Source organism: Mya arenaria, chromosome 3, assembly GCF_026914265.1.
Source record: "Mya arenaria isolate MELC-2E11 chromosome 3, ASM2691426v1".
In the NCBI taxonomy this organism is placed as follows: Eukaryota; Metazoa; Mollusca; class Bivalvia; order Myida; family Myidae; genus Mya; species Mya arenaria.
In genome coordinates, this window is record NC_069124.1 from 44225580 (window position 1) to 44513937 (window position 288358).

The window sequence follows — 288358 nt, forward strand, 5'->3', positions numbered from 1 at the left end:
ATCGTTCTGACCAAGTTTCATTAAGATAAGGCTAAAATTGTGACCTCTATTTTGTTCACAAGGTTTTTCTAATAATTGACCTAGTGACCTAGTTATTGACTGTGTATGACCCAATATCGAACTTGACCCAGATTTTATAGGGATGATCATTCTGACCAAGTTGCATTAAGATTAGCCTAAAATTGTTAGCTCTATTGTGTTCACAAGGTTTTTGTACTAATTGACCTAGTGACCTAGTTATTGACCGCGGATGACCCAATATCGAACTTGACCTAGATTTTATAGAGATGATCATTCTGACCAAGTTGCATTGAGATTAGGCTAAAATTGTGACCTCTATTGTGTTCACAAGGTTTTTGTACTAATTGACCTAGTGACCTAGTTATTGACCGTGAATGACCCAATATCAAACTTGACCTACATTTTACAGCGATGATCATTCTGACCAATTTGCATTGAGATTAGGCTAAAATTGTGACCTCTATTGTGTTCACAAGGTTTTTCTACTAATTGACCTAGTGACCTAGTTATTGACCGCGGATGACCCAATATCGAACTTGACCTAGATTTTATAGAGATGATCATTCTGACCAAGTTGCATTGAGATTAGGCTAAATTTGTGACCTCTAATGTGTTCACAAGGTATTTCTACTAATTGACCTACTGACCTACCAATATCGAACTTGACCTAGATTTCATAGAGATGATCAGTCTGACCAAGTTTCATAAAGATTAGGTCAAAATTGTGACCTCTGTTGTGTTCACAAGGTTTTTCTAATAATTGACCTAGTGACCTAGTTATTGACTGCGGATGACCCAATATCAAACTTGACCTAGATTTTATAGAGATGATTATTCTGACCAACTTGCATTGAGATTAGGCTAAAATTGTGACCTCTATTGTGTTCACAAGGTTTTTGTACTAATTGACCTAGTGACCTAGTTGTTGACCGCGGATGACCCAATATCGAACTTGACCTACATTTTATAGAGATGATCATTCTGACCAAGTTGCATTGAGATTAGGCTAAAATTGTGACCTCTATTGTGTTCACAAGGTTTTTCTACTAATTGACCTAGTGACCTAATTATTGACCGCGGATGACCCAATATCGAACTTGACCTAGATTTTATAGAGATGACCATTCTGACCAAGTTGCATTGAGATTAGGCTAAAATTGTGACCTCTATTGTGTTCACAAGGTTTTTCTACTAATTGACCTAGTGACCTAGTTTTTGACCCCAGATGACCCAATATCGAACTTGACCTAGATTTTATAGAGATGATCAGTCTGACCAAGTTTCATAAAGATTAGGTCAAAATTGTGACCTCTATTGTGTTCACAAGCAATTGTGAACGGACGGACGGACGGACGGACGGACGGACGGACGGACGGACGGACGGACGGACGGACGGACGGACGAAGAGTGATCACAAAAGCTCACCTTGTCACTACGTGACAGGTGAGCTAATAAAAATGACATACAATTTTAGCACAATTTTAGAACATGTATATACAATTTTATCAATACAAATTCAGACTTTTCCTAAAGCAAGATCTATATTCCTGTCAGATCAATTGCATAAAAACTCACAAGAACTAAACCATATATAAAGGTACAAACAACATTCAAGAATAAACAATTTTTTTTATACATATCATTATTTCTATCATTAACGCAAAACGTAAAGCAGTAACAGTATTTTACAATGTTAATGTTCGATGATAAACAAGAGTGCTGCAGATGGAAAGCCAACACTCGTCTGTTTTTTGTTGCAGTCGAAAAAGGGGCATAACTCAAAACATGTGTTTATTGTCCCTGGTAACATGGGTACCTAGTTGAGTTTGAATACAGTGGACCCCCATTGGCTCTATATCCCAGGGACCCACCACTTCATTCCAGCCTCACCAATATTAAGCTTAGCGGACATGCTTTTAATACAAAGAAAAAAAAATTGGTCCTTCACATCCAGTTTGTGGCAATCGGGAAATCAACTGAAGTGATATCTAGCCAATGGGTTCTGACTGTACGTTGAACGTATTTTTGAAAAATAACCAAGGTAAATAAGATCAGAGCTCTTAAAATGGTGAAAAAAAAGGAAAAAGGCACTAAAATGGTGAATTTATCAAATTAGTTTAAACATTATATATTTTACAAAGATTGGAAAGCAAGTTGTGATAACTTAAACTGTGTCACTTTCGTTAGCAGGATGTTGCATGATAGTGTGGTCTTGTGTTATGGGGAAAAACAGAGTACCAGAGGAAACGCACTTGTACGGCTTGGTGAACACTCACATGCACCAAGGCTGGAAATCAAACCCGGGTCGCCTAGGTGAGAAGCAAGTGTAATAATCACTGCACCGGACAACCTCAATTTACCAAATTGCATTTCAAGCAAAGGATCAAACCCAATCACGCTTATAGACTCTAGGTTTGAAGGACTTTTATCAGAATAATACTGCAAATAAACATGTCTGTACTACATTTGTATTCATTTTTATTGATTGTGAAATTGGGTCAAATTTAAAAAAAGAAGAAGCTTTTTAGTTATAAGCACATGGAATTTTACCGATACATTAACAGTCAAAAGCATTAAGGTAAGCAAGTTAACATGTTAATAAAAAATCTCTTACAAAGCATGTACAACTTAAATGTAATAACAAAAAAAAAAAAAATAATAATATTTATAGGATCAGCAAATCAATGCACACTTATTCATCCCTGACCCATTTGCATCTGGAATGTACAGATATCACAGAATTTAGGCACTTGGTAGACTGTTATAAGAAAGGCAATTTTGTACATATAAAGACACGCTTCAAGAAGCTAATAAGGTCAATAAAGTCATTGCACATAACCATTTCTTAAACAGCATCAGACACTCAACTGAGAGTATCACCTTAGCAGGTGCCATTATGCTTTCATTTAAAAACCAGCGTAACTCATCAATTTCAAAGGCAGAGTTATGGGTCTTGCTTCAAATTGCCTCCAGCAACATGCAGGTTAAGTTTCATAAGAATATACTAAGTGATTTTCTGATTAATAGCAAAAAAGTTTTGCAAGCCAACGAGAGCCATATGAAATAATAATGCATGATGACTTTTTTCTTTGAAAAACAGAAGAGTGGAAAATAGAGGAAAAACCCTCCACACGACCATAACATGCTCAATAGAAGCCACACAAACACAGAGCTTTCTGCATAATTAATTTTATGGACATGGGCAATGTTTCATCAAGATTCCTAGGAGCAATTTCTTTCTGGGAATAAATTAAAAACAGTGTTAAACTACTGTTATAAACCCTCCAAAATGTAGGTACGATATCACTTTGAAGATTCTTGACAAATTGGGGTCCAGGCTATTAAATATCCCATGCTCATTTAATAAAAAACACATCCCATGAAGCTAATTCAAGTAAAAATGTCATAGATTAGTTTACTGGTACGCAAGTTACAAACTTTATTCTTAGATCTTTGGCACGATGCATAGGCAGAGAGTGCTACATAGTATCATGATAGTGCTTCTTATTTAAGCAAAAACCTAGATACCCACGGTCATTGCTTAAATACAAAGCACTATCCACTTCCATTCCATTGCATAGGAGTTGGTTATATATCAATATGTGTGGCAGAAACATAATATTCAAGAAGAGATTTCTTATTTACAGCTTACACGAGGTAGTAGCGATGGATTTGGTGGTACACGCATGTAATGATAGTAGCAAGTGACCAAGTTTAAACCTTGACCTTAAGCTTTTCACTAATATCCCGGTAATGCTCAAAAATGTCTGCACCTATTTGAACAATGGTTTATTTTCTATTCACTAATGGTCTGTAGGCAGAATTAACTCCATGCTTGTTTCTTGAAGTGAGCCACCTAAACGCATCCATGTGACCTTGACCTTGTCAAAGGGTTCACCAGGGAAAACAAGGGTCAGGGCAGTACTGGAGCCATGTCTCAATGTGTCCTTGGTTTACTTGCATCAGGGCTGTGTACGTTGTCAACTGAAACAAAAAGGTATCTCAAAGACTCTAACACAGGGAATGTGTGATGCTCTCCCTCTGAGCCTCACAGATGTTGAAACATGACCACTAAGAAGTGAATGCCAATGAGTGTCTGCATTGCTGTAGATTTGCATATTGTCTCCGGAAACATGTGTTCCAAGTTTCATTTTAACATTTTCAACAGTTTTCAAGAAAGGACCAGGTTTAAGTTTTATCCCACGATATCCCACCTTACGTCTTCTCAAACAGACTACCTAAATATGTATTCAATTAAATATCCTATATACATTCTAATGATTATATTTTAAATCAAATGAACTAACTTTGTTTAGAACTGGTCTAGATGACAATACATTGAAAATGCCTGGTATGCCAACACCCTGAAACACAAAACAGACATTAAAATCACAAAGAACATTACCGCGGCATTGTGAAGAAAAAAATTTCGGAACATAAAATTAACAATTCATTACCAAGATCACAACTCTATTCTTGAGTTGAAAATATGATTTTGACAGGAATGGTCACAGGAGTTTTTATTTAATTCCAATAAATACTTCTATTAGTAAAACAATGCTATTGTATAGGAAAAAAACTATTGTCATCTTATTGGACTCTTTTGACAATTAACATGTGACCTTGACCTTTGAGCAGGATTCCCATGACAGCCTTTCACTCGTTTACTATTTTAATTTAGGGACAAACGATGTTGATATCGAACCCTTGACCTCTTGAGTGAGAGGCTGAAACTTTTACCACTAGATCACTCCTCACCCTCGTTATACCTTCTGAGTGAGCTTCTTCATGCATTTGTTTGCTGGGGTTCTTCTGTCGTCAACAAACAGCGGTTTGGACCAGTGGTCATAGTTTGTCTCCAGAATGTACCAGCCCCCGGCCTCCTTCATCCACCACGTGTCGGTCCCATTCACCTCACGGTTACGAGTTATCACACATGCCTACAGGTTAAATGGTTTCAAGTTACTGATTATGACACACAACTATTGTTAATAACTACATGTATGTTAGTGTTTTAGCTAAAGAGTTATGGAGCTGCAACAATCCTTTTTTGGTCGCACTTTCCTCCCCTTACAGAGCCCAGCATTTATACCATTCTGCCTTCATAGAATTAACTGATTAAGATAATAAAATATTCTTAAGTTTTGAAAATAATCTTGCAGCAATTGAAAACTATGTTTTGCACTTTAGTATCCTGACTTTCAATATACAGAAAGAGAGGGATGGAGGGACTTACTGTCCCAAATACCTTGATAAAAAGCTCACATTTTCAACGCTATTCATTTATGACATATCAAAAGTTACAACACTAGTTTATATATCAAACAGCGCTTCACATAAGCTACTTACACACCAAGTTTATCGGGTTATCACTATCCATCAATCCTTACTAAAGTTACTGGGTGGAAACCATTTTTCTTTTTTTTTAAACATTGACCTTGACCCCACCCCTTTTAAAGCATTTAACCCAGCCTAGCTTTTTACATTTGCTAACAACACACCAAGTTTCATTACTATCCACTAATGCTATCTTAAGTTATTGGGCGGAAACCAATGTTTGACACTCGTCTGCCCACCGTTAAAAACCTGGTTAAACATAATTACAAGGGCATAATTTCATAATGGGAACGTCATTTATGATATAAACATATGAAGCAGCAACCCTACTTATAAAACTTCACTAATCAATCAAAACATTATCACCTGCCCTGATGTGTTTCCAGCCAGGATAAAGTAGGCTGGGGCGATCATCTGCGTACTTGTCAGCATGGTCTTGGCTTCCTCAAAACTTTGGGCTTTCTCCATGGTCGCCCGGGTAAGGAAACCCATCCATGTGCCCTTCCCAGTCAGTATCAGATCGATTATACCTGTACAGAGGGATAGATATTCATGTAAGCTTAAGGACTTAACATTACACTTTAACTGTGAGTTAGTAATACAGAGAGAGCCGGTTTTGGGGAGAACGACTGAAGATGAACAGCACCTCTCAAATATATAGGCAAAAACCTGCCTTTTAAATTTTTGTCAAAAATAGATTAACCTTAACAAAAGAAAAGAGGTCAAATTATTCAACCCCTCTAGAAAATGTATGTGGTTCTGCCAGTATAAATTTGATCTTCTTTAACACGGTGTTTTTAAAAAGTGCTTTCAGTAAGGCAGTAAAGATCTTGCAAATAGGTTTTTGAAAGAGCTTTCTTGTAGCCACTTAGCAAAATATTGCTACGAAGCAACCCACCTCTGTCTTGACCCAATTTCTGTCATAGAATTTACCCTGAATGACCCTACACAGTTTAAGTATCATTTGAAAAGGTATTTTCTTACTGATAACTAATATATACTGGTAGAATAAGTGACCGATTTTACATTTTACATAAAGTTATTACGGTTAATTCTATTTTTGGGTCCGTGATTAAAACAACTTTAGTTTTCTAGGCAAAATCATTTCTTACCAATATATCCTCCATCTAGTGTAAATCTTTCATTCATAGTCAAGGTGAATTTTCCCTGAAAAATACAAATTTACAGGTCACGTCATTTAATTGAATTAAGGTGATTTACAGTAATTTATTCATTATTATGTTTGTATGGATAAATATCAGGCTACTGGGTACTTGTAAAAAGAACATTAAATATTACCATGCTGACAAAAGAACATAAATAATGTCAAATACATGCACGCTTCACTGCATAATAGCAAGAATAATAAGAATCAATCCTTATGTTTACATTTTACCCTATTCAATACTTAAGTTTTTGTGTTAAAAATGGTTTGGGTTGTAATAATTTTTGTGGTTATTAAGAAAATTATCAAGATTTTTATCATTTGAGTTTTACATATGCGCAACCCAGGTCTTTCTTGCGGAACTCTGCCTACAGAGGTCACAAAAGGTCAACTATTTCAAAATGAGTGCAAACTTGACTGTAAAGAAAATCGAGCTCGAAATTAAATATATTATTATAACACACTAAAAACTTAGCAATGCTTGTAAAAGGACTCTAATAATTCAATTCTCATCAATAAACAGATAATGTATAGAAACTTTGAAACAGAAATTATAAGTGAGCATACTGGAGAGATCGCTGTCAGGATGCCAACATATCCAGCATAGTTAACAGACTTAAACACAGTTTTGCCGCCCCGCTGAAAGTCCAGATTTACAATGGCTGGTCGTAACAACTCTGTAATCACCCAGGTACGGTTCTTAGGGTCCCATCTGGAATGATATGTAATCAAGCCTGACAATGATATACATACAAATTCATAAGATAATAGTTGATATCAGAATTGTAAATAGAATTTTAACTATCTTAACAAATACATCAAACTGAACCAAACTATGTTCACTCACTACTGTTGGTAGTATACCCATACAATTGTTTGCAATAACGTCAGAAATGCCTGAAAATCAGTCAAAATTTCTTATATAGGGGCTTTATTAAACCCCTGTAAACTTGCTTAAACATAATAATTAATTCTGCTTTCATATAATTCTACACAATGTACAGAATAAGAATTTATAAGGTATTCAATTTACAATCTTGAAATGTCATGACTGTATAACGGGGCTTTATATAGGAATTGCGTTTGTCACGTCACATCACCTCACATTGCTTCATGACAGATCACATCATGTTACAAAAAAGTGTCTAATGTCTCTCTAAATGTATTGCACATTATGTACAATGTGACATGATGCGAAGCTACGAATGCAATTTCCAATATAATAATAATAATATAGCCCCTTTATATATATATATATAAAACTGGGGTCGTATGATGACCTTATCTTAAAAAAAAAGAAACACGTACCCCATGAAGAGACCAAAGTCCAGATTCCGGGCATGATACAGTGTACCGTTGCTGTCCTGGGCCACAATGGACGTGCAAACTGTGAAGATCTCATAGAATATATTGTAGAGAGTTACCTCCCCTGAAAAGCATTTGGAATTCATCTTTAGTTTTTTTCAGCGTACTTTGTATATATATTTGTTGCAGCTGCTCAAAGGAATAAAATCATTGTTATGATACATAACACATTACTCGGTAAATATTATTTTCACAATGTTCAAACTTCTTTGTTTACCAAAGATAATCAATTTCCAGTCCTGAATGAGTGTTATATTAGCAAATTTTAATCATTAAGTGCCGCAGAGAAAACACCAACGCCTGCCTTTTTTTTCAGTCACAAAGTCACAATTATTAAAGCTAGAGTTATGAACTTTACTTTACATGTGCCTTTAGTTGCTGGCAACATTAATACCAAGTTTCATTGATTACCAGTATCCTGAACCATTTTTTCAATTATGGCCAAGGTTAAAGATTTTGCATGACAAAGACAGCACCAAAGACAAAAAAGCTATGACAGTTCCTCATCTTTTATCTTCAATAGACAGGCAAGCATATGAAAGGACTTTACCTATTTCTATGCCTGTCACATCTGATATCCCGCGTATTTCATCCTGGAAAGGCTGTGGTAATACGTCCACTATTGCTGGCTTAAAAAGTAAATCATTGTAAGTAAACAAACTTCAATCATGTTAACAAGAATCTATAGAGTGACCTACATGTATGGCAATGATTTGAAAATGTTCTTCAATATTTTATTTTTTTGTTAAGTTGAACAAATTACTGCCTTACAAACGAATCTTTTGTTTGATAAGTAATCTTGACTTATGCGAGTTTTGTTTGTGGCACCAAGCTGTGTGGGATTCCTTTTTGGTCCTTCATTTTACCTTGGTACCCCCATTACAAAAGACCACATTCTTGTGTACCACCAAATCTATATGATCTAATGTTGTAACTTGTAAAATGTTGTTTTATATTTCACTATCTTTATTGTGGCACTGTTCCGAAATTCCTCACATCAGACTTTTATATAAATCTAAACCTAGACATTATAAATGAATGTTAATTAAATTCACAAATATTACACAATATATTACATCTCTATGGGTCAAATTGACAGAATCATAAAGGGTCAGTTTGATTAATATCTAGGCATTATAGATTAAAGGCGCATAATAAAGGTTGATGCCAACAAAAATATTTTTTCCTAATTTTGATGCATTATTTTGTTTAATCCATTTGACTCATATGATTACAAGAGCTGTCGTAAGACAGCGCGCTCGACTAGGCCGCTTTGACTTAGAAGTGAATACAATAACGATGTGATATTACCAAGTTTGGTCTCTTTATGTCAAACCTAACTAAAATTATTCGATACATAAGGTGACTTTGATGCTGCCCTCCCACCAGCCCGCCCGAACAATGACACAAGCCATTCAAATAACTTGATTTCCCGTTATGAAAATGTGGTTAAGAATATACAAATATGCCTTTCAAAAGAAATAAAAATATATTTTATTTTTTTCAAGGGCCATAGTTGTAATTATGGTTAAAATGGAGTTATGTTTCTTGTTGTAAGATGGTCGTAAATAATTTTGAATTTTATTAAGTGCATTGAATGAATGGTATAGAAGTTTTTTTATTAAAATCCCAACTTGCCCTTAATTTTTACTTACCTAAAACTTTAACCTAAGTCAATGAATCAGGGGCCATAACTTGTATTAAGGATATGGAGTTACATAACCTCATTGGGTGCTGGTCCTGAACAATTGTGTGAAGTATTAAGTCAATTGAATGAAGGGTATAGAAGTTATTAATAACTATCCCAACCTGCCCTAAAACTTTAACCTAAGTTCCATAGTCAATCAGGGGCCATCATTTGTATAAAAGATAATATGGAGTTATCTAACCTCATTATGCGATGGCTCTGAACAACTGTGTGAAGTATTAAGTCAATTGAATGAATGGTATTGGAGTTTTAAGTGAAAATCCCAAATTTCCCTAAAACTTTAACCTGCCCTAAAACTTTAACCTAAGTCAATCAAGGGCCATAACTTGTATTAAGGATAATATGGAGTTATGTAACCTCATTGTGTGATGGTCCTGAACAACTGTGTGAAGTATTAAGTCAATTGAACAAAGGGTATAGAAGTTATTAATAAATATCCCAACCTGCCCTACAACTTTTAACCTAAGTTCCATAGTCAATCAGGGGCCATAATCTGTGTAAAGAATAATATGGAGTTATCTAACCTCATCATGTGATGGCCCTGAACAACTGTGTGAAGTATTAAGTCAATTGAATGAAGGGTATTGGACTTATAATAATACTCGCCTCAGTGTCGGTGTCAGCGTCCGGTTAAAGTTTTAGGGCAAGTTAGGAATTAATCCCAACTTGCCCTAAAACTTTAACCGACGCCGACACCGACGCTGAGGTGAGTAGAATAGCCCACCTATTCTTCGAATAGTTGAGCTAAGAACAAAAGCATATATTTTAGGCACAGAAAAAAAAAGGTTTAACAAAGGTTTTTTAAACTAATAGCTACGAAGCTACAAAATATTAATTATCCAGTCAAAAGAGCGCCAATACATTGCTGTCATTTTCTTATCTGTACCTAATTCAGATTATTTTTTTGTTTTGATCGTTAAAGCCAAATGACAAACAAGAAAATGAGTATCAGAATATCATTTTTTGCATCAACATATATTGTGTGCCTTTAATGGTAAATTGCAAATATTATATGATGGTATAATACATCTTTACCTCAGCGGGTCATATCTAAATGTCTTGATAAAGTTCATGGTAACGTTAAACAGTGAATAATACATACCCCTAACAGGTCTATGAGGTACCAAATCTCAGCAGCAATTCCTCCAAAGTCATATATGTACTTCTTGAAGGCGGCAAGAATATTCTTAATCTGAAGAAAAAATTGCCATGTTTACTGTGAACATTTGTATGATAAATATATGTACAGTAGAACACTGTTGGCTTAACCTCACTTGGCTCATTTAGTAATTGGCTCGAACTTAATGTAAAGGTTTGATTTTTTACTACTGAAGGTAAGCATTCCCCCTTGGGGAAATAAATCTTAGTAATACAAAGTGTTCTTTATTAATGATTTTATGTGTTTGAAGTGTATATTTTTTATTTTTTTTAAATATGTGTTTTTTATATATATATACTGAAATAAATCTTAATAAATACTTCTTGCTTCTTCTCAGTGGCCACATGTTTCCATCGTTCTTTACCAGGCAGGTCTAGATTAACCACATACTCCTTAACTCTGCGGCTGAAACACATGATCATAATGATAATAATGTCAAGACTGTGTGGATAGAACGCCACCGCCTATGATGTTGTCGGAGTGTTTGTTTTTTCCATACAATTAAGGGCATAACTCAATAATTGTTTGAAAGTTAAACAAGCTAAAAGAAATCATCTCAACACACTAAAGGCACAATACATTGTTTTAATGACAGCGAGTGATGACAATGCGAATAAGAACTACAACATGTATTAATAATCACATTTGATATAAAAAAAATGCCAGTGTTTTTTTCTGACATATTTGGGGCTTAAGTTCAGCCCCTTTCCCAATGCTAAAACATATTATATTTTCCCAAAAGGGTCACTAAAATTCCCAATTTCTGTATTTAAAATAAATTCATCCATCTCATCAAGAGCTCATCTTTTTGCTATCCACAATTTTAGTCAAAATCACATTCTCCAAATCAGAAAGGCCCATGCTCCCATTCAAAACGGTAAGAAAAAAGACACTGAACAGCACATAAAAAGAGATTACCTGGATGGAGGGAGGTACTTTCCTTCAACACACTCTGCCTCATACTGTATGGACAGAGAATAGAACAAAAATGTATTATAAATTACCCGGTACACATTGCAAATTCTTTTGGTAAGAAAAAAGAAATAATTTCTTGTCCACAAAATACTCTTGAATGGTAATCTATGGACTTCATTTTTTTGTTTCACTTTTCAATTATCTGATATAATGCCCCTGTAAGATAGGATAGTATTAAAATCTTAGATAGCAATAATCAAATCAAGCAACAATATATATCTGTATACAATTGTTCAGTTAACCTTCTCACCTACATGTAGTTTGATTCAAGGCCTTGGTCCTTATGAATTGGTTTGTGGCAAAGGGGTACATCACATAAAGGTTTTGGGTGGTCTGGGGGTATTGATATAATATATATAGGGGTATCAATACCCCCAGACAACCCAAAACATTTATGCGATGTACCCCTAGGCCTTTCAGTGGTCAAAATAAACACAAGCCCGCTAGCCCTGCTCTGGTAAAATGTCTTCCGGGCTTGCTGAAATTCTGAATTTTATATAGCAGGGCTTGTTTAAAAATTTGATGCCAAGCTATATAGTATATGAATTTAGGCTTGTTCATCCAAAAGTTTAATTTCAATGACTGCCCTTTGGTTTGTGGTCACCAACCTGGACAAGTGGCCCGTTTCTTCTACCCACAACATATGACCACATTCACATGTGAAATTGTGCCAATGTGAGCCAATGATTATAATGGTGTACATGTACATAACTTTTGAGACACCGTTTAATTTGACAATATATGTATATTTTATATAATAATTGTGTTACCAAAAATGCACGTTAAATTGTATATTTTCATAAACATACAGGTGGAGATTGGCCTTGTGAACAGCAGCAAAGGATGGCCAGTATGTAAAGAGATGACAGCGTAAATACCACTGGAATATCCATCTCACTGAAAATAACAAGGCTTTAATTTTTATCATTAATGTCTTTATCAATTAAAGATAAACTGTTTTTGTCTAATTGCAAGGCACATTATATTTAAAATTGTTTACCATACGAGCATGCGCTATTGAATATTTTTACAGTGGTAGGTAACAGTCATAATCTTTTTACAAGCCATGATAAATCAATGAAACAATTTAAAGTAAAAAAGAAAATGATATCCGAAAATAAACCACATCCGAATACGATCAATAAATAGTAAACAAGAACTGATGTTTACCTTATGTCAGCTTCCTGGCGAAACTGATTCGAGTTAAACGGAATTTATTTGCAAATGGAACGAGAAATGCTCAAAATATTATCATATGAACAACAGCAATTAGGAATTTCCTTCCCTGTTGTTTGTCATTGTCACGAGATTTTATGAGTTTCTTTCGAGCAGTTACTTCCCTTTGGTATGTTATGGCTGTAGAGTAGTCTGGTTCCCTGCTTACTGATAGTATTAGAGGAAGGAACTCCAGACTAGGAGCAAACTCCGCGCAGTGTTACTTCCCTTGCTGTACTGCAAGGGAAGTAACACTGCGCGGAGTTTGGACTAGGAGTTGCACCGTCTGTATCGCATAGACGCATTACAAGCATCTAATGATCTTGATTATGACGTCACGCCAAGTGAAAAGCCGGGAGTTTTGACTGCTCCGTATATTTGATGGTGCACAGGTGCTCGTCACATTGGGAGCAGGACTTTTCAACCCCTTCTGAAAACGAAGACTTTACAACCCTTAGACTTTTCAACCCCTATTTCAAAGACTTTTCAACGGGGCGGTATGAAATGCATACAACAAAGAAATAGTGTAACGCATACAACATAGGCAAAGAAGGGTTTTCACATTTGCATACAACATACACAAAGAAGGATGTTGAGAAACGCATACAATATAGAATAAGAACAAAAATATTGACAGTGAAATCTTATTGTTAAAATCAATAAATTATTATGTTTATGAAGTTAAGTCAAGTGAAAAATAGTTAATTCACTTTATTTTTGAATTTTGATTTTAGAATTAAAACCTAAAACCAAACACACAATTACTTTTAATAACTTTCATTTCATCATAAGATGAAAAACTAAACCATTTTTTGGTAGTTGTAAAAATGTCTGAATTGATGATTTGTATTGTAATAGGTGAAAATAGGATTTATAAGTTCTTACCATTATTGCAAAATGAGAAGTATAGACAATTATTAATATATTTTGTAAAGGGATAAGCCTTAGATGTTAAATTTGTTTAATAGTTTAACTTTTAATGCAAAAAAACAACATTTGATCTTTCCGTATCCAATACATTCATCAGAACAAACAATCCCAAATATATAAAATGATCCTTTTGAAATTATAAATTGAAAGGAAAAATGAGTAAAAAGGGTAGGTATATATATATATATATATATCGTGTAGTAAATTTGGTTATTTTGTTAGATTAAATTTGAAGTTATTATATGTGCATATTATATTGATTGCAATATTTGTGATTGGAATAAATTTATCTTTTTTTTATAAACAATGGCTTTAGTGATAGGACATAGTCAGACAAAATATTTGTCAGAGTGCTTGGATAAATCGTGTTATAGTGTTTTCTTTCCAATAAAATGAGTTGAGAAATAACAATCCTTTGATTTCATTTATTGACTTCCTTATTATAAACTCCCCAAAATTCTGAGACAATACTCCAATTATCCATGATAGCAGGTGCTATGCAATCGTTTATTTGTTCTTTATTCAGACATCGTTAATTTAAGGGATGCCATAAAGATAGGTGTTAGGTGACAAATGAAAAATATATAATGAATCATGATTATGTCATTTGGACACCTTATGGCAGACAATACACATAAGTAATCTCCAATAACTGGTATTTTACTGGACAAGTGACCCTTAATTTTATTGGATAAGTGACCCCTACCAATCTGTATATAGTACACAGTTTCTGTGTATTGATCTTAATCTTTATTGAATTTGATGATTTTGTAAATCTAGACAACACATTAAGTTTAACGCCAAAGAAAACACAAAATCCCGGGAAAGCAAAAAACACTTTTTTTTACTCTGCATTAACGCCAAAATTACTAATTAAACATCAAGGACTACAAAGCAGGAAAAAAAGATTTTTTTAAATTAAAGTTTGAGGCAAATTGAATTCATAAAATCCCTAAAATAGAACCATTACCAGAAAAAGAAAAATGTGAAAGCTTTGTATATCTTGAAAACGTAAGAAATTATAATGAACTAGTTTCAGAAATGTTCCTTACTGGTCAACCTTAATTTGACTGTTAATGACAAAAACTTAACAAAAGGCTTTCTTTGAAACATATGGAAGCAGCACATATTTTGTATAGAACACATTTACTTAGTACGTAATACTATATAATGTCTCCCACTTTTCGATGAGGATGAAGAACGGTGGAAATATAATTTTAAAATGGACCCAACAATTTCGCCTGCATGTCAAATTCACCACACCCATAAAGACCAACAAATATTGTGTTAACACACCTTCAGATAATTCAACAACCACTGAGGAATTTCTGTGTTTTTCATGCAATATTTAAGTAAAAAATTACTCATTAAAGTAAACAAATGAATGTACATTTATCATGTGTAAACTCTTTACATCCCACATGCTTCTCTGTTGTATTCATTATTTTTTTTATATAATATATTTATGCAAATGTGTTGTTCATTTCGGATACAGTTTATAATTGTTACATATAATTTACAATAATTCTTAAAAATACATGTATGTCTTTTATCAAGTACCAGGTGCTTTACTAAACTTATGAGAAATTATTTATATAGATTTATTTTACAAGTTTCTGATGTATTGTAATCAGTGTGACATGATATGTTTCTGTTTCCTAAATGTACTTATATACTTGTAGTATACACAATGAATACAATCTTTATTTTATCCAATTGCAAAGTTTTCATTAACTTTTTGTTTCCTTCAAGCTATTAAACCAATTTTAATGATTTCATATAAGGATCTTTTCCCTATTCAAACAAAACAAAAAGTTTGAAAAACAAATCAATTATGTTTTAGTTTTAAACGCAAAATTCAAATATAAAGTTAATAAACTATTTCTCACTTGACTAACCTCATAAACATAATAACTTATTGATTTAAACAATAATATTTCAATGTCAATATTTTTGTTCTTATTCTATATTGTATGCGTTTCTCAACATCCTTCTTTGTGTATGTTGTATGCAAATGTGAAAACCTATGTTGTATGCATTACTCTATTTCTTTGTTGTATGCATTTCATACTGCGCCCTTTTCAACCCCTACCTGTTTGGACTTTTCAACCCCTAAATCAAAACTTTCAACCCCTAGTTGAATTATTTTAATAGCCATATTGAAGACTTTTCAACCCCTAAATCAAAGACTTTTCAACCCCTACTCTGTATTATTTTATTTTATTTGCATAAACACATTATTTGGAAATAAATTTGATTGTAATTTTTACGCTTTTAGAGCACACATCACTATTGAAATACAATTAAAGATGTGTTTGATCAAACTTTTTTTTCTAGATAACAAAATAATTGTATAATTGCAAAAGAAAGTAATTGCATAGAAGGTGTCATTTTAATAATAATTTATCGTAGTGTAATAAGTTAAAATTAATTTTATTTCCTGGATTGGGTTATGAAACTCAGCCTACACATAATTATCATAGTGTAATACGTTAAATTTAATTTCCTGGGTTGGGTTATGTAACTCTTAGAACCATACACATAATTATGTTAAAGTAAAGTCAGATTTTGGTGCCTGGTTGCCCCGAAAAATTGTTGTATTATTATTAAGTGTATTACATATTTGAACGAATTAACATATATAATGGACAAAGTTATGACCATACTTTTGTTCTTTAAGTAACAAAATTGAATAGTTGCAAAAGAAAATAAACACATAGAAGGATTTACAAAACAAACTCCATAAAATTATTTGCTTGTAGAACACCGATAAAAACTCCCATTTAACGATTATCAAACTATCATTGCTTTTAAAAAAGGTCAGGGGTCAAAACATTTTGTTTTAGTACCATATTGCTATTTCGGTACAGTTCGATTTTTGTTGTTCATAATGTAATCAATTATGTATTATCTAACTATTCTGAGAATTGGGGGTAGGGCAATAAGTTAAAATGAAGCTTTTTTTGTTTGGTTTTGAAATCCGGAAATCATACACAATATTTATCAAGCTGCTCATAGTTTGGAATGATGGCCATCACGGTATTACATCTTTAATTAACTGTCACTTTCAAGTCACTATAACCTAAATTAATGGTGTTATGAAGCCCCTTAATCCCTTAGGAATTTATGACCATGTCACACGTCTTGCTTATTAAATGGTGTGTGATCTTCATTCCATTCTTTAATTGCATAAAACAATACAACGCTTATATCATTTTTTACATATATACCACTTCATAATAGAATGGGATTTTTTAACCTTAGAAAAAAAACATTTATAAAATCTTATGTTACACCGAGTGATGTTTCTCATTTTATCAACACAGTTGAAAAGCAGTTAGCACTTCATGATATAGAGCGTTTATTCTCTTCCGGAGATTTTTGAAAATTGGCATAATGCTGTTTATTCACTCTTTAAAAATGTTTCATCCTGGCTTGACATAATTATTATTCTAGTATGTTATTCTTTTTGAAATTTGATAGCATTTAAAACTCAATGTATAATGCATTTTGAACAACTTTGAAGTCAATGTATACTTTTGTATTTCTAAAACTTTCTCTGCTACATATAGATATTATGAAGAATTTTATTTGAAGTTCAACTCATTTTATGTTTTAAATAAATATTTTAGTTCTATGTATTTTGGACAAACATAAAGAAAAGATATTCTGTTTCAATTAATTGTGGGAGCAGTAAAATGCACATGATATATTGTTTGAGGATTTCCTCAGGGAGGTAAGGGAGGTTTATTTCCAAGTGATTGAACAGCTAAATGAACAGTCATGCATTTTTTTTTATTTATTTCCATGTAAATATTTTATGGATGATTGTATTATCATGTGTTTCAAGAATGTATATTTTGTGTTCGTTATATTTTTTTCTTAATATATTCTTGATTTTTAAAATAATTTTCAGAATCTATTGCTTATTGTTGTACTTAAATCAAAGAAAGATGAGATATTAAGGGGTTGAAAAGTCTTTGTTTATTAGGGATTTGAAAGTCTTTGTTTTAAGGGGGTTTGAAAAGTCTTAGCACTTTTAGGGGTTGAAATGACAAAGGGGTTGAAAAGTCTTTGTTTTCACAAATGACAAAGGGGTTGAAAAGTCTGACAGCCGTCACATTGACCGGATACAGTAATACATTTAAAAAAAATATATTTATTTTTTTTATGTATATTTTTATTTTTTATTTTTTGTCGAGATGGTGAATATTTGTCATTTAAAAAAATATTACACAATTTTTCATGAAAGAAAACCATTTCTTTTTTATTTTTAAAATTATTTCACAATTTTTCATGAAAGAAAATTAGTCACATATACTAATTTTCTTTCATGAAAAATAGTGGAATAATTTTAAAAATAAAAAAGAAATGAAAAAAATATATATTACTTTATCCAGGCCATGTGAAGAGCACCTGTGGGGTGGTGGATCGTTGGTCTAGTGGTAACACACTTGACTGTCAATCCAGTAGTCACAGGTTCAACTCCCTGCGCAATGATAAAACATACTTGTCATCCTCCAGGAGGGACGTTAAATGGTGGTCCCCTAGCTGTGACAGTGCTATACATTGGTGCACATTAAAGAACCAGGGTAGTTCTAACCAGGATAACATTCTGTCTTTGCACTCAGTCAAAGCACCTCAGCCAGTATGAAACAGAATTGAGGATTGGCGGAGACGGCCGATTGTTACGATTGACTGTGCACTATGGTCCAAAGAAACTGAAATGACTAACAATGCTATTTTAGCTATTGCTGAATGGGCTTTGCGAGTAATGTATTTATAACTATAATACTTAAACACCACTTAAGCTCTGTTATTTTTACTGCCCAGATAGCTGATTGGTAGAGTGTTCGCTTTGGGTGTGGAAGGTCAGGGGTTCAAACCCTGGCCATGTAGAACCGCAAGAGGTCAAAATATGGTACCAGTAGCTACCTTGCCTAGCGCTCTGCATTTCAGTTTGACCCAGGAATGTTTTATCAAGTGTATTGATGCTTTACAACGAGCATGTTAAAGAACCTTTGCAAAGATTAAGGATAATGCACCCTGATCTCTTGTATCCCACTCTGTTTCTTCTCGTCTTCCAATGTCTGGATTTGACTACAAATAGTTGTCACTTCTATTTCATGTTTCATATAAGTCGTTATAGCATCAAAGTAGGGTCAAGCCATAATGCAGCCAGCGGGTGCAGACAGACCTCAAAACTGACCTTGATCAACTAACATAAACAATGCTGTTATTTTTTTTTAAGAGTTGTCATCTTAAAAATTGTCCCAAAAACAGCTGCTGTCACTTCTCATATCAGTTTGAATTTGTGTAACATCTCTTTTTTAGCGTCATTGCGTTTTTCGTGTATTCTGATAATAAAATGGCATGTTATCTTGAGTGCACAACATATGTGCTGGGTAATTATGGATGGATGGAGGCGAGAACGAAGATGCGAACATACAAAGGCCAAGATCATCATACCTTATCATATAACCTGGGGTTTTAAAAAGAACAATTGGCCATGAGTTTTTGTACACTACTCTAGTCCAAGATAACCATGCCGACAACTACATCATTACGCCTTACACGATAGAGTCCAGATTTGGCCAAAGGTTTTGGACATGGAAACCTTGCTGATTGAAGGCACAATAATGGCATAGTCTTTATGACAAATAATGCAAAGTTTGTAATATGTGGCTAATTTTAGAGATAATAATCCAAGAAAACATGTTTTTTCATTTCTTTATATATTTTGTAGTTAAATATATTATATCATAGACAAAATAACATAATCTAAAGTGGTGACAATTTTCTAGAAATATCATGATAATACTTTCATTGATATAAACAATGTTACCATTGCAATACTTTCATTGTATTAAAAATGTTACCATGGCAACGACAATAAAATACAATACAATATGCAACACATTAGGGATCAAACTAGAGGTCTTAAAAAACTACTCAACAAAAATAAAGGCATTAAAAAAATACTTGAATTACAAACATGATCGCCCCAATTTCTCGAAACTTCTTAAGTCCGTTACAACAGGACTAAGCTAAGCTCACTTTTTTGTTTTTCAATAATTTGCATTATATTTACTTCTTTTGAGTATCGTTATACTTTATATAGGAATTGTCAATTACAATAAACCATTTTTTATGTATCAAAATCCAATTAAAGTATGCATTTTGGCTAACTGAAATAAGCTACTTAAGTCTTTTATCCTTTAGAAACTTTTAAGACATTGGGACTAGCTAGGCTTTAAAAACTACTCAGATTTCTCAAGTATAGCCACTAAAATCTACTCAAAAGACAAAGGTAATGGCATTTAAAAACACTCAAATTACAAAAGTATAGGCATTAAAAAATCTCTTAAGTTACAAAAGTATAGGCAGCCTTTCAGAAATACTTTCTAAATGGTAAGAGCATGTGTAATAATACTTATATTGTTATGGTTATGTCTTAACACAACTATACACAAACACTTTTCTTGCTTTAAGCATAAGACTTGCGGTCAATTTATTTTTTCTCCAGAAGACTTTAAACAAATTACAAATATACATTTGTACAGAATATTGTTACCATACAACATCTATAAAACAGTGTTCGAATAATACAATGTTGTACAATTTATGATATTCCAAGACAGGGTAAAAACCAGAGATCAAAACTTCAACTGTTTGTAAAATAACTCTGGAAAACTGTACCTCAGAATACCATAATGCTTCAAAATGCATGAGATCAAAATGTATAAATATTTGCTTCATTATTCATCAATACTTTTTGAAATATTTCAATTTCATGACCTAAATACTTTTTTTCTAATTAATGATTAACATGATTATAATTTTTTTATAAATGTTCCCAATTAACTAAACAATTTTCTGTTTAGAATAAAATCATTAAATGATAAAACATCTTTATGCCAACATTAAACGACTCAAATTTGAATAAAATCAAGTTAACCGCTTCAGTCAAGCATAGAAATGCCCAATATAATTAAAACCTGTGCATATTCCCGCCTTTCCCTTTGACTGACCATACATCACATGACATAAAACGCTTCAATAACACACATGTGTTCAATTATGTCAGGAATGGATCATTGTTGTACAAAAAAAATCAATTCAAAATATTCAGAATCTGTAATACAATTAAAAGGTTTATTCTGGTATTTAAGAATTTTGTAGCTATACTCATTATTCATTATACACAATATTTATTTTTTTACCACACTTAGCAAAATAACAATACACTTAACACCTTTCCGAATTAGTCAGTTCTCAAATTTAAACAATTTTAAAGACAAATATAGAAAAACATATGAATTTAATGATAAAGATGGTGATTTTATTTCACTGATTATAAGTATCTCCCATGGCCAAGAGTGTAAAATAGGTTCATTCCGACCTGAGAAAGGGTGTTCACTCTGACCCTGCGCGAGGGTCGGGATGAACCTATCTTACATGAGCGGCTATCGTAGATGCTTTTTCTCCCTCACCAGTTAAAAAAAATTAAGTAAAAATGTATTTTTTGTTGGAACTCTTTTGTGCTTAGTGAAAATAATTGCGTATGGATATGCGATAATTCATGGTTGTCATGAATATGCGCGCAGTGATTCAGATTATGTTAATAGTCAGATCGGTCTTTAAATAGTTCTAAGGAGAGTGAAGAATTATTTCTTGAAAGGTGCGTGAACACTGGTTTATGGTGACATTTGAAGCGAGAAATAAATAATTAGCGTTCTAAATATTGCCACAAGACAAGGTTTCCATGATGCTACAGACAACATTGTCTTCAACAAGGGAGTTAATGACAATGTGGTGACCATTAAAAAGGAGTTCCATACGGGCATTTTATATTCGCCGGTGGGCAAGATAAGAATTTCTAGAATGGTTAAATTATTGGATCTACTTATCTGAGGTGGGAGAAAAATCTCTATCAACTACAGGAAAGCTTATAATAAACTGTGTTCTTTTGTTACATATCTATTTGACTAAGATACAAAATTATAGTAAATAATAATTTTGATAAAGAAAACAAACTGAAATATTACCATGACAAAACTAAATACACATTTAAATATATATTACATGTTTTGTTTTGACATTTCAGTTCAGGCAGACATTAAAAGTTAATAGAAATTAATTTTTAAGTGACTCTCTTATTAAAATTCAATTCATACACATGAATAACATAATTATTAATGTAAATTGTACTTTATACTACATAATGCATTAATGGAAAATAATATTTAGTGACAACATTATTATAACCATGTATTAAAGCAACTGTGCACCAGATGATCAATTTGCAAGAAAAACAGAAAATTGTCACAAACTGACATAAACTTGGTATCTTTTTGTACAATGCATTGAAACTTACTAACTGAAGTACCACATAGTTTACAATTGATTTAAGTTTAGCAGTTATTTCATATTTTTCCATTAAAAAAAGTTACTTGGTATGTCTACCTAGTAGAATTCATTCCTTATGCGTGATTGGCTAGTCGATGTCATCACATGATATTACCAAGTTAGGTATATAGCTTAAATATACCACTCGTTTGGAGTACGCCTTTGTAGCACAGTAGATACAACACTGGACTGCAATTTTGGCAACACGGGTTTGAACCCGGTCTCCGACACAATTTTTTTTTTTACATTTTGGTACTTTTTTACAATTATGATATCAAAAAGCGTAACACATTCTATTAAATAATTGTCCTGAGATATGTTACAGAAAAAAACTTTTTTTGGTGCCAATCTGGTGAACAGTCCCTTTAATAGCTGAAAAAGCAAAAAATCCTAATTACTGGTGAATGCTAAAAGATTGTGATCTACTATCCACTCATAATGTATAAAGCGTGTTTTCTGCACGTTTCCTTAAAATTCAACTGTGTATCCTTCATAAGAACTATTGTTTTTGACATGTATTTGTCCTGTATGGTATATAAAACCATTCGTATTAATTGTGGTACATCTTATTTGGAAGTGAGAGAGCATCTTTAAAGTAAAGCTATCAAGGGAATTCCGTAAAAAGTTCACAGGCGAATAATACAATGAATGTCAATTGTTGATTACAATAGACAGCCTTCAATAGAGAACATATATTATAGTTGAAAACTTATTTCACCCTACCATACATCAGTTGTATAACAGATATATCTAAACAAATTGTAAGAAGAAAAGGTTATAGTGTGTTCACTGCTTTGGTTGAGATGATCTAGGGTAAGCTAATTTGTCTCTATTAATGTCAATTCTGAAGTATTTCCTTATCTTCTCATGTAAATATCACTGTAATTCAAAGTCCATGCCATTGGTGCAGATTTCACATGGGAGTTCAGGCAAGACAACTCCTCCCATTTTCAGCAATGAAGCATTAGTTGTACTCCACCACATCTGATTTAGCCATCTATCTGCACTGCACAAATCTGGGTCCATCTGCTGAAAATATTGATTGATAAAACATATTTAAAACCGAAAAAATATCCACAGAAGAATAACAAAAACTAGTGTTCAGTTTACAGTAATTTCATGTTTATTGGGTAACTGTCAAAACTATTGTCCCGAGGTGAAGGGGGTGACATCTGAACTGTTGCCTAAAGCCGATTGGCCGAATGTCATCCCAACACCAAACTACCATGAAATATCGGTAAGTCTTATTACTGCGTAAACAAAAAAGCAGATAACTGTTTTATAAGCTGATCAAAATCTTATTAAAAAGTGTTAAAAAAACATAAATGAGATGCTGTTTTGAAATAAGATTTTTAAGGTCCATTTATTATGACGTCTTAGGGGGAGAGGAAAATGGCTCATATTGTTGATTTAGGACGAGTCCAATTCAAGACAAATTGATCATTTTTATGTAAAACAGCAAAATATTACTTATTTGTATTTATATACTGAATCAGGTACCGGTAATAAAACAAAAATCATGGAATTATTTTTGACTAGGTGGGGAATGACTTGACTAGTGATAATAAAATGATGTTAAACAGAGTATATTCATGTAAAGGGGCTGTACTCCATATGATGAAATAGCGAAAAAACAGAAAATTGTCGAAAACTGACATAAACTTGGTATCTTTTTGTACAATGCATTGAAACTTACTCACTGAAGTACCACATAGTTTACAATTAAATTATTTTTTCATATTTTTTTCCGTATTTTTACATTAAAAAAGATTACTAGGTAAGTCTACCTATTATAATTTATTCCTTAAACCTGATTGGCTAGTCAATGTTATTACGTGACATTACCAAGTTAGGTATATAGCTTAAATATTTCATCCGTTTAGGGTAAGCCTTTGTAGCACAGTGGTTACGACTCTGGACTGCAATTTTGGCGACACCGTTTTTTTTTTACATTTTGCTATTTTTTTACAATTATGATATCAAAGACATTTTATTAAATAATTGTCCTGAGATTTGTAAGAGAATTTTTTTTTTTTTGGTGCCAATCTGGTGTACAGTCCCTTTAAACGTTCCTGGGAAATTGAAATCTAATATTGAAAGCTTATAAATGTATGCTTAAAGAAATGGTGATATGTCATATTTTATGTTATCATACCTTCAAGTACAAAATGGTGTTACTTCGAGATGTTTTTCAATGGCTTGAAGAACATTGAAGATACATGTAGTGTTTCCGATGGAAGAGCGTGACTGGTTTTCCGGCATCAGCTACAAGTTGGAGAATGTTATGGCCACTCCTTGATGAGCTGGTCACAGTCACAGCCACTTCTCCTATCATCTCAGCATTTGATTTTCCATCTGAAATCATAGGAGGGTTTGCTTATTTTGTTCATTTCAAGAATTAAACTAACACAAAAATTACTTAAAACACAATTACAATTCTTGCTACACATCTACTTAATTCCTCTGGCAACATGTCAACAAAATAGTGTTCAAATAATTTCAACGGTATTTAAGTTATGGCCAAGGTAAGTTTTCTACATGACACTAACAACAACAACAACACCAAGGCTAAAACAAAAGTGAATACTTTTTAAAATCTTAAGCAAAAGTATTTAAGGTAATTATTCAGTAAGTATTACTATCAACCTACTATGGACTGAAGTGCCCCAGTGCAGACCCAGGTGGAACTTTGTATTTCCTGCCATCATTGCATTTGGAACTTCTCGGCCATTTTCAATTGAAAATAACCTTGATGTTTGCCATTCATCTGTAGAAGAAGTTTGTAAACAAATTACATAATAGTTTAAATGGATTGTAGTGTTTTAATGTGTTTTTTGTACATCTACGTTTAAATTGATTAAAGTGCATAAAAATTTAAATTACTATGTGATCTTATTGCAGCGTAGTTAAATGTAAAGATATCTGACCTTGTAAACCGTCCATAAACATCTGAGGTTGTTTTCGATGGAAAATGGCCAAGGAGCTCCTAATGGCCGTCCTAGATATCTCAATCCGCATATGTAGTCCTACAACAGATACATGCGCATGTAAATTAGAAAAAAGTTATTAAAATGTTACTACATTAACATGATTACATTGACCTATGGTACTATACAGTGAATAAAATGTTTAAAAGTATGTTAACATTACGAAATAAATCTTTTGAACTGCACTGTGCACATGTATTTCATCTCAATTTAGGAATAACATGAAGGAAGTAAAAAATTGATTCAAAGTAAATGAAAAGTTGAAAAAAACATGTCTATATACACAGTTGAATAATACATGAACTCAGTTTTTAAGATCTACAATGTACCTGAGCCTTATGCACATACTCCAAAAGGCAGCCAATTTCCAGGCAGCACATTTCTGTGGAACTTGAAAAATGTTGGACCAGTCTGCTGGGCATGATGGGGGAAAAGAACTGCTGGGTCAAGTCCCAAACTGTAATGAAGTGTGTGTAATTTAAAAAGGAATTATGCATTAAAAATTTACATATTCCATATTCACAGACAACAGATGATGCATTATGATATAAAATCAGTCTTTTAAGGCAACAGTCGAGGTCAGACATAAAACATACTACAGAAAATGGTAGACAATCATCATCATCATCATCATCATCATCATCATCATCATCATCATCATCGGCATCATCATCAGCATCAGCAGCATCATCATCAGGCATTGCCACATATGATGTATTTTCAAAGAGGTGCTATTACAGACCTAAAAATCATATCTTACTAGGTTAGTGGCCTCAGACTTGTTCCTTCCCTCGGATAAGCTGGTCCACATCCCGCTCCTCCATCTTTTCCTTCCTAGTTTTACAAGCCTGTGGCGTGATGATTCATGTTAATGTTGCCCCTGCATACCCGGTTGTATTGCTGTGCGAAAAACATTTGTACGATTGATATGGTGAGTCCTGGTGGTATAATCTTCAATGCAATGGAACATATTTACTGAACGGTGCCATGTCCCCCAAATACTTGTAATTCACGTGCTGGACAACTAGAGATTTCCATCAATTTGGGTAAATACTTTTGGTAAAAATCTTAAGCAAATGTGTTATGGAAATATTATAAATTATTATGTTAGTATCTTCATTAACCTACTTTTCCATAATGTCCATCAGCCTGGTCCCACCTCACGGATGACATTGTCCACTTCCCGGTCTTCCCGCTCCTTCAACAGTAAATTCCAAAAGTTAAATGATTATAGAATTTGTGAAAAATTATAAGATGAAAAAATCAGATTATAAAAATTGTACTTAAATGCTTGTTTTCTATATTTACATTGATATTTGCCTTTCTTCATATATGTACCTGGAACGCTTCGACGAGGACGTCCTCAATAATCACTGGCTGCCATCAACGCAACACCACCTCTACAATGTCCGCTTCCCTCACATATCTTATATCTGCACAAGGAAATAGGATATATGAACAACTGTTTACAAACTTCAATATTTGTCATAAAGAGTGCAATGCAAGGAATAAACAAACTATTGGGAATGTAATGTCTTTCAATTAATTTCATTTTGATCACAGGGCCCTTTGAGGGCTCTCCTGGTTTCAAATTCGGATCAAATTGGTGTGTCAAAACTAAAGAAACAACAAAAGGCTACCAGTCAAACGAAAAAAGTTTTTTTTTTTTTTTTGGGGGGGGGGGGGGGGAGTGGTTCTCAGATCAACTCAATTCTGTGGAAATCTGCAGACAATCATGTTTCTAAAGTTTTTCACTACAATGATGTCACCAAATACAATTTAGATCTTTAAACAGCCTGAGCTTTCTTCAAAACAAACAACAGAAAAGCTTGGTGGAAAAGGGAATGGCTAAAGACTCTCTGGCATGAGACTTTAAACACTTTGGCTACCAACATTTGTAACAATCAAAGCTACCATCAGATGTACCAGTTATCTATGTTTCCTCTGCATCAGCTTATGGCCTGGACCCTTAAGATGGGTTATCTGGACTTGCATCCCGCAGATTCAGGCAGTGTTGACTTTTCTGAAATTCATGAAATGGAGGTGCACATAAAAGTTAAACATTACAATAGCATTTAAGACTTTTCTGAAATGTTTTGACTAAAGGATGAAATCTAAATACCTGTCAGTGATATACTGAGCATTTAATAGTAAAGACTGAACAAGTCCTGCCTTAAGTTAAAGTTTGACAGCCTATGCAATCGTACAAAGAGGACACAACAGGCACCTCCTTACAAAACTCACACAAGTTCAAACACACACCATATTTTCGATCCATATTTTAAGGGCTGCACCACAAGCTCTGCAAAGTATGAAAACAAAAACACGATCATAAACAACACCCGCCACCAACAAGACATGATTATAAATAAACAACAGTTAGAAAACAAAAGGCTGTGTTCTTGTTTTCATAATAACCCAAGCAAATTATGTCAACAAAAACACAACCATAAACAACACCCACCACCAGCAAGACATGATTATAAATAAACAACAGTTAAAAAACAAAAGGCTGTGCTCTTGTTTACATAATAACCCAAGCAAATTATGTAAACAAAAACACAACCATAAACAACACCCACCACCAGCAAGACATGATTATAAATAAACAACAGTTAGAAAACAAAAGGCTGTGCTCTTGTTTACATAATAACCCAAGCATATTATGTAAACAAAAACACAACCATTAACATATTATGTTAACAAAAACAAGACATGGTAAAGCGAACAAAAATAAGCAGCAAAACCTCTGCACAGGTACATTCTGTAAACATAACAAAACAGGGTTAAAAGTGAACAACACAAAAAAACAATACTCCAGCCCAGGAACATTCTGCAAACATAACAATACATGGTTAAAAGTAAACAACAGTAAACAATAAAATCCCGGCCAGGGCACATACTGAAAACATATCAATACATGGTTGAAAGTAAACAACACTAAACAATAAAATCCCAACCAGGGCAAATACTGTAAACATAACAATACAAGGTTAAAAGTAAAACACAATAAACAATAAAATCCCAGCGAGGGCACATTTTGTAAACATAACAATACAAGGTTAAAAGTGAACAACACTTAAAATAAAATCCTGGCGAGGGCAAATGCTGTAAACATAACAATACATGGTTAAAAGTAAACAACACTAAACAATAAAATCCCGGCCAGGGCACATACTGTAAACATAACAATTCATGTTTAAAAGTAAACAACACTACAGAATAAAATCCAGGTGAGGGCACATACTGTAAACATAACAATACATGTTTAAAAGTAAACAACACTACAGAATAAAATCCAGGCGAGGGCACATACTGTAAACATAACAATACATGATTAAAATTGAACAACACTAAACAATAAAATCCCAGCCAGGGCTCATACTGTAAACAAAACAATACAAGGTTAAAAGTGAACAACACTAAACCATAAAATCCCGGCCAGGGCACATACTGTAAACATAACAATACATGATTAAAAGTAAACAACACTAAAGAATAAAATCCCGGCCAGGGCACATACTGTAAACATAACAATACATGTTTAAAAGTAAACAACACTACAGAATAAAATCCAGGCGAGGGCACATACTGTAAACATAACAATACATGATTAAAATTGAACAACACTAAACAATAAAATCCCAGCCAGGGCTCATACTGTAAACAAAACAATACAAGGTTAAAAGTGAACAACACTAAACCATAAAATCCCGGCCAGGGCACATACTGTAAACATAACAATACATGGTTAAAAGTGAACAACACTAAACAATAAAATCCTGGCCAGGGCACATACTGTAAACAAAACAATACATTGTTAAAACTAAAAAAAAAACACTTGAAAATAAAATCCCGGCGATGGCACATACTGTAAACAAAACAATATATGGTTAAAAGAAAACAACACTTAACAATAAAATCCCGGCGAGGGCACATACTCTAAACATAACAATGCAAGGTTAAAAGTGAACAACACTAAACCATAAAATCCCGGCCAGGGCACAAACTGTAAACAAAGAAATACATGGCTTAAAGTAAACAACACTAAACATTAAAATCCCGGCCAGGGCACAATCTGTAAAAATAACAATACATGGTTAAAAGTAAACAACACTTAAAAATAAAATCCCGGCGAGGGCACATACTATAAACATAACAATACAAGGTTAAAAGTGAGCAACACCAAACAATAAAATCCCGGCGAGGGCACATTCTGTAAACATAACAATACATTGTTAAAAGTAAAAAAGACTTGAAAATAAAATCCCGGCGAGGGCACATACTGTAAACATAACAATGCAAGGTTAAAAGTGAACAACACTAAACCATAAAATCCCGGCCAGGGCACATACTGTAAACAAAGCAATACATGGCTAAAAGTATACAACACTAAACAATAAAATCACAGCCAGAGCACATACTGTAAACATAACAATACAAGGTTAAAAGTGAAACACACTAAACAATAAAAACCTGGTAAGGACACATTCTGTAAACATAACAATACAAGGTTAAAAGTGAACAACACTTAAAATAAAATCCCGGCGAGGGCAAATACTGTAAACATAACAATACATGGTTAAAAGAAATTAACACTTAAAAATAAAATCCCGGCGAGGGCACATACTCTAAACATAACAATGCAAGGTTAAAAGTGAACAACACTAAACCATAAAATCCCGGACAGGGCACATTCTGTAAACATAACAAAACATGGTTAAAAGTGAACAACACTAAACCATAAAATCCCGGCCAGGGCACATACTGTTAACAAAGCAATACATCGCTAAAAGTAAACAACACTAAACAATAAAATCCCAACCAGGGCAAATACTGTAAACATAACAATACATGGTTGAAAGGAAACAACACTAAACAATAAAATCACAGCCAGAGCACATACTGTAAACATAACAATACAAGGTTAAAAGTAAAACACAATAAACAATAAAATCCCGGCGAGGGCACATTTTGTAAACATAACAATACAAGGTTAAAAGTGAACAACACTTAAAATAAAATCCTGGCGAGGGCAAATGCTGTAAACATAACAATACATGGTTAAAAGTAAACAACACTAAACAATAAAATCCCGGCCAGGGCACATACTGTAAACAAAACAATACATGTTTAAAAGTGAACAACACTAAACAATAAAATCCCGGCCAGGGCACATACTGTAAACATAACAATACATGATTAAAATTGAACAACACTAAACAATAAAATCCCAGCCAGGGCTCATACTGTAAACAAAACAATACATGGTTAAAAGTGAACAACACTAAACAATAAAATCCCGGCAAGGGCACATACTGTAAACATAACAATACATGGTTAAAAGTGAACAACACTAAACAATAAAATCCTGGCCAGGGCACATACTGTAAACATAACAATACATGGTTAAAAGTGAACAACACTAAACAATAAAATCCCGGCCAGGGCACATACTGTAAACATAACAATACATGGTTAAAAGTGAACAACACTTAACAATAAATCCTGGCCAGGGCACATTCTGTAAACATAACAATACATTGTTAAAACTAAAAAAAAACACTTGAAAATAAAATCCCGGCGATGGCACATACTGTAAACAAAACAATATATGGTTAAAAGAAAACAACACTTAACAATAAAATCCCGGCGAGGGCACATACTCTAAACATAACAATGCAAGGTTAAAAGTGAACAACACTAAACCATAAAATCCCGGCCAGGGCACAAACTGTAAACAAAGAAATACATGGCTTAAAGTAAACAACACTAAACATTAAAATCCCGGCCAGGGCACAATCTGTAAAAATAACAATACATGGTTAAAAGTAAACAACACTTAAACATAAAATCCCGGCGAGGGCACATACTGTAAACATAACAATACAAGGTTAAAAGTGAGCAACACCAAACAATAAAATCCCGGCGAGGGCACATTCTGTTAACATAACAATACATTGTTAAAAGTAAAAAAGACTTGAAAATAAAATCCCGGCGAGGGCACATACTGTAAACATAACAATGCAAGGTTAAAAGTGAACAACACTAAACCATAAAATCCCGGCCAGGGCACATACTGTAAACAAAGCAATACATGGCTAAAAGTATACAACACTAAACAATAAAATCACAGCCAGAGCACATACTGTAAACATAACAATACAAGGTTAAAAGTGAAACACACTAAACAATAAAAACCTGGTAAGGACACATTCTGTAAACATAACAATACAAGGTTAAAAGTGAACAACACTTAAAATAAAATCCCAGCGAGGGCAAATACTGTAAACATAACAATACATGGTTAAAAGTGAACAACACTTAAAATAAAATCCCGGCGAGGGCAAATACTGTAAACATAACAATACATGGTTAAAAGAAATTAACACTTAAAAATAAAATCCCGGCGAGGGCACATACTCTAAACATAACAATGCAAGGTTAAAAGTGAACAACACTAAACCATAAAATCCCGGACAGGGCACATTCTGTAAACATAACAAAACATGGTTAAAAGTGAACAACACTAAACCATAAAATCCCGGCCAGGGCACATACTGTTAACAAAGCAATACATCGCTAAAAGTAAACAACACTAAACAATAAAATCCCAACCAGGGCAAATACTGTAAACATAACAATACATGGTTGAAAGGAAACAACACTAAACAATAAAATCACAGCCAGAGCACATACTGTAAACATAACAATACAAGGTTAAAAGTAAAACACAATAAACAATAAAATCCCGGCGAGGGCACATTTTGTAAACATAACAATACAAGGTTAAAAGTGAACAACACTTAAAATAAAATCCTGGCGAGGGCAAATGCTGTAAACATAACAATACATGGTTAAAAGTAAACAACACTAAACAATAAAATCCCGGCCAGGGCACATACTGTAAACAAAACAATACATGTTTAAAAGTAAACAACACTACAGAATAAAATCCAGGCGAGGGCACATACTGTAAACATAACAATACATGATTAAAATTGAACAACACTAAACAATAAAATCCCAGCCAGGGCTCATACTGTAAACAAAACAATACAAGGTTAAAAGTGAACAACACTAAACAATAAAATCCCGGCAAGGGCACATACTGTAAACATAACAATACATGGTTAAAAGTGAACAACACTAAACAATAAAATCCTGGCCAGGGCACATACTGTAAACATAACAATACATGGTTAAAAGTGAACAACACTAAACAATAAAATCCCGGCCAGGGCACATTCTGTAAACATAACAATACATGGTTAAAAGTGAACAACACTTAACAATAAAATCCTGGCCAGGGCACATTCTGTAAACATAACAATACATTGTTAAAACTAAAAAAAAACACTTGAAAATAAAATCCCGGCGATGGCACATACTGTAAACAAAACAATATATGGTTAAAAGAAAACAACACTTAACAATAAAATCCCGGCGAGGGCACATACTCTAAACATAACAATGCAAGGTTAAAAGTGAACAACACTAAACCATAAAATCCCGGCCAGGGCACAAACTGTAAACAAAGAAATACATGGCTTAAAGTAAACAACACTAAACATTAAAATCCCGGCCAGGGCACAATCTGTAAAAATAACAATACATGGTTAAAAGTAAACAACACTTAAACATAAAATCCCGGCGAGGGCACATACTGTAAACATAACAATACAAGGTTAAAAGTGAGCAACACCAAACAATAAAATCCCGGCGAGGGCACATTCTGTTAACATAACAATACATTGTTAAAAGTAAAAAAGACTTGAAAATAAAATCCCGGCGAGGGCACATACTGTAAACATAACAATGCAAGGTTAAAAGTGAACAACACTAAACCATAAAATCCCGGCCAGGGCACATACTGTAAACAAAGCAATACATGGCTAAAAGTATACAACACTAAACAATAAAATCACAGCCAGAGCACATACTGTAAACATAACAATACAAGGTTAAAAGTGAAACACACTAAACAATAAAAACCTGGTAAGGACACATTCTGTAAACATAACAATACAAGGTTAAAAGTGAACAACACTTAAAATAAAATCCCAGCGAGGGCAAATACTGTAAACATAACAATACATGGTTAAAAGAAAACAACACTTAAAAATAAAATCCCGGCGAGGGCACATACTCTAAACATAACAATGCAAGGTTAAAAGTGAACAACACTAAACCATAAAATCCCGGACAGGGCACATTCTGTAAACATAACAAAACATGGTTAAAAGTGAACAACACTAAACCATAAAATCCCGGCCAGGGCACATACTGTAAACAAAGCAATACATCGCTAAAAGTAAACAACACTAAACATTAAAATCCCGGCCAGGGCACAATCTGTAAAAATAACAATACATGGTTAAAAGTGAACAATACCAAACAATAAAATCCCGGCCAGGGCACATACTGTAAACATAACAATACAAGGTTAAAAGTAAACAACACTTAAAAATAAAATCCCGGCGAGGGCACATACTGTAAACATAACAATACAAGGTTAAAAGTGAGCAACACCAAACAATAAAATCCCAGCGAGGGCACATTCTGTAAACATAACAATACATTGTTAAAAGTAAAAAAGACTTGAAAATAAAATCCCGGCGAGGGCACATACTGTAAACAAAACAATACATGGTTAAAAGTAAACAACACTTAACAATAAAATCCCGGCCAGGGCACATACTGTAAACATAACAATGCAAGGTTAAAAGTGAACAACACTAAACCATAAAATCCCGGCCAGGGCACATTCTGTAAACATAACAAAACATGGTTAAAAGTGAACAACACTAAACCATAAAATCCCGGCGAGGGCACATTCTGTAAACATAACAATACAATGTTAAAAGTAAAAAAGACTTAAAAATAAAATCCCGGCAAGGGCACATACTATAAACAAAACAATACATGGTTAAAAGTAAACAACATTTAACAATAAAATCCCGGAGAGGGCACATATTGTAAACATAACAATGCAAGGTTAAAAGTGAACAACACTAAACCATAAAATCCCGGCCAGGGCACATTTTGTAAACATAACAAAACATGGTTAAAAGTGAACAACACTAAACCATAAAATCCCGGCCAGGGCACATACTGTAAACAAAGCAATATATGGTTAAAAGTAAACAACACTAAACATTAAAATCCCGGCCAGGGCACAATCTGTAAAAATAACAATACATGGTTAAAAGTGAACAACACCAAACAAGAAAATCCCGGCGAGGGCACATACTGTAGACATAACAATACATGGTTAAAAGTAAACAACACTAAACATAAAATCCCGGCGAGGGCACATACTGTAAACATAACAATACATTATTAAAAGTGAACAACACTAAACAATAAAATCCTGGCGAGGGCACATACTGTAAACATAATAATACATGGTTAAAAGTAAACAAAACTAAACAATAAAATCCCGGCCATGGCACATACTGTTAACAAAACAATACATGATTAAAAGTAAACAACACTTAACAATAAAATCTCGGGGAGGGCACATTCTGTAAACATAACAATACAAGGTTAAAAGTAAACAACACTTAAAAATAAAATCCCGGCGAGGGCACATACTGTAAACATAACAATACAAGGTTAAAAGTGAGCAACACCAAACAATAAAATCCCAGCAAGGGCACATTCTGTAAACATAACAATACATTGTTAAAAGTAAAAAAGACTTGAAAATAAAATCCCGGCGAGGGCACATACTGTAAACAAAACAATACATGGTTGAAAGGAAACAACACTAAACAATAAAATCACAGCCAGAGCACATACTGTAAACATAACAATACAAGGTTAAAAGTGAAACACACTAAACAATAAAAACCTGGTGAGGACACATTCTGTAAACATAACAATACAAGGTTAAAAGTGAACAACACTTAAAATAAAATCCCGGCGAGGGCAAATACAATACATTATTAAAAGTGAACAACACTAAACAATAAAATCCTGGCGAGGGCACATACTGTAAACATAATAATACATGGTTAAAAGTAAACAAAACTAAACAATAAAATCCCGGCCATTGCACATACTGTAAACAAAACAATACATGATTAAAAGTAAACAACACTTAACAATAAAATCTCGGGGAGGGCACATTCTGTAAACATAACAATACATGGTAAAAAGTAAACAACACTTATATATAAAATACCGACAAAGGCACATACTGTAAACAAAACAATACATGGTTAAAAGTAAACAACACTAAACAATAAAATCCCGGCGAGGGCACATACTGTTTAGATAACAATACAATGTTAAAAGTGAACAACACTAAACAATAAAATCCAGGCCAGGGCACATACTGTAAACAAAACAATACATGGTTAAAAGTGAAAAACACTTAACAATAAAATCCCGGCAAGGGCACATTCTGTAAACATAACAATACACGGTTAAAAGTGAACAACACTTAACAATAAAATCCTGGCCAGGGCACATTTTGTAAACATAACAATACATGATTAAAAGTAAACAACACTAAACAATAAAATCCCGGGGAGGGCACATTCTGTAAACATAACAACACATGGTTAAAAGTAAACAACACTTAAAAATAAAATCCCGGGGAAGGGCACATTCTGTAAACATAACAATACATGGTTAAATGTAAACAACACTTAAAAATAAAATCCCAGCGAGGGCACATACTGTAAACAAAACAATACATGGTTAAAAGTAAACAACACTAAAGAATAAAATCCCGGCAAGGGCACATACTGTAAACAAAACAATACATGGTTAAAAGTAAACAACACTTAAAAATAAAATCCCGGCGAGGGCACATTCTGTCAACAAAACAATACATGGTTAAAAGTAAACAACACTAAAAAATAAAATCCTGGCCAGGGTACATACTGTAAACAAAACATTACATGGTTAAAAGTGAACAACACTAAAAAATAAAATCCCAGCTAGGGCACATACTGTAAACAAAACAATACATGGTTAAAAGTAAACAACACTAAACAATAAAATCCCGGCAAGGGCACATACTGTAAACAAAACAATACATGATTAAAAGTAAACAACACTTAAAAATAAAATCCCAGCGAGGGCACATTCTGTAAACAAAACAATACATGGTTAAAAGTAAACAACACTAAAAAATAAAATCCTGGCCAGGGTACATACTGTAAACAAAACATTACATGGTTAAAAGTGAACAACACTAAAAAATAAAATCCCAGCTAGGGCACATACTGTAAACAAAACAATATATGGTTAAAAGTAAACAACACTAAACCATAAAATCCCGGCCAGGGCACATACTGTAAACATAACAATACATGGTTAAAAGTAAACAACACTAAACCATAAAATCCCGGCCAGGGCACATACTGTAAACATAACAATACATGGTTAAAAGTAAACAACACTAAACAATAAAATCCCGGCGAGGGCACATTTTGTAAACATAACAATACATGGTTAAAACTAAACAACACTTAAAAATAAAATCCCGGCGAGGGCACATACTGTAAACAAAACAATACATGGTTAAAAGTGAACAACACTAAACAATAAAATCCCGGCGAGGGCACATACTGTAAACAAAACAATACATGGTTAAAAGTGAACAACACTAAACAATAAAATCCCGGCCAGGGCACATACTGTAAACATAACAATACATGGTTAAAAGTGAACAACACTAAACAATAAAATCCCGGCAAGGGCACATTCTGTAAACATAACAATACATGGTTAAAAGTGAACAACACTAAACAATAAAATCCCGGGGAGGGGACATTCTGTAAACATAACAATACATGATTAAAAGTAAACAACACTAAACAATAAAATCCCAGCTAGGGCACATACTGTAAACATAATAATACATGATTAAAAGTGAACAACACTAAACAATAAAATCCTAGCAAGGGCAGATACTGTAAAAATAACAATACATTGTTAAAAGTAAACAACACTTAAAAGTTAACAAAACTTAACAATAAAATCCCGGCAAGGGCACATACTGTAAACTAAACAATACATGATTAAAAGTAAACAACACTAAACAATAAAATCCTAGCAATGGCAGATACTGTAAAAATAACAATACATTGTTAAAAGTAAAAAACACTTAAAAGTTAACAAAACTTAACAATAAAATCATGGCCAGGGCACATACTGTAAACAAAACAATACATGATTAAAAGTAAACAACACTAAACAATAAAATCCCTTGGAGGGCACATTCTGTAAACATAACAATACATGGTAAAAGTAAACAACACTTAAAAATAAAATCCCAGCGAGGGCACATACTGTAAACAAAACAATAAATGGTTAAAAGTAAACAACACTAAACAATAAAATCCCGGCAAGGGCAAATAATGTAAACATAACAATACATGGTTAAAAGTGAACAACACTAAACAATAAAATCCTGGCAAGGGCAGATACTGTAAAAATAACAATACATGGTTAAAAGTTAACAAAACTTAACAATAAAATCCCGGCAAGGGCACATTCTGTAAACTAAACAATACATGATTAAAAGAAAACAACACTAAACAATAAAATCCCGGGGAGGGCACATTCTGTAAACATAACAATACATGGTTAAAAGTAAACAACACTAAACAATAAAATCCCGGCGAAGGCACATTTTGTAAACATAACAATACATGGTGAAAAGTAAACAACACTTAAAAATAAAATCCCGGCGAGGGCACATACTGTAAACAAAACAATACATGGTTAAAAGTGAACAACACTAAACAATAAAATCCCGGCGAGGGCACATACTGTAAAGATAACAATACAATGTTAAAAGTAAACAACACTAAACAATAAAGTCCCGGCCAGGGCACATACTGTAAACAAAACAATACATGGTTAAAAGTGAACAACACTAAACAATAAAATCCCGGCAAGGGCACATTCTGTAAACATAACAATACACGGTTAAAAGTGAACAACACTAAACCATAAAATCCCGGGGAGGGGACATTCTGTAAACATAACAATACAAGGTTAAAAGTAAACAACACTAAACAATAAAATCCCAGCTAGGGCACATACTGTAAACATAACAATACATGATTAAAAGTGAACAACACTAAACAATAAAATCCCAGCAAGGGCAGATACTGTAAAAATAACAATACATTGTTAAAAGTAAACAACACTTAAAAGTTAACAAAACTTAACAATAAAATCCCGGCCAGGGCACATACTGTAAACAAAACAATACATGATTAAAAGTGTACAACACTAAACAATAAAATCCCTTGGAGGGCACATTCTGTAAACATAACAATACATGGTAAAAGTAAACAACACTTAAAAATAAAATCCCAGCGAGGGCACATACTGTAAACAAAACAATAAATGGTTAAAAGTAAACAACACTAAACAATAAAATCCCGGCAACGGCAAATACTGTAAACATAACAATACATGGTTAAAAGTAAACAACACTTAAAAATAAAATCCCGGCAATGGCACATACTGTAAACAAAACAATACATGGTTAAAAGTAAACAACACTTAAAAAATAAAATCCAAGCGAGGGCACAAACTGTAAACACTGTAAACAAAACAATACATGGTTAAAAGTAAACAACACTTAAAAATAAAATCCCAGCAAAGGCACATACTGTTAACAAAACAATACATGGTTAAAAGTGAACAACACTAAACAATAATATCCCGGCAAGGGCACATACTGTAAAGATAAAAATACAATATTAAAAGTGAACAACACTAAACAGTAAAATCCCGGCCAGGGCACATACTGTTAACAAAACAATACATGGTTAAAAGTACAATACATGGTTAAAAGTACAATACATGGTTAAAAGTAACAACACTAAACCATAAAATCCCGGCGAGGGCACATTCTGTAAACATAACAATACATGGTTAAAAGTACAATACATGGTTAAAAGTGAACAACACTAAACAATAAAATCCCGGCAAGGGCACATTCTGTAAACATAACAATACATGGTTAAAAGTACAATACATGGTTAAAAGTGTACAACACTAAACAATAAAATCCCTGTGAGGGCACATACTGTAAACATAACAATACATGGTTAAAAGTAAACAACACTAAACCATTGAATCCCGGCCAGGGCACATTATGTAAACATAACAATACATGGTTAAAAGTACAATACATGGTTAAAAGTAAACAACATTAAACAATAAAATCCCAGCGAGGGCACATACTCTAAACATAACAATACATGGTTAAAAGTAAACAACACTAAACCATAAAATCCCGGGAGGGCACATTCAGTAAACATAACAATACATGATTAAAAGTAAACAACACTAAACAATAAAATCCCGGGGAGGGCACATTCTGTAAACATAACAATACATGGTTAAAAGTAAACAACACTTTAAAATAAAATCCCAGCGAGGGCACATACTGTAAACAAAACAATACATGATTAAAAGTAAACAACACTAAACAATAAAATCCCGGTAAGGGCACATACTGTAAACATAACAATACATGGTTAAAAGCGAACAACACTAAACAATAAAATCCCGGCGAGGGCACATTTTGTAAACATAACAATACATGGTGAAAAGTAAACAACACTTAAAAATAAAATCCCGGCGAGGGCACATACTGTAAACAAAACAATACATGGTTAAAAGTGAACAACACTAAACAATAAAATCCCGGCGAGGGCACATACTGTAAAGATAACAATACAAGGTTAAAAGTGAACAACACTAAACAATAAAATCCCGGCGAGGGCACATACTGTAAACATAACAATACATGGTTAAAAGTGAACAACACTAAACAATAAAATCCCGGCAAGGGCACATTCTGTAAACATAACAATACACGGTTAAAAGTGAACAAAACTAAACCATAAAATCCCGGGGAGGGGACATTCTGTAAACATAACAATACATGATTAAAAGTAAACAACACTAAACAATAAAATCCCAGCTAGGGCACATACTGTAAACATAACAATACATGATTAAACGTGAACAACACTTAACAATAAAATCCTAACAAGGGCAGATACTGTAAAAATAACAATACATTGTTAAAAGTAAACAACACTTAAAAGTTAACAAAACTTAACAATAAAATCCCGGCCAGGGCACATACTGTAAACAAAACAATACATGATTAAAAGTAAACAACACTAAACAATAAAATCCCTTGGAGGGCACATTCTGTAAACATAACAATACATGGTAAAAGTAAACAACACTTAAAAATAAAATCCCAGCGAGGGCACATACTGTAAACAAAACAATAAATGGTTAAAAGTAAACAACACTAAACAATAAAATCCCGGCAAGGGCAAATACTGTAAACATAACAATACATGGTTAAAAGTGAACAACACTAAACAATAAAATCCTGGCAAGGGCAGATACTGTAAAAATAACAATTCATGGTTAAAAGTTAACAAAACTTAACAATAAAATCCCGGCAAGGGCACATACTGTAAACTAAACAATACATGATTAAAAGTAAACAACACTTTAAAATAAAATCCCAGCGAGGGCACATACTGTAAACAAAACAATACATGATTAAAAGTAAACAACACTAAACAATAAAATCCCGGTAAGGGCACATACTGTAAACATAACAATACATGGTTAAAAGCGAACAACACTAAACAATAAAATCCCGGCGAGGGCACATTTTGTAAACATAACAATACATGGTGAAAAGTAAACAACACTTAAAAATAAAATCCCGGCGAGGGCACATACTGTAAACAAAACAATACATGGTTAAAAGTGAACAACACTAAACAATAAAATCCCGGCGACGGCACATACTGTAAAGATAACAATACAATGTTAAAAGTGAACAACACTAAACAATAAAATCCCGGCCAGGGCACATACTGTAAACATAACAATACATGGTTAAAAGTGAACAACACTAAACAATAAAATCCCGGCAAGGGCACATTCTGTAAACATAACAATACACGGTTAAAAGTGAACAAAACTAAACCATAAAATCCCGGGGAGGGGACATTCTGTAAACATAACAATACATGATTAAAAGTAAACAACACTAAACAATAAAATCCCAGCTAGGGCACATACTGTAAACATAACAATACATGATTAAAAGTGAACAACACTTAACAATAAAATCCTAACAAGGGCAGATACTGTAAAAATAACAATACATTGTTAAAAGTAAACAACACTTAAAAGTTAACAAAACTTAACAATAAAATCCCGGCCAGGGCACATACTGTAAACAAAACAATACATGATTAAAAGTAAACAACACTAAACAATAAAATCCCTTGGAGGGCACATTCTGTAAACATAACAATACATGGTAAAAGTAAACAACACTTAAAAATAAAATCCCAGCGAGGGCACATACTGTAAACAAAACAATAAATGTTTAAAAGTAAACAACACTAAACAACTAGAGATTGCTTTTTTGAAAAAGCGCTCGTCTCCCCTATTGTGTGGTCGTAGCTGAGAAAAAATAAATGAAATTGATGGACATGAAATTTGTAACTTTGGACTGGAGACAAACCAACAGTGAAGTTTGGTTTATTCGATTATATTAAATAGTGAAGAGAAGAAAGTGTTGTTGATTAATCATGGAAAATGTAAACGAAGTTTGCATTGTATGAAGTTCCTGGGCGCAAGCGTTATTCAATTATTGATCAGAAACCATTTTTCAGCTCACAGTCATCGTGACCATGACCTTTACCTACTGATCACATCATCAATAGGGATCATCTACATAACCAACTTGCATACCAAGTATTAAGTTCTTGGGTGCAAGTGTTCTTTAGTTACTGAGCGGTAACCATTTCTTCAACTCAAGGTCATGGCAACCTTGACCTTTGACCTACTGATCTCAAAATCAATAGGGGTCATCTACTAGTCATGACCGACTAGCGTACCAAGAATGAAGTTCCTGGGTACAAGCGTTCTTAAGTTATTGAGCAGAAACCATTTTTAAGCTTAAGGTCACCGCCAACGTATCATTTTTTACCTGAAGGTAACCTTGACCTTTGACCTTTTGATCTGAAAATCAATAGGGGTCATCTTCTAGTCATGAACAACTAGCTTACCAAGTATGAAGTTCCTGAAACCAAAGGATCTTTAGTTATTGAGCGGAAACTTTTTCTTCACTTCAAGGTCATGGCAACCTTGACCTTTGACCTAGTGATCTCAAAATCAATATGGGTCATCTTCTAGTCATGACCAACTAGCATACCAAGTATGAAATTCCTGGTTGCAAGCGTTCTCTAGTTATTGAGCGGAAACAGTTTCTTCACCTCAAGGTCACGGTGACCTTGACCATTGACCTACTGATCTCAAAATCAATAGGAGTCATCTACTAGTCATGAACAACTATGAAGTTCCTGGGTACAAGCTTTCTTTAGTTATTGAGCAGAAACCATTTTTAAGCTTAAGGTCACTGCCAACATAACATTTTTTACCTGAAGGTAACCTTGACCTTTGACCTTTTGATCTCAAAATCAATAGGAGTCATCTAATAGTCATGAACAACTAGCATACCAAGTATGAAGTTCCTGGACCCAAAGGATCTTTAGTTATTGAGTGGAAACCGTTTCTTCACCTCAAGGTCACGTTGACCCTGATCTTTGACCTAGTGACCCCAAATTCAATAGGGGTCATCTACTAGTCATGACCAACTAGCATACCAAGTATGAAGTTCCTGGGTCTAAGAGTTCTATAGTTATTGGGCGGAAACAAAGTGTGACGTACTGACTGACTGACTGACAGACTGATGGACTGACTGACGGACAGGGCAAAAACAATATGTCTCCCCATGAATGGGGGAGACATAAAGATATTACACGCAAATGATTTTTACATGGAAGGTCACCACGACCTTGACTATTGACCTTGTTACCCCCAAAACAATTGGGATCATCTAGACATCATGACCAACCTCACTTCAAAGTTTGGTGAACCTAGATCAAAGCATTCTCCTGATATTGCACGGAAATATTTTTTTACATTAGAGGTCACAGCGACGTTGACCTTTGACCTTGTGACCCCCCAAAATATAGGAGTTTTCTAAACCTCATGATCAACCTCCCTACCAAGTTTGGTGAACCTAGGTCAAACCATTCTCAAGATATTGAGCGGAAATGTTTTTTACATTGGGGGTCGCCGCGACCTTGACCTTTGACCTAGTGACCCCAAAAACAATAGAGATCTTCTACACCTCATGACCAACCTCCCTACCAAGTTTGGTGAACCTAGGTCAAACCGTTCTCAAGATTTTGAGCAGAAATGTTTTTTATATTGGGGGTTGCCGCGACCTTGACCTTTGACCTAGTGACCCCAAAAACAATAGGGATCTTCTACACCTCACGACCAACCTCCCTACCAAGTTTGGTGATCCTAGGTCATGCGGTTTTCCAGTTATCGATCGGAAACGAAGTGTGACGTACGGACGGACTGACGGACTACCGGACTGACGGACAGGGCAAAAACAATATGTCTCCCCCAGAGAGGGGGAGACATAATAAAATCCCGGCAAGGGCAAATACTGTAAACATAACAATACATGGTTAAAAGTGAACAACACTAAACAATAAAATCCTGGCAAGGGCAGATACTGTAAAAATAACAATTCATGGTTAAAAGTTAACAAAACTTAACAATAAAATCCCGGCAAGGGCACATACTGTAAACTAAACAATACATGATTAAAAGTAAACAACACTAAACAATAAAATCCCGGGGAGGGCACATTCTGTAAACATAACAATACATGGTTAAAAGTAGACAACACTTAAAAATAAAATCCCAGCGAGGGCACATACTGTAAACAAAACAATACATGATTAAAAGTAAACAACGCTAAACAATAAAATCCCGGTAAGGGCACATACTGTAAACATAACAATACATGGTTAAAAGCGAACAACACTAAACAATAAAATCCCAGCGAGGGCACATTTTGTAAACATAACAATACATGGTTAAAAGTAAACAACACTTAAAAATAAAATCCCGGCGAGGGCACATACTGTAAACAAAACAATACATGGTTAAAAGTGAACAACACTAAACAATAAAATCCCGGCGAGGGCACATACTGTAAAGATAACAATACAATGTTAAAAGTGAACAACACTAAACAATAAAATCCCAGCAAGGGCACATACTGTAAACAAAACAATACATGGTTAAAAGTGAACAACACTAAACAATAAAATCCCGGCAAGGGCACATTCTGTAAAAATAACAATACACGGTTAAAAGTGAACAACACTAAACCATAAAATCCCGGGGAGGGGACATTCTGTAAACATAACAATACATGATTAAAAGTAAACAACACTAAACAATAAAATCCCAGCTAGGGTACATACTGTAAACATAACAATACATGATTAAAAGTGAACAACACTAAACAATAAAATCCCAGCCAGGGCTCATACTGTAAACAAAACAATACAAGGTTAAAAGTGAACAACACTAAACCATAAAATCCCGGCCAGGGCACATACTGTAAACATAACAATACATGGTTAAAAGTGAACAACACTAAACAATAAAATCCTGGCCAGGGCACATACTGTAAACATAACAATACATGGTTAAAAGTGAACAACACTAAACAATAAAATCCCGGCCAGGGCACATACTGTAAACAAAACAATACATGGTTAAAAGTGAACAACACTAAACAATAAAATCCCGGCAAGGGCACATTCTGTAAAAATAACAATACACGGTTAAAAGTGAACAACACTAAACCATAAAATCCCGGGGAGGGGACATTCTGTAAACATAACAATACATGATTAAAAGTGAACAACACTAAACAATAAAATCCCAGCCAGGGCTCATACTGTAAACAAAACAATACAAGGTTAAAAGTGAACAACACTAAACCATAAAATCCCGGCCAGGGCACATACTGTAAACAAAACAATACATGATTAAAAGTAAACAACACTAAACAATAAAATCCCTTGGAGGGCACATTCTGTAAACATAACAATACATGGTAAAAGTAAACAACACTTAAAAATAAAATCCCAGCGAGGGCACATACTGTAAACAAAACAATAAATGGTTAAAAGTAAACAACACTAAACAATAAAATCCCAGCGAGGGCACATACTGTAAACATAACAATACATGGTTAAAAGTGAACAACACTAAACAATAAAATCCTGGCAAGGGCAGATACTGTAAAAATAACAATTCATGGTTAAAAGTTAACAAAACTTAACAATAAAATCCCGGCAAGGGCACATACTGTAAACTCAACAATACATGATTAAAAGTAAACAACACTAAACAATAAAATCCCGGGGAGGGCACATTCTGTAAACATAACAATACATGGTTAAAAGTAAACAACACTTAAAAATAAAATCCCAGCGAGGGCACATACTGTAAACAAAACAATACATGATTAAAAGTAAACAACACTAAACAATAAAATCCCGGTAAGGGCACATACTGTAAACATAACAATACATGGTTAACAGTGAACAACACTTAACAATAAAATCCCGGCGAGGGCACATTTTGTAAACATAACAATACATGGTGAAAAGTAAACAACACTTAAAAATAAAATCCCGGCGAGCGCACATACTGTAAACAAAACAATATATGGTTAAAAGTGAACAACACTAAACAATAAAATCCCGGCGAGGGCACATACTGTAAAGATAACAATACAATGTTAAAAGTGAACAACACTAAACAATAAAATCCCGGCCAGGGCACATACTGTAAACAAAACAATACATGGTTAAAAGTGAACAACACTAAACAATAAAATCCCGGCAAGGACACATTCTGTAAACATAACAATACACGGTTAAAAGTGAACAACATTAAACCATAAAATCCCGAGGAGGGGACATTCTGTAAACATAACAATACAAGGTTAAAAGTAAACAACACTAAACAATAAAATCCCAGCTAGGGCACATACTGTAAACATAACAATACATGATTAAAAGTGAACAACACTAAACAATAAAATCCTAGCAAGGGCAGATACTGTAAAAAAAACAATACATTGTTAAAAGTAAACAACACTTAAAAGTTAACAAAACTTAACAATAAAATCCCGGCCAGGGCACATACTGTAAACAAAACAATACATGATTAAAAGTGTACAACACTTAACAATAAAATCCCTTGGAGGGCACATTCTGTAAACATAACAATACACGGTTAAAAGTAAACAGCACTTAAAAATAAAATCCCAGCGAGGGCACATACTGTAAACAAAACAATAAATGGTTAAAAGTAAACAACACTAAACAATAAAATCCCGGCAAGGGCAAATACTGTAAACATAACAATACATGGTAAAAAGTGAACAACACTAAACAATAAAATCCTGGCAAGGGCAGATACTGTAAAAATAACAATACATGGTTAAAAGTTAACAAAACTTAACAATAAAATCCTGGCAAGGGCACATACTGTAAACTAAACAATACATGATTAAAAGTAAACAACACTAAACAATAAAATCCCGGGGAGGGCACATTCTGTAAACATAACAATACATGGTTAAAAGTAAACAACACTTAAAAATAAAATCCCAGCGAGGGCACATACTGTAAACAAAACAATACATGATTAAAAGTAAACAACACTAAACAATAAAATCCCGGTAAGGGCACATACTGTAAACATAACAATACATGGTTAAAAGTGAACAACACTTAACAATAAAATCCCGGCGAGGGCACATTTTGTAAACATAACAATACATGGTTAAAAGTAAACAACACTTAAAAATAAAATCCCGGCGAGGGCACATACTGTAAACAAAACAATACATGGTTAAAAGTGAACAACACTAAACAATAAAATCCCGGCGAGGGCACATACTGTAAAGATAACAATACAATGTTAAAAGTGAACAACACTAAACAATAAAATCCCGGCCAGGGCACATACTGTAAACAAAACAATACATGGTTAAAAGTGAACAACACTAAACAATAAAATCCCGGCAAGGGCACATTCTGTAAACATAACAATACAAGGTTAAAAGTGAACAACATTAAACCATAAAATCCCGGGGAGGGGACATTCTGTAAACATAACAATACAAGGTTAAAAGTAAACAACACTAAACAATAAAATCCCAGCTAGGGCACATACTGTAAACATAACAATACATGGTTAAAAGTGAACAACACTAAACAATAAAATCCTGGCAAGGGCAGATACTGTAAAAATAACAATACATGGTTAAAAGTTAACAAAACTTAACAATAAAATCCCGGCCAGGGCACATTCTGTAAACTAAACAATACATGATTAAAAGTAAACAACACTAAACAATAAAATCCCGGCGAAGGCACATTTTGTAAACATAACAATACATGGTGAAAAGTAAACAACACTTAAAAATAAAATCCCGGCGAGGGCACATACTGTAAACAAAACAATACATGGTTAAAAGTGAACAACACTAAACAATAAAATCCCGGCAAGGGCACATTCTGTAAACATAACAATACATGGTTAAAAGTGAACAACACTAAACCATAAAATCCCGGGGAGGGGACATTCTGTAAACATAACAATACAAGGTTAAAAGTAAACAACACTAAACAATAAAATCCCAGCTAGGGCACATACTGTAAACATAACAATACATGATTAAAAGTGAACAACACTAAACAATAAAATCCTAGCAAGGGCAGATACTGTAAAAATAACAATACATTGTTAAAAGTAAACAACACTTAAAAGTTAACAAAACTTAACAATAAAATCCCGGCCAGGGCACATTCTGTAAACATAACAATACATGGTAAAAGTAAACAACACTTAAAAATAAAATCCCAGCGAGGGCACATACTGTAAACAAAACAATAAATGGTTAAAAGTAAACAACACTAAACAATAAAATCCCGGCAACGGCAAATACTGTAAACATAACAATACATGGTTAAAAGTAAACAACACTTAAAAATAAAATCCCGGCAATGGCACATACTGTAAACAAAACAATACATGGTTAAAAGTAAACAACACTTAAAAAATAAAATCCCAGCGAGGGCACAAACTGTAAACACTGTAAACAAAACAATACATGGTTAAAAGTACAATACATGGTTAAAAGTGAACAACACTAAACAATAAAATCCCGGCAAGGGCACATTCTGTAAACATAACAATACATGGTTAAAAGTACAATACATGGTTAAAAGTGTACAACACTAAACAATAAAATCCCTGTGAGGGCACATACTGTAAACATAACAATACATGGTTAAAAGTAAACAACACTAAACCATTGAATCCCGGCCAGGGCACATTATGTAAACATAACAATACATGGTAAAAAGTACAATACATGGTTAAAAGTAAACAACATTAAACAATAAAATCCCAGCGAGGGCACATACTCTAAACATAACAATACATGGTTAAAAGTAAACAACACTAAACCATAAAATCCCGGGAGGGCACATTCAGTAAACATAACAATACATGATTAAAAGTAAACAACACTAAACAATAAAATCCCGGGGAGGGCACATTCTGTAAACATAACAATACATGGTTAAAAGTAAACAACACTTTAAAATAAAATCCCAGCGAGGGCACATACTGTAAACAAAACAATACATGATTAAAAGTAAACAACACTAAACAATAAAATCCCGGTAAGGGCACATACTGTAAACATAACAATACATGGTTAAAAGCGAACAACACTAAACAATAAAATCCCGGCGAGGGCACATTTTGTAAACATAACAATACATGGTTAAAAGTAAACAACACTTAAAAATAAAATCCCGGCGAGGGCACATACTGTAAACAAAACAATACATGGTTAAAAGTGAACAACACTAAACAATAAAATCCCGGCGAGGGCACATACTGTAAAGATAACAATACAATGTTAAAAGTGAACAACACTAAACAATAAAATCCCGGCCAGGGCACATACTGTAAACAAAACAATACATGGTTAAAAGTGAACAACACTAAACAATAAAATCCCGGCGAGGGCACATACTGTAAAGATAACAATACAATGTTAAAAGTGAACAACACTAAACAATAAAATCCCGGCCAGGGCACATACTGTAAACAAAACAATACATGGTTAAAAGTGAACAACACTAAACAATAAAATCCCGGCAAGGGCACATTCTGTAAACATAACAATACATGGTTAAAAGTGAACAACACTAAACCATAAAATCCCGGGGAGGGGACATTCTGTAAACATAACAATACATGATTAAAAGTAAACAACACTAAACAATAAAATCCCAGCTAGGGCACATACTGTAAACATAACAATACATGATTAAAAGTGAACAACACTAAACAATAAAATCCTAACAAGGGCAGATACTGTAAAAATAACAATACATTGTTAAAAGTAAACAACACTTAAAAGTTAACAAAACTTTACAATAAAATCCCGGCCAGGGCACATACTGTAAACAAAACAATACATGATTAAAAGTAAACAACACTAAACAATAAAATCCCTTGGAGGGCACATTCTGTAAACATAACAATACATGGTAAAAGTAAACAACACTTAAAAATAAAATCCCAGCGAGGGCACATACTGTAAACAAAACAATAAATGGTTAAAAGTAAACAACACTAAACAATAAAATCCCGGCAAGGGCAAATACTGTAAACATAACAATACATGGTTAAAAGTGAACAACACTAAACAATAAAATCCTGGCAAGGGCAGATACTGTAAAAATAACAATTCATGGTTAAAAGTTAACAAAACTTAACAATAAAATCCCGGCAAGGGCACATACTGTAAACTAAACAATACATGATTAAAAGTAAACAACACTAAACAATAAAATCCCGGGGAGGGCACATTCTGTAAACATAACAATACATGGTTAAAAGTAAACAACACTTAAAAATAAAATCCCAGGGAGGGCACATACTATAAACAATACAATACATGATTAAAAGTAAACAACACTAAACAATAAAATCCCGGTAAGGGCACATACTGTAAACATAACAATACATGGTTAAAAGTGAACAACACTAAACAATAAAATCCCGGCGACGGCACATACTGTAAACAAAACAAAACATGGTTAAAAGTGAACAACACTAAACAATAAAATCCCGGCCAGGGCACATACTGTAAACATAACAATACATGGTTAAAAGTGAACAACACTAAACAATAAAATCCCGGCAAGGGCACATTCTGTAAACATAACAATACACGGTTAAAAGTGAACAACACTAAACCATAAAATCCCGGGGAGGGGACATTCTGTAAACATAACAATACATGATTAAAAGTAAACAACACTAAACAATAAAATCCCAGCTAGGGCACATACTGTAAACATAACAATACATGATTAAAAGTGAACAACACTAAACAATAAAATCCTAGCAAGGGCAGATACTGTAAAAATAACAATACATTGTTAAAAGTAAACAACACTTAAAAGTTAACAAAACTTAACAATAAAATCCCGGCCAGGGCACATACTGTAAACAAAACAATACATGATTAAAAGTAAACAACACTAAACAATAAAATCCCTTGGAGGGCACATTCTGTAAACATAACAATACATGGTAAAAGTAAACAACACTTAAAAATAAAATCCCAGCGAGGGCACATACTGTAAACAAAACAATAAATGGTTAAAAGTAAACAACACTAAACAATAAAATCCCGGCAAGGGCAAATACTGTAAACATAACAATACATGGTTAAAAGTGAACAACACTAAACAATAAAATCCTGGCAAGGGCAGATACTGTAAAAATAACAATACATGGTTAAAAGTTAACAAAACTTAACAATAAAATCCCGGCAAGGGCACATACTGTAAACTAAACAATACATGATTAAAAGTAAACAACACTAAACAATAAAATCCCAGCTAGGGCAAATACTGTAAACATAACAATACATGATTAAAAGTGAACAACACTAAACAATAAAATCCTAGCAAGGGCAGATACTGTAAAAATAACAATACATTGTTAAAAGTAAACAACACTTAAAAGTTAACAAAACTTAACAATAAAATCCCGGCCAGGGCACATACTGTAAACAAAACAATACATGATAAAAAGTGTACAACACTAAACAATAAAATCCCTTGGAGGGCACATTCTGTAAACATAACAATACATGGTAAAAGTAAACAACACTTAAAAATAAAATCCCAGCGAGGGCACATACTGTAAACAAAACAATAAATGGTTAAAAGTAAACAACACTAAACAATAAAATCCCGGCAAGGGCAAATACTGTAAACATAACAATACATGGTTAAAAGTAAACAACACTTAAAAATAAAATCCCGGCAAGGGCACATACTGCAAACAAAACAATACATGGTTAAAAGTAAACAACACTTAAAAAATAAAATCCCAGCGAGGGCACAAACTGTAAACACTGTAAACAAAACAATACATGGTTAAAAGTAAACAACACTTAAAAATAAAATCCCAGCAAAGGCACATACTGTTAACAAAACAATACATGGTTAAAAGTGAACAACACTAAACAATAATATCCCGGCAAGGGCACATACTGTAAAGATAAAAATACAATATTAAAAGTGAACAACACTAAACAGTAAAATCCCGGCCAGGGCACATACTGTTAACAAAACAATACATGATTAAAAGTACAATACATGGTTAAAAGTACAATACATGGTTAAAAGTAACAACACTAAACCATAAAATCCCGGCGAGGGCACATTCTGTAAACATAACAATACATGGTTAAAAGTACAATACATGGTTAAAAGTGAACAACACTAAACAATAAAATCCCGGCAAGGGCACATTCTGTAAACATAACAATACATGGTTAAAAGTACAATACATGGTTAAAAGCGTACAACACTAAACAATAAAATCCCTGTGAGGGCACATACTGTAAACATAACAATACATGGTTAAAAGTAAACAACACTAAACCATTGAATCCCGGCCAGGGCACATTATGTAAACATAACAATACATGGTTAAAAGTACAATACATGGTTAAAAGTAAACAACACTAAACAATAAAATCCCAGCGAGGGCACATACTCTAAACTAAACAATACATGGTTAAAAGTAAACAACACTAAACCATAAAATCCCGGGGAGGGCACATTCAGTAAACATAACAATACATGATTAAAAGTAAACAACACTTAACAATAAAATCCCGGCGAGGGCACATACTGTAAACATGACAATACATGGTTAAAAGTGAACAACACTTAAAAATAAATTCCTGGCGAGTGCACATTCTGTAAACATAACAATACATGGTTAAAAGTGAACAACACTTAAAAATAAAATCCTGGCAAGGGTTCAATCTGTAAACATAACAATACATGGTTAAAAGTGAACTACACTAAACAACAAAAACCTGGCCCGGGCACATTCTGTAAACATGACAATACATGGTTAAAAGTGAAGTACACTAAACAACAAAAACCTGGCCCAGGCACATACTGTAAACATGACAATACATGGTTAAAAGTGAAGTACACTAAACAACAAAAACCTGGCCAAGGCACACTCTATAAACATAACAATCCATTTTTACAATACAAGCAGAAACTATTTAAACTGCGGTCTGCAATCACTGAATCACTATGAAAATTCCAAACCTCTCATACATGTACATTTATGTCTTTCTCTGTTCAAGTATCACAATTCAATTAATAATACACATAACATAAGTATATTACTTATATTCCTATTTTTACTCAATAATTTGGTTTCACTCAATTAGCAAAAGAATTCAACAACTTCCACTTCATTGATACAGAACAGTTATTTCAAACCTCTAACTCCCAATATAAGCAGAAACTATAAAAACTGCCATTCGCAATCAGTAATTACTATTTAAATTCCAAACCTCTTATACATCAAGTTGTTTGTCAGTGTAAGTACCACAAATCAATTTATTAATCAACAACGTCCTCTTCATTGATACAGAATAGTTTTTTCAAACCTCCAACTTGCAATATAGGCAGAAACTATTAAAACTGCCATCCATAATCACTAAGTCACTAAATCACTCAGGTTAATTCCAAATCTTTCATAACAATCAAGTTGTTTGTCAGCATAAGTACCACATTTCAATTTATAAGACACATAAAACAAGTATTATGTTCCTATTTGTATTCAAAAAGGTTTTTTTTAACTCAATTAGCAAAAGTAATCAACAACTTCCACTTCATAGATACAGAACAGTTATTTCAAACCTCCAACTCCCAATATAAGCAGAAACTATAAAAACTGCCATTCGCAATCAGTAATCACTATTTAAATTCCAAACCTCTTATACATCAAGTTGTTTGTCAGTGTAAGTACTACAAATCAATTTATTAATCAACAACGTCCTCTTCATTGATACAGAATAGTTTTTTCAAACCTCCAACTTGCAATATAGGCAGAAACTATTAAAACTGCCGTCCATAATCACTAAGTCACTAAATCACTCAGGTTAATTCCAAATCTTTCATAAAAATCAAGTTGTTTGTCAGCATAAGTACCACAATTCAATTTATAAGACTTATAAAACAAGTATTATGTTCCTATTTGTATTCAAAAAGTTTTTTTTTAACTCAATTAGCAAAAGTAATCAACAACTTCCACTTCATAGATACAGAACAGTTTTTTCAAACCTCCAACTCCCAATATAAGCAGAAACTATAAAAACTGCCATTCGCAATCAGTAATCACTATTTAAATTCCAAACCTCTTATACATCAAGTTGTTTGTCAGTGTAAGTACCACAAATCAATTTATTAATCAACAACGTCCTCTTCATTGATACAGAATAGTTTTTTCAAACCTCCAACTTGCAATATAGGCAGAAACTATTAAAACTGCCGTCCATAATCACTAAGTCACTAAATCACTCAGGTTAATTCCAAATCTTTCATAAAAATCAAGTTGTTTGTCAGCATAAGTACCACAATTCAATTTATAAGACACATAAAACAAGCATTATGTTCCTATTTGTATTCAAAAAGGTTTTTTTTAACTCAATTAGCAAAAGTAATCAACAACTTCCGTTGATACAGAATAGTTTTTTCAAACCTCAAACTTGCAATATAGGCAGAAACTATTAAAACTGCCGTCCATAATCACTAAGTCACTAAATCACTCAGGTAAATTCCAAATCTTTCATAAAAATCAAGTTGTTTGTCAGCATAAGTACCACAATTCAATTTATAAGACACATTAAACAAGAATTATGTTCCTGTTTGTATTTAAAAAGGTTTTTTTTTAACTCAATTAGCAAAAGTAATCAACAACTTCCACTTCATAGATACAGAACAGTTATTTCAAACCTCCAACTCCCAATATAAGCAGAAACTATAAAAACTGCCTTCCGCAATCAGTAATCACTATTTAAATTCCAAACCTCTTATACATCAAGTTGTTTGTCAGTGTAAGTACCACAAATCAATTTATTAATCAACAACGTCCTCTTCATTCATACAGAATAGTTTTTTCAAACCTCCAACTTGCAATATAGGCAGAAACTATTAAAACTGCCGTCCATAATCACTAAGTCACTAAATCACTCAGGTTAATTCCAAATCTTTCATAAAAATCAAGTTGTTTGTCAGCATAAGTACCACAATTCAATTTATAAGACACATTAAACAAGTATTATGTTCCTATTTGTATTCAAAAAGTTTTTTTTTAACCCAATTAGCAAAAGTAATCAACAACTTCCACTTCACTGATACAGAACAGTTTTTTCAAACCTCCAACTCCCAATATAAGCAGAAACTATAAAAACTGCCTTCCGCAATTAGTAATCCTATTTAAATTCCAAACCTCTTATACATCAAGTTGTTTGTCAGTATAAGTACCACAATTCAATTTATTCATCAACAACTTCAACAGTTATTTCATTGATACAGAATAGTTTTTTCAAACTATCAACTCCCAATATCAGCAGAAACTATTAAAACTGCCGTCCATAATCACTAAGTCACTAAATCACTATGTTAATTCATAACCTCTTATAACCATCAAGTTGTTTGTCAGTATAAGTACCCCAAATCAAGTTATTAATCAACAACTTCCACTTCATTGATATGTAACAGTTTTTTTAATCTTCCAACTTCCAATATCAGCAGAAACTATAAAAACTGCCATCAGCAATCAGTAATCACTATGTTAATTCCAAATCTCTTATATCAAGTTGTTTTTCAGTATAAGTACCACAATTCAATTTATAAAACACATACCACAAGTATTACTATTATGTTCCTATTTGTACTCAATAATGGGGTTTAACTCAATTAGCAAAAGGTATAACCAACAACTTCCACTTCATTGATACAGAACAAATTTTTCAAACTATCAACTCCCAATATAAGCAGAAACTATTAAAACTGCCATCCATAATCAGTAAGTCACTAAATCACTATGTTAATTCAAAATCTTTTACAAAAATCAAGTTGTTTGTCAACATAAGTACCACATTTCAATTTATAATACACATAACACAAGTTTTATGTTCCTATTTGTATACTAAAAAATTTTTTAACTCAATTAATAGCAAAAGCAATCAACAACTTCCACTTCATTCATACAGAAAAGTTTTTTCAAACTTCCAAATCTCAAATAAGCAAAAACTATAAAAACTGCCGTCCGCAATCAGTAATCCTATTTAAATGCCAAACCCCTTATACATCAAGTTGTTTGTTAGTATAACTACCACAAATCAATTTATTAATCAACAGCTTTGACTTCATTGATACAGAATAGTTTTTTCATCTTCCAACTCCTGATTTAAGCAGAAACTATAAAAACTGCCGTCCGCAATCAGTAATCCTATTTAAATGCCAAACCCCTTATACATCAAGTTGTTTGTTAGTATAACTACCACAAATCAATTTATTAATCAACAGCTTTGACTTCATTGATACATAACAGTTTTTTCATCTTCCAACTCCTGATTTAAGCAGAAACTATAAAAACTGCCGTCCGCAATCAGTAATCCTATTTAAACTCCAAACCTCTTATACATCAAGTTATTTGTAGATGTAAAAGTATCGAAATTAAATTTATAATACAAATATTATTACACAAGTATCTTGTTCCTATTTGTACACAATAATGTGGTTTTAACTCAATTAATTTAGCAAAAGCAATCAACAATTAATTCCACTTCGTTAATATATATCATAACAGTTTTTTCAAACTTCAAATTTCCAATATAAGCAGAAACTGTTAAAACTGCCACTTGGAAGTTCTTCAACCATAAAAGTCCTCACACATCTGTTTGGTTGTGTAAAGCATCCAATCCACAGCTATTGAACAATATTAATCCCAATACCTGTTTAAATTTGATAAATTATATATAATGTGACATGAATAAACAATGTACAGCCATTACAAAAGGACACAACCCACTTCTGCAATTACTCTATGTAAATTTCAAACCTCTTATATCAAGTTGTTTGTCAGTAATTGTGAGTACAATGTACTATATATTTTTACCTGAAAATTATTTTAACCAAAACTGAATCAAGAAAACTGAAGTGAAATGTATATTTCAAAGCATATATTTTTCTATGAGACACTTATAAGTATATGTCAATGATTTGCTTGCATTAAAAATATTTCATCTCAGACATATTTATTGTGAATTCTGGGGGACCACGGGGAGGGGTATGGCATGTTTGTGTCATAAAAAATGGATCTTATAATTGTTGTGTTCTTTCAAGCAATTAACCAAAATTGGATTCCTTTAAATCAATTGGCTGATGTAATACAACTACTGTTTTTTTTTTAATTTAGCAAAACTGGTTCCATTTTAATGTATGGAAAATGATAGTTTTACCCCAATTAGATCACTTTTAGTCAATTATTGATATTCTTCTGAATATATGTTTACGGCTTAAGAGATACCAAGACTGGATCCTATAAAGTTATTCTGATGTACCAGTCAATAGTAACCACAGCCCTCCCAGGTCTGGGGAATAGCAGGGACTTTGACTTTTGGTCCAGCCAATCCCTGGTAAAATCCCCGCCCTGCAGATAGGAACTGCAGGTAAAATTCCCGTCAAATGCCCCTGTACCCTAGAAATGCTAGTCAAAGAACATTCCCTATTATTCATGGCGCTAGAACAAAACCACCACATTCACCTGGCACTGCGGATCCACCTGAAAGGTAAAAAACGGGCCCATTTCCACCGCTATCCCTGGTATACCCCCGGACCTGTGGGGGTTGTGGTAACAATTAACTGGTGCGTGGTAGCCAGTATTTAAAAAAAATTGTCATTTTCCACATTATCAGATTTTGAATCCCCTCCATCATTTGAGAAAGAATGCTATCCCTGGTATACCCCCGGACCTGTGGGGGTTGTGGTAACAATTAACTGGTGCGTGGTAGCCAGTATTTAAAAAAAATTGTCATTTTCCACATTATCAGATTTTGAATCCCCTCCATCATTTGAGAAAGAATAAATAGTCCCTTTTAACCACCACCATGTTCTAAACTGTTAACAGAGTGGTTTTTGATCAATCAATAAGTAACTGTAAATCATTGCCTAATAATTATATTTGGTCAACAACAAAAACAACACCACAATAGAAGTAAAAAAGACACTCTGGTAATGGTCCTTTATGTTTGTATACCAAAGTATAACTTTCTATGTGAACTTACCGATTTATCTTTTTTTACTTATTATTTGTGGAAGGGTTTCCTTTTATCCAGACCGAGTTCAAATTTCTAAGGGGCATAACTCATTAAATGTAAAGGGCTACAGTACACCTAATTCGTGAAAATAATATGACTTAACTGGCGTTGATTATCCGCCCCATGAACGTGTATTATATATCAACATTAAATACACAAATGTCTTGTGTAACGATGTGTACGTTACAAAACTGGATACTTGCATCTTTTTAAAAAGTAATTGTGTTTTTACTCACATATCTATTGTGTACCGTACTGTATATATACTTAACATTTATAAATGGTAAATATAATGTTCCACTACCCAGAAGTCAAGTTAGTTAATAAATACCTTTACAAGTTAAAAACATGCATTTTTTTGTAAATGTCTTCCTTTTATGGACAATATCCTAAAATTATGTAATAAGTATCTTTATCCGTGTACAAATGATAGAAAACTGCAGTTATCTAAAAACTGTAATTGAAAAGGGTAACTAAACCATCTAAATACGTAACAATCTTAAACAATGGGTATTTCTGCTCACATATCTGTTGAAATGTTCTCGTACTTGTATCTCTTCTGCATGGTAACCATGGTAATGCGTCGGTCGAACATCCGCACAACGAGCCCGGGTTTGAAACAGGTGACCACTTAAATTGTGATATGGCCCAATTGGCCGTCTGTATAGCATAACCAACTTGATGTATAAAACGCATGGAATTTTCCACCACCTTTCTGTGTTTCTGTCACAAATGCATGCATATAAACCCAAAGTCTTGTGAGTGTGTTTTTGGCATCGACACGTTGACAGCACAAGGTGCATACGTCCGTACAGCGATCCCGGGAGCGAACCTGGTGCTGACTGGTTAAAGCAAACAATATATACATGTCCCAACACTTCAACATCAAAACTAACGCGAGTATATCAGAGTACCTACATCAGTACAAAAAAACAAATACATATGTGAATATAGGCCTTCCTGATATGTTCATAACGTGTTTTATTAAACAAATAGTCGTATTCGTCGTTCTGAAAAAGTCCTGCATATCTCAAATAAGATCAGAATCCATGTACAAATCATATTTAAAACAAAACTTCGGGTACTTCTAGAAAAAAATGACACAAAAAAAAACATTTTAAAGATGACTGCAATTTCCAAATCGCAATTAATTACAGTGGGCTGTTTTACTCACATATCTGTTGAAAACTGTATACCTAACACGCAAGAACATTTCACTGGACGCCAGACGTCACTGTGTTTACACTGCTACAGTCAACGTGCCCCTTGTGCAGAAATACCCAGCTCTTCTGAAAAAAGGATGACAATACTAATAAGAAATTTAAACCAGACCCTCAAAATTACAATATATCACAGATTATACTCATGAGCATGTTTAAACTAAACAGCGATTCTCCAATAATTGACGCAATTTTGAAAAAAATCCTTTCTCTAACATTACAAGAGCTATTAAATGTACAAAAAAGCTTAAACGTATCTAAATAAGAGTTAAAGAAGTACTTTGAGATGTTTATAGCTGCATAGCCTAAATTTTGAAGTTTAAATACTCGACGATTTTCTTTCAAAGTTATCTGAAAAACGATTGTAACCACAAAAACCTGTTGTCGATTGTCCCATTGAAGAGATTTTTTAATAAAAAATAAACTATCAATGCGATTTGAAATAATGGCATAAATAATTTAAAAACAAACACTCACTTTCCGAAGATTGTATAAAGCAAGTAAGATATTCTTCAATCTAAACACTTGACTTTCAATTTAAATTTTCCCTCTAAGAATGACCAAACACCTTCAAACACGTGACTGATTTGAAACTCGCGAAAGTAATTATAAGATTACCAGGTTAACTTTACAAAAAGAAACAAATTAGACAGGAAAATTTAACCACCGTCTACACAAAAATATACAAAAATCCCTCGCCAGCGGTTAAATGCAATGTATGACCAATTGATTGAAGTTAAATAGTGAATATAGCTCTTGATTAACTTTCACGAGGGTCATTTTTCACGGAACGAAGGGACATTAATTAACGGCTGGGGTCAGTTCTATTCGTTAAATACTGACCCGTCAACACGTTGAACAGAAAAAAATGACTTCTGTGGTTAGATATTTGCACTAATTATAAATGAAAACATTGAATCGTTTCAATAATCTCATATATCAAGGGTTGTTATAGTTCACACACACGCACACACACATGAAGAGTGACCACTCATTCGTCCGTCCGTTCGTCCGCACACACGAATGTTGTTGGGTAGGGTTAGTTAGGGTTAGTAGGGTTTTAGTGGGTGTATTTTTATAATGGGAGTAATGGTAAACTACCTAACAAAGGTCGATATGTGGGAATGTCCCTCCCTCCCTCCCTAACCTCCCTCCCTCCCTCCCGTCCGTCCGTCCGTCCGTCCGTCCGTCTTTCCTTTCTTCCTCCCTTTATCCTTCCGTCCCCTCTCAGGCCGAGGCTACGCCACTGCTAATCTTTGTAATAAATGCAATGCAGATCGTACCGAATGGAAAACAACAACAATATTTCATTAAAAGAAGTATAATATGCATTGATATCGGCATTGTTGTCTATTTTATTAAATCATGTCGTATTAATTTTGCCTTTTAAATTCTCATATTTGCAATAGTTGATAATGTATTTTATGTGAGAAATGTTTTGTTAAAGGTTAGATGCATCTGTTTTTTAGGGCTTAAGTTTAAGTGTTTTAATGCTCTTAAGGTAGCACACCCCTAATGAAAACCTGCACTTGAAACTCTTCAATTTTAATGCTTTAGCCTATGTTGTTAAGCACATGACTACACTTATTTTGAGGGTTTCAAGGTAGCGGTTCGAATCCAGTCCGAAGCACAAATATTGTGTTCTTTGTTATCATTAGCTAACATCTTTTACAGAAGTTGATATTGTATTTTCATTAAAAGGAAATTAAATACATTTCTACACATAAATATTAGCTTTTGCGAAGATTTTGTAACTTGCAGGCACGGCTGAAATAAGTGGTTGGGAATTACATTTTTTTTTCAATGAGACGGTAAAGCATTTTGATTTTATGGCATAATGTTCCCAAAAGATCAATGATAATTAAAAGAAGTAGTCCCTTGCATACACGTACAAACCGTAAGAGGGCTTGTACAGAAAAACGCTTTAAGCCCATATTAATAAAGAATAAACAGTATGTTAAAATTGAAATACCATATGGCTATTTCAGTACAGTATGATTATATTTGTTAGTGATGTGATCAATAATGTATGATTTCTGAATGCAAATATATTTCTTGTAAGCCTGATATCAAATTATTACCAAAATGTTGAAAAATAAATGAAATAAAAGATTTTTCTTGTATCTCGGAAAATGTCGTTTTTATCGACAATTCTGATATGAGGGTAGGGTAATTCAAATTTAAATAAAACTGTTTTTTGACCGTAAATTTCTTTTATATTTTGTTTTTGAATCCAGGAAATGATACGCATTAAGAAATTATCAAGCTGATCGTTTTGAAATGGATCCCATTAGGGGTGTGCTACCTTTAACAGAGTTGTTAGTATATATTTCCCGCTTATGATTTCCGGTCCTCTTTATAAGGGAAACTCTCGATTTATCATTCACGTTTTTTTCTTTATTTAGGATTGTTGGAATAAGGGTCTTGGAGTGAGGTTTGTGCACATAAACTGGTTTAAAGGGACTGTACACCAGATTGGCACCAAAAAAAGTTTTTTCTGTAACGAATCTAAGGACAATTATTTAATAGGATGTGTTACGCTTTGATATCATAATTGTAAAAAAAAGTACCAAAATGTAAAAAAGTCCAGCGTCGTATCCACTGAGCTACGACAGCTTTTTCTTATTGGGTGACATAATTAAGCTAATACACCTAACTCGGTAATATCACGTGATGACACCGACTAGCCAATCACGCATAAGGAATGAATTCTACTAGGTAGACATACCCAGTTATCTTTTTTGATGGAAGAAAACGAAATAACTGCTATTCTTAAATAATTGTAAACTATGTGGTACTTCTGTTAGTAAGTTTCAATGCATTGTACACATCGATGCCAAGTTTATGTCAGTTTTCGACAACTTTCTTTTTTTTCTTGCAAATTGATCATCTGGTGCACAGTTGCTTTAAACCCCCAGTAAATTTATATGTTACTGACCGTTCCACGGCGGTACTTAACAATCCTTGATAAACATACCTAGTTTTTATATATATAGTATGCACTATGCTGTTTATGTAGTTTTGTGCTGTTCTTCCATGTTTCTTGTTTGTGATTTTTTTTTGTGTTCTATGTCTTTGGCTTTTAACCAGTGCTATTAAACCGGGTTTATGTTTAAACTTTACGCTACTGAGCTGTAGTTTTTCAAATAAGTATTTCAAAAGTTTGATCTATAATTATTATGTATCTACATAATAATGCTTTTCGAATTATTCTTTGTAACGTATTTCATTCGCCTTTTGGGGATGTCCATTAGTTTAATGTTGATATTTTGTATATTTTGATATTTTGTTGAATGGCAAAATGTTAAATCCATATCTTACAATTATTAAGATTGTTATTGGTTTGATAATTTAAAAAAAAACACAAACTTTTAGGCTGCCGAGCCAGCATGCTCTAGGTTCGACTCCGATAAACGACTGCTTGCCTAAGTTGTAAAACTGGAACATACGCTTCAGAAAATCAGGAAACGCTTGCATCTATTCAATCAAGAAAAAGTAAGTCATTACGTAGAACACTTCGTAAATAAAGGATGTCAAAAATCAACTGACATCTCAGCTCCGACGGCAAATATGTTTCAGCTGCTGTGTTTGTTTGTGCAAAGCAACATTATTGTGACACGATTGTGCCTTTATTTTTCATTTTTTGGTCATGTATCGATAATAAACCGGAGTAAGGAAGAGTGATCGACAGTTATTAACAATTAATCTCCAACCTTCAAAATAAATCTAAAAACTGGTCACTTGAAACGCTGTAGAATAGTCACATTGCAATATTTTGTTTAGAATGTAGACTTTAAACAAAGATAACTACACGTTTTCTTCACCATATTGAATGTATATACGGAACCCCGCCTTCGGATATTTACCAGAGTTTGATTGAGAGTTTAGTTTCTTTAAACACTTCGACAAACCTTTTCACAATACGGCCGTCTGACGGAGCACTGCCAAAACATTATTTTGAAAACAGGTTTGTCGAAGTGTTTGGTGAAACCAATCACCATATCAAACTATGGTAATAATACTAAAGCGGGGCTCTTTAAGCGGCAAAGACTGCCCATTGTTTTATTTAAAATGTTGGAGTAACAGAAAAGAAATCTTTGATTTAAGTCTTCATTTTAAGCAAAAAGTTGCCTTTCGACGTAGCATATATGACGCAATTTATCACGTGGTATACACACACTGTATACTAGCTTTTTGAAAATCGTACGACTATAACGGTACCAATGAACAGCTAAATTTAATTTAGATATCATTAACATCATTTAATTATATATAACATTAATAATTTAATTGATTACCCTTGCATGAAGCCTACTAGGCCACTTTTCTACACAATGGTAACAATTTAACCTAGCCGAAATATTAGGCTGCTAGATTGGAAATTAAATTAACATAGATATAAGAATAAAATTGATGCATAGCATCAAGTCGGCGCAATCAAATTAGAAGAAAAACGTGCATGTAGATAACCAAAAAAATGGTTATTATTTCAATGATAATTTGTTGGGTATACAGATGTTCAAAGGACTTTGTGGTTGATAATTTTGTTACATTAGTTTAAGCCCGGAATTATAGATATTCTTTTTTTCCAAGCTAATCCTCCGGTACAAACTATATTATACCAACAATATACACGTTACTTCGGAAGAGATAAGAGGATTCGGTCTAATATATGAATTTCAAAAGCATAAAATTCACCTTATATTTGTACCGGCATGGGAAAACCCAGTTATGTGAATTCCGGGCTAAATACATACATGTATTGTATTTTTGTTTTTTGTGAGCACATTTTATTCTTGAGTAAATAGAACGGGGATAAAAAATACTATACATTCAGAGGGATTTATCTGGTGTTCATTCTTTCGAATGGCATTTTCAAAACAAACAATTAAGCTCAATGTATTTTTTTCAAAACTCGCCTTTTTGCTGTCGCCAAGGGAGATTACAGCGTTGGAGGGTTAAAAACATAAAGAATATTGTAATAGTACCGTGTAACCTTCATCTATGGGGGGATGGTCAATCGTAGTCTGGTTCCCTGCTTACTGATATTTCTTACATAACGATAGTGTTAGGGGAAGGAACTCCAGACTAGCTGTATTTATTATGTCAGTGCTAATAGTCAGTGTGTCTGTTTGTATAGACTTTTTAAAAGTAATCGAGACCGAGATTCAGAATTTTATGAAACTGACATAAATTATATGCATGTATCTCTCCAATCCGGAAACGATTTTAATAGTTCCTGCTTTTCGAATAATCAGTCACAGGTCCCGGCAGATATATCTTCGTTTAGCTCCCTTGTTTTCAAATTTGCCATTTTTTATTGCAGAAGATTGGCATGCAGGAATGAAAACAACAACCAGTGAAATAACTAATTTCCTCGACCTGATAATTTTTGCTGTACCAGTAGCCGAGTAGTTCTCGGACACTAGCAGTTCTCGGACACTCGCGATTTTCGCCTCATTGTGGAAGTTTGCCAAATCATATTGTCACTATCCCCACCCCTGACACATTCAAGGTGGCTGTGGCAACCATTAAGCATTAGATAAGCGAGCAGTGTTTTTATCCTTTTACCAGTTCACCAATCACTTTTTATCATGTTACCTAAATTGTGTTCTCTTTTATACCCTAGTTCTCACTTTTCTGATGTGATTTGCCTCATCAGTGTTTTATTTTTTCACTAGCAAGCCGGCGCGCACCGTTCATGTCAGTAACACCCGGAAGAGTAGTTGACATTAAACAGAGATAGATAGATAGATAGATAGTTACATATCAAACACCTGAATCAGGTGTTTGAAAAATTTCAGCAGGTACCAAATCTTTACATTAGGTAAGGATTATAAGACGTTAAATTCCAAAAGGTTCCAGTTGTTTACAAAATTACATTTTACCTCCGCTGGGAATCACAATTGTAGTGCGCATGCGCAAAAAGCACAGCTTAAAATACGGGCAACAGTTAGGGTAAACTATTAGTTCGGTGTACTTCCTTTTTTGAAGCAAACTACATTATGCATTTACGAAAATATTCATGTTAAGTCAAGCGTTTACATTACACATGTGCTAAAAATAGATACCATTTATTTCATTTTTATGAGCTTCATGGTCTATGTATATATGTACAATTAGATAAGTTTTAAATGAAAAATAATCAGATATGTATTACCTACTGGTTTGAAAATTCCACTTTTAAATATTTTAAATAAAAAAAATCACTTTACCACATGTTTCCCGGTTTTGTTGATCATTTAAGGGAGTGTCCGAGAACTACTTCTGTCAAACTAAAATTTAATCCCTTTTGAGCACCACATTCGGGCCTATGAGAATGGACTTAATTAGTTCAATTTCACTTGATTTTGCATTATTTCAACAGAAGAAGAGCTGAAGTTTGTTATAAACATTGAAATATCATATATCTTTTAAAATAAGGATACTTTATTGATAAAACCTCTAAAAGTGTCCGAGAACTACTCGCCTACTGGTATATGTTTGCCTATCCTGTAAAAGTTTCTGTAAAATACCTTGCTAATCATAAATTCTTGATGAAAAATACTAGGGCAGGGCCTAGTCTAAAATGATAGACGTGTTATACTGGTTTTTGGACTAGGGCACTTGTGGCCTAGTTCATAGCCATAAACGTGATACCTGCATTCTCAAGCCGCATCTGGGGGTTCACTGACGTAATGTATTCATATGCTGTATTTTGATTGGATTGCGGTTTGCGAATTTGAATAATCAAAGTGGTACCAGAACTGATTACAATGAAAACATCCAATAAAAATAGTTCTCCTAACAATTCAAGCTAACTGTATGTTCTTTTAATGAAGCACAAGAAATTCATACGTAGCGAGTGAGTTAATTGGGTTAACTACATGAATGTTCTTGCATACGGTCAGGTTATATGCAATAAGAATATGAACATATTGGAAAAGTACGCATCAATTTTTTTTTGTTCAATGCTCTGTTTTGATAGACTGGTACCCTCTTTCTCTTTTATCCGAAATTAAACCAGTATCAGCTAACCGCGGTGCCCATCGCGCATTCGAAATGTTTTGTGAATTCATACATAAAGCGAATAAAGCATGCGGTCTAAGTAGAAAACAACCAGGAAAGTTGGTTTAAAAAAGTATTGTTATCCTTTGTATAGAATGTTGGTATTCCGAAGTCGGTCCCTGTTCTTTTTTTCAACATAATTTGCATGTTTTCGTGATATTTTCTTTTCGATACAAAGTTTTTTAACTAATCATCGCATGGCACTTAGCACTTTTTTAAATACAACATGATTTTTGGTATTTATTGTTCAAATACTATTAATGTTAACTAAAAACCATATGCCGTGTACCTGTATAACTTTATATTTTTTAGGAAAAGTAAATCAGGGTACCAGTCTACTTATTGACCTCAAAATGTACTCTGATCAGAGCGTCCGAATGATTCAGACATGTATGTTATCACTACTTCCGGATGCTGATGATGTGAATTTCATAGTGTTTTATTGAAGAAATAAAGCCGACATTGAATGATTACCACCATCAAACGGATTTATTTTCATCTTACCGTGGGAAGCATTTTTAATTTGACACGTAAATTTTCAAGCAATACAAGTTCGTTTGAAAAAATCATGAAATTTCAATTTCGCAAAATGGAGATAAAAAAATATCAAATATGCGCATACTTATTTATGAAGTTTCATTCTAAATGAGGCCAAATGTATGAATATGTGCACAGCATCTGTGAATAAGATGATTGTTTACCTATGTGCATAGAAAAGTCTTGGAGCCACTCTCAGTGTAAGTACATAATTACTTTATACATTTTGTTCAATGATATGGTGATAAGCCATCGCCATTGATAAAACAATCTTGCATGCTCAATTTTGATTTCCTCTCTTATGATGAAGCAGTCAATTGTTACCACGGCCCCCTCAGGGATATACCGGGGAAAAGGGCTGTGTTTTTACCTTTCAGGTGTCCTCGTAGCTATTATATAAAAGAACTTCAGCGAACACATTATATATTACCTTCCTGGACGTGTCGTAAACATCAAAAAAATGAATATCAACATTAAAGTTATGGAAGCCAGAACTAGTGTCCTCGCAATGCCGGGTGATTGCGGTGGTTTTGTCTTCCCTCAAAATATATCAGGGAATTGCTCTTACCTTAGATCCCCTGGGTGGGGGGACGTTATTCACGGGATTTTACCACCAGTTCATTCTCCCAGGGCAGGGATTTTACCGGGGATTGGCTGGACCGAAAGTCAAAGTACCTGCTATTCCCTTGGGGAGGGGGGCGTGGTTACAATTGACTGGTGCATACTTTACAAGTTCTTTTTCTGAAGACGCTTTGTGTTCACTTTTTGTTGTCTAGCCAAGAATGAAAATCAAAAATCAGTCAGAGATACAGTATGGTGATGCATTGTTGTTGATAGATCAATATAAATTTGTGAAATATTTGAGGGAAAGGTATTTAGTTAAATAATTAACAAGTGTAACTTTTGAGTTTTATTTTACAATGCAGTGCCGAATATTGTGGAGATAGAATTGAATTTGTATTAATTAATCAGTTGACATGTGGCGTTTAGGGAACAAAATTAAAATCAAAATATTCAATAAAGTTCCCTTATCACCCAATGTTGTGGAATAGTGAAGTAATGAAGATTTAACCTTACAACAGTCTTTCTCAAATGCTGTCCAGGCTTTTGTATGCTTAAGAATAACTAAATTCCCGATGTCAGACCAGAAATCATCTTGGCATGAGATTGGATCACTATGGATCATTATGCAGTCAATTGTAAATACGGCTCTTACATCCGGGGGTATACCGGGGATAGCCGGTGAAATGGGCCATGTTTTTACCTTTCAGGTGGCCCCGCAGTGCCGGGTCTTCCCGGAAAATACAGTGTGGATGGGGCTTAACCATATGTCCCTTGGGTGCGGGGGGCATTTGGTTGGGACTTTACCATGAGATTATCTCCATAGGGCGGGGATTTTAGCTGGGGTTGGCTGGACCGAAAGTAAAAGTCCCCGCTATTCTGGGACCGGGGTGGGGGGGGCATGGTTACAATTGACTGATGCATTAGCTTGTGTATTCAGATAAAGTTAAGAATATATATTTATTTATATAAGTTATACTTTGCAATCTAAATCAAAGATTTGAAAAAGGTATCCTGTATCAATAAATGACTGTGCAAATCTTTATGTATCATCCAAATATGAGTACCTTGCAGGGTGAATGTTATTTGTTAAAATTAAAGTAAGTGAGCTTTCAAGATTACCTTTCCAATCGCATACACAATGCAGTTTGAAACCTGGATAATTAAAACAAATCTTGGTTGTAGACCATAACTATTAAATATTTGATAAGTCACAGACATTATAAGGTACAGTTTAAAGGGGCTGTACTCAGTTAATGATGAAAAAGCAAAAATTTAAAGAAAATTGTAGAAAATTGACATAAACTTGGTATCAATGTGTGCATTAAAACTTACTAACTGATGATCCCCATAGTTTACAAATGATTTATTAATAGCCGTTATTTCGTGTTTTTCCATTAAAAAAAGATTACTAGGTATGTCTACCGAGAAGAATTCATTCCTTATGCGTGATCTGCCGTTGATGTTATTACATGATATTAGCGAGTTAGGTATACATCTGGAAAATTTCACCCAGTAAAAGTAAGTCTTCATAGCATAGTAGGTACGACACTTCACTGCAATTTTTTATTTATTTTGGAATTTTATTTACAATAACGATATCAAAGAGTAAAATATTTCATTAAAAAAGTGTCCTTAGATTCGTTACAGGAAAAAAACAAACTTTTTTGGTGCCAATCTGGTGTACAGTCCCTTTCATAAACAACAAGTGAAGCCAATGCTGTATTAATTTGAGACAAACAAAAAGAAGACAGCACAAAGTTCAAAAAGTGTGACTAATGTGAGAATACCTTACATAATTTATAAATTTGCATGCGATTCAGACAATTTTAATGCTAGAAATCACAAAAAATCATTCCCTTGAATTATTCCTGTCATAGTTTAAAGCTGCACTCTCACAGATTTACCGTTTTTACAAAATTTTTTTGTCTGGGAAAGAGCAAATTTTTGCATTAACATCTTCAAACAATGATATCAGATTGCTGACAAACAATCAGCTGTAGTTTGTCATATTTCCTTTCGAAAATTAATGTTTTATGGCTTAAACCGTTACTAACAGTTTAAGAATAATGCTTAAAACATCATTTTTTCAACTTTAATATAAAAATCTGCCATCTAAATTTTGGTCAGCAGTCTTATATAACTGGTTTCCATGGTTTCGCAAAAATTGGCTCGTTCCAAGACAAAAAATAAAAAAGTTGTCAAACATTCAATGTGTAATAGTGCAGCCTTAAACTCATAATAAAATTTCAATGCACTGCATTTGACATAATTTTAAACAGATGAAAAAATGTTATTTTTAAAAAGCACAATATATCCTTTATGTGACCTTACATTATAATGAATTTATTCAGATCATAATTAAGTGACTTTTCTTGCACTTAAATGTGAACAAGTCAAAGCTTGGGATTGAACACTAAATGAAACAAGAATGAAATTAAATGAATCACTAAATATCATCAAAATTTACACACAAATGTTCTTTGATATACAAAAAAATGAAACTTTTTAGACTTTCAAAAATATAACATTTACTAAATACGGTTATATAAAATGATGAATACATTTGTAGGATTTGATATCCTACTAGATGTAACTCGGCTTCGTTCATTTTTCTAAACTTTCTCTCGGTGATGAGGAATAAATTTTATTCACTGCAGTTGTTTATCTAAGTTTATGAAAATAAGAACAATTGAAACAATTCATTAACTACTGTTGATCAGTGCAGATTGTGGGAGGTCATAGTTGATTTCAATGAACCACCAATAAGCCCTGCCAAAATTGGATACTGATTGGTCAGTCACTGGTGCTTTTGGTAGGCATTATTAGCATGAATGTTCATTTTAACCATCATTTATGAATGTTTACCAAATCATTGAATATTGAAATAACAAGCAAAATGTTAGTTTGAATGATGAAAGCCATGAAATATGTGAAGTATTCCTAAAGAGACCAGTTTTTCAGCTTGTGTAAATAATGAGAAAATTGTTAAGTAAAATTATTTATTGTTTATCAGGAAAATGTTGAAATCTCATGTTTAGGCCTATAGTGATCATACTTGATTGCTATGTTATTGGCACTTATTGCAGTATGTTTTATACATTGTAATATTTATGTAAAACATTAATTATTATGTTGACTTAAGTTTGAAGATAAGAACTAATGGTATAGGTGATGTGAGAATGATCTCTTAAGTCTTTAAAACCACTTTTGGTATTGTGAGTTTTTTTGCTCCAGTCTTGTTCAGTTTAGCTTTTGAAGATTTTCAAAGTAACTGCAAAACAAGTCCAGCTGTCTAGAAAGACTATGTCAAACCCTGACCAGATATAATTTCTTGTCTTTTCAAATTACCAACTTGGCAATGGTTTTATCATAACATACATGTAGGATATTGGTTTTAAAGAACATGTTAGTGTTTTTGTATGTGGAATGAAATATCATAAGTGGCACTAAATTGAACATAATTTATAGTTCTCATTGATATTACACATAGCCCCAAGTACATCATACCATGTTGATCTAAGATTTATGGCTTGGATGGAGTCAGGGCAAGAAAAATGCATGTTAATACATTGTACTTTCCAACGCAAGAACTGTTTGTTTATTCAAGTAAATAAAGCAATCCCCACACCAAGGAACTGCAGTATTGCTTAACCAGCTTAATTGACATTATGAGTTGGAGTTCAAATTGCTGCAATTAAAGGCACATCTAGTTTACAGAATTATTCAAACTCTGATTTAGCAACCTTAATATAGTTATATGAACTACTTTTGCGACATGAAAGCTTTTTTAGATTTACAAGGACGGGTGAAAAGTATTTGCCAAATGTACTGCAACACCTGATACCTGTTGCCTAGGAATCCAAAAAATTCTTGGCACTTCAACGTTACAGTACTATTCAATTTGGAGTGCCTGAAAAGAAAGCTTTTTGATTCTACATTCAACATCTTCTTTCTGTATGACATATTGGACCAGGAGAATCATGAACCTACAACCTTTTGCATCTATTGAGATAGGGAGCGTTCAGGACAGTGACAGAGGACAATACAAGAATGGCCAACTGCTGCATTTATTGAGTTATCTAATGCATACAAATTAAGACGGAGAAAATAATTCTTAATTTTTCCAAACTACTTCCTTAAACATCTTGTATATAGTTGTCTTTTACAATGATTGTTCAAAGTTACAATGGCCCTGTGGGTTAAAGATGATCTGTCCACGGGCTAACATTTTTGTACATAATAGGGTTATAAGTACTGCATTTTGATCCAGGAGGTTGTATTCAACTCAAGTAGATTTTTGCAGATTTGGATTTCACAAGGCACAAGCCGAGTAAAATTAAAATCTACAAAAATACTACCAGAATCAAATATGACATTCGGCCATATCCGGATCAAAACGCAGTACTAATAACCCTTTTATTATATACATTACTGATTAGATCACTTAGAAGCCACATCTTTGCATAATAATTTTCATTTTAAGGATGCACTCATTGCTTTAATGATGTCAATTTAATATTGCGCAACATACTTGTTATGACGTGACGTCACAAGAGTGGTATATATGGCCGTATTGCACTGGAGCGGAATATGGGTTAAAGTATTTTGTGATATGTATTGCATGTGGATTGATGATGGGTATATAATATAGAATAAAATTATGTTTGGTATTCCATTCTCACTAGCATTGTGATTAAATGCTGACACCATGTTATGAAATTTGATGGTCAAAGTATTTAAAAGACATTTCAATATTTCATACTTTAAAAACGATATTCATCTCATTTTAGTCTACTCAACTTGCTTTGCTATGTACAAAAGTCTGCAGCAGTAATATGAATAGCATTAGACAGAAGGCAGTGCTTAGTATTCATCAACAGCACTAAGTTATCATGGTAACATGTTATATGAATTGAATACAAAGCACAAATTAAGATGGAGAAAATAATTCTTCACTTTTTAAATAAAAAACTACTTCCTAATAGCATTGTGTAGTCTGACATAGGTGTACAATGTAGATGTATTTTACAAAGATTGTTCAAAGTACGGCCCTGTGGTTTAAAGCTCCCCTGAAAAAGAGGTGACAGGTTTTCTATATAGTATATAATTACATCATTGAAAATCTTCTCTGAAACTGCAAATAACAGACCTTTGATATTAAAGGATTTGATCAAATTAAAGAGGTATGTGTGCCAACCACGTAAATTAATTTGTACAAGTCTGATTTAACGACTTTGAGAAATTCAAAAGAACTATGACTTTATCTGATTTAACGCCTTTAGCCCCCCCCCCCCCCCCCCCCCCCCCCCCCCAACACACACACCCCCCTCACTCTACGCACACTTAACTAGATTTTTCAAATTTCCTTTGCAGCTTGCAAGCAGTTTTAGTCTAAAGTTTAAGCTAGTCCATCAAACAGTGACCCCTTGTGATGTGAGCCGATTTTGTCAATGCTTAGAACATGGTTGTCAACATTCCCCTAAATGAAGCCCTAGTCCATCAGTGCTTTCAGCACTTTGATTCCAATCCCTATCGTCTTAAACAGGTTTGTGCAAAAACCGGGGATGTTTGAAAAATATTGAAATTGTATTAAGTGAAGTATTTTATGGTTGAAATTGATCATAAAGGTTTAAATTCATATTTTACTATGTAAGTGAAAAGTTACTTTGCACAAAACAAGCATTTAATGCATTTAAATTCATTATTTACCTTTCCAAAAAAAAGAAAGTTGACTGACACAGACAACATTTATTCCAAGCGGAACAACTCGAACCAATTGTAATAACTTGGCAACCTCCAGGCTCCGACTAGCTTCAAGATAGACCTCGTAAATACAATCATAACAATTCGGCCATGGCCAAAATGTTCCGATTGTTTAAAATTGTGCCCTGAAGCCTTGCAGGTGCTCTTCATGTATTTATCCTTATGTTTGTGTACTGAACTAATATAAAATAACATTATCTGGTAATATTTCTTGTTTTTATAATAATTAGACGCAATATACTTTAACCTCGAATCCCGATCCGAATAACTACCCACTTTTTGTACAAAACAATTTGTACGTGAAGGATTTGCCATATCAAAAATTGTAAAAAATCCGACAACGTACAATTATTTGGACTAGGGCAGAGCCTAGCTACAATAATGAGCGATCAGGGACACTTTTTATTATTTTGACATTTCTTATGTATCCCTGTCTCAAGTCTGCCATAGTAAAAAAAATTGTCAAAAGACTCCTTGATGGCCATTTAGGTGGACTAGGGCAGGGCTAGTAAAAAATGTCATTCAAAAATGTCATCCAGCCTTTGCTTTTCATTAATGAAAAAAAACCTGGGCGGCATTTCAGACTGACTAGAACAGGGATAGAACTGAGACTTGCTTAACAGTTCAAAATGGAAGTATTGAAGATGAAATATGTGCATTTAGTAGCGTTCAACACTATATAATGCACAAGTCAATTGAAACCAAGGCCCCCACTGGTCCCTGGTAAACTGTGGACAGCGGGGGAAATGGGCTGTGTTTTTACCTTCCAGGTTGCCCCACAGTGCCGAGTGAATGTGTTGGGGGGGGAGGGTTCGCGCCAAATATAGCAAGGAAAAGGCCTTACCTAGGATGTCCCTGGCATGTGGGGTCATTTTGTGGGGATTTTACCAGCAGTTTGTTCTTGCAGGACGAGGGTTTTACCCGGGATTGGCTGGACAGAAGGTCAAAAGTCCCCACTATTCCCGGGACCTGGGAGGCCGTGGTTACATTTGTCTGGTGCATGATGGGGTGGATCCGAGGACACCACATTTCATGAGAGGACACCAGAACCTCCAAATCAGGTGTCACTTTGATTTTTTAACCGAAAGTAATAGGATCTCAAAACACATGTTAAATTTAAACAGAAAAATAATTCAAAGTCAAACAAAATATTTAATTTCTGATTTTTAGCACAGGAAGACTCCGTGAAGCTTAAAAGCAACTCCCCCAAACTCAGGCAGCTGAAGACACTCCCTAATGTCTAAAAGTTATTCTGGTGAAAATCAAGGCCAAACTTTGAACCAAACATCTTTTTAGTTTTAACTTAATTACTTACAACTTAACAATGTATTTGATACAAATTATTCATGAGGGAAGCAACTATCAAATTCAAGTTTCGAAAAAATATTTGTATTGTTTCCCCTTTCAAGGTTTGTATTTTATGGAAGAATAATAAAATATGAATACATCCAACAAATATTTAGTGATTTTCTTAGTTCATTTTATGGCATTGTAATTTCTTTTGCTATTTAGTTTAAGTTTAATTTTGAACTTATTAATGTTTTATATTAAAGTGCATATCTTAAATGAAAAATCAAATCACTTATATTAAATCCAAGCTAATCTCTTAGTGACAGATCAAGATTTTACAAACTGTTTACATTTTGTATACATTTATATTATATAAGGCTCATATTTGATCATAACATTAATCTTGAGCACCAATTTTTTTTGTAACATCTTTTGCGAAATTGCTGGGCTAGAAATGGTTCTTACTGAACCAACCCACTTGACATTTCATAAAGAAGCCATGATCATTTTATTCCCGTATCTCAAAACATCAGTTTGATATAATTGACGGAACTCGCACGTTAAAGAATGATAGATCATTCTCTCCGATGACCATCATGTATCAAGGTTTTATGAATATTGTTTTGAATCTAAAATCATCAACACTCTTAATTTATGTACATTTAATGAAACCTATTTTATGGTATGCTTTCACTGAACCTGTTGATGACATATTAAGAAACTGATATTGTCACTTCATTTTGCTACTTATGGCATTTTGATTATCATTTTAAAAACTCATCCTGATCATAAATTCAGTTTTAATTATGAGCCGCATTGTTGTTCCCATTGTAGCTCAGCACAGACAAGAGGACTTGGGTCCAGTGACAAAGCTTTTGGCGCTGTGACGGCGGGAAATATGATACCTCCTGTACCCGTGTTTGGTGAGGTAGCATGGTGTAGATCGCGAGTAAAGATAATATTGTTGTTATTATAATAGCCATGCTCAAACTATCCCTGTGTCAGTTTTCATGGGTTAAAATAAAAATAAACAATTACTTTTTCTTATTTACTGAAATAATGTTGGTGTTCATATTTTAGGAAAAGAAAGTCAATTTTCATTTGAAATTTAGATTAAATTTTATTACTGATATGCATCATCTTTAAGAATTATAGAAGTTTAGATTAAAAAACTATGGACATATTAGGATGTACACGATGTATTTAAAGAATTTAACCAATTTTTCGTTAAAACTGAATAAAGGGAGAAAATGTCATTTCATTGTTGTAAACTTGAATCATTATTGGGTTTAAGGTAACAAAACAATCTAAAAGTACACTTTATCAATACAACAATCTGAAAAACAAGCGGTCATAACACAGCAATGGTAAACTGCACACCAGCTTTTGAGGGGGGTATTTGTTTTAACAGAAAAATGCACTGAATATAATGAGTACAGTTTGAAACATTGAATTGTGGTCAAATAGGTTATGTCAATCTTAGATCAATTTAGAAGCACAGTGTACTTCCTTTTTTACTTGCCTTGATGGTCATACAGATAAAACCCTAGAAAATCACTAATTACGTGGGATGACATGCATCCAACATGTCATCTTATTTGCTTGTTTCTGTTTTGGGGGGCGGCCATGGGAATGAGTTTTAAACTTTTTTTTTTACTACAATTGTGAAACGAGTTAATACAACATTATATATTTATCATTCTTGTTGGCTCAATGTTATGCAAGAATGAGGTCTTGTTGTAGGGGAAACTGGAGTACCAGGAGGAGACCAATTAATGTCTGGCTCGTTGACTTCAAATATTACTCACCCTGGAGGACTGCTGCCTAGGTGAGAAGGTAATGGGATAACCACCGGCTAACTGGACAACCACAGCTAACCTGCCACAGGAATTCATTTGTGAAGCAAGTCTCTGCAGTCTAGTACAAACAATGGTTGAGTTATGCCCCTTCATCAGCTCAGTAAAACAGATGAGCATTTACTACCGCTTCGGTGCCCTTTTTAAAATATGGCATTATTGCCAAGATCATTTGCAACACATGGAATAAAGTGTGTGCCTTTCTTGCAATTAATTTATGATTGTTGGTGTCAAAAAGTTTTTTAACTATAGCAAACAATTTGTATTTGCTTCCCTTTATATATGATGCAAATTAGTACAATAATTGATATTGATATTTTTTACTTTGAAGCCCCCATGAAAGAAGCAAAATGTGAACCAAATACACTTTTAAAGGGCCAGCATTAGTTTGAATAACACATTTATAAGGATATAAAAATTGAAATTTGGAACAAAACTTTAAAAAAGTAACCTCCTCGTACATTTTGATTTGGAGATAATTTTCTAAAGGGAAAGAACTTAAGATTCGATATTTCCAACTTGCATGAGGCATAGCGAAAATCCCGTAACACCATGCTGTGAGATAGTGTGAAGTATGAAGTTGAAATAGGTTCCTGTCAATTATGGTTGTCCGATTTTCACGCCAAGCTAAACACTTTTAGCAGGGGTTTGCTGGACCGAAAGTCAAAGTCCCTGCTATTCCCCGGACCTGGGCAGGCCGTGGTTACAATTGACTGGTGCAATAGCATGAAGTAAAATTAAGGTTCCTGTCACATGACTATCCGATTTTCACGCCAAGCTAAACAGTCTACGATGACTCTTGAATTAATACAACTTGTTAGTTGATATTTTGTTCATATTTAGAAATCCCTGACATGTTTTTGAGAACACAATCCACATGTGTGGAGAACTTATTATAAATGTAAAAATGAAGTTATCAGTTACTGTTAAATTGTAAAAAAATAATAATAAATTTTTTAACATTTGAGTCCCTTTAACATATTTTTGCCAATTTCCTCTATTGACGTACAAAATTTGCAGAATATCGAGTTTACATAGCATTTGCACATTCAAGTGCGTAATGGCAAACGATTATAATGATAATCACGAGATGCAGCGTTTCATGGGACAGCGTGAAACATTTATTCTTCAGTTTGGCATGTCCATCAAGGTGATAAAAGGGTCATTAATCAAAAAGGGGATCGATAAAAGTAATTTGTGTGAACAAAAGTTGTGACATTTTTTTCTCGTTTTGTCAACAGATGTTTTGTAGAATGATAGGAGTTAGGCCTTTGGGACAAGAAGCCGGTTTGATTAAACAAAAGCATATAGATTATTCTTAACTTAATGCTTTGCAAATAAGCGAAGCCGTAAACCTTTCTATTCTAAAATTGTAGATTTTCCACAAACCTAAATGTAAAGGAACAGAAGTTCCAAAGTTTGATATGTTAAGACATGTCAAGTACAAGTTTATTGAATCTTTTGGGCCATGTTATGTGGTAACATGATATCTTCACAGTGAGGGTTGGAGTGGTCTAGTGGTAAAGGTGTCTGCCTCTCACCCAAGAGGTTGCGGGTTAGATCCCCACCAGGAATCCTTTTTTACAGCCTCTGAAAATGGACACCAGTTCTAGTTTCTACCCAGGAAATGGACTCGAGAGTGTTTATATAAGTTATCGGCTTTTGAAAGAAATTATTACAAACTAATATCTGCACAAAACGGTATACAGATCTATACCAGGGTTGTCCTAGTAAATTGTAGAATCAATTCATGTCAATAAAATGAACAGTCAGAGTTTGTTGAAATTTTAAAAAGCATAATGTATCATTATTTTTACATGTTCTGAAGGAAAAGAAAATCAATAAAATATATATGAGTACGAACAGTTCTCAATACTGTGTATCCAAAAAATTTATTTATTTTTTGTTTACTGTAGTTTGAAATCTAAGTTTCCATCATTTAGATGAAATTCATGTATTTAAGAATCATTTTTATTAATATATAAATGTTAATGTTTTGTAAGTGTATTTTATGTGCATTAACGAAAAACCATTTTTCAATCGTTTTATTTTGCGTTTTGTATTAAGCGATTATTTTGCTTCATTAAACAGCCTCATCAGTATATTTATTCCTCAGTGTATATTCTTGTGAAATCTAATATTTATTTAATGATGACTCTAATCCAGTAAATGGCTTCTTTATGAATCACTGTGGTCTATTAACGGAGGCCGGACCCAAATTACCAACAGGCAGGCAACGTTTAAACATGCAAATGAACAGTTGATTGATCCATGTAAATATTCAGTGTATATTAAGTTCATTATTAAAAATTGTGATTATTCTCTATGAAATATGAGGATGATTCTCAAATTAATCCCTAGGGAGGAAGAAAGGTAGTTCGTTCTTTGGAGATAATTTTCTGCTGTATTAGATTATCATAAAGATTTTATCCGTTATTTATTGTCGCCTTTTCACCCCAATTTTTTCCTTATGAATTGTCCGCGAAAGGAAATTTAGGCTTAAGGGGTCACACCAAGCCAAATTTTGATGCCTTTCAGGGATAAATAACCCTTTCACCAGGCAGTCGACATGTGGACAGTACATACAGGATCTGACCAAGGGAAGGTTAGTTCAATTAATCCAAATCAAACTCATTTTCCATATGACCAGACTGTGCTGCATATTGATATGTTTGCCATACTTGACGGCTTAGATTAATTTTTAGGCATGCTTGGTTCGATGAAAGAATTATTAAAATAATGGCATTAGGATGCTTGATTTGAGAAGAATTGAAGCAAAATTCTGATATCCTTTCCGTAATTATGCCAGTGTTCTCAAGGGACATGGCCATACTGATATTGTCTGCAAAGGGTTCCCCCCCCCCCCCCCCCCCCCGAATCAGAAATGAGACATTCTTTATTGTTGTACTCTATGAAGAAGCATGCTTTTTTCCTTTCAATAAAACAATAAAACCTACAGGGAGAACCCCATTAGTTGAAATATTTAAAAAATAAACCCTGTTTAGAGGCACAGAGCAATTCTAATGGCCGAAACCACAATGACCTAAAGACACAAAACACCACAAATATACCACACAGGCATCAAAATAGCTTTACCGATTAATGATTGGATTACCCCCATGGTACAGTCAGTTAAAAAAATAGTTTACTGGAACCCGAGTCTACTGGGGGCTTTAACTAGTTTATAAGGCCATAAAATTATACTTGTCTTGAAATTTATCAATAATTTCATAACTAAAATTATTAGCCTTTTAATTAAATACACACTTCACGAACATTAGTTGAAATTGTGTTTAAATGCACTCGTAATGTATCATCTTCTGTACCCAATGAAGGTGTCTCATGTTTAATACCCAAAGCTTTTCATTTCATGTTGCTATTGGCCATAATGATAAACAATGCAGATGCCTGGTGACCCCAAATATTTTTTTTATTATGTACCCATTGTAAATTCACACGCAATACATATCGCAAAATACGGCAGTCCGTATTCCACTCCAGTGTAATACTGCCATATTCCACTCTTGTGACATCAAATCATAACAAGTAGCTGCGTGATTTTAAAATGACGTCATAAAACAAAAGTGTCATCGTTAAAATGACATTTATTATGAGAAACATGTGGCTTTTAAGTGATCTAACCAGTAATGTATATAATAAAAGGGTTATTAGTACTGCGTTTTGATCCGGAATGATGTATTCGACTCTTGTAGGTTTTTGCAGATATAGATTCCACGCGGCTTGCACCTCATGAAATCGAAATCTGCAAAACTCCACTCGAGTTGCATACAACCTCCAGGATCAAAACGTAGTACTAATAACCCTATTGTATCCTTTAAATAGGAATTGATTTCTGATTTCTGAAATGTAAAATAAATGATGGAAAATAATATGTGCTCACCAAGAAATTTCCCATAATTGTACATCAGATTGCACCAGTCAATTGTAACCTCGGCCCCCGCCCCACCAGGTCCGGGAGTATACCGGGGATAGTCTGGGAAATGGGCTGTGTTTTTACCTTCCGGAGTGCCGGGTGAATGCTATGGTTTTGTCTTCGCGCAAAATATAGCGGGGAATGGGACTTGCCTAAAGTCCCTGGGTGCGGGGACATTTGGCAAGGGTTTTACCAGCAGTTCGTTCCCGCAGGGCAGGGATTTTGCCCAGGCTTGGCTGGATCGAGGTCAAAGTCCCAGCTATCCCCGGACCTTTTGGGGCCATGATTACAATTGAATGGTGCATAAGAAGTTGTTTAGTTATTACTGTACTTTAATTTTTCTTTAAATTTATTTTTAAATACTGTCCAGCAGTTATATATCATTAAAGCTCTCTTATTTAAAAGCCTTGGCATCGTGGTCATTTGTGTGCAAAAACTAAAACCCAGGCCATATTGACTCAAAAACTATTTAAGATATTAATGTTATCATATTTCACAAGACAAAAGCAAGGCCCATAACTCTGGCTTTAATAAAAGTGAGTTATTCACCTACATATGAGCAATGGCCTTTGTTCTGCAGGGCTCTAGGTTTTTAATTTGGAGTACATTATCATAATTATTTCAGTTCCAAGTACCAGCAGCTGACATGGAACATGCTAGAGTCCATCTCCTGGGCAGAGTTCTTGGAAGAATTCAGAACCTTTGGTGCGTCTGCTGCAAGAAGCTACGTAAAGTCACCAACTCTAGAGATCAGACCTTAGGACCTGTTGGATGCGAGAATGACAACTATACTTCAACATCACAGCAACTTTGTTTACTCATTGTGCCATTCTTTTTGAATTTTGAAAGATTTTGAGATTTTCAAAAAAAATGGAAAAAATATTACTTGAACTTTATGAAATGAAACTTGGCACACATGTTCACAATTAATGATACAGAATGGTTCAGAATTTGTGTTTGAAGCTGCTTAGCAAGTCCTTTCATTATGGTAAACTTTCATTAAATGTGTTAAATGCACCTTAAAAAAAAGACAGTTTGCCATGGTTTTTGATGTTGATGTCTTGCTTTCGGTTACCCACTAATATACTTATCATAGTTTTAAGTCGAAAATACTTAGTTTATAATACTAGTATCAAAATATGTTGAGATGTTTATTGAAATATACGGGTTTCCTCCAAGTTTACTGCGATTTTTTCTCATTACAGAAGATTGAACTCATGCGTAACATTGTGCCAACAAGAGGGATTGATATAATGGTGTAAGAAATTGTTTAACCATTGTTGTAAAATAAATAAGTTTAAACTTAATTACAGAAAAGCAATGTAAAGTATAAATTTAAACTTTCAGGAACCAGAATGATAGCTTGGTGCAGATTTTATGGCCATGGTGGCTTGACCACATTACACAACGCCCCAGTATGATGGACCTTCGTTACTTGGCAGGAAACAACTTTATATGGCCAGTTTTTCTTCGGGTAATAATGACCAGCATTGAAGGAAGTGGTTTTATGGTCAATTATATCAATTACTTGAAGTGACTTAAGTCTACCTGCAGTGTTTTTCATACATTTAAGGCTTTATTACAATTCACACAGCCGTAAGACCATCATTTCCGAACCTATTAAAAAGTCTGTTAGTAAAGGACTCTATTTAGGCCTGTTCAAAAATTGTGAAAATTATACGTTATTTGACAAATACTAGTGAAAGTACCAGCCTAATAGTTTTGTTGGAGGGAAAATGGTTTCCCTTAGGGTGATGTCATAATTTTATGGCCAAGGGTTTGTATACGATTGTGTTCTTCAGAAGCCTGCTCTGATTAATTGGTTAAGGGCCCTTGAATGTCAAAAGAAGAAGGGATTACCTTGTAATAGGTTCTTAGCTTATAAATGGGAATCAAGCAGTGTGGTTATGTCCATACAATGCATTTGAAGGATGTATTTTGTCGTAAGAGGTTTTTCAGCATGGTAATAGGTCGAAAATCCCTTTGTGACTTTTTGATCTCAATGACAATATAAGAGTTCAATTAATTGAAAGTTACATACAGAAAGCTGCTTTATTCAAGTCCTTTTCATTATGTTTTGGGTGGCACTAGAATTGTATGTTTCTTTGAGTTAAACAAATATTTGTTGAAATTTGTATTATGTTTTCGTTAACCTTTGAAGATGGCACACATTATTAACTTCATGGGAAAGCTTAATTTATCTTATTGGTAATTACAGATGTTAAATTATATGGGTACGAAAATAACTGCGTGAATAATTTCACTTAATTAATGATTACTTTAAATATTTTCTGAAATCCATTGTTAAAAATTTTGTATTGATAATAACAAAACTGAAAACATTTTAATGAAAGTGAAAAAAGGTGAAAACAGCCCTTTCTTTTTAGACCCTGAGTTATAGGGGTGATGTTATTTTTGTCCCTTCCTTGTCATTTTGTTGTGTTAAATACGGGTTGATGTGAAAGTAACGGCTGGATTTCTGTTTATATAGCAGATATTTGTTGTTTGGCAAGGACCTTTTTTCGCTGTTTCCTGATGTTGGCCAATGTAGTTGTATTGAATTGGGCTAGTCTCTGTGTTCATGTATTATTAAAATATCTGCCGCCTTTTTTTAATTATCAGCAAAATAAATCAGAAAAAATAATTTTCGCTATGCATGTAATTTATGTTCTAATTTATTAGCAAAATATCACTAATACCCTCATTAAACGAAATGAACAGTCTATTCAATAACATTGTGGTATAACTTTGTGGTATTATAATTACTAAAATGTAAACTGCTATGTTAAAGGATTTTAAGAAGAATTTTTAAGTTGTTCAAAGTTAATATATGGAATACATTGCAGTTTCATTTTGAAGTTGATGCAAAAGAAGCATCGGTCACATAATTATATTTTATCGAATTACTTCTTCGAATTAGTCTACAATGCACTCTGTAATGCATGAACAGTTTTGACAATGCCTTCAAGCATAGCAAGACTTTATTTCTATAATTGACTTTCCTGAATGAAGTTCCTTTAGTACATTTTAATCCTGTTTTACAATCTGCAAACAGGGTTGTAAAAAGTCACCAAGAATTGGTTCCCAATTTGTCAGAGTTCCCTCACAATGGGAGTTACATAGTTTTATGACTTCCAAGTTCGGCAATTTCGGTTCACAATGTGAAAATTGGAGGAGGATTTTGGTGCTAAGTTGTAAAACCTTGCTATCCTTATTGCCCCATGTTGCCCATTTTCATCTTAACAGAGAAGTTGAAGTATTGTCAGAGCCTTTGTGTCGCATAATTGAAGTGCTAAAAAACTTCAATTTGGACCAAAACTCCAATATGTTCAAGATATTCAAATGAAACTTGGTGCACATGTTACCAGAGACAATGCCTCGACAAGGCCTATAACTTTGACTTAAAATTGAAGTCTTTTGTCTGATTTTTTTACTAAAAATACCCTGATGATCATTGGCACTCTTGTTTGGTCGTGTAGTTAAATTCAGTGTCAGGAATTGTCATAACTTTAGGTTTTTTTTAACTAATGTAGTTAACAACGATGGGGTAACAAATTATGGCAACATTTACGTTATATTTACCGAGAGTATGGTCTTGTGTTGTGGGGGAAAACATTTTTTGAGCTCGGTGATCACAATCCAAACTCACATGCCCAGGCCGGAAATCGAACCGGGAAAGCCTCTGTGAGAAGCAAGTGCGCTAACCACTACACTATTCGGATAACCTAAATAAAATTTTAAAACATTTCATTTGTTGTAAATGTTGGCTTTATAAAACTTGATCACCATTTATAAAGCCCTTGATGTTAGACTTTCAGTGAACATTGCTGTTTTTTATTCCAGGCAAAAGATGGCCCTTCTTCTGCCATGTGACAGACAGGAAGAGTTACTCAATATTTCGACATCATTCAGTAGCTGGGATGGTATTTTCTTGAATCATCTTAAGTCATTTTTACCTTAAGTCAATATCTCCTAAACTTTGTACAGTAAAATTAAAACATTTTATCGAAAAAATTGTTTCAATAAAGTTTAAATTTTGTTTAAAGTATTGTAAAATATAAAGTTTTGCAAGTATATATACACCCCCTATAGAGTCTTGTTGTGTGATTTTTATTCCTGATAACAAGTATAATATGCATATATAGTTCGGGTACCTATAAGACATGTAGATACTGCGCCTGGCAATAGCTAGCTTCTTTTGTAGTTTGTGTTCCTAAAATTATATAAACCATACGTTTAACTTAAGTTTGGACTTGAAATTAAACTTACTGATAAATATACTGACTAATTTCAGCTTCCATTTCATGTTCTTTCATGTTCTTTCATGAAAAAGTACTGATTGATTGCCGAATAATTGGTGCTGGAGTAACTTTTCAAACATCCACTAGTTATGTATAGTAACTTTTCATGACAAAGGGTGATTAAATATCCGTGTTCATTTTCTAGGTCCGTGACCCATATGAGCAAGTTCTATACATGTAACGTAAGTACAGACCCTTTTGTAAGGGAGTCAGGCAAGACACACGACGTGAGCCGGGTACCTTTTGAGTCATTGAAACATTGAAACTATTCTAAAGTTCTTTCCTTTCATGTAAGCAATTCTTAATTAAACAGGATTCAAAACTGAAACTAATAAGAACGGATTGCAAATCTTAAATGAATGAGAATAATATTAGTTAATCAGACTTAATTGTTTAAAAAAATGCATTCTAATTGTTCAGAACAGTCCTGTCTTTTGCAAAATTTTGCAAAATTCGAACTTCTTATTACAGTTAATTAAAACTATTTGCTTTACGGGAAACATCTTGCTATTAAGCTGGAATGATACATTTTATGATTAAGACAAAATTGCATTTGCAGAGTGATGGTGTTAATGTTTGTAAAGTGATGGTGAGGACTTCTAAAAGGAGGACATCTACTTCAGAACCACTGATGAATGGTAAGCCTTGTGGTTTAAAGGGACAAGACACCAGATGGTCCGAAGATCGGCAAAACAGTATTTCCTCAAAACAAGTCTAGAATTATCAATTTGAGCTAGTATGAGTTTATATTGTGTATATTTTGCATGTGAAGGTCCTGTGATAAGTAAAGATACACAAACTGACACTATTTTTAAATTTGCTTGGATTTACATGGTAGACAAACCCAGTAAATTTTGCATTGGAAAAATATGCAAAAACTGTGAAAGATATAGGTACATGTTTTGTAAGCAATATGATACATCAGTAAGTAAGACCAATGCATTGTACACAACGATATAAATTTTCTGTAAGTTTTTAACAATTTTTCTTTTTTTCTTGAAATGGGATCATCTGGTGTCTCTTTCCTTACACTGAGGAATGGTTAGATTTTAAATGTTTGCTTAAATGACTATAGCATTATGGATTATGTGTAAATATTTTCACAACAGTGCAAACACCAGTTTTTGTTTTTGTCTTAAATTGATTATCATTTTTGGCAGTTTTGACAATGTACATCAGAAAGTGTATGCCCCCATGTCTAAAATTGTCAACACATCATCTCCAATAATTACATTGCATTAATGTTGACTTAACTTGACATGCACGGAGCAGTGGACTTGCTCTATTGCCTAATGGGCAGTGTGAGTGTTTGACAAATATACCTAGACTCTTTGGCTCAATTTACTGGTCAGAACTGTTTCGTTTGACAGAAAATTGTTAAAAGAAGTCACCCAAATGTGTCTAGTAATGGTTTTGTTAAAAGTTTGTCATTTTGTGGCACCACTTATGGACAACCAATTTAAGACAAATTGCTTATGTACAATATATAACTGTTTTATTAATTGCATGTACATTAGCCACGCTAAATGCTGTTGTAATATTATGACTTGAAGTTTAATGGCAAAAAAGTGAGCCATTTCACTATAAAAGTCAATGACACTTTTTCTTGCCTTTGACTTCACTATATCAAAAGAAGATATTGGGTTAGTGGGCATTTAGTAAATAATTTATTCATTAATAAAACAAGTTTTTTTAAATTGGTTAATCTAGCCTTAATGAGTTTTTATCAATTTAAGTATTCATTAGTTTAATAAATTTCTTATTGAATGACCACCAGTTTGATATTCTGTTTATATCATAAATACTAATTTTAGGATTAACGTCGCTAAATTATAACATAAAATGTTGCTGTTTTGCACTCTCATTTTTAACACCATTAATTTACGATGTGACATCAAAATTAATTACACTAACTCATACCACTTCAAAAGTATATATACGGTAATGTCATTCTTTCATGTATGCAATGCCATTTATTTAATCATATAAATTCTTTATAGAATTTGTTAAATACTTCAAAGTCAGATACACATATTTTACTAGACTGCGATATATATATTATTAGTATATAGAAGTCATCATCATCTATGTTTTGTAGTCATTCAAAAGTTTGTATTACAAATGTGATTGGAATGTTTTTATAACTGTCTACCTGTCTATGATAGTACTCACACAAATTTAAGGTTACAGACTACTAGTATCCATATTTCTAAATGCCCTAATTTGTCGAGATTACTATCCATATATTATTCATCCATTCAGACGCCATTTGTTGCACAGAAGAATTTAGCTTAATTTGTTTCGGATGAAAAATGAAAGAGAATTTTAACAACAGCATGTGATAGACGACTTTCTTATTTAGAATCAAATTAGGAAGTGAAAGTTAAAATTTGAATCTATAGTAAGCATCAAAATTAATCATGGAGTCTTTAAAAAAACTTACAAGAGTTATTATAAGGTTTATCAAGATAAATCTAATTAAATTTTAAATATTAATTCAAAAATTCTTATTTGGGTAATTAAATGAACATTGAACCAAATATTTGTGTCAAATCAAAGTTTGCTTTAGTTGAAATTTACAAATAAGGGTAAATTAACATTGATAAAGGGTTAAAGCCAGGCTTTAAAAAGAGCAGGGTGCTGCAGACATCCGGTTGCAATTTCCTAGCTCTTTGTGAAAAGACCTCTTCAGGTTCTTTAACGTGATACATCTTTCTTGGATTGGACCAGCACCTGAGTACTGAGTACACCATTTTGCCATTACCATCCATTAAATGCTGAGCAATAGACAAGGGTGCTACTGGTACCACATTTTTATATTTCAGTTTGACACTGCGGGGTTTGAACCCCAAACCTTCCACACCTGAACTAATGCTCAACCACTGAGCTATCAGGGCGCTGGGCACATTGTTTCAGACAATAAAGAACTTAAATATTATACATTTAATAAAAAAATGTTATAACTGGGTAATTGTAGTAGTTTACGGTTTCAACTGCCAGATATATTAAATTTGTATGTATTGATATTCATATAATACGCTTTTAACCAAAACAGAGGAAATATTTGACTATCCAAATCTATGAAGGCAGAAGGGTGCACATGCTAGTCTTCATGAGGGCAGAGGGGTTGCATCTACTAAAAACGGCAAGGTGCAGCCCCTCCCCACCCCCCACCCCGCCTTACTCTTTTGCTAAAACCCTAAATGATCACAATTATAAGTAATTTTTGTGATATTTCCTTGTAAAGTAAACAGTATCTTAATCGATCGCTGGGGTTTCAATTTGCTATTAATGTTATCAGATCGGTCGGTAGGCTGCTATATGGTGTTGAAAGCTTGCTACTGATGGTGGCTCATGCATTTTTAATTCCAGGGTAAGGAATTAGCGGCTAGAGTTAAGATACTTGCGAGAAAAAGGTGACATAAACCATGAGGCGAAAGTGATCGTGAGTCAGGTATGGTTTCTATTGAAAAGAGAAACGAAACTGGATGAATATTATATTTTGTTACATTGAGAAATTGTATTTTTGAGGGATATTATATTATGATACGTTTAAACATTACGATTATGAGGTAAGAAGTCATGTTTATAGTTATACAAAAGAAGATGGAAAAGAATTAAAAAAAAAAGAGAACAAATTATAGAAATTAAACACGATTCTAAGAGCACAATTTGAACTGTAAGAAAACACCATTTGAGCTTTTAATATAGAAGATTTAAATTTAAAAAAAACATCATTTCAAAAAATCAAAATTTGAATTGTAAAAAACACACCTTTTTAAGCACTATAAATATCTACAGGCTATCCCTTAAAAGCACATATATTTTTAATTATCATATTTATCTCATCATAGAAATCTTGACAAAAAAAATTGACAATAAATGAAATCTATCTCTCGCTTTAAATGTTTTATTCATGAAATTATTAAATCTGTCTTTCTTGGGTAACGCCTGCAAATTCTATAATCTACACGCCCATTAATTTAGAATAGACATATTGACAGTATCACTTTCAGAATTGAGCAATTAAGTGTTTAAAATGTAATTTTTGCTTCAAAAAGTGAAAAAATATCTCTGACAAGTTAATGACCTCTGTCCTATAACAAGGTTGTTCTGGGGGTATTATAAAGCTATGACAATTTTACAACTATAAATGTGTTGTTTAACGATTTTAATTCTTCAAAAAATTGTCATTCATACAATAGGGCGACATTTAGACATTATCTGATGGTTTGGAAGTCTGTAGATAAACTTGATATAACCATTTAAAACTGTAAAATGATTTTATTGCCCAATAATATATAAGTTTGATTGTTGAAAGTATTTAAAAAGGCCATAAAATTCTTATATGTGTTTTGGCATTTTTAAAATCAAAATATTTAAAGCTGTCCTTTCTGCTATTGTCAAATGAAGATGTTATGTTTTCTGTCAGTATTGAACATTTGATGGTGACCAAGGGTTGAAGAATCCTTATACTTGTTCAAGGAAATTGAATGAATGTTTTTTTATAATTTGGATTTAAAAGGTAGGAAGTGTTTAATTTAAGGACCTGGCTGTAGCAGCGTATTGTGGAAGCACTTATAAGTTTATTCATTTTGCAAAATTTGATTTCTTTTTTTTGCGTTTAATTAAAAAAAAAATAAACTGGGCATCTTTAAATGAAACATGCAGTATGATTGCATTCATAAATTGTAAGAAGTAAGTGAATCTTTGCATTTCACTATCCATGAAGTATAGCCACGCCAAAGTTGTCTAGTGATCTAGTGGTATGCAGGTGTTAGCCTTTTATCTAAGAGGTTGTGGGTTTGATTCCATTCAGGAGTACTATGTCATGGTCTCTAAAATTGGACATTCAATAAAGCCGACAGGAGATCTTTTATAAGTAGCCACGCTAAAGTGGTCTAGTGCTCTAGTGGTATATGGGTATCAGCCTTTCACCTAAGAGGTTGTGGGCTCAATCCCCACCAGGAGTACTCATAATCTCATGGTCTCTCATAATGGATTTCCCACAAAACAGACTCAAAAAGAATTTTATAAGCTATCAGTGTTCATCAAAATTGGACTAAAAATATATATATATATATGAACGAAAGTAGCCGCTTATTTAGTCCAAATAATGGTATGTGTACGTTTTTTTCAATGATTATTTTATAAGGCAAATCCTTCACTTTAGGGATGAGAAGAATCTCTTTTTTAACGTCTTTTATTTTACCGCTTATTGTGCCATTAAATGAGTATAAGAAGCAGAAGAATAAGATTATAAACACAAAGGAATGCTATTAAAACATTAACAGAAACCTGCCCTTTATCATGTATATTCACTTTATCAGTTTTAGCTACATGTATACCAGTATTCAATTTGAATGCACCGGTTACGTTACTCTGTTATTACTAATCAAGGGCTGTCATATTATCTTTATCAAGATCATAATCATTCTGTTAATCACGAGATTAATCTAAGGTCTTCGCTCACAAATTAAACGATTCTTGTATGAAGTCATCGCCCTTCTGACAAATGGGCTATCATATTGCTGGCCTCGTATTAAACTAGCACGGTTATCATTTCAACTCTTTAGAAAATCATCTGTATAAATCTTTTACAAAATCATGACCAGAAAAATTACCCTTTGTCTCGGCTTATCGCAGATAAACAATGTTTCTTCCGTTTAAGGTTTAAAAATGGGTTTTCTAGCGTAATGAATTACGGATAAATGAGGATATCCTTTTTCCCCTCCCAACGCAGCCATATTCTGTGTCAAATCATAGTTCATTTGGTCATATTGATACCGTTAGTAAACCATTGCGGTGTAATGTTTTGGCTCGTACAAGTTCATCTGGTAACATTTTGGCGAGGAGTGCAGCTTTGTGGTCTACGTCTACAATGGCTGAAGAAGAAACTGATACCAAACGTGGATGATGTCATTTAATTTGTTTTATTGTCTGATGCATGTCGCATATAAAATTTGGCAGAAATTGTATGATTATGATATACTATATGTAATTAATCATATCAACTAATATTTCATTTGGCAGACCAAAATTATGATACATCGTAAATGTTTGAGGAGTGCTAATGGAACATTATTGATATTACTATTTTGACATTGTGTTCATGCAGATTTATACTTTATTTATAATACCGGTCGGTACTGTAAACACTCAATCAAAATTATTATTTTTTAAAATGGCATTATCCATACAAGTGTCATTTTGTTTTTTTAAAATGTATAATTGCAGGGCCTTTTTACCAGTTAAGTGGAAGACACTTAAGCCCTATTTTGTGCAGACCTAGACCCCCCAACCCCACCCCTGTTTTTCAGTACTTGGGTACAGATGGAGTAAAACATCATTATTATTTAATGAATACTGAGATTCTCAATGTATCAATTTTAAAGAAAAAAATGGGTATTTCAGAGGCTATTCTGGGGTGAAAAGAAAAAGGGTCAGGCCCTTGGGGAAGTAGCAGGGTATCAACTACAAGGGTAAAAAGGCCCTTATTTGAAGCTGGAATTTGAGGTAGTTTTCTTTCCAAACCTACAGCTGCATTATAATTATATGATACAAAAGTTTTAAGTATGGGTTTGAAAATAATTTCTTGTCTATGTTCATCATTGCCCAAGTCTGAATATTGTCAGCGTTATTTCAATCTTCTTAACATGTGCATAGGAATAAACTTATTTTTTTCTAAAGTACATTATTTTCAGGGTCAGAAATTTCATTGAACCTGAATTGTCATTACGAACAAAATGCTATAACGTTGTCTAATAGTTTCATGTCTCGGTCCATTATAATAGAGTTTTATCCTGCTGTCACCTGTCAATGTATGATCATGATTTGATTGAACGATTGATGATTCACCGATTAATAGATATAGTTTATAGATACCCTTAAAAAAGAGCTTAATTCATTATTAATATAATGAGGACAATTCGGGTTTGTTTATTTTGGTAAACAAACGACTGGAATGACATGGAGTCAATGAGGGGTATTCATGGGAATAAATTGCGGGCTTTGATTGATTTTGATTGAAATATATCAAGTTTAGTCGCATTTTGAGTTTGTTTGAGTCTAGCTGTGCGTGTAAAGCAAGGGTATTTGTGCTTGGCCATCTGCGAAAATGAGGTTTTGTTGAGAATTTTGATATGTAACGAAATTAAACTGATCAGTATTGTCATTAGGTATCTATTATTTCAGTAAAGAATATCATTTGCTCATCAAAGGATGCCTGTGTTAGGGTCTGTGAAACATGTGTACAGATCTCCTTAAGTCATAGAATTTGGTGGAGCCCTTTATATTATCTGACATGAAAAAAGAACATTTTTAAGTATTTTTAAGTATTTTGTTTGCAGTGATCAACTATCGTCTCATAAGGTAGAAATACCATGTTTTCTGCACCTTTTTTTTCAAATTAAACATGGTATCCTTCATAAGAACCATTGTTTTCGATATATTGTCATCCTTTCATTGTAAATGAAAACACTTGTATTGATTGTGGTACATCTTATTTGGGAGTTATGATGATTAGAGTGCATCTTTAAGTTGTCAAAACTCTTGTATCATGTGTGTTATGTAATACAAGTATATGAAGTCACTGATTTGGTACAGTTTTTTCTAAATAAAATATCTTGATTATAATACTGGAAAGAACAGCTGCTTTTGAAATGGCAGGAATTATTCTGATAAAATGGTCTTCTTAAATCATCAGCCATCATATAAGTGAAAGTGTCATTGATAAGAAACTTTCACTAAGCAGCTTATATTGGACAGTTACCAAAAGTTGAGATAAGAACTTTCCGTGTCATTTGTTTTAGTTCCTTGTTTAGAATGTCACTAACAGCTAGTTCATGAATGGTTCATGAATAATTCATGAGCTAGTATATCATGAAGTATTTCATTAACAGTTCATGAATGGTTCCTAAATAATTCATGGGCTGCTAATATCATGAAATAGTTCATTAACAGTTCTTGAATTATTCATGATCTGAGCTAATATCATGAAATAGTTCATGAACTGTTCTTGAATTATTCATGATATTCATAAACAATTAATGAATTTTTTTGTGGCATTAAGTTAATGAACAGAAGTTTATAAACCCTTAATGTTCATGAACCCTTGGTGTTCATGAAGGGTAGGCTCTATTATATGGACCAGCATGTTTGTGATATTATGCAGGACTTTGCATATGAGAACCATCACTAACAGTAATTTTTCACCCAATTCGATATGAAACCCTGTAGCAGTATAGATGCGGGTAAAAAAATAGAATAAGTATAAATGTTTATGTGGATCAGGAATCATGCAAAAAAATGGTTACAGTTGAAAACTTTTTGCTCGATATCACTTGGCTCGATTTCCTCGTTGGCTCGAACTGGATGTTAAGGACCGATTTTGTTTTACTCTTTGTAAGAATTTCCGCTTGGCTACATATTTGCGAGGCTGGAAGTATTATGGCCGGTCCATTGAAGCCACTACCGGTTTCGACTGTAGTATGAAAAACAAGTTGTTCATCCCTGACAGAAACTTACTCAGCAACCTTTGGCTAATTCATTTTTTGAACAAATAAAATGAAATTGGGGGTTGATTTTATAGTTATGAAGAAACAATGAAAATATCACTATAAATCATTAAGTTCATATCAATTCCCATCTACAATGTAAATGTCAGCACCCTGAATTTTTTTCATCTGTGCTTCATGTATGTAGTTTGATTTATATAGCCTTTCTGTTATACATCATAGTTCAAGCACTTTACCAGAATTGACCCTGTCATATCGAAACAGTGACAGAAAAGATGAAACATTGTGACATTTCAACCTTCGAAATTACAATTATTGTTTAAATATCATAACTGTCTCGTTATATCGTCAGGACAGGGAACTCCTGCAAGAAAATGTCCTTGTTTACAAGTTTTTAAACTGACAATCATGTTAAAAAGACGAGTATATAACTCACCTCTGAGTTAGATCATACTATTTATTTTACTGTGGTTAATTTGAGTTGAAATGAAACATAATTTTTGCACTAAGTTTATAACATTTTATGTATGTACTGTTAACAATCTTTGGAAGTCAGTCTCTTTTGTGTGTTCAAAGAAATTTCAGGTAAACTTGTCTTTAAGGCCACTATTAATAAAATTGTTTGTTTGCTGCTTCCATACCAATATTTGTTTACATTGGTAAGTAGGTGTTGTTGTTTTCGTTTGTCTTTTTAGTACTCTCTTACATCTTAATTCTGTATAATAAAAAATGGAACAATAATTATGGCTACTGGAAAAGCTTGGACTGGGGATAAATTTGTGAGTCGGTCAGGAAAACGCCAATCAAACTATTCATTAATGGTTTCCTTAATACAATGTAATTCTCTCATAGTCTGAATTTTGTCTTTACAAGATACAAGAATCTTCATTTAAAGTCGGGTATATACTAACAACTTGTTTCTTGAAGAAACATTAGCTCAATGAGCTATTTTCCTACACCTTCCTCTGCTCATAAAACATGGAGAAATGTTCTTAATTTAATCTGTTAAAGCATCAAAATTACTGAAATTATAATATAATGCAAGCAAATGTCTTAGAATGCAACACCACAGTAATACAATCATCTTAAGCTCAGGGTTGGGTGTTGTTTTTTCAAAGGAAAAAAGTCTCAGAATTGTCATAGCCTTGGCACTATTGTTATCTGCTGCATGCAAGAATTTTAACCTGTTGGCCACAACTCAAAAACCGTTCAAGATATTCAAATAAAACAAAGTTATGGTTCGAATGTTGCATGCAGAGACAATTTACACTCTCACGGAGAGATAATTCATAAGCTATGGTTTTGTTTCAAGATGATTCAATATATTATATGTAAAGATTGTAATTGTATTTAATGTGAACTTTGATGATTAATATATAGATATATTATATAGATATACATATGCATGTTGAATAACATATGTTTAAACCAATGCTGTATGTCACATGCAAATGTAGGCCCAACATGTAGGCCAATAATCGACGAGTTAGGCAAATAAATGACTGAAAAACAATAGATTTAAAATTAAACTAAGCTAATGGTTCACCTGTTGCCAGAGACAATTCGCTGTTACTTTATAATATGGCACATGTACACTTCAAGGCCCATAACAATGGCTATAATAATTGTTGAATAATGCTCCTTTTCAAAGTGAAAAAACAGATGAGCATTCCCCTTGTTTAGCCCTTGTAAGTTGCCTTAACTGTACGGTTTTGTGATACTCTATGTAAGATAAACAGAATTTTTAAAGTGAAAAAAAAACAACAGATGATCATTCCAGGCACACCCATGTAGCCCTTGTAATGCCTTCACTGTATTGGCACGGCTTTTGTGACTTTCTATGTAAGATATACGGAAATTGTCAATTAAAGAAGGACATGATGCATTATCGTCTTTCTACGACTTTATCATGAAAATGCTTGTATTTTGTCAGGTGAAAATTGTTCACATCAATTAGAAGAAGAGCTTCTTTATAATGTATTTGACAAGATAATTGAATTTTGTGTTTTTCTTGATGGGAATCAATACCAGAATCATTAGATGAAAGAAGACGATGCAGGGCATTATGGGGGTTTAGGGTAAAAGAGACCTTTTTTTTGATAGGGGGACTCAAACTTTATTACATGTAGCTATAATTTTGCAGTATTAAATATAGTCTGCAAGGTTGGTAATTATTTAATATAATTAAATTAAATTATCAAATTGTTTCTATGTTTAGCAGACAGACAGGTTTTAGGCTTCCTGAAAAAAAACACATTTATAATGATCAAACAATCTTCCCGAATATTTTTATTTTATTTTTATTTACTACAATTTTGACTGCAGAACATAAGACTGTAGACAATATGGTTTAATTATGGTTTATACTTTGTTCTATATATAACATATAATAATAATGTTTCCTGTCTATCAAGTATTATTTTAGTTTTACAAAAAGAATATATGCACATAAATGGATACATTAAAAAACACTTCACAAGGAAAGAATATAAAAAAGAAACTTCTTAAGTTGAGGAAGTTATTACCACATGTTTTCAAAATGTACAAAAAAATATGGGTGTTTATATGGACAGACTCAAACTACGTAATGCTTTAAAAAACTGCTTAATAGGAAGAAAAAAGATGAAACTAGTGGAGGAACATTACCACTATGTTCCATATTAAAACTAATTTATGGCTTTTATCTTTTTATTACCTTTTTCAAAGTAATAATTAGGGAATAAGTCAACAGGTTACTTATCTGTTTATGTTTTATCAGTTATTAGCTGGCTTATCTGAAGGCTTAAGAATCCATCTTTCACTTTCATCTGTGAAAATCCAGAAGATTAGATTTTCTGATAAAAAAAATATTTTCAAAAATTCATATTCTTCACACAAACATAATAAAATGTGAATCGAAAGATTGTATTATTGATAAAAAAAAATCTTCAATCACTTTTTTCTCTATTTTCTGATGATCAATAGTAATAATTAGTCACTGATATTTAGTGATGATTTTCTCATGATAAATATACATTATCTTTTTCATCATTCTATAATTATTCCTGGTTTCAAGCAAAAAAGAAGATGATTTTACAATTTTACAAGCTTTCAGGAACAGAAAAAATACTGAGGTCGGGTCTTAAAAATGTTTTACACAAATTGATATTGAAAATTCCCAATATTTGGGGCCCCCTGTCTAATTTTAACAGTTCAGTGTTAATTGAATTGTAACATTTTTTTGATCGGCAATTTACATCAAAGGGACAATTTCTTGTCAGTTTAGCCCAAAAATATGTTTTATGCTGTAATAAAATTGTCAGTCAACCCCTATTGAATTCAGTTTCAGAACAAATACAGCAGCATTTGGTGGTCATACATTCATTATTCATTGGCGAGCATTAATTAGTTGGTATAATTTAATATTCATGTGTTGTTGACCACATTTCAGACATTTTTTCAGGGCTTTTGTTCTGTTACTGATGGACAAACATTCCTTGCAACAAATTTTACAGTTTAATAGAACAATTTATTTTAATTTGATTTTATTTTCCATTAAATAAGGCAAAAAATCTGGGAAATTCTTATTTTCTCAACTTTTTAAAATCATGGTTAATAAGATAATTGTCTTGAAGTAGTAATAATGACATATTCTCATATTCCCTTAATGTCATTGTGATCAGCATCATCAGGAATATTTTTTTTCAAACTTGACTGGAAATCACAAACGGTTCAAGATCTGTGTCGACATGTTGCTAGACACAATATGCACATTATACAGCAAGGCTGGTAACCCTGGATTAATGGGATGGTGAATTATGCCCCTTTTTTGACAAGGTGAGCCTTAAATTGGCAGTCGCTCTCTAACACCCTTATGATTTACTATTACATACACTTGAGGAAGAATTCAAACATTAGCTCAGTTATGTTTGCCCATTATTTTGTTTGATTTTGATTATTTTTCTGCCTAACAATTTCAAATAATTTAAAGATTTAAAGAAGAAAAAGTGTGTTCTACCATTGGTGTAAAAGCAATAGTTAAATCCGATTGGCCCATGTAACATCTTAAATCATTTCCTTAAACTAAGATGATTTTCCTTTGTTAATTTGTTAAGTATATTAATAACTGGTCAAATGCTGTTATAACTAAATAATACCTATAATAATGATTATGAATAATAAGAGTAATAATAATAATAATAATAATAATGATAATAATAATAATAATAATGATAATGATAATGATAATAATAATAATAATAATAATAATGATAATAATAATAATAATAATGATAATAATAATAATGATAATAATAATAATAATAATAATTAATAATAATAATAATAATAATAATAATAATAATAATAATAATAATGATAATAATGATAATGATAATAATAATAATAATAATAATGATAATAATAATAATAATAATAATAATAATAATAATAATAATGATAATAATCATTAATTTTCATTAATTTTAGAGATATACATACTTTTATGTTAAAAACATAAGTAATTTGCTTTAAATTTTTTATGAAAATTTTAGGAAATCAAGTTAAGAGAAGTTTTATGAATACTATGCCTGTAACTTATAACATACGAGTAAACAAATATGCTGTCCACAGTCCAGCATCACACAATGCTTCAGGGTATATTGAACACTATATATCAATAGATCTTACAGATAAAACTCCTAAATTTGTTAGATGCTACTTGATTTCAAGTGAGATTCAAATGATTTTTAGACAAGATCAAAGGGGTGGGGTTTAAAAGTCAAATTAAAACCCATCACTTTTATTTCATGGTGGACAGAATTCAATTAGATTACATAACCGCTGGTGAAGCTGTTGAAAGGGATAACAATTTTAAAAGATCTTTGGTTGCATAATCAGATCTTAGGGTTGAAAAGATAAGTGAAAATTCGGATAAGGGCGAATAGATAGAAGCTGAAAGTTTAAAGATAAATGACTTATAAGGACTAGCCAACGGATGGAGGTGGTAGTCACTGGATAGTCACGCTGTCTGACTCTGAAGCCAGCAAGATTATTATATGTTCCGGCAGTAGTGAGATTTGGTTATAAATGACCGAACAATTGTGGGACTAGGACATCGTTGTAACACTGGACTGAGTTAACGAAACGGTGAAAGTCAGTTTAGGTGTGACAACAGATTGTGAATCTTATACAGTGGTCAGTGTGGTCCGCACTGGCTCTTTGCTCATTGGTCGACTTGACAATTGGTCACTTTGAAGTTTGGACACAATTTTTAAGCAGTGAATTAATGTAGTTCATGTTGATATACAACTGCTTTGTTGTTTTTTCTTTGCTGACTCTGAGTGTAACTATTTAGACATGAGTTAATGGTGCTTTGTTAACTGGACTTGAAAGGAAATTCGGACATTGGACCTTTGTTTTTTATGTTTAACACTAATAACATTTTAACGAAACAGGTTTGAGTGTGGTTTCTAGAGGTCAAGAATCGTGGAATACAATTAAATACATGGTAAGCAGCTATTTTTTTTGAGTTTCATATTTTTTAATAATTTTTATGATTGTGAATTGGATTATTTGTATAATTATTTAATGTTTGAAAACATTACAACAGTTTGTGATACAATATAAGTAATTTGATATTGTACAAATACATAAAAATGAAAGCCATGCATGAATGCGAAAATATTGAATAATTAGCAATTATGGATATTGAAACTCGAAACGTATGCTTCGGAACATGTTGAAATAAATTAATGTAAAATACAAATTATTAAAATTGATTCGTCGTAATTGTTACAAAATTAAAATTGATAACCATGCTGTAAAAAGCTTTTATAGTTGTATTGAAAACTTTTTATAATGATTTAAAACAAACATTGTACTTCCATCCATGAGGTATAAATTCAGAGAAAGAACCAGGCTATTAATTTAACTCCGGTTTTGATGTTTAGAAATATAATTTTAAAGAGTGCAGACAAATATTTGAACAGTTATGATACAGACAGTGTAGGTTATGAGATCCAGGGTAGTATTGAACTGGAACTGTTAAGTTAGAAAATTTCTTTGTATGGCTAATACTTAAGCAGCTAAAAAAAATCTTGGCTGATAAAAAAATAATAGTCTTGTGTTGTGTGATTGTGCTTTAGGTCTATGGTCTGAGAAAATTGCTTGGTAGAATTAAGGAAAAAAAGCAAAGAAAGTTTCTGCTAATAGAGTAAATATTGATGCAGATTGATTTATTTTACCGTAATATTTGTTTTCCGGTAAGGCAGCTTCAGTTTTTATTTTTGTTTTGTCTGTCCTGACATTGATGTTCATGTTTAAATGCTCCATACGGCAAGTCTTAGATACAACAGATTACTTGCAATATGCTAAAAGACACAGTTTTGCAAGGTTTTGACTGGAGTTGTTACTGTAGAAATAAGATTTTTGGCAAGAGTTTTAGTTTGCAGTTACAGATTGTAAAGCCTGATAACTTATTTGAAGACTACCATACGTATATATAGAACAAGTAATAAAATAAAAAAAATACTTCATTAAACATTATGGTGGTGTTAATTAACTGAAGTTTTATTCCTGTACTTTAATATTCACTGCATAAAATATAAGCATGCATCTTTGTCATAGAGGAACATATATTACTTTATATTTCCATCAAATGTATCATATCATATTCGTACTCTTCCCAAGATATTATACCATTATGTATGCATTGAGTTCTAATTCAGTTATACCATGACTGTAAATAATATATATATATTATGTGGGTTCATTGTCAAAAATGTGTTTAAAATGATGTATAACAGAGTCTCATCTGGTATTCATTTAAAGTAGTTATAATTAGGAGAATATAGTGTTTAATTGTTTAGTATTAGCACAAAGAATTAGGCCTACCTAATTTTTTCATTGTTGAATTCTTGAAACAAATAAAATCATCGGAACAATTTTTAATATGATATCTAATTTTGAAATTTTGAAACAATGAAAATTGTCTGGCAATTTTTTAGCTCTTTATTCAATTTTGAATTCTTGAAACAATTAAAAATGTCTGGGCATTTTTTTTAATTCCAAGAGACTGCTAATTTAGAGTGACTGCTAATCTAGGAGCACAGCTGTATTCCTTTGTAAAACAATTGTGGTCCACATGTTTTATTACAAATGGGGGTATGAGAAATTGGTCAGAAAATTGAAATATATTGCTTGTTATTCACATTTGGGACTAAATAATGATTATGTCAGCCTATAAACTGTCAGGACTTTTTAAGGGAACTGTCAACTCCTGGCCCCTAATGGCCCTTTATGGCAAAAGTTACATGAAAATAACAAAGATAACTGTCATTGGCTTTGTTTCATTTTCTATAATATGGGCAATAATTCTTTCAGCACCTCTCATGATGTCATCAATAATGGACTTGTCATTTGACTTCTTACTGATTTAAGATGTACCAAAATTGACATTTGACTGTTATGGCTTTATTTGAAATTGTGTTAGACAGTTTAAATTGTAAGTGATGTAATATTATTACTTTCTTTTGATACCTGTGTCATGAATAAATAAATGGATAGCTATAGTGTGCTTCAGTTCTAAATAAATAATAAATATTTGAAGAGAATTCATACCCAAGTGAGAGAAGAGAAAAAAGGCAACAAAATTAGTCATCAACTTGATCAGAAATGGATAAAATTTATCGATAAAACTTAATGTAAAAATAATAGCTGTGGAGCCTGATAGTCCCATGGACCCGATTTTGGGGTGAGTAATGGTTAAAATGTGTGAAGCATTGTTAAGGGCCCAGTGGCCCTTCATTTGATTTATGTTCCTGTCCCGGAGCCCAGCCTCTGAGGGGCCACAATACAAAATGGCTGCCAGGGAATATTTCCAACGCCTTATGGAGACTTTTATCAATGTAATGACAGATTTAGACATTCAGAAATCTTTCACATTCGTTTCTATGGTAATATAAATGATGTCTATGACAAGTTTTGTGAAAATTCTTTACAGAAATTTTTATTTGTCATCTTGTTTAATGGTTTGTGTTACATGATGGTTGGAAATCAAGTTTGACGTAGGGCTCACTGCTGCGATAGTTACTACGTGTGGTGGGAATGTAGGCCCTGGAGGTGAATTGGGTAATTTAAAGGTTTAAAGCAATTACAAGCTCGTGGACAGTATCAATTTGTCCACGTCCAGTGTCCGTTTAGTGTTCGTGGGTACCTATTACATGGGGGCAGCGAGAGAGAGGACTTTAATTTAAAAAGTTTAATTAAACCATGTGGTAAATTAACTTTTACTCTTTGTAATGAGCAAAACTGTTGCCTGCTTCAGTTTTAGTAGCATTTTTATACAAAACAATTTGACCTTTAATGTTCTCTTAAATGTTCAGTTACAAGAGAGCAATAATTTTGGTGTAAATTTTTTATCAAATCAAAGTAATAATGTAGTGTTAATTTTTTTTTGGCATTTGATCGAAATTAACAATAAATCGGAATTCTTCTAATAACATTTAAGGCATATACAATAAACAGCCTTGATGTTCCATATTGCATCCATCAGCAACAGATAAGCCAAAAATCACATTTTTGTCTTGCCAAATGTTTACAGAATTTCTTGGAAAGTGACTTAAAGTATGGAAGAGTAATGTTTATTTTGCCAAAAAATGCACATGTCAGGAGTTGCATGGTTATGTTGACTGATGGGATGCACCTTGTCTGAGAATTTTCATTGTTTGGAACTTTACCATGGGAAGAAGCTCCAAACTTTAAACAGCGACCAAATATTTGGAGGTGCTAGCCAAAAATTAGGTTTTTTATGAACATGGCAGAAAAAGTGTACAAGAGGTATATGGTGGTTTGGGGTTTATAATTAAGACAGGAATAGGAGATTTAATAAATGGACTGCATTGGATCCAGTTTAAGGCGATTTATCATGTGAAAGGTTTGGAGTATTATTATATTTTTCTTTTATTTTAAAAAATAAATAATATATATATATATATTAATAAAATAATAATATTATTTTAAATTGACATATAATTTGAATTAAATTTTCTTGCATCAACAATCACAATGGATTATATTTCAAAGAAATGTTGTTGCTTTTATCAGACTTTTTCGAGACATATAATTTGCAAGTTAATGTTTGCTTTTGATGCTTATGAAAATTTTGTGAGAAAAAATTATACCTTTACCTCTGTGATATAGGTATATAAGTTTGGAATGTTTTTATGTAATATTACATGCTTGTCATAATGCTTGAAAATTATTCCACTCATTAGTAGCCAATTAAATTCATTGGAGTTATATTGCACAGTATTATGAAGTTATTTATTATAGCTTTATGCAGGATCAGTTCAAGATTTAAAGTGAGGCAAATTGATTAATGGAAGTCAATGCACTTTTTGAAGTTGCCGAAATATCAACAAGAAGTTGTAAGTGTTGTTTGAAAATGACCTATTCTATATTGTAGTTAAACCTTATTGCCTATAAGGATATTAAATACTTTATACATATATTATAAATTAAAAAAACTGGTATTCATATTTTCCCCATTTGCATAGAATTTGGACTTTAAAAAAATACACAAATTTCTTGACTTAAAAATTATATTATTAGGTGTCTTAGAGTCTGTGGAGTTAAGACAACTTTGGCAGCTGTTTTGAAGCAGGAATTGTACAGGGATAGTTGACAATATAAGTTTCCCCCACCCACAAGGACTCTCCCCCTGGTCCAACACCTTGTAAAGCAATACTTGTTTATACTGGCTACTAAGTTCCTCTCCAAAGTGCTGTAAAACCTGTTGACCACCTACTGGAGTGCTGCAAAATGATAGCTTTGGAGGCAACGACTTTATCATAGGGAAACTAATTTCAATAAGTATATGTTAATATTTGATATTCATAGAAGTGTGCTCAGTGCTAATTAGGCTCAAAGTGGCTCACAATTGCAATTATTTGCAAAGGAAAGGATGTCCCAATGTGGCAATCTTACTGTAATGTTGTGTAAATCTAATTCCAGCTACAATAAAACAAGGTGAAAATTGGTGCAAATTGCGTCAAGTTCTCTTTATTAGTTTCAAAGTCATCCCAGAGAGGGCTGTCGCTCTCGTTCTGAATATCTAATGATCTTTATCAGTGCATTAGATTTTTTTAGATAGGATATGCTAAAGGAAGCCCTTTTACATGCTTCAGAAGCTGCTAATTTTGTGTGAAAGTCATTTACATCTATATAAAGTTGTGGCTTTGTTTGACTTTTTGTTGAACTTACTAATGTACGCTCAGAGCTTATTGTTTCTGGATTTTAGCAAAACAGTTGATGACAAATTTAGTGAGGTTCTTTTGAGATTAAACTAGCAGTATTACTTAATTGGTACTGTTTTTATAATTTAGCAATGCATCTAACATAGCATAATCAGTGTCTTAGTAAAAAAAATACTTTTGCTGTTTATTGATTTTAGCAAAGCATTTGATAGTAAAATCAGGGAGTTTTTGTTTAAGCTTTGACTGCTTGGCAGTTACTTAAACTATTTCTTGATTTTTGCAAAGCATTTGATAGCAAAATTGGTGACTTAATGCTTTAGACAAGTAGTTGTTCACAGCTTGTTAAAATATAAACTGCTGATGGATTTATTGGCATGTGTCCTTTAATTAAAGACTGTCAACATAGATTTTAAAGGGCTGAGTGATGTGCGAATAACAGTCCCATCAACGGAGGCAGGACAGGGTTTGCCCCTGACTGGCAAGTAGGCATATATAATAAAACAAATTTATAATTTATAACAAAGATAATCTAAACTGACTGATGTACTTCAGTTTCATTTTTTTGTCAGATGCATTTGTAATTTTTGGAAGAGTATAGAATTTGGATTTACATAATTTTCCAAATTATATATGTCAGTGAAGGGATACTATTACTGTAAAGGTAAAAACTGTTTAATTTATGCAGAATTCTAAATAAGAGTAGAAAACTGAAATTGACTTTTTATTCACAGTGTGTTATAGGTAACAAGGAATCAAACTCAGTTTATTTGTGACAGAAGGCCAATGGCCCATTATACCACAATATACATAAAGCTCATAGAACATAATATATAAGATCATAATTCTGAAAAAATACACACACATATAATTATATAAAATGTTATATATATAGGTAAGTTATTTGTGAACAAGCAGTACTGTATGATGATAGTAAATGCAATTTAAGATACTTAAAGTCAGTGGAGCTGAATGCATTTGTCTATTTTTTGTATTTTTGATGGATTTAATTATATGACATGCACTTGGTAGTGATGTTTTATTATATGGCACCTGCAGGTTCGTATTCTTTGTAATGAAATAAATAAACTAGATCCATGAATATATAATTAGTTGTCGGCAATTTTACACCATATGTGTGATATAATCATCCGTAACATGAATATCGAGTCATGGCGGGCCGTCTTCGGAGATTTATCATTTACAAAAGTTGGATTACCCTGTATTCCGTTATACGACACTGTGCGTTGTTGACAGCTTCAATTTTCGTCCGAACAAAACATGTAATGAATATACCCGATATCTATTCTAGAGAAACTGTAAACCACGTTTTCAGCCAAATTGGTTAGTAAAGAGAACGCTTGCATAATAAATGAAGGTGTTACATTTCGTTATTAAGTCGGGAGTTAGTTATTCAAAATCAGTATTTACTTTATAGTTATAATATTTTATGAAATTTAGATTTGGGAGATAAATTTATGAAAAGTTATAAATTTTCAAATAAATTTGTTTGGTCCCCCATTTGATTTCTTACCCTTTGTTAATGTTTATTATTGAATCGATTTTCGTTTGACAGAATATGGCATATTTGAAATAGAAATTTTTCGATTTTCTTATCAATGAACTTTGTCAAAGATAAGAATATATTAATAATTCTTGTATTCCAAGCTCGGCTTAATCTTGCTATCATTTGAGAATAGATTTATTTGAAATTAACACTTGCTCTTGTAAATAATCATGTTTCAGCATTAAGTAAGATGACAGTTATTTTGGAAACCAAAACATTTTAACCTATGAGACAATGTAAGATATCTGTGTTGTCAGGACATCATTTAAAGTCATTTGATAAATAATATTATGAGATAAAGGTATATTTCTGATCATCAAATTTCAGGCTTTGTTTTATATTTGAAACAAAAAAAATGCCAAAATATGATTGACTGTAGAAGGCAAAAATGTCATTTAAATTTAGTCATTGTTGAAATAATGCTTGTTTTTTTTTTGATTTTCCTCTGTTTCAAAAAAGTTGTTAAATTCTCAGGGCTAAAAATAATATTGGCTATTAAAATATTACATTAATTCCATTAAAATGTCTTTGAAGTTTAATTAGCTTTATTAATGGAGTTAATTCATTAATCTTAAATAATTTAAACATTTTAATTACTTATGATCATTTTATATTTTTATGAGATTATAAAAAATAATATGAGACCTTATACAAACACCAAGACACCTGCAAAATGGGTCCCCATCAAACCCTTAAACAATTAGACCCTTGTTAACTATAATCTCAAACAAACAGCTTAATAGGATTATCCCAAAAACCCATTAGTACCAGATACTTCAAAGGGTGCATTATGGACAAACATGTCTTTTGTTTAGCCCTTCACTATTGTCTGAATATGTAAAAAATGATCAAAACTACAAAGGATTAATTATGTTAATTATGATTGTTAAATTCATGAATATTCATCACTCAGTTTGATATTGTATTTACAATATAGCATCAAACAATATGAGTTAAATGCAACATAAATAAAGCTTACTTGTTTAAAAAAAGCTTATATAATATCATAGAAACATTATTGTAAATCATTGGTAAGAAAATGTTTCAAGCAATTAGTATACCATTAATTAAAGTTTTAACTATATTTAAATAAAGTTTATATATTATTATTATTTTGCACTTAATACATATAAATAAATACATTTTTGGACTGAAATTCAAATACACAGTTCAGTTACTCATTTTAAACTTGTTAATAATTTTATCAAATAATAATTCAGTGAAATTAGTAGAATAATCTATTTGATGTAAATTAGTAAAGGAAATTGTGATTGGTCAATTAGAGGCTTGTCAACTATTTTCAATTATTTATCTGTAATTTTAAAGGACATAATCATATAAGGATATACATTGTTAAACATGATAATTAAACCCATTTAATTACAGTTTCCTAAGTTTTACATGACTATAAAACCAGGGATTCTCTTTTAAGTTGTCAGTATTTCCTTGCTCTACTTATGCTTCAGTCATTCTTATATATACTAATATTTTATGTCACAGATTTGGTGGAATAAAAAACTGAAGAGAATCACATTGAATTAGATATACCTGGTTTGTAAAAGATGCTTTTTAACTCCCAAGTTCAATATTATGTATTATTATTTTAGTGACATTTATTCCTTTTTTTTATTTTATTTTTCTGCCAAAAAAAAAATAAAAAAAAATATTCTTTGTTTATATGTTGATGAATTTTGAAGATGTATTTTTTTTGGTAAAATATTCAAAAAAGTACAAAAAAAATGATATTAAAAGGTTTGAATTATGATAACTTAAAGTTATATATTGAGCGCAATGAGTTTCAATTCATCAAAATCACAAAATAATGAACTCCATAAATATGAAATCAATGACTCATGAAATTATTCAGTACGTTTTAATATTCATTAAATGTAAAACATCATAACATTAATTTTTCAAATTCAATTCTATAAATTACACGCAGGTTTTAAGACGGGAATAATTTTCCTAAAATGGGCCTGCTGACACCTGGCTTGAGATTGAAGGCTTTATTAAAACCAAATGAAGTTAAAAAAACCATCAACTGTATAAAATCAGGGCGGTTAAGATCATTTATTAAAGTCAATAATATTTCTCAATGTTTTTATCGAAAATCGCAGCGTTACAGAGTCCTGGACAGCGAATCACGCGCACTGGCGATCTATGCGTCAGTTGTAATTTGAAGGGTTTAACGCTATAGTAGATTGAAAAACTATACAGCATTCAATCCGGCCTATCAAAGTCATTGGATGACGACCGTGTTCAGCTGAAAAGATTTATTTGTTTCGATGAGAGTACTAGAGAGGTCTCGATGTAAAATTATCGCAGTTTATGACATAAGAGAATACTTGAAAACTAGCTGTTGATTTTAGTCAAGTGTTAAAAAAGATAATCATTTCGAAAAATATTTTACATCAATTTGGACATAAGTGTTTAAATTCAACAGTTGTTGTTCAGTTCTTTTTCGCAAATGGATTTAAAATTGGAAATAAAAAAATAAAAGGTAAATATTATTTTTAAATAAATCACAGCTAACTATGTGAAAAATAAAAAATATATTTTTGTCAAGGATAAACATTTTTCTTTAAACATGAAAGTGAAAGAATAAAATATGTACTATTTGAAAAAGCATTAACATTTTCTTTGAAGTTTAATCTTAATTCAATCCAGAAAATCCCTATTGCATATATTGTAGAAGTAAAACTTTAATATGTAATCTTACGGATTTAGCATTTTTATCATTAAATTAAACATTCTTGATTCTCCAAAAGGTGCAAATTGGTGCAAGGATTAATGTATCAATAGATTGGTTCATCTTCAATTTGGCAACCGAAAGTAATGTCAAACAAAATGATGCACGGCATCAAAAAGAATCTTAGGTGGAACTTCGGTTCTTAAAGCCAGCATTAAGGGCATTGTCAAAATTGTGTAATCAGACTTAAGGGATGTGTACACTAACTTAAGATTTTGTATCGCAGAATCATTGTTGGCTTAATTTTTTCTTCATCTCTCTTTGAATAAGACAGGAACAAACTTTCGTGCAAATACACTCAAGATTTTTAGGCCGAAATGAAACCATTGGCCGCGAAACTTAAATAAACCGTTCCTTTAAAACTAGTAACATTTTGGGCAAATAAAAATACAAATATTGAGAGAGAGTGGATGATTAATTTTCAAGTGGAGTGTGTACATTACTTGGAATAAAGGATACAATGAAATTATGTTATAATAGAGTTTTTAGTCAAGTTTAGTTAGTAGCTGAGTGTTGAGTTGTGTAAACGGACTACTTTGTTTGCGAAGTTGGTTTGATGTTGATCTCGAAAAAGTTTATTCGTATTCTTGGGCGATCGCTTGCATTAACATTACAAGGTAGATTAACAGTGGAAATCTTTGATTTCATTAATTGGATATCTTAGAATGCATCAGTGGAGGACTTCATTTGAATTTCGAATTTGAATTATTAGCTAGCATGCAAACAACCATGCTTTATTGTAATTTTGCATGTAAGCGACTTTAATGTTTCTTAAGGGGAAAGGCTAAATGCAGAAAAACTTGGTCTTGGATGGATCTAACTTTAATGGGTTGGAAAGTCATTTTCTGTTGAAAGTCTTGATGAAAATTAAGTGTTGAGTGCTGTGAAATTGGTTTAAAGTGATTGTTGACATTTTTATGAAAAAAATACAGTGAATAATTGACTAAAAACTGCATTTGTTTTACATAAAAATCCAGATTTAGACAATATACCGTTTTATAATGAAGGCTAATGGATTTTCAAGTGTTTTGGATGGCAATTAAAACAGAAGAAATTGAAGTGTTTACCCAATCTCCTATATATGATGAAATTGATTTTAAACTGGATTTCTAAAACAGAGATCAGAGTGATTTTAAACCAAATGTTCATGTCTGTCAATCCTTCTGACCCTTTCACTGTTAAATATTAAACTTAGACTGTTTCAAATACATTGTATCTACATTTTTTGAAAATAATATGGAATTATTTTTATTTAAAAAAAATATTCATGCACACCTAAAAATATGAATATATAAGTACTTTTAACAAAATATTCATGTGTTTTGTTTTATTTTTTCAGAGTGTCGAAAAACAGAGATATGCTTATTAAGCTGTTGTGATACATTGACTGAAACGATTTACCTTGATCACCATGTCGTTGTTCATCAATCTCATCATCATCGCAGCTGTTGTTGTGATAGTGACAGCCACTATCCCGCCAATCCGGTTTACCATGACAGAGGAAGAGCCCAGCGGATATAGAGTGGGCTCCGTGGCCAATGAAACCCAGCAATATCTAGAGTGGGACCCAACAGATCTTACATACTCCACTGAGGGAAGCACGCTTTTCAGTATTAACGATGAGACTGGGGACATTTATACGCTCGTTGTGATTGATCGTGAACACGTGTGCGAATACCAGAGTGACTGTATGGTTAAAATGGACGTTGCTGTGAGGTCGACAGATAATCGCTTATTTGAGGTGATCTCGGTAGAAATCATCATTGAAGACAAAAATGACAACACGCCAATGTTTCCAACGGATGTAACCAAAGTTGACATTGCGGAGAATAGCCCAGTTGGATCTGCCTTCAAAATTGAGCTCGCTACTGACAAAGACACCGGAGCACAAAACTCTGTCCAGAGTTACGAACTGTTGTTAAATGAAGGATCGACGGGTTTCTTTTCTTTGAATATTACCAAGAACTTGGACAGCACTTTCAATCTCAAACTCATTCTAACAAAGGAATTGAACAGAGAGGTGAAGGACTCTTACAGTGTGGTTGTTATTGCCAAGGATGGAGGGAACCCAGTGAAATCTGGGACACAGAGAATCAACATAAATGTCACAGACGTAAATGACAACGACCCTCAGTTCACCCAGACTTTTTACAATGTCACTATCAAAGAAACATCAGGCATTCATGAAACAATCCTTTATCTTTCTGCCAACGACAAAGATGCTTACGAAAATGCCAGAGTTTCTTACAGAATAAGTGAATTTTACCTGAATAACGATGGTTTACGAGAAATATTCTACCTAGTCAAAGAAACAGGAGAACTGAAAGTTAAGTCTGACCTCTCTTCTTATGCGGGACAATCATTTAAATTTTTTGTCGAGGCCTTTGACCATGGGGCTGTACCACGGTCTTCTCAGGCTGAAGTTGAAGTGCATATTCAAGACTCCGGAAATAATGCCCCTATTGTCAGTTTTAGCTTCTTTTCCCCTGGAAACACCGGCTATGTGAATGTGCCAGAAAACGCTTTGAACCAGACATTTGTAGCCCATGTAAGTGTCACTGATCTTGATAGTGGCGAAAATGGACAAATCGAATGCAGGATCTCAAATACTCACTTCGCTATTGTGAAAATGGATAAGGGCTACAAGGTGGTCGTCAATGCTATTCTTGACAGAGAAGTTCTCAGTACCTACAACCTGACTGTTACCTGCTCAGACAAGGGAACGCCAGTCATGAGTGACTCAGCTTCGTTCTTTGTTCACATCACAGATTACAACGACAACAGGCCAGTGTTCGATCCTCAAATCTACCGTGTAAAACTCACTGAAAATAATCAGGGGACCGAACTGATAACTAAAGTTATGGCCACTGATGAAGATGATGGCAAAAATGCTATATTTCACTACGTACCACATGAAGATGCCATGGACCGATTTGTTGTTGACAGCAATACTGGGAAGGTAACTGTTAATGCTGTTTTTGATCGGGAAGTCGAACCTGTGGTAGTCTTTCGAGTCCTTGCTGTGGACAATGGTAACCCAGCTCTCACAGGGACAGCTACAGTTTTCCTTACCTTGCTCGATGTCAACGACAATGCACCAACTTTTACGGAATCTTCGTACAAAATCGCAGTGAAAGAGAACCAAGAAACTGGCTCTGATGTGTTCAAGTTCAGAGCTGATGATAAAGATGATGGTGTTAATGCTGAATTTGTTTTCTCTCTTGCCCCGGAATTTGTGAGCTCTGTGCCATTTGTTATGTTCAGTAACGGACAATTAAAAACCAACAAACAGCTGGATAGGGAGGAAAGGAGTCGCTACGATTTTGTTGCCATAGTTACGGATAGGGGAAATCCCCAGCAGAGCAGCCGTGTGCCTGTGATTGTCAGCGTTGAAGATGTAAATGACAACCAACCGGTTATAACATTCCCCAGACCATCGAACAACAGTGTTATAGTTTCCTACCCAGACTTTGAGTCAGAATATATCACTACCGTTGAAGCTTATGACCTTGATGAAGGCCGCAACAAAGAACTGTTTTACTCAATCGTTGCTGGAAATGACATGGACATCTTTGAAATGGACTCTGTTTTTGGAAACTTGTATTTCAAGTCACAAATTGACATTGGTGCTGATAAAATTATTGCCCTGGATATTTCCGTTAAAGACAAAGGTGACAATCCCTTAGAAACGATTAAGACATTGTTCGTAGAGCTGAAATATACAAATGCAACATTCTTGAAAAGTATTTCTGACGGTGCAAATTCCAGCAACGTCATCATTTCTGTTGTCGTTGTCATAATAACATTGGTCATTTCCGGTGTCATTATTGGCGTAATTCTGTTCCTCAGAACTTTGGACAGGAAACGTAAAGAAAAAGAATCAAACAGCACGAGCTCGACCCTGGAATCGGATTTCGGTTTTACCCAACAGAACCCGAATCACACGATCCTCTCGGTGGATACTCTGTCATCAGGTTCGGCTTGTGAGGGTCAAGACCTTATAAAAAAGAAAGAAGTGAGCTTTGTTCTCGACGGAAATGACTCGTATGAATTTAATCAACAAAGACAGACAACCAGTACCGCTGCCAAAGATAAGCCTTCGAAGGTAAGCAGATTTTTATATAAATTATATTTAAGTTTCATACACTTGAAAACATATGATATTGTGGCGTTAATTTCGTAAGGTGTCAATTCATATTATTTATATGTACTGTTGGTTTGGTACTGTCCTGTTTTATCCCCACAAAATATTGTAATCATGGGTTCTTTGATCTCATTTTGCTCAATTGAATTTCCCATACACATAGCTTTAAGCTTTATTAACAATACCCTTAGAATTTTCCGTTTTCTCAAATATTTTATTTGAGATGTTATTGGGAATCGTGTACAAAAAAGGCGGGGTAACTCAGCTTAAGGTTAAAATGGATAAAGTCTCCTATTATGTGGGGTAACAATTAACTTCTCTTTGAGAACAGCAGTGAAAGTTGGGCCGAACTTAATAAAAGTTCCTGTTTGTTTGTTTGGAATTGACACCCCTTCAGAAGTTTAAACGTTTTTCTTAGAGACCCATTGATTATCGCTTACATTGAGCGAAATCCATTGATGTGAGAAGTGTGTTTCAATATTTATTGCATAAAACTATCAGTTTGTGCAAATAAGCAGAATAATGGAGTAAATATGACACCAATCATGGTCTAAGTCACTCTGTAAATATAGCTTGTGCATACTAATTAAAAATGTCTCTGGGCTGCAGATGTATTTACATTTTGTAATGTGAAGTAATTTTTCGTTAACTGAATTCACTCCCGAATCAATTCTGAGTGTTTAATAACTATTATTTGCATATGGTAATTGCTTAATTCTGGGTTTCGTTGCCGGCTAATGATATGTTTGTTGGTTTTTATAATTTACTTCCAGTTTGTAACTGAATTAATTTCAAAAGTTCAAGTTTACTCAATGTTAGGAGCAAAAATGAAATTGCAATTTGTTGTTTGTTCATCGTTATTTAATTTAAAACTTGTGCGTGAAAAAGTTCCTATTCATTTTAGACTAAAATTGAATTTTCCCCGCTCTAATATTTCCAGTTTATTAAATTATTTGCTTTTAAAGTACGTAATGTAGAAAAGTACATTTCTGAAAAGTCCCTAGCGAAGAGACTTTTGGCTTTTCAATAGTAATTTTCATTTCACTCTCTAAATTAGTATGTTCCCCTCTGAACCTGAATAGGATGAAGCTCTTGATTAATCTCAATAAGGGGCCTGGCCCCTTGTGACACTCATTATGAATAAGGGGTCACTTTGTCCTCAGCAGGAAATTACAGCCGTGCCAGTAGGAGCTCGATTTGAAAAATGTTTTCGCATGAATCTTGCTAAAATGACGATTTTCGAGATTTATACAGTCATATTTATTGTAACATGAGAAGTTTATTGTTCGATACAAAATTGGAAATCAGAAGAATGTATAAATGGTATAAATGGGTGAAAATTGATCATGGTTTTGTTTATGAACAGTAAGAATTATCATTTCATCTGTTAAAAATCATGTTTGAAAGGGAAACTTTAATTTTTTATTAGAAAAAAAAAGATATGAGGAAGATTGGTATCCGAGATTATTTTCAAATATAGAAATGTTCGACTTTAAAGAAAGTTTGAAGAGTGAAGCGTATAACAATCAAAACTTAGATAAGCGATAAATTAAAGTATTTTAATTGTTCCCAAAGACGGATTATGGTTTTGATAAACTCTGCTCCTTGGCGACTTACCACCCTCCGCAATCAGATTTATGTGTATTTTAATTTGAAGCGTTACCATTAACGGCAATTAGGCAGTCAGTTGTGAAATATAATGTTTTCTTAATGTTTACCCATTGCTGCAAATATGGTTTAATTGTTGCTAACAATGGCTGTAATTATGGCCTATTTCTTTTGATAATTTCTTGCACTTAAAAGTACATAAAAATAAGAACAAAGACATTTTGGAAAATATGTTTCTGCTCATGCAAGAAAAGCTTTGCTCAAAAATGAAAATGAATAGCTCTTATCAGAGAAAATAGAATTAAGTAATTTAAGGACATGCGTGTTTATAAAGAAATACAGAACATGAAGACGAAGAAAAACACTCTATATTAACCATGAGGAAGTGCAACACATTCTTTAGTCTCGAACATTTTGAAAACCTGACTTGAATTTACAATTCTTTTTATAATAAAAACTGTTTGGAAGGAATGCTTCAAAAATATATCTATAAATAGTTTTTTCTCTCATTCCAGTCATCCCTGCGTTACTTGCCACAGCAGTTTCCCCACCATGCCTCATCCCCCGCGTCTCAAGACGCACGAGACCACATGTCCGGCTCCCCGACAGTGCTTGATTCCCGGGAGCTACAGCACGAGGCAAACAACCAGCTTCACTCCCTCAAACTTCAGCAGGTGATACTGCAGAATCGCGCTAAACAGTGGGTCGAGCAGCAACACCAGGTATGCACGTTAGAATTATTATTTACATTGTTGTATTTAAAAAAATGGGCATAATAATAAAATTAGTTATTTGTCAACAATCATAATAACCATCCATTTTTCTCTCACCAGTTTGGTACGTGCCCAGATGACCACCACAGCGAGGGCTCAGCCGAGACGATACCCAGTGACAGTGGACGGGGTTGTAGCGAAGAAGACGACATGTTCAGCACGCCCTCTGCTGGTAAGTAGTTCTGACAGAGTTTATTATAAATTTTGTAATTTTCAGTAACATTGAATGTAGTCTGAAATTTTCATGTTGTATTGAAAGATTATGTGCGAAGCTCATTATTATGCATATGAGTAATTATAAAGATGTAACATCTGGTTTAGAATATTAATTCTCATTATCTCCTTTTTTCAGATGATCCAAAGCTGTTTGAGTTATCTAGTCCCGAGTCCCAGCGCAGTAGCGGGCTGATTCCACCCCCCAAGCCCTACCATGCTGTTCTAGAGCCACAAAATTCCACCAGCATTTACACAAAGCAACCCTGGTCTCGTAGACCCCACCTTGCCTCGCATCGTGACACAAGACCAACACAAAGTCAGCTCAGTTTGAACAGAAATCTTAACATTCGTCATTCAGGATATTTAGACAGTGTTTCCAGTGTTAATAATGAAAGCCAAAATCGTATGTCATGGGGTAGTGCATTATACGGCAATGTGATGCCGATGGACTTCACAGGCGATTCCGCGTTGCATTCGTTCTTCGACAAAACACCCATGACTTACGCCAATGCCTATCGAGACGATGAAGACACATGTTCAACCACCACCTCCGGAAGTTACACAATATACTCCGAGGAAATCTTGTGATCCATACTGACTCTTAATTAAGCCAGACTGTGATAGGTGATAGGTGGTACAATAAGAGACGATGACATGTGTTTTGAGCTCGTGAGCAAATTGGTGCTATCTTTTCATCTGTCTTTTTGACATTGTGTCGATCTCATTGTATTCAATGTTACATGAGAATAAACATTCATTATGTGATCTCAATAATGACTTATACAGAGTAACCAATGAATGTCGTTGAAAGATAAAGGCTTAAAAAGGCTAGAAAACACTACAATATTCGATGAAAAGCTGCCAAGTTTATAATCCTAGAATATCTGATTGGAGAGGTCGCTGTCATACATTCAGACGAAGACGGTTACATCATGTCTTGTCAGGTGTAAATCCCGCTGTGAGGACCCTAATCTGCCGGGCACGCCATTCTTAAAAGGGCTCTAATCTCCTGGATCCCTCGATATGCCTGTTCCTGAGCTCAGCATGGCTACAGCCTCAGTATAGACCCGTTTACCAAATCTCATTCTTCTAGGTATGTAAACTGTTACATTGTTTGTTCTGTTATGACACAAAGTTTACTCACGGCATCAAGTTGGTTTGGAGATTTACAAATTTTCACACCAGGAAAGGGCTAAACATTATCTTTGCTGACTAGGGATGAGAAAGAATCCCACAACAAGCATTAATCCTATGCTCTTTTGAATGAAAGTTTATTTCAATTGCAAATTCATTGAAAAAGATTAACAAATAATGAGCAAATTGACTGTTGTTTGGTAAAAAATCTTCACATTTCCCACAATTGCACAACTTTTGTGAAAACTGTGCAGTCACTTAGGTCACGAATTTTTTGCGATTTTAAGTCATTAGTAGATTTTGTTATCTAAAGGATACATAGCGATCTTAGTATGGGAGGCTTTCCCCTCGGGAGTCCGGTGACAAATTATTGACCAATCTGTCTTATATGAGAATAATTACCAAACGCTGTGTTTTATCTTTCCCTTGGCTCGCTAAGACAGGATGACTAAATTCCGGTTTAATCTTCAACAGATTAAGATTTAATTATTCCCAAGTTTGCATTGTCCGTCATTGAGTTTCACTTGCAGGGGGTGTAGGAAGGGGTCATTCTAATTTAGGACCTTTAACACACCACCTCGCATGATTTATACCTCATTTCAATTGTAGAAATTCATCATTTTTAGATATCAAAGAAATTCATTGAAATAAATATTTTATTGGTTAATTGGATCAGAAACAATTTATTGAATATTGATTGCCAAAATAACAGACGAGACTCTTAAACATGAAGAGTTTATTGTTGTATTAAGGACTTCCCATTCAAACCTGGTTTTATTTTATTATTTCAGAGCGAGGAAAAAGTGGGCTGGGGCAAAAAAGCTGCGAGGCCAGTTGGAATACTGATCAGTCCATGGGGCGCTACCAGTGACGATTATTATTACAAGTGTGCAGCACCATGCCCAAATACCAGGTATGGTGCAGTTTTAATACCAATATAAATGACATCCGTAACCATTAATTTCTAATAAAACACAGATTGGTGATATTTTTGGCACAGAGCAATATTCTTCCGCCACCCAAATTGTTTGAGATTTTCAACTACTTGTTTGATTAAAATGGTTTTGAATTGCTTTGTTTTCTTTTTAAGTTTTTATAAAGCTTACACAATACAGATTCAAATCGAAACCCATTATTATGTGTATTTAAAAAAATCATTCTGACATTTTGTATTGAGAAATGAGTATTGTCAAAGTTCTCTCTAAATTGGCGTTAAAAGCTTTTACTGATAAAGTTTTATATTCCAATTCAGCCTCATGCAAATTTGTTTTCTATCTTCATTAGAAACAAAAGCTGCCCAATGCTAATTGCATGTTCCCAACCAGTGCAGCAATTTGCATTTTGATTAAGAAAACGTGGGAAATCAATACATTTTGAAATAAAACGGATATAAAATAGGATATACACCATTTTAATTGATGGCATGAGACTAACTTGCTCCCAATGGTTCTATATTTCACACTTTGTTTGAATAATTAATCGGATCTGGGAATAAAGGCCGAAGCCTTCAGATTTGGTGACTTATTTCGAGGGATCAAAGACGTTTGTTTCAGTATACCGCTGTTTTTATGATTGTAAGGTTCATTATTTTCATTTCTTTATCTTTATAGGATCGGAGATGTGATCAGTCTGGATGTCCTTGCGGCTGGGAGAATATGGATGCCGAGAATACAACAATGACATCGGTCCGGAAACAGGTCATGACGATTGGAAGGTTGAAGCGATCAGCAATGTAATACCATTCTTGGGATGATAAACTGGCTTTCCTGAAGACTTTGTAGGGATTAACTTTAGAACTTTTGTGTGCGAGATTAAATGTCGCTTGGAATCCAACAACACCATCTGTACGGAGACGGGTCATGATGAACGAAAGAACCGAAACATGCGGTGACTGGTACCATAATACCATTCGTGGATAATTGGCTTTTCTAAGCAGAGACTTACTTTAAAAATAATAGAAAGTGTTATTGGTTCATAAGCAGAAGAAAATCGACATTGACAATTCATATTTTGAATGCATTTGATGCATTAGTGAAAGTCACTTACTGTATACGGGAATCTGTAACTTATTTTATTAATTCTAGTGCTTGTGTTTTAACACTCCCATTTGTAAATTCTACAGTTTAACTGTAAATATTGTTGTATATATTCATGTTATTAAGTATTATTATTGTTGATGACGCTGTTAGAATGTTGAAATTATTGGTTTTTAGTGCAGGTACCAATAAATTTACTACATTTACTGATAAGATATTGGTGGATGTTGTTGCTGATGCAATATGAACATAGATCACATTGTTTGTATTTCATGTATTATGTTAACAGCTGTTAAATCAAGGGACAGCTAAAGTTGTTTATATTATACATGCAAAGTGAATTGATTTATTTTGTACATGTGTTGAATAGCAATCGAAATAGTGCATTGAAAATAATAGAAAGTGATCTCAAAATAAAAAATGAGAAAATTATTATGTGTCTTTTTATATTATTTCAGAACTTTTATAGTAAATACTTTAACATACATTTTAAGCGAATAAGGAAAGATAACCAAAAATAAATGGTTTAAATGCTAGCTGATCACGATCAGGTTATATATATAGAGAGAGTTTTTAAGAAAGAGAGATAGTTTTAGAAAGAGAGATAGTTTTAGAAAGAGAGAGAGAGAAAGAGAGAGAGATAAAAAGAGAGCACATTTTGTGTATGCATACCAATTAAAGCATGTCTCTTTTTTGCGAAGAAATCAGTGAAGAATTGTCTTAGATCGAGCAATAAATTAAACCTTTGTCATTTAATCCAAAAAAAAGGTTTCAAGATATTTAAATGAAAATGTGTACATTTGTTTCCAGTTTCAATTTGCAAAGACACGCTAAGGCCCATAACTCTGGCATAAATAATAAAGTTATGCCCCTATTTACAGGGTTATTTAGATGAAACTGTTAAAAGTGTTATTGCAGTGAAACTTCGGAAAAGGGCGATAACTCAAATAATCTGAACAGAACATGCTTCATCTCAAAGGGACACTTTATGTGAAGTTTCATTGAAATCCTGCCAAATAATGTTGATACTAGGAAGCACAAACACATTATATAGTTGTAAATCCAAGAGATAGGCCATAGCTCTGCCAAAATTGAACAATAAAGAATGTGCATACGTTATGTAAACAAGGGGAGCTGGTAGTACCAGAAACTTAACTCTATAGTAAAGTTTAAAAACTGTGACTAGTGTGACCCCTCCAAAAAAATTTTTCGTCAGAGTATACTTTTTATTTCAAAAAACTAGTAAAAAAAGAAAAAAAGTGATAAAATAGTAGTACCTCCATACATCCTGTGAACAATTGAAACCAAATAAATATTGGTTCTGAGAAAAGGGTACAAGACAAATGCTTACGCCCCCTTTAACGTCAAATCCTGGTCCGCCCCTGCAAAGGGTGTAGATATATCGCCTGATACTTGTTAGGCGGATGACAAAGGCAAACAAATATGTCTCCCATGTCATAAACAGATTGATTATCTGAAAAAATCATAATGATGAAAGGGTTATGGTATAAAAAGGTTTTCAATAACATGAATTTTAGTGCATGTTCACAAAATTATTATGACCCTAACATGTCCCTTTTGCTAGCTATTCAAACTCCATCTAGAGTTGACCAGAGCATTTACAACATTGAACTTCAACTTTGATATTCATTTCCACGTTGTTGACAATGTTTATGACAACCATAAATTTACGGAAGCTCATTTTGCACGCATATAACTTGTTTATTGTACGTTTTACAAGGATTTTAGTACCGCACTATTGCCTGAATTAAAATATCATTTTAATAATAATTTATTATGACAGGCATAAAATCTGTACTCATGAGTAAATTTGGGGTCCAAATAGAAAAAGGTTTGTTGAGGGAAATCACTGTTTAAGTTTTATATTCAAATTAACTTGGAGAAAGTGAGAAAGAATTAACGCTTCAGAAATTTAATAGGATCGGGTTGTTATATAAATGTAAAATATATAAAAATATACAAATACTTTTCATTTTATTTACATAGTGGTACATCAATTAAGTTAAAGGGGCACACAATTTAGGTTGATGAAAATGATGGGTTTTTTTTTTTGGTTTTTTTTTATTTTTATGCATTACTGATTGGTCTTTTATGATTGTAACCAAAACATGCCTATAATTAAGGTACAGATAAAGAATATTAGCCTTTTTTTTTTTTTTCAATTTCCACATTTAAAAAATGGCCCAAACATTGCTTATTCTTTTATTGGGACTGAAATCATATGCTTCATGCATTTTTTGTTTTAATCATTAAAGCCAAACAAGTTAAACATGATAATGCATATAAATTAAAAAAAAAAAAATTCTGGCATCAACCTTTATTATGCGCCTTTAAGAAAAAAAGAAATTTCAGTCAAATTGTAAATTATAGTTACGGCACCCACAACTTGAGAGACTTTTTTGTACCACTTTGTCAAGAACTTTTTAAGTCAACCAATACTTAAGCATATGATTAAATTCTGAATAATAAAAAAATATTAAAGAATTTTTTTTTTATTATTCAGGTCAAAAACATTCGTTTGCTTAGATACATTAGACTTATGGAAAAATTAAAATTTATAATGTTCAGTTACACTTGTAAGTTATGTATTATCAATTTAACTTGATAAAAAATTAAGAATGATTTTAGCTGGTAAAAAGTTGATGTATTGTCACATTAGGCTCATATCTCTGGGCCTGATTTCTCAAACAGGTTTAATCCCTTTAAATAACAAGATAATGCAATTAGCTCACTATTTTTGTTTTTTGGTATAATTTGTGTATTATTCTTTTCTTAACAAGTTTTAAGACTTTAAAAGAAAATAACTTTTTGATGATAATCACAAAAAAATAAAATTGTATTTTAGTATTTTGACTAAATGAAATAAGACTTAAGCTTTTTATGCTGAAACTTTTAAAAAAAATTAGGCCAAGGTGTTGTTATAAGTTGCTTTTAGAGGGAGGCTGTGGAGTTGTGTAAACACTTGGATCTTTAACTGTAACTAAAAAAGCATAAAGATATTCATATGAAGCTTGGTACACATGTTTCCAATGACAATACATTTATAAGTAGCAAGCTGGCCCATCACTCCAGCTAAGTTATTGTAGAGTTATGCTCCTTGCAATAGCCGACCATTGTTGGATATCGAGTTTGATATTCAAGCTTTCATCGGTGATGAAACTCTTACGGTAAATTCTACGAAAAATGTCCTTATCTTTAAATAATTAAGTCACTAGAAAAAAATCGGCAGCCTTTACTACGGTCATTTAAATATTACATGTATTTCATGTTTCTTTGAAGTTAAATGTATGGACATGTGTCCATATGTCCGCAATATCTGGTGATAATTTATGGTCACTTATCAAAAACATCAATCTTGTTCATTTTTTTTAATACCGAAAGATTACGCTTAGATAACCTTCATGTAATTTTAATAAGATCCCATAAATTGTTGAAAATGATGCTAGAGCTCAGCTTCTACCTTCATAAAATCACAATAATTTGAATCTTGTCGCTATAGCTGATGTGATAATGGATATAAAACACACGCAACCATGAAAAAAAGATGTATAGAACCATTGTCGGCAATTTTGTTAATGGTGCGATGCTAAGCTCATCTAAATACTACCATGTTTTAATAAGTCATTGTGAAGAAAAATGGAATAATTATAATGAATTTATAGGTGTATCTTGAGTATGTTGTTGCAATATTTTCAACATTCAATTAAATTTAGAGGCCAAATAAAGAAGTCAAATAATATAAAGACAAAATTACTTTTTAACTAGCAAGGGTGTGTGTACCTTTGCACGTGCAAGTAAGCCCAGGCAAACAAATAATATCTGGTGTCCGCAAAATGGCAAGTGCTTAAATCTCGAAATCAGGAATAACAATTGAATGCTAAAGATTTCTAGTTAATGTTTGTCGTAATTCCACTGAATGTTGGCGTACATAATCTAGATAATGCTTAAAGAGGTTTTTTTAAGGAGCATATTCTTTAAAATGTTTTTTAAGAATCAAACACCCTGCTCCCACCCTGTATAACATTTTGAAACCAAACTGATGAAAGACCCTCACATGTCGACACATCTCTCAAGTGTACAGGCGTACAGTTCAAACTGCTTCAGGTACGCCCTGTACTAAAAAGCATTGTTATTGACTGATTACTCTGCAACTGTGGAAGAGATAAAATTCTTGTCCTGCCTGGCCAAAGTTGACATTGTCATCTATAAAAGTTTCAATTGATTCCATTAGACAGTTTTCAAGTAATGGCATTGACAAAATCCACTATATAAAAAAATGAACAAGGGGATGATAGCTCCTACAAAGTGCCCTAGAGGTATAATTTTTGCAAGTCGCACAACTTTACATTGCCAGAAATCTATGTTTCATGTTTAAATTAACGATTAAAGAATTATACTAAGAATAAGAATAAGAATACTGACAAAAACAGTCTCTCTTTAGGGGAGACGTAACTAACAGTGTATGTTTAATTTGTCATCTTTTCAAACCCTTTGATTGCGATCATTTGTGTAATGGTGTTCAATCTTTGTACCAAAAAATGCATATCAACAGTTTGCATAACTGTACATTTCTTGATGTTATTGTTTTCAATATAAAACAGTTAAGTATTAATTTGAAACAAGAGGCCCAAAAGGGTCTATGTTCTACTGGCAGGACCTTTTTGATACCATAAATAACTTTGTTTCACAAAGGGCAAAGGGAAAGAACTACTACAAAAATAAACAAATCTCTGTACTAAGTTGTCTCCCTTACAAAATACATTGGCTAGGGCTGCAGCATTTCAAGGGCCATAATCCAGTTATGAATGGCTGGTTTAAGAATGGAACCAAGCTCTAAAGAGATATCTTACTACTGTATTTATTGAGATACAATCAAAATTGAAGACTGTATCATGTTCATAATGTTTATGATTCTACTGACGTTTTGACGATGGACACCATACCATGGCATAAGCTCTACTGACTCTTACAACAAAAAGGCCCATAAAAGTTTCAATGTGAAGCACACATTCCAGAGCTGGGATGTTTTTATGGAAGTGTTGCAATAACGCTAAATGTCATTGTGTTAGAGTTAATAATGGTCTTTCCGCACCTATCATCTGCATTATAATGGCCAGACATCTAGCAAAGCTGAACATTTATTAGTGTTCACTCTCAGGTCTCAGCCTACAGGCTGACTGGCACTTTTTTATTTATTTGTTTTGAAAGAGTCCAACAAAAAAATCCACCCAAATTTCATTAAATCATTTATTTTTAGGGATGGCAACGAGTAGTTAAATTGGTACTCGAGTACTCGGACAATCTTTCGATCGAGTACTCGGGTACTCGATTACTCGGAAAAATTGAACTTAATTTCGGGAAAGACAAGATCGTGTATACATGTATCGTTCATGGCGTATATTGTGCGTTGGTCGTATTATTGGTCATTTTTTTCTATAAATTAGACTTCATTATGTACTATAACAGAAAAATAAATAAAAGAAAAACAAATGTTGTTTCAGGCTTTTAATTTTGTCTTTTTCATTTCATTTAAAGGATTTTATATATAGTATGCAACTTAGCTACAATATAGCTGGAAAGTTTAACCGGGATTTTATTTGAGCATCTTGATAATCGAGATTTATAATGAATTACAATGAACGAAAATTAATAGCATGCATAAAAATAATGAACAAAATACTTTGTACTGAATTATTGTTGTTTACCTCATTAATAATCATAATTCTTGATTTAAGATATCAACCAAATAAATTGTGCTAATTATTGCAAAAATAGTTAAAATACGCCCATTGAGACATCGATGCTCGTAACGGTGGCTACTCGTTCGCTCGTTTACGTCCATTGTTTGATGAAAGGTCTCTTATTGGTAAACAATAGAATTGTGTAGGTAAAAGTACCGCTATCAAAACTTCGCTAATTGACATCGGTGACAATTGAAAAAAGGGGCCCTTTGTTGACAGTTTGCAACTCTCACAACAACAGTCAACTAATTTATTAGGGTCAATTGTGTACACAGCGAGGATTAAAGGGACCGTAAATTGTCATCTTGGCAACTAACCAGTTAGATACTTCGTCTGTAAATCATGTACTTGGTGATTTTTATATTTTGTTCCGAGTACTCGAGTAGTGATTTGGACGATCGATCGAGTACTCGGGTACTCGTTGCCATTCCTATTAATTGGTTTTGTATTTTGGATTGTACAGAGGTTTTCGTATGCGCACAGGTTAGTATTCAGACACTTCCCACGAAACACTAAGATGGCTATTATTTATTTTTGGTCTTCTAAACCATTAAGTCAGTGCTGGGCTATGCATGGCAATAGTTAAGAAGACAAAAAAATAAACACTAACTATAAAAAAGTCACAAATTTTGGGATAACAGTTTACCCCTAAATAATTACTGCTTATGGTACATTATAAATACATGCCAAGTGACTGGATGTGGTCCAGAATGCACTCTCTATATTTAAGATTGAGAGTGCTACTTCAGATTGACATTTTGTTTAAGTCTGAGCAATACAGATAATTTATAGTTGTTATTCTTTGAATTCGGTCCAATACCTGCAATCAGACATAAAAAATTCATGAATATCTCAGAGATTAAAAACATTCTGCCAGACTAGAATTTTGCTCACAAATGGCAGATGCAACATTGATTCCTTGAACAATTAACTGTACCTAACTTCAGTGAGTAAATTTTCTTTGGAGAAATGTGACATACCTTTTTAACTGTTTAAATCAAGTGGCTTTACTGACCCCTCCGAGGCGGTATCGAACAATCCTTGATAAACACATCAATTTTTATATACCGGTAGTATATTTATGCACTGTGTTGTTTGTGGAGTTTTGTGCTGTTGTTCCATGTGTTTTGTTTGTGATTTCTTGTTATTGTGTTCTATCTCCTTGGCGTTTAAATGGGGTTTATGTTTAAACTTTTGGCTACTGAGCTTGTTTCTGTAGTTTTTCATATAAATTTTGAATGGAATTTTACGTAAATATATGTTTGTCATGTACATGAAACACTAGGAATTGCATTTTTTCAAACCTTAAGTTTTGCCTATTTACATTTAAATGAATGGGGAAATAAGTTTGTAGTGTATAACCATAATTATACAATCTTCAGGTTAAGTGTCCATATGAACTAAGGGAGTTAATTTCTCTGATATTATCTTTTGAATGATATCAGTTCCCTCCCTTTGACATGTTTTTATCAAGCTGTTCAATAGACTTTATTTTTATGCATTTTCTTTATACACAGAAATAAATAAAGTCATGCACAATGTTAGCACCTTTATTATAAATAATGAGATTACAAGTTTTTCTGTTTTTCTATACAAAGTTAATACGCTCGAAAGAATGGTTATATAATCTTGTTAATACACAGCTAAAACAACCAAAAGACTTCTATCGAAAAAACACATAAATATCATAAGCTAATAAATTGTAAAACAAAGTTAAATAAACTAAAGAAAATACATATATTGCAGTAAATCATGACTCCATTTACCAATGTCTAATAAGGCTGATTATGAATAAATAAATAAAAACATAAGCAATAGAAATAAAAAAAATATGTTGTAAATACAAGCTTAAAAATTCCTATCAGAAATAAATCAGCCCACTAACAATTTTACGAGTAAAACATATGGGACTTGGATTTCAATGATCCAAAATAAAATAAGGATTTTGAAAAAAAACTATAGTCTTACACTTTAATTTTAATTTTTCATTATGCGCATACTTTTTCTGTATATTAAAGGGACTGTACACCAGATTGGCACCAAAAAAAGTTTTTTTCTGTAACGAATCTCAGGACAATAATTTAATAGAATGTGTTACGATTTGATATCATAATTGTAAAAAAAGTACCAAAATGTAAAAAAAAATTGTGTCGGAGACCGGTTTCGAACCCGTGTCGCTAAAATTGCAGTCCAGTGTTGTATCCACTGTGCTACAAAGGGTTACTCCAAACGAGAGGTATATTTAAGTTATCTACCTAACTTGGTAATATCACGTGATAACATCGACTAGCCAATTAAGCATTAGGAATGAATTCTACTAGGTAGACATACCCAGTATTCTTTTCTTATGGAAAAATATGAAATAACTGCTAAACTTGAATAAATTGTAAACTATGTAGTACTTTAGTTAGTAAGTTTCAATGCATTGTACACATTAATACCAAGTTTATTTTAGTTTTCGACAATCTTCTTTTTTTCTTGCAAATTGATCATCTGGTGCACAGTTGCTTTAAAAAAAGATATGCTGTAACTGGTACACAATGTATAATGTACACGTAAAATGGCACAGGAACATGAGCATGAATGATCGAGGTAAGTGATTTCAATCTTCCTAGATATTCATTTAAAGATTAAACACATTTTCCAATATCATTGGCCAGCTTAAAAATGACATTTCAAAAACTAAAAAGTCAATTTGTATACCACGTGATAAATAATGTCATGCTACGTTGGTAGGCAACATTTTGCTTCGAATGTATTAAAACAAAGAAAACTTTTCCTTTTCTGCATCATTTAAAATGAGACAAAGGTAGTCTATGCCATTCAAAGAGCCCCACCTTTGTCTTATTACTTGGGTTTTATGATATGATTAGTTTCCACAAACACTTCGACAAACCTGTGCTCCATCAGGTGGCGTTTCAGGAAAAGCTTAGCTTAAAGAAACTAGACTCTAAATCAAACTCTAGAAAAAGACCAAAGGCGGGGCTACGTTAGCGATGTAGACTGCACTCTGTTTCATTTAAAATGGTGAACAAATAGTGAAGTTATCTTTGCTTGAAGTCTTCATTTGAAGCAAAATGTCGCCTTCCAACGTAGCATTTATGACATAATTTATCACATGGTATACACACAATAGTTAACTGCACCCACAACACAAGTTATTGGAATTATCATACACGAGCACTTCAAAGCGAGTATATAATTTCAATAACGAGTGTAATGGGTGACATAACTGCTATGTACTATGTTGTCAAGGACAACGCTCAATAACTAGCATGGGGTATAGGTGAATAACATTGTAATTTATCAATATGCTACTTATTGAACGGTTAAGCTCCGCCTACTTGTTACCATTCAAATACGGTCAATAATGTGTAGTCAAAAGCAAAGGAAACACTCTAAAACATTGTACGGAACCACTAAGACTGCACAAAAATAAGATTCATCAAACTGTTTAACCACTTTGTATTCTTATTAACATAAATCACTGAGTACAGGATGCTAGCATAGATAGGACGCAGGCAAAAAATACAAAAAAATTGGAGAAAAAACCTCAAATAAAACCATAGATAGGACACTGACAAAATGTCAAATTCAGCAGCCACTATATTTGTTTTGACGAATATTATTGAATAGTGAAAATGGCAGTGGTTATTAAATAGTAATATAAGTAGGTCTGCATTAACGGAATTACTAAATATATCGCAATAAATTCACAACAAGGAATCAGTCATTTCTAGATAGAAAAATAATTATAGTAGAATAAAACTGTAAAGTTTTGTAACATGATTGATTATATAGTAAATAGTTAAAAACATTTTCCTTGCAACTTTCATAGTAACACAAAGCATAACAAATTTTAAAAATAATTTGTTTGCCTATGTATAATTACATGTTATATCATATGTATATTTGTGGAGTTAAAATGATCTACATGAATAACAATACAATACCAAACTTTATACCAGCATTCGTTGTCTTTCTAAGTAACAAGTTACAACATCTAAAAAAAATTATTTTCTTTAAATCAAAACCCTGCATATTTTAGGAACAGGGCACTATGGCACTACACTAAACGGCATTTAGTGTCTTCAGTCATGTCTCTGTCTATGCCATTGCCAGAAGCGTTCTGATTGATTTGTTTAGATAACCTCTGATGAATACAACGGCCAATTTCCCAAGTTGGTTATTTATTGGTCCACCTTGTGCAATGGCTTGTATAGAGACATAGGTGCCAAACACTAAGACAGCGATTTAGGAACCAAATTATTCCAAATTTATAGTGAAGTAAAGAAAAAATGAAAAATAACTTTTACATCGAATAGTTATCTGAATAAAGTATAACAGATCAACAGCATGTCACATATAATGTTTCATGTAAATTGTATTTGCTTGCAATACTGTAATTACAACCTGAATATATAGAAGGAAATATTACATTCTTGCTGGCACCCTTATATTTAAGTATACTTAAATATAGCTACATTTTGTATGACAAAATAAAAATTTCTAGAATTAATAGAGAAATAATGGACGGTATAAGCGAGATTCATGGATTTCGAGACATTTCAGGGATAAAATTAAATGCTATATAAATGCATAGATTTAAAAGGACTAGATGCATACATAATCACAACACGTTGTGAAAGAGATAGTGTAAACACATTTTTCTTCAAGAAAAAGTGAATACGATGTATGATTTTAAGTAACATAACATTTTTCTAGGTAATAATTTCTCTAGGCTAAGGTATGATGTTACATGGGTCATTTACTGTAATACAGTAATGTAATATTCTTGTTGGGAGTGTTTAATGATTCGGTTTAAAGATTTATGTGTTTTTTAGATGCATAGCACCCCTAATAATATGAACAACAATATCCAAACATAAAGGAAGTGAAACAATATAGTACTCATTAAAAAAAAGTCATATAACAAATTCTCTGAATATATTTTTCCCTAACCTCACTTTTACTTATGTCTCAAATGGAATTTTTCATGACGAATAAATATTATTTTAAGACGTAATATAATTATGAGATGAAACTTCTGGTTAAAATAAAGTTCCTGTTGCGATATTCAAGTTAGGGTTGTACCTAGGTGATTTAAAAAAAAAAAATAATCATAGATTTTCAGCCATGTTCTCATAATAATAGTTTGCAAAATTTAAAATGTATCATCTCTATGTAGATTATATAAATCCCCATATTTCACAACCATAGGTAGATAAAACTGATTGTTATGCACAACTGTATGTTTGAACTGGCATCTTCATCTATGTTATCATGCTACAATGAGTTTGGTTTATCCTGACTTGGACTCTTCTCCTCTGTGGGGGTGTCAGCTGGGGGAACATGGGATATGTTAGACAGTGGGTGAGTCCATGTTGTCACCTGATTTAAATGGCTGAAATAAAAATGTATAGTGTAATGATTTTATCAGAAAAATGTCTTTCAATTGGTAAGATAACAGTAAAGACTATAATGTTATTATTATTATTATCCATTTTAAATTTGATGCCATTATTTGAATTTGGAAACAATTTTTTCTATATCATCCTATCATGTGGCATATTCTGTGGTTCTTTTTGTACATACCCAGTATATCGAACACAATTTTCAAAATTTCCTAAACTTCTTTTATTAATGTTAGTCTCAGGCTGTAATAAACTTTTACAAGCAATAAAACAAAAGAGGGTCTAATGGTTCAAGTGTCTGCTTCTCATCCACGAGGTCACCAAAAAGTTGAAGCCCTACCAATTATACAATGCCTTTCAAATTGGACACAAGTACAGGTTTCTACCAAGGAAACAGACTTGAAAGTGATTTCCATCAGCTTATAAATTTGTATAAACTGAATCCGAAGGAGGCAGAGGAGTACTTACTTGATGTAGTACTTGACTCCATCAGCTGTGTAGTTCTCCTCCCAACCAAACGGCAAAGCTGAAATCAAGAACATTTTCTTTAAATAAATTACCCTTTAAGACGTTATGTTGTAATAACTTTATGGTGTTACACAACAATATCTAAAGAGGTTTGGAGAGATGGCCATGTTGCTAACATAATGTTTCACACAATGCCAACAGTCACAATTACAATTACCATGACGTCATGACGGCTACGACAGCGTACAGCAGTAATACCATTCAAAATATCAGAGATACTGTATCTGCTTATTGTAGATAGTAAAATTTTGCAAAATTTCTCAAGGGTTTTATTTAAAAAGAAATCAAGCATCTTCATGTCGCAAATATAAAACCTAGCAACGTATCTAAATGACTGTAACTTTCTGATGATTATACTATTGTGTCACAAATTGACCAATCTACAGTAATAAGTCATTAGATCGTGTTCCTGCAATATGGGTACTTACGCTGGCCATCAATGAGCCCCCTGACAGACTTGATCACATCCCGAGCCTCCCCACCCAGGGCCTTGCTGGCAGCCGTGCTAGGGGGTTTGTGTTTACCCAGGATACCAGGGGACTTAGCCCCGGTCAGAGGCCGGGATTTGGCTCCACCTGCTGAGTCACCCAGGGTATCTTTGACATTCTGTAAATCAGTACCAAACACAGGTAAAAAGGTATGCACTGAAATTGGTTGAACGTAAAACAGAATAGTATTCATAATACATGTGATTACAAGCTTGTATATATTTTTTTATATTAGTTGAAATTTATATCTGTTTTACTTTCATAAAAATAAGTTCATATTTAAATTCATGATGCAATGTCAATTTTATGCCTTACGAGACAAATCTATTTCAGCTGGATTCAGTGTTGAGATTAATCTATTCAAGATAAATTATGAACAGTGCGGAAAACAGATATCAATTCTGCTGCAAACCTCAGCAAACTGATATCTATTTTGCTACAAACCTCGGCAAACTGATATCCATTCTGCTACAAACCTTGGCAAACTGATATCCATTCTGCTACAAACCTCAGCAAACTGATATCCATTCTGCTACAAACCTCGGCAAACTGATATCCATTCTGCTACAAACTGATATCCATTCTGCTACAAACCTCAGCAAACTGATATCCATTCTGCTACAGACCTCCGCAAACTTATAAGAATTCTGCTACAAACCTCGGCAAATTGCAGCAGCTTTTCAGTGGCCACTTTCAGTGTTCTTTTCTCATTTTCGGCCTTGCGTAGCTGACATGTAAGCACTGCTAACCGTCGCTGTGTTACCGGGTCATTCTCCTGATAAAACAATACATAGCATGTTCTTTACCATGTTCCTGATATTTCCTATTTTGTAATAAGCATTAAAAATACTAAACTTTAATAAAGTATGTAATCCGGTACCATTTTATCATGAAACCTAAGAGATACTGGGTATGTTTGATAATGCTAAGGGTCATTTCCTCAGGGATCCTAGGAGTGATACCAGAGCTAGGAGAGATTTCCTGTTTTTGCAGTAAAAAAGTGGCTTGAGTAAAATAATATTAAATCAAGATCTATGGGTCTTGCTATATTATACCTGTGCATATTGTCTCTGGCAACATGTGTACCAAGTTTCATTTGAATATCTTAAGTATTGGTCAAAGTTCAAGATTTTGCACGCTGCCAAAGCCAAGGACACCAAGGCAATGCCATACCTAAACTTTTTTCCTTAAAACACAGATGAAATAAAACTGACACAAGTCATTTAAGTAAATTATGTGCAAGCTCCAACCAAAAATTGCTATATGGACATATACCAGTGATAATATCACAAAAAGGCAAATATTTACATTATTTCAAATTTCACACATCCCGACCTCAAGGCCACATACCACTTGTCTGTTAAGCTGCAGCTTCAGCTGGGCTATTTCACTCTCGAGAAGATGGACGACCTCCTCATAATCATGTTCCATGTCTCGGGCCACCTTCTGGGCCTTTGCGGCCAGGTGGACCTTGCTGCGCATCTCCTGCTGCTCCTGTAGAATGGACATGAGTTCTGAGTTTCATTTATTTATAAGTGAAATCAATCAACTTTACATCATTACAGATTACTTCAGACAATGGTCATGGTTTTTCACTATTTCCATCAATTTTAAGATTTTATAACGCACATGATTTTTTTAAATTCAGTTCTTTAAAGTCTTCAAGACTGGTGCTGAGTTTCTTTATATCATTCTTATATAAAGAACAACAATATTATGTTTGATTATAATTCACAGACAAAACCAAAAAACCATGTGAGTTTATTTACAGTAAAGCTTATTTGCACTGATTTAAATATCCTTTACATTTTTGTTTAAGTTTTTTTGGGACAATACCAGCACTGATGACAACTTTACTAAAGCAACGAAAATACCTCAACTTTTGTTGAAAAACACAAAATAACAAGTGCTGTCAAAGGACAGTGTGCTCCCCTATATGCTGATTTGTCTAAGAAATGAATGCATTAATGATGTTATATGTGCCTGTCAAAACAATCAATACAAAAAGTAAATCAAGGGCCATAAATTGTATTTAGATTAATATGGGGTAACCTACCATAATTGTGTGATGGCCTGGAACAACAGTTACTGTGTGAATTTTGAAGTCCATTGAATGAACCTTATTTGAGATTTGAGTTAAAATCCCAAGTTGCTCTTGAGTTTAATCAAACTTTTGAAAACAATCAAGGGCATACATGTCATATTTCTGGAGACCATTCAGGGGGATTTGTTCAGAAAGGCTGAACATTCAGAGGAATTTGGTAGTATTCAGGGGGATTTTTTCAGCAGGTCTAAGTTGGCAAAATTTCAAAGTATTTTTAGACGCAAGTACGAACAAATGTATTCACATATATGTATTGCTATAAATATAAAGAATTATTTTATGTATCATAATTCATCATATTCTTATGATACACTGTCATGTCATACTGTAATGCACTTGCAGACACAATTAATATGTTATTTGAAAAATATGTTTTCGAGACAATCAAATTGGTTTACCTTCCTCCAAAGTCTTTAAAAAAATTCTGCTTAATATATCAGCTATGATGACGTTCAGACAATAAGAGGAAGGAAGAAATATTATTCATTTCTTCCTTTTCCCAAATAGTAATATTTCTTTGCCTTTGATCATCACTACAAATAAATTAATCACTTGTTGCAAAAATTTCCTTTTGGCATTTATCAAACCTTTTTAAAAAATTCATTGTGATTTATACAGTCATTTCTCCGTTGTGGAGTTGTTTGTTTACATTCAGCTTCACTCACATACTGTGGTTTCAAATTAGTCATTATTGCCTTTTGTAAAATCTCTCTAAAAAAACATTAAAAAAAATGGGGATGAAAGGGCATAGGAGTTATAAGTGAAAATCCAAACATGTCCTAAAACTTTAACCTGATACGATGTGCCCTCAAACTTTAACCAAAGTTTAATCAAGGACCATAATTTGTATTGGGAATATGGAGATACGTACTGTAAATCACTGATTATAAGATGCAGGCAAAAGAATCTGTGAAAAACTCGAGAAAAAACTATTAAATCTATGTTATGGGTTATAGGACCCATTTTTGTGAAAATGGCGATGGTTATTTTAAACAATGCAATACTAATACAAAGCAAAATATGTTTCTTTGTTTATTTTTTCATGTTACAGAACATAACAAATTAAACGTGTTTGTTCTCAAAATGTCAAAACCTACAGGAAAGTATAAAGAAAGTGGCAAAGTGCGAAAAAACAAGACTATTTAATCGCAATAGTTTGTACTATTGGTATTGTCAAACTGCAGGCAGTGCGAGTTTTTCACACCTTATCATACCACTGACAAAATATATTTCGACAGTGCACAGCTTTGCTTCTTTAAATGCATGTTTAATTATTGATTTATAAAAAATAATATTAATTATTTTAATCGTACAATAATGGAAATTTAAAATAATAAACATTTTATGATACACCATATCCCAATCTTCAACTGCCGTTTTAATCCGTATAAACTCAATTGAGATAATGTGAGTGACATCCTTTTCTACATAAACTTAAACAAACTAGTTTTTTCACCATTTATTTCTTTGAAGAGCAAATTTCGGCCTGAAAACGACCTCAGAAAAAAATGTCAAAAGCTTGTTACTGTTTGTAAGACGCAGGCATTTTTTACATCAAACTCTGAGGGAAAATGATGTGTCTTATAACCAGTCATTAACGATTAACCAAATTGTTTGATGGCAGTCAACAATTGTGTGAAGTCCATGGAATGAAGGGTATAGGAGTTATTACTGAAAATCCCAACTAGCTTGCCCTAACCCTAAAACATTAACTGAAGTTCCAAAGTCAATCAAGGACCATAACTTGTATTGGAGATAACATGGAGTTATGTAACCTAATTGTTTGATGGCAGTCAACAATTGAGTGAAGTAGGAAGTCCATGGAATAAAGGGTATAGGAGTTATTAGTGAAAATCTTGATGTGTCCTAAAACTTTAACCTGAAGTGAACAGAATGAACAGTATTGGAGTTATAAGTGAAAATAACAACTTGCCCTAAACCAGACACCAACACTTACACCAGGTCAAGTAGCATAGCTCTCCTTATTTTTTGAATGGTCGAGCTAAAAATAACATTGTAATATCTCATATTGTCTTTCAAAAAAAAGATAGATAAAAATGAAATATAATATGTAAGGTAACATCGTTTTTTGTTAATATCTATATTTGATTACCTTTCTAATGGTCTGAACCTCCTCTTCTTTCTCCTCCAACAACATCTAAAAGAAGAAATATTTTATTTTTATCGTGACATTATCATGATCAAGTATGATAAGTTTGTCCTATTCACCTCCAATTAAATTTATACTGTTGATACTAATAATGATAATACATATATCATCAGCAAACGTGCTTTAAAAAGAAAATATGCTGACATTTAAGGTAAAACAAGTCCTATTAATAAAATACTCCTCTATCAAAATTATAAAATCAAAGATCAAAGACTTAAAACTTCTGAATATAGCAATTCTTATGGTGTTTGAAACCAATTAATCTAGTGATAACTTTATTGTTTAAAATACAGTTATCTTATTAAAGGGACTATACACCAGATTGGCACCAAAAAAAGTTTTTTTCTGTTACAAATCTCAGGACAATTATCTAATAAAAAGTTTTACTCTTTGATATCATAATTGTAAAAAAAATACCAAAATGTAAAAAAAATCATTTGAGTCGGAGACCAGGTTCGAACCGGTGTCACCAAAATTGCAGTTCAGTGTTGTATCCACTGTGCTACAAAGGCTGACTCTTAAGCGTTGGAATATTTAAGCTATATACTGAACTTGGTAATATCACGTGATAACATTGACTATACTGTGACAGATACCTAGTAATCTTTTTTAATGGAAAGATACGAAAAAAAACTGTGACAAATAAATGAATTGTAAACTATGTGGTGCTTCATTTAGTTAGTTTCAATGCATTGTACACATTGATACCAAGTTTATTTCAGTTTTCAACAATTTTCACTTTTTTTCGCTATTTCATCATACACTACATGTATAATATTAGCCCGTTTAAAATCCAGAGTGCATTTAGAATTTACTGTAAAACTATGAAATGGCTGGCTTTTATTCCTTATTTATACAATCTGCAACTTTTTTGAAACACTGCGTGAAAATAATGCATTCAGAATCAATTGTTCAAAAGAGACAGATATCTGTTCCGTTCTGTGTGAAAACCAATCCCCCTTTCTTGTACATGAGTTCCATGGCCAATAAACTTGCTTCACTAAAAATTGGTGTAACAGTAGGTTGGGATTTTGTTTTGGTTATAATCGATGATTTGTGGTGACATTTTTCCTATTTACATTCTTAAACAAAATTAAATCCATGCAGTTTTCAGGTACGAGAAACAATGGAAGAGTAATATATAAAAGGATAAAAAATTGGTTGGAAAGTTTGCAGGTCATGAAAAAATAAGGTCTGGTGTAAAAATTAAGGGTAGGTAGGATTTTTTTGTTACACTGATACATACCTGAAGTCGGAGGTTTTCTTGTCTTAGTTCCTCTAGCTCCACCTCAGGGGTAGCCACGCCCCCACTCGCCCCACCATTCATCTACAGAAAGAAAACAGATAGTTTACATTTCAAATCAAATAAAATGTGAACCAAACTATAATTGAAGTCTGTGTTTTACCATTGTAAATTGGTTATCCCGTTAACGCAATCACTCACACCTTGGTGACCTGGGTTCGATACCCGGTCTGGGCTCATGTGCGTTTGGTTTATAGCCGCGCAAGTAGGTTTCATACGGATACTCCCGTTTCCCCCAAAACACAAGACCACACTGTCGCTTAATGTGACACTCGTTTTTAAAATCGATGCATATACATGTATAACAAACACAAATTTTGAGTGATAAACCTTTAAATACTTACTAAATATTGCATTTTATGGAAAATATTAATTACTGACAATAAGTTTGTAACTGTGTATTAAATAGCTGAAAACGCACAAATATGACCAGGTAAATGACGGGTGGGTCCAAAAGATCTACAATGATCAATTATTGTCTCATAAATAAGAAATATCATGTTTTCTGCACCTTTCATTCTAATTAAACACGTATCCTTCATAAGAATCATTGTTTTCGATATTTATTCATCCTTTTTGGTAAATTGAAACAATTGTCATTATTGTGGTACATCTTATTTGGGAGTAGGATGCATCTTTAACAACAAGAGAGTCTGAGTGATAAATATAATGTTGTAATAACTTGTTTCAAAACCGTTGTGAAATCAATAAGTTTAAACTAACATTCAAGAGTATTAAAAAAAGAGTGCTGTGGAGCAAGATCAAACGCTAGTCTGTTTTTTTTTCAGACGATAAAAAAGGAATAACTTAACAATTGCTAAAGCAAGAGTTATGGGCATTTTAAATGTTGTATAAAAGGAAACCAACAAATACTATCACAGTCACACCCTGTTGGTTCCAACTTCCTTCTGATTCCTCATTGGCTCAGACAGACTGTAATGGACCGATTTCTTTAAACTGAAGGTAAGCCTATGGCTTGGTTCAAATTTTCCAAGGCTCGAGGTAATTTCGTTGGTATCTGTGAGTTCCGGCCCAAAAGTATGACTGTATTGACTTTAAGTAGTTATGAATTAAACAATGTCCCATTGTCATACCTCGGTTCTGCTTCTGTATTCGGGTGGTGGGTGCATGCTGGAGACACTATCGAGCCCTAAGAAGCCACTGGTGCCCATACTGCGACATTCAAGCTCCTCTCTGAACACATCGCGCACCACCTCAACCACATCTGAAAATTTACATAGTAAGCATTTTAAACATATGGCAAAATATTAAGACCATATCGCTTAATAGTTGTCTGTGCCGATCAGCAATGGTGAAACAAATGTGTCTTGTAAATATTATTTTATGTACCTTATAAATGGCAACATTTGATAGAATAGAGATGATAAAGTTACACTCTGTTTCCCCTTTATATAGATGGGTACCAATGGTGGTATATAAGCTTATTTATACTCGCACTCAGGCATTTCCCTGTCGGCGAGTGCTCCAATAAGATATTTTAGTCATTTGAGGTTTTAAGAGCAGAGTACACACACAGAATGTAACCCTGGTTAGAGCTACCCTGGTTCTTTAACTTGCATCAGTGTACAGCACTGTCACACGGGACACCCATTTAACTTCCCTCCCGGAAGATGATTTTGTTTTAGTGGTGCTGCCGGGAATCGAACCTGTGACCACTGGATTGACAGTCAAGTGTGTAACAACCAGACCACGGATCCGTCACATTGAGTATCAATATGGCTATCATTATCATTTGTTCATTTCAAGGGCAAGGCCAGACCAATTAACTGTAAAACAAATAATTACAGACATGGGACCTGACCAATACTGGCTGAAAAAGGTGGCTCCAGCCACTGCAAATAAACAGCTTCATTTATTCATAAAACGTTTCTCATTGAAGGGGGAAGTCGCCAGGGCCCTTAAAAAAGGTTTTTTTTTAACATCAAAAGGGAATTTTTAATGTTTACTGTGCAGTTACTTATTTATATGATTATATCATATTAATGTATTGCTGTGCCGTATATAATTTATATTCACATTTATGCAGCTTTATTTTTTAAATAATTGATTCTAATATGTGATAGCATTTTGAAAAAAAAAATGCTTCTATCTGAGAGCAATTTTTTGTCAGATTTTTAACTACAGGTATTTATTTTTCATAAAATTTTGGCCAAAATTGAAAGGAAATTATATGCTTTTAAGGCAAATTTCAGCCACAAAATCACAAGTGAAACTGTTATATGAAACTTGACTTTCACCTTAAGTTTTATCTACGGATAACTTCCTTCAGAAGTCAGAGTTTAAAACAGAGACTTTCAAGGGATATCCTGATAACTGTTGACAAGAACACAAATGAACTAAACTTAAATTCTCTGTAAAGATGGCGACTGGTGGTGAACCATTACCTCCATCGGATCAAGTTTACGATTTTGCCTGCACATCGTGTGAAGCAGACAATGTAAATACAGAGGCTCAGTTTTCTTGCAAGGAATGTGAAAACTACCTCTGCAACAAGTGCATAAAACTGCACAATGGGATTTTCAAGAGGCATGACGTGCTCGGACTCTTTGATGTCATAAAGTGGGAGGGGGAAAAATGTCTGGAAAAGTGTGAAAAACACCCGGAGAAGAGTGTGAAGATGGTGTGTGAGGACCATGACGAGCTTTGCTGCTCTCTCTGTGTTGCCTTATCTCACAGGTAACTATATACATGTATGTTTGTCCGCATAAAATCAACTTATTCGATCACAGTTTATTTTTAAATTATCCCCCCGCCACCGCCTCCCCCAAAACCACCCCTTTAATAGTATATCAGTACTCCTTCATTTTATGAACTTTGGATTTATTTGGTAAATGCATGAAAACAGTGTATTCAATCACAAATTTTTGTTCATTCATGAAACTGCATCTCAAAATAGTACATGCCGGACAGTCACTGAAACCCCCTACTCACCATCCTCGCTCACCCGCAACCCACACACTGATATTTTGAATAGGTACCACCCTCTTTAGTCCAGACAGTACAACTTGAAAAACAGGGATTCCACATACAAAATTGCATCTCAGTTGCACTCAGTTGTTTTCTTAAAGACTCTAAAATATTTCAGAAAGTTAAATTGAAGTATTTTACTCTAGGGATCAAATTTAACTTTTTTTGCTTAAGTGCCATTTTTTTTTTAACTAGCGAAATGGTGGGTTCCACTAGCAGTTATGTAAAGGCTGTTTTACTTCATGTAAGTTGCCAAATTAACAAGTTGTTTTTTGGAGCATTATGTACATCGTTTATCAAGTGCACTGAGATAAGAATAAACTATAAACCTTTACATTTTGTTTTTAATATAAGTCCTATACCCAGCTGGGCTAACTAAGCTTCTGGTTACTCAAAAGCCTTGAATCACTAGTAGAAAGTGACTGTGACTCCTCCCCACCTAAGATTATACTTTCAAAATGTAAAGTGGGGAGGAGTGTCATTATTAGCCATTCAAGGTGTCTGAGTAACCATGTGCCTGGTAAGTCAAGTTGGGTAGAGGACCAGACTTGCAAGCAGGGTTTCATAGGCTCAAATCCTACATTGAGCAATGTTTTTCTCTTGAAAATATCTATGTACATTGACATTTTTCGATGGTAATGTATGTTGCACAACTGGCCATACCCACGCGACGGTTAAATTCGGTCCCTGTTACTCCCTAAAACTGTGCCATTTTTTTTAACTTGAGTCCTTTGGTTAACAAAAACTTCTTTTTGAGTAAACTTCCTAAAATGAAGGCTTGGAAGGTTAGAATATCAACACTTGGTGTCAATGTTACTTTTTGTCCCCATTTTCAAAGTATCTTAATTATTCATTTGAACAAAGGTGAAAAGTTCTTCAAGTTTCAGGTGCATTAACTTCCATATTTCAGAGGAAAACTTCCAATATTGATGTCAAGGAAGTTCATACTTTCAGTTTCAAATTCTTGATGTTCTCTGTTTTGACTTTTTTAAGACTTTATTTTGACACAGAATTTTTCACTATTGATGTTGTTTATGACAACTACAGTCAAACCCCGTTGGCTCGAACTTGCTTGGCTCGAATTCCTCGATGGTTCAAACTCGCTTGGCTCGAGTTCCTCGATGGCTCGAACTCGCTTGGCTCGAATTCCTCGATGGCTCAAACTCGCTTGGCTCGAGTCCCTCTATGGCTCGAACTCACTTGGCTCGAGTTCCTCGATGGCTCGAACTCACTTGGCTTGAATTCCTCGATGGCTCAAAATTGCTTCGCTCGAATACCTCGATGGCTCAAACTCGCTTGGCTCGAATTCCTCGATGGCTCGAACTTGATGTAAAGGACCGATTTATTTAAACTGAATGTAAGCATTACTGCTTGGCCCAAATTTCCAAGGCTCGAGGTATTTTAGCCTATCCCTGGGAGTTCGACCCAACGTGGTTCAACGGTAGCGTTAATGATTGTTTACAATATAGTATCAAATTGTCTTTGCTATTTTCTTTCCATTCCTTTTCAAGAATGCAAATAGCTATGTAGTTTATATAACAGGTGAACTCATTTGTTTGAAATAAATTTCATGTTGTTGGTTCCATTTACAGAAGGTGTCGCAGCATAAGACTCATTGATGATTTAGCAAAAGGAGTCAAAAATACAGACTTTGATGAATGTGATTCAAAACCAGAACAATTTGTCCATGACACGCAATCAGAAACAAGCAGTACCACTGCAAGAAAACGCGATGATCCAAACTATGTGTACAAAACCAAAGCGACACACATCCACAATTTGAGGTTAAAAGATGAGAATGAATGCTGTATTCAAGGCATATGTGAGCTACAGACAGGGGAAATAGTGCTGGCCGATTGTACCAATGATAAAATGAAAGTTTTAAACAGGGAGTTTAAAATAGTCACTACTCTAAATCTTCCACAACACACTGAAAATATGTGCTTTGTAGGTGGAAATGAAGTTGCACTGGCAGTAGATGATGCTAAAAAGAAACATGAAGTTCATTTTATAGCAATTCACAAATCTAAAGCAAAATCTATCAGCAAGTTTGCAGTGGCACACTACTGCAATGCTGTAAGCTTTCACAATGATAACGTGTACGTTGGTTCAGAATCGTCTGTTTACATGTATAGCAAAAAAGGAAAAATGATCAAAGTAGTCTACCAGGCATTAGGGATTGCAATGACAATGAATGGAATCCACGCTAGCAACGATGGACAAAAAATTTACATCACTGACTCTTCAAACGACAAGGTGATAACCATTAATAATTCTGGGACAGTATCAGCATGTTGTGAGGATCAAGAACTCATACTTCCTGTCAGTTTATGTGTAAGTGAACATGGGCATGTGTTCGCCTGTGCACTTCAGTCCAACTCTGTACTGCAAATTGACAAAGAAGGAAAGAGAAAGTTAAGAACACTAGTCAGTGGTAATAAAATCCACAATCCACTTGTAGTGTACTTTTCCACAAGGTCACAGCAGCTCATGGTAGCTGGTATAACAAATGATTTACTTGTAGCTGACCTGATATAACTTAAAGTTACTTGCAGCTGACCTGATTAACTTAAGGTTACTTGAAGCTGGCCTCATATGACTTAAAGTTACTTGAAGCTGACCTGATAAAACTGTAAGCTAGTTGAAAATATGTTTACATTAATTGAAGGTTACTTGATATAACTTTAGGTTACTTTAGGATGACCTGATATAACTTTAGGTTACTTGAGGATGACCTGATATAATTTTAGGTTACTTGAGGATGACCTGATATAACTTTAGGTTACTTGAGGATGACCTGATATAACTTTAGGTTACTTGAGGATGACCTGATATAATTTTAGGTTACTTGAGGATGACCTGATATAACATTAGGTTACTTGAGGATGACCTGATATAACTTTAAGTTACTTGAGGATGACCTGATATAACTTTAGGTTACTTGAGGATGACCTGATATAACTTTAGGTTACTTGAGGATGACCTGATATAACTTTAAGTTACTCGAGGATGACCTGATATAGCTTTAGGTTACTCGAGGATGACCTGATATAGCTTTAAGTTACTCGAGGATGACCTGATATAGCTTTAGGTTACTTGAGGATGACCTGATATAACTTTAAGTTAATTGAGGATGACCTGATATAGCTTTAGGTTACTCGAGGATGACCTGATATAGCTTTAAGTTACTCGAGGATGACCTGATGTAACTTTAAGTTACTTGAGGATCACCTGATATAACTTTAAGTTACTTGAGGATCACCTGATATAACTTTAAGTTACTTGAGGATCACCTGATCTTACTTAAGGTAATTAAACCTTAAGTTTGAAGATGCAACATTCTTCCTAAGTTTTTTGTTTTCTTTGTCCTTTGTAAGCATTAAATAGTCATATGACTTAATTTAGTGAACAGCATACTTATAGCCACTGTCAAGAGTGGTGAAGACAAAGTTGTATTTACCATTGCTGTTAGTTAACAGTCTCAAAAAAACCAAGACTGCATTTTCTTCCTTTGGATTCCATTTCTGAACTTTTCCAAAAAAATTTTAAACAAATCTGGGGGGAATTTAAGGGTCTCTTAGTGAAATTTTAAATGTTTTTATCAACAGTTTTTTTTTTTCTTTTTTGCAATTAATCATTATTGTACAAAATCATTTGCCAACAATTGCTTAGTCATCTTAACAGCGAGTGTATGCCAAAATATTATCAGAATATGAATTTCAGTTAAGGTTATATTTTACAACCATTGTGAAACAAGTTATTACAACATTATATTAATCACTCTCATTGGCATGATGCTATGCAAGAGTGTGATCTAAATGTGTTGTGGGGGAAACCTGAGTACCTGAAAACCCACTAGTGACCATAAACTAAACTCACATGCGCTCAGGCATTAGAATTAAACCCGGGTCACCTAGGTGAGATAAGTGAGTGCATTTACCGAACAACCAATTTCAGATTAATTAATATTTAGTGAGTGTCGCAAATTAAACTAAAAGTGATTAAAAGATAAAATAAACTTTGCCTAAACTGACCTACAAAGCACTTTGGTTTTGATATAAATATAAGATGGCCCTAAATTGTACATACTAATTACCATACGTGATACTATTCAAATATATTGATGATTATTGTTTTGTTTTAATGCGAGATAGCAATATATTTCACCGAGTGAGCACCAAAAGCTGTTTTTCAAGAGTGGCATAACCAAGAGTGAAATATACACTTTTTGTGTTCACAAGGTGAGATATATTGCGATCTTATACTGAAACAAGCAATTTTTCTTTTTATTATATGCCTTAAAGAAATTTAAAAAGACAGTTTATTGTAGTTTTTCAGAAAATCCTGTCAAATTGTATGCAAACACAACGTCACTTCTGAAATGTCATCATTGAAATTGCGTCACAGCCCTCTGCGTGTTGACTTAAAAAGTGAGAGTGGGCAAAAATTTCAAAACAGTGAAAAATATCAAGTATATATCATTTATATTTCACTGATAAACCTGACTTTAAACCACCAGAAAGCATATAATAAAATTGTCCATTTAACTATGCAGAAGAAAGTATGTTTTTGCAAATGGTATCCTGAATTGTGTATCTTGTATGCTTTATATAAATGTATAAAAGTTGTTTTTTTATAAATAAATATACATATAGTTTGAGTGTTTGCAAGAATGTGATAATTCAGAGTTACAGATAAGTTTTCTAATGTATTTGAGTTGGGTATATCTCACATTATAAATGAGTTTTTCAAGTTTCTATTACCCCATTACCCCATTTAGTTGTTTTGATTTTAATTGAGTTACAACAATGAACAATAAACATGATGCGGCCTGTCAGTCAACCTTGGCCATAACCCAACTGACCAATCAGCGTCCAGATTAGGCAGGGCGTATCAGTTGCTGTTATGTTTCTCATAACTTACAGATAGTAAAAGACAGAAATCCGAAATACATTTTCCTAAATGCTGCTCAATTATGCATTTTTTGTATTTGTTTGATAACAACGGACTTTTGAGTAGACTATTCAACCCTCAAAATGTCTTAATGTAAATGAACATTAAATATACAGGGCTTCTAAAAACCGGCAATTTAGAATGATTTTTTTCATTTGTTTTATAATTTCGGTCCAAAATGACTAAAGTCAGTAAGATATGTAGAAATTGTAATACACAAACCTTCTTGGGTCATTCACACATTCAAAATTACCCCCAATACAAGTGTCCTTGTTTCCATCAGACCAACCGGCTGCTTTTTCCACTATGCTGAACACCCGATATCTGTTAATTGGGCAGACGCTTCCAATTGGTTCAATCACGTGTAGTGGTAGGTCGCAGAAGACACAATTAAACAAATTATGTGTTAATTATGTGCTTGCAGCTATCCATTAAAGTGTAAAAATTGGTCCATATTTTCACATAGCAAACTGCTTATGTCCGAATTAATTAAACGAGTCCTGCCCTTATTCTATAGGATATCAACAGCGACGCGCTTGATTAACTACAGAGTCTGAAAGCTGAGTGCGCCGCTTACGTCATTTTTATAAAATGTAATGAAAAATTTGTTGTCGATATGAAAATTATAGCTAGAGGCCCCGATTATGAATATAGATAAATATGTATATTAAAGATTATCGAATGAATGTTGATCCACTGTAGTAGGATTAAGCAAATAAATCACAAAACTGTTTCAGTTTTTGTCGTCTGACTACTTAACGCCAGCCGCAATTAGTTACGATTGCAGCTTTTCTTGTTAGAAGCACTGCAGAATTCGATGAGAATCTCATTTGAATATAAGTTTGTATCAATTACTATCTAATTCGGCTATGATGGTTTTTAAGCCCTCTTACGAATTGCCACATCGTGAAAAAATATTGACAGAATACACATCGCGAAAATGTACATCGCGTGTGACATAATTCTTAGGACATTTCTATATAATATGGAATCAGACTTTGGAACCAGTCATTTTGTGGGCGGTGGGGACCATTTTTTGGGGGGAGGGGGGTTGTTGCCTAGCAGTGGTCCGGACCGATTTAGGTTCCAAATTTTTAGAAGCCCTGATAATATATGTATATTTTCGGTTAATCTTAAAACAGAAATATCATTATGAGTATTATTGTATCATATTGATGATATCTTGCGATTTATTTTTTATTTTAAAATTTGTCACCTTCTTGTGCGTAAAGTTTTTACTCCGAAGCATATACATTAATTTTGCTTTGAAGTATGTTTGGACATATTAGTGAAAAAGACAACTTAGTTGATTTGAGTAACATTTTTTATTCAAATTGATAAAATATCTGATAAGTACCGTAACTAAAGGTCACAAAAAGTATCTGTTACTTCCCTTTACAAAAAACACTTAAACTAGCATAGAAAAATTATACTTGATTATTTTTTCAACCTTTAAAAAAATATTACCACAAAAAAATCTGGTTTAAATTAATTAATTAAAATATAGGAGTAGGCGCACAAAAAAAATCAATTTTTTTTTTGTTTACATCTTCCAAAAAATAGGAGCGGTAAATCCGCAGAAAGAAACATCAATTTGGTGTGGCCTTAATGGAGAAAGGAAGAAAACAGCGAAATCCATTGGGTTTTGACGATGGATCTGAACAAAAGTCATTTTTGTTGACTTTCGGAAAGGAAATTAATACATGTTTTGTTTCCCTAAATCTGAGTTTTAAAATAGAGACTGTTATTCTACTGTAACCAAATTCCGATTTTATTGAGAAATATCATTTTAATATTTAGACATTATTTCTACCTGAATCATACATTGCATGAAATTAATAATAATGAACTTATTTAATGTTGTACTTGCTTATATTGCTATGTTTTACCATGTTCCATGCATTTTATATCTGATTGTCATGTATAACTTTTGTATTATTATTGTCTGTTTCTGGGTACTTGACGGAGGGCCCTCACAAAGAGGTCACGTGACACTGTAGGCATGGACTTATTGCTATCGGCGTGGTGTCAATTGTCTTTAAGAAGTGCGATTGAAAACAATAACTCGTAACAACTTAATAATTAAAAATAAGTGAAATTGACTATTTAAAGTTGTAACGCGTATAGTTAACATTACAAGATAAACTAGATTTTCAAAACAAACACATTTAAGACGACATGGAAAGCTGGCATAATTTTTTATGAGCACACGAGTTTCCGCCTGCATCCGTCTGTAATCCTATAGCATTGTATTACACTTAATCAACAGACAGTGTCTTCAGTCTTAGGTGTTCGAATATTTCCTTGCTTGCTTCTAGAAAATGATCTATTTTAACTGAGTGAAATAAATCGACTGAATCGAGTTCCCTAAATTAGGACAAAATGAGTTTCCAATTCTCAAATTAATTCATTACGCGTCCCTTTAAAATTTATTCCGTATTCTGCCAATTTCTAATGCATTTTGCTACTCATCGATTTTTAAAACAATTGCATGATTTTAATTGCAAATTGACGCAAATTCACCCTTTATCTGTTACTTTGATAATTACTATATTTTTCTACTATGCATGCCTATTTTGAGCAATAAATCATATTTATCTTATATACTTATTTATGTATTCATCCAAAAAAATCCTGAAATAGCCAGAGGTCTGTTAGAGTACTAGAGATTTACTCCCATTTATTTTTAAGCAGGGGAAAGAGGCTTAGACACCATTTTAGATTATTTCCACAGTCATTTTCATTCATTTCAAAGTACTTCCTACTGTTTCTGATGCAAATGTTTGAGCAAAAAACAATCTTTAGAACTGTGCAATATTATAGTTTGCAGTTAAAAGCTCTCAAACCTGATTTCAGGATTATTCTGGAACTTTAGGAAACCTGTTGATTGAAAGCATAAATTTAAAAAATAAGCTTGGTGAGTCTAAATTGATCAAGGGTCATAACTCTAGACTGCGGCGAATTGGCTGCTGCTTTGACCTGACCGAGATAATTATTATCTGTCTATACACATTCTGACCAAATTTGGTGATGATTGGAGAATTTCAGGCTTCTAAAGTTATTGATCGGACAAGACTGATTTTTTGGTTCATTCGGAGCTCCTCTGCCATTTTTATCGAAAACAACCTCGGATGTACTATGCCTGTACATCAGTTGAAGTAGTTCGTAAATTTTTGAATTATATCAATAATGAAATGTAGTGTTTTAGAGTTGTATTTATTGATCTTAGTTTAAATTGATTGCCAGTGAAGTGTATTATTGCAAACACAATTAAGATTCCCAAGAGTTAAGTCATAAAGTTTAACTGCTAAATAAAATTACTACGCGATCTACTTGCAGATGACTTAAATGTACCGAGTATGTAAACCGTCCAAATACATCCGAGGTTGTTTTTGATAAAAATGGCCGAGGAGCTCCGAATGTTTTTGGTTATTTCTATTATTAAACGGCAATAACTATCAAGGAATATGGCTGATATGGCTGGTTATCGAACAGTTATTATTCCCATATGCATTCTGACCAAATCTGATTTTAAGGTTAATCCTAAACTATAGAACACCGGTATAATAAGTGTACAAGGAAGAACACGAACTGTTTCAAATGATGAAAGAAGTAACTTCAACTACATGTACATACATTTCCTAAAACACTTTAGATACACTTAGCTTATAATGCCCCCATCACACAAGGCCAGGTTCCCACTATGTCCTCAAAAACCTGGCAGGACAAAGTCAGAACTTAATTGGTTAACATAGAAGAAACGCAGTAGACACCGAGAAGGACTTGGTATGGACTTGGTATGGACATGAGCATACTTTGAACATATTAAAAAAAAAATGTGAGGACCTGGTCGAATCATGACGTAGTAAGATCTTAATAAAAACGTTTTAAGGACAGCTTGGATGTAGTGACAGCATAACTAAAACCTAGTAGGAACTTGATTGACATAGTGCAAGCGTGGAAAATATTGAATGGCGTTCTCATTGTGTTGTCTCTAGGTTGTCATTGCGTTCTTGCTATGTCAATGGAGTTCTCACAACCTCTCCACACTTTTACTACGACTATGGTACATTCGTGCCACCTTGTAGAAGACCACATTCGGTTGGTAATACGTTCTTTCGGAGCTTAACACGTCTTAGACACGTTTGTATCAGTTTCCACCACGTCCTGTCAGGTTCTGAACAGTGACATGAACATGTATTATACCTAAATACGGGATAACTCTCCTATAACTTCATTTTATACCAACACTATATATGAATAAAAAATAGGCCAGTTATAAATAGAACACTAATTCCATCTTGATCACATTTACAAATAAATTAAAGTCATAAGAATGTAATGAGGACATGATAAGCACTTGGTTAGCAAGTGGTGTAATCTTCCTGGTCATAGTAAGAACGTATTGGACATGGTGCACGCATATTAAGAACTCATTGGTCCTGGTGCGCGTGTGAAGATGCGTGCAGTAAGAACGTATGTGGAACTTGTGAGACGCAGTAAATGCCTAGCAGGGACACAGTCAGGACATAGTATGAACTTGAGTAAAGCATTTTTTACAAATATGACCGCGTCCTCGCTGCGATTGTCGAAATTGAGAAGACTTAGTGCGGTCCTCATGGTCTTCTTCTAGTGTGATGGGGGTATTAACAATCAAAATAAAGTAGTGTGTAAAATTAAGCATACCAGTACATGTTTTATAGAACTGATAAAAAGAAAATTCTTCAAACAAGAGAAACATTAAAGAAGAACCCAATACATGTCTTTTTTTCTCAATTAATCAAGGGCCATACAACGATGGATCCGACCAACATTTCAGAAAAAGTGACAGGACATTATTGCTTTAAGTAAGGTCTGCCTCAGTTTGCTTTAAAGGCGACATAAAACTTCAATTTTCCCTAAAAAAACAGCAATTTGCTATCATTTTCACATCAGTAAGTCACCAATTTAGTCCCATTTCGCATGTTAGTCACCATGTTGACACCAGTTTCATCACCATTAAATTTTCACATGTAATCATGTACACAAATTATATGCATTTTTGTTTTGAAAATTAAGTAAAATAAATTTAACACAATAATGCACTAAAACTGAAAAAAATAATTGTTCGCATCAACCTATATTATGCCCCTCTAATCAGCTATGTATATGTTGTAATACGGCACTTGACCTTCACTAGTTTTCCACTCTGCTTTGTGGATAATTGATAAGAATAATCTTGCCTTTATTTAACCATAGATAATATTGATATAAAAATTCATAAACCACTTGATTCTAATATAAATGAACATAATAATAAAATATAAAAATCATAAGTTATGAAAAGATATTGATCAAAGGTTTTAAAATGAGTTTAAAACAGGGACTTTCAAGTGATATCCTGATAACTCAAGTTAACAAAAATACAAATAAGCTAAACTTGAATTCACTGTAAAAATGGCGACTGGTGGTGAACATGTACTTTCATCGGATCAAATTTACGATTTTTGCTGCTCATCATGTGAAGAAGACAATGTTAATACAGAGGCTCAGTTTTCTTGCAAGGAATGTGAAAACTACCTCTGCAACAAGTGCATAAAACTGCACAATAAACTCTTCAAGAAGCATGACCTGCTTGGACGCTCTGATGTCGCAAAGTGGGTGGGGAAAAAGTGTGAAACCAGTCTGGAAAAGTGTGAAAAACACCCGGAGGAGAGTGTGAAGATGGTGTGTGAGGACCATGATGAGCTTTGCTGCTCTCTCTGTGTTTCCCTTTCTCACAGGTAACCATATATGTTCATCTGCATAAAATCAACGTATTATTCAATCACAGTTTATTTACAAATCCCCCCCTCCCAACTACTACCCCTTTAATGCCATATCAGTACTCCTTTAACTTTTGATTTTCTGGTAGAAGTATAAAAACAGCGTATTCAATCACAATTTTTTGTTCATTTATGGAATTGCACCTCTGAAAAGTTCATGCTGAACAGACAGACCCCCCACCCACCCTGATTTTCTGAATATGTCCCGCCCTCTTGAGTCCTGACAGTACTATTTGAAAAACGACTGAATTAATCTCAGTTAATGTACACAGCTCGAGTTATTTTCTTGAACATTGTTAAATTTACTTTTGTAAGACTTTTCTATTGATTTTTCTTCATGAATGAGTATTAATGTTTGTTTACATAGTATTAAATTCTCTTTGCTATTTTTTTCCCCATTCCATTTCATGCAGGCAAATATGAATGTAGTTACATAACATGTGAACTCATTCGTTATAAATAAATTTCATGTTGTTGGTTCCATTTACAGAATGTGTCGCAGCATTAGACTCATTGATGATTTAGCAAAAGGAGTCAAAAATACAGACCAATTAAAAGACCTGACTCAAAGGGTTAAAGCAATTAACACCGAACTTATTACAATGAAAAAGAAAAGGCTTAGCAACAAGAAAGCTCTACAAGATTCAGATAAAAACCTGGTCCAAGATATTCAAACCATTAGAGAAAAGTTCTTAGCATCCCTTCAAGAGCTGGAAATTGACATTGGTGAAGAAATGGACACTCGAAAGGACATATTTGTAGGAAAGCTTCAAGAGGATGTTACACAATGTACAGAAATGCATGACAAGTTGATTAAAACACTGGGCTATTCTCAATCGGATGATGAAAGGATGTCTTACATTGGCTATAGAAGGTGTCAAGAACAGGTAAAAGATGCAGAAATAAGCCTGAACAAAATGTCAAAGATACCAGAGTATAAACTTTCATTCAAGATTGAGAAAGATTTAGACAATCTTTTTGACAGTTTAAAAAGTGTAGGCAAAGTAGTTTCCACTCCAAGCTTTGATGAATGTGATTCAAAACCAGAACAATTTGTCCATGACACGAAAACAGAAACAAACAGTACCACTGCAAGAAAATGCTATGATCCAAACTATGCGTTCACAACCAAAGCGACACACATCCACAATTTGAGGACAAAAGATGAGAAAGCATGCTGTATTAAAGGTATTTGTGAGCTACAGACAGGGGAAATAGTGCTGGCCGACTGTGCCAATGATAAAATGAAAGTTTTAAACAGGGAGTTTAAAATAGTCACTACTCTAAATCTTCCACAACACACTGAAAATATGTGCATTGTAGGTGGAAATGAAGTTGCACTGGCAGTAGATGATGCTAAAAAGAAACATGAAGTTCATTTTATAACAATTGACAAATATAACGATTTTGACACAAGATATATCAGCAAGTTTACAGTGGCACACTACTGCAATGCTGTAAGCTTTCGCAATGACTATGTGTATGTTGGTTCAGAATCGTCTGTTTACTTGTATAGCAAAAAAGGGGAATTTATCAAAATAGTCTATCAGGCATTAGGGCTTGCAAACACATTGAACGGAATCCACGCTAGCAACGATGGACAAAGAGTTTACCTAACTGACTCAACAAACCATAAGGTGATAACCATTAATAATCATGGAACAAAATTAGCAACTTGCCAGGATCAAGAACTAATATTTCCTGTCAGTTTATGTGTAAGTGAACATGGGCATGTGTTCGCCTGTGCACTTAAGTCCAACTCTGTACTGCAAATTGACACAGAAGGAAACAGAAAGTTAAGAACATTAGTCAGTGGCAATAAAATCCACAATCCACTTGTGGTGTGGTTTTCCACAAGGTCACAGCAGCTCATGGTAGCTGGTATAACAAATGATTTACTTGTAGCTGACCTGATATAACTTAAAGTTACTTGCAGCTGACCTGATTAACTTAAAGTTACTTGCAGCTCACCTGATTAACTTAAGGTTACTTGAAGCTGACCTCATATAACTCTAAGTTACTTGAAGCTGACCTGATTAACTTAAAGTTACTTGCAGGTGACCTGATTAACTTAAGGTTACTTGAAGCTGACCTCATATAACTCTAAGTTACTTGAAGCTGACCTGATTAACTTAAAGTTACTTGCAGCTGACCTGATTAACTTAAAGTTACTTGCAGCTCACCTGATTAACTTAAGGTTACTTGAAGCTGACCTCATATAACTCTAAGTTACTTGAAGCTGACCTGATTAACTTAAAGTTACTTGCAGCTGACCTGATTAACTTAAAGTTACTTGCAGCTCACCTGATTAACTTAAGGTTACTTGAAGCTGACCTCATATAACTCTAAGTTACTTGAAGCTGACCTGATTAACTTAAAGTTACTTGCAGCTCACCTGATTAACTTAAGGTTACTTGAAGCTGACCTCATATAACTCTAAGTTACTTGAAGCTGACCTGATTAACTTAAAGTTACTTGCAGCTGACCTGATTAACTTAAAGTTACTTGCAGCTCACCTGATTAACTTAAGGTTACTTGAAGCTGACCTCATATAACTCTAAGTTACTTGAAGCTGACCTGATTAACTTAAAGTTACTTGCAGCTCACCTGATTAACTTAAGGTTACTTGAAGCTGACCTGATATAGCTTAAGGTTACTTAAAGCTGATCTGATAAAACTGTAAGCTAGTTGAAACTGATCTAAAATATGTTTACATTAATTGAAGCTTACTTGATATAACTTTAGGTTACTTGAGGATGACATGATATAATTTAAGGTTACTTGAGGATGACCTGATATAACTTTAGGTTACTTGAGGATAACCTGATATAACTTTAAGTTACTTAAGGATGACCTAATATAACTTTAGGTTACTTGACGATGACCTGGTATAACTTTAGGTTACTTGACGATGACCTGATATAACTTTAAGTTAATTGAGCATGACCTGATCTTACTTAAGGTAATTAAACCTTAAGTTTGAAGATGCAACATTCTTCCTAAGTGTTTTGTTTTCTTTGTCCTTTGTAAGCATTGAATGGTCATATGACTTAATTTGGTGAATAGCATACATATAGCCACTGTCAAGAGCAGTGATGACAAAATTGTATTAACCATTGCTGTTAGTTAACAGTCTCAAACAAACCAAGACTGCATTTTCTTCCTTTGGGTCCCATTTCTAAACTTTTCAAAAAAAAGGTTTAAAAATATCTGGGGGGAATGTAAGAGGTTGTCTCTTAAGGGGAAAAGCTCTATTCATAAAACCGTGAAACAGACAGAACTTACTTTATGGCGCGAAAGACTTATTAGTGACAGGGATTTTTTACTATTCAAAAATCTCCATAAACAAATTAAGCCATGTGTTGTGTGGCAGTCCGCAAATAATCGCTCGGACTTAAAACTTGCGCATTTTATTGCTAACTTGTGGCTAGACAAGCCCTCTTTACTGCACTCCGTCTGCTTAATTTGCAAACGCGTGTTCTTTAACAAAACCGAGCATATCGTGTTTGCTTGTGCGTGTACAGCAGCTGTACGCGATAGTTCTTATTGTAATATAAACATGGTATTTGGTCAACATGTCGGATCCGACTTAGCTAAAAAAGATTTGACAATTTTCAGAGATTTTGTTTTAGGGAGCAAGTACATACAAAATGAAGACTATAATCAATTGCTGTTATGCAAGCTCAGTTTTCGTTATGTACAAGATGCGTTCAATGTATACAATACTTTCGATAGTGTTTAAATAATACTGAAACAGTGGCATTTGTGCATATATTGCGTAAGATGATTATGTCTATATTGTATGATCATACAATTGCTGTTAGTTTGTCATAAATATTGTGTTTGACTTGAACCCATTGTATACATGTATGTATTACTCTCATGCTAATTCTTGCATGAATTAACTTTTTCTACTGACATATTTAAACATGCTTATATATATTACATTGTGTTCTAATCTCCCACGCAGAGGATATATTGAAATAAATGAATGAATGAACATTTGCTTATGTAAAGGTATTTGTATTCATGCATATTCGGGCCATCTTATGTACGCCAAAATATCGTCAGAATATGAATATCAGTTTAGGTTATATTTTACAGTTATTACAACATTATATTGATCACTCTTGTTTGCACGATGCTATGCAAGAGTTTGGTCTTGTTTTGTGGAGGAAACTGGAGTACCTGAAAACCCACTTGTCCAGCTTGGTGACCACAAACCAACTCACATGCGCCTAGACATTGGAATCAAACCCGGGTCGCCTAGTTGAGAAGTGAGTGTGCAAACAACTGCGCTTACCGGACAACCAATTTCAATTTAAAAAATATTTAGTGAGTGTCACAAATCAAACTATAAGTTCTGATTACAAGATATATAAACTTTGCCTAAACTGACCTACAAAGCACTTAGGTTTTGATATAAATATTATAACTAATCAAAAATATTAATTTGAAAGCGGCTATCATAAGATAAGTACATTGATAAGATGGCCCTATTTTGTACATATTAATCAACATACATGATAATATTGAAATATATTGATGATAATTGTTTTGTTTTAGTGTATGATAGTAATAAATTTCACCTAGTGAGCACGAAAAGCTATAATTCATGAGTGAAATATACTATTGTTGTGCTGTCGAGGTGAGATATATTGTGATCTTACACTGAAACAAGCAATTTTTTTTATTATATGCCTTAAAGGAATTTAAAAGGACAGTTTATTGTAGTTTTTCAGAAAATCGTGTCAAATTGTATGCAAACACAACGTCATTTTAGAAATTACATCGTTAAAATTGCGTCACAGCCCTCTGCGTATTGACTTTGATTTAAAAGTGAGAGTGGGCGAAAATTTCAAAACAGAGAAAAATATCAAGTATATATTATTTATATTTCACTGATAAACCTCTTTAAACCACCAGAAAGCATATAATAAAATTGTCAATTTAACTATGCAGAAGAAAGTATGTTTTTGCAAATGGTATCCTGAATTGTGTATCTTGTATGCTTTATATAAATGTATAAAAGTTGTTTTTTTATAAATAAATATACATATAGTTTGAGTGTTTGCAAGAATGTGATAATTCAGAGTTACAGATAAGTTTTCTAATGTATTTGAGTTGGGTATATCTCACATTAAAAATGAGTTTTTCAAGTTTCTATTACCCCATTACCCCATTTAGTTGTTTTGATTTTAATTGAGTTACAACAATGAACAATTAACATCATGCGGCCTGTCAGTCAACCTTGGCCATAACCCAACTGACCAATCAGCGTCCAGATTAGGCAGGGCGTATCAGTTGCTGTTATGTTTCTCATAACTTAGAGATAGTAAAAGACAGAAATCCGAAATACATTTTCCTAAATGCTGCTCAATTATGCATTTTTTGCATTTGTTTGATAACAACGGACTTTTGAGTAGACTATTCAACCCTCAAAATGTCTTAATGTAAATGAACATAATATACAGGGCTTCTAAAAACCGGCAATTTGCCGGTCTGGACCAATTTTGACCAAGCCAGACCAATTTCAGTTTAAAAAAATTGGTCCGATTTTTTTCATTTGTTTTATAATTTCGGTCCAAAATGACTAAAGTCAGTAAAATGTGTAGAAATTGTAATACACAAACCTTCTTGGGTCATTCACACATTCAAAATTACCCCCAATACAAGTGTCCTAGTTTCCATCAGACCAACGTGACCGGCTGCTTTTTCCACTATGCTGAACACCCGATATCTGTTATTTGGGCAGACGCTTCCAATTGGTTCAATCACGTGTAGTGATAGGTCGCAGAAGACACAATTAAACAAATTAGGTGTTAATTATGTGCTTGCAGCTATCCATTAAAGTGTAAAAATTGGTCCATATTTTCACATAGCAAACTGCTTATGTCCGAATTAATTAACCGAGTCCTGCCCTTATTCTATAAGATATCAACAGCGACACGCTTGATTAACTACAGAGTCTGAAAGCTGAGTGCGCCGCTTACGTCATTTTTATAAAATGTAATGAAAAATTTGTTGTCGATATGAAAATTATAGCTAGAAGCCCCGATTATGAATATAGATATATATGTTTATTAAAGATTATCAGCTGAATGTTGATCTACTGTAGTAGGATTAAGCAAATAAATCACAAAACTGTTTCAGTACATTGATGCTTGTTTGCAAAACTGTACACATGGTCAAAATTTCCTTGCTGTAGCTTTAAAAATTAAAAAATTAAAAGGGGTGGGGCCAGCTTTTAACCAAGGGGCATAATTTCAAATGTTTTGCTAGACAGTCATCATATGATGCTCCACAACAAATATCAAAGGTATGGGCCTTGTGGTTTGAAACAAGAAGATTTTGAAAATATTTCTTAAATAAGTCTCTAGGAAACTTGTAACCCCCGTAGCAGTGCCAGTTTTGAACCATGGTAGTGGACCACTAAATTAAGCCTTGTTCAAAATAGCAAGGATCTGCATAGCTGTTTCAGACAAAAAGGTTTTTAACATTTCCCAATTTAGGTATACCAAACCTGTAAACCCGGGGATGTGGCCAGTAATGACCCCAGGGGCATAATTTGAACAAACATTCACAAGCAATTGTGACTTTACATGTAAACTTGGCTAAAAATAGACTTTGCTCATGTAGACTTGGCTTAAAATAGACTTAGCTAAAAATGCCATTTTTTTATACCTTCAAGACCCATAATCTAGGCATGCATGGGCTGATCTGGCTGGTTTTTAAAAGGAACCGAGCTTTAATGGATATCTAAATACTGTACAAGTTTCATTGAGATACAATCAAAACTGAAGACTGTATAGCGTTCGCAAGCAATTGGTTACAGACGCACAGATTTTATTATACTTTCAAGGCCCATAATCTAGGTATGCATGAGCGGATCTGGATGGATTCGAAAGGAAACGAGCTCTAATGGATATCTAAATACTGTAAAAGTTTCATCGAGATACAATCAAAACTGAAGACTGTATTGGTTCACAAGAAATTGTTTACAGACGCACGGACGCACATACTACGTACACATTACCATCGCAGTATCTCTTCTGGCCTTTGGCCAATAGAACTAAAAATGGATGTTTTATGCATTTTTCTAAAGCTGCACTCTCACAGATTTACCATTTTTACAACTTTTTTTTAAAAAAATCTTGGAAAGTCATAAAAAAATAATTTTCGAACAGAAATATGAAAATCAACGATCTGATTTTTTGTCAGCAAACTTATTGGTTTGCAGATATTTATACAAAAATTTGCTCTTTCCAAGACAAAAAATAAAAAAAGTTGTAAAAATGGTATATCTGTGAGAGTGCAGCTTTAATATATTAATTATTGTATTATTGTGCAATATATAATTTAGATTAACATTTATACAACTTTATCATTTAAATTCCAACATGTGACTGCATTTTGCATAAGAAAAATGCCTCTGTCAGAGAGCACTTTTTTCAGATTTATATTTTTATTTTTAATCTAATAAGGAGGGGAATTATGGCACGAAAATGGAGGGAAAATATACACTTTTGTAGACACTTTTGGCCACAAAATCATTAGAAAAGACAGTTGCATTTTCTTCTACCTTACAGGTATTTCTATTCTCAATGTTAAACAGGTTTAACGATGCAGACAGATAAACATCTGAATGCAAATATCTGTAAATACAGACAGTGTAAACTATTATATGGAACCTGACCTTCACCTTAAGTTTTATGTGTGGATTAACTCAGTCAGCAGTTACTTAAACAAAGAAGATATTGATATAAACAACACGCAATTGTTACAAAGATAAATGAACTTAATTGTTAATACTTAAAAATTAAAAGTTATCAAAGGTTTTAAAATTAGTTTAAAACATTGACTTTTAAGTGATATCCTGATAACTGTTAACAAGAATACAAATGTACTAAACTTGAATTCTCTGTAAAAATGGCGACTCCAGGTGATGAACATGTACTTTCCTCGGATCAAGTTTACGATTTTGCCTGCTCATCATGTGAAGAAGACAATGTTAATACAGAGGCTCAGTTTTCTTGCAAGGAATGTGAAAACTACCTCTGCAACAAGTGCATAAAACTGCACAATAAACTCTTCAAGAAGCATGAGGTGCTCGGACGCTCTGATGTCACAAAGTGGGTCAGGAAGAAGTGTGAAACCAGTCTGGAAAAGTGTGAAAAACACCCGGAGGAGAGTGTGAAGATGGTGTGTGAGGACCATGATGAGCTTTGCTGCTCTCTCTGTGTTTCCCTTTCTCACAGGTAACCATATATGTTCATCTGCATAAAATCAGCGTATTATTCAATCATAGTTTATTTTCAAATCACCCCCCCCCCCCCACCCCACAACTACTACCCCCTTAATTGGCTTATTGCATATCAGTACTGACCTTCAACTTTTGATTTTCTGGTAGAAGTATAAAAACAGCGTATTCAAGTATTCAATCACAATTTTTTGTTCATTTATGGAATTGCACCTCTGAACAGTACATGCTGAACAGACACTGTACCCCCCCCCCTCCCCCACCCACCCTGATTTTTTGAATACGTCCGTCTCTCTTGAGTCCTGACAGTACCATTTGAAAAACGACTGAATTAATCTCAGTTAATGTACACAGCTAGGGTTGTTTTCTTAAACATTGTTAAATTTACTTTTGTAAGACTTTTCTATTGATTTTTCTTCATGAATGAGTATTAATGTTTGTTTATATAGTATTAAATTATCTTTGCTATTTTTTCCCATTCCTTTTCAGCAGGCAAATATGAATGTAGTTACATAACATGACTGTGAACTCATTTGTTAGAAATAAATTTCATGTTGTTGGTTCCATTTACAGAATGTGTCGCAGCATTAGACTCATTGATGATTTAGCAAAAGGAGTCAAAAATACAGACCAATTAAAAGACCTGACACAAAGGGTTAAAGCAATTAACACAGAACTTATTACAATGAAAAAGAAAAGGCTTAGCAACAAGAAAGCTCTACAAGATTCAGATAAAAACCTTGTTCAGGATATTAAAACCATCAGAGAAAAGTTCTTAGCATCCCTTCAAGAGCTGGAAATTGACATTGGTGAAGAAATGGATACTCGAAAGGACATATTTGTAGGAAAGCTTCAAGAGGATGTTACACAATGTACAGAAATGCATGACAAGTTGATTAAAACACTGGGCTATTCTCAATCGGATGATGAAAGGATGTCTTACATTGGCTATAGAAGGTGTCAAGAACAGGTAAAAGATGCAGAAATAAGCCTGAATAAAATGTCAAAGATACCAGAGTATAAACTTTCATTCAAGATTGAGAAAGATTTAGACAATCTTTTTGACAGTTTAAAAAGTGTAGGCAAAGTAGTTTCTACTCCAAGCTTTGATGAATGTGATTCAAAACCAGAACAATTTGTCCATGACACGAAAACAGAAACAAGCAGTACCACTGCAAGAAAATGCTATGATCCAAACTATGCGTTCACAACCAAAGCGACACACATCCACAATTTGAGGATAAAAGATGAGAAACCATGCTCTATTAAAGGAATTTGTGAGCTACAGACAGGGGAAATAGTGCTGGCCGACTGTGCCAATAATAAAATGAAAGTTTTAAGTAGGGAGTTTAAAATAGTCACTACTCTTAATCTTCCACAACACACTGAAAATATGTGCATTGTAGGTGGAAATGAAGTTGCACTGGCAGTAGATGATGCTAAAAAGAAACATGAAGTTCATTTTATAACAATTGACAAATTTGAAGATATTGAAGCAAAATCTATCAGCAAGTTTGCAGTGGCACACAACTGCAATGCTGTAAGCTTTCACAATGATTACGTGTACGTTGGTTCAGAATCGTCTGTTTACATGTATAGCAAAGATGGGATAATAGTCAAACAGGTCTACCATAAATTGGGATGGTCTCAATGTACAGTGAACGGAATCCACACCAGCAACAATGGACAAAAAATTTACATCACAGACTCATCGAACAACAAGGTGATAACAGTTGATAATTCCGGAAAAATATTATCAACATGCGAGGATCCAGATCTACTGTTTCCTGTCAGTTTATGTGTAAGCGAGCATGGGCACCTATTTGTCTGTGCAATGGGGTCAAACTCAGTACTGCAAATTGACAAGGAAGGGAGAAGGAAGTTAAGAACATTAGTCAGTGGTGAAAAGGTCAGCAAGCCACTTGTAGTGTACTTTTCCACAAGGTCACAGCAGCTCATGGTAGCTGGTAACACAAATGATTTACTTGTAGCTGACCTGATATAACTTAAAGTTACTTGCAGGTGACCTGATTAACTTAAGGTTACTTGAAGCTGACCTGATATAACTTAAGGTTACTTAAAGCTGATCCGATAAAACTGTAAGCTAGTTGAAACTGACCTAAAATATGTTTACATTAATTGAAGCTTACCTTAGGTTACTTGAGGATGACCTGATATAACTTAAGGTTACTTGAGGATGACTTGATATAACTTTAGTTACTTGAGGATGACCTGACCTGATATAACTTTAAGTTACTTGAGGATCACCTGATCTTATAATTAACCTTAAGTTTGAAGATGCAACATTCTTCCTAAGTGTTTTGTTTTCTTTGTCCTTTGTAAGCATTGAATGGTCATATGACTTAATTTGGTGAATAGCATACTTATAGCCACTGTCAAGAGCAGTGATGACAAAATTGTACTAACCATTGCTGTTAGTTAACAGTCTCAAACAAACCAAGACTGCATTTTCTTCCTTTGGATCCCATTTCTAAACTTTTCAAAATAAAGGTTTAAAAATATCTGGGGGGAATGTAAGGGGTTGTCTCTTAGTGAAATTTTAAATATTTCTATCAACAGTTTTTTTCTTTTTTTTGCAATTAATCATGATTGTACAAAATCATTTGCCAACATTTGCTTATGTAAAGGTATTTGTATTCATGCATATTCGGGCCATCTTACGTACACCAAAATATCGTCAGAATATGAATTTCAGTTTAGGTTATATTTTACAGTTATTACAACATTATATTGATCACTCTTGTTTGCACGATGCTATGCAAGAGTTTGGTCTTGTTTTGTGGAGGAAACCGGAGTACCTGTAAACCCACTTATCCAGCTTGGTGACCACAAACCAACTCACATGCACCTAGACATTGGAATCAAACCTGGGTCGCCTAGTTGAGAAGTGAGTGTGCAAACAACTGCGCTTACCGGACAACCAATTTCAGTTTAAAAAATATTTAGTGAGTGTCACAAATCAAACTGTAAGTTCTGATTACAAGATATATAACTTTTGCCTAAACTGACCTACAAAGCACTTAGGTTTTGATATAAATATTATAACTAATCAAAAATATTAATTTGAAAACGGCAATCATAAAATGAGTGCATCGATAAGATGGCCCTATTTTGTACATATAAATTAACATACATGATAATATTCAAATATATTGATGATAATTGTTTTGTTTTAGTGTATGATTGTAATATATTTCACCTAGTGAGCACGAAAAGCTATAATTCACGAGTGAAATATACTATTTTTGTGTTGTCGAGGTGAGATATATAGTGATCTTACACTGAAACAAGCCATTTTTTGTTTTATTATACGCCTTAAAGGAATTTAAAAGGACAGTTTATTGTAGTCTTTCAGAAAATCGTGTCAAATTGTATGCAAACACGTCATTTTAGAAATTACATCGTTAAAATTGCGTCACAGCCCTCTGCGTATTGACTTTGATTTAAAAGTGAGAGCAGGCGAAAATTTCAAAACAGAGAAAAATATCAAGTATATATTATTTATAATTCACTGATAAACCTCTTTAAACCACCAGAAAGCATATAATAAAATTGTCCATTTAACTATTCATAAGAGAGTATGTTTTTGCAAATGGTATCCTGAACTGTGTGTCTTGTATGCTTTATATAAATGTATAAAAGTTGTTTTTTATTCAAATAAATATACATATAGTTTGAATGTTTGCAAGAATGTGATAATTCAGAGTTACAGATAACATTATTATTCATTACGCATTCCTTTTTAATTAATTGCGTATTCTGCCTTTTCTAATGCGTTTTGTTACTCATCAATTTTTAAAACAATTGCATGATTTTAATTGCATATTGACGCAAATACGCACCTAGCTTATTTGTAACTCTGATAATTACTATATTTTTCTACTATGCATGCCTATTTTGATTAATAAATCATATTTGATATATATTCTATGTATTCATCCCAAATAAACATCTATAATGAGGAGTCCTTTCAGTAAAATTAATTGTCTATCATGAAATAGCCAGAGGTTTGTTTGCCAGAGTATGAAAGATTTACGCACCCAAAGCAGGGTAAAGAGGCTTAGACCTTAGGCTTAGAGGCTTTAAAATTATTTCCACAGACATTCACATTCATTTCAAGGTATTTCCTACTGTTTTTGCTGCAAATGTCTGAGCATAAACAATCTTTAGAACTGTACATTATTCTAGTCTGCAGTTAAAAGCTCTCAATCCAAATTTCAGGATTTTATCGGAAAATCTGTGATCTTGTTTTTGTCAGCAGTCTTATATGATTGGTTTAAATGCATTTTCACATAGATTTGCTTATTCCAAGACAAAAAAGTAAAAAAGTTGTCAAAACATTAAATCTGTGAGAGTGCAGCTTTAAGTGTACAAGAAAGAACACAAACTGTTTCAAATGACGAATGAAGTAACTTTAACTACATGTACATGCATTTCCTTTACCACTTCAGATACACTTAGCTTAACAATCAAGATGAATTACCGGAAGTGTATAATATACAGGATACCAGTACATGTTTTATAGAGGAAAAGAATATTCTTCAAACAAGAGAAACAAAACCATTAAACATGTCTGTTTTCTTCAGTTAATTAAGGGGCCTACAATGATGCCTCATTAGGGTCTAAGCTGGAGAGTAATGGAAGGGTGGTGCACCTTGTCCTTTTTGAAAGCACCTTTCTGCCCTCATGGAGACCAGAATGTGCAACTTCCTACTTTTAAAGAATTAAATTCTGAAGATAAACAAATATTTCTTTTACTTTGATTACATAACATATTTGGTATTTGAAACCTGCTATAAATTCAAATTTCTAAAAATTTCTATGAAATTCATTATGCTTAAAGTTAAATAATTCACGGCCCGAAACAATGTGCCCTTTTGTCCCACAGCACCCGGTCCCTTTTCTGTAGCAACCTGTCCTTTTTAAACCTGGCTTATGCGATGATGTACCTGACTTACATTTCAGAAAGAGTGACAGCACTTAATTGCTTAAAATTGCATGTTCAGAAAAATAATGAAAAATCGTGGATGAAATTTATTTCTGGGTTACAAAAATGCATATATCTTTGTTGAAATAGATGCAATCAACACAAAGCCTGAAGAGATTGTTGATTGGGCAGTGCCGATAAATTTTACTCATAAACATATTCTTTTTGTATTTGGTCATTTCCGAGAAAAAGTTAGTGCTTTTTGATTGGAAATCTGATAAAATATTCTTTCGTAAAAATTGCTCAACTCCAAATAACAGCTTTTTATGTTGCAACTGATATATGAATCATGCTTGTTAAATATTAAACCTCAAAACTTAATAGAAATTGATTTTTTTTAACTTTTTAAATTTTGGTCCTTTAATGGACTTTTGCATTGCTGACGCTAAAATGCAGTTTACTTATGCAACTCTCATTTTGTACCTTTAATCAATGTCTTTTCCATGTGATGTATTACTTAATAATAATTTATGTGAAGCAAAAGAACATTTTGTCCCTTTAAATATACATGACAGTGTTTAATTTAGTAAACTTAAATATGTTTCTTCCTTAGAAATAGGTTTTATTGCCCCTAAAAGTGGGTAACCCTGCACAGGGGTGGGTATACCCTGAAGTGCAAACTCAACATGCTAATTCTTCACTAAATGAACTTCATATCTAGTGTGTTCTCATATTTATACTCGCACTGGGGCCTTGCCCATACGGCGAGTGCTCTGATAAGATTATTAGTCATTTTAGGTTTTTGGAGCAAAGTGCACAGGCAGAATGTTACCCTGATTAGAAATACCTTGGTTCTTTAACATGCACCAGTTTATAGCACTCTCACACAGGACCCCCATTTAAAGTCCCTCCTGAAAGACGATTAGTATGTTAGTGGTGCAGCGGAGATTTGAACCTGCGACTGTCATTCAGTCAAGTGTGTTACCACTATACCACAGATCTGCCTGGTTAATATTCTAAAGATCATTGTAATGATAGAATGGGTGTCCACTAATCTAGCCAGCACAATTGGTAAAATATTTACAGGTAGATCTGAATAGATCCTTAAGAAATTTCACTCTTAATATAATAGTCGAGGGTATATTAAGGAGAGCTATACTACTAAAGCATTATGTGTTTGAATAATGATATATACTATGAGTTTTTAACTATCATAACATTAGAGAATTATAAAATTACAAAATGTTATGTAAATAAGTACTTTTATGTAACTGACTACTAAGTTTAAATAATTATTGGGCTAAAATCATTCAAGGGAGATAATAAAAATTACATAAATAGTTAGATCATCCAACTGTATTTGATTTTACAATAAAATGATTAACTTTCAGTTAAACTACATATTAAAACAAACAGTAGGGTCTGCCCCTATTGTGATTTTCACACAAGTTGGTCACCATTTTACACCAGTGGTGTTGGTGTTAGTAGTTTATACTCCGGGTCCCGGCGTGAGCACATTGAAGGGTCCCTGAGTGACAGTTGAACCACCGCACACCTATCCTGGGCAGACTATCTGGCGGATAACCAGTACTAGGTGCCTTCACCTCCGCAAGGAACTGACAACTTCTGTACATGCCCGGGGCAGTGGTACAGTGCGAATGGTCGTAGAAATGATTTCATAACCAATCACAACAGAAGTGACCTGGTCCGCCCGGGAATCGAACCTGGGTTGTCCGATTTAGAGTCCAACGCTCTACCGATTGAGCTAACAGGGCGGGTTAGCCACCAGTTTCACTTACCTCCATATAAAACCTTGCCGGCTGAATCAACATTGAGATGGGATCTCATCAGGGCCTCCTTGTCTGCAGTAACATCAAGGCCTAGATATGCCAGGGCCTGAAATGTATTGGAATATCAGGGTAAATTCTATGTCAGATTTTCAATGAGAGAAGTGCTCCCATTTGTCCAAAATTGGTGAGATAATTTTTAATTTCGGTGAGATTTTAAATAAGAAATGGACAAAGTTTTCTGATCTGAAATTTTGTGAGGTTTTCAGAGAGCTTCCGATATTATAGACGCTTATTAAAAGCAGAATGAAACAAAACTAATCCCTGTTGCAAAATTGCTTTAAAACATGTACATAGACGATGTTGTTGAAATAAATCGATTAGGCACAGGCAGACCATAGTTGGCAGCAAAAGTATAATTTAATAAACAAGAAGATAGGCCATAGGCAGTGCTGATGCTGTAAACAATAAAAGTGATATGGCACAAATTGCTAGCGAGGGCAATACAATCTCGCATTTTTGTATTTTCAATGCAATTTAGACAATTTTTATGCAAGGATACAATCTCGCATTTTTGTATTTTCAATGCAATTTAGACAATTTTTATGCATGGATTCAATCTCGCATTTTTGTATTTTCAATGCAACTTACAATTTTTATGCGAGGATACAATCTTGCATTTATGTATTTTCAATGCAATTTAGACAATTTTTATGCAAAAAATCGCTTGCTAAAATCATGTCTGACATTATCCTATATTTAATATATTAACTTCAGAGGCTTTCTTAACATGAAAAAATACAACTCAAAAAATGAATAAGATGTATCACAGGTTTTGGTCTGAAGTCATTACTTTGGTATAAAGAAGTTAATGTAACAGATTCTCAAAAAGGTTATTGTTTACTATACACCAGAAAGAATACCTTTGAAATTGTCATTCACGGTACTTTTTTTATCAAAACATTTATGGAGGCTGCCTATTTTTCAGCTCTGATTTTGACATTTTTTCCACTGAGTCCTATCTTTGGTATTAAATTAAGGGTTTTTACCTGTTTTGTTTCACCAATAATTTTTGCCTGGGTCCTACCTATGCTAGCGTCCTATACACAGTATAATACAGTAATTATGGCTCAAAATCCCATGCTACGAGATCATTATAATTATAGAATGATCATAATCATTTAAGTACCTGGGCCGCTAGGGCATTACTATTGTTGCATTATATCATGTTGTATCACACTATGCTATGTCATGCTTTTCTAATCATAGCAGTAAATAGAAAAAGGTTTACTCTTTCAAATGGTACCAATTTTAATATGTTGCAAAAAGTATTAAAAAAATGATGGGACCAGTCTACGTCATTATTGATCATCCCTTTAACTTCCAACAAAATACTTCCAGGATGCAACTAAAGACTCAATTTCAACACTGGCAGGGCTTACCGAAGTCAATTTGTTCACTTCGACTTTCTCCTTCGGGCCTATGGAGAGTTTCCGAGAGAGGGTTGAGTTTTCCCCGACCCCTGAGGAGCCTAGTGGTTCCTCTCCCCCGAACACCGAACTGAAGGAGAGGGCAGTGGCCAGGGACATTACCGGGCCAGGAACTGGAGAGAAATCTACTGTCGGGGCACCAGAACTTCCTGTGTTGGAGAGGGTATTGGCCAGGGACATCACGGGGCCTGGAACTGGAGATAAATCTACTGTCAGGGTACCAGAACTTCCTGTGTGGGCCAACAATGTTCCTCCTTCAGCTATTGGTATTATTATATACATCATAGTTAAATCCTTGGGTAAAATTGTGAAACTACTTTGTAAGGTAAAAATCATCTACAATCAATACATACACATGTATAACAAATCTAAATTTTAACTGATAAACCTTTAACTACTTACTTAATAATGCGTTTATGGAAAATACTAATTACTTATAACAAGACTGTAACCATGTATTAATAGCTGAAAATACACAAATATTAATTTACTGGAGAGTCCAAAAAGATTCACAGCGATCAACTATAGTCTCATAAGGTAGAAATACTGTGTTTTCTGCACCTTTCTTTTAAATTAAACATGGTATCCTTCTTTTTTCGATATTTTATTTATCCTTTTCGGTAAATTAAAACAATTGTATTAATTGTGATACATCTTATTTGGGAGTAAGAGTGCATCTTTAAACATCTAGAATGATACTTTACAGTATGTATATGAGGGGTTTCAGCCAGACGCATGTTTCAATAAAGGAATTTAGTTGTAACTTCAATAATCTTTAATCTGCAAAAAAACATCACAAATGGCAAGACATGAGTTAATTATACTTGCTCAAGTTCAGAGGTCATTTTTAATATGGGCTTAAGTTCAGTTCACTTAAAGCTGCAATCTCACAGATTTACCATTTTGACAACTTTTTTATTTTTTATCTTGGAATGAGCCAAATTTTCCATAAATGTCTACAAACCAGTGGTATAAGACTTCTGACAAACGAACAGATTGCAGATTTTCATATTTCCATTAAAAAAATTAATGTTTTATGGCTTTTAATCTGTGAGAGTGCAGCTTTAAAGGATATCAAAAAAAAAAGACTATGACACGAAAATAACTTCAATTTACGACTAAAGTCGACTATGATCCTAATTGGTGGCGATCTTTATTAAAATGGTCCCCTAGTTTCCAAAAGATATATTGCTGAAGAGATTGACCAGGCTGCTCAGGGTTCAAAAGGCACATTGTATCAGGTTGTAAAGAACTAAAAGATAAAAGATAAACTAGATACCTTTTCGATTGGGTGTTGAGGACTGTGAGGGTAGAAAGCCCCTCCATGGCAGTTTAGGGGTCACTCCATTAGGGATCTGGGCTTCTGCTCCCATCATATCTGTAGGGGTCACTAGGGGCTCCTACAAAGAAAATATTAATCTAATTTATTTTCATAAATATAACAGGTATATATAACTGTTTATTAGTGGTTTACCTTTATTGAGATTCAAATTTGTACCTTTTCTTTAAACAGGAGTGGCATCTGATCATGTTCTAAGAATAGTTTAAATAAAGTTTTCTAAAAATGAAGCAACAGAAGCAAAATTAAAGTTATTATTCAACATTTTATTTTTTGTAAACATTTTCTGACGTCTGCTATTTAAAAGATACAATTTCAGTAATTGGCATGTATCAAGTTAAAAAATCTTAAAAAAGACTGCATTTAAACTTGACTATGCGATTCTTATGAAGTGACAACATAAATCCATAATATTTCACATTGTTGTATGTAATATGTTATACATGATGTATATGGTACTAGTTTATATTCCGTATAAGTATTCAATTTTAGTAAATTAATTTATTTTCTTTGATGTAAAATAATGTAATTGGAATGAATATTGATAACACGACAGGGCTTTTTAACCTTAAAAGGAACAGGCATTTTAAAGGAAAAGGAGCATAGTTTTCCCCTTAAAAATATAAATTTCCTTCCAATAAAATGCAATATTTCATTGTTGAAATGCAAAAATCGGCATTCAGCTTTTCATCAGGGGAAGTAAGTCATGCTGGTAAACTTAATTGATTAAACTTATTATCCTACACAGTGATCTCCCTTGACAAAGTTTATTTTTACTACATCCCACATTCCGTTGTAGTTTTTTTCAATCAAGCATGCCTTGCCTCTTCAAGGTATCAGATGCTTTCCTTAGAAAAATATACTAGCGAAAGCTGGGATTGAACTGGGTCCATTAGTTCAGTACAATAAATTTATGTCAGAAGTCAAGACCACACGGCTATGGGGGCTATTAACACTAGAGGGTTATTAAAGAATACTTAAATGTAACATGCAAATTCATTGGAAGAAGAGTAGCCTCCCGTGCTGCAAGCATATTCTTTAAAATGAGACTTTGTCAGTTAACTGTCCCAGGGTATTTATTAAGTATAATTGAATTAAGTACCGTGGTTGCCAACTATGGGATAACCCATGGAAAGCACTTTGTGACTTACTTCAAATGGGGTCCTTTTGCCTGAATAGACAGAAAAAGATACAAGAAGGTCCAGGTGAGATATCCTAGGTGTTTTTGAATAAACCCCCTTGTTCTTAAACTTGCCCAGTTTATTGGTAAATAGGAGACAACTTTCCAGTGTTCTTTTTTCTCTCCACATTTTTGCAAATGGAACCATGGCCCTCAGAAGTGTAAAAATAGCAACCAAGTGCGTAACATTGAAGCCTCTTTTGAAATCCTGAGTTTAAAGAATTTTCAAAAGATTAAGAATGCTTTTAAACATATCTGTACTCGTTGAATTGTTAAGAGTTGATTTTTTTTAGGATTGTGAGTTTTGTGTCCAATTTCTGTGAAAAGTATATACTTTTTTTGGATTGTAAATTGGGTTGAGAATTAGCCCCATTTTCAGTCAAAAAAAAAATCTACTGAGTATTCATCTTTTCCTACCCTGGCCTCAAATGTGGAGTGATATGCAAGGGAGTCACCATAACCATTCTAAATGCTTTTGATATGATAGGGATTAAACCTGCTACCTCCCACACCAGAAGCCTATGCCCTACCATAAGGCTATCTAGACTAACCATTGGTACAGCTGGGGATTAAACCTTGCTACAATCCGCACCAGAAGCCTGCACCCTACCATAAGGCTATCTAGACTTACCATTGGTTGATTGTCGGGTGTGTTGACATCACTGCTGGGGGCCAGCTGCCCGTGTTCACTGTCTGAGTCCCCAAGGTGGGAGGAAATGGCGGGGATCTGGGCTTCGGAGGCCGGGGTGAGGGAAGCTGGAACACTCTTGTTCTGCTTCTTCTCCATGACTTCCCTGAAATCTGTCCTGAGGAAAGGGAGAAAGTTACATGTAAAATATTGCACAGTAGAGCAAGGGCCCTTTCTTCGTCACTTCAATAAAAAAAATTTGTTATATTCTCAAAAATGGAAACAAATTGATTAACAAATTGATAACAAAGTTATGCTTATTTTTTAATACTGGCTTAAGTTCAGATATCACACAAATATGTATCAAAATAACAACAATAAGGCACTTAGATATTTTCACTCAACTGCGTCATTATTCTACCTCTATAGCTAGACAGTAAAAGTGCTGCTATATGCATATCGAGAACCAGTTCACATGATCAAGGTCATATTCAACTCACTTGGAATTTTGCAGATAATAGATTTTGATTCCACTTGTACCGTATTTCCCTGTCTTATAAGATGGGGAAAATGGGTCCTGACTTGAAATCATGAAATCTGAATCTGCAAAACTCCACACAGGTCGATGCAACCTCAAAGATCAAATGGGATACTTATGACCCTAGTATGTCCTCAGTACATACATGGCCTGTTCATCCCTACAGATGACCATCTCTAGGTGGTTGGTGAAGCAAGCCAGACGCAATATTGAGGCAGCTCTGTAATGGAACATATGAAGGAAAAGGATAATTTTTAGAGGCGACACAAACATCTGCGCTTAATCACCCTTACAAAACTTTTAACTTTATTTTATAAGTGCCAAGGCGCTTGAGAAGGCAAGAAATCTATTTTTAGAGTGCACGTTGTATTAAATATTACCACATGGGTCATTCGGAATAACTAATGATGACTTAACAGGTAATTTTATAAAGGCAAAGTCAAATGAGATATAATAAAATAAATATCAGATCTCAGGGTAAGAGCATATAATGTCAACCCTTACAACGTCAATGTAAACCTCCGCTAACGCCTTGGTTTGATATTAACTTTCACGTTTCGTTTTTTTTATTTGATTTATTTACATGTGAGTACCAACCTTTCATTTGTGACACCTTCAAGACTTTCCCCATTCACTTCAAGAATCTGATCTCCTCGCTGTAAACCACCTGAAAAACAAATATATATTCAAACATTTTCTTCACAATCTCCTCGCTAAAAAAACCCACCTGAAAAACATAGAAATATTCAAATGTTTTGTTCAGTTAATTTCAATTTAATTTATGCTTACTGTAATTGGAAACGACATTTAGATTTAATACATTGAATAAATCACACTTGATTTCGGCCCATGCCTTGTGCCCCTAAGCTGGAATTTTTTTTTTAGTATGACTACTGGGCTTACGGTAATTGGAAACGACATTTAGATTTAATACATTGAATAAATCACACTTGATTTCGGCCCTTGCCTTGTGCCCCTAAGCTGGAAAAAAAAATTTAGTATGACTACTGGGCTTGTCCCGTTAGGTATCATTGTATGATAAAGTCCATTGTGTGGCAAAATGCATACTTGTGTCCATTTTAAAAGGCCATGAGAAAGCAGCCCTGATGAGGCTTGAAAAAACAACCTCTTGCAAAGAGAAGCAGTCACCTTTGAAATAGATCAGGAGCCTAATTATAAAGCTAATTTCTTAGCGAAAATGTTCAACTAAATGAAATTTTTCACTTTTTTTGTGATAAATATTTCAATTTCCAGTTACGTTAAATCAAATTTATTCATAGGCATTTTTTCTGGGTCTTTTTCTTGCTTTTTTTCATACTTAACAACATTCTTTAAGTTAAAGAAATAGAAAAGAAGACAATTTTTAAATTAGTTGAAATTGTTCATTAAAATGCTTAATGAATACGCCACAGGCCCCAATTTCTTGGAAATACTTAAATCATTACTTAATAACAAACTCGAACACATTCTACTCCTTTAAAGCCTAGCATGGCTCAAAATTTTAATTGAAATTGAATCTGTTTTAAACCAGGAAATTTACTTCACTAGTTACACATAGAAAATTAAAGTTCTCAACTTCTTTTTCTTCACATTTTAATGACCTTAAAATAGAAGCTAAAGCATAAAATTTGGTTAAATATTAAGAATTTTTTTTTTTTTTTATCAGAATGTAGTTCATTTCTTTTCACTGTATATACATGGGATTTAAATTAAGTACTCAGTTAAGTAAACCCTTGAGAATTTTCGAGAAACTGGGGCCAAGCAGGCCCCAATTTATCGAGCAATCTTATATTATACTCTACTGTGTATAGGACACATTTTTTCCGCAGAATTCTCTTAAAAAATGCCTGCGTCCAATCTTAAGTATTATGCTTCTGAACAAAAAAAATTGGAAGTCCATTTCAGGCCAAATTTGGCTCTTCAAAGAGATAAATGGTAAAAAAGAGTTTGTTTACTTTTTAATTTCGAAGGGACGTAACTCACATCTTCTGGATTAAGTTAAATGAGTTATATTGGCAGTGAAAAAAATCGGTATATAGAGAGTTCCAGTTATTATTTTAAAGTTTCGAAATTGTACGATAATGTTATGTTATATGATTCTGTAATAAAAAATAAATAAACAATTCATGCATACTGTGAAGGAGCATCATTGTGCATTGTCAATGCTGTTGGTGTGAAAAACTCCCTCTGCCTTAACTAGAGTAAAATACCAATAGTACAAACTGTTGCGATGGTAGACTTGTTTGTTCGCACTATGCCACTTGTTTTAATACTTATCTGAAGGTGTTGAGATGTTGAGAACATTCATGTACAATATAAAGCTATTGTTTTTACAATGTGTATCCCATTCAGAGCTCCTCAGCCATTTTCTACGAAAACAACCCGAACCTTGCGTGTATATGGACGGTTTAAAATGTCAGAAATCGGTACACTTTATAACTACGATGCAAGCAGATCAAGTAGTAATTTCAATTAACTTAAATTAACTTAAGGGACTTAACTCTTAGGAATCTTATTTATGTTTGCAATAATACACATCACTGGCAATCAATTTTATCTTATATCTACAAATACAAGCTAAAACACTACATTAATTTTAACAAGCATTTTCAGTGAAATGATATCCCTCGCCAACGATGGCTTGTTTGTGCTTGATGGCTTGATTGTGCTTGAAGGTTAAAAAAAATCTCAGAAAGAATAAGATAAGCACATTGGTTTTACTGAGAAACGGCTGCAAACAATGATTTTTTAATAAATCAAGGGCAATAATTCTAAGGAAAATTGACCAATCCAAAAGAAAAATAGACAGGCATCATCACAGTATGTTGGTTCTTATTTATTCCAAGTGTCATGAAATTCTACCAGCTAGTTGCATAGAAAAGGCTGCAAACATGGATCTTTTAATAAATCAAGGGCAAATAACTCATATAGAAATTACACAATCCAAAATATAAATAAACAGGCATCATCGCAGTATGTTGGTTCATATTTATTTCAAGTTTCAAGAATTTCTACCAACTAGTTACTGAGAAATGGCTGTAAATGAGAGTTTTTCAAAAAAATCAAGGGCAATAACTCCAAGTACAATACCAATCCAAAAAAAAATGAACAGGCATCATCCCAGTATAGTAATTCATATTTATTTTAAGTTTCATGAAATTCTGCCAGAATGACTGTGAATGTGCATTTTTCAAAAAATCAAGGGCAATAACTCCAAGGACAATTGACCAATCAAAATTTTTTTTGGACGGGCATCATTCCAGTATAGTGGTTCATATTTATTTTAAGTTTCATGAAATTATACCGGCTAGTTACTGAGAAAACACAGGTGACGGACGGACGGAAGGAAAGACGGACGGACGGACAACGCCATTTCAATATCCCCCTCCCTATTTCATAGGCGGGGGATAATTAATAATATAATACAAAATTTTATGAACTTCTTCTTCTGATGTACTGGCATGAATCTGAGGTTGTTTACGTAGAAAATAGCCGAGGTGTTTTGAATGAGTGTATCCCTTGCGGACCCCTGGTCTAATATTTATAAAATAAGTGTTTTCAGATGCATAACTGGGAAAACTAATTTTTGGTCCAAAAACATGAGCGAGACGCTTTTAAGGGAAATTATATTTATCATAATCAAGATATTTTATTTATTTTTTTAACATCAAGTTGAAGGAAGTAATTTGATTAAATAAACGAGGTAATTAAGCTTACAGTGATCATATTAAATATATATAATTACTTGATAATATCTTAAATAATTAAATTCTAAGGACTTTCTTGATAATACTCACTTTAAGGATAAGCACACTTATACTTTTCTTTTAATTTGACAATGAAAATTAAAGAAATCAACTAATTAAAGTTAGGAAATAACTTCAGATACTTTAAACAAAGAGCAGCAGACAACTTAATGTCAAGTTGAAGTAAAATCTTGACGTTAAGTTAAAGCAAAAATGCTACAGAAACAAAATATCAAAAATATCAAGAAAAGCCTAAAACAGGGTCATAACTGGATAATTATTATTAGCATTTTTCAGAAAAAAAGAAAAAATGTTTAAAGGTTTTAACTATAATATAGGACAATATGATAATTGATAAAATATATAAAAAAAAGTTTAATTAATAAATAAAGTACTGATAGGAATGCTGGAGAGACTGCAAAAACACACTAAACCAAAGCTCCTCCCCTAAACCTCCCTTGGGTCAGCCATTCTGGTAGCAGAATCTTCTCGATGAAGACAGCTCTTCAGTCTAATTTACAAACAAGAATAGCCAACCCAGGAGACAAAGGTGTTACAAACCTTGTGAGACACCCACCACCCCAGGAAGAATTCTCTCAATGAAGACAGCTGTTCAGTCTATTTTATAAACAAAAATAGCAAACCCAAGAGACAAAAGTGTTACAAACCTTGTAATTCAGCCTCGCCGAGGGAAGAATTCACTCGATCAAGACAGCTGTTCAGTCTATTTTGCAAACAAGAATAGACCCCCCCCCCCCAACATTCAGTGGGAAAAAAGTGCTACCACCCTTGTGAGTCAGCCACGCCCCCAGGCAGAATCCTCTACGAAGTCAGATCTTCAGTCTAATTTATAAACAATAAGAGATACCCGCCCCCCACCACAAATCCAGAGACAAAAGTGCTACCCACCTTGTGAGTCAGCCAAGCCCCCAGGCAGAATCCTCTTGATAAAGACGCTATACAGTTCCTCACAATCTATGCTGCAACCTCCAACAATCTTGATGCCTGGTAAAACAACGAGAATTACTTGTAGGCATTTATATAAAATTAAGTGGAGTATTATGTGTAATTTAAACAGGAGCAAAACAAGAATAAAGGGAAAATATGCATTCCGTAATGATCAGTTCTTTTTGAAAAATAAAGAAAGTAAAAAAATAATAAAATGAAAGTAGATTCAGATAATTCAGATAATTATGTTGTGTAGGGTTACTTTTTGCATGTAAGGAAATATTTCTGTGACAAGATATTAAAAACAAGAGCTGTCACAAAGACAGCGCGCTCGACTATTCCGCCACTTTTCAGTGTAAGGATTGAAAAGTTTTGGCGAAACATGCATGGATCACTGTTAGATTAGATTTCAATGCAATACATGATGTGAGGAGATATTAACATAAATGTGGTAACATGCAAAATTTTAACCAAAATGTTTAAGTGTAATAATAAAGGGCCATTATTTGCAAAACACAGTTATCTTACTTGATTATTCAATTAGGTTGGGTGGTTGAATACCATTGTATAAAGTCTCAATGCAATACATCAAGTAGTTGCTGAGATATTATCCTATGTGTGCTAACATGCAAGACCTTAACCAGAATTTCTAAGTCGCATAATAAAGGGGCAAAAATTATATAATATGAAAGATAGAGTTATCTTACTTGATTAAATAAGAAGGTTAAATGGTTGGGAGCCTGTGTGTAAAGTTTCAATGCAATACATGATGTATTTGCTGAAGCATTGGCTTAAAAGTGGTTACATGCAAAACCTTAACCAGAATTTCTATGTTGAATAAAAAAGGGGCCATTATTTGAATTTAATGCAAACTAGAGTTATCTTACTTGGTTATTTAAGTAGATTGGATGGTTGAGTACCATTTTATAAAGTCTCAATGCAATTCATCCAGTAGTTGCTGAGATATTAACCTATGTGTGCTTACGTGCAAAACCTTAACCAGAATTTCTAAGTCAAATAATAAAGGCCTATTATTTGCATTAAATGTATACTAGAGTTATCTAACTTGGTTAATTAAGTAGGTTGGATGGTTGAGTACCATTGTATCATGTCTCAATGCAATACCTCAAGTAGTTGCTGAGATATTAACCTATGTGTGCTTGCACGCAAAACCTTAACCAGAATTTCTAAGTCAAATAATAAAGGCATATTATTGGCATTAAATGCAAAGTAGAGTTATCAAACTTGGTTAATTAAGTAGGCTGGATGGTTGAGTACCATTGTATCATGTCTCAATGCAATACCTCAAGTAGTTGCTGAGATATTAACCTATGTGTGCTTGCACGCAAAACCTTAACCAGAATTTCTAAGTCAAATAATAAAGGCATATTATTGGCATTAAATGCAAAGTAGAGTTATCAAACTTGGTTAATTAAGTAGGCTGGATGGTTGAGTACCATTGTATAAAGTCTCAATGCAATACCTCAAGTAGTTGCTGAGATATTAACCTATGTGTGCTTGCACGCAAAACCTTAACCATGGGGTGACGCCGATGCTGATGGTGACGCTTGGGTGAGTAGTATAGCTCTCCTTATTCTTCGAATAGTCGAGATAACAAGGGTGCATTGTGGAGAAAGGAAATGTTTACCTGGCATATTTTTTTCAAAGGGCATAGATACAATTATTAAACCCAGAGTTATGGGCCTTGCTGTCAAAGTAAATATTGCCACTGGCAACATAGTTTTGTGTCATTATCTTAAAAGTTTTTTAACATATACCGATGATAAGGCAAAAGGTTAAATTTTTGCTGAACTCCACCACCAATGACAACACCAAAGGGCTATGACAAAACCTCAAACTCAGAATTTTTTCTAAGAATCTTAGATGTGTCATCAGGGGTGACCTGCAGTATACTGAAGAGGGGAGGTTAAGCAACTTATTTACCCTCGCTATCAGGTAAAATCAGTTCGGCAATCACAAGTATACTGCGTAATGTGCATATAGTTCTTATCGTTCTCCAAAGACACACCTCAGTGATTCCAATCAGTCCATTGGCCAGTTATTTTTACAGTCCAATCAAAACCCTTGAATTCTTATCTTAAAATAAAGATAAATCTAAGGCAGTTATTGAATACAGCCCCTGCAGTACACTGCATATAGCCTACCAATGCCTTTTTTACAGTTCTCCAACACCACAAGTTCAGCCACCCGGTAATTCTGGTCTGCAACCGCCCCAGGTTCTCTGTAAAGAAAATGAAATACATATTGCGTGCAATACATGTGGTTCTCTTTGTTTTTATCAGGCTCATAGCTGCCTATATGTGAGTACGTGGCTAAATTCACATTTTTCTGACTAGAAATATAAAAAAAAATCAGCCAAAATTGCAGTATGCGTACTTGACTACATGATCCACAAACGGTCCATTTTTCAGTACTAAATAAAGCACACCAGCATGCCAAGAATGCACCAGATTGCAACATGGTTTTTCAAGAGGGGGGAATGCCCCCGAAACCCCATTGCACGATTATGAATCCACATGAATGGAGGGCTAGCCACACCCCTGTTTAGTTTATGCCTTTTTCTTTTAGCTCAAGTGCGATGAATGCTAATAAATTATAGAATTATGCTTGAGTCCTGTAAGAACCCAGTACTGGTGCCCATCTTGCGAGGTAATAAGCAAGTTCCCTTTGTGCGGATCAAACCTATTTAGGTAAGAGGCGGACATTTAAGTCACGCGACCACTTTTCAAACCCAATTGTTCCCTTGGTAAGTCAATAACTATTGTGTGAAAACTGTATCAAGAGTTTTGCATTGTTCCACTCTTAATTTCTCAGAATAACTCATTCACTTCACTGTTGATTAAATTGAATTAAAGGCTGATGAGTTTTGCTCTTGAATGACCTTCAATTTTCAAGCGATATACTTAAAACCACTTCAAATGTTGACAAGACCAATATTGTGAAAAACAATCACTTCAAATTGTGTTAAATACAAGAGTGCTGTGAAGGAACGTTTCTCTGTATTTATAGTCAAACAAGGAGTTTAACTCAACAATCATTTAGTTTGGGGCATTGTTCATGTGTGTATTCAATGTTGTTGATCACAGGTGTACAAATTTCATTTGAATATCTTGAACATTTTTTGAGTTACAGCCGACAGAGACTGAAGCTAATGCATTATGATGCTGAAACTAATGCCGATATCATCAAGGCTGTCTACACAAAAGCCTTAATTTTCTCTTCAAAAAAACAACAGACAAGCTGTAAACAAAAAATTACAAATTACAAATTTTGTTCATTATTCAAATTCAATTTAACTGATAATCTCGAAGATAACAACATTGAAAATCAAAACTTATACACTCTACCCTGCATTCTCCTGAAGAAGAGCCTCATGCTGCAGCTCTGTACTCGTAATCACCAACGTGTCCGACATTTTCGCTGCTTTTTGTTCATTTCATTCTGAAGATGAAAATGATATCCTTTAACACAGTGGTCGAAATTAGCACAAGCCCGTTAGCCCTGCAATGGTAAAATGCCATCTGGGCTTTTGCTCAAATTCTTAATTTTATACATGTATAACAGGGCTTTTTAAAAAATATTGATGCAAAAATATAGGAATTCGGGCTATTTAGTATTTGATACCAAAGTCTTAATTTCGATGTATATTAAAATACATTAATATATTCAATGTCATGAACTTACAGCTGCAAACACAATGGATAATTGCTAAAATGTTTTAAATTTCAATGAAATATCAAATAGGTCCATGGACTATATCATGTATATTTCATCATACATCATCAATGATGTTGCCATGGTGGCGCCATCGTGAAATAATGTCATTATATATTTATTTATATAATATAACCAGTGTTATAACATATATACAGGATTTCAACCTATTATTCGACTATTTTTAGATCTGCTTATATACTAGTTCTGGCTTCCATAACTTTAATGTTGATATTTATTTTTTTGATGTTTACAACACATTCAAGTTATGGCGTAACCCCCATAGTAAAGTCAACCAGAATCAATTGAGAGTGATGATGCAATGCAATCACATGACCATGATGACGTTGATGGATTCTATTTAAAGTTAAAACAAACTGAGTAAAATTAAATATCATGGTCCGTAATGTCCCTAAATATGGTCTGTTTTGTCCCCAAATCTGGTCTGTTATGTCTGGTCCGTAATGTCCGTGACCCTATTAGACCATTGTCAACCATAATTACTAGCCATTCAATTATGTCAAGCATACATGTAATTCAGTAGCAAGGTTTACATATTAGCCACTCAAATTCTCAAGAAATGCGCCAGGCCCTTCAATACAGGATTTTTTTCAAAATAAGGGAGTTTCAAATAAATACATAATAATTGTTATTCTCAAATAAAGTCAAGTTTAAGAGGATTGTTTTGCCATTTAGACATTCACATTACATAAAGAAATAACTGGATTCTAGTGGTATCATTTATATTATATATAACAGGTGAAACAACAGCAATATCCTGGCAATTTTTAGTTTTATTAAAATAAAAAATCTTTATAAGCGGTCTATTAGAACAAAATTTAGATGATGATATACATTTTTTATGCAGATATTTATAGAAGTCTTGTAAAATAAACCTAAAGATATGATCTAATAAAATCCACATTTTACTGTACTTTTCAGCACTTTTGTTTGTTCCTTGAAAAAATCAGTGTTATGGTGGAGATAGTGTTGTGAATCGGTTTCAGTTTGACTATCGATAATGAGTTCCACACAACTGTAAGTTTTTAATCAATTCTTTAATTGCAGTTTTATTTCTAAACAATATCTCATAATCCTAAGTATAATTATGTTTATGTCATGCAAATGTTTGAAGTTATTTAGTGGGTTTTTTTTGTTGCTTCAGCCATATGTTAATGCACCAGTCAATTGTAACCACGTACCACCCCCCACCCCACCCCCAGGTCCGGGGACTAGTGGGGACTTTGACTTTCTGTCCAGCCAACCCCGGGTAAAATCCCCGCCCTGCGGGCACAAACTGATGGTAAAATCCCCACCAAATGCCCCTCGCACCCAAGGGACCCTAGGTAAGGCCCATAATCCCCCCTATATTTAGCGCGAAGACAAAACCACCGCATTCACCCGGCATTGCAGGGCCAACTGAAAGGTAAAAACACGGCCCATTTCCCCGGCTATCCCTGGTATACCCCCAGACCTGGGGGCCGTTGTTACAATTGACTGGTGCATAACGACAACAACTGAACACTGAAACTGAATTAACTGAATGCAAATAACGAGAGGAAAGAAGAAAAACAACTCAATGGTTGAATCGATGATGACCAAATACAATCCATTGACGCCAATTTCAGGCCCACCCAATCAATTTTCGATTATAATTGATCATCGGAACATCGCTTGGAGATCTATACAGTCAAAGAATATATTAACACTGGTATGAATTATTGTAATTTTGGCATTCAGCCTTACATGGTGGGAAGGTGTACATCGTGGCAGTCTCTGCCTAAACAACTCATCCAAAGCCACAACAGCTAATAGAACTACTACTATCCAGTAAGGCTAAATTTAAAGATAATGTGAAAATGTCATTTTCCTTGATTTTTTTACTTGTCACTACCGAGTATTTCTTACTTACACGATCATGTTGCTGTTAATTACAATCTCATGCAACAATTCTTCATTTGTTCTCAATTGTTCATTTGTTTAGTTAAACTAGTACCTGATAAATGCATTGTTTTGTTTATTTTTATTAATAATTATAGTAAACAGATCTGAATCTTCTAGACGCTTTATCTTTTTCCACTCATCTTTGACCAACTAATTTTCAATCGTTTCGTTGATGTGGATGAGTTTAGCGCATGCGCAATCAAAGCACAAAAAATGGCTGCCAAAATATGACAGGATGAAATAGTACATCAAAATAAGTTCTATTCTCTGAATTTTTCAAAACTTACATGTAATCGGTGACAAAAAACAATGAAGAACATTATATTCATTTATATGTTTAAAGACAAAATGTCGTATTTTAAAAAGAATAACTGAAAAATAAAAGAAAAAATCCCCAATTTTGGGGTTTGTTGTTTTTTCACCTACATTTTGACTTACAAGTGTATCGGACATCAAAAACCGTGTTAAAGACATGGGATCAAGAGGAATACCAGTTGATAAGGTTATATGCCGGCTTTTTCATTCATAATTGTTTTGTACTAGATGTTTGTTATTATTTGTTGTAAAAACGCTATTGTATCGACCTTAACTTGAATACTGTCTTGATCATGTCATGTACAAACTATAAGTACATTACACAGGGCTTTGAAGAAATCAGGACATTGTGTGTCCTCAAGATGGACAACATCTCATGATCTGGATATGTTCCAGTGGGAAAATTATTAACATTTAAACAGGTCTAGTAATTTGTATAAAAGTAAAAATACGTTACAAATTGGGAAAGAAGAGTGTATGCTTGGGAACCAAATATTAGTACATGCATCATTGTATGGCTCCCATTGCATGTATGTACATAGCTCCATGTACATCAATACATTTACAACCCCATAACTACATGTAAATTGCTAAAAGTGTAATAATATATATAGATATATATAAGACAGTATTGGAAAAGGAAATTCGAATGACACGCCTTAATTCCAAATATGCTACTTGTAAAGCAATATTACTTTAAACAATGTGGGGGGGGGGGGGGCTCCTTGATATATTAATTTCACAGTTATATGGAATGCCAAAATTACATTAACTAAAATACTGAGATATCTTAAATCAATTGAAGAGCTCTTTAAACCAATATTTCTACTAATTCTAGCAGCAAAGCATTTAATGCCGTCATTCATTAATAAAGAGAGCTCTTTAAATCAACTATAGAGAGCCCTTGTTCAACATATTTGAAGATACTTTTAAAGCTTCAATTCTAAAAAAAATTGTGAAATTTATTCCAATTAAAGTATCTTTTAAACTATATCATAGTAAAAAGAAATTGAAAAGAGCTTAATTGGATAATTGGTCTCTGTAAATCCATATAGCCCTTCTAACATCAAAGTTAATGTAGATTTTGCATTTCATACACTGTTATACATTTAGCGAGAATAAGAAATAAGTGTTTTTAACCTGAATACGTATAAAATATCATTTTTTTCAATATGTATGATGAAATACATGTAGGATAAAGCTGTGTTATGGTGTTTATTTATTTTTATAAATTATATTTGTATATTCTGAATCTGCATTTTTATTAATCTTAATATAATTAAGCTCTCGCCCAGAAAATATTTTGGCCTAAGTCTGTCAAACAAAATATCAAATGGGTGTGGCCTTCGCTTGAATCAATTGAGGCACCCTGCAATAAATCTTTAGTTAAAACCCTTCTTGAATTAATATTGTGTGATCTTCATGCTCAAATATTATATAATTTTTCCAGAGATTTCTGTCACTGTACATTTTAAATAGTTCTCTCTTTTTTTAAAGAGTTTTCTATTCTATGTTTTATGTTAATCATGTATTATTTCCAGGTTAACTTACGACTTATTCTTGTGAGCGGTAGAACAAAAGAATTCCTGTTTACACACTCCAGTTCTGCAGCAGATATTACAGATTATGTGTACTGTAACTGGCCAGTAGGTGAGTGACACTAGGCACACATTTACTTATCTTAAAGGGACTCGACACCAGCCATGCGTTCAGTAAACATGTTTGTGGCGAACATTTGCTGTTTGGTTTCCCGCTTGCAGTGTATGCGCTGCGTTGCAAATAGGGATACAAAACAAAACAATAGGGATACAAAACAAATTGTGAGTGTTTTGTTAATGCTCACCTTACTGGAAGCACTGCTGATGATACAACTGCATGAATAAAAAATTGTCAAAAACTAACATAAAATTGATTATACAGATATAGTTGTGTACAACACATTGAATCTTTATTACTGATGTAGCACATTGCTCCTGAAACATGTAATTTTCAAAGTTTTATCATATTATTCCAATTAAAAAAAAACTTACTCCAGGTCTGTCTACCACTTAAATCCCAGTTTATTTAAAAAAAAGTGTTGGCATGTTTTATTGTATAATTATGTACTAATCATGTGACTTTCACAGTCATGCTAAATATACATAAGTAATAAACTGGGAAACCAAGTGTTATTTTTTAAACAGGTTAACTCAGCTGAGACAGCGACAAAACAATCATGTAAAGTGCTCGGCCTCACACTAGCTTGTATTGACAATTCTAGGCTTGTTTTGTGGAAATATTGTATTTTGGAATCCATCTGGTGTCTAGTCCCTTTAAAGCTTTTTTTATCAAAAAATGATGTTAATCATATATGTGATAATTTCTTGGGTGGATTCCGGGACACTCGTCGTAATGTCAACGCACACTAGGGGGGTCCGGGGGCATTTTTATGACTTTCCGGGACAAACATGCACCCTCCTTGACTCCGTGACAGAGATACGATTTCCGGGACAATCCCGGACGTCCGGAACATTATCACATGTATGTGTAAATGTATTGACATATGATAAATTTGTGGCCTTACAGTAATACTAAAATTTCAGTATTGACATTAAACTTAATGCTATATGTTTCCAGAGAGGTAAAATTACAGCCAATAACTTCATATGGATACAATAAATGTTCAGTCAATAATACCTGGTGGAAGGAGAAAAACATTGTCATATGGTCACAGTGCTCCTGTTATCCCTGTTATAAAATGAGGGTTTTTGAGCTTCTTTGTTCAAAAAAAGAAAGGAATACATGTAACTTATATATATAGCTTTGGCTCCTCAGCAAAAAAAATGATCTTGGCCATAACTTAGAAGCTGTTCAAGATTTTTAAGTGTTAGAAGTTCACATGTTTTTTAAGCAAATATGCAAATATGTGTTGTATGGGCTATTGCTCTGGTTTTAATAGTTGCTGAGTTATACCCCTTTTTTGACTGAAAAACAACAGACAAGTGTTGCCATCTGCTCAGCGGCACTTTTGTTCAGAAGGTAGATTAACGATTATTCTAGTTAATTAAGCGATGTTTACCTATTTTACAGAATGGGGCGAGGAGAAGTTACCTGAAACAAACATTCTACGGTTGATATATCAAGGCCGGTTCCTTCATGGGAATGTTACATTAGGAGGTACAACTTTAAAATAAATATTTTAGTGTTTGAAATTGTATTTTGTATAATGGACTGGCAGTATATTTCAAATATCTTATTTTGTTAATTAACATACAGCCTTTGTTGATTTTATCAAGTGAATCGATAGATTTTAACAGGCTGGGTTAGTAGACAAAATATAATCTCAACCACTAAGCTGGTTATAGAGTTATTAGTAAGCAATTACCAAATAACTGTGTGTATATTTTAGTATTAATTACCTTGAACTATTACATAAAAGAAACAAAAGTTAAAAAATGTCTGGTTAATATTATTGTCTGAGTCTAGTAGTCTAAGCCTTAGATTCTGCCTATTATGATTATTAATGTAATATTTCTGTCTCGACATAGGAAAACATTATTATGTATTACAGTATAATTTAGTATCATATCAAATATTTATGTTATGAAATGTTACATGTAATCAGTACTTCTATTTGTATGAAGAAATTTAAGCTTAATCAGTTTTGCATCGGAACAGGAAATTTATACATGTACATGATTATTGATGTATTGATTAATATGAATAAAGCAGTGTCCTTTTTCATACAAATTTATCAGATCATCTCATCCTGTACTATAGGAGCATGAGAATTAAATTAACCAATTATCACAGTTGAATTAAAGTTGAGCACAGATAATATGTTGTGAATGAAATCTATACCTTTCAAATTCATCAGTTCTTCAAATTCATAAGTTGAATGATGTATACTTTAATGCATTTTTGCTATACATATGTACATGGACATGTATGTATTACCAGGGGGGGATCCAGGAATCAACGTTAGAACTTAGAGGGACGTAACTTAGGGGCACAACCTTTTGTCATTTGCCCCACTCCCCCTTCAGAATTGAAATTTTAATAGTAATTAAAATGTTGGAAGGAGGGTTTTGGGGTTACACTATACTGTAACAGTAGTAGCTTTGATCTTGACCCTGGCCTTGATCCTATGGGCCTCAAACGATATCCCATGAAAGGTCTTAATAACCTTTTCCTATATACCAAGTTTGGTCATGTGAACAGTGTTACTCCCCCAAGAAAAATCTTAATTTCTAGTCTGAAATGGTGCACTATTATTACTTTCTTTTTACGATTATGACATGGAAAGTAAACATTGACGGTAATGAATCCGCCAGTGATTACTTTATCAGAAAAAGGCATATAGAAGTTTAAAAGTATATTAGAGTATTATGAACTGAAAGGCTAGTAAGAGATTACCAGTAGGGGGCCATTTAAGTACAGACCTTATCTAAAGTCGTAAATCGAAATTGTGTTTGCGTAATTTTTTTTTTTTTGCTACATTTTTGGGTGATGGTTTAATTAGTATCAAAGATGAACTTAATAAAGGTAATGAATAAAAAAACAACTTTTTGCCCTTAATTTTGTGACATTAATACAGATTTAAGATAATTTCATGACTATTCCATACAAACAAACAATCCAGGAAGTCATTTTTAAATTTGAAGAATTTGTAAAAACATTTATGTAAAAAGGTTGAAAAAGAATATTAGCCTAAAAAATTCTGGCGTTTGTTGTAAATTGTTTAAATATGCACTCTTACTTCACAAAAAAGTTTTACCACAATTAATAATATTGTTTTAATATTCCAAAAAGGATGAATAAATGTCAGAAAAAAATGGTTAAAATGAGGAATACCAAGTTTAATTTGAAAGAAATGAGCATAAAACACAGTATTTCTACCTTATGAGACTATAGTAGACCATAGTAAATTCACCAATGAATCATTTAATATATCCGCTATTAAATATACGGTTACAATCTTGTTATCAGTAGTTAATATTTCCATGAAAAATTATATGCATTATTTAGTTTAAGGTTTATCAGTCAAAATTTATGTTCATTATGAATGTGTTTGAATTGATTTTAAATAAGAGTGTCACTTTAAATGGAATTCTGGGAGTCTTAAGACCCTTTATTTAAATATTTGGGGACAGAATCACTCGTAAGTTAAGTGTTGACTGTAAGGTCTTCATCAGACCGAAAAGAAAAGAAAAGTTTCTGATATTTACTACATCAAACAACTATTTGTGGGTTGCCACTATTTCCATTAGAATAGTTCATTCTCTGACACATACTACAGAAATTAGAGCATACATCTTTTGACCGATGCAGAACCCATTGGGCTTCAGGTTACACACCACCATTGTTATTCCCTATATAATTCAATGTAAAATTATAATTTTTAGACAACATTTAAAGGCATTTCGAGCGAATGCAGGCTATGATAACCACATATATTCTTAAAGTACAAGCTTTAAATTACCCTTTAAGCCAATAAAAAAGGGGGGTCAAGTTTATGCTTTAATCTCTACTCTAAATGATAAATCAAGCAAGAATAGATACTTAAGGTATAAAAGTTTCAGGAATAATGATAGTTTTGATTTACAGTGAATTGAGCATGTGATAGTTTTGATTTACAGTGAATTGAGCATGTGAAAACATGTCTATCAATCATAAGAACTTTTTTTTTTTATTGAGAATTTTCCACACAACGGAAGTACATATGACGTAATGGTGACGTCATTCCTATCAACTGTACATGATTCTGATAGAGAACCATTCACAATTTCACGGATTTCTTAGATTAATGCCTCCTACTGACCTACATGTGGTAAAAAAAAAAATCCTAACAACTATTATAGATATGTTTAAATGCAGTATTGGGCTCTTAAAATGCTTCAAAACCAGGCCCAAATTTCTCAAAATGTTTTAAGTCCCTTGTGACAGGATAAAGTTAAGCTCACTATTTATGTTTTTATATAATTTGAATAATATATACCCCTTTTAGGGTTTTTAAACTTTAAAAGGAATTATCTGTATGGTACATCTAATCACAATACCGTAAACTCTTTTTCTTGTATCAAATTCAAATTTTAGTATGTCATTTTGCTAATTGAAATAAACTATATATAAGCCTGTTAAGTTTCATGAAAGTTGGGCCAGGAGATTAAAGGGGTTGCTAAACCCCAATCAAAGTTCAGGGATCTTTGCTTCCAGATATCTATGTTCACTCCTGAATGAAACATTTTGCTGCACATTGAAAGTCCTATAACTGGGATGCACTGTTGTTAAGTTTAATGTGCACAAAATAAAACTTGGGACTCTCTGAGTTTTGCTTTGGACCGTGGGCGGTGAAATTTGAGAGCCCCGAGGGAGGCACTTAAGCAGATTGGCAACTGAATCACTGGGCTTAAAATAGACATGGGTCTATAATGTAAAATGTATGGATGATAATCAAGGCCTAAAAATAAATACATTTGGTTCAGGTTACCCGATCCTACCTACGAAATAGGCTCTGACACTACTGTTTATATAGTCAGGCCTAAAAAAAAAAATTGTTTGGTTAGGGTTACATCCTTAAAAAAAATAGGTAGGGTAGGTAGGCTTTTTATTTTTTTTTATTTTTTTTTTTTATTAGGTTTTATATAAGAATATAATTTTCATCATTGGAGAATGGTGTTAAAGCTATCTTCTGTACAAGCATTTAAGGTTTAAACTTAATATTAAAAAGCAATTAAAAAAAAAACGAATTTTTTTTTTTTTTTTTTTTTTTTTTTTTTTTAGTTTTTCATTTTTTTTTTCAAACTGACTATAAAAACGGTAGGGTCGGCGCCTATTCCGTAGGTAGGGTCGGGTAACCCGAACCAAATGTATTTTTTTTTTAGGCCTCAGTTAAAAAATAAATTAAAAATAAATTAATTTTTTTAAATGGTGTTTTGATGTGAAGTTTAAAATCTTTTTAGCTTTATAAAGAAGATTACATTAACATAATTCTCCAATGGTGAGTGTGACAATACAAAAAGCCTGATTATATAAAAAAAAAATCAATAAAAAAATCAAAAGCCTTCCTACATGAGTACCCTATCTGTTTTTTGAAAAGGACGTAACCTAACCCTAACCAAACCGTATTTTATAAGGGCCCTATCTTGGGGATGTGATCATTTCTTAAAAAGGTTGGGTAAACATGTTGCATAATCTGCTGCCTATTTTTACAGCATTACAACTGCCCCTCGGAAAGACTACAGTGATGCATTTAGTAGCACGGGAGAATCTGCCAGAACCTAACAACCAGGGTGAGTGGCGAGCATTGGATTGGGTTTTGTTTTTTTTTAAGTGTGAAAGTAGGCTGGTTATTGATTACTATTACTGATATTCATGTTCAAGTATTTTGAACTGCTGGTTATACAAAGCACAATCATGATCCTATTGAATTTGGGCCTTGGAAGTTATTTAATATTCCTTATACAATTTAAATTGATTGAAATCTTTGTTCAAGATTTTAATTTGGCTCAAATTTCCGACGATATAGCTCACATTGTCAGTAATGATTGCACATTTACCTCTAAGGTAAGCATATCCAAATTGAAGTAAAAGTTAAAAAATCATAAATTGGAATGTTCTTTTCTTTGATAATTTTACTGTTGTGAGTATAGTATTCATATATTCTTAATAAATAAATACATGCAAGGTTTTTGCACACATACTTAATGGCTTATGAAGATTTCTGTTTGTTTCATTTCCAGGCCAGTTGAAAAAGGACAAAAGTGGAGAGGCCAGTTGTAGTCTATGTTGTGTTCTTCTGTGATGTCACATGATCAGTGTTGACCAATGAGATGTGTTGTTACAACAGTCACATGGTCTGTGCTGTCCAATGAAAATGAACTCCAAAAAAGTTGTGAATTTAATTTGAATTCAAGTCTGTGGTTTTATCATTACTTCTGGCAAGAATCCTGATTATTGTTGTTATCTTTTCATCTTTTCATCATTATACATGTACAAGTTTCATGACAAAATGTCAGTTTCTTACCTAAGTCAGTTGCAATGTTTCTCATATTTTTAAAAGCAGCAGTTCATACGCTATTTTCTATTACAAACTATTACCTCTGTATCAATGTAAAATTGTTAATAATTCCAAATTTTTAGCGGTCTTTTAATCAGTTCTTTGCACTGGTGCCAAAAAGTTCATGGTACATGTACCGTACTCTCCTTGCTCGTGAACTTAAAAAAGACGGGCATTTTACTTTCTGTTATTTTGTTAGTGTAAAAGTAAAACCCAAGGTGTGTTTTGTTTGATGTGTGTGTGTGTGTTATATTTGCAAGATTGCTTGTAACTCAAATGAAATACAGTCAAACCTCGTTGGCTCAAATTGACTTGTTGTTGGCTCGAACTTGATGCAAATGACTGAGTTCTTTAATCTGATGGTAAGAATTTCCGCTTGGCCCAAACTTTTCCAGATGAGTTTTCGCTGATTCCTTTGAGTTTTAGCCAATGGGGTTTGACTGTATAAGTATATATACAATGTAATAAAGAAAAATTGTTTGTGTCTGTGTAAGATTATATATATTTCACCTAGTTTACATGAAATTCTTTTTTTACTTCTGGTGTTCACAAGTGAATTATACAGCAATCTTACACTGAAGGAAACAATTTTCCGTTTGATTTTATGCCTTAAAAGGATATTAAATGACACTTTATTAAAGTTTTCAAAATGTGCTGAAATGTACAAAAAAGTTTTCAAAATGTGCTGAAATGTATAAAAATGCAACATCATTTGGAAATGATGTCATTGAAATTTTGTCCAAGCCCTCTCCGTGCTGACATTTATAAACAGTGAAATATTATTTTTATTTCACAGATAAATATCGTTACCACCAGAAAGCATAACTATGATTGTTTCCTTTTCTCAATTTTAAAACTGCAAAGACTAAATTTAGACAATATGAAAAAGTATCATTTGTAATGTTCTGATTTTTCAAGGACTTGTTAAGAAGCCCTAGTTGTGCTAACGGAATAAAGGATAAAGGAAGAGTATTTTATTTATAAGTGTATTAATGAACTAAATTATTTCAGTGAAAATTTTGGTTTACTGCTAATAATCCAGTTATGATTTTTATGCCAGATTTACTCATTACATTGAATGAAACGTTTTGTAAAAGCCCTGAAATGTAAGAATATACACATGTATATAGTTGATATGAGCTGATATGTGCTAAAATATGTTACATCCCATTGTTATATCACAGTGTACATGTTTTTCTGGGCTGCTGGATAGCCTCATTTTACAATTTTCTTTATGATTTGGTACACATGTCTGCTGTTCCGAGTGAAAAATGTTGGATAGAATTTTTGATTTGTCAGTAATTGTCTAAAACTTATGTACATGTAGCTTTTCACCTTATGGCATAGCATTTGTATAACATATAGAAAATAGCATTACCATCTGGCCTCTTTTGTATCCTGTAAACAATCTGTTTTCCTATACATGTAGTTTAGGAAATTTGATATGGATTTTATCGATGAGCTTTGAACTTTGCTATCCCTGTACTTCTTATTCCCATAAAAAATATGTTATCAATGTATTACTTTAATAGATCTCAGGTAGTGTCTGATTTATTTACTAATGGAAAAATGTTACAGTGCATAAGGAGGCAATACTTTGGAGTTGGGTATTCAGGAGCCTTTAAGGGAGTACTTAGGACCGAAGGGGGTGTCATACAGTGCACAAGCATTCAAAATTTGGCATTATGTGATTCACTGACCCTTAAAAAAATTAAAACTGTTTTTTCCACTGAATGGTGTAGAACGGTGTAATTGAGATGCACATGGGGAGGCGGATTACACCCTCCATGATAAAAAAAATTGTCTAACATAATCTTAACATGATCTTTAGACAAGCAGTGCTTGCAAGACTATGTGTCTACTCAATAATTATATTAAACATACACATGCAGCAATGCAGCTTTGTCAAATTGATACAGAGGGGAACTTCCTCATAACTTAAAAATGTGACATTTTCAGAGTTAATTCATATTTAGATGTAAAGCACTATTTTGGGGTTATTTAGGAATCAGTTTGTTGATTTTTCTTTGCATGCACAGCTACTTTACTCCGCTAAGTATGTAAGACACTGGGCAGATTGTTCAGAACTTTGCTAAGTGAACAACATGATTTACGAATCGTTGTTAACTTTTAAACTTAGACTTTTAAACTTAGAATATTTGATATATTGTCCTCATAAAGTAGTAAAGCTTAAAAAGCTGTCTTAAATCTTGTTAGAAATACAGAGGATCTCAAGTGTATCCATTTAATTTCCTGGGCAGTAAATCTTTAAAAGTTAACAATGAAGTTAACAACGCAAAGTTCTGAACAATCGACACAATATATAAAGGTCATACACAACTAAAAAATATTAATTCTTTATATGAGTTCAAAATATACCTAATATTTAAAATGAAAATGTCATTGTTTGGAACTGTTCAGTCCCCTGCTTTCATAAAAGGCACACACCCACAATTAGTGTTTAATTGCGTAGATACTTCATCATATTGAAATTGTCATTGATTGGAACCTTTTGGTCTGTTCCTAAAGGGCACACCCCTCAATTAGTATAGTTCAGTGTTTAAGTACACGGACACATTATCGTATTGAATTTTTTTTAGGAATCTCAGCAAAAAAAAAGAAACATTTTTTTCTACAAGTCCTATTATATGACCAGAATGTACTTGTTAATATCCATATATCTCTTTAGTGGATGATTATACTGTCATTGACTGCCACATAAAGCCATCCTAGTTTTATAATGGATTAACTAGCTACTATATATTGGAAAAAATCCTCGTTATAACATACTGTCACACATGTATATAGTACTGGTGCAAGAAAAACCAGACACATGCTGTGTTATGTATATAGAATATCTTCTAGTTGCCATGGTGATTTTCTTGAAATACTTTGTTGTCTACGTAAAATATTCCGATTTCAATCCTGCAGACGCGGTCATTATTTTACGAGTGTTGATGCGTTCATTTAAATATTTAATGAACATCTGTACTAAAATCTTGCATTTTATTATTGAGGCAGACACGATTTTCTCATAGCCATCCTCTTATAATTGCAAAAAAATAATAATTTATACTTCCCTTTTTGAACTCCAGCCTTCTAATATATGACCAGGCGAGAAATTAAAGAATAGGAAAGTTTGTTTCTGATTTTGGGTATATAATTTTTATTATAATTCAGGGCCAGACCCAGGATTTGGCATGGGGGGGGGGGCACATTACAGAATCAAAGTTGGATATGCCCACCCCTACCCGAAGAACAGAAAAAATATAGGCTTTTAATGGGGTATTCTGTATTTTTGGAACAGTTTCCCAGGACAATTTTGGGTAAATTAGTTCTACAATAATTAAATCAAAAGTGAACTGTAACAGTTTCTATGCCTCTAAGCGGACACTTATGAAGTGTATAGACAAAGAAAACAAATTGTAAATGCACTCTCTTTGTTTAATTAGTTATAAAGTAAGTGCAAGTATATCTGTATGTGGTTTTCAAGATGGTGTGAATGTTCTGAATATAGACCTGAGTATTCTATTTATTAAATGTTTGAGTTGAAGTGTATTTTTCTGAATACAGACAACATTTAAAGGGACTAGACACCAGATGCGTCCAAAATTCCAAAATCGACAAGTACAGTATTTCCTCAAAACAAGTCGAGAATTATCAATACGAACTGGTATGAGGCCTATAATACATTATTTTACATCATTAAAATAATATTTTATTGTTGTCTCAGCTGAGTATACCTGTTGGAAAATAGCGTATTCTGGTTTTTCAGTTTATAGTGTGTATATTTAGCATGTGAAGCTTCTGTGATAAAAACAGATACATATACTAATGCAATTTCAATTAACAGGGATATATGTGGTAGAAAGACCAAGTAAATTTTGCATTGGAAAAATATGCAAAATCAGCGAAAAATGCATCTGTGGTAAAAGATGAGATACACCTGAGTAGGAAAGATTCCATGTGTTGTAAACAACATGCATGATCAAATGTATGTAAGTTTTTGACAATTTTCATTTTTTTCTCACATTGGTATCATCTGGTGTCTTGTCCCTCAAAACAGACATATGAATATTTATATAGCATTTATTTTTAATTCTATGATTATGTCTCCCTGTTTTTATCCTCCTTCTCTTCTGAGCTGCGTTCAGTAAATCTTTCAGTGGAATATTTTATCACCATTTCCAGGGTGAGAAATCATGTGACTTCAATGGGGCTCTCACATGGGTCAACATGGGTCACAACTTGATGTAAACAAACAAGTAGGAGACTTAACTTTCTCAATAACTTTTTTGACAAAAAAAGATATGAAAATATTTCCAAGCCTATAAAAGACTGCTATTTTTTGCTTCTATATGTGTGAAATATTTTAGATTTGCTTGTTTATAAATGATGCAACTAGAAAATAGCATAATCTTTTATATTATAAGCTAAGAAATGTTTTCACATCTTTTCTGTCAAAGAAGTTATTTAGAAATGAAAGTAATGTCCCTTTTATGTTTACATCAGTTTTGACTGGTGGTGATCCATGTGAGAACCCCTTTAAAGCCTCGGGATCCCTCACCCTGATTTCTAGTATTGTTCTTTTATGACTGATGTGATATCTTTGTGTGAAATTGTGTAAACTTTTGCCATTTTGGGGTTCAAAGATGTAAAATTTGTTTACGAATAATTGAATTTTTCACATCATTAAATGATTTTAATGTTTCATTAAATTTTGTAACTAAGTAACGGTTAGTTACGAAATATTTGTCTTCATCATATTCAGTTGACACCATTGTTTAGACGGATTTCAACCATGATAGCTCATTTGTTTTGTGTTTTTTTCAAAGAAAAAAAGGTTTGAGATATTGTCATATTGCTGATTGTGTTATCGTCTTTGTTGTTTCTTGGATGCAAAACTTTTTATGTCGATGAACATTCAGAAACAGTCAAAGAAACATTTTTTGAACATGAAACTTGGTAGACATGTTCACATGAACAATAGTTTGTCAGTCCCACCACTGAGGCAAAATCACTTGTGGAATTATGTATGACCCTTGGTTAACTTAGAGAACAGGCGAGCGTTTGCATACCTTTGCCTTGCTCTTGTCTGAAAGCTGCACTATCACAGATTTACTGTTTTGACAACTTTTTTTATTTATTTTCTTGGATTGAGCCAATTTTTGGGTTAATATCTTCAAACCAGTGATATAAGACTACTGAAAAAAGATCAGATCGAAGATTTTTATATTTCTGTTGAAAAATTAATGTTTTTTGGCTAAAAGCGGTACTAACCGTTTAAGAAAAATGCATAAAACATCAATTTTTGAACTTAAATATGAAAATTTGCGATCTATTTTTTTGTCAGCTGTCTTATATCACTGGTTTCCATGCATTTTCGCATAAATTGGCTTGTTCCAAGACAAATAATATAATAGTTGTCGAAACGTTCAATCTTTGAGAGTGCAGCTTTAACCGTTTCCATTTATTGTTGATTATGGTGCATTTAAGTGTCCATGTATTGTATTCCTTCTAAACATTTTTATCAATTGACTCAAAATCTTTACCTTTATCTGCCATGTGTTCAGTAAACACGTTTGAGGCGACCATTTACTGTTTGGTTCTTTGTTTGCAGTGTATGGTCTGCTTTGCAACAGGGATACAAAACAAAACAGTTAGAAGGAAAGATAGATATATTAATAGTTGAAACATAGTGGGTGATAGCTTATCAAAGAACACCAAGACTTGAGACAGATATGTGTTGTAATTGACTTGCTCTTTGAACAACGATCTTCAAATGTTATTAATATAGCTATATATTGATATGTTTAAATTTCTGTGGTAATTTATCATTGAGAAAGTTTTCATCTGCACGAAGTAAAACTTAACAACACTTGAACATGATATAGAAATAATGATTGTGAACAGTAATTTATACATTCAGACTATTCATGCTGATGGCCAAGATGAAATGTTTCTTCTAATTAATGTTGATATTATTATTATTATATAAGAAGACTTCTTACTTTGTCAATATTTAAACCCATTAACCGATATAGACGCATTTTCACGCATTTGAACACATCTGAGAAATGTGAGTATTGAAAACATTTTGGAAAACGGAGCATTTGCTCCTGATGGATCAAATGCTCCAATTTCCATAATGCTTTAAAAACTTTTCAATATTCAGTTTTTGGTTTTCCAGAAAATTCAAAATTTTGAACTACCGGTAAATATAGAAAATGACATCATAATCTAAATATAGCATATCAGGTAATGGGTTAAGTTATGGGGATAGTAAGTGACCTAATATAGGATATTTGGGGCAAAGGAATCCATATCTGGTGAGACTTAGGATCGAACCCGAATATGGTTTTCTGTGCCCCTATATCTCATATCGGGTTACCGACTTACCCTGCAATGTATGTATAACATCAACAACCTGTTTTCATTGACTCACCAATGGGATTTTTTTTCATTGGATTCGGAAAAAAGACACCATTTTGTTATAATCTACCTAGGCCTAAAAAAAAAAAAATGTCCGTTTCGGGTAACCCGACCCTACCTATAAAAATGTGTCGACAAAAAAAAATATTTGTTAGCAAATAGAGAGTTACGAAGGACAGATAAATGCAGATTTTAATCAGGATTATTGTTTATATGATAAAACAAAGTCAGGCAATGACAGTAATGTAGGAAAGACTGCCATGTGCAAGAAAACACAGAGAACTTACGACAGATTTTGAAAAAGAAAAAAAAATCCCTACCTACCCTACCTAGAAATTTTGGGAAGGTTACCCTAAACAAACAATTATTTTTTTTGGCCCTACCAAAATTAATATGGAAAACTATGGGGTTACCGCGTAATCAGTTCTGTTCTAATGGCATTGCATCATTCATGTTTGAGGTGTAATATACATAGATCTTCATTAAAGGGACTTGCGCACATTTTATATTGTCTAAGGTATGGAAAATATTAACTTCATATAAAATATGAACAAAATGATTGTAAGTTAAGATCTAGGCTCTAGCATTAACAGGTTTTTGAAAATAGTGACAGAAAATCTGCTGAATAGTGTAGCAATGCAATTGAAAATTGAATGACTGTAGACTTGGATTTACCAAATTCTGTACAAATAAGTTTCTGTGAGGTACCGTTTGGCATTGGTTCATACAAGAAAGTAAAATAAATCAATTCGAACAAAGATTAAAAATAGTGTAAATCTGGTGAGAATATCCATTTAAAGGCTGATAAGATGGAACTGATGGCTTATAAGCACCTGCTAGAATGGCATTATGAATGATTTTGCAATATATATGTTTATCTGCGACTGTATTAACATGACCTATTGATTTACATTGTACTATTTAGTTTGTTGAGACAACTATGAGTTGTCATAGTAAACAATCAATAGGTATTGTCACAGCCTTGTTTTCCGAGCCTTAAAAATTTGCCATAACTTAGAAACCATTGCAAATTCCCATGAAACTTGGCACACATGATGACAATGGCAATGTGCAAGTTTATAAAAAGTTCCATAATAATGTCAAGATATTTGTTGAATTATAGATGATCCTTTCTGAATGGAGAAGTGGGACAAGGGTTGAAATCAATTATTCAAATGAAACTTACATATGTTGATGGAGAAATTTGCACATGTATAACAACATGTATAATAACAAGGGGCTGTTTCAATTTTAGGAGTATAATCTGAGTGTTTTGATTGCACTGTGAAAACAGCTGTCCACTAAATGGAGTAAGGAGGTATATGAATGATATTGAATACAGCCCAGGGCCACAAACTCTAAATAAATACTGAGTTATATCCCTTTTTCAACTGAAATCAAAAGAAAAGACAAGCGTTTGAATCCCCAGCGTTGTTCTTGATTTTCTAGACTGGTTATTCTGGATAGGAAAAAAAACTACTTAACAATTTTTATATTATTATATAATTTTACTTAGCGACTGCACAGTGTATGTTTTTGTTTCATTTGTATACATTACTTTGTCTATCCATGAAATGTTTTGCCATGTATGCATGCATATTTAGTAAAACTGTTGTTATTGTAATGTTAAATGCATTTAAAAGATGCACTTTTAAATTAAATATTATAAAAACAAGAAAAAGAATGTTGTTGTTTTTTCTTTGTGTATCCCTTTGCCATAAAATATTTGGCCGATTGTTGTTAAAATTAACAACGTTGTTGACGGCATCTTTGTTGACTTTTAAAGCTGCGCAGTTTAACCGTTTGGACCACTTTTTAGCTCACCTTAGGCGTAGGTTGAGGTTGAGCTATTAGGATCGATGAATGTCTGTCGTCTGTCCACACTTAGTTTGTTAGCGCTCTAGTGGTCACATTTTTGCCTAAATTGTCACGAAAGTTGGCCAAGATGTTTGTCCCAGTAATTACTCTGTCAAGGTAAGACGAATATCCTGGAAATTTGTCATAAAGGTTGTTTCGATGATTTCTAGCTCGAGTTCGAATATGGGTCATCTGGGATCAAAGACTACGTCACGGAGCCCAAATATGGAAAAACTTTGTTAACACTCTAGAGGTAACATTTTAAGCCCAAATATCCTGGAAATTTTTCAGTAATGTTTTTTCTAGCTCAAATTCGAAAATGGGACATCTGGGCTCAAAAACTAGGCCACAGAGCCCAAATATGGGAAAACCTAGGCCACAGAGCCCAAATATGAAAACAAAACTTGTTAACATTCTAGAGTAACATTTTCAGCCCAAATATTCTGGAAATTAGTCAGAAATGTTGATTCGTTGATTACTAGCTCAAGTTCGAATATGGGTCATCAGGGGTCAAAAACTAGCTCACAGAACCCAAATATAGATAAACCTTGTTAACACTCGAGAAGTGACATTTTCAGCCCAAATATCCTGGAAATTTGCTAAAAAAGTTGTTTCGATGGTTTCTAGCTCAAGTTCCAATATGGGTCATCTGGAGTTATATAAATCCAACTTAATATTGTAAGACATATTGCCCTTCTTATCTTTTTAAACGCATATAGATTTGTCATGTTTTTACAGCATGTTTAAAAAAACTGGACGTATAATAGTTCCACCTATTGTGTACGGAAGGGCAGACAGGCGCCATCCAGTATGTAGTCCGATCAATTACTTTTGAGCCCTTTGTCCAATCATGACCAAATTTGGTCAGAATGTGTATGAACGTGTTTAATAATTAGCAAAATTGCAGTAGGTACCCGAGAGTTATTGCGTTTTTATTATAGAAATTGACTAAAATGATCTCTTATCTAGCTCTTATACTATCAATAACTTTATGCATTTGTCCAATCATCACAAAATTTAGTGAGAATGTGAATGGGCATAATACATCAGAGAAGCCAAATTCCTGTTATTGCCCTTTAATTATCAGCAATTCTATAGCACAAAGTTTTACTCAGGTGAACGATATAGGGCCATCTTGGCCCTCTTGTTTATTTTATGTCTTGGAATGAGCCATTTTTTGCGTAAATGTCTGAAAACCAGTGATATGAGACTGCTGACTTAAGAGCAGATTGCAGTTTTCATATTGACGTTCGAAAATTAATGATGTATGGCTAAAAGCATATTTACGCTTTAAGAAAAATGCGCAAACATAAATATGAAAAACTATGATCTGTTTTTTTTAAAAAACAGAAGCAGTCCTATGTCACTCGTTTCCATTCAATTTCGCAAAAAAAGTTGTCAAAACTTCCAATATGTGAGAGTGCAGCTTTAAAGGGCCTCGTTCAGGTTTTTCAGGGTCAGACATCGCTTTTTTATTTCATGTGATAAAACATCTACAAGAGTTAGAACTGTGAACAAAATTAGCTCATTCTGAGACATAAAAAAGTTATGACTGTAATTTTGTGAGAGTGCAGATTTAAAGTTGCACAATTCTATGATGTAGTCATACATTTAAATGAAAAAAAAATGTGTACACAATATTGCAGATCACAAGTCATGACAAGTTTGTCTATGAAACTTCCAGAGCAGTAACGAATTGAAAGTTAAGAACAACGTTAACAACGCTTAAAATTACCAAAGTTTGAACTTTTGAATTTCCCTGTTTTCTAAAGCTGCACTCTTACAGATTGACCGATTTGTCAACTTTTTTTCAGTGTTTTTTTGTCTTAAAATCGGTTGATTTTGACATGAGTGTTTCCTTATTCTTCGAATAGTCAAGCTAAAATTGAATTTTCGACAGTTTCCCAAACAATAATATCTATTCCGGCGTCGGCGCCGGATTTAAGTTTTTAGGCAAGTTTGGCAAGTCAATAACTTTTAAACCCTCTCACAGATGTCCAGGACTATTACACAATGAGTTTACATTACTCCATATTATCCTTCATACGAGTTATGACCCCTGATTGATTTAGCAATTTAAGTTAAAAGTTTTAGGGCAGGTTGGGATATTTATATATAACTTCTATACCCTTCATGTTATTCACTTTATACTTCACACAGTTGTTCAGGGCCATCATCCAATGAAGTAAGATAACTCCATTATATCCTTAACACAAGTTATGGCCCCTGATTGACTTAGGAACTAAAGTTAAAGTTTAAGGGCAGGTTAAAGTTTTAGGGCAAGTTGGGAGTTTAATAAAACACTTCTATACCCTTCATTCATTGACTAAATACCTCGCACAATTATTGACGACCGTCTTACAAGAAGGTTACATAACTCCATTTTAACACTAATTACAAATTATGGCCCTTGATTGATTTGGGGTTTTTTCTTTTCATTTCTTTTGACAGGCACATTTTTATATGCTTGGTTTTCACAAGGGAAAACTAGTTATGAGAATGACTTGCGTCATTGTTCCGGCGAGCTGGTGGGAGGGCATCATCAAAGTCACCTTATGTATCGAACAATTTTAGCTAGAATTGTCATATTGTGACCAATGTTTGTATATAGATTTATTTATGGAGAGCTTTTATAGGATTGCTCTTGAGATCCCTGGGATCAAGGTAAAAGTTACTATAGGTTTTGAATAACTTAAGAAGGGTCGACATATTCTATCAAACTTGGTATATATGAAGTCTATTGAGTCTCTTCAGGAGATTGTTTTGGGCCCCCAGAGTTATGGTCAAGGTCACTGTTGCTTAAATAGAGAAAAAAATATAAGTACTGAATAACTTTTGTAAGGGTTGACATAGTGTGACTTAACTTGCTATATAGAACGAGTTTATGGAGACCTTTCGTTGGATTGTCTTTTGACCCCTTAGTCAAGGTCAGTGTTACTAAAAATAGAATACCGTTTGGTACTGAATAACTTTAGTTATGGTTGACATACTGTGACCAAACGTGGTATGTAAAGAAGAGTTTATGGAGGACTTCTATGGGATTGTGTTTGGGGCCCCTAGGATCAAGGTCACTCACAGTTACAAAATAGAAGAAAGCAGTTGAAACTGTATCTCTTCTGCCAATCATTAAAAACCCGGTTTTGTCACATCGCGGTTCTCGTTGACTTTTTTTTTTATTATTGCCTTTGACAGGCATGTATTCATCGATGATATTACGTTATGATTGTATTCACTTCTGAGACAAAGCGGCGAAGTCGAGCGCGCGCGTTCTTACGACAGCTCTTGTTTTCTTAAAGCGTTAATAACGCTTTCAGCCATAAAACATCAATTCTAGAATCTAAATATGAAAAACTGCGACCTGTTCCTTTGCCATCAGTCTTGTATAGATCTATGTTTTCCAGGCATTTACTAAAAAAATTGGATAATTCCAAGACAAAAAATAAATTAGTTGTCAAAACGGTTAATCTGTAAGAGTGCAGCTTTAAAATACTTCCTCAAATTTCCACAATGCAAGCATAAATACGTTTTCAGTGTATGGAATTCTTTTACACTAGCGCCAATTTAGATATTGTATTATTTTTGCAGATAAATCTTGCCATGGAAATTTTCTATACATACGACAAAAAATAAATCGGTTCAATAACAAAACATATCCTACTCCAAGATAAGTCATTATTCATTTCCGATAGGGGAATTTTAGTCTATAACCTCAATGACGATTTATAACGTACCTATTTCAAAATCTATTGATAGACTGATATAGCCTGCTATTTTTACCTGTATAGGGTATTTGTAAACATTTATTCACGTATGAAGTTTAACTATACAGCATGTAAGCCACAGATGGTGCCCCTCGTAAGGCTATGAACTTCAAAGCCGGCGTTAAGAAATCACGGAACCAATCTATCTTAATTCCTGGCGTTCAAAAAAAATCCGATTCTTAAAGGATTGACTTAAAAGAAAATATAAAAACACGTGACAAATAACAAGGTATAAATATATGCATCTCGCTAGGGATGATAAATAAATGAATTTAAAGCAATATTTTGTAAGAAACACAGTTTTAATGTTCTATTTGTGTGATAGTACTTGCTTACTTAAGTCGTGTGGATAAAATATCGTATTCACTTCATCACATTTCAGGTATGTCCTAGATCTTAATTTTAGATTTTATTTGCATTTGTTTTTCTTTTGCAAGTTTGAAATAAGATTTTCTCGTATAATTTATAGATTGTCGTATTCGTAAGCTTCATTTTGCTTTGATATTAATGTACAGTAAGACGAATTAATTCCTTACTTAATAAGTCCCTGGAGTTAACTGACCGTCAGGCTTAAAGAGGCAATATGCAGGTCGCCAGGCTTAAAGGGGCATTATGTAGGTCGATGCAAAGGTATTATGTTTAATTACAATGCCTTATCACATATAAAAAGATATAATACTTAATTACTATCGGATCCATGCGGAGGCACAACGGCACGCGAACCCCCTAAAATTGTCCAAGTTTACTTTAATTTTAATAAAGAAGAAAACAATAATAAGATACGCTAAAAGTGCACCATTTCGGATTATAAATTGTTAAAAGTCATTGGGGAAATTCCCCCAACTCCCCTAAAAATATTCTAAACCAAATAAATGTCGGTTCTGCGGGAGAGGCGCTAGTCAAAAGGATACGCTCCCTTAATTACGCCCCATCTAACGTCAACACCTGGAACCGCCCCTGTTGAAAGTGTTTTTTATACTATTTTATAGCTTCGTGTCCACCAGTTTAAATAACACGCCAAGTATTGCTTATTTGTCTTGATCCGTACAGAAATCATAAAAAACAATTGCATCTACCTTTTATGTCCCTTTAAGCACATTCATAATGAACAGAACAGAACACAACAGAACAGAACAGACGTTTACTTCAAATGAGAGTTGCAGTATTAAATGCATTTGTGTTTCGAATATGGTCGATCAAAATTTTAATCGTAGATTAAGGCACTAATACTTATATTGTATGGAGATCATAAACACTTCAATGCAATACGTATATAATAACATGTTCTTGTATATTAAGACACTACAAGAACATAATGGACGAGAGCCTGCTTGTGTTGGCCATCGACTTCGGGACGACATACAGCGGCTATGCCTTCTCCTTCCGGTCTGACCCCCTCAGAATTCAGACAAACCAGGTATACTACTTACTACTGACAAAGACTTGTAAACACCAACACTACGATCTTGAGGAAAGGTTTTATCTTCTGGGGTCGTATTCATTAAGCATCTTTGAAAAAAAAATCAACTTGATACATCTGTTGTTGAAATGTTTATTCTAAGTTTAATTCGTTTAATTCAAAGAAACCAAAAAATACGTGCAAAAAAAGCATGAACACATCAAGGAAAAGGTTAAAATCATAAAATTATATGAATATATTTCATTAAAAATGGAGCGAATTAAAAAAGAATGTTGTTAAAAAAATCGAAAAAAAAATTAAGTTGAAACGCAACACAAAACAACCCAACGCAACGCAACACAAAACAACCCAACGCAACGCAACACAAAACAACCCAACGCAACGCAACACAACACAATACAATACAATGCGACGCAATACAAAACAACCCAACGCAACGCAACACAAAACAACCCAACGCAACGCAACGCAACGCAACACAACACAATACAATACAATGCGACGCAATACAAAACAACCCAACGCAACGCAACACAAAACAACCCAACGCAACGCAACACAACACAATACAATACAATGCGACGCAATACAAAACAATACAAGCATCTTTAGTACACTCGGGTCATACATACATGACAATATAAGGACATATAACATTGGAGAACAGTGTCAATAAGAGCTTAATAATACTAATACAAAGCAGGATGAGTTTGTCTGGAGTTGCAAGATTACTAATTGATTGCTGATTGTTATTATTATAAATACAGATATTCTAGTTTGTATATTAAATTTTGTTGTTTATAATAAATTGAAAAATGACGTGAAGTCACCTTTATTGCCATTTTTCAAAGCCATAAAATGCGTCATTTGGAACTCGTGGGCCATTTTTCATCGAAAACAATGATCGGATGTATATGGACGGTTTACAATGTCAGAAATCTGTACAGTTTAACTACGCTGCAAGTAGATCGCGTAGTAATTTCAATTTAGCAGTTAATCTTAATGTCTTAACTCTTGGGAATCTTGATGATGTTTGCAACAATACACTTCACTAGCATTCAATTAGTAGTAACTAAGGTATAAAGATAAACGTTAGAGGTTGTTTTTGATAGAAAATGGCCGAGGAGTTCCGAATGAAAATGCGTTTATTATTTTTTCCACACATAAAACCATTTCAACGAATACAAACATAATATGGAGTTAACTACTCACAAAATAAGCTAAAATCCTGTTTATGGATGTCAATATCAATGGTCTGGCCTCACTAGAAAGTATTTTAGGAGTCATATTTAAGGTCCATCCCATCGATTGTGGTCAGGGTTCTGCATGATGGTTTTCTTAATTAATGTAGTTGAGTCATAGATATTTGAAAGTGTTTTGTATACTTGTTCGCCTTTCTTTCTAATTTATATTTAGGTTTACAATGAAGAACAAACATTTGGCTTTATCTTTTATGACCTTGTTTTTGTTTTATATGTACACTGATGATGTGATTATGTTGTATGGAAGCGTATATCGTATTTACCGGTAATGCGATCACATAGTATGGAAGCGTATATCGTATATAATGATGATGTGATCATGTTGTATGGAAGCGTATAGCATGATCATGTAGTATGAAAGCGTTTATCGTATATACTGATGATAGTCTTGTCGACCTCTGTGTCGACTGGATGAGTTATAACACCACATGCTAACAGCATTATGTCGACCTGTTCACACTGGACATGTTGACAGAAGTTGTGTCAACAAATCAGGGTAAACACCCTGATATGTCGACTTCAATAATGGAGTCACAAAGCATGTTCAGCTATTTGTCAATAATTTATAGATAGTGTCATCCACTAAATAAAGAAGTGGGCCAGTCGTCATAACTTTGGCAATTTGTGATTTTATAACTCGTCGATATAAAACGAGTCGACAAAACTACATGATCACATCATAAGTATATACGATATACGCTTCCATAGCTTTGTTTGTTGTATCTAATTTATCACTAACATAATGCTTAGGTCCGACAATAACTTACATGCATGACAAATATTTACTTTTCATAAACAGTACGGGTATAAACGTGCATTGATCCTGTTTATCGGTCATCTAATTATGCTTGTTTACTAGACTGGTAGATTTTTGTAGGAAAAGTTACGTAGGGTACCAGTCTATTTGTTTGCATAATTGTGGTCGCCAAGAAGGAAGATGAATATACTAAAGACATTCATCAGGCAGATTGTTCAGAACTTTGTTAAAGTTAACAGATTAACGACATTAGTTAACTTTTAAATGTAAGATACTTAATGATATGCTCACTTATTTGCATATACACAAGTGTCGCGGAAATAAACTATGTTAGAAAGACAGGAGATCATAAGTGTATCCTTTGTGAACGTCCAGAGCTGGAACGATTTGAAAGTTAACAACGATGAAGTTAACAACGTTGTTAACTTTAACAATGTTCTGAACAATCGACCCATTATAAGGAACACACCGTAAAACCAAGGAGCGGGGGTAACCCACAATAGCAACCATTATATAATTGTTATGATAGAAAACACATCATAATTTTATGAATGTTCCCAATACAGAGCTGGTCACAGAAGCTCGTGTCACTGAAGACGCCGACGGTACTACTCGTGGACGAGGACCGGAAGTTCCAAGCGTTTGGTTACGAGGCGGAGGAGAAGTACGCGGAACTCTTGGAAGACTGTGAGGCGGACGGATGGGCGCTCTTCCGCCGCTTCAAGATGTCTCTCTACCACACAGAGGTCTGCACTTGAATGTTAATGCGCTTGCTTCTGAAAAATGATATGCGCACATCTTGTGTTATTAACAGTAACGCAATTTCGGGATATCTATTTCGCGTTATTTTGTTTTCGTTTCAAACAAAGTACACTCATAAATTGTATTCAAGGTGGGGATGATTAACTGCTTGAATGCCCATACCTGCATGACACCGTAAAATACAAGGATGGCTGTTGTACACTTGATATGTGAAGTGGAAATGAAATACTTAAAGCTGCACTCTCACAGGTTGACCGTTTTGAAAAAAAAACACACAATCTATTTTGTCTTGGAATGAACCATTTTTTGCGTAAATATCTGGACACCAGTGATGTAAGAATATTGACAAAATATCAGATCGCAATTTTTAATATTTACGTTTGAAAATTGATATTTATGGCTCAAAGCGTATCTAAAACTTAAAGAAAAATGAGTATATCGGCATAAAACATCAATTTTCGTACGTAAATATAAAAAAAACTGCGATCTGATTTTTTGTCAGCATTCTTATATCACTGGTTTCCAGGCTTTCACGAACAAAATTGCACACTCCAAGACAAAAAGAATTAGAAAAGTTTTCAAACAGTAAATCAGTGAGAGTGCAGCTTTAAACAAGCATCTCGTTTCACGATTCGTATGAAACTTTCATGATTATTTTTTTCTTTCTCCAGGATTTGTCTCTGGCTACAGAGGTCACCGACCTCGCGGGCGTGGTCAAACTGCCCGCCATTACTGTATTTGCCATGTCAATCAAGTACCTCAAAGACCACGCCCTAAAGTCACTGAACAGATGCCCGGAAACGCGCGTGAAGGAGAGTGACGTCAAGTTCGTGCTCACGGTTCCCGCTATCTGGGACGACAAGGCCCGCCTGTTTATGAGGGAGGCTGCTGTGGAGGTTCGTTTGTTAGCCGTTTAGGTTGAATTGTAACAGTTTTTGAAAAATATTTCATTTATGTTTACACTCTAACTTGACAAATGCTCATCTGTTCTTAACCAAATTTTTTTGCAATGCTATAATTCATTAAATCTCGGGCAATATCGCTTTAGTGACCCAATATCTACTCACTAGCGGATCCATGGTAAGGGGAGGGGGCGCACCCGGCACCCCCCACCCTTAAAATCTTCCAAGTTTACTTTTTATTTCGATATAGGAGAAAAAAAGTAATAAATTACGCCCAAAATGCACCATTTTATACTAAAGCACCCCCCCCCCCACACACACATACACACCATCAATTTTAAATAAATTTTGGTTCTGAGGGAGGGGTGCAAGTCAAAAGGTTACACCCCTAAGTTATGCTTCCTCTAATGTCGAATCCTGGAACCGCCCCTGCTACTCATAGGTATTTCCTTGTGCGAATTATGCTACACTTCGCGGCGCTCTTTTTTCGCTTTACCGTGCCAGTAAAAAATGGTAGTACCAACAAATCTCTGTTTCGCTGTTTTCAGGCGGGGATTCCGCGTGCGCAGCTGGGTATGGCCCTAGAGTCGGAGGCGGCCTCGGTGTGGTGCCAGACTGTCCCCCTCGTCATACCCGCCGAGGACGACAGATACGCCCTCACAAATGTAGACTCCAAGTACATGGTCGTCGATCTGGGAGGTTAGTTTCATAAACTCTTACACTTTAATATACCAATGACTGTGCTATTGCCCTCCCTTATTAATAAAGTCGAATCTTGGTATGTCGAACTCTGTAGCCAGGAAATTATCGAGTTTTTAAAAAAATATTTTGGTTATCTCGAAGTATTTCCCGGTGTCCAAACTAATTCGATATAGCGAGTTTTTGCTGTTATTATAAGGTTCTTTATCAAGAACCGGACCATTTCAAGCGTGGAATTGAAACATCCCTGAACGATAACATTATAAAGTATTTTTTTTTGAAACTAATTTGTTTTACAACAATTGTGAAACAAGTTATAACACAAACATATTTATCATTCTTGCTGGTAATATTTTACGCGAGTGTGTGGTATTGTATTGTGGGGAAAACCAGAGTATCGGGAGGAAACTCACTGGCTTGGTGACCACAAAACAAGATCATACGCGCCCAGGCTGGGACTCGAACACGGAAAGCGCTAACTGAACAGCATTTTATTTATTCTGGAACTGTTTGAAACCAACAGTTAGAAGCCCAAGGTATAAATCAAGTGGTTGTCGCGATGTGTTTATTGATAACGTCTGTCCATACTATACTTTTTCAAAAAAAACACTTTAAATTGTTTCCAGGAGGAACAGCGGACATCACTGTCCACCAAAAGCTTGCCAACGGGAAGCTCCGGGAGCTTGATTCTGCAAGCGGTGGCTCATGGGGAGGGACGCAGGTCGACAAACGCTTTATCGCCATGCTGGCGCAGTGCTTGGGCGAGGAAACCATGAAAAAGTTTCACAGGGAATGCTTGCAAGACGTTTTCGATTTAATAAGAGAGTTTGAAACAACGAAGCGAACTTTAACACCAGAAACAACGGGAATGGTGCGAGTTCGGCTTCCCGCGTCTTTGCATGAACTGCGGAAGAGCTTTGACGAAGAAATGCCGAAAACCCAATTGCGGAACCAATTTTTAACCACGATTAGGAATTCACAGTACGGGGATAATTTTTCAGTCAAGGGTGATAAGTTACGGGTGGACGCTGGATTCATGAGACACATGTTCGACCATTCCATTGACTCATTGATCAGTAAAATCGGCGAGATTCTTGAAAAACCGGAAGTAGGTAGACTCGAAAATATTCTAGTCGTAGGCGGTTTCTCAGAATGCGCGCTTGTGCAGCATTCCATGAGGCAACGACTCCGCGGGAAAAAGATCATATTTCCACCGGAAGCTGGTCTGGCCGTGCTCAAGGGAGCAGTGTTATACGGCCACAACCCGCAGATTATTGCAAGCCGTGTCGCTAGGTTTACCTACGGCCTTAAAACGACCGAAGAATTCGACGAAACAAAACACAAACACAAGTACAAGGTTGTGAAAAACGGAGTGGCATTTTGTTCTAACCTGTTTCAAATCTACGTGTTCAAGGGGGACGAGGTCGAAACGGGACAAGTAATCACAAAAAAACACAAACCCAAAGACAATCAAAACCCGGGTGGATATGTTACATTTGAAATGTACCTCTCTACTACAGACTCGGCGACGTATGTGACGGACCCCTCGTGCTACGCGCTCGGGAAACTGGAGGTGAGAATGCCCGAGGATGCAAACACTGCCTACGAAACTTCCCTCATATTTGGGGACACCGAAATTATGCTGAAAGTGAAACATTTGCACACAGGGAAATCATTTGCAAAGTTCTTTAGTTTTATGTAAAATCCGAGCAAAACTGTTTTACAGTCGAAGCCCGTTGGATCGAACTCGTTTGGCTCGAAATCTTCATTTGCTCGAACTAGATTTAAAGTACCGATTTTAATATACTGAAGTTAAGCATTTCTGCTTAGCTCGAGGTTTTTGAGGCTCGAGGTATTTTCGTTGGTCCCTGTGAGTTCGAGCCAACGGTGTTCGACTTTGTTATTTTCATTTATGCTAAAGTTCAGGGACCTTATTCTCATTATTCTTCTTCGTACTGCCATGCCATGTATTTATGTTATCATAATAACGATGAGCTTTATATGTTCAAGTTAACAATAAATTTTCTGTTCTGTTCTAACATCCAGAGTATGAATTTCAGACTCCGAAAAACAGCATTTTAATTTTGTTGTCAAAAAATATTTTAAGAACAAAGTTGTACAAAATGGTGTCTGTGTTAAAAGTTATCTGTTCTAAAAAAGGCTCACATATTTGGTCAAAATTATTTATGTTATAGATATTTTGAAACATTCAGTCTTCTGAGCCTGAGTCTGAAAATCAGACTGAATACGTTAGCGAATACGGACGTCTCGGATTGATATGGAAATCAAGATTGAGATCTATCAATTTTAAACTATTGTAAAGTTATAAAAAAAATTTTTTAATTGTGCCTGGCATTTGCATTTAAGCTAGCAAAAATGTACCTCAAAATGGATATACATTTGTTACTGGATATAAAAATAGTTTAAACATTCTAATCCTTGGACATGATTCTTTAAAACCCAAACCAACGTTTCAGGATTGAGGTTTTCTATTATTAAACATGGACAGTTGATAATTGTCATTTATAGTAATTGATATGTGAACACTCAAAATTGTGCATATTTTTTTTTAAAACGACAAACCTTTCTTTTATTGTGTGTGTTCTTGAGCCTGCATGTTCACATTTAATCAAGTTTGAAGGTAGATAGTCTAGATATACAGTTGAACCCCGTCGGCTCGAAATCGCTTGGCTCGAATTCCTCGTTGGCTCGAAGTGGATGTTAAGAACCGATATATACTGAAGGTAAGGATTCCCGTTTGGCTCGAATATTTCGAGGCTCGAGGTATTTTCGCCGGTCCCTGGGAGTTCGAGTCAACGAGGTTGGACTGTATGCACAAAAGAAATGCATTAACATTAATGTATTATTAATCTGTCAAACTCCTTTGGCTTCAATAATCAGAACAAAAAAACACACACATGATTCGTGAACAGACTAGAAATATTAGCTTTTATAAATGGGGTTTTTGGTTTATAGCTACCTGGTCACAAATTCCCCAGTAAAAAAACGCCAAAGTATTACTAATATTTTTTATCTATCTAAACCTTCTACCGTTCACAGCTGTGAAACTTGTAATATTTCAAATAAGACTACATCTTAACCCGTAAAATGTTATATATTATTCTTACCTGAACCAGTACAGTCAGAATCAATTTTATTGTGTTGTTAAATTCTGTGAATTAATTCATACTGATTGAAGAAGACAATCAAAGATTTACATTTATTTAATAAAATAATTGAATTAACATCATTGTTACGTTTGTTATTATGTCTTCTCCATTTATGAAGAGACTATTGTTTTTGCCATGTCCGTTCCGCCCGTTTGTCACGCTTCATTACCGCCAATAACTATAGAACGTTTGCTCCCAGAAACCTCATACTTGGTATAACAAGTAAAAAGCCCTTTATTGGTTTTTAGATCAGTAGGTCAAAGGTATAGGTCGCGGTGACCTTGAGGTGAAAAAAAGAAGATTTCCGCTCAATAACTGAAAATTCTCTGGGTTAAGGTACTTCATACTTGATATACTTGATATACAATTTGGTCATGATTAACATATTGATTTTGAAACCAGCATATTGAGGTCAAGGTCACGGTGAACATCAGGTGAAAAACAATACGTTAGCGGTGAACGCTTCACCCAGGAACTTTATACATGGTCATGCCAGTTGGTCATGATTAGTAGATGACCCCGATTGATTTGGAGATCAGTAGGTTAAAGGTCAAGGTGGGGTGAAGAAAAAACAACAGTTTCACTCAATATTTCAACAAAAGAACGCTTGGGGCCAAGAATTTTATAATTCGTATGCGAGTTGGCCATGATGAGTATATGACCTCTATTGATTTTGAAATCACTGATATTAAGCAGTAGCTCAGTTTTGTTCAATATTGCGGTGACAAGGACAAACTTCAAGGTCACTGTTGGTTCGTCTCCAGTTAAAATGACAAAATTCATGTCAATTATATATTATTTCTCAGATACGACAACAAAACGTGGTTGATAAGTGCTTTATAAAACAATCTCTAGTTTGATATTGGTAATAAGTTTGTTCATACCACCGTTGGGGTTTTTAGTTGCATAGTAACTGCATTCGATTCTTTGCGACTTTGACTTTTTTTGACCTGTTGGAGTGCACAAAACAGTTTTGCAAAACTTTCCACACACTATAATGTACCTTTTTGGTCAAATGTCGCTAAAAGTCAACGGGAGAATCTAAATAGAGGTACATCTCTAACTATACAGGTGAACCTCCATCTTATTCAGAGGTGCGGCGGACATACGGGACGGCATCTGCTAAAACATTGAAAATAAGGCCGGTATACCACATACACATTGTTTGCGTCCGCTCTCCGAATCGGACGTCCGCATCCACAATATCAAGCGGAAACCATATTATCTGTGTCAGCAAATATATTACAGAAAAATCGTATTTTTAAGTAGCAATAGTATCTGATATTAATAATTTATTTTATTTATAATAGTCGCAACTGTGTTTGCATATCATTCCAAACTTAAGGTGTTACATTACCTGCTCATTGTTGCGACGTGAAAAAGTCTCATTTTTCTTTCTGCTTGTTAGCACTGTGGGCTCTGTTGAAAGTTGAAGTCGACGCACTGCGCCTTGTAACGCCGCATAACAGTATCGCCGCATAAACGCGTTTTTTCGTTTATGCGGTGATTTTTAACACATAAACAGGGCGTCCACGTTTATGCGGCGACGCTCAACGCATAAAGCAGAAATTGCTTATATGGAGCGCAACTGTGCATTTTTGCCACATAAAAAGGATTAACCTAACCATTTATAATAAAGCTAAAAAATAGAGTTCTTATATTTCAACAAAAACGTTGATGGTGATGGATATTTTAGTTGGGCCGAACGTCATTTCAAACGTTTTCGCAGAAAGATCAATTGGTTTGGTTCACATTAAAACCGATCTTTCTAGATCTTTGTCAGTATTTACGTCTCTAAAAGTCTAGTCCAAAGCTTGGTTAAGTGGACACAAAATACTAAGTCCGATCTTGATGAAACTTTATCAACCACTATTGTACTATTATGTGTTTAATTGGGGTTTTTATGCGGTGAAAGTTTGCCTTTTTGCTAGATAAGAAAGTCCTGTTTATGCGTTAAAAATCACCGCATAACTTGACTGAGTGCGAGTATAAATAAGATTACACAGCAACCTAAATACCACCCTAGATCTCCAACAGGAGCCATAATCGACTATGTGTGATCGACGCATTAAGTTCGTTTGAACTGCCACGCGATTTCTGAAAATACGTTTTAATATTGATCCAAACAATTGTACGAAGGCAAGTCATATATGGCGTACCAAAAGGTTCAAAAGTGCAACAATAGTTAACAACAATACAGCTTTATTTGGCGCCAAACGTATAGCTACAGCTGTATTTTATAGTTGTTGCTTAACTTTGGAATACAACAAAAGCTTAAAATTACCGGTATAACCATAAATATACAGCTGTAGCTATATTTAATCACTATTGGGTCACTATTGTCTAGTCGCGACTTTTGAGCCAGTTGCTACGCCACAGGTAGTGGTAATATTGCCCATTTAAAGATGCACTCTTACTCCCAAGTAAGATTTACCACAATTAATACAATTGTTTAAATATACCAAGAAGGATGAATAAATATCAAATACAATTGTTTTTATGAAGGATACCATACCGTGTTCAATGTGAAAGAAAAGTGCAGAAAAAACGGAATTTCTACCTTATGTGATGATAGTAGATCACTTTAAAATAATTTAGCACTCACCAATCATTTAAAAAGAATGCGTTTTCAGCTATTAAATACACGGTTACAATTATGTTTTCAGTAATTGATAATTTCCATAAATGCATTATTTAGTAAGTAGTTAAAGGTTGATCGCTCCAAATTGATGTTCGTTATACATGTGTATGTATTGATTTTGAATATGAGTACCACTTTAATAATCTTAGATCAATAAGCGTCAATCACATGCCTCAGTTGTATTCTCTTCAAACAGGGAAGTAAATTATGTTGTTCATTTTTCATTGAAGATATGTGTGTTTAATTCTTTATTTCCATATATTACACTGTTGAAGGTTGAGTTTTTCTCGATTTCACCGTATCCAAACGTTACAAGCTGAAGTGATATAAGGACGTAGGTAAGTGGTGGAATAACGCTTTTTTTTGAGGTGGAAAACATGACAAGAGGTAAAGTTATTAGTAAAATAATCGATAAATTGAAATGATTTTTCACAATGACCTTATACTGTTCTTATATATTTGTTATCCTTGTTACTGTCGAACTTTCCTGAATCTTTCGGGGAAAACAGGACATGTTATGATTCAAGTACGATCCAGGATCTTAAAAGGAAAAAAATCCATGCACAGATCGCGACCATAAAACTAACAAAATACGGTTTCGCTGCTGCGTTATTATATGTAGATTGTATTTCTTTGTGTTTTGCTACATTTTCAAATTTCGCCAGAGTTTTCATAGACTCCAAGACGATGTCAATACTGTCTTTAGCCATCGACTTCGGGACGACTTACAGTGGCTATGCGTATTCGTTCAAAGATAAACCAGACAAGATATCAACAAATCAGGTCTGTTCTTATTATGATTTTGTCAAATTTTGGAGTGAGCTGTTCGATTTAAATGTTCCAATATACGTCAACTTTAACGAAAAACAGAACTGTGACAATTATTCGGAACTCTTCAGCAAGTTTTATCGAAAACAACCTGGGATGTAATTGGACAGTTTACATACTCAAAAAGCAATTAGATCGCGTAGTAAAACTTCATGACTTATTCAAAGATAAACCAGACAAGATGTTGTCATATTTTGGGTTAAGCTGTTTAAAAGTACCAATATACGTCAACTTTAACGAAAAACATGCATGATCATGTTACCATGAACTGTGACAATATAGGATTCATTCGGAACAACTCGGCCATTTTACATCGAAAACAACCTCAAATGTATGCCGGTGCACCAGTAGAAGTAGTTCGTAGAGTTTTAAATAACACTATTTATTAATTTAGGTGTTTTAATGTGCATTTTATATCATTATGTTAAAAATGGTTGCCAGTGTAGTGTATTATTGCATACATAATAAAGATTCCCAAATTTAAAGCTGCACTCTCACGGATTGAACGTTTTGACAATTTTTTGTTTTGTTTTTTGTCTTGGAACGAGCCAATCTTTGCGAAAATCCATGGAAACTAGTTATATAAGACTGCCGACAAAAAATTAGACCGCAGATTTTTATATATAAGTTCAAAATTGATGTTTTATGCATTTTTCTTAAACCGTTACTAACGGTTTAAGCCATAAAACATTAATTTTCGAACGGAAATATGAAAAACTACGATCTGATTTTTTGTCAGTAATCTCTTATCATTGGTTTGAAGATGTTTACGCAAAAAATTGCTCTTTCCAAGACAAACAATAAAAAAAGTTGTGAAAATGGTATATCTGTGAGAGTGCAGCTTTAAGGGCCACATAGGTTTCACTGCTATATTGAAACCTGCGTAGTTACGTTCTTTTCTATTTAAAATGGCCGAGGTGTACCGATTGTATGAAAAGCGTATAGTTTATTTTAATTTTATTACTTAAATTGGCTTACTAAACATTGAAAATAGGTTTTAATAGTATACGGAGTAATAGAGACTTACTAACTCGTTCGAACTCTTTTATTTTAGTATGTCGTTACCACGACTTCATATCTCGTCCCCACGACTCATTATCTCGTGACAACGACTCGTAATCACGAGATAAAGACAATTCACACTTTCATCTCTATGCCACAGTAATCATATCATGTTCATTGTAATAACATTTTTCTCTTTAAATAGAGATGGGCCAAACATTTGACTTCCCTGAAAACTCCCACCGTTCTGCTGTTAAACCAAAGCAAAGAATTTGACAGTTTCGGCTACGAAGCGGAGGAACGCTACGCTGATCTGTTATTGGACGAAAGCGACGAAGGCTGGATGCTCTTCCGGAAGTTTAAAATGATCCTTTACCAAAACACAGTACGATTAATATACCACAGATATTTCAAATATAAAATTATACAGGTTATGGCTCTGAAGATATATACAGGTTTACAATAGCCCCATAGTCTTATTTGTGCCTTAGTTTAAACTTATATATTTTACAACGATTGTGAAACAAGTTATAACAACATTATATTAATCACTCTCGTTGGCACGATTTTACGTTAGAGTGTGGTATTGTTGTTGGGGAAATTGAGAGTACCCGGATGAAACCAACTTGTCATATGCGCCCAGGCCGGGAATCGAACCAATGTCGCCAAAGTGAGAAGTGAGTGCGCTAACCATTGCATTAACCGGACAACCAAATTATTTGTTTTTCCTTTCAAGAAACTTGACGAAAAGACCACTGTCCAAGATTTAACGAAGAAAAAGGAAATGCCTGCGTTAAAGATATTTTCACTTTCCTTGAAATACCTAAAAGACCACGCATTGGACAACTTGAACTTGGAGCGGCTTTGTATCACTGAACAAGACATCACGTTTGTCGTTACTGTTCCGGCTATCTGGGACGACCGAGCTCGTATGTTCATGAGGGAAGCGGCTGTCGAGGTGAGGAAAAGATCATTGATAAAAGATCATTTGTTTATTTTAGTATATTAACACTTTACAAACGAATATTGGAAGCTTAACTTTCAGTTTAAATTTGAGCGACACGGACGATTTTGGAACTAATCTCTTGAAGTTATATTTGCAACTACACAACTATATGAATTTAGAACATGGTCATGCTACAGTGTTGGGGTTATCATTGAGAACATCGCCATGTTCCAATGTTGGGGTTATCATTGAGGACATTGCCATGCTCCAATGTTGGGGTTATCATTGAGAACATTGCCATGCTCAAGAGTTGGGGTTATCATTGAGAACATGGTCATGCTACAGTATTGGGGTTACCATTGAGGACATTGCCATACTCCAGTGTTGGGGTTATCATTGAGAACATGGTCATGCTACAGTATTGGGGTTATCATTGAGGACATCGCCATGTCCTATAGTTGGGGTTATCATTGAAAACATCGCCATGCTCCAGTGTTGGGGTTATCATTGAGGACATTGCCATGCTCAAGTGTTGGGGTTATCATTGAGGACATTGCCATGCTCCAGTGTTGGGGTTATCATTGAGGACATTGCCATGCTCCAGTGTTGGGGTTATCATTGAGAACATGGTCATGCTCCTGTGTTGGGGCGTGCGACGTCAAAGACGCAACATATCCTTTCAGAGAAAAGCATGCTCAACCCTAAAGGGGTTCACAGGTTTGTATATACAGAAAATTCGCAATCCACACGAGCCCGGGCTTTGCCAATTCGCATATTACCAAATAAGTACATTAACGTACTATAAACGTACTTCCGTCTATAACGGAATGTTATACTATGAACGCACATCCGCCTATAGTGGACCGTTCCACTGTTATTGGCTTTAAAGGCAATATTACATTCGTAATATAAGCATTTATAAATTAGTAACACCGAAAAATAAATGCAAAGGATTATATGTGCTTAAACAAGTCCAATACTCGAAAGTATGTTACAACAGCAGCAACAGCAACGACAACGATGACAGCAACAACAACAACTACAAATAAATTTCTTTATTTACAGGCAGGCATACCAAGAAACCAGTTGGTTATGGCCCTGGAGTCTGAGGCGGCTTCTGTCTGGTGCCAAAGGGTCCCTGTGGCCATGGACAAATCCGCCTTTACGCAGGACAACTCGCGATACATGGTCGTGGACTTGGGAGGTAATACGATATAACCACTATGGCCAGGTCTGATGTTCTGTTGAAATATCTTAAGAAACACTATCTTAATATGAAAAGTAAATGGAATATGTCCGGAGCCAATGGTTTGTTGAAATATATTTTGCAACACTGTGTAAATATCAAAGCAAATAGAGTATGTTCGGGGTCCAATGGTTTGTTGAAATATCTTGAGCAACACTGTGTAAATATCAAAGTAAATGGAATATTTTCGGGGCCCAATGTTTTGTTGAAATATCTTTTGCAACACTGCATTAATTCAAAATGTAATGGAATATGTCCGGGTCGTATGTTTTGTTTAAAAATCTTGAGTAAGACTGCATCAATTAAAAAGGTAATGGAATACGTCCGGGGTCCAATGTTTTGTTGAAAAATCTTGAGCAAGACTGCATTAATTAAAAAGGTAATGGAACACGTCCGGGGTCCAATGTTTTGTTGAAATATCTTGAGCAAGACTGCATTAATTAAAAGCTAATGGAACACGTCCGGGGTCCAATGTTTTGTTGAAAAATCTTGAGCAAGACTGCATTAATTAAAAGCTAATGGAATACGTCCGAGGTCCAATGTTTTGTTTAAAAATCTTGAGCAAGACTGCATTAATTAAAAGCTAATGGAATAAGTCCGAGGTCCAATGTTTTGTTGAAAAATCTTGAGCAAGACTGCATTAATTAAAATGTAATGGAATACGTCCGGGGTCCAATGTTTTGTTGAAATATCTTGAGCAAGATTGCATTAATTAAAATCTAATGGAATACGTCCGAGGTCTAATGTTGTGTTGAAAAATCTTGAGCAAGACTGCATTAATTAAAAAGGTAATGGAATACGTCCGGGGTCCAATGTTTTGTTGAAAAATCTTGAGCAAGACTGCATTAATTAAAAAGGTAATGGAATACGTCCGAGGTCCAATGTTTTGTTGAAAAATCTTGAGCAAGACTGCATTAATTAAAAGCTAATGGAATACGTCCGAGGTCCAATGTTTTGTTGAAAAATCTTGAGCAAGACTGCATTAATTAAAAGCTAATGGAATACGTCCGAGGTCCAATGTTTTGTTGAAAAATCTTGAGCAAGACTGCATTAATTAAAATGTAATGGAATACGCCCGGGGCCCAAAGTTTTGTTGAAAAATCTTAAGCAAAATTGCATTAATTCAAATGTAATGGAATACGTCCGGGGTCCAATGTTATGTTCAACTATCTTGAAAAAGACTGTGTTAATATGCAATTTCATGCACGAGTGTCTGTTAACATAAAGTTTATTTAAACAAACCAATGTTTAAGGTATCCGACTCCAGGCTAGTTCTCGGATAGCTCCATTAATCACAATGTCGCCTGGTGACTCAATACAATTTTGGTGTCATTTGAAAGATATTTGTTTCCTGATTACTTATATGTAAAATAAATGACTGAATGCAAATCCTTCGTAAAGACATAACAAATTCAACTTTGCTATCTTTGAAGAATATTTTATTTTACTTGTCAAATTATTTTCGGTAAATGTTTTTAATTTTCAATTTCTACACACAGAATCGTTTAAAATGGTACCAAAACAGTATGGGGTCATTCTAAATTCATATATTTATGGGTCATTTACCTTAAAGCTGCACTCCAAAAATTGGACCTTTTTGACAACTTTTTATTTTTTGTCTTACAATGAGCCAATTTTTGCATTAAGGTCTGGAAACCAGTAATATAAGACTGCTAACAAAATATCAGATTGCAGTTTTACATATTTACGTTCAAAATTGACATTTAATGCCGAACATCTCATTATTTTACTTAAAGCGTTAGTAGGGCTTTTAGCCATACAACTTCAATTTTCGAACGTAAATGTTAAAAACTTCGATCAGATATTTTGTCACCAGTCTTATATCAATGGTTTTCACATATTTACGCAAAGATTGGTTCATTCCAAAAAAATAAAAAAATAAAACAGTTGTCAAAATGGTCAATATGTTTGAGTGCAGCTTTAAACAATTGGTTGATGGGCTTTTACCTGTAGTTTCCATCGAGCTATTCATACAAATTAAATGATACCTTTCGATGTGTTAATCTATGTGAAGACACGCTGATACTTAGGCGAATAATTGAAGATTTTATCAAAATTGCCTTAATTAGGTGGTACGGCTGATATCACAGTCCATCAGAAGTTGCGGACCGGACAGCTGAAACAGCTTTGCGCGGATTTTGGGGGCAAATGGGGAGGACAGGAAGTGGACAACAACTTCATCCAACTACTTACTAGATGTCTCGGACGGGAGGCGATGAATACGTTTTATGACGAATGCCTACATGACGTATTCGATCTGCTGAGAGAATTCGAAATGACAAAACGTTCGGTTGCTCCTACCGAAAATGGAAAAGTTTGCCAGTCTCGCTGACTGAAATAACTCAGAAGAAATTATCAAAGAGTAAGGGACGAGAATTGTTCCTGAAAAGTCTAATTGCATCTGACTATGGTGACAAGGTTTCTATTGCGAAGGATAAACTCAAAATCGACGCCGAGATTATCAAACGGATGTTTGTTGACTGCATTTCAAAGACAATTGATGCAATCAAAGATAAATTTAAAGGAGATCCGAGGATTTCAGATGTTAAAAATGTGCTGGTCGTTGGCGGCTTTGCTGAATGTGCGATAGTTCAAGCTGAAATGAAGGAACGCCTTCTTAAAGTGAAGAAGAAGCTCGTGTTTCCCCCAGAAGCTGGACTTGCTGTTCTCAATGGCGCCGTTTTGTTTGGCCACGAACCAACAATAATTGCAAGCAGGAAGACGAAATTTACATACGGCTTGAAGAAGAAAACGGACGGGAAAAACACAATTCATATCTTTATTGAAAAGGAAGAAGAGTATTCAAATGGACATGTAGTCACTGTCAATGATTGGCCGTTGTTGGATAAGAAAGGCGGATATGCGACATTTGAACTCTTCATGTCGACGAGTAAAACACCAAAGTTCGTTACTGATCCCACTTGCAAGAACGTAGGAAAACTGGAAATGAAAGTTCACAATAGCTGCACTGCATGTGAAGTTTCCCTCGTGTTTGACACAGATGCCGTTATGCTAAGAATAAAGGAACCGGAAACAGGAGATGTGATTACCAAGACATTTGATTTTATCTGACGCCTTCAACAATTCCGTGAGGCGCGCCACTGCACGGTTCTGTCGAAAGACGGACTGAAAATCTGAAATATGTGGTTTTGATTGTTACTTTTATCGTCACAAAAAGCGTTCACGTATCAATAACAATGGCTTATTGAGTTTGAAAACAATGATCAATATACGCGTTGGATTTATTTAACAATTCAAATATTATCCGTGTTATGAGGATTTTAAAAATATTTTTAAATTAAACTGACTCAAAATTTTTCTGTTGGCTGAAACACTTTATTTGCCTGAATATAATATTGCAAAGAATGATTGTCCAAGTTTCATTTGTTGTGTTTTATAACGCTACACAAGTTCAATTTTTACTTGTATTATGTTACATAAGATGATGGTAAAATATTATTATTTACCATAAACATAACAATGGTAAAATGCGACGCAGTCGTATATCTATTTGTTTTTGGTAAATGCATTCTTATAACTTTAACCAGCTTAGTGTTCAAGTTTAAATTTTGCCTAGTGGTTCAGACTCTGAATAATGCTACCGATTCACCTGATTCAAATCATTAACTGGGTCCATATTATAGAAGCATTGTAAGTGTAAAATTCGAATTGTTGTATTCCTTCAAAAAACTAATTATTTAAATTGAATGTTTCATTTTTAACATCTTAAGTGTCCCATATATTTCACTTGCTCATAACGCTTTCTACCTGTTAATAAAAACAGTTAAGGAAATTGTTGAATTTAAGGAAAAGGAACAATTTAAATTCAAGAAGCTACTGTAATGTGACCCTGGATGACTTTAGATTTACTAAATTAAATGTACGGGTTATTTGCAAATGACTTCCATCCAGTTGGACAAAATATAATTTTGAGCACCAACTATTGTTAAGGTAAACATGTCAGCAAGTACACAAACAGTTTTACATAGTTATTGAATACTAATTTAGTGCTTAAATTTCAGTACATATTTTTTTATTGTAATTAGGTTTCCGCTGTTGTGTTCACTAACAGATACAGAGGGGGGGGGGGGGGGGGCGCACCCGTCGCCCCCCCCCCCATGAAAAAAATCGTCCAGGTTTACTTGTTTTAATATAGGAGAAGAAAAGTAATAGAATACGCCCAAAATGCACCATTTTGGACTGTAAATTTTAAAAAAATCTAGGGGGAGGACCTCCAAACCCCTCTGCCAACACTTTAAATCGAATAAATTTCGTTTCTGAGGGAGGGGCGCAAATCAAAAGGGTACGCCCCTAAGAAACGCCCCCTCTCTAGTCGAATCCTAGATGCGCCCCTGGTGTTTTCTTTGTTCCAAGTTTTTTGTAATTACCAACATTCTACGTTGACATGAAATTTCCTTAAATCTTACTTTCTACTTCACATTTTAAAATTTACTTGTATTTTTAAATACCTTAAAATATTTTTAAAAAAGAGAATAATCTTAAATTGACAATCAAATAATTCCGTATTCATTTCAACTAGATTATCCAATCTTCATTTCCAATAATGATTGATTATCTTGGACCAATTGAATGGCGGTATTTATCAAATCATATTGATCGGCGATTCACATGAATGATTTATATTATTTTTCGATAAGATAGTATATATATGTCGTATTGTTTTACTTTTCCATTCGCCGAAAGAAAAAGTACGGCATTTCATGGATTCGAAATCCTGGGTTCCCGAGTCTGTCTGTACGACTTATTGACATGTATATATGTATATGTTGTCATGTATGGTATTTTGATAAACTACCATAAACGGACCCTTGAACCGTGATTTTACTGCGTCATAAAATCAGTTTCGTTTTGATGAGATTTCCATAACTAGATTTTGACGTGGATCTTAGTATAATGTCAGTTTCGATCACAGTCAATTTCTAGCCTAGTTTTGTTCAAAATGGATACATGTACGAATACAGGTATTGTTTTATCTACGTTTTTACATTTAAACTTTGGTCGATGCACTCATTGCAGCTTTTAATAGTTGATAAACGAAAGGTTATTTAATCGCAATAACCTAATTTCATGAATATTTATATATTTTATACCTTCACGTATTTTGATATTTTTATTATTGAATGAATCTAATGGAACTTTAAAATAAAAGCAAAACTAAACTTTGCATTGATTGTTAACTTAAATAATTAGAATCATCTCAATCGTCCAGAAAAGTTTCATATCTCAGCTGCAAAATGTAAGGGATATCTCCTCAAAAAGGTTCTCTAAATCTGTTTAATACTACAGTTTTACAAACACTTATCTGAAGTACTTATAAACGTGCTACCCTGTTAACATTGTTATGTTATAAGTCAGCGTTTTTTCTTAAACGAGTATATAATATGTCTTTATAACGATTTATTAAAGAAGTAAAGCGTATGCGATATTTTACAGACTCTCCGAGCACTTCAGGCCAGGGCAGTTTGCTTGTCTCTGGAAGCCAATCAATGACCGATGCTGAAGTCCAATCACTGTTTTTGTGCAAGGAGGATGTTATTCTACAAATCGACCCTTTCGTTGTGTCTGCAACACTTCGTAGAAAATACCCGCGACGATTTGAATCCGTTCACAAGAAAATCAACACATTAGCACTAACAACTGACAGAAGATACGTCTCCGAAGTTTTGATCAGCCACCTGCCACAAAACATTGCTTACAGGACTTCGTGTTTGTTCTTGAAGAATGTGGTTATAAAAGATTAGCAGCAAAACTGTACCTTTCCCTTTTCAAATTGGACGCGGCTACAAGTGTTAACCATGTACATAAAACGACATCAGGTCAAAGGCCATTGTTAAGCAAAATGGTTGTTAACTTGAAAAAGATGGTGGATGATGCACAGTTCACTGATCCTCGGCTTGCATTAAGCCAATTAAGTGACAGGTTTATCCTAAAAATGCGAAACGAAAGTAATGATTATCGGAGACAAATTCTTGCTGACAAATGTGTAGCAGTTATTGGTGCAGAAATCGATGCGATAGCTATTACATTTGACAAAGGTCTTCGCGAAAGAGATGTCTTCACCAAAATGAAAAGTCTCACAAGCGAAACAAGTAATACACTACTTACAGATGGTGTGTATTTTGGCCGTTTAGCAAATGCAAATGCTATTGCAGGACGTTTCGAAGAAAGCGAAGATATGCTCAGAGCTGCTCGTTGTAAAGCATTCCATATTGGTCCCTGCTTTGAACTTTTGTTTATGATTGTAATCGAAGTGCAAGTTAGACTGTATAGCTTTGAAAAGATGCCAACACCAGAAAAAAGGCGGGCACTGTTAATGTGGGGTAGGATGGGTCTTGAATGTGCTAAAGAGGAAAATTTGGATGGTAAAACTATGTGGAGAAGATCGTTTATTTTGAGAATGGTATTCTGCTTGCTTGGTCTCGGGAACCGTGCAAACGTTATTGAAAATTGTCCTGTTGACGATACATGCATTGTAGAAGCAAAGGAACTTCTTGCCGATATTGACAGAAACTGGACCGGTATCGAGACAAGAAGAAAAATGTTTTACTATGTTGCTAGAGCTAGAATAGCGGAGTTGACAAAACAGTACCAAGACTGCCTGGACAATTTACGATTCTCCATGAACCTTGCCCTTGAAGGCCACTTTGACGAATTTGGATTCATTTCAACTTACTTTGATAAGGTAAACTCTCTGACGCATCTGAGAAGTAAACATACAGGCACCATAGTAGGGGGAGAACCGGAGACGGAAGTGCTTGATGAAATTATATTAGATGAAACAAGAAACTATGCTTTAATTAAAAACCCGTCATTTAACCAGAGTCTCGACACTATCAGCATCTGTACATTTGATGATGATGAAACCATTCCAAAACACAGGCTTTACTCCCCAGTAGCATGGAATTCAACATCAAGAGTGGCCCTTCTTCAATTTCGTTCAGATCAGGACACACATCCATCGGTTGAATATCAGTTAAGATGTGAAGGAGATAATACCTTTCAAGAAACAAGGAGTCAGTCAGTAAACTTCGAGCGAGAGAACGAAATAGTTTTAATGAAACACAGAAGTCTTTCGTTTTCCGATAAAAGCAATAGTTCATTCACAAATACGAGGTTGACAGTATTCAAACCAGGCATATCTGGTAGGTTTTGTATGGAAAGTATTACAACTAAACTGGAAAGCTATACAGACCCAAAGGAAATATACTATATGCAACAAATGAGCGCTAGTTTTGAAGGTGAAAGTACATCTAAATTTCCAAAAAGAAAGGATGGCGTAAAAACAGAAAAATGTGAAAGACTAAATGTTGATGAGGACATTCTAAACTATGGGCATGAACATGACTATAGCATCTACCAGCAAGAGTTCCAGAAGCCAGACGCCATCAATCAAAGTAATGAATCGAAGTTGTCAGTTCGATTACCATTAAGTGGCCGCACATCAGCCGGCAACAGTGATGCGGATTCTTTAACGAAACCTAAATGTTTGGTTTCCGCTGGACACACGTTCTCTACACAAAACCACTTACGTGGTGAAGATCCACATGTCATAGAAACGTATGACACTTTTAAAACTTCAGAACTATGCATGTCTAATACTGAAATGGAAGTCCGAATTTCACCTGCCGGCCGTGACAGTGCTGGCAACACACCATATCAAACAAAAGAAAGGTCTTTAGGTTCTCAAGAAGGTAATCAGAAAGACGGACACTCAAACGTAGAACATTTAAATGTGTACCAGTCGTTCAAAGAGTCAGATTTATCTGACAATCTGTCTTCTCTAGATAGCGATGAAATGTTTGGTGATTGACATGGTACATGCGCTGAATCTTACTGAGCCAAAGCTTTTACAAGGACATCCACAACGTTTGGTGATTAACACGTTACATGCGCTGCATCTTACTGAGCAGAAGAAAGTGAACGAGCTTTTAACAAGGACATCCACAATATTTGATTGCAAGGTTTCAATTCGTATGTTTTGGTTTCATGTGCATCTTTTTTCGTGTTTATGGTAGAGTTGGTGACATATCACTCCGCATTTTGCGTGTTGTTTCATATCTTCATAGCTTTCTTGAATCTTTTCAAATAGAGTTTATGTTTTTAAGTGTTATTTTTCCTCAAAAAGGTCAGTAAGGACTCTGAGTTTGTTTCGGTCCTGATAGTTTTGTTTGCTGTGTATTTACCGATTAATGGTAGTCGAGATCATAGATATGAATATTTGATTTCTGGTAACCAGATATTATTTTTGTTTATTTTAATGCATTGAAAGTAAAAAAGTTATTCTAAATACCATTTTACAAATAAGATTGTTTTATTACCTGAAAGGTTTCAAATTTCACGTTCGATTCCAGGTGAAATAAAAAAAATAAAAAACAGCTGCAGTAACTTTATCTTTTAATTGTTTTTGGTGATATATTAAATATAATGCGTTTTTTAGTAATCAGCCAAGTTAACAATGGGTCCACGACAGGAATGTACAGGTTAACGCCTAAATTTTGGGGGGTTGCGTGGCTTGTCCTGCGATTAAAAATCTGTCGTGACTTGAAATTCTGACTATTCGATTTTATGCCACAACAGATTCGTAAACGTTTTGTCTTACTGGTGTCGTGTTAATATCGTACGACAATGGTTCTATTTTCAATCGACTTTCGTACGATATATGACGATATATTTCTTGCGATAATCTCATGACAACCGCTCTACATTCTTTAGAGGAAATTAATTCCACTGTTCTCGTTTCTTTTAATAGTTGTTGTTTGTTTTACATAGTAAATGCAAATAGTTCTAAATGGTTAAACGTTTAAATGTTTCTAGCACAGAGGAGATCGTTTACATATTATGACATAATATGTTGTTGATTTTATTTTAACTATCAGTTTTAGGAGCTACACATAGGTGAAAAATAAACAATGAAGCCGGGATTAAAATTGTTATAACCAACGTAAATAACAAGAATCTCAATCTCAGGCGAACAAAGCATGTCTTTGTATGACAAATAGTGTTATAAAGCAATATAACTTCATTGATATTGATTTTTGTATACATTAAGTTATGTTACTAAATTAAGAATTATTATTTATCATAAGTCAATGCCTTTTATACCTTGTATTTATATATTTGCTTAACATCTTATCTGTTCGAATGCATATTTCAAGAACTATCATTTTTCTTGTTCATCCAAGTTATTCATCTCGGACGATCTCTCACCTTTTAATTTGGCAATACCTACAATGAATGGCATTGAGCCTGGTACAATTCCCATATTTATGTTATTTTAAGTTAATGTGTGGTACGGTTTATTTTTCCATTTACCGAAAAATGGTTAAAGCCTTTAACGGAAACGAAACCCTGGGTTCCCGAGTTGGTCTGTCTTATAATCCCCCGCCGAATCGAAAGTTTCGGGAGGGGAATATTGTTTTGACCTTGTCCGTCCGTCCGTCCTTCCGTCCATCCATCCGTCCGGTAACATATCTTGGTAGGCATTGATCAGAAAATGTTCAAACTTGGTCAGAATGACCCCATTGATCAAATCTCGACCACTTGTAAAAGTGAGTTACATGGGGTCAAAAACTAGGTCACTAGGTCAAATATTAGAAAAATCTTTGGAACATACTAGAGGCATTATAAATGGTAAAATATTCATAAACCTAATCAGAATGATTTCCATGATTTTTGTTGAAAAGTTCGAAACTGTGTCACATGTCAGTATGTGAAATCTTTGAAAAAATGGGTCCCGAAACAAACATTGGTATTGAATAGTCAGTTATGTTCAAATTTGGTCAGAGTGTTTGCCTTAATGAAATCTTACAATAGTTTTAAAATTGGTCACATGGGGTCAAAAACTAAGTCACTAGTTCATATCTTACAGAAATCTTAGGCTCTTGGGCTCTTTTTGCGCCCTAAAATCAAAAGGGGTCATTTACTGGTCAGGTATAACCTCCAAGTCAAGATTGAGGGCCAGGGGTGCAGGCATTGTCGAGTTAGCACTCGAAATGTGTGTGTGTGTGTGTGTGTGTGTGTGTGTGTCTCCCTCTGTCTCTCTCTTTCTCTCTTTCTCGGATGTTGAAGAAGATCTTATTTGATTAAACGATTGATGTCCTTGAAGACGTCAAAATAAACAAATATATTAAACTTAGCTACTTTTGAAACGAATTCGGCCGTTTCTTACTAAGTAAGTTTTTTTTTCAAATTTGGCCATACGTTCAACTAAAGGTAAAGAGTGCTGTATATTATTCTCCGGTATTGTTTTACCTTTGCATTCGGCGGATGGTATAACATTTCATGCAATCGAAATCCTATGTTTTCAATTGTCCGTCTTATCGATTTTGATGAGATAATATAAACTGACATACATAACTGCGTAATAATATCAGTTTCGTTTTAACGGGAGTTTCAAAACAAACGCTAATAACGATTCTGACATGAATGAATGAGAGTCAATTTTAAGAATAGTTATGTTAAAAATGGATAGATTTACGAATACAGGTACTGTTTTAAATACGTTTTTTACATTTAAACTCAATGGTGTTTGCAAGTTATCATTATATTTCCTACATCAACAAAACGAACAAAGGAAAAACATCCTAGTCAAAATCTGCAATAATCGCATGCGATCATAATAACCTTCAATTATTTTAAAATTAACCTCTTAAAGGCAGGTTTGGTAGCCTTATTGTACTTAAAAAGAATAAACGGGACGTTAGTTGCGACATTATTGATCTGACGATGCTTCGCTATCCCAGAAAAGGAAATGACATCAGACAATGATACTAAAACTATATAAAAAATTTTATTGGTAATGTTCTGTGAAGTGAGTGGCAACTTCAATCAGTTGTGACGAACCATATTGGGTAAATACATTTTTTCAATCTTGTTTTTTTTTTAGATTTGCTTGAAACAATCGAAAATAAAATCACAAGTTTTGAGTTTGTTCTACGATCTGTTATACCTGTATCTACTGCGAGACCTATTGATTCATTAATACTAAACAACACCGCTGTCTAGCATTTGCAAGACGATAGACATACCCAAATAGTGGATGTTTCTGCTTTACAATAACATCTTACCAAATGCATTCTATATCGTTGATCTCAAGGTCAGATCGGCACAAGGTAGAAATACCTGCTCAAACATAAACCATAACTTCAAAAGGGAGATTTAAAAAGTACTGCCATCCCATGGTACAAGGTATAATTTCGAACACTAAGTATTGTTTAGGAAAACATGTTTGAAATTACATAAATAATTTCACATATTTTACTTGTGTTTCAAGTTACTGAAATACGATATATCGTATATAGTATCTTTTTATCGTATTTATATTTATTCTGTTGATTTTTGTATTTCCAAGTCTATCGTATTTCCTAATTTACATTTATCTCATTTCTATACGATACGATAACATTTGCTATCAATTTGCATTAACAGGTCGATATTTCGTGACCTCATTTATGTTAACTGTTAATATACGCAAAATATTAATTTTAACTAAATATGAACTGTTTCTGTAAATCAAACATTATTGCAGGTATGTTTCACAGATTTTACATTTAAATCTTGTACTTTCTAATATGATTTTCAACTCCACATGGACTCAGTTGAATTTATGTGTTCTATTACAAAAATCTTGAGCTTACACTCAAGCCTTCAAACGAGATAAAATTTCTAGATAACCTTCTTGATAAGAGCGAAATGGGTACAATCAAATCATCATTAATACAAAAAATAAAGTAACAAAAAGGGAAAATGTAGATAAAAGGATTGTTTCCTAAGTATGAAAACTAAGATGCGAATTTGCAAATTTACCAATAAGTCTTCTCTCTCCCTCTCCCTCACTCTCTCACTCTCTCTTTCTCTCTCTCTCTCTCTCTCTCTCTCTCTCTCTCTCTCTCTCGCTCTCGCTCTCTGAGGAGAGAAACAAAAGCATGGATTTTATCTTGATATATATAGTTTTGCTTTAAAGAATTAATTTGGTTTACCAAAGAAACTTACATTGTATTTTTTTTATTTGGCAATAAACCTACAATCAAAGGTATTGAGCCTGGTACACTATCCGTATTCATATTGTTTTCTGATAAAGTTTGTGTACGGTTTATTTATCAGTTTACCGAAGGAAGGTTAAAGCCTTAAATGGAAACAAAACTCTGTCTGTCTTATTGATTGTTGATTATATATATATATATATATATATGCACGTATGGTTATCTGATAAATAACATTAATCGAGCACTTGCACTGCGATTTTACTGCGTCATAACATCCAATTTCAAACGAGTTTGACATGGATCTCTGTCAGTTTCACAGAAAATATTAAGGAAAGTATTGTTAAAAAATGGATACACGTACAAATACATGTACTGTTTTAAAAAAAATGTGTTTATATATTTAAACATGGTCAGACCCACCTTCTTTTCAGGTTTGATAACCATTGGCCTATCTCTTGGCGAGTTTGCGATCAATAGCAATAGGGGTCATCTATTGGTCAGGCCCAACCTCAGCCCAAGCCTCCATGTCAAGTTTGAGGCCCATTGCTGTAGGCATTGTTGAGTTATCACTCGGACAATCTTTTAGCATTCAAGGTCACTGTGTCCTTGACCTTTGACCTTATGACCCTTAAATCAATGGGATTCACCTACTGGTCAGCCCCAGCCTCAATGTCACGTTTGATGACCATAGGTCTAGGCATTGTTGAGTTATCACTCGGACAAGCTTTGACAACCTTTTACCATTAAAAGGCACTGTAATTTTGACCTGATGACCACTTAAATCAAAGGGGTCATCGACTGGTCGGGACCGAGCTTGATGCGGAGTTTGATGACCATATGTCTAGGAATTGTCGAGTTATCACTCGGACAAGCTTTGGTTTACCGACGGACTGACCGACCGGCCGACCGACCATTCGACATGGGCATAGCAATATACCCCCTCTTCATCGAAGGGTGGCATAATAAATGGATGAAGCCTTCGTTACAGTTTATTGACATTGTTGATAAACTAATGATAATTTCACATACGCTTCTTGTATAAAGGTAGATTTCTACAAACCTTTTTGTAACGTTGTTTACCTTCTATCGATTGAAGAAAAGATACAATTATACAATTTTTTACTAGCTATACTTAATTAATTTGATATTTATCAAGACATTTGAAATGAATTGTTTGATTACGGTAACATTTTAATATATTTTCTTACATTATGTCTGCTACCTTATACACAATAATTTGTAACCGATCGCTATGTATTTATGCAAAAAATACGTTTACAAATGATAAAAGGGGCATTTTGTACCTATTTCATTGAGTATATTTGTTTGTATTGCTTAAAACGAGGAACAGATATGTTGGTGCTGTTGTTTGTTTCTAAATATAAGTATGGACTCGACATAAATACATGCATAACCAACAGTTGTCCCGCGCTATCATTAAATTGCTGTATCGTGCAGCAACTTTTGAACTTGTTGATTATATATTTGCACGAATGGTTATCATTTAAGTAACTTTAATCACATGAACTGTGATTTTACTGTGCATAAAATCAAGTTCAAACGAGTTTGACATGGATCTCTGTTGCAAAATATTAGTTATCAGTTAGAAAAAATAGAAAAGTACTTTCTATAGAACCGGTTTTCAGCTTTTGGAAACCGATACGTTCAAATCGATTTAATACATTGTTTAATCCGAGATCATACTAGGCAGTTAGGCCGAAGTCAGTGTTGACTGAAGCGGCCGGAAAAAAAACTGACTTAAATCCTCGTGCACATTGTAAATCGTACTAAAAATATGTTCAGTGAATTTACTGGATATAATAAACATGCGAATTTTCAAGTACAACGCAAAGTACCCAATTTAAATTGGGAATATGTAGAAATAAAAAATAAATTCAGGTCCCTGTTTTAAATTGTTTTGTATTTTTCAAGACATCAATGTTTTTCTATAAGAGGGATTTATTTCCGCTATTTTATTAGTGAATGCAAATATTGCTAAATGATTAAGCGTTTAACTGTTTTAAACACATATGAGTCCGTTTACATATTGTTACATTATATGTTAGTGACATTGCTTTTTGATGAGATAATATAATAAACTGATACTACTGCGTAATAATATCACTTTCGCATTGATGGGAGTTTCAAAACAAGTGCTATGAACAATTTTGACATGAATCTCCGACAGTAAATAATTAGAATAATTATGTTAAAAATGGATAGATATACGAATACAGGTACTGTTTTAATTACATGTTTACATTTAAACCCAATTATTGTTGCAATCATTACAAGTTATTGACAATAGTTGATAAGAGAAGAGAATTTAACAAACAAGTTATCATAGACATTTTCTACTTTTTACATCAACCAAACGACAATTCTTAAGCATGGAATATCATTGTTATCTTAGCGTTTTGTCCTTAATATGCAAACATGCTACTTTTAATAAAGGAACTGCAGATGAATGTTACTTTTACGTTTATGGGTAACTGTTTTTTTAAAGATGCACTCTTACTCCCAAAGAAGATTAACCACAATTAATAATAAATAATAATATTGTTTTAATATTCCAAAAAGGATGAATAAATGTCAAAAACAATGGTTCTTATGAAGGATATAGAGTTAAATTTGAAAGAAATGAGCATAAACCACAGTATTTCTGCCTTATGAATCTATAGTAGACCACAGTTAATCTTTTAGCATTCACCAATCATTTAATATTTTTGCGCTTTCTGCTATTAAATACACGGTTACAATCTCGTTATCAGTAGTTATTATTTTCCATAAATGCATTATTTAGTAAGTAGTTTAAGGTTTATCAGTCAAAATTTATGTTTGTTAAACATGTTTATGTATTAATTTTGAATAAGAGTGTCACTTTAAATGAACATGACTGCATTTATAACCAATTCGGCGGTTACTTACAAACTAAAACTTATGTTGTTTTGGCCCTACTTACAATAAAAGGTAAATAATTTTGTGTACTTTTTTGTGTTTATATAATTTCCGGTGGTATTGTTGAACATTTCCATTTGTTGGAAGGTAAAGTAAATTATTACATGGAAACGAAATACTGGGTTCCCAAGTATGTCTGTCTTATTAATTATAGTTATGTAAGAGTTTAGCTTTCGGGTGTAACATGTATATTCCTGTATCGCTATTTGATATAATTCTACTGCGTAATACAATTAGTTTCGTTTTAATGGGAGTTTCAAAACAAGCCCTATGAACGATTTTGACATGAATTTCTGACAGTCAATTTTAAGAATATTTATGTTAAAAAAAAGCCATAGATATATGATTACAGGTTCATTTTTGAATACCTGTTTACATTTAACTCAATGGTTGAAGCAAACAGAAATCGCAAGTTATTGACAATAGCTGATAAGATAAATCGATAATGTATAAGTCTTTGAACCTACGCGACAAAATATATTGATTACGTTAACAATAGATTGCGCTCGATTAAGATCAACCGGTTTTTTAAAGAATATATAATACCTTCATATATTTTTGGATATTTTATCATTCAATTTAATTTAATGAAAGTGCAAATAATAACTATTGCATTTATTGTAAACTTCTGTTCATTTCTATTGTAATAAAATCAGGACTATAATTTACATTGCCTCGTTCAATATTATGCCAAAATTTGATTTGATTTTATCCTTCAATATGAAAGAGGTATCTCCTCAAAACGATTTTTCCTTATCACTTTGATTCTAGTATTAAGATGTCTTTATTACAAGAATACCACTATGTAAACACAGTAAATTATATGTGATATATTACAGAACACGGCAGTATGGTTGTCTCTCGAAACCAAGCTATGACGGAAGTTGAAGTTCAATCATTAGACATGTGCAAAGAGGAGATTATTCTACTAATCGACCCTTTCTTTGTGTCGGCAACACTTTGTAGAGAATACCCTCGATTTGAACCTCTTCACAAGTCTATCCACCAGTTAGAACTGAGAAATGACAGGAAACACGTCTCAGAAGTTTTAATAAGCCACCTGCCACAACACATTTGCTTAAAGGACTTCGTGCTTGTTCTTAAAGAATGTGGCTATACAGCATTGGCAGCAGAACTGTTACGTTCCCGTTTAAAACTGGACGCGGCTACAACCTTAAAACATGTACATAGATCGACATCAAAACAAAGGCCATCGATAAGTAAAATTAATTTTAATCTGAAAAAGATGGTGGATGATGCAATGTTCACTAATCCTCGGCTTGCTTTACGCCAAATCAGAGACAGGTTGAGCCTAAAAATACAAAATGAAAGTGATGAAGATCGGAGACAAATTCTTAATGACATATGCATAGCATTAATTGGCGCAGAAATCGATGCAACAGCTATTACTTTTGACGAAGGTCTATATCAAGGAGCTGTCTTCAACGAAATGAAAAGTCGCACACACGCGACAAGTAATACATTGCTAACAGATGGTGTGTATTTTGGCCGGTTAGCAAATGCAAATGCTATTGCAGGACGTTTTAATGAAAGCACTCACATGATCAAAGCTGCCCTTTGTAATGTATTTTCTATTGGTCCTTGCTTTGAACTTGTGTTTATGATTTATAACGCAGTGCAAGTTATGCTGTATAGCTTTGAAAACTCACCAACAGCTGAAAACAGGCGGGCTCTGTTATTGTTCGGTAACATTGGTCTTCAATATGCTGAACAGGAGATTTCGGAGAGCAAAATGATGTGGAGACGATCTTACGTTTTGAGAATGGTATTCTGCTTACTTGGTCTCGGGAACAAAGCAAGCGTAATTGAAAATTGTCCTGTTGACGCAACATGCATTGTAGAAGCAAAGACACTTCTTGCCGATATTGAAAAAAACTTGACTGGAATAGAAACAAGAAGAGAAATGTTGTACTATGTTGCTAAAGCTAGATTAGCTGAGTTAACACAGCAGCACCAGGACTGTCTGGATAATTTACGAGCATCTCGGAACCTTGCCCTTGAAGGCCATTTTGACGAATTAAGGTTCATTTCAGATTATCTTGATAAGGTGAACACGCAAATTCAACGCCCAGATATCATAAAAGAGGAAGAATGGGAGAGGGAAGAGCTTGGTAATTTGAACTTAGATGAAACAAAAAACTATGCTTTACTTGGAAGCCAAAGTCTTGAGACTATCAGTATCCGTACATTTGATGATGATGAAACCATTCCAAAACACAGGTTAAACTCTCAAGTAGCATTGAGTTCAACATCAACCTTGGCCGACAATAGCGATGCAGACTCATTCACGAAACCTAAATGTGTGTTTTCCACTGAACATCCGTACCCTATCCAAGAACAATTACATGGCTCATATGAAACCCGAATTCCAGGTGACGGTCGTGGAAGTGCTAGCAATACACCGTGCCAAACAGGTGAAAGGTTATCAGATTCTCATGAAGGTTATCAAAAAGAGGGAGACACAAGTGTAGAACATTTAAATGTGTACCAGTCGTTTAAAGATTCAGATATTTTTTGAAAATTTGTCCTCTCTGGATAGCGACGATATGTTTGGTGATTGACATGTCACATGCGCTGCGCCATACTGAGTAGATTTAATACGATTTCACTTTGAGAAGAAAATCATTTTTGAAGAAAGTGGACGAGTCTAAGCCAGGGCATCAATAACACTTTTAATGCAAGGTTTCGTTCCGTGTATTCAACGCTCTATACATATATTCCACAATCTTTAGTAACAAATAAATCGACTCCTCTTATCGAAAAAAAAATTTGCGATAGACAAAACTACTTATATGGCAGTAAATTATAAAAAGGCTTTTTTTTACCAATGATCGCTCAGATAAATATATTTATTAGACATGCACAGATGTCATTGAAGTTTTAAATGTTGTATTAACAAACAATAGGCATTCCAATGGGTGCCAATTATGCACTTTTACAAGCAGAACTCTTTTTATACTGCTATGAAAGTGAATATATGTTGAAATAATCTACGTCTGGAGATCTCGCTCTTGTTGATAAATTCATCAGCACTTAAATATTATTGATTATATTCTAAGTTTTGACAAGCCTGTGTTTACAGATAATATTCAATCGATATACCCTTCACAATGGCAACGTAATAAATCTAATACATCCGATTAAAAAGCATCCATTTCAGATCTGCAACTCGAAGTAAAGGAAGATATATGGAGAATCAATCTGTATGATGATTTTAATTTTAAAATATTTAATTACCCTTCTTTAGACCTTAGTTCACCATCATATGGTGTTTTTATTGCACAGTTGATAAGATTTGCCAGAACATGTACAGAGGAAAAAATAAATCAGCTCTCGCAGTAAACTTATGACGGAGAAACTTCTCAAACAGGGTTTCTGATATTATAAATTAAGGAAAACTTCCTCAAAATTTGTTAATGGGCATTATAGTCTTATATCGAAGAACAATAGTAGTCTTAAATTGCTGATTGCTGATAGTATTGCTCATCCCGATTTTTATGGTGATGTTTTAAAGAAAATTCGTAAAATCAAAATGTTTCCACCAGGTAGTTGGGCATATAGACTCAATGAATTACTTGGATTTTATTTAAACCGTTGATATAAAGGCAATACTTTTTTTAACAAAATACAGGGTTGAATATAGCATCCTTACAATAACTACATACTTTGAGTCCTTTCATTTAATGAAAATTTTGCAAATTCATGTTATCTTTAAAACCTTTTTTGGTGACTCTACTAAGCCTAGAGTCCTTCGATTTCAAGAAAGTTTTGCAGATTCATGTTATCTTTAAACCAACTTTGGCTGGCTCGGAGTGTTTCTCCGGCTTCAACGGGTTTTGACTGTATGCATTTTGAGTTATATGTCAGAAATATGATATTTTACGTTTGAGTAAATCAAATAAAAACAAAATGTCTTCCTTTGTTTTTAAAATGACATTCGCCAGGCAGCATTTATATCCACGAATGATTCCTGCGCATGAAATAAAAAAGGCATGCAGGTTTGCAGAACCAATAGGTGCACATCAATTGATTTTAAAACGTTCACTCTTATACAACCAATTGTCATTCGCTAGTTCATTACCCTATTCCTCATGTACAAGTGTAAGGGTCCGAGCAAGGTGTGTTTGGCTAGCACGCACGCAATAGATATTGCGACAACGGAATTTCGTTAAAACATCTCGGCATTAAAAGCTCCAAGCATGGCGGTCTTATCAGGTCTGAGATACCCACCCGCACACATCTGTCCATGGATGTTTGAAACACACTGACCTGTGCATTTACCTGCAGGCTATTTTCATTTTAGACTTTCTAGAGTAAACTCGAGAAGGTGACACGAGACCTGGTAACTGCTCTTATGGCGTAGATATAAATGCAAACTACAAGTTAGTCACTCAGAAAAGTACGTCATATTTTTCTGCAACGTAACAAATCAAAATTAAAAGCGCATTCACTTGTAAGGCAATACCAAATCATTTTTATCGTTGAGCTTTTGTCCAAGACATAAACACCAAAACTCTTAAAAAATGAAATGATCCATGAAAATGAGCCCTTTAATCTAAAAGAAAAATTTCAGCCTTGACGTTTCAAACAGCCCAACACAAATTTAAATCTTTAAATAATAAAAAGGGGATCAGGCGTTAAACAAATTATCAAATTTTAAGGTCGGTTGCTTTACATTGTTGATTGTGTCTGCAGTTTCTATCGAACTATTAATATTCTATATTTGGAGGATTAAAGGTAACTAGCCATTAGTTACCCCATAGATTGATTTGTTCAAGACGAGCTTCAATGAATTATCAGCTTGGATAAGAGTATCGACAACAATTTATAATGTCTTGTCGTCAGCATCTTTTATTGTATTTCGTCGACGATATCGTTTATATATACGAATAATAGCATAGGAACTTAAATTGCCTTTTTGGAACCCCGTCGAAATGAAAACTTTTAGAAAAGCTTCTGAGAAGGACAATTCATTGATCTCGATCCTGTAAATAGTTCTCAAACGATGAGAGAAGAAGTCCTTTTATACCACTTCTTGGTAGTTGAAATAAAAGAACACTATGCAAGGCTTTATCATAGGCTTCGGATATGTCACAGAGTACTGCCCCTACTTCATTTTGTTCAACGAGGGCTGGACCGAAAGAATGATACACGGGCACTAGTTGATTGACAGTCGAATCTTTAGGGACAAGCTAAGAAAGGAGACACGTTAAAACATTGTTTTTAACAAAAACATGTTTATGAATAATACGTTCAAGGTCGATTCACTTCAACAGAAAATGTTATTAGTGAGCTGCAGTTTGCTGTGCTGGAAAAAAGGTGATCTGTACACTCGAGCAAGCTTTGTGCTTGAAGGAAGTTTGCAGAATGTTAGCTTTGTCTAAGGTATCTTCATATGATTGTGTCTGAGTCTGGCGAACTGCTGCGTGCTGAGTTTGGTGCAGTTTTGATTTTTACGAGTTTCCAAAAATCTGAAGAATGGTTTGATGGATCACGTAGTGCTTCTGCAAATTTGTTTAAATGATTTTGATTTGCTGACCATATACATCTATTAGTTTGATTTTATGTTTGAAGGGTCTTTGTGGTTTTTGCTAGTTTAAAATCCCTCATTCGAATCGACTTACGGGTTTTATTGTTGCGTGCCCGAGCGACAATGTAACTTGGTAGTTGCTTTCTAAATGTAGGACCGTTTGCTTTGTGCCGTTTAAACTGGTTTTTAAAAGAAAACCCGAAACCAAAAACACTTTACAGTGTATTACTGCAAATGGTTAATATAATACCGGTTGAAAGTGTTAAATAACAACAAAATCAAATGAAACTCTAGAAACTTAGCAGTTTCAAAAGAAATCGTACTTATTCGCTTGCCTTCCGCAAAAACGGAGCACAATGGTTCGAGATTAAACGATGAGTCACCACCGACATTATTCTGTTTACTCAACGAAGATGAAAGTTTAAGTTTCTTTTCCAAAAAAGTTGCTAAAATCAGTGCTGTATAAGGTCAAAATACTCTCGGATTTACTGGAAACAATTCTCAGCATTACAGTATACAGTAAACCATTTATAGAAGTTTGTATTGAATGGCTTAAGTGTAAATTTAGATGTTTTTCATTAGAAAAAAGTAAAAAAGTCCGCAAAAATTACCCTGGACTTTACTGTAAGGGCGATGGAGCTGGAATGAATCTAAAAAGAATCTTCGACCCGCCAACAGACGCTGAGGTCGACCAAACCAAGTTCGATTTGCCAAAGGTCGACCAAGATTTCAGACGAATGACCTTAGAACTCTGTGACCTCGGTCGACCCAAATGACCTTTCTAAGAAAACCAAGATGGCGGCCATAGGAAATGTAAACAACCAAATAGTTGGAATTTAGCCTAATGGGTTACTGGTATAAAACAATTAAATATACAAACTGACATTAAATGTTGATGTTAATCAAAATATGAAAATGGTGGTGATCATCTGACAAAAATCAATAATTCCTGGATGAACTATTACTACACTCAGAACAGGACTTCAGGTAAAATAACAAGTGCTATGTTTCTTTACCGAATTCTAGCATGCATATAAGAAACAATGAAATAGAATGAATAAATAAATACCGGAATGTCCAGCATATGAACTTTGCAGCTAAAAGACTAGGAAAAAAAGGGTTTTAAGTTAAATTTTACAGTCTGCTTGTCATATTAAAAAAAACAGATTTGTATAAATTGCTATTGCCCTCACCAGTTTGAAACGCACAAGATTACAAAAAATCACAACGGATACGGTAAGTACCTATTTTAAAGTCACAATAATACACAAGGAAAAGCTGGGGCGCATCATTATTATGGAACCAAGGAGAATCGCATGTTTGAAATTTTACATTTTTGTAAGGTATGCATTCACAAAACACCAATATAAACTGGTCTGCAAATTTGACTGTACACATCTGTATTAGGATCAATATATGAACCCCAGTCAAAATTTGCATTAAGAGCACGCAGGCAATAATAATAACCTTCTGAGTATTTCAAAATTAATCTGTTAAAAGCAGGATTTGCTACGTTATTGTACTTCAAAACAGTAAATGGGACAATAGTTGCGACATAATTGATCTGACGATGCTTCGCCTTTTCAAGAAAAGGAAATGATGTCAGACAATGATACCAATATTTATGCAAAAAGCTACAGAAACAGCTCAGTAACAAAAAGTTTAAACATAAACAAAAGACATCGAACACTAAAATCACAAACAAGAAACATAGAAGAACAGCACAAAACTCCACAAACAGCACAGTGCATACATACTATATATAAAAAATATAGGTATGTTTATCAAGAATTGTTAGGTACCGCCTTGGAACGGTCAGTAAAATGTAAATTTACTGGGGGTTTTAACCAGTTTATGTGCACAAACCTCACTCTTATCCCAACATTCCTTAATAAAGATTAAACGCAAAAGGTAAATCTTATCAAAGTATGCATAAACTTGAAGAAACTTACCAATAAAACAAATAATAATAAACGTATAGGTAAACCCCATGTACTTCTATGATTAGAGATCCCAACTCTATCTGCAGACGGAGGGAAATAATTCAGAGCACCTAATGCAAACACTTTTCAAAGTTACGATGCAGTCATCGTTAGAAACTATAAACATCCCACACAGTCTGCCTTATAAAATAAAAGGTTTAAAACTGTGTTTTCATAGAATTTCATAATAAAAAGCATCATTGTAATTAAACTGGGAACAAATGAGGAAACCATTATTAAAAATAAAAGCGACTTGTATATGCTATTCTTTCCTTCCAAACAATTTGAAAATGTAAATATTTGAAGAAAATGAAGTCACATGCTAAAACACTCGGAGTCAGCCAAAAACGTGTTTGCCAAAAACGGTTTTAAAGATAACACTAATTAGCAAAATCTTCATAAAATATCAAAGGACTGAAAGCTTAGTTATAAAAGGATGCTACAGTCAATCCTATATTTTGTTTCAGGTATTCATCTTCAAAATCTAGAAGGCAAGTGCTCTTCAAAATACTGCCTTTATATCCACGGTTGAAATAAAATCCAAGTAATTCATTAAATCTATCTGCCCAACTAACTTCTGGAAACATTTTAATTTTACGAATTTTCTTTAAAACATCACCATAAAAATCAGGATGAGCAATACTATCAGCAATCAGCGATTTAAGACTACTTTTGTACTTTGATATGAGATGATAATGACCATTAACATATTTTGAGAAAATTTTCCTTAATTTATAATATCTGAAACCCTGTTTTAGAAGTGTTTGCGTCATAAGTTAACTGCGAGAGCTGATTTTTTTTACATCTGTACATATTCTAGCAAATCCTATCAACTGTGCAATAAAAACACCATATGATGGTGAACTAGGAACATCACCATCTAGAGAAGGGTAATTAATTGTTTTAAAATTAAAATCATCACGTTCATCATAAAGATTGATACTCAATATATCTTCCTTTACTTCGATTTGCAGATCTAAATATGATGCTTTTAAAACGGATGTATTAGATTTTTTAAGTTGCAATTGTGAAGGGTATATCGAATTCATGTTATCTGAGAACACAGGATTATCTAAACTTAAAATAATAATCAAAATATCTAAAAGTGCTATTGAATTTATCAACAAGAGCTAGATCTCCAGACTTAGATAGATATTCACTTTCATAGCAGTATAAAAAGAGGTCTGAAAGTAAAGGTGCAGAAATGGCACCCATTGGAATTCCAATTATTTGATATAAACATTTACCCATTTTAGAAAAGAATTATTGAGTACAAAATTTAAAACTTCAATGACATCTGTGCATGTCCAATTGCTATATTTATCCGAGCGATCATTAGTAATAAAAGCTTTTATACCGTCTAAACTATAAAACATGTTATTGGTAATGTTCTGTTAAGTAAGTACCAACTTCAATCAGTTGTGACAATCCGTATCGGGTATACATATTTTCAATCTTGTATTTTGAGAGATGATTGAAACAATGGGAAGTAAGATCACCAGTATCGAATCTGTTCTACGATCTGTAATACCTGTATCTACTGCAAGATCTATTGAATCATTAATACTAAACAACACTGCTGTCTTGCATTTGCAAGACGATAGAAAGACCCAAATAGTAGATGTTTCTGATTTACAATAACTTTTAAATTAGGGATCCGAGTACCCGAGTTTTTCTTTTTATAAATTTCACCAAATTCACAATTAACAGACGTAAGAATCAAATCTTTCGTGTTTCAAAGCCGACAATTTGCGGCCCCTCTAATCCCCGTTGTGTACAGAATTGACCCTAATAAATTATTTAACAGATGTTGTGATAGTTGCAAACTGTCAACAAAGGACCCTAATTTGCATATAACACTGATGTCAATTAGTCAAGTTTTGATAGCGGTACATCGCCTACAGAATTATATTGTTTACCAATTAGTGTGTTTTCAGCAAACGACAATTTAAAGGCATGAAACAATATTTGTTTTCTTTTCATTGATTTCTCTGTTTAGGTACATAAGATGAAATGGCCAATATTACTACCAACGCACAATGAACATGACCGATACAAGTATACACGAACTTGTCTTTCCCGAAAACCAATTCAAGTTATCTGAGTAACCGAGTACTCGATCGGAAGATTGAGTACCAATTTTACTACTCGTTGTCATCCCTGCTTTGAATACATTCCATATCGTTGACCTCAAGATCAGTTCGGCGCAAGGCATAAATCCCTGCTTAAACATAAACCATAACTTCGGCAGGCTTGAAAAGAACTTTCCTTCCATGGGATTGGGTATAACTTTGAACACTAAGTATTGTTGGGAAAACATTAATTACATCAATAATTTCATATATTTTTTTATGTTATTAAAACACAGTATCTTTTTTATCGTATTTAGATTGTAGTGTTTTGTTTTTCTAAGTCTGTCGCAGTTCCGAATATACCTTAAAATCAGTTTAACCTATTTACATAATTATGCTCTTGATATTCTGAACGATAAAGTTTGCCCTCATTTTGCATAACAGGCCGATCATTTGTGACCTTTGTAAGCGTGGTTCCTAAAGAAAAACCTTGGTCATGTGTATGTAAAAACGAGATTGAATTTCTAGATAATTTTCTTGATAAGAGCGAAATGAGTACAATCAAAATCATCATTTACATTACAAATAAAGTAACGAAAAGGGGAATATAGATATTAGGAGTAATGCTTATTTTTCATGCGTTTATGAAGTATGAACGCTTTGCTGCGATTTTGCAAATTTTCCAAGACCTCCTCTCTCTCAATCTCCCATCTTGGAAATAAAAGTTCACAGTACCTGCTCTGCATGTGAAGTTTCTCTCGTGTTTGAGACGGATGCCATTATGCTAAGAATATAGGAACCGGAAACAGGAGATGTGATTACCAAGACGTTTGATTTTATCTGACGCCTTCAACACTTCCGTGAGGCGCGCCACTGCAAGGTTCTGCCGAAAGACGGACTGAAATATGTGTTTTTGATTGTTACTTTTATCGTCATAAAAAACTTTACGTATCAATAACAATGGCTTATTGAGTTTGAAAACAATGATCAACATACACGTTGGATTTATTTAACAATTCAAATAGTATCCGTGTTATGAGGATTTTAAAAATCTTTTCAAATTAAACTGACTCAAAATTTCTGTTGGATGAAACTCTTTTTTTGCCTGAATATAATATTGCAAAGAATGATTGTCAAAGTTTCATTTGTTGAGTTTTATAACGCTACACAAGTTCAATATTTACTTGTATTATGTTACATAAGATGATGGCAAAATATTATTATTTACTATAAACATAACAATGGTTAAATGCGACGCAGTCGTATATCTATTTGTTTTTGGTAAATGCATTCTAATAACTTTTGAACCAGCTTAGTGTTCAAGTTTAAATTTTGCCCAGTGGTTCAAACTCTAAATAAAGCTACCGGTTCACCTGATTCAAATCATTAACTGGGTCCGTATTATAGAAGCATTGTTAGTGTAAAATTCGAATTGTTGTATTTCTTCAAAAAACTAATTCTTTAAAATGAATCTTTCATTTTTAACAACTTAAGTGTCCCATATATTTCACTTGCTCATAACACTTTCTACCTGTTAATTAAAACAGTTAAGGAAATTATTGAATTTAAGGAAAAGGAACAATTTAAATTCAAGAAGCTACTGTTATATGACCCCAGCTGACTATAGATTAACTAAATTAAATGTACGGGTTATTTGAAAATGACTTCCATCCAATTGGACAAAATATAATTGAGCACCAACTATTGTTTAGGTAAACATGTCAGCAAGTACACAAACAGTTTTACATAGTTATTGAATACTAATTTAGTGCTTTAATTTCTTGAACTGTATATATTTTTTTTAATTGTAATTAGGTTTCCGCTGATGTGTTCACTTACGGATTCAGAGGAAAAAAATCGTCCAGGTTTACTTGTTTTAATATAGGATAAGAAAAGTAATAGAATACGCCCAAAATGCACCATTTTGTACTGTTAATTAAAAATAAATTCTAGGGCCAGGACCCCCAAACCCCTCTGCCAACACCTTAAACCAAATAAACCAAATAAATTTCGTTTCTGAGGGAGGGGCGCAAATCAAAAGGGTACGCCCCTAAGAAACGCCCCCTCAAAAGTCGAATCCTGGATGCGCCCCTGGTGTTTTCTTTGTTCCAAGTTTTTTGCAATTCCCAACATTCTACGTTGACATGATATTTCCTTAAATCTTACTAACTACTTCACATTTCAAAATGTACTTGTATTTTTTAATACCTTAAAATATTTAAAAAAAAAGAAGAATAATCTTAAATAATAAATAATAAAATAATTCCGTATTCATTTAAACTAGATTATCCAATCTTCATTTCCAATAATGATTGATTATCTTGGACCCACTAGATGGCGGTATTTATCAAATCATATTGATCGGCGATTCACATGAATGATTTATATTAATTTTCAAAAAGATAGTATATGTCGTATTGTTTTACTTTTCCATTCGCCGAAAGAAAAAGTATGGCATTTCATGGATTCGAAATCCTGGGTTCCCGAGTCTGTCTGTATTTAGACTTTATTGACTTGTATATATTTATATGTTGGCATGTATGGTATTTTGATTAACTACTATAAACGGACACTTGAATCGTGATTTTGCTGCGTCATAAAATCAGTTTCGTTTTGATGAGATTTTCATGACAAAATTTTGACGTGGATCTCAGTATAATGTCTGTTTAATTACAGTCAATTTCTTACCCAGTTTTGTTTAAAAATGGATACATGCACAAATACAGGTATTGTTTTATCTAGGTTTTTACATTTAAACTTTGATCGATGTACTCATTGCAGGTTATTGATATTAGTTGATAAACCCAAGGTTATTTCGCAATAACATAATATCATGTACTTTTACATAAACATTTGTGTTCAAAAATAGACATTCCAGTCCATTGAATAACGTTATATCCCCCCAACCACACACACAACCATAAGACCTTCACGTATTTTGATATATTTATTATTGAATGAAGCTAATGGAAGTTTAAAATAAAAGCAAAAATAAACTTTGCATTGATTGTAAACTGATATTATTAACATTATCGAGATAAGTTTCAAATCTCAGCTGCAGAATGCTACAGTTTTATAAACACTTATCTAAAGTATTTATAAACGTATACACTACCCTGTTTAGTGTGTTTTTTCTGAAACGAGTATATAATATGTTTTTATAACGAGTTTTATAACGAGTTATAAATGAAGTATGCGATATTTTACAGACCCTCCGAGCACTTCAGGCCAGAGCAGTATGCTTGTCTCTGGAAACCAATCTATGACCGAAGCTGAAGTCCAATCACTGTTTTTGTGCAAGGAGGAGGTTATTCTACAAATCGACCCTTTCGTTGTGTCTGCAACACTTCGTAGAAAATACCCTCGACGATTTGAATCTGTTCACAAGAAAATCAACACATTAACACTAACAACTGACAGAAGATACGTCTCCGAAGTTTTGATCAGCCACCTGCCACAAAACATTTTCTTACAGGACTTAGAACTTGTTCTTGAAGAATGTGGTTATAAAAGATTCGCAGTAAAATTGTACCTTTCCCTTTTCAAATTGGACGCCGCTACAAGTGTAAATCATGTTCACAAATCGACATCAGGTCAAAGGCCATTCTTAAGCAAAATGGTGGTTAATTTGAAAAAGATGGTGGATAATGCACGGTTCACTGATCCTCGGCTTGCATTAAGCCAATCAAGTGATAGATGTTTCCTAAAAATGCAAAACGAAAGTAATGATTATCGGAGACAAAATCTTGCTGACAAATGTGTAGCAGTTATTGGTGCAGAAATCGATGCGATAGCAATCACATTTGACAAAGGACTACGCGAAAGAGATGTCTTCACCAAAATGAAAAGTCTCACAAGCGAAACAAGTAATACACTACTTACAGATGGAGTGTATTTTGGCCGTTTAGCAAATGCAAATGCTATTGCAGGGCGTTTTGAAGAAAATTAAGATATGCTCAGAGCTGCTCGTTATAAAGCATTCCATATTGGTCCCTGCTTTGAACTTTTGTTTATGATTGTTATCGAAGTGCAAGTTAGACTCTATAGCTTTGAAAAGACGCCAACACCAGAAGAAAGGCGGGAACTGTTAATGTGGGGTAGGATGGGTCTTGAATGTGCTGAAGAGGAAACTTTGGACACTAAAAATATGTGGAGAAGATCGTTTGTTTTGAGAATGATATTCTGCTTGCTTGGTCTCTGGAACCGGGCAAACGTTATTAAAAACTGTCCTGTTGACGCAACATGCATTGAAGAAGCAAAGGAACTTCTTGCCGATATAGATAGAAACTGGACTGGTATAGAAACAAGACGAAACATGTTTGACTATGTTGCTAGAGCTAGAATAGCGGAGTTAACAAAACCAAACCAAGACTGCCTTGACAATTTACAAAAGTCTAAGAACCTTGCCGATGAAGGCAACTTTGACGAGTTAGAATTCATTTCAACTTACTTTGATCAGGTAAACTCTCTCACGCATCTGAGAAGTCAATATAAAGGCACCATAGAAGGGGGAGAACCTGAGACGGAAGTGCTTGATGAAATGATATTAGATGAAACAAGAAACTATGCTTTAATCAAAAACCCGTCATTTAACCAGAGTCTCGACACTATCAGCATCCGTACATTTGATGATGACGAAACCATTCCAAAACTCAGGCTTTACTCTCCAGTAGCATGGAATTTAAAATAAAAAATGGCCCTTCTTCATCTTCGTTCAGATGAAGACACACATCCATCGGTTGAATATCGGTTAAGATGTGAAGAAGATAATACCTCTCAAGACACAAGCAGTCAGTCAGTAGACTTCGAGCGAGAGAACGACAATTTTAATGAAACCCAGAAGTCTTTCGTTTATCGATGAAAGCAATAGTTCAATCACAGATACGAGGGTGACAGTATTCAAACCAGGCATATCTGGTAGTGTTTGCATGGAAAGCATTAGAACTAAACTGGAAAGCCATACAGAGCCAAAGGAAATATACTGTATGCAACAAATGAGCGCTAGTTTCGAAGGTGAAAGTACAACTCAATTTCCGAAAAGAAAGGATGTCGTAAAAACAGAAATATGTGAAAGACCAAATGTTGAAGAGGACTTTCTAAACTATGGGCATGAACATGACTATAGAATCTACCAAGAGTTCCAGAAGCCAGACTTCGTCAATAAAAGTAATGAATCGAAGTTGTCAGTTCGATTACCATTAAGTGGCCGCACATCAGCCGGCAACAGCGATGCAGATTCTTTAACGAAACCTAAATGTTTGGTTTCCGCTGGACAAACGTTCACTACACAAAACCACTTACGTGGTGGAGATCCGAATGTCATAGAAACGTTTGGTACTTTTAAAACTTCAGAACTATGCATGTCTAATACTGGCATGGAAGTCCGAATTTCACCTGCCGGCCGTGACAGTGCTGGCAACACACCATATCAAACAAGAGAAAGGTCTTTAGGTTCTCAAGAAGGTAATCAGAAAGAAGGACACTCAAGCGTAGAACATTTAAATGTGTACCAGTCGTTCAAAGAGTCAGATTTATCCGACAATCTGTCTTCTCTAGATAGCGATGATATGTTTGGTGATTGACATGATGCATGCGCTGAATCTTACTGAGCCAAAGCTTTACGAAGGACATCCACACTGTTAGGTGATTGACACGTTACATGTGCTGCATCTTACTGAGCAGAAGAAAGTGAACGAGCTTTTAACAAGGACATGTACAATATTTGGTTGCAAGGTTTCAATTCGTATGTTTTGGTTGCATGTGCATCTTTTTTCGTGTTCATGGTAGGGTTGGTGACATATCACTCCGCATTTTGCGTGTTGTTTCATATCTTCGTAGCTTTCTTGAATGCTTTCAAGTGTTAAAAGAGTTTATGTTGTTAAGTGTTATTTTTTCCCAAAAAAAGTCAGTATGGACTCTAAGTTTCGGTCCTGATAGTTTTGTTTGCTGTGTATGTCCAGCTATGAATTTGGGATTTCTGGTAACCTGATATTCTTTTTTTGTGTTTTATTGCGTTGAAAGAAAGAAAGTTATTCTAAATATCATTTTACAGATAAGATTGTTTTATTACCCGAAAGGTTTCAATTCACGTTCGATTCCAGTTGAAATTAAAAAGAGAATAAACAAGTTTATCTTTTAGTGTTTTCGGTAATATATTAAATATATTACTTTTTAGTAATCAGTCACGGTCACAATGTGTCCACGACAGGAATATACAGGTTAACGCCGAAAATTTGGGTGATTTCGTGGCTTGTCTTGCTATGTCGTTCATAAAAATAAGTTTCTTGCGATTAAAAATCTGTCCTGACTTGAAATTCGGACTATTCTATTTTTTTTGCCACGACAGATTACTCGAAGACATATTGTCTAAATGGTGTCGTGTAAATAAAAGAACAGAACAGAACATAACAGAATGTTTATTATCTTATGCATATACAGCATATCAATTTATCAATAGAAAATTTTAGCATTACGTCAAGAAATGTACAAATAAATAAACGCGATAATGAATGCATGTACAAAGTTAACGAAAACATTCAAATCAGTGCATGATAGTAAACATATATAATATAAGCTGACAGCGATATGTTAACAAATACAATTGACAGGACGGTGATTTGTTAAAGTTATACTATTTATCAAATCAAGTCGTTTAATAGAATTGTCTTATTTTTAGTTGACAGTAACTCCACAAATTTAAACATGCTTGGTCGAATTCTTTACATTGGGCGAATAAACCTTAGTCTAAGTTCATTGTATGCTTCACACTCGATAACAAAATGGTATTAATCATCGATCACACAAAGTACACAGTCTATTTCTTCTCTCAATTCCTCTATGTCGCCCATGTTCAATTTCTAAACAGTGGGATGATAGTCTTAATTTTGTTACTGCATGTCTATGCTTCTTGTCTTCTATAATTGACAGATGTGGAGAGAACTCAAATACGGGTTTAACTACCTTTATATAATACGAGAGATTGTGAGTTATTTTTACAGCAAATCTCCAAGAAGTAATGTAATGATCCGACAGTCTTTGCCTTAACAAAACCATAAATACTTTTGCATTCACAGATTGCGAAAAAAAACATCATTAAGTCCGTAATAACACAGTAAATGTGTCACTTTAAAAACTCAATTTTTAACGCCATGTTCAACTGCCCACGGGCTTTCTTTATACAAAGAGCTAAGAATCCAATTCCCGTAATAATTTGTAACGAGCTTAAACCAGTACTTAATGATTTTGCATTGCCTAAAAATAATTAGCGGGTAGCGTCCGGTCTCTCCATAGACCGCTGCGTTCACTGTTGACATCTCAACACCCATAATTCGTTTGAGGAACTTCCTGTGGACAATATCGTACGACAATGGTTTGATTTTCAATAGACATTTGTACGATACATGTAATGTTGTAGATGCCAAATGTTTGGTGTAATTCATGCATTTGTATGACAAATAGTGTTATAAAGCAATACAACTTCATTGATATTGATAGTGTATATGTTAAAATCTATAATTCATGAACTATTATCTTCCTTGTTTATTGGATACCAAGTAATTATTCTTGGACGATCTCTCTCTCTCTCTCTCTCTCTCTCTCTCTCTCTCTCTTCTTCTTCTTCTTCTCTCTCTCTCTCTCTCTTTTTGTTCTCTCTCTCTCTCTCTCTCTCCCTCTCTCTCTCTCTCTCTCTCTCTCTCTCTCTCTCTCTCTCTCTCTCTCTCTGATGTTTGACCAGGACCTTGTTTGATTAAACGAATGATGTCCATGGAGACGTCAAAATAAACAACAAACTATATTAAAAGATGTTTAGTTTCTCAAGCATAATAAAACACAGAGCTTTTACATTACTTTTATAAGTGTCTGTTTTGATATATATATATATTCAATTATTTATTATATATTTATTATATATATATATATATATATATATATATATATATATATATATATATATATATATATATATATATATATATATATATATATATATATATATATATATATATATATATATTAAACTTGGCTACTTTTAAAAACGATTTCGGCGGTTCCTTAATTTGGCCATACGTTCAATTAAAGGTAAAGAGTGCCGTATATTATTCTCCGGTGTTATTTGTTTATCTTTTCATTTGGCGGATTGAACATTGAATCATATTATGGAATCGAACTCCTGGGTTCTCAATTATCTGTCTTATCGATTTTGCTGAGATCATATAAACTAACATTACTGCGTAATAATATCAGTTTCGTTTTGATTGGAGTCAAAACAAACGTTATGAACGGTTTTGACACGTTTCTCTAACAGTCACTTTTAAGAATAGATTTGTAAAAATGGATAGATATACAAATAAAGGTAATGTTTTAAATACGTGTTTACATTTAAACTCAATTGTTGATGCAATTATTACACCTTATTGACAAAAATTGATAAGAGAAGGAAATTTAACAAACAGGTTATCATAGACATTTCTTACTTTTTACATCAACATAATGACACTTCTCAAGCATGGAATATCGGCGTTATCACGGCGTTATCACGGCGTTTTGTCCTTAATATGCGAACATGCTACTTTTTAAAAGGGACTGCATGATGAATGTTACTTTTACTTTTATGGGTTTTCAAGTCTGTCTGTCTTATTGATTATAGGCAATTGTTTGAGTTTGGCTTTCGGGTGTAACGTATATATTCATGTATCGCTATTTGATATAATTCTATAAAAGGACACTACTGCGTAATACAATTAGACTGAGCTTCGTTTAATAGGAGTTTCAAGCCCTTTGAATGATTTTGACATGAATCTCTGACAGTCAATCTAAAGAATAGTTATGTTAAAAATGCATAGATATACGAATACAGGTTCTTTTTTGAATATCTGTTAACATTTGTCAATGGTTGATGCAGTCATTACCAGTCATTACAAGTTATTGGCAATAGTTGATAAGATAAATCGATAAGGCCACAACAAAACAAAAAAATGGTTCTCAGCTATAAATGAAAAAGGTTTTGATTGTATTACATGAAAATCTGTCTCAATTTTTAACAAATGGCAATAAGATCCAGTGTTTTACAATTAACTTTCATTGCATCAGCAATTTAAACGTGGATATATTGTAAAGACAACATTCCTCACAGTAACGTGCAATTATTCAAAGACCAAAAAGAAGAACTGTTGTATTCATTCCGTAATAATCTTACTATCACATTTTAGACATAAGAGCAATATATCATCTGAGCATTTCCAAATATTGGCTCAGGTCTAAATTTGAATCTCTTGAAGCACGTGATAAAATTGTAGTGACTTTGACATGGCAGAAGATGAAAAATGTAATTAACACAGAGAACATTTCTAAAAAATGATACTGTGGATTGGTTTGTGGGACAAAATAACTCCAGCAGTATCAAACAAATCTGCAATTGTGACACTGGTCATTATATTAAGTGCAGGTGGTGGATTAAAGATGTTTCCGTTTTAAGACCTCGCCTTGACCACGAACCTGGTTTATAGGCCTTGAAAAAGAATAAAATGACAGCCCCCATAGCTCCAATGCCCGTAAGAAAAAGGCCACTTTAATAACAGGCCACTTTATTACTAATCGATCAAAGAAAATAAGTGCGATAAGAACAAAAATTGAGAAAATTAAAACAGAGCCATTTTACTTATAAAAGGTTTTATTTTCTGATTTTACTGATGTTTTACTGATGTTATTATAAAACTGTATGTGTAAAAACAGACTGTTTCTAACACATTTACAAGTCCTACTTTTTATCTGTTTATAACAGGTATGAGTATAAAACAATATGAATACTGAGAAATGCATTCTAGAATCTGAAAAATAACTCACGAAAACATGTTCAATGATTGTTAGTCGTGTGTCCGTGTATTTGAATATAAGTTTTGCACTCAAAATCTGATTTAGTTATTATTTAGCACTAAATTTTGAGTACCAAACAATGTACCCGGACCTGATTTTGTCCTGACATGAGGAAAGTTTGCTCGCGAAGAAAGTGTAAAGCATGGAAATACCTTCAAAAAAAAGGTTAAGTCGGTTTAAATTCTAAGCAAAAGAAATTCATAAAATAGTGCAAATTCAGAACTAAACAAAAAATAAACCGCGCGGCGTTTTTCGAAGTTTAGGTACGGCAAATCCGACGAACAAATGATCAATTTGTTGTGGCCTAATGTATAATTCTTTAAACCTATGCGGCCAAGTATATCGATAACGTTAACAATAGATTGCGCTCGATTTAAGATCAACCGGTTTTTTAAAGAATATATAATACCTGCATGTATATTTGGATATTTTTATCATTCAATTAAATTTTTTGAACGTTTGGTACAAAAAACAAATATTGCATTTATTGTAAACTTATGACTATTTTTATTGTAATGACCATAATTAACATTGCCTTGTTCATTATAATGCCAAAGGTATAATTTTATTTTATGCATCAATATGGAAGAGGTATCTCCTTAAAAAAATCACTTTAAGTCTAGTCTTTAGATGTCTTTATTACAAGGATACAACGGTATAAATACAGTTAATCGTATGTGATATGTTACAGAACACGGCAGTATGATTGTCTCTCGAAACCAAGCTATGACGGAAGTTGAAGTTCGTAGAGAATACCCTCGATTTGAAGCTGTTCACCAGTATATCCACCACTTAGAACTGACAAATGACAGGGAAGGATTAGTCTCAGAAGTTTTAATAAGCCACTTGCCACAAAATATTTGCTTACAGGACTTCGTGTTCGTTCTTAAAGAATGTGGCTATACAGAGTTGGCAGCAGAACTGTTACGTTCCCTGGACGCGGCTACAACTTTAAAACATGTACATAGATCGACATCAGGACAAAGGCCATCTGTAAGCAAAATGAATTTTATTCTGAAAAAGATGGTGGATGATGCACAGTTCAATAATCCTCGGATTAATTTACGCCATATCAGAAAAGGATTGAGACTAAAAATGCAAAATGAAAGTGATAAAGATCGGATACAAATTCTTAATGACAAATGCATAGTATTTATTGGCGCAGAAATCGATGCGATAGCTATTACATTTGACGAAGGTCTATGTGAAGGAGCTGTCTTCACCGAAATGAAAAGTCTCACAAGCGCGACAAGTAATACACTGCTAACAGATGGTGTGTATTTTGGCCGGTTAGCAAATGCAAATGCTATTGCAGGACGTTTCGAAGAAAGCGATCATATGATCACAGCCGCCCTTTGTAAGGCATTCCACATTGGTCCTTGCTATGAACTTGTGTTTATGTTTTATAACGCAGTACAAGTAATGCTGTATAGATTTGAAAACTCACCATCAGCTGAACACAGGCGGGCTCTGTTAATGTTCGGTAATATTGGTCTTCAATATGCTGAACATGAGATTTCAGACGGCAAAATTATGTGGAGACGATCTTACATTTTGAAAATGGTATTCTGCTTGCTTGGTCTCGGGAACAAAGCAAACGTTATTGAAAATTGTCCTGTTGACGAAACATGCATTGTAGAAGCAAAGAAACTTCTTGCCGATATTGAAAGAAACTTGCCTGGAATAGAAGCAAGAAGAGAAATGTTGTACTTTGTTGCTAAAGCTAGATTAGCTGAGTTAACAAAGCAGCACCAGGACTGTCTGGATAATTTACGAGCATCTCAGAACCTTGCCATTGAAGGCCATTTTAAAGAATTAAGATTCATTTCAGATTATCTTGACAAGATGAACACTCTGACGCAAAGTCAACACACAGACACAAGAAAAGGGGAAGAACGGGAGACGAAAGTGCTTGATAATTTGATATTAGATGAAACAAAAAACTATGATTTAATTGGATGCCAAAGTCTTAAAACAATCAGTTTCCGTACATTTGATGATGACGAAACCATTCCAAAACTCAGGCTAAACTCTCCAGTAGCATTGAGTTCAACATCAACATCGGCCGGCAATAGCGATGCAGACTCTTTCACGAAACCTAAATGTGTGTTTCCCTCTGAACATCCGTACCCTACCCAAGAACAATTACATGGCTCATATGAAACCCGAATTCCATCTACTGGTCTTGGAAGTGCTAGCAATACACCGTGTCAAACAGGTGAAAGGTTATCAGATTCTCATGTTGATTATCAGAAAGAGGGAAACACAAGTGTAGAACATTTAAATGTGTACCAGTCGCTTAAAAATTCAGACTTATTTGAAAATTTGTCCTCTCTGGATAGCGACAATTTATTTGGTGATTGACATGTTACATGCGCTGAGCCATACTGAATTGAGACATTGAGAAGAACATTAGTTTTGAACGAGTCTAAGCCAAGGCATCAACTATACTTTTAATGCAAGGTTTCATTCCGTGTTTTTCGGTTTCATGTACATGTACTTCAATTTTTCTTGTTTATGTTTGGCTTGTTGACATATCTTTTACTGAATATGTGTTGTCTTATATCCTGATTGTTTTTTAAAAATGTTTTGATATGTAATTACTGTTTGTGTTGTAGGTTTTGTGTCATCTTAGAAAAGGCCTGTATTGATTCTGAGTTAGTTTTGATCCTGGTAGTCTTGTATTATGTTTTAACATATAGTCGAAATTCGTTATTTCGAACTCTGTTTTCTCAATGTTCCAGCTATGTCGAACTTTTGTCGAATGTGTTTGGTTAAGTTAAACACTTTTTTTGTATTTCGGTTATATCAAATGTTTGTTATCTCGAAGTCTTTCCCGAGGTTCCAACGACTTCGACAGGTTTTGACTGTATGCATTTTAAGTTATCTGTAAGAAATAGGATATTGTACGCTCGAGTAAATCAAATAAAAACAAAATTTCCTACCTTGCACTTAAAATGACATTCGCCAGGTAGCATTTATAAGCATGAATAATTCCTGCGCATGATATCAAAAAGGCATGCAGGTTCGCAGAACCAATACGTTCACATCGATTCATTAAAAAACGCTCACTCTTATCCAGCCAATTGTCATCCACTAGTTAATCGATCTTTTTCTCATGTGCACGTTCACTTTTATTTTCTGATAAGAATATCTAATAGAATACAAACTAGTGGGTTAAGTTCCTTTCCTGGTTTCAAACATGCAAATATCTTTCTAAAAATAGTTGCAATTACCACAAAACCACAAAACATTCATGTTTGGTTAATACTGACGATTATGACACAAATACATACTCATTTTGTAAGGGTTCGACCTAGGTGTGTTTGGCTAGCACGCACGCAAGAGATATTGCGACAACGGAATTTCGTTAAAACATCTAGGCATTAAAAGCTCCAAGCATGGCGGTCTCATCAGGTCTGAGATACCCACCCGCACACATCTGTCCACGGATTTTAGAAACACACTTGATCTGTGCATTTACCTGCAGGCTATTATCATTTTAGACTTTCTTGAGTAAACTCGAGAAGGTGATACGAGACCTGGTAACTGGTCTAATGGCGTAGATATAAAGGCAAACCACAAGTTAATCACACAGAAAAATACGTAATAGTTTTCTGCAACGTAACAAACCAAAATTAAAAGCGCATTCACTTGTGAGGCAATACGAAATCATTTTTTTGTTGAGCTTTTGTCCAAAACATTAACACCAAAAATGAAATGATTCAAGAAAATGAGCCCTATAATAGAACAGAAAAATTACAGCCTTGTCGTTTCAATCAGCCCAACACAAATTTAAAACTTGAAATAATAAAAAGGGGATCAGACATTAAACGAATTATCAAATTTTAGGGTAGGGTGCTTTAAATTGTTGATTGGGTCTTTAGTTTTTATCGTACTGTTAATATTATATCTTTGGAGGATTAAAGGTAACTAACCATTAGTTACCTCATAGGATGATTTGTTCAAGACCAGCTTCAATGTATTATCAGCTTGAAAAAGAGTATCGACAACAATTTATAATGTCTAGTCGTCAGCATCTTTTATTGTATTTCGTCGACGATATCGTTTATATATACGAAGAGTAGCATAGGAACTTAAATTAACTTTTGGGAACCCCGCCGAAATGAAAACTATCAGAAAAGCTTCTGAGAATGACAATTCATTGATCTCGATCCTGAAAATAGTTCTTAAACGATGAGAGAAGACGTCCTTTTATACCACTTCTTGGTAGTTGAAATAAAAGACCACTATGCAAGGCTCTATTAAAGGCATCGGATATGTCACAGAGTACTGCCCCGACTTCTTTTTGTTCAACGAGGGCTGGACCGAAAGAATGATACACGGGCACTAGTTGATTGACAGTCGAATCTCTGGGGACAAACTAAGAAAGGGGACACGTTAAAACATTGTTTTTAAGGAAAACATGTCTATGAATAGTACGTTCAAGGTCGATTCACTTTAACAGAAGATGTTATTAGTGAGCTGCAGTTTGCTGTGCTAGAAGGAAGGTGATCTGTACAATCGAGCAAGCGTTGTGATTGAAAGAAGTGTGCATAATGTTAGCTTTGTCTAAGGTATCTTCATTTGATTGTTGTTTCTGAGTCAGGCGAACTGCTGCGTGCTGAGTTTGGTGCAGTGTTGATTTTTACGAGTTTCCAAAAATCTGAAGAATGGGTTGATGGATCACGTAGTGCTTCTGGAAATTTGTTTAAATGATTTTGATTTGCTGACCATATACAACTGTTAGTTTGATTTTATAGGTGGAGTTGTTTGAAAGGGTGTTTGTGGTTTTTGCTAGTTTGAAATCCCTCATTCGAATCGACGGGTTTTGTTGTTGCGTGCCCGAGAGACAATGTAACTTGGTACCGTAGTTGCTTTCTGACAAAAAAATACATAATTCATGGATAAACTATGACTACACTCAGAACAGGAGTTCAGGTAAAATAACAACTGCTATGTTTCTTCACAGAATTCTAGCATGCATATAAGTAACAATGAAATAGAATGAATAAATGAATACCGGAATGTCCAGCAAATGAAGTTTGCAGTTAAAAGACTAGGAAAAACGGGTTATAAGTTAAATTTTACAGTCTGCTTGTCATTATTAAAAGAATAGATTTGTATAAATTGCTATTGCCCTCACCACTTTGAAACACACAAGTTTACGAAAAAATCACAACGGATACGGTAAGTACCTATTTTAAAGTCACAATAATACACAAGGAAAAGCTGGGGTGCATCATTATTATGGAACCAAGGAGAAGCGCATGTTCGAAATTTTACATTTTTGTAAGGTATGCATTCACAAACACCAATATAAACTGGTCTGCAAATTTGACTGTACACATCTGTATTAGGATCAATATATGAAACCCAGTCAAAATTTGCAATAAGAGCACGCAGGCAACAATAATAACCTTCTAAGTATTTCAAAATTAATCTGTTAAAAGCAGGATTTGCTACGTTATTGTACTTAAAAACAGTAAATGGGACAATAGTTGCGACATAATTGATCTGACGATGCTTCGCCTTTTCCAGAAAAGGAAATGATGTCAGACAATGATACCAATATTTATGCAAAAAGCTAGAGAAACAAGCTCAGTAGCAAAAAGTTTAAACATAAACAAAAGACATAGAACACTAAAATCACAAACAAGAAACATAGAAGAACAGCACAAAACTCCACAAACAGCACAGTGCATACATACTTTATATAAAAAATATAGGTATGTTTATCAAGAATTGTTAGGTACCGCCTTGGAACGGTCAGTAAAATGTAAATTTACTGGGTGTTTTAACTAGTTTATGTGCACAAACCTCACTCTTATCCCAACAATCCTTAATAAAGATTAAACGCAAAAGGTAAATCTTATCAAAGTATGCATAAACTTGAAGAAACTTATCAATAAAACAAATAATAATAAACGTAAACCCCAAGTACTTCTATGATTAGAGATCCCAACTCTATCTGCAGACGGAGGGAAATAATTCAGAGCACCTACTGCAAACACTTTTCAAAGTTACGATGCAGTCATCGTTAGAAACTATAAACATCCCACACAGTCTGCCTTATAAAATAAAAGGTTTAAAACTGTGTTTACATAGAGTTTCATAATAAAAAGCATCATTGTACTTCAACTGGGAACAAATGAGGAAACCATTATTAAAAATAAAAGCGACTTGTATTTGCTAATCTTTCCTTCCAAATAATTTGAAAATGTAAAATATTTGAAGAAAATGAAGTCACATGCTAAAACACTCGGAGTCAGCCAAAAACGTGTTCGCCAAAAACGGTTTTAAAGATAACATTATTTAGCAAAATCTTCATAAAATATCAAAGGACTGAAAGCTTAGTTATAAAAGGATGCTAAAGTCAACCCTATATTTTGTTTCAGGTATTCATCTTCAAAAACTAGAAGGCAAGTGCTCTTCAAAATATTGCATTTATATCCACGGTTGAAATAAAATCCAAGTAATTCATAAAGTCTATATTTTAATTTTACGAATTTTCTTTAAAACATCACCATAAAAATCAGGATGTGCAATACTATCAGCAATCAGCGATTTAAGACTACTATTGTACTTTGATATGAGATGTAATGACCATTAACATATTTTGAGAAAATTTTCCTTAATTTATAATATTTGAAACCCTGTTTTAGAAGTTTTTGCGTCATAAGTTAACTGCGAGAGCTGATTTTTTTTTACATCTGTACATATTCTAGCAAATCTTATCAACTGTGCAATAAAAATACCATATGATGGTGAACTAGGAACATCATCATCTAGAGAAGGGTAATTAATTATTTTAAAATTAAAATCATCACGTTCATCATAAAGATTGATACTCAATATATCTTCCTTTACTTCGATTTGCAGATCTAAATATGATGCTTTTAAAACGGATGTATTAGATTTTTTAAGTTGCAATTGTGAAGGGTATATCGAATTAATGTTATCTGAGAATCAGGATTATCTAAACTTAAAATATAATCAAAATATCTAAAAGTGCTATTGAATTTATCAACAAGAGCTAGATCTCCAGACTTAGATAATTTTAACATATATTCACTTTCATAGCAGTATAAAAAGAGGTCTGTAAGTAAAAGTGCATAATTGGCACCCATTGGAATTCCAATTATTTGCTTATATAAACATTTACCCATTTTAGAAAAGAATTATTGAGTACAAAATTAAATCTTCAATGACATCTGTGCATGTCCAATTGATATATTTATCTGAGCGATCATTAGTAATAAAAGCTTTTATACCGTCTAAACTATAAAACATGTTATTGGTAATGTTCTGTTAAGTAAGTACCAACTTCAATCAGTTGTGACAATCCATATCGGGTATACATATTTTCAATCTTGTATTTTGAGAGTTGATTGAACCAATGGTAAGTAAGATCACCAGTATCGAATCTGTTCTACGATCTGTAATACCTGTATCTACTGCAAGATCTATTGAATCATTGAAACTAAACAACACTGCTGTCTTGCATTTGCAAGACGATAGAAAGACCCAAATAGTAGATGTTTCTGATTTACAATAACTTATAAATTAGGGATGGCAAGGAGTACCCGAGTTTTCTTTTGATAAATTTCACCAAATTCACAATTAACAGACGTAAGAATCAAATCTTTCGTGTTTCCAAGCCGACATTTTACGGCCCCTCTAATCCCCGCTGTGTACAGAATTGACCCTAATAAATTATTTAACAGATGTTGTGATAGTTGCAAACTGTCAACAAAGGACCCTAATTTGCATATAACACTGATGTCAATTAGTCAAGTTTTGATAGCGGTACATCGTCTACATAATTATATTGTTTACCAATTAGTGTGTTTTCATCAAACAATGGACGCTGACGAGCGAATAAGTAACGACAGTTACGTGCAATGATTCCTGAATGGGCGTATTTTTTTGCAATGTTCACAAGTGTTTGGTGCATATCTTTATCATGGAATAATGAATATTAATGAGGAAAACAACATTTCAGTATGAAAAACAGTCATTTTATTAGTATTTCGTAGAGTAACAACTAAACAATTTCTAAATAAGTTTCGTTTATTGTAAATCTGAATGTTGTTCATTATTGAGTGTAGTCTCGATCATCTCGACGCTCGAATATGATCCGAGTTCTACTTTCCATTTATAATATAGTACTTATGTTCGTTTAAAATTAAATGAAAACGACAATTTAAAGGCATGAAACAATATTTGTTTTCTTTTCATTGATTTCTCTGTTTAGGTACATAAGATGAAATGGCCAATATTACTACCAACGCACAATGAACATGACCGATCCAAGTATACACGAACTTGTCTTTCCCGAAAACCAATTCAAGTTATCTGAGTAACCGCGTACTCGATCGGAAGATTGAGTACCAATTTTACTACTCGTTGTCATCCCTGCTTTGAATACATTCCATATCGTTGACCTCAAGATCAGTTCGGCGCAAGGCATAAATCCCTGCTTAAACATAAACCATAACTTTGGCACGCTTGAAAAGAACTGCCATTCCATGGGATTGGGTATAACTTTGAACACTAAGTATTGTTAGGGAAAACATTAATTACATCAATAATTTCACATATTTTTTTATGTTATTAAAACACAGTATCATTTTTATCGTATTTAGATTTCACCTGTAGTGTTTTGTTTTTCTAAGTCTGTCGCAGTTCCGAATATACCTTAAGATCAATTTTTCTTAATTACATATGCTCTTGATTTTCTGAACGATTTGCCCTCATTTTGCATAACAGGCCGATCCTTTGTGACCTCTGTAAGCGTGTTTCCTAAAGAAAGACCTTGGTCATGCGTATGTAAAAACGAGATTGAATTTCTAGATAATTTTCTTGATAAGAGCGAAATGAGTACAATCAAAATCATCATTTACATTACAAATAAAGTAACGAAAAGGGGAATGTAGATATTAGGAGTGATGCTTATTTTTCATGCGTTTATGAAGTATGAACGCTTTGCTGCGACTTTGCAAATTTTCCAAGACCTCCTCTCTCTCAATCTCCCCTCTCTCTCTCTCTCTCTCCCTCCCTCCCTCCCTCCCTCTCTCTCTTCACATTTCATATCTTTATTGAAAAGGAAGAAGAGTATACAAATGGACATGTAGTCACTGTCAATGATTGGCCGTTGTTGGATAAGAAAGGCGAATATGCGACATTTGAACTCTTCATGTCGACGAGTAAAACACCAAAACTCGTTATTGATCCCACTTGCAAGAACGTAGGAAAATTGGAAATGCTCTGCATGTGAAGTTTCTCTCGTGTTGAGACGGATGCCGTTATGCTAAGAATAAAGGAACCAGAAACTGGAGATGTGATTACCAAGACATTTGTTTTTATCTGACGCCTTCAACAATTCCGTGAGGCGCGCCACTGCAAGGTTCTGCCGAAAGACGGACTGAAATATGTGTTTTTGATTGTTACTTTTATCGTCATAAAAAGCGTTTACGTATCAATAACATTGGCTTATTGAGTTTGAAAACAATGATCAACATACACGTTGGACTTATTTAACAATTGAAATATCATCCGTGTTATGAGGATTTTAAAAATCTTTTCAAATTAAACCGACTCATATTTCTGTTGGATGAAATACTTTTTTTGCCTGAATATAATATTGCAAAGCATGATTGTCAAAGTTTCATTTCTTGAGTTTTATAATGCTACACAAGTTAAATATTTACTTGTATTATGTTAAATAAGATGATGGTAAAATATTATTATTTACCATAAACATAACAATGATTAAAAGCGACGCAGTCGTATATCTATTTGTTTTTGGTAAATGTATTCTAATAACTTTTTAACCAGCTTAGGCTAGTGTTAAAGTTTGAATTTTGCCTAGTGGTTCAGACTCTTAATAAAGCTACCGATTCACCTGATTCAAATCATTCACTGGGTCCGTATTATAGAAGCATTGTAAGGATAAAATTAGAATTGTTGTATTTTTTCAAAAAACTAATTCTTTAAAATGAATCTTTCATTTTTAACAACTTATGTGTCCCATATATTTCACTTGCTCATAACACTTTCTACCTGTTAATAAAAACAGTTAAGGAAATTGTTGAATTTAAGGAAAAGGAACAATTTAAATTCAAGAAGCTACTTTTATATGACCCCAGATGACTATAGATTTACTAAATTAAATGTACGGGTTATTTGAAAATGACTTCCATCCAATTGGACAAAATATAATTTTGAGAACCAACTATTGTTTAGGTAAACATGTCAGCAAGTACACAAACAGTTTTACATAGTTATTGAATACTAATTTAGTGCTTTAATTTCTTATTTTTTTATTGTAATTAGGTTTCCGCTGATGTGTTCATTTACGGATTCAGAGGAGTGGGGGGCGCACCCGGCGCGCCCTCCCCCTCCCCCCCCCCCTAAAAATCGTCCAGGTTTACTTGTTTTAATATAGGAGAAGAAAAGTAATAGAATACGACCAAAATGCACCATTTTTTAATGTAAATTAAAAAATATATTCTAGGGCGAGGACCCCCAAACCCCTCTGCCAACACCTTAAACCAAATAAATTTCGTTTCTGAGGGAGGGGCGCAAATCAAAAGGGTAAGCCCCTAAGAAACGCCCCCTCAAAAGTCGAATCCTAGATGCGCCCCTGGTGTTTTCTTTGTTCCATGTTTTTTGCAATTCCCAACATTCTACGTTGACATGATATTTCCTTAAATCTTACTAACTACTTCGCATTTCAAAATTAACTTGTATTTTTAAATACCTTAAAATATTTTTAAAAAAGAGAATAATCTTAAATTGACAATAAAATAATTCCGTATTCATTTAAACTAGATTATCCAATCTTCATTTCCAATAATGATTGATTATCTTGGACCCACTAGATGTCGGTATTTATCAAATCATATTGATCGGCGATTCACATGAATGATTTATATTATTTTTCGATAAGATAGTATATGTCGTATTGTTTTACTTTTCCATTCGCCGAAAGAAAAAGTATGGCATTTCATGGATTCGAAATCCTGGGTTCCCGAGTCTGTCTGTATTTAGACTTTATTGACTTGTATATATTTATATGTTGTCATGTATGGTATTTTGATAAACTACTATAAACGGACACTTGAACCGTGATTTTGCTGCGTCATGAAATCAGTTTCGTTTTGATGAGATTTTCATGACAAAATTTTGACGTGGATCTCAGTATAATGTCTGTTTAATTACAGTCAATTTCTTACCCAGTTTTGTTTAAAAATGGATACATGCACAAATACAGGTATTGTTTTATCTAGGTTTTTACATTTAAACTTTGATCGATGTACTCATTGCAGGTTATTGATATCAGTTGATAAACCCAAGGTTATTTCGCAATAACATAATATCATGTACTTTTACATAAACATTTGTGTTCAAAAATAGACATTCCAGTCCATTGAAAAACGTTATATCCCCCCACCCACACACACAACCATAATACCTTCACGTATTTTGATATATTTATTATTGAATGAAGCTAATGGAAGTTTAAAATAAAAGCAAAAATAAACTTTGCATTGATTGTAAACTGATATTATTAACATTATCTAGATAAGTTTCATATCTCAGCTGCAAAATGCTACAGTTTTATAAACACTTATCTAAAGTATTTATAAACGTATACACTACCCTGTTAACATTATTATGTTATAATTTAGTGTGATTTTTTTCTGAAACGAGTATATAATATGTTTTTATAACGAGTTTTATAACGAGTTATAAATGCAGTATGCGATATTTTACAGACCCTCCGAGCACTTCAGGCCAGGGCAGTATGCTTGTCTCTGGAAACCAATCTATGACCGAAGCTGAAGTCCAATCACTGTTTTTGTGCAAGGAGGAGGTTATTCTACAAATCGACCCTTTCGTTGTGTCTGCAACACTTCGTAGAAAATACCCTCGACGATTTGAATCTGTTCACAAGAAAATCAACACATTAGCACTAACAACTGACAGAAGATACGTCTCCGAAGTTTTGATCAGCCACCTGCCGCAAAACATTTCCTTACAGGACTTAGTACTTGTTCTTGAAGAATGTGGTTATAAAAGATTAGCAGCAAAATTGTACCTTTCCCTTTTCAAATTGGACGCCGTTACAAGTGTAAATCATGTTCACAAATCGACATCAGGTCAAAGGCCATTCTTAAGCAAAATGGTGGTTAATTTGAAAAAGATGGTGGATAATGCACGGTTCACTGATCCTCGGCTTGCATTAAGCCAATTAAGTGACAGGTGTTTCCTAAAAATGCAAAACGAAAGTAATGATTATCGGAGACAAAATCTTGCTGACAAATGTGTAGCAGTTATTGGTGCAGAAATCGATGCGATAGCAATCACATTTGACAAAGGACTTCGCGAAAGAGATGTCTTCACCAAAATGAAAAGTCTCACAAGCGAAACAAGTAATACATTACTTACAGATGGTGTGTATTTTGGCCGTTTAGCAAATGCAAATGCTATTGCAGGGCGTTTTGAAGAAAGTGAAGATTTGCTCAGAGCTGCTCGTTGTAAAGCATTCCATATTGGTCCCTGCTTTGAACTTTTGTTTATGATTGTTATCGAAGTGCAAGTTGGACTCTATAGCTTTGAAAACACGCCAACACCAGAAGAAAGGCGGGCACTGTTAATGTGGGGTAGAATGGGTCTTGAATGTGCTGAAGAGGAAAATTTGGACACTAAAAATATGTGGAGAAGATCGTTTGTTTTGAGAATGGTATTCTGCTTGCTTGGTCTCGGGAACCGGGCAAACGTTATTAAAAACTGTCCTGTTGACGCAACATGCATTGAAGAAGCAAAGGAACTTCTTGCCGATATGGATAGAAACTGGACTGGTATAGAAATAAGACGAAAAATGTTTTACTATGTTGCTAGAGCTAGAATAGCGGAGTTGACCAAACAAAACCAAGACTGCCTGGACAATTTACAAAAGTCTAAGTACCTTGCAGATAAAGCCAACTTTGACGAGTTAGAATTTATTTCAACTTACTTTGATCAGGTAAACTCTCTCACGCATCTGAGAAGTCAATATAAAGGCACCATAGAAGGGGGAGAACCTAAGACGGAAGTGCTTGGTGAAATGATATTAGATGAAACAAGAAACTATGCTTTAATTAAAAAACCGTCATTTAACCAGAGTCTCGACACTATCAGCATCCGTACAGTTGATGATGACGAAACCATTCCAAAACTCAGGCTTTACTCTCCAGTAGCATGGAATTTAAAATCAAAAGTGGCCCTTCTTCATCTTCGTTCAGATGAAGACACACATCCATCGGTTGAATATCGGTTAAGATGTGAAGAAGATAATACCTTTCAAGAAACAAGAAGTCAGTCAGTAAACTTCGAGCGAGAGAACGACATAGTTTTAATGAAACACAGAAGTCTTTCGTTTTCCGATAAAAGCAATAGTTCATTTACAAATACGAGGTTGCCAGTTTTCAAACCAGGCATATCTGGTAGTGTTTGTATGGAAAGCATTAGAACTAAACTGGAAAGCCATACAGAGCCAAAGGAAATATGCTGTATGCAACAAATAAGCGCTAGTTTCGAAGGTGATAGTACAACTCAATTTCCGAAAAGAAAGGATGTCGTAAAAACAGAAATATGTGAAAGACCAAATGTTGAAGAGGACTTTCTAAACAATTGGCATGAACATGACTATAGAATCTACCAAGAGTTCCAGAAGCCAGACTTCGTCAATCAAAGTAATGAATCGAAGTTGTCAGTTCGATTACCATTAAGTGGCCGCACATCAGCCGGCAACAGCGATGCAGATTCTTTAACGAAGCCTAAATGTTTGGTTTCCGCTGGACAAACGTTCACTACACAAAACCACTTACGTGGTGGAGATCCGAATGTCATAGAAACGTTTGGCATTTTTAAAACTTCAGAACTATGCATGTCTAATACTGGTATGGAAGTCCGAATTTCACCTGCCGGGCGTGACAGTGCTGGCAACACACCATATCAAACAAGAGAAAGGTCTTTAGGTTCTCAAGAAGGTTATCAGAAAGAGGGACACTCAAGCGTAGAACATTTAAATGTGTATCAGTCGTTCAAAGAGTCAGATTTATCCGACAATCTGTCTTCTCTAGATAGCGATGATATGTTTGGTGACTGACATGATGCATGCGCTGAATCTTACTGAGCCAAAGCTTTACGAAGGACATCCACACTGTTAGGTGATTGACACGTTACATGTGCTGCATCTTACTAAGCAGAAGAAAGTAAACGAGCTTTTAACAAGGACATGCACAATATTTGGTTGCAAGGTTTCAATTCGTAGGTTTTGGTTGCATGTGCTTCTTTTTTCGTGTTCATGGTAGGGTTGGTGACATATCACTCCGCATTTTGCGTGTTGTTTCATATCTTCGTAGCTTTCTTGAATGCTTTCAAGTGTTAATAGAGTTTATGTTATTAAGTGTTTTTTGTTCTCAAAAAAAGTCAGTATGGACTCTAAGTTTCGGTCCTGATAGTTTTGTTTGCTGTGTATGTCCCGATTAATGGTAGTCGAGGACACAGATATGAATTTGGGATTTCTGGTAACCTGATATTCTTTTTGTGTGTTTTAATGCGTTGAAAGAAAGAAAGTTATTCTAAATATCATTTTACAGATAAGATTTTTTTATTACCCAAAAAGTTTCAAATAAGTAATTTCACGTTCGATTCCAGTTGAAATTAAAAAAGAGAATAAATAAGTTTATCTTTTAGTGTTTTCCGTAATATATTAAATATATTACTTTTTAGTAATCAGTCAAGGTCACAATGTGTCCACGACAGGAATATTCAGGTTAACGCCGAAAATTTGGGTGATTTCGTGGCTTGTCTTGCGATGTCGTTCATAAAAATAAGTGTCTTGCGATTAAAAATCTGTCCTGACTTGAAATTCGGACTATTCTATTTTTTTTGCCACGACAGATTACTCGAAGACATATTGTCTAACTGGTGTCGTGTAAATAAAAGAACAGAACAGAACAGAATGTTTATTATCTTATGCATATACAGCATATCAATGTATCAATAGAAAATTTTAGCATTACGTCAAGAAATGTACAAATAAATAAACGCGATAATGAATGCATGTACAAAGTTAACGACAACATTCAAATCAGTGCATGCTAGTAAACATATATAATATAAGCTGACAGCGATATGTTAACAAATACAATTGACAGGAAGGTGATTTGTTAAAGTTATACTATTTAACAAATCAAGTCGTTTAATAGAATTGTCTTATTTTTAGTTGACAGTAACTCCACAAATTTAAATATGCTTGGTCGAATTCTTTATATTGGGCGAATAAACCTTAGTCTAAGTTCATTGTATGCTTCACACTCGATAACAAAATGGTATTTATCATCGATCACACCTTTGTCACACAAAGTACACAGTCTATTTCTTCTCTCAATTCCTCTATGGCGCCCATGTTCAATTTCTAAACAGTGGGATGATAGTCTTAATTTTGTTACTGCATGTCTATGCTTCTTGTCTTCTATAATTGACCGATGTGGAGAGAACTCAAATACGGGTTTAACTACCTTTATATAATACGAGAGATTGTGAGTTATTTACAGCAAATCTCCAAGAAGTAATGTATTGATCCGACAGTCTTTGCCTTATCAAAACCATAAATACTTTTACATTCACAGATTGCGAATAAAAACATCATTAAGGCCGTTATAACACAGTAAATGTGTCACTTTAAAAACTCATTTTTTAACGCCATGTTCAACTGCCCACGGGCTTTCTTTATACAAATTCCCGTAATAATTTGTAACAAGCTTAAACCAATACTTAATGGTTTTGCATTGCCTAAAAATAATTAGCGGGTAGCGTCCTGTCGCTCCATAGACCGCTGCGTTCACTGTTGACATCTCAACACCCATAATTTGTTTGAGGAACTTCCTGTGGACAATATCGTACGACAATGGTTTGATTTTCAATAGACATTTGTACGATACATGTAATGTTGTAGATGCCAAATGTTTTGTGTAATTCTTGCGATTATCTCATAGCAAACGCACAACATTCCTCAGGGGATATTATTTCCACTGTTTTCGTTTCTTTTAATATCTTAATAGTTATAAATGGATAAACGTTAAAATGTTTCTACCACAGTGGACATTGTTTACAAATTATTAGAAAATAAGTTGTTGACATTTTTTATTTCTCGGTTTTGCGAGCTGCACATAGGAGATGGATGATAAAGAATGGAGCCGGAATTAAAATTGATATAAACATCGTAAAAAACAAGAATCTCAATCTCAGGCGAACAATGCATGCCTTTGTATGAAAAATAGTATTATAAAGCAAAACAACTTCATTGATAGTGTATATGGTAAAATGTATAATTCATGACCTATTTTCTTCCTTGTTTAATGAATACCATTTTATTAATCTTGGACGATTCTCCCTCTCTGTGCAGAGTTTGTGTTTGCAGGTAGGGTAATCTCATAAGGACCTTTAATAGGACACATGAACTGTGATTTTACTGCGTAATAAAAACCAATTTAATCGAGTTTGACATGGAGTTCTGTCAGTTTCACAGTAAATATTAAGAATAGTTATGTTTAAAAATGGATCAACTTTCAAATACAGGTACTGTTTTTTTTAAACAAAGAGTTTACATTTAAACTAAATGGTCGAACCCCTCATTACAGTTTATTGACATAGTTGATAAACTTATATCTATTTCAACTGCTTGTTATCTTGTTAATATTGGCTTAGTGATATATCAAGAATATCTGAGAATATACATGACATAACTTTACAAGTAGGGTTTATTGGAACCTGGAATGTTTAAAAGTATTAATTATCAGTTAAAAAAAAGGAAACTACTTTCTCTTGAACCGGCATTCAGCTTGTGGAAACCGATACGTTCAAATCGATTTAATACTTTGTTCATTTCGAGGTCATACCAGGCAGTTAAGCAGAAGTCAGTGTTGACTGAAAAAACTGACTAAACTCCTCGTGCACATTGTAAATCGTACTAAAATATGTTTAGTGTATTTACTGGAAATAATAAATATGCGATTTTTCAAGTACAACGCAAAGTACGCAATTTAAAATGGGAATATGTAGAAATAATAAATAAATTCAGGAACCTGTTTAAAGAAGTTTTGTATTTTTCAAGACCTCACTGTTTTTCTATAAGAGGGATATACTTCCGTTTTTTCATTAGTGAACGCAAATATTGCTAAATGTTTAAGCGTTAAATTGTTTTTATCACAGAAGTCCGTTTTAATATTGTTACATTATATGTTAGTGACGTTGTTTTTTGATGAGATGGTATAAAACTGACACTACTGCGTAATAATATCAGTTGCGTTTTGATGGGAGTTTTAAACAAGTGCTATCAACAATTTTAACATGAATCTCTGATAGTAAATTATTGGAAAAGTTTTGTCAAAAATGGATAGAAATACGAATACAGGTACTGTTTTAATTACGTGTGTACATTTATACTCAATTATTGTTGCAATCATTACAAGTTATTGACAATAGTTGATAAGAGAAGAGAATTTAACAAACAAGTTATCATAGACATTTTCTACTTTTTACATCAACCAAACGACAATTCTTAAGCAAGGAATATCATTGTTATCTTAGCGTTTGTCCTTAATATGCAAACATGCTACTTTTTATAAAGGAACTGCAGATGAATGTTACTTTTACTTTTATGGGTAACTGTTTTTTCAATTGAACTTGGCTTCATTTATAAACCAATTCGGCGGTTACTTACAAACTAAAAATTATGTTGTTTTGGCCATTCTTACAACAAAAGGGAAATAGTGCTGTGTATATTTTGTGTTTATATAATTTCCGGTGGTATTGTTGAACATTTCCATTTGGTGGAAGGTAAAGAAAATCATTACACGGAAACGAAATACTGGGTTCTCAAGTATGTCTGTCTTATTGATTATAGTTAGGGAAGAGTTTGGCTTTCGGGTGTAATATATATATACCCCCGTATCGCTATTTGATATAATTCTGTAAAAGGACACTACTGCGTAATACAGTTAGTTTCGTTTTAATGGGAGTTTCAAAACAAGCCCTATGAACAATTTTGGCATGAATCTCTGAAAGTCAATTTTAAGAATCAGTTAGTGTTGTAAGTCATATATTTACGATTACAGGTTCTTTTTTGAATACCTGTTAACATTTAAACTCCATGGTTGATGCAGTTATTACAAGTTATTGACAATAGTTGATACGATAAATCGATAGTGTATAATTCTTAAAACCTATGCCGCCAAATATATATTGATTACGTTAACAATATATTGCGCTAGATTTAGATCAATAATTCTTTAAGAAAAAATAATACCTGCATTATTATCCAATATTTGGATATTTTTATCATTCCGTTAAAATTTTTGAACCTTTGGTTCCAAAAATAAATATTGGATATACTGTTAACTGATGTTTATTAATATTGTAATAAAATCAGGACCGTAATTAACATTGCCTTGTTTATTATAATGCCAAAGGTATGATTTTATATTATGCTTCAATATATAAGAGGTATCTCCTCAAAACGACTTCTTCTTATCACTTTGATTCTAGTACATAGATGTCTTTATTTCAAGAATACCACTATGTAAATACAGTAAATTGTATGTGATATGTTACAGAACACGGCAGTATGATTGTCTCTCGAAACCAAGCTATGACGGAAGTTGAAGTTCAATTATTAGACATGTGCAAAGAGGAGATAATTCTACTAATCGATCCTTTCTTTGTGTCTGCAACACTTTGTAGAGAATACCCTCAATTTGAACCTGTTCACCAGGTTATCCACGAGTTGGAACTGACAAACGACAGGAAAGACGTCTCAGAAGTTTTAATAAGCCACCTGCCAGAAAATATTTGCTTACATGACTTCGTGTTTGTTCTTAAAGAATGTGGCTATATAGCATTAGGAGCAGAACTGTTACGTGCCCGTTTAAAACTGGACGCGCCAACAACCTTAAAACATGTACATAGATCGACATCAGGACAAAGGCCATCGATAAGTAAAATGAATTTTAATCTGAAAAAGATTGTGGATGATGCACAGTTCAATAATCCTCGGCTTTTTTTACGCCAAACCAGAGACAGGTTTATCCTAAAAATGCAAAATGAAAGTGATGAATATCGGAGACAAATTTTTAATGACAAATGCATAGCATTTATTGGCGCAGAAATCGATGCAATAGCTATAACTTTTGACGAAAGTCTATGTGAAGGAGCTGTCTTCACCGAAATGAAAAGTCTCACAAACGCGACAAGTAATACACTGCTAACAGATGGTGTGTATTTTGGCCGGTTAGCAAATGCAAATGCTATTGCAGGACGTTTTAATGAAAGCAATCACATGATCAAAGCTGCCCTTTGTAATGCATTTTCTATTGGTCCTTGCTTTGAACTTGTGTTTATGATTTATAACGCAGTGCAAGTAATGTTGTTTAGCTTTGAAAACTCACCAACAGCTGAAAACAGGCGGGCTCTGTTAATGTTCGGTAACATTGGTCTTCAATATGCTGAACAGGAGATTTCGAGGAGCAAAATGATGTGGAGACGATCTTACGTTTTGAGAATGGTATTCTGCTTGCTTGGTCTCGGGTACAAAGCAAACGTAATTGAAAATTGTCCTGTTGACGAAACATGCATTGTAGAAGCAAAGAAACTTCTTGCCGATATTGAAAAAAACTTGACTGGAATAGAAACAAGAAGAGAAATGTTGTACTATGTTGCTAAAGCTAGATTAGCTGAGTTAACAAAGCAGCAACAGGACTGTCTGGATAATTTACGAGCATCTCGGAATCTTGCCCATGAAGGCCATTTTGACGAATTAAGATTCATTTCAGATTATCTTGATAAGGTGAACACGCAAATTCAACGCCCAGATATCATAAAAGGGGAAGAACGGGAGAGGGAAGTGCCTGATAATTTGAAATTAGATGAAACAAGAAACTATGCTTTACTTGGAAGCCAAGATTTTAAGACTATTAGTATCCGTACAATTGATGATGACGAAACCATTCCAAAATTCAGGAGTGTGTTTTCCTCTGAACATCCGTTCCCTACCCAAGAACAATTACATGGCTCATATGAAACCCGAATTCCAGGTGACGGTCGTGAAAGTGCTAGCAATACACCGTGTCAAACAGGTGAAAGGTTATCAGATTCTCATGAAGGTTATCAAAAAGAGGGAGACACAAGTGTAGAACATTTGAATGTGTACCAGTCGTTTAAAGATTCAGATGAATTTGAAAATTAGTCCTCCCTGGATAGCGATGATATGTTTGGTGATTAAGTTACATGCGCTGCTCCATACTGAGTAGGTTTAATACGGTTCCACTTTGAGAAGAAAAACATTTTTGAAGAAAGTGAACCAGTCTAAGCCAGGGCATTAACTATACTTTTAATGCAAGTTTTCATTCCGTGTTTTCAACACTCTATACATCTATCCCACAATCTTTAGTTACAAACAAATTGACTCCTCTTATCGAAAAAACTTTGCGAGGGAAAAAACTACTTATATGGCAGTTACTGATAAAAAAGCCTTTTTTTCCAATGACCACAGACGCAATTGAAGTTTTAAATTTTGTACTTTTGTATAATTCTTTTCTAAAATTCATTAAATGTTGATATAATCAAACAATTGGCATTAACAATGGGTGCCAAGTATGCACTTTTACTTGTAGACCTCTTTTTATACTGCTATGAAAGAGAATATATGTTGAAATTATCTGGAGATCTCGCTCTTGTTGAAAAATTCAACAGCACTTTAAGATATATTGATGACATTCTAAGTTTTGATAATCATGTGTTTACAGAATATATTCAATCGATATACCCTTCAAATTTGCAACTTTATTAATCGAATCCATCCGATTTAAAATCATCCTATTTAAATCTGCAACACGAAGTAAAGGAAGATATATGGAGTATCAAACTTTATGATAAACGTGATGATTTTAATTTTAAAATATTTAATTACCCTTCTTTAGTGGGAGAGTTCACCATCATATGATGTTTTTATTGCACAGTTGATAAGATTTGCTAGAATATGTACAGATGTAAAAAAATTCAGCTTCGCAGTAAACTTACGACGGAAAAACTTCTGAAACAGGGTTTCAGATATTATAAATTAAGGAAAACTTCCCCAAAATTTGTTAATGATCATTATAATCTGATATCCAAGTATAATAGTAGTCTTAAATCGCTGATTGCTGAAAGTATTGCTCATCCTGATTTTTATGGTGATGTTTTTAAAAAAAATCGTAAAATTAAAATGTTTCCAGCAGGTAGTTGGGCAGATAGACTCAATGAATTACTTGGAATTTGTTTAAACCGTTGATATAAAGGCAATACTTTGAAAAGTTCTTGCCATCTAGATTTTGAAAATGAATTCCTGAAACAAAATATAGGGTTGAATATAGCATCCTTACATATAAGAAAGCTTTCAGTCCTTCGATTTTAAGAAAATTTTGCAGATTCATGTTATCTTTAAACCACATCTGGCTGGCTCGGAGTGTTTTGGCATTCAAATATTTTACATATTAGGTAATCATTTGGAATAAAATATTAGCTAATAAATGGCGCTTATATTTTTTATAATGTTTCCAGTTTAAGTGCTATGATGCTTTTTATTATGAAACTCTTTGACCACACAGTTTTAAACCTTTTATTTTGTAAGGCAGACTGTGTGTGATGCTCATAGTTCCAAACAATGACTGCATCGTATCTTTGAAAAGTTTTGGCATGACGTGCTCTGAATTGAATTCCTCCGTCTGCAGATAGAGTTGGGATCTATAATCATTGAAGAACTTGGTGTTTATCTATTAGTTTATTATTATTTGTTTTATTTTTAAGTATTTTTTTTGTTGTTTGTTGAGATGTGTGCTGTCTTTCCATGTTTATTGTTTGTGATTTTTTGTTTTTGTGTTAAATGTCTTTGGCGTTTACCCAGTGCCATTTAACCGGGTTTATGTTTAACCTTTTTTCTACTGTGCTTTTTCAGTAGTTTTTCACATAAGTATTCATGTATTTCTATTTTTTTGTTCATGTTTGGCGTGTTTGCATATCTATTACTCTGCATGCAACATGTGTTGTCTCATACCTTGATTGTCTTTTAGCTCACCTTAGCCGTAGGCTGAAGGTAAGCTATCGGGATCGATAAATGTCCGTCGTCCGTCCACCATAAGTTTGTAAACACTATAGTGGTCACATTTTTTACTAAATTGTCACGAAACTTGGTCTTAATGTATGTCCCAGTAATTTCTTGGACGAGTTCGAATATGAGTCATATGAAATGAAAGACTAAGTCACATGACCCAAAAATAGAAAAATCTTTTTAACACTCCAGAAGATACTTTTTAAGTCCAAATATCCTGGAAATTTGTCGGAAAAGTTGTTTCGATGATTTATAGCTCATATTCGAATATTGATCATCTGGGTTAAAAACTAGGTCACAGAGCCAAAATATGGAAAAGCATTGTTTAACACTCTAGAAGAAACATTTTCAGCCCAAATATCCTGTATATTTGTCAGAAAGGACGTTTCGATTATTTCTAGCTCAAGATCGAATATGGGTTATCTGGGGTAAAAAAACTATGGAAAAACGTTGCTAACACTTAAGAGATAAAAAAAAATCGTCAAAATATCCGGGAAATTTGTCAGAAACGTTGTTTTGTTGATTTCCAGCTCGTGTTCGAATATGGGTCATCTGGGATCTAAAACTAGAGCACAGAGCCCAAATATGGAAAAACCTTGTTAACACTCTAGAGGTTAACATTTTCAGCCCAAATATCCTGGAAATATGTCGGAAAGGTTGTTTCGATGATTTCTAGCTCAAGTTCGAATATAGGTCATCTGGGATCAAAAACTAGGTCACAGAGCCCAAATATGGAAAAACCTTGTTAACACTGTAGAGGTAACATTTTCTGTCCAGATATCCTGGAAATTTGTCAGAAATGTTGTTTTGTTGCTTTCTAGCTCATTTTCGAATATGGGTCATCTTGGCTAAAAAACTAGGTCACATAGCCCAAATATGGAAAAACCTTGTAAACTCTCTTAAGGTAACATTTTAAGCCCAAATATCATGGGATTTTGTCAGAAAGGTTGTTTTGTTGATTTCTAGCTCAAGTTTGAATATGGGTCATCTGGGGTCAAAATCTAGGTCACAGAGCCCAAATATGGAAAAGCCTTGTTTAACACTCTAGAGGAAACATTCTCAGCCCAAATATCCTGTATATTTGTCAGAAAGGTCGTTTCGATGATTTCTAGCTCAAGTTAAAATATGGGTTAACTAGGGTAAAAACTTGGTCAGAGAGCCCAAATATAAAAAAACTGTTAACACTCTAGAGATAACATTTTCAGTCCAAATAACCTGGAAATTTGTCAGAAATGTTGTTTCGATCATTTCTAGCTCAAATTCGAAAATGGGTCATCTAGGGTAATAAAACTAGGTCACAGAGCCCAAATATAGAAAAACCTTGTTAACACTCTAGAGGAAACATTTTCAGCCCAAATATCTTGGACGCTTGTCAGAAATGTTGTTTTGATAATTTTTAAGCCAAGTTCAAATATGGGTCATCTGTTTTTTATTGTTATTTTATTGTTTAAAATCATTGAAGGAACCAACTTCAAACTTTATGAACTTATTCACAGTAAATTATGATATTTTGTGACGAGTTATATAAATCCAACCTAAATATTTCAAGAGTTATTACCCTTTGTATTTTTTTTAAACAAATACATATTTGTTATGTTTTTACACGCCTGTTTAAAAAAAACAAGACATATGATAGTTCCACCTATGGTGTATGGAAGGGCAGACAGGCACCATCCAGTATGTGGTCCGATCAATCACATTTGGACCCTTTGTCCAATTATGACCAAATTTGGTCAGAATGTGTATAACGTAATTAGCAAAATTGCTGTAGCTACCCGAGAGTTCTTTAAATGCTTTAATTATATAAATTACCTAAACTTGCTCTTGTACTATCAATCACTTTTTAAGCATTTGTCCAATCATCACAAAATTTGGTGAGAATGTGAATGTGCATATTACATCAGAGAAACCAAATCCCTGTTATTGCTCTTTAATTATCAACAAGTCTATAACACACAGTTTTACTCAAGTGAGCGATATAGGGCCAACTTGGTTTTTTGTTGTAGGTTTCGTGTGTTCTCAGAAAAAGTCAGCATTGATTCTTAATTAGTTTAGATCCTGGTATTCGTGTATTCTGTTTATCAACCGATTAAAGATATCCGTTGCATACATAATGTGAACTTGGGATGCATGTGTCTTTTTATAGCGTTTTATGTGGAATGCAAGATTATGTAAAGACTATAATGAACATTATGTGAATTTGAGATGCATGGTTAAACCACATTGTTGTGGTGTTATTTTATAGCATTTTATGTGGAATGCAAGATTATGTGAAGACTGTAATGAACATGCATTTACAAATAAGGACATTTAATCACCTAACATATTACAAATAGGTATTTTAAGTTTGATTCCAGTTGAAAAGGAAAAAAAAACAAGCTTATATTATGTTTTTCCGGTTATTTATTTTACATATAGTCAAACTTCGTTATTTCGAACTCTGTTTTATCGATGTTCTGGCTATGTCGAACTTTTGTCGAATGTGTTTGGTACTTTGTGTACTTCAGTTATATCGAATGCTCGTTATCTCGGAAGTATTTCCCGAGGTTCCAACGACTTCGACGGGTTTTGCCTGTTTGCATTTTAAGTTATCTGTCAGAAATATGATATTTACGTTTGAGTAAATTAAATAAAAACAAAATGTCTTCCTTTGTTATCAAAATGACAATACGTTCACATCGATAAATTAGAAGCTCCAAGGATGGCGGTGTCATAAGCTCTGAGAAACCTGCAGCCACACCTCTGTCCCCGTATTTTGGAAATACACTGACCTGTGCATTGGGCTATTATCATTTTAGACTTTCTTAAGTAACCTCGGGAAGGTGACACTAGACCTGATAACTGCTCCAATGGCGTATATATTAATGGAAACGACAAGTTAATCACTCAGAAAATACGTCATTTTTTCCGCAACGTAACAAATCAAAGTTAAAAGCGCATTTACTTGTAAGTCAATACCAAATTTATTTTCGTTGAGCTTTTGTCTAAGACATGAACACCAAAACTCTTAAAAAATGAAATGATCCAAAAATATGAGCCCTTATGTTGAACCTTTAATCTAAAATAAAAAAAATAGCCTTGTTGTTTCAAACAGCACAACACAAATTTAAAACTTGAAAAAATAAAAAAGGGGATCAGGCATTAAACAAATATAAAATTTTAGGGTCGGGTGCTTTAATTGTTGATTTTCTCTGCAGTTTCTAACGTACTATTGATATTCTGTCTTTGGAGGATTTAAGGTAACTAGCCACTAGTTGCCCCATAGGTTGATTTGTTCAAGACCATCTTCAATGTATTATCAGCTTGAATAAGATTATCGACAACAATTTATAATGTCTAGTCTTCAGCATCTTTTATTGTATTTCGTCGACGATATCGTTTATATATACGAGAAATAGCAAAGGACCTTAAATTAATTTTTGAGAACCCCTCGAACTAACGGGAAAGCTTCCGAGAAGGACAACGCATTGATTTCGATTATATCAATTGTTTTAAAACGATGAGAGAAGACGCCCTTTTATACCACTTCTTAGTAGTTGAAATAAAAGACCACGATGTAAGGCTCTTTCAAATGCTTTGGAGGTGTCACAGAGTACAGCACTGACTTCTTTTTGTTCAACGAGGGCTGGGCAGAAAAAAAATGATACACGGGCACCAGTTATTGACAGTCGAATCTTTGGGGACAAACCCAGATTGGAGACAAGTTAAAACATTTTTTTGAACGAAAACATGTTTATGAATAATACGTTCAAAGTCGAGTCACTTCAAGAGAATATATATGTTATTAGTGAACGAACTGCAGTTTGCTGTGCTGGAAGGAAGGTGATCTGTACAATCGAGCCTGCTTTGTGATTAGAAGAAGTGTTTAAAATGTTGGCTTTGTCTAAGGTAATATAACTGATTGTTGTGTGTGAGTGGCGAACTGCTGCGTGCTGACTTTGGTGCAGTGTTGATAAAAAATCTGAGGAGTGGTTTGATGGATCACGTAGTGCTTCTGCAAATTTGTTTAAATGATTTTGATTTGCTGACCATATACATGTGTTAGTTTGACTTTGTTTGCGCTTGTAGGTGGAGTAGTCTGAAAGGGTGTTTGTGGTGTTTGCTAGTTTGAAATCACTCTTTCGAATCGACTTACGGGTTTTATTATGGAACCAAGGAGAAGCTGATGTTCGAAATGTTACATTTTTGTAAGGTATGCATTCATAAAACACCAATATAAAATGGTCTGTAAAATTTGACGTGTACACATCTGTATTAGGATCAATATATGAATCCCAGTCAAAATTGGCAATAAGAGCACACAGGCGATCATAATAACCTTTTGAGTATTTCAAAATGAATCTGTTAAAAGCAGGATTTGTTACGTTATTGTACTTAAAAACAGTAAATGGGACAATAGTAGCGACATAATTGTTCTGACGATGCTTCACCTATGCCAGAAAAGGAAATGATACCAAAACTATAAAAAATGTTATTGGTAATATTCTGGGAAGTGAGTACCAACTTCAATCAGTTGTGACAATCCATATCGGGTATACATATTTTCAATCTTGTATTTTGAAAGTTGATTGAAACAATGGAAATTAAGATCACCAGTATCGAATCTGTTCTACGATCTGTTATACCTGTGTCTACTGCGAGATCTATTGAATCATTAATACTAAAAAACACCGCTTTCTAGCATTTGCAAGACGATAGGAAGACCCCAGTAGTTGATGGTTCTGCGTTACAATAACTTAGTGTCAGATCTTTCGTGTGTCCATGCCGACAATTTACGGCCCCTCTAATCCCCGCTGTGTACACAATTGACCCTAATAAATTATTTAACAGTTGTTGTGATAGTTGCAAACTGTTACCAAAGGACCCTAATTTGCAAATAACACTGATGTCAATTAGTGAAGTATTGATAGCGGTACATCTCCTAAAGAATTGTATTGTTTACCAATTAGTGTGTTTTCACCAAACAATGGACGTTAACGAGCTAATAAGTAACGACCGTTACGTGCAATGATTCCTGAATGGGCGTAATTTTTTTGCAATGCTCTCAAGTGATTGGTGCATATCATGGAAAAATGAATATTAATGAGGAAAACAACATTTCAGTATGAAAATATGCAATATTGGCACAGAAATCGATGCGATAGCTATAACATTTGATAAAAAATTTCTGCGTGATGGAGACATATTCACAAAAATGAAAGGTCTCACGAGACAAGTAATACGCTGCTAACAGATGTTGTTTATTATGGTCGGTAAGCAAATGCAGATGCTATTGCAGGACGTTTCGAAGAAAGCGAAGATATGCTCAGAGCTGCCCGCGTTAAGGTCTTTGTCGTGAACCTTTGGTCATGTTTTTTAACGAAGTTCAAGTAAGGCTGTATAGCTTTGTAAAGACGCCAACAGCTGTAAAAGGGCCGGCCTTGTTAATGTGGGGTAGACGTTGACTTGAATGTGCTAAGGAAAATTTGGCCTGTAAAATGGGATGGAGAAAAACCTTTGTATTTAGAATGTTTTTCTGCTTACTTGGTTTCGGGAACCGGGCGAACGTTATTGAAATTTGTCCTCTTGACGAAGCATGTATTGTAGAAGCAAAGGAACTTCTTGCCGATATAGATATAAACTTGACTGCTGTAGAAACAAGACGAACAATGTTTTACTATGCTGCTAGAACTAGAATAGCGCAGTTGACAAAACAGTACCAAAACTGTCTGGACAATTTACGATTATCTTTAAACCTTGCTTTTGTAGGCCATTCGCATGAATTTGGTTTCATTTCAACTTAATTGATAAGTTGAACACTCTGATGCATCGGAAATATCAACTCAAAGACATCATAGAAGGGAAAGCACCGAAAACGAAAGTGCTAATTGATATGACATTATATGAAGAAAGAAAGTGTGCTTTAAGTAAAAGATCGCCTTGCACCAACATGTCAATAACATCAGCATCCGTGCATTTGATGACGACGAAACCATTCCAAATTTCAGGTTAAACTCTCCAGTAGCATGGAACTCAGCATCAAATGTGGCCCTTCATCGACTTTGTTCAGATGAAGACACACACTCATCGGTTGAATTTCTGTTAAAACGTATAAATCATAGAACCTTTCAAGAAACAAGAAATCAGTCAGTAGACTTCGAGCGAGAGAACAACATAGTTTTAATGAAACCCAGAAGAATTTCGTTTTCCGATGAAAGCAATAGTTCAGTCACAATTACGAGGGTGACAGTATTCAAACCGGGCATATCTGATAGTGTTTGCATGGAAAGTATTAGAACTTAACTGGAAAGCCATACAGACCCAAAGAAAATATACTATCTGCAACAAATAAGCAAAAACAAAAACAAAACTTCCAGAAGCAAGACACCATCAATCAAAGTAATGAATCGAAATTGTCTGTTCGATTACCACTAAGTGGCCGCGAGTCAATAGCGATGCGAATTCTTTAACGAAACCTAAATGTTTGGTGTCCTCTGAACATACGGTAACTACACAAAACCACTTACACGGTGGAGATCCACATGTCATAGAAACGTATGGCACTTTTGAAACTTCAGAACTATGCAAGTATATACATGTACTGAAATGGAAGCCCGAACTCCACCTGCCGGCCGTGACAGAGCTGGAAATACACCATATTAAACAAGATAAAGGCCTTCAGGTTCTCAAGAAGGTTATCAGAAAGAGGGACACTCAAGCGCAGAACATTTTAATGTGTACCAGTCGTTCAAAGAATCAGAATTATCTGACAATACGCTTCTCTAGATAGCGATGATATGTTTGGTGATTGACATGATGCATGCGCTGAATCTTACTGAGCCAAAGCTTTACAAGGACATCCACAATGTTTGGTGATTGACACGTTACAAGCGCTGCATCTCATGAGCAGAAGAAAGTGAACAAGAACATCCACAATGTTTGATTGCAATGTTTCAAATCGTATGTTTTGGTTTCATGTGCGTCTTGTTTTCGTGTTCATAGTAGGGTTGGTGATATATCACTCTGCGTGTTTATATTATATTTTCGAAGCTTTCTTAAATATGTTTTAAATGGAAATACAGTTTACATTGGCATTAAACATCTTTCACACAACGTAATCCCTTATCGTATAGGGTATGAATAAATACATAATTTCCACTACCAAACTTGTGGTTATAAAATAATGGCATATGAATAAATTGATTCACATTGTCTATACAAAACTTATCTATGTATAACATTTATGCATTAATAACAACTTTCCAGAATGTGTATGACATCTTTTGACAAATAATTTCACAAATCTTTTTTCCACAATTTAACATTTTTTACATCAAATAATACAGATTAATTAGAAACATTTACTATTTCCATTCAATATACAATTTCTAATCCATTTTATCTTTAAGCTATACATATGACTTGTAACATATACCACCTTCTGGAAAATCTTTTTTAAAATGGTACTTTTAATTTTTGCTTTTCCATTCTACACAAACTGAAGGACTAAATCATTTAACTCTTTAAGAAAATCATTTGTTCGATTTGGTAAACTAATGAAAAGGGGTGTAAATAATGGAAGTAAAATTGACTTACCTACCGTTAGCCTGCCAATTGGTGTGAGTTTCCTTTTTTCCATTACATAATGCTGTTTTTAACTTTTAACAATTTTTCATCAAAGTTTATCTTACCAATTTGATTTAAATCCACATCAAAATGTTACCCAAGTAATTTGAATCTAGTATCGCCCCATGATAGTTTAAATTTTGTTTTTATGGATCGTGATGAGTATTTTAGTGGTCCTATCCAATCTAATTTGGTATTATCATAATTAACTTTAATCTCTGATAATTGTGAAAAATGATACAACAAACCTACCGCCGTATAGCATAAGCATAAGCAATATGTGAGATCTTATATTCCGCACCATCAATAACAATACATTTTACAGTTTCATTGTTTCTTATCATAATTGCCAGAATTTCTGAGCATAAAATAAACAAATATGGAGAAATAGGGTCCCCTTGTCTACATCCTCTCCTATCTTAAACAACTCAGACAGGTGTCCATTTGATTGCATCGCAACTTCAGTATTATACATAAAATATCTTATCCATTTTTTAAACATATCACAAAAAAATCAATAGAATTAAAAGATATGGAGTCAAACGCCTTTTCAAAATCAACATCACTAGGCCAGGATTTTTTTTATCATCGCATGTTTTCATAATATCATACAAAAATCTTGTGTTTTCACTTATATTTCGACCTTTAATGAATCCTGTTTGATCTTTTAAACTTAGGTATCTAAAACATTTTCAATCTGTTGGCTAAACTTCCTGAAAATATCTTGTAAATAACATTTAAAAGAGTAATAGGCTTTCTATTCTCCAAAAACTGTTTAGGCTTACCGTCTTTCGGTATACATTCAATTGTTCCCAATTTGATATTTCTAGAAAATGAATTAGACAAAAAAGCATGATTAATTGCTCTTAAAATTACATTTCCAATATCTTTCCAAAACATTTAATTAAATTTTAATGTAAAACCATCACGACCAGGACTTTTTCATTTTTCATTTGTTTGGCAGTATCTGAAACCTCTTCATATGTTAAAAGTCCCTCTAAAGAGTGTGACTGCTGATTTTTAAGTACATTATAGATGCAATTGTTAAGTACAGTTTGTACATCAAAGTCACATGGTAAATTATCCTTATGGAGATAATTTAAAAAAATATAGGCTTCTTTCAAACTTTCCACTTGTTCCAAAATAAAAGAACCATCTTCTTTTCAAATAAATGATATATGCTTATCAGCAATAGTTCTATTTTTACTAAATTTAAAAAAAGTAGTAGCCTTTTATCCATATTCTATCCAATTTGCCCTAGACCTTATTACAAATCCTTTTAGTTTATTGTTTCTTAATGCACATAGCTCTGTCTCTAAAATAAGTAGTTGATATTTATTAGTATCTAAAAGATTTTTTGTAGTTCTAAAATATCATCTAACAACTTTTCCTATGTCTGTTTCTCTCCTTTGATTTATAACTAGCATATGATATAGTTTTACCTCTAATTTCAATTAAAATAGTTTTTAGAAATAATTCATCATTTATTACAAATTGCATTACTGATCTGTCCATTTTTAATTCAGCATTACAATCATCAACTGGAACAATATATTGTAAAATAATCTCATTAATTTTTCTTTTTACAATGTTTAAATAATCCATTTAAGATAAAAGTGAGGTATTCAATAATTTATTAAAGGCCCTTGCCATGCTAAGCTTTTGAAAAACAAAATTCTAAAACAATAATTGAATGATCAGATTTGTAGCAAATGTCTGTATCACACTTTCTAACATTATTCACCATATTATCTGCGATAAAAAAAATCCAGTCTACCTTGCTGATATGTGTTCAATCTCCTTCATGTATAATTTCTAGTATCATCATATAATTCTCTATATGGATCTAACAAGCCTCTATCTCGCATGATGTTTAACAATCTCTTTCTAGCTTTAACATTGTTATTAATATATTTATAATTCTTGTAGTCCAACTCTTGTTTTAACACTAAATTATAATATCCACAAACTATATACTTATCTACATTATTAAATGTATCTATTTTATCACAAATCATATTAAAGAAATCAGGACAGTCATTGTTTGGTGCATATATATATATTAACTAACAAGAAAACCATATCATTGTGCAAAAATTCAATCATAACAAAATTTCCACTATTATCTTTTACTACATTACAAATTTTCACATCCTAATTTTTCCTAATGAAAAAAGCGGCTCCTTTAGCATTAGATTTTACATTACTAAAAAAACATTCTCCATTCCATTCTGAATATATTGTTGTCTCCTGCTCATTTGTAAAATGTGTTTCCTGAATACAGGCTATAACAACTTTTATTACTTTGAGTAAATTAAGTATATCAAGGCGTGTTTAGACTATCTGCGAATGCGCGCAAGGAGTCTTAAGACCGCGAACTTAAAAGAACTACTTCTATTCATGTCGTTTTAACCCATTGTTTGTCTCAATGCGCTCTATGTTTAGCAGAATGGCGTCGAAACGATAACAATAGATTAGTTGTATTGCAGTACGAGTATTAGTTCTTGCTTGTTCGGCTATTTCCGCGCTGTATTTCTGTATCCCGGCGTTTTATTTTTAGCAGAATATAACTATTTTTAGATCGATATAATTATCAGATTAATGTGGGTCAAAATAATGGAGGCTCTGGTAGGAAGGAAAAATACTGATTTTCACTCTGAGTCTAGCCCTAGATGTTCTAGAAATTATTACCGACCGCAAGTGTCCCATCGTCTGTAGGGATTGTAATTATAGCCTGGTGTGACCCTGAAGCACGCTTATTTATAATGGTGTATTTTTTATATTACTTGTATGAGATAAGAAACAAAAATGATTGTCTGAAAGTCAAAATAGTTGTTGTATCCTAGGTTTCGCGTTGCTAATGCTTCAAATACTATGATTTTCCTGCTATACAATAACAAAAATACTATTCATTCTATGATTTTTGGGCGTATACTTTTCTTCTAAGATGTTTACATTTATTGCGTTTAAAAGCTTTGTTCAGATGTATTCTTGGCATAGTTTTGGACATCAGCTTTCAATTTATTCTAACACACATGCCCTGATACGACAATGTGTAATGCATACGTTTGGTGAAGCAAAGTAGTTCGGATTTAACTTGTAAAACATCCAAAGAGTGCGAAGCATTCATAACAGCACTAGTATTATTTCTACACAGATACTTACATAACACATAAATGACATTTATTTATCAATATAACTTGAAAAACACACAATCATATTTCCATTCTTAGAACAGACAATTTCCGATAATGTAAAAATAGTTTCAACTACATTAACTGACCGATTTTCTAAAAATAGTTTCTACATATATATTAACTGGCCACATGTTTGTCCTCACCGCGGGATCACGACCATCTGATAAGCTCTGCATTTTGATAGGAATTATTGCTAAAGTTGCTCGTAAAAATAAAATCATTTTCCTTAATCAATTAAAACGTGTATTTTCATTAAACTTGCCTAACGTATGATATCTAATCAAAGCACCGAAAACCCTTTAGAAGCGATTGAAAGGGGCATGCATTGTTACTTTATATACATGGGGATACGTCGTTTGAAGTGAAGTAATAAGCTGTGCATTTTGAATTGAATTATTGCTGAAGTTGTTTGAAAAAAAAATCCTTAAACAAAACGTGTATGTTCATAAAAGGAAAAGATATATATGATGAATTGTATTTTCATATCGAATGATATCTAATCAAAGCAAAGTAAAACCTTTGAAACGATTGAAAGGGGCATACATTGTAACAATTAAATACATGGGGATGGGGGATTACGACGATTGAAGTGACATTTACATAAACAAAATGGCACAAGACGCCATAAAATAAATACAGATATGTTTGCTCCCTCGCCCAGTGTGGGCACAAGCGCTCTTGGCCCTCGGCACATTTTCACTTTTATCTATGTGCCCTTCACCTTTCCCATAGTTCAAATAAAATTTGAAACTCTCACATATTTGCCCGCAGAGAGTCTTTCAGCGCCTTGCGCTTTGATTTGATATTGTTAAGCCCGCGGCAATTATTAGAATACACTATTAAATTAGACATCAGTAAATGTTGTGTCTGCTTACCCATTCAGACATCTATAATAAGTGTAACTTCATTTTATGACAATAAACACCACCAACCTTTTCTCTGTAAAAAAACATTCATACATTGCTTTACTTTAATGTAGCAATTTAAGATAGCGAAATGAAGATTATGTTTAATGAATAAGATGACCTTTCACTGTCGTAGATGTCAGCAGAAATATCAAAGATTTAAGTCTTGGTCGTAGTGCAGGCCCGAATAAAGTAATAAATGAGTTCTTGTATTTTGTAAAAGACACATTTTCACCGATTATATCATTTTTGTTCAACAAACTTTTAAAATTAGGTCATTTTCCTGAGTTATGGAGCGATGGGTATTTAGTTCCTATTCATTAAAAAGGGTAGCCTATCGGATGTTAAATTCTTTAGAGGAATTACATTGTTGAGTGTATTAGAGAAATTGTTTAAACGATGTATAAATGAACGTTTGGCAATGTGGGCCGAAACTAATAACATATGTTTAAGCTCAGGCCGGTTTTCGCTCCAAAATGGGAACAACTGACAATATATTTGTCTTACATAATTTGATAAATCAGGTTTTAAATATGAATGAACAGCTGTATTGTTTATTTGTGGATTATTCTAAAGCCTTTGACTTTTTGGTAAGGCCAAATATATGGTTTAAATGATATATATTAGGCCTAAGAGGATACTTGTCTAGTGTTAAAAAAGGCATATATAACAGTGTTAAAACACAAGTTAAACTTCATGGTGAAAATGGTGAAATATTTGAATGTTTTCTCGGTGTCCGGCAAGGGGAGTGTTTAAGCCCTTTTATATTTGCTATGTATTTTAATGACTTAGAAGACGAGTTATTTCTGAATGGAGTCAAAGGTATTGATCTTAACATGGTTAAACTCTTTTTATTGATGTATGCAGATGACATCGTAATTTTTGCAAAGACCAGTGTTAAAATGCAAACTAATCTAAACATTTTAGAAAATTACTGTAGAAGATGGAAGCTTTCTGTAAATAATAATAAGGCTAAAATTGTTGTTTTCAGAAAAGGCGGTAGATTAGCACAAAATATTTATTTTCGTTATGGTGATTCAGAAATTAAAATTGTACCAAAATATTGTTATTTGGGAATTGTGTTTAGGTCTGGAGGCTCCTTTATTGAATGTCTGAAAAGATTGTCAGGACAAGCAAATAAGGCAATTTTTAAAATGAAGAAATACATTCAAAGCTTTGTAACATATCAACTGAACATGTTTTTGATTTATTTGATAAACTAGTGAAGCCTATTTTATTCTATGGATGTGGAGTTTGGGGGGTTTTCCGTGCAAACAACGTAGAAAGAATACACACTATGTTTTGCAAGCATTTACATGTTGTTAAAACTTCTACACAAAACAATTTTATATATGGAGACCTGGGCAGGATTGACTTTTATTCGGTGAGATTAACATTTATATTGAAATATTGTTTTAAGATATTACACTGTAGTGAACGAAATACATAAGTACTCGTATTATATATAAAACAATGTTAATTGAAATTGAAAATAACCTTGGAAAAACAACTGGGCGGTTATGGTGAAAACATGTTATGCACTTTCGGTTTGCAAGACGTTTGGATAGCACAGGGTGTTGGTAACAATAATATATGCCTTAGCTTATTAAAGCGTCGAGTTAAGGATACTTTTATTCAAACTTGGTATAGCAGATTAGAAAACTTAACTAGAGCAACTTTTTATATTTGCTAATTGTGAAATGCAATCATATCTTAACCAAGTCAAGATTCATAAGTATAGAATAGCATTTACAAAATTACGCTCGTCTTCACACCGGCTCGGTATTGAGACTGGTCGATGGAGAAACGTGCCAGGAGAAGAACGGTCATGCGCTACATGTAATAAGTTAGTAGACGACTTATTTGAATGCATATTGTATAATGATATACGATGTAAATATATCAAGCGTTACTATAGAAAAAGACCAAGTATGTTCAAAACTATTCAGTTGTTAAAATCCAACAACGCAAATGTTGTGAGGAAATTACCTGTATTTATCTATTTAATGCTTCTGAAATAAGAACGACACATACCCTAATCCAGGCCAATTAAGGGAGACCTAAATTACTTTAATGCTGGTCGACCAAGATATTTAACCAGTTTTATTGAAATCTTTATTCATTATTAAGGTTTCAAACATTATATTATTATCAGATTGGTATACTGAATTAAGATACAGTTGTTGTCTCTGATTTGTCCATTTGTTTAATAATTTAATTGATTTTATTTGCGAACAGTTCTTTCTGAATTTCGATCATGGGCCAGTTGCTCTTAATTGAATATATATTTACAAGCGGAAGTATTCCCTATAATAGGTATACAAAAGAGATTTTTTTATAGTTCATGTACTTAGAAAATTATATTGAATCATACAGATACAGTTTTTAACATTGTGATATAGATAAACCTATTTATTAACATGCTCCGCCATACATGTATATATAAGCTATCGTATTATGTTAATTTGATCAAGGGTCATATTGGCCTATTTCAAATATGTAGTGTGTTGTGTATTGTTTTTGAATAAACTTTATTCTTCATGTTAAAATATACAACAAAAAGGAACATAAACAGAAAGGCTAATTTAAAAACTCAAGATTTCACTTATTACATAGAACTATTTGTATATTATTGACATAAACATAACTAAGTAACTTTAATGACCTCAATCCAAGCTTAAAGGTCATTATGTATGACAAAAAAACTTATCAACACCTGTTAATAGCAGTAAAAACATTTCTTCATACAATATATTGAATGAAGGATCAAGTATTTAACAATATGGCATTCACTGACCGATCACATGGCAGGATTTACCTGTTGGGGTTGGGTTGTAGTTGCAAAAATATGTTAGTTTTTATCAACGGTAAAAAGTATATATAATTATCAAACAAAGCATTTCTTGCTCACGATATATGAAATTTAATCTTGAAAGTAGTTTTTCACACCAGGGTCTGATAAAAAAGAACCTAAACGCAACATTACATTATTAATGTACTTATTATATATTTAAGTTATATAATTACCTTGGCTACTCGAATTCAGCGGTTCCTTACTTAGTATTTTTTTAATTTGGCCATTCGTTCAATTAAACGTAAAGAGCGCTGCATATTATTCTCCGGTGCTATTTTTTTACCATTTCATTCGGCGGATTGAACAAAAAACATTTCGTGGAATCAAACTTTTGGGTTCTCAATTGTTTTATCGATTTTGAGATAATATAAACGGACACTACTGCGTAATAATATTAGTTTCGTTTTGAAGTTTGCAGTTTTTAAGCAAGCGCTCTGAACGATTTTGACATGAATCTCTGACAGTCAATTTTAAGAATTGTTATGTTAAAAAATGGATAGATATACGAAAACAGGTACTGTTTTAATTACGGTTTTACGTTTAAAGCCAATAGTTGTTGAAATTATTACAACTTTTTGACAATAGTTGAGAAGAGAAAGAAATTTAACAAACATGTTATCATAGACAATTATTACCATTTACATCAACTTAACGACACTTCTGAAGCATAGATTATCGGCGTTATCACGGCGTTATCATGGCATTATCACGGCGTTATCAAGGCGTTATCACGGCATTATCATGGCGTTATCACGGCATCATCACGGCGTTTTGTCCTTAATATGCGAACATGCTACTTTTTAAGAAAGGGACTGCACGATGAATGTTACTTTTACATTTATGGCTTCTCAAGTCTGTCTGTCTTATTGATTACAGTTAGGGAAGAGTTTGGCTTTCGGGTTTAACACATTTATACATGTATCGCTATTTGATAGAATTCTGTAAAAGGACACTACTGCGTAATACAATTAGTTACGTTTTAATGGGAGTTAAATTAAGCCCTAAAAAAGATTTTGGCATGAATCTCTGACAGTCAATTTTAAGAATCAGTTATTGTTATAAATGTCATAGATTTACGATTACAGGTTCAGTTTTGAATACCTTAACATTTAAACACAATGGTTGATGCAGTCATTGCAATTTATTGATAATAGTTGAAATGAGATAAATCGATAATGTATAATTCTTTAAACCTATGCGGCCAAATATATTGATTACGTTAACAATAGATCGCACTAGATATAGATCAACCGGTTTTTAAGAATATATTATAGGTGCATGTATATTTGGATATGTTTATCATTCAATTTAATTTAATGAAAGTTTGGGACATAAGAATATTGTATTTATTGTAATTGTATGTTTATGCTTATTGTAATAAAATCCGGACCACTATTAACATTGCCTCGTTTAAAATAATGCCAAAAGAATGATTTGATTATATGCTTCAAAATGTATCTCCTCAACAAGATTTCTCCTAATCACTTTTATTCTAGTCTTTTGATGTCTTTATTGCAAGGATACCAGATATAAATAAAGTAACTTGTATGTAATATGTTACA

The 288358-nt window shown here is 33.8% G+C and overlaps 16 protein-coding genes and 1 long non-coding RNA gene across 26 annotated transcripts in view; 14 read left to right on the top strand and 3 right to left on the bottom strand.

Moving 5' to 3' along the window:
* Positions 1-3422: 3422 nt before the first annotated feature.
* Positions 3423-13065, bottom strand: LOC128227537 (acid ceramidase-like). Its single transcript, XM_052938181.1, has 13 exons — positions 12901-13065; positions 12540-12627; positions 11674-11717; positions 11076-11160; positions 10699-10788; positions 8439-8517; positions 7832-7952; positions 7091-7235; positions 6471-6525; positions 5725-5888; positions 4791-4961; positions 4329-4385; positions 3423-4005 (listed from the first exon to the last, which is right to left on the bottom strand). The coding sequence occupies exons 2-13, from the start codon at positions 12621-12623 to the stop codon at positions 3916-3918; spliced, it is 1185 nt and encodes a 394-aa protein (XP_052794141.1). The 5' UTR covers positions 12624-12627; positions 12901-13065; the 3' UTR covers positions 3423-3915.
* Positions 13066-25221: 12156 nt separating this feature from the next.
* Positions 25222-27295, bottom strand: LOC128227539 (uncharacterized). The gene is made up of 6 exons (XR_008259827.1): positions 27198-27295; positions 26610-26704; positions 26400-26469; positions 26032-26171; positions 25601-25728; positions 25222-25310 (listed from the first exon to the last, which is right to left on the bottom strand). It is a non-coding gene; the product is annotated as an uncharacterized LOC128227539 (long non-coding RNA).
* Positions 27296-78465: 51170 nt separating this feature from the next.
* Positions 78466-117913, top strand: LOC128227531 (protocadherin beta-8-like). Of its 6 annotated transcripts, XM_052938168.1 has the most exons (11): positions 78466-78875; positions 80830-81462; positions 81552-81678; positions 84048-84127; positions 84651-84687; positions 108909-111674; positions 113837-114043; positions 114155-114266; positions 114447-115403; positions 116236-116357; positions 117055-117913. In XM_052938168.1, exons 6-9 carry the CDS (start codon positions 108981-108983, stop codon positions 114896-114898), a joined length of 3465 nt encoding a protein of 1154 aa, XP_052794128.1. In that variant the 5' UTR covers positions 78466-78875; positions 80830-81462; positions 81552-81678; positions 84048-84127; positions 84651-84687; positions 108909-108980; the 3' UTR covers positions 114899-115403; positions 116236-116357; positions 117055-117913. The 6 variants fall into 6 exon arrangements, with proteins under 6 accessions (XP_052794128.1, XP_052794129.1, XP_052794131.1 ...); XM_052938169.1 differs by having other exon boundaries at positions 80830-81678; XM_052938171.1 differs by lacking the exons at positions 78466-78875; positions 80830-81462; positions 81552-81678; positions 84048-84127; positions 84651-84687 and adding an exon at positions 85078-85143.
* Positions 117914-124778: 6865 nt separating this feature from the next.
* LOC128228000 (syntaxin-binding protein 4-like) lies at positions 124779-179669 on the bottom strand. Of its 2 annotated transcripts, none has more exons than XM_052939010.1 (18): positions 179590-179669; positions 177227-177320; positions 176024-176100; positions 173820-173915; positions 169762-169831; positions 169310-169384; positions 168630-168804; positions 166759-166879; positions 165432-165673; positions 164002-164098; positions 136344-136474; positions 135193-135273; positions 133890-133934; positions 131023-131166; positions 130331-130447; positions 129613-129790; positions 129125-129182; positions 124779-128646 (listed from the first exon to the last, which is right to left on the bottom strand). In XM_052939010.1, the coding sequence occupies exons 2-18, from the start codon at positions 177292-177294 to the stop codon at positions 128529-128531; spliced, it is 1893 nt and encodes a 630-aa protein (XP_052794970.1). In that variant the 5' UTR covers positions 177295-177320; positions 179590-179669; the 3' UTR covers positions 124779-128528. The 2 variants fall into 2 exon arrangements, with proteins under 2 accessions (XP_052794970.1, XP_052794969.1); XM_052939009.1 differs by having other exon boundaries at positions 179506-179656.
* Positions 137554-142743, top strand: LOC128228003 (uncharacterized). The gene is made up of 2 exons (XM_052939013.1): positions 137554-137946; positions 139830-142743. Exons 1-2 carry the CDS (start codon positions 137630-137632, stop codon positions 140773-140775), a joined length of 1263 nt encoding a protein of 420 aa, XP_052794973.1. The 5' UTR covers positions 137554-137629; the 3' UTR covers positions 140776-142743.
* On the top strand, positions 148394-152996 carry LOC128228002 (uncharacterized). Of its 2 annotated transcripts, XR_008259881.1 has the most exons (3): positions 148394-148952; positions 149485-151555; positions 151616-152996. XR_008259881.1 is itself a non-coding variant. In XM_052939012.1 (2 exons), the coding sequence occupies exons 1-2, from the start codon at positions 148627-148629 to the stop codon at positions 150911-150913; spliced, it is 1755 nt and encodes a 584-aa protein (XP_052794972.1). In that variant the 5' UTR covers positions 148394-148626; the 3' UTR covers positions 150914-152996. The 2 variants fall into 2 exon arrangements, 1 of the variants encoding a protein (XP_052794972.1); XM_052939012.1 differs by having other exon boundaries at positions 149485-152996.
* On the top strand, positions 156424-162442 carry LOC128228001 (E3 ubiquitin-protein ligase Midline-1-like). Its single transcript, XM_052939011.1, has 2 exons — positions 156424-157252; positions 157828-162442. Exons 1-2 carry the CDS (start codon positions 156924-156926, stop codon positions 159257-159259), a joined length of 1761 nt encoding a protein of 586 aa, XP_052794971.1. The 5' UTR covers positions 156424-156923; the 3' UTR covers positions 159260-162442.
* A 77-nt stretch (positions 179670-179746) lies between the features above and the next one.
* LOC128228004 (ubiquitin-like protein 3) lies at positions 179747-196000 on the top strand. Its single transcript, XM_052939014.1, has 5 exons — positions 179747-180039; positions 181394-181502; positions 182922-183008; positions 187046-187123; positions 187574-196000. The coding sequence occupies exons 1-5, from the start codon at positions 180010-180012 to the stop codon at positions 187633-187635; spliced, it is 366 nt and encodes a 121-aa protein (XP_052794974.1). The 5' UTR covers positions 179747-180009; the 3' UTR covers positions 187636-196000.
* A 4120-nt stretch (positions 196001-200120) lies between these two features.
* LOC128226709 (heat shock 70 kDa protein 12A-like) lies at positions 200121-208982 on the top strand. The gene is made up of 6 exons (XM_052936698.1): positions 200121-200322; positions 201240-201357; positions 203946-204125; positions 204813-205037; positions 205592-205742; positions 206369-208982. The coding sequence occupies exons 2-6, from the start codon at positions 201256-201258 to the stop codon at positions 207442-207444; spliced, it is 1734 nt and encodes a 577-aa protein (XP_052792658.1). The 5' UTR covers positions 200121-200322; positions 201240-201255; the 3' UTR covers positions 207445-208982.
* A 2771-nt stretch (positions 208983-211753) lies between these two features.
* Positions 211754-223962, top strand: LOC128226043 (uncharacterized). Its single transcript, XM_052935941.1, has 8 exons — positions 211754-211891; positions 212219-212336; positions 213589-213768; positions 214120-214341; positions 215395-215533; positions 217666-217844; positions 218015-218638; positions 221262-223962. Exons 2-8 carry the CDS (start codon positions 212241-212243, stop codon positions 223425-223427), a joined length of 3606 nt encoding a protein of 1201 aa, XP_052791901.1. The 5' UTR covers positions 211754-211891; positions 212219-212240; the 3' UTR covers positions 223428-223962.
* Positions 223963-226053: 2091 nt separating this feature from the next.
* Positions 226054-234404, top strand: LOC128228958 (uncharacterized). The gene is made up of 2 exons (XM_052940544.1): positions 226054-226102; positions 231399-234404. The coding sequence occupies exons 1-2, from the start codon at positions 226072-226074 to the stop codon at positions 233096-233098; spliced, it is 1731 nt and encodes a 576-aa protein (XP_052796504.1). The 5' UTR covers positions 226054-226071; the 3' UTR covers positions 233099-234404.
* A 2127-nt stretch (positions 234405-236531) lies between these two features.
* LOC128226721 (uncharacterized) lies at positions 236532-244122 on the top strand. 2 transcript variants are annotated; one of them, XM_052936717.1, is made up of 2 exons: positions 236532-237097; positions 243374-244122. In XM_052936717.1, exons 1-2 carry the CDS (start codon positions 237064-237066, stop codon positions 244111-244113), a joined length of 774 nt encoding a protein of 257 aa, XP_052792677.1. In that variant the 5' UTR covers positions 236532-237063; the 3' UTR covers positions 244114-244122. The 2 variants fall into 2 exon arrangements, with proteins under 2 accessions (XP_052792677.1, XP_052792678.1); XM_052936718.1 differs by lacking the exon at positions 236532-237097 and adding an exon at positions 242770-242890.
* LOC128226044 (uncharacterized) lies at positions 244117-246291 on the top strand. The gene has a single exon (XM_052935942.1). The coding sequence runs from the start codon at positions 244117-244119 to the stop codon at positions 244852-244854; it is 738 nt and encodes a 245-aa protein (XP_052791902.1). The 3' UTR covers positions 244855-246291.
* A 2112-nt stretch (positions 246292-248403) lies between these two features.
* Positions 248404-252964, top strand: LOC128226720 (uncharacterized). The gene is made up of 2 exons (XM_052936715.1): positions 248404-248517; positions 250729-252964. Exons 1-2 carry the CDS (start codon positions 248496-248498, stop codon positions 252399-252401), a joined length of 1695 nt encoding a protein of 564 aa, XP_052792675.1. The 5' UTR covers positions 248404-248495; the 3' UTR covers positions 252402-252964.
* An 8222-nt stretch (positions 252965-261186) lies between these two features.
* On the top strand, positions 261187-265031 carry LOC128228544 (uncharacterized). Its single transcript, XM_052939913.1, has 2 exons — positions 261187-261315; positions 261821-265031. Exons 1-2 carry the CDS (start codon positions 261294-261296, stop codon positions 264193-264195), a joined length of 2397 nt encoding a protein of 798 aa, XP_052795873.1. The 5' UTR covers positions 261187-261293; the 3' UTR covers positions 264196-265031.
* A 1397-nt stretch (positions 265032-266428) lies between these two features.
* On the top strand, positions 266429-271539 carry LOC128226985 (uncharacterized). 2 transcript variants are annotated; one of them, XM_052937135.1, is made up of 2 exons: positions 266429-266514; positions 268709-271539. In XM_052937135.1, the coding sequence occupies exon 2, from the start codon at positions 268720-268722 to the stop codon at positions 270334-270336; it is 1617 nt and encodes a 538-aa protein (XP_052793095.1). In that variant the 5' UTR covers positions 266429-266514; positions 268709-268719; the 3' UTR covers positions 270337-271539. The 2 variants fall into 2 exon arrangements, with proteins under 2 accessions (XP_052793095.1, XP_052793094.1); XM_052937134.1 differs by lacking the exon at positions 266429-266514 and adding an exon at positions 266565-266672.
* Positions 271540-287215: 15676 nt separating this feature from the next.
* The window catches only part of LOC128229192 (uncharacterized), a 3528-nt gene continuing 2385 nt past the window's right edge, over positions 287216-288358 (top strand). The window contains exon 1 of the mRNA XM_052940932.1: positions 287216-287310. Within this exon, the coding sequence (XP_052796892.1) occupies positions 287289-287310 (22 nt within the window). The 5' untranslated portion in view covers positions 287216-287288. The remainder of the gene's footprint in view (positions 287311-288358) is intronic.

What these genes read in the sequence shown, in the direction of transcription:
- LOC128228000 (XM_052939010.1), bottom strand. Translation starts at nt 177,294, where the DNA reads ATGTCGGACACGTTGGTGATTACGAGTACAGAGCTGCAGCATGAGGCT. An exon ending in CTCAACACCCAATCGAAAAG is followed by an intron (nt 165,674 to 166,758) that starts GTATCTAGTTTA and finishes ATTTATCTCCAG; the next exon opens with TTCCAGGCCCCGTGATGTCC. An exon ending in AGGTTCAGACCATTAGAAAG is followed by an intron (nt 131,167 to 133,889) that starts GTAATCAAATAT and finishes TCCATTCTACAG; the next exon opens with GAGCAGCAGGAGATGCGCAG.
- LOC128227531 (XM_052938169.1), top strand. Translation starts at nt 108,981, where the DNA reads ATGTCGTTGTTCATCAATCTCATCATCATCGCAGCTGTTGTTGTGATA. An exon ending in CCAAAGATAAGCCTTCGAAG is followed by an intron (nt 111,675 to 113,836) that starts GTAAGCAGATTT and finishes CTCTCATTCCAG; the next exon opens with TCATCCCTGCGTTACTTGCC. An exon ending in GTTCAGCACGCCCTCTGCTG is followed by an intron (nt 114,267 to 114,446) that starts GTAAGTAGTTCT and finishes TCCTTTTTTCAG; the next exon opens with ATGATCCAAAGCTGTTTGAG.
- LOC128228004 (XM_052939014.1), top strand. Translation starts at nt 180,010, where the DNA reads ATGGGATCAAGAGGAATACCAGTTGATAAG. An exon ending in GAGGAATACCAGTTGATAAG is followed by an intron (nt 180,040 to 181,393) that starts GTTATATGCCGG and finishes TATTATTTCCAG; the next exon opens with GTTAACTTACGACTTATTCT. An exon ending in GCCAGAACCTAACAACCAGG is followed by an intron (nt 187,124 to 187,573) that starts GTGAGTGGCGAG and finishes TTTCATTTCCAG; the next exon opens with GCCAGTTGAAAAAGGACAAA.
- LOC128226720 (XM_052936715.1), top strand. Translation starts at nt 248,496, where the DNA reads ATGGATAGATATACAAATAAAG. An exon ending in GGATAGATATACAAATAAAG is followed by an intron (nt 248,518 to 250,728) that starts GTAATGTTTTAA and finishes GATATGTTACAG; the next exon opens with AACACGGCAGTATGATTGTC.
- LOC128228544 (XM_052939913.1), top strand. Translation starts at nt 261,294, where the DNA reads ATGGATACATGCACAAATACAG. An exon ending in GGATACATGCACAAATACAG is followed by an intron (nt 261,316 to 261,820) that starts GTATTGTTTTAT and finishes GATATTTTACAG; the next exon opens with ACCCTCCGAGCACTTCAGGC.
- LOC128228001 (XM_052939011.1), top strand. Translation starts at nt 156,924, where the DNA reads ATGGCGACTCCAGGTGATGAACATGTACTTTCCTCGGATCAAGTTTAC. An exon ending in TGTGTTTCCCTTTCTCACAG is followed by an intron (nt 157,253 to 157,827) that starts GTAACCATATAT and finishes TTCCATTTACAG; the next exon opens with AATGTGTCGCAGCATTAGAC.
- LOC128226985 (XM_052937134.1), top strand. Translation starts at nt 266,651, where the DNA reads ATGGATCAACTTTCAAATACAG. An exon ending in GGATCAACTTTCAAATACAG is followed by an intron (nt 266,673 to 268,708) that starts GTACTGTTTTTT and finishes GATATGTTACAG; the next exon opens with AACACGGCAGTATGATTGTC.
- LOC128228958 (XM_052940544.1), top strand. Translation starts at nt 226,072, where the DNA reads ATGTTAAAAATGGATAGATTTACGAATACAG. An exon ending in GGATAGATTTACGAATACAG is followed by an intron (nt 226,103 to 231,398) that starts GTACTGTTTTAA and finishes GATATATTACAG; the next exon opens with AACACGGCAGTATGGTTGTC.
- LOC128226044 (XM_052935942.1), top strand. Translation starts at nt 244,117, where the DNA reads ATGCTCAGAGCTGCTCGTTATAAAGCATTCCATATTGGTCCCTGCTTT.
- LOC128226709 (XM_052936698.1), top strand. Translation starts at nt 201,256, where the DNA reads ATGGACGAGAGCCTGCTTGTGTTGGCCATCGACTTCGGGACGACATAC. An exon ending in TCAGAATTCAGACAAACCAG is followed by an intron (nt 201,358 to 203,945) that starts GTATACTACTTA and finishes TTCCCAATACAG; the next exon opens with AGCTGGTCACAGAAGCTCGT. An exon ending in TGTCTCTCTACCACACAGAG is followed by an intron (nt 204,126 to 204,812) that starts GTCTGCACTTGA and finishes TTCTTTCTCCAG; the next exon opens with GATTTGTCTCTGGCTACAGA.
- LOC128226721 (XM_052936717.1), top strand. Translation starts at nt 237,064, where the DNA reads ATGAACTATTACTACACTCAGAACAGGACTTCAG. An exon ending in CACTCAGAACAGGACTTCAG is followed by an intron (nt 237,098 to 243,373) that starts GTAAAATAACAA and finishes GATATTTTACAG; the next exon opens with ACCCTCCGAGCACTTCAGGC.
- LOC128226043 (XM_052935941.1), top strand. Translation starts at nt 212,241, where the DNA reads ATGTCAATACTGTCTTTAGCCATCGACTTCGGGACGACTTACAGTGGC. An exon ending in TGATCCTTTACCAAAACACA is followed by an intron (nt 213,769 to 214,119) that starts GTACGATTAATA and finishes TTTCCTTTCAAG; the next exon opens with AAACTTGACGAAAAGACCAC. An exon ending in CATGGTCGTGGACTTGGGAG is followed by an intron (nt 215,534 to 217,665) that starts GTAATACGATAT and finishes TGCCTTAATTAG; the next exon opens with GTGGTACGGCTGATATCACA.
- LOC128228002 (XM_052939012.1), top strand. Translation starts at nt 148,627, where the DNA reads ATGGCGACTGGTGGTGAACATGTACTTTCATCGGATCAAATTTACGAT. An exon ending in TGTGTTTCCCTTTCTCACAG is followed by an intron (nt 148,953 to 149,484) that starts GTAACCATATAT and finishes TTCCATTTACAG; the next exon opens with AATGTGTCGCAGCATTAGAC.
- LOC128227537 (XM_052938181.1), bottom strand. Translation starts at nt 12,623, where the DNA reads ATGGATATTCCAGTGGTATTTACGCTGTCATCTCTTTACATACTGGCC. An exon ending in ACTAGATGGAGGATATATTG is followed by an intron (nt 5,889 to 6,470) that starts GTAAGAAATGAT and finishes CCCTCTGTACAG; the next exon opens with GTATAATCGATCTGATACTG. An exon ending in CTAGACCAGTTCTAAACAAA is followed by an intron (nt 4,006 to 4,328) that starts GTTAGTTCATTT and finishes TTTTTGTTTCAG; the next exon opens with TTGACAACGTACACAGCCCT.
- LOC128228003 (XM_052939013.1), top strand. Translation starts at nt 137,630, where the DNA reads ATGGCGACTGGTGGTGAACCATTACCTCCATCGGATCAAGTTTACGAT. An exon ending in TGTGTTGCCTTATCTCACAG is followed by an intron (nt 137,947 to 139,829) that starts GTAACTATATAC and finishes TTCCATTTACAG; the next exon opens with AAGGTGTCGCAGCATAAGAC.